Raw genomic sequence first — 247,500 nt, forward strand, 5'->3', positions numbered from 1 at the left:
GTGAGTGTGTGAAACTGTCCAAATGTGTGTGTGAGTGACTGAGTGAATGTGTGAAACTGTCCACAGGTGTGAATGTGTGAGTGACTGAGTGAGTGTGTGAAAATGTCCACAGCTGTGAGTGTGTGAGTGACAGGGTGAGTGTGTGAAATTGTCCAAAGTTGTGAGTGTGTGAGTGACTGGGTGAGTGTGTGAAATTGTCCAAAGGTGTGAGTGACTGGGTGAGTGTGTGAAACTGTCCAAAGGTGTGTGTGTGTGTGTGTGTGAGTGACAGGGTGAATGTGTGAAACTGTCCAAAGGTGTGTGTGAGTGACTGCGTGAGTGTGTGAAATTGTCCACAGGTGTGAGTGTGTGAGTGACTGGGTGAGTGTGTGAAATTGTCCAAAGGTGTGAGTGTGTGAGTGACTGGGTGAGTGTGTGAAATTGTCCAAAGGTGTGAGTGTGTGAGTGACTGGGTGAGTGTGTGAAACTGTCCAAAGGTGTGTGTGTGTGAGTGTGTGAGTGACTGGGTGAGTGTGTGAAATTGTCCAAAGGTCTAAGTGTGTGAGTGACTGCGTGAGTGTGTGAAATTGTCCAAAGGTGTGAGTGACAGGGTGAGTGTGTGAAACTGTCCACAGGTGTGAGTGACAGGGTGAGTGTGTGAAACTGTCCACAGGTGTGAGTGTGTGAGTGACAGGGTGAGTGTGTGAAACTGTCCACAGGTGTGAGTGTGTGAGTGACAGGGTGAGTGTGTGAAACTGTCCAAATGTGTGTGTGAGTGTGTGTGTGTGAGTGACAGGGTGAATGTGTGAAATTGTCCAAAGGTGTGAGTGTGTGAGTGACAGAGTGAGTGTGTGAAAGTGTCCACAGGTGTGAGTGTGTGAGTGACTGGGTGAGTGTGTGAAATTGTCCAAAGGTGTGAGTGACAGGGTGAGTGTGTGAAACTGTCCACAGGTGTGAGTGTGTGAGTGACTGGGTGAATGTGTGAAACTTTCCACAGGTGTGAGTGTGTGAAACTGTCTACAGGTGTAAGTGTGTGAGTGACTGGGTGAGTGTGTGAAACTGTCCACAGGTGTGAGTGTGTGAGTGACAGCGTGAGTGTGTGAAAATGTCCACAGGGGTGAGTGTGTGAGTGACAGGGTGAGTGTGTGAAACTGTCCACAGGTGTGTGTGTGTGAGGGACTGCGTGAGTGTGTGAAAGTGTCCACAGGTGTGAGTGTGAGAGTGACTGGGTGAGTGTGTGAGACTGTCCACAGGTGTGAGTGTGTGAGTGACTGGGTGAGTGTGTGAAATTGTCCACAGGTGTGAGTGTGTGAGTGACTGGGTGAGTGTGTGAAATTGTCCAAAGGTGTGAGTGTGTGAGTGACTGGGTGAGTGTGTGAAATTGTCCAAAGGTGTGAGTGTGTGAGTGACTGGGTGAGTGTGTGAAACTGTCCAAAGGTGTGTGTGTGTGAGTGTGTGAGTGACTGGGTGAGTGTGTGAAATTGTCCAAAGGTCTAAGTGTGTGAGTGACTGCGTGAGTGTGTGAAATTGTCCAAAGGTGTGAGTGACAGGGTGAGTGTGTGAAACTGTCCACAGGTGTGAGTGACAGGGTGAGTGTGTGAAACTGTCCACAGGTGTGAGTGTGTGACAGGGTGAGTGTGTGAAACTGTCCAAATGTGTGTGTGAGTGTGTGTGTGAGTGACAGGGTGAATGTGTGAAATTGTCCAAAGGTGTGAGTGTGTGAGTGACAGAGTGAGTGTGTGAAAGTGTCCACAGGTGTGAGTGTGTGAGTGACTGGGTGAGTGTGTGAAATTGTCCAAAGGTGTGAGTGACAGGGTGAGTGTGTGAAACTGTCCACAGGTGTGAGTGTGTGAAACTGTCTACAGGTGTAAGTGTGTGAGTGACTGGGTGAGTGTGTGAAACTGTCCACAGGTGTGAGTGTGTGAGTGACAGCGTGAGTGTGTGAAACTGTCCACAGGGGTGAGTGTGTGAGTGACAGGGTGAGTGTGTGAAACTGTCCACAGGTGTGTGTGTGTGAGGGACTGTGTGAGTGTGTGAAAGTGTCCACAGGTGTGAGTGTGAGAGTGACTGGGTGAGTGTGTGAGACTGTCCACAGGTGTGAGTGTGTGAGTGACTGGGTGAGTGTGTGAAACTGTCCAAAGGTGTGAGTGTGTGAGTGACTGGGTGAGTGTGTGAAACTGTCCAAAGGTGTGTGTGTGTGAGTGTGTGAGTGACTGGGTGAGTGTGTGAAATTGTCCAAAGGTGTAAGTGTGTGAGTGACTGCGTGAGTGTGTGAAATTGTCCAAAGGTGTGAGTGACAGGGTGAGTGTGTGAAACTGTCCACAGGTGTGAGTGACAGGGTGAGTGTGTGAAACTGTCCACAGGTGTGAGTGTGTGAGTGACAGGGTGAGTGTGTGAAACTGTCCACAGGTGTGAGTGTGTGAGTGACAGGGTGAGTGTGTGAAACTGTCCAAATGTGTGTGTGAGTGTGTGTGTGAGTGACAGGGTGAATGTGTGAAATTGTCCAAAGGTGTGAGTGTGTGAGTGACAGAGTGAGTGTGTGAAAGTGTCCACAGGTGTGAGTGTGTGAGTGACTGGGTGAGTGTGTGAAATTGTCCAAAGGTGTGAGTGACAGGGTGAGTGTGTGAAACTGTCCACAGGTGTGAGTGTGTGAGTGACTGGGTGAATGTGTGAAACTTTCCACAGGTGTGAGTGTGTGAAACTGTCTACAGGTGTAAGTGTGTGAGTGACTGGGTGAGTGTGTGAAACTGTCCACAGGTGTGAGTGTGTGAGTGATAGCGTGAGTGTGTGAAACTGTCCACAGGGGTGAGTGTGTGAGTGACAGGGTGAGTGTGTGAAACTGTCCACAGGTGTGTGTGTGTGTGAGGGACTGCGTGAGTGTGTGAAAGTGTCCACAGGTGTGAGTGTGAGAGTGACTGGGTGAGTGTGTGAGACTGTCCACAGGTGTGAGTGTGTGAGTGACTGGGTGAGTGTGTGAAACTGTCCAAAGGTGTGAGTGTGTGAGTGACTGGGTGAGTGTGTGAAACTGTCCAAAGGTGTGAGTGTGTGAGTGACTGGGTCAGTGTGTGAAACTGTTCAAAAGTGTGAGTGTGTGAAAGTGTCCAAAGGTGTGAGTGTGTGAGTGACTGGGTGAGTGTGTGAAACTGTCCACAGGTGTGAGTGTGTGAGTGACTGGGTGAGTGTGTGAAACTGTTCAAAGGTGTGAGTGTGTGATGCCCAGTCCATTGGGAGTTCCTGTCTAGTACCCAAAAATTCTGGGTAGACTCTGGACCCTCCGTGTCCCTGAACCAGACCAAAAAGGTTACAGATGATGAAATAATTAATTATTTAATGATTCTAAGAATTATATGAAGTCATCACAGAAGTTTTAGCCTTTAATTACATTCGCATTTCACACAGAGGAACAACAAGCCTCACTCAGACCCTGAAATCTGATTTCTTGGTGCATTGTGCAGTCCCTCCAGGGGCAATAAGCACTCACTGTCTGCTCCAGTGTGGAAGTGGAGCCGAGGCTGGAACCAGCGACAGGTTCCAGCAGGTTGCACTACACAGCTCTACACAACAGCAGGGAGGGTGTGTACTGACGGACATAGTGCTTGTCAGCAGGGATGACTTCTGGCCTTTGTGTAACAGCCTTTCTCGTCTGTCAGCTGACATGTGACATGCAATGGGGATGGAGCTGTCTCTGAGGTCAGGGCAACCTAATTTTGGATTTGTTTCCATTACTAACACTCAAGAAATGTGAACAAACACTAAAATTGATTTCAGCCACAGGGGTCTTTAAGATAACGGGACACAGATTACACACAATAGATTTAAACACACCTATTCTGCCTTTTTAAGGACTTCATTTAATGCCCAAATAAGGGCGTAGAGTACAAGAACAATGTTTTGACAGTCAAAAGTTTGTTGACACGCACTCGCCCAAAATTCCTTCTGAAATGACGGGTGCTCATATGGAGTTTGTCCACCATTGTCGCCTAAAAAGGCTCCACAGTTTTTGGAAGGTTTTTACTAGATATTAAAACATTGCTGTGGGGATTTGATTGCATTCAGCCAAGTAAACTTTATTTAGGCTCATTCTATATCTAAATTGCAAGCAAGTTGTGAGAGTACCTCAAGGGTTCCTGAGTAAAGACAATGGTTCTGAACAGAACAATTACATTATGAAGTGGTCCTTGGTATGAAGATATGGTTCTTGAGATTGATGGAGAATATGTTGTATATGGATCTAGACGGCACAGCCTTGCAAATGGTTTTGTACAACACAAACAAGGTTTTCTAATAGGTGTTGTATAGAACCATAAATCATATTATCAACAAGATCCATTTCCCCATGGAAAAACAAAATGAAAGTCCTGGAGATGAAACAAGATGTATGGCACATTTACGGTCCCTAAATAAAGGTACTGAAGATGTACCCTTGAGGATACCACCTCAGTGATAGTTTTTTTTGATTGTATGCAGAACTCAAGGATTTAAATAGAAACACTTTCTTTACTAAATGGTACTTGAATCGAACATGAGGGATTGTATCAAACCACCAAAGCTAGTAGTTGTTTCAGTCTCATACGTTTGTATTGCCTATAACACCATATATAAACTACTTTTACAACTGAAAGTAAATGGGGTCTTTTATTCCCCGTGTGCATGCAACATGTTGAACATGTGGCACAGGGTCATCATAATACTGTTTTACTGTGTATGGCTGCAGGTTTTGAATGTTGATGTTAAGTCCGGCCCCTATGACACCCTTATGGCTGCAGTAGCCAGACTCTTTGACTTTGCCCGTTCATTTCAGAACCCGCTTATGTGGGTTCTAAGGAATAGCATGACAGGAAGCGTGCTGGAAGCAATAACACAAATGTTTCTCGTTCTATATTATAGGTCTGCAGTGGTCAGAGCATAGAGGAGCCATTGTTTTGAAACCGTGGTGGACTTCAAACGATTCATTAGGACAAAACTTCACTGCAAGTATGACCAAGCAAATTCGGGTTCAGTTGGCAGCCATCTGTTCTGTGCTCCTACTACTATGCATCCAAGAATGCCTTGGTATAAAGGACTGTACTGGAACGGACTGTCCGGTTTTGGATAACTGCATTGAGGAGGTGTTGGAGGAAGGAGCCTGCTGTGCCACTTGTATGCGGCGAGGATGTACTTGCGAAGGTTATCAGTACTATGACTGCAACAAAGAGGGATTCAGGAATGGAAAGGTTCCGGAAGGAAGGTCCTACTTTGTCGACTCTGGCAGCACTGAGTGCTCTTGTCCTAAAGGTGGTGGGAAGATTGAATGCCATTTCATTCCTTGCCCTGAGATCCCGGCAAACTGCATTGCCCTTTCTGAACCTACCGAGAGTTGCCCTCACTGCTTGCGGATTGGATGCATTTTCAGAGATCAGAAGTATGAAGCTGGCCATTCCTTCCACATGGACCCCTGTCAGGTGTGTCATTGCCCAAAAGATGGAGGCAACCTGATGTGTTCCCCTGTTCCCAATTGCGAATCTGAACTGGTCAAGGAACCCACAGAAGACAACAGGAATGAGCTTCATGTCACCAAACATGAAGTTCCTGTTGGACTCCCTACCAAACAACATCCTACATTCAACAGCAATTTAATACCTGTTTACACAGAGCGCACATCAGATTTTGATGAGATGGATGACTATGACTACTTTCTTGAGACTAACTCAACCTCAAGCCCAGATAGTTCCCTTCAATTGTCTTCACCTCTCAGTCCCAAAACTCAGTCCCCCTGGGATGGCCTCCATTTAGGCACCAGGAAAGAGCTTAAAGAAAATCTAGGCACATCTGACGCTGGATCTGAAGCTGGAGAACCCATGAGTTCCCCCTCACCGATGGTTCCCACTACTACAGCAGGACAATCTGTAACGTCCAGACAGTATAAAACACCAGAGAAACCTGCCTTTCAGCAAGAAACTGTCGGTGGAGTGACCACTCAACAGTTCCAAACAGAGAGACCTGATCTGTCAAGGGCTTCCACACATGTTCGTTTAGATGAAGAAGATGCCCACAGCAGTATTCATCACAGGAATGGGGAGAGACATGACCATCACCACAGAGGGAAACACTTGGATACAAAGGTTCAGTCCACAAGCCCAGAACACCACCCCAGCCTCAAAACCCAGTCCAGCCCCACAACGTCACCAGCTCTGAGGGAACGTGAACCTCAGAGGACATCACAAACGATTGCCCAAAAGGAGGAGAAGGACAGGAATGATCTCTTTACAGAGTTGGAGAGCCAGGGAGGTGAGTGAAGCAGTGTTGTCATAAGTCCCCTTAAGGGATTTTGCTTGCTACTTGGAAGTAGGACCAAAAATCGCCTCCTTTTGTGTACAGTCATTGTCCATTTTATCAGCTGCACTCACCATAAAAACACACTTTGTAGTTCTACAATTACAGACTGTAGTCCATCTGTTGACATGCATACTTTATTAACCCCTTTGATTCTGTTCTTCTATAGTCAGGACCCCCCACAGAGCAGGTATGATTTTGGTTGTGGATCATTCTCAGCGCTGCAGTGACACTGATGTGGTGTTTATGTGTTAGTGTGTGGTGCTCTGATGGAGTGGATCAGAGACAGTAGCTTATCTGTTGCTGCACAGTTTGTGTTAATCGTCCTCTAGTCCTTCATCAGTGACACAGGACGCTGTCGGCTGGATGTTTTTGGTCTGTGGACTATTCCCAATCCAGCAGTGACATTGAGGGGTTTAAAAACTCCAGCAGCACTGTTGTGTCTGATCCACTCAACACACACTAACACCAGCATGTCAGTGGCACTGTGGTTCTGAGAATCTTCATTCATTCATTCATTATCTGTAATCCTTATCCAGTTCAGGGTCGCGGTGTGTCCGGAGCCTACCCGGAATCACTAGGCACAAGGCAGGAACACACCCTGGAGGGGGCACCAGTCCTTCACAGGGCAACACACACACTCACACCTATGGACACTTTTGAGTCACCAATCCACCTACCAACGTGTGTTTTTGGACTGTGGGACGAAAACCGGAGCACCTGGAGGAAACCCATGCAGACACAGGGAGAACACACCACACTCCTCACAGACAGTCACCCGGAGGAAACCCACGCAGACACAGGGAGAACACACCACACTCCTCACAGACAGTCACCCGGAGGAAACCCATGCAGACACAGGGAGAACACACCACACTCCTCACAGACAGTCACCTGGAGGAAACCCATGCAGACACAGGGAGAACACACCACACTCCTCACAGACAGTCACCCGGAGGAAACCCACGCAGACACAGGGAGAACACACCACACTCCTCACAGACAGTCACCCGGAGGAAACCCATGCAGACACAGGGAGAACACACCACACTCCTCACAGACAGTCACCCGGAGGAAACCCACGCAGACACAGAGAGAACACACCACACTCCTCACAGACAGTCACCCGGAGGAAACCCACACAGACACAGGGAGAACACTCTGAGAATCTTTGACCCCTCAAATCATAGATGCTCTTTAGTGGGTCTGTAGGGTTCTGACCATTGTGGCCACCACTGTTTACAGAACTGCATATAGACTACAGTATAGCTACACTATAGCTTTGTAATTGTAGAGCTACAAAGTGTGTCTATTTTCAGTGCAGATGAAAAAATGGACAATTAATGTAAGAGGTAATTTAATTTTTGTGGATGATCTTTGCATATCAGTATATATCTAAATATATTATTTTGTTAAATATTTTTCTAGAGATGTGGCCACAGGTAAACGTTTGTGTGTAAACACTAATGATAAGAGGTGTCTGCCAACATTTGGACAAACAGTGTATTTTTGATCAGTGCAAATAACCAAACTCACGTGGTTATATATACGTGGCTTTCGTGTCTATCTCCAGTGTCTTCCAGCACACATGATTCATATATTCCTATAAAAGGCCTTTCACAATTAATGTTCTCACACGAAGAACACTGTTCCTGTTCCAGCAGCGACGTTATCCACCATCTACAGGGTAATGCTGAAAATAACAGTCTGTTCCAGTAAGAAACTTATGTCCTACAGTTCTGTACAAAGGGAAGTTACGATTCGTGACCCATGGTTTTTGAGTGCAACCAGCACTTTTCGTGACATTGTTTTAACTCTAAGGCCTGTCCAGCTTCGGTTTTGTCAAACATGTCATTCAGCAACACACTTGGTTTCATCTGCTCATCAAAGGAAACCTCGATTGCTGTACGCTGACAGACTCGGATACAAACAGGAGCAGGAGGTTTCCACACATTAATCATAATGCTCGTGATTTATGGGTAATTACAACTTCTAACAAACTCAGAATGAACTGTGTCCTTTGGGAGCCTTGGAAACAGAGCGGATTGATTAGGTAGATGAGGGTAGCAAATAAGGGTAGGCTATATTTTGGCAGATTTATTGTCTGTGTGAAATTGTTCACAGGTGTGAGTGTGTGTGTGAAATTGTCCACAGGTGTGAGTGAGTGATGGACATTTGACTGATGGACAGGCATCATTTCCAGGGTGTGTTGTTGCCTTGCACACCCTGGACCCTGATTAGAGATGAATCACTGGATAAGGGACAACTACCTTGTATCTACACTCACTGTCTACTTTATCCCCTCCACTGATCACACAGGGGCACTTTGTAGTTCTACAATTATAGAGTGTAGTCCACTTGTTGCTCTGCAAACTGCATACTGCATACGGATGTGCTTGTGAATGTTGTGCTGGTACAAATGGATCAGACACAGCAGTGCTGCTGGAGTTTAAACCCCTCAGTGTCACTCTGCACTGAGAATAGTCCACCAGCCCTATATACCCTACTGGCAGCTTCCTGTGTCCACTGATGAAGGACTAGAGGATGGCAAACACACGCTGTGCAGCAACAGCTGAGCTACTGACTCAGTGATCTGTTCCATGCGTTTAAAAATCTATCTTAGAAAGAGGAACCAAGACTCAGAAGAGGAACTCATGACCCTCTTCACCGCACCCAAGTGGCGTAATGATACAAGGAGGGCATATTTTAAAGTACAGAGCTCCAGAAGTGTTATCAGTTATAGACTGTCCATCGTGAACAATGATGTGCATTTATTTTTCCTTATCTTCTCTGCACTGATCTGGATTCTTTGTTCCTGCTGAAATAGACATTTACAAAAGGCTAGATGCACTTCTTAAGAGCTTAAGATTATTAAAATAATAATATTAATAATAAAAAATACATATAGATAAATATCATTCAATAATTTTAAGAATCTAGAGGATGAGCCAAAGGAACAGCATGGGGTTTCACTCTTTGTTGATGTGTATCATCTTTACAGACTAGTTCAAATAATATTATTCTCCATATTAGAGACTCATAATATTTTGATTGTATCCTCCCCAGAGCAGCACCAGAGATAACAGCATTAGAGAGAGACAATTCCATCTCCACATATTTATAATTCCTTTGTCACAGAGGTCAGTGTAAATGCATGGTGTCTGTAGCTGTATATTGCCTCTGTGAAAACATAACTTTGTTTCTCAGAAGGATAAATTAATAGCAGATGGGTAAAAACCTTCTTAAATTTGAATGGTTGCGAAAGGAGGATTTTCATGAACAACTTTGACACATGGAGATCCAGGGTAAAATATATCAGCCTCTTGATTAATGGAGACGTGCAGAAACTCCATATTTCTTGCTAGGGTTGCCTTATATATGCTTATGTAAACTATATATAGTTTGAAAGCCGTCATATTGACTCACGTCAAAAGTCGCAGAGCACTCTTTTATTTATCGGATATTCTACATGATCTCCTTCTCGTTTGAAAAACTTGATCCAATATGACGGCTTTCAAGATGGCAGCTATGTTCAGGGCATAGCCTAAAAGATATGCCCCCTCACGCATTACTTGCTGGGGATAAAAGTGTGTCGTACGACTTTTGACTCACGCTATAGAATAGTTTATTAGCCATAAACAATACAAATGATATGAGCATGACACTATGGTAATAACTTTAACCTTTCACTTGTAACATTTTTGTCGATGAGCTCTGGGTCGAGGCGAGAATGAAGCAAGTTGAAATGGAGAATGCAGAAAAGTGAGAATGCAACACTGCAGTGGGGAAAGCTGTGTGGGGCTGGCAATCTAGCTAAATTTGCCATGATGTAGCATCATGCTAACTACATTAGCCAGGTTTCCATTCTTCTTTGCTTAACAGACTAGAGCCTCACTCAGAGTTTTAAAGTGCCCTCTAGGGGAGTATAAAGTTCAGACATGTCTGTTTGTTTTGGTTCAGATATGAGATATAATTACAAGAATGAACAATGATAGAAAAGCTCAATTATATAATCAGCTGTCCTAATTTGCTTATTTAATTTTTTTAATATTCTCAACTAACCACGCAGCCGTGCCCATCTCATATTGCTAGTTGTAGAGTAGGGCTTTTAATAACAACACTCTCACATCTGAGTGAAATCATTGGCTTGTATCTCACTGAGGCTGTTCAGAACTGCTCCAGCACCTGGTCTTTAAATGAATGCGTGACATTTCTTCCACCCAATTCATCGTTTACAGCCAGCACTGATTGTCATGTGCGTGTTGTGAGTGTAAGACATAGCTCCAGGGCTTAAAGTTCTTTAGACCCCACTTTTCCTGGAATAAAGAGATCAAACAGCTCAGTGTCATCTTTATTTATAATCTCCTGATGAGGTCATTAGCCAGAACCAGCGGTAGAGCTGCTGTAATATGCTTGGTGTACAGTAATCTCTAGTTTTGTATGATGCTACTTACACTTTCCACTTTTGGATGCTGGATACCGCATTGACTTGTGTGGGACAAGTTTTCCATGTCTCCAACACTTTTTTAATAGCTTTTACATCAGAGGCGATTGCTCTAAGACTGCAAGGGAAGCTCAGCTTCCCCTAAAATGTAAAAAAATAAGTGATCAAATATATACTGTTGTGTGTACATGTCATTGAATAAATATGCACTACAACGCACTCAACTTTTGTTCAGAATCAGCTTCTTATCACTGGTAAAGACGCGGCTTTCCTCTCAATCATTCCCGCAACTTCACTGTGCTTTAAACAGTGAGGACACTGAGCATCCACAGAGTTCAATAGCGAAGCAGCGAAGTGCAGCGAAACGAGATGAGCCATTGGATAAATGCTGGGCTTTGTCCCGCCCATCGGATGCTCAGCGTCTCTGGGGGTCTATGGGGCAGTGGGCTGGCCTCGGCTGGCCCGGACGCTCAGCTTCTGCATGATGATTGGATGATCTGTCTGAGGCTGAATCCCTTTTTGATTGACAGCGAAATGAGCGAATCAGCGATCCTTTGGTGTAGAGATCCGTGGGAGCACAGGCGGACACACTTCACATGGGCCAAGGCCGTTTAAGCAGCCTAGCTCTGCTGGCCATTGAGAGGACACTAGTCAAGTCCCTGGAAGAGACGCCTTGTTGGTACGACAGGGTCACAGATCATTTTCTTTAAAAGGAACGGAGGGTAGAATTTACGTATAAATAAACCATCACATTTTATGATGTAGGCCGAAATTGAGCTTCCCCTCCTTGAAAGACCAGCATCCGCCACTGTTTTACATAACACATGGACTAGGTGGAGGGATGAGATCTAGATTCATATTTATCAAGCATCTGAGAGCCGAGATACTGATCTAATAATGGTCCCGTTATTATGACTCACATCGCTTTATTTACAGTTTGTACATTCTCCTTTTATTCAACTTAAAAACATTTGTTTAAAATTCTTTAGCTGGATATTTTACACTTGGATACAGTTGCCAGAGCTTCACCAGACACTCATCATAGGCTCAATACGATTGGCTTAGACTGAAGATAACACTGTTAAAATAGAAAATAGAGCAGTGTGCAAGAAAAGAACGTTTCATTCTTTTATACATTCAGTCATCTACTGTAACTGCTTCTGTCTGATGGGGTTTGGAGCTGGTCCGGAGCCGAGTGATCGGGCCTTATTAATGAAACGTGAGCCGAAAGAATTTGCACATGAATCAAGCGCAAAGCATTTTTTTTCATAAATATCCGGATTCATTCATAGTCTTTTATTTGACCTCACTTTAATTTAAAAAGTTTATAATAAATAGAATTAAATAAATCTAATGCTTAAATAGGGCGGAACAGTGGCGCAGCAGGTAGGTGTCGCAGTCACACAGCTCCAGGGACCTGGAGGTTTTGGGTTCGATTCCCGCTCCGGGTGACTGTCTGTGAGGAGTGTGGTGTGTTCTCTCTGTTTCTGCATGGGTTTCCTCCGGGTGACTGTCTGTGAGGAGTGTGGTGTGTTCTCCCTGTGTCTGCATGGGTTTCCTCCGGGTGACTGTCTGTGAGGAGTGTGGTGTGTTCTCTCTGTGTGTGCGTGGGTTTCCTCCGGGTGACTGTCTGTGAGGAGTGTGGTGTGTTCTCTCTGTGTCTGCGTGGGTTTCCTCCAGGTGACTGTCTGTGAGGAGTGTGGTGTGTTCTCCCTGTGTCTGTGTGGGTTTCCTCCGGGTGACTGTCTGTGAGGAGTGTGGTGTGTTCTCCCTGTGTCTGTGTGGGTTTCCTCCGGGTGACTGTCTGTGAGGAGTGTGGTGTGTTCTCCCTGTGTCTGCGTGGGTTTCCTCCAGGTGACTGTCTGTGAGGAGTGTGGTGTGTTCTCCCTGTGTCTGTGTGGGTTTCCTCCGGGTGACTGTCTGTGAGGAGTGTGGTGTGTTCTCCCTGTGTCTGTGTGGGTTTCCTCCGGGTGACTGTCTGTGAGGAGTGTGGTGTGTTCTCTCTGTGTCTGCGTGGGTTTCCTCCGGGTGACTGTCTGTGAGGAGTGTGGTGTGTTCTCCCTGTGTCTGTGTGGGTTTCCTCCGGGTGACTGTCTGTGAGGAGTGTGGTGTGTTCTCCCTGTGTCTGTGTGGGTTTCCTCCGGGTGACTTTCTGTGAGGAGTGTGGTGTGTTCCCCCTGTGTCTGCGTGGGTTTCCTCCGGGTGACTGTCTGTGAGGAGTGTGGTGTGTTCTCCCTGTGTCTGCGTGGGTTTCCTCCAGGTGACTGTCTGTGAGGAGTGTGGTGTGTTCTCCCTGTGTCTGTGTGGGTTTCCTCCGGGTGACTGTCTGTGAGGAGTGTGGTGTGTTCTCCCTGTGTGTGCGTGGGTTTCCTCCGGGTGACTGTCTGTGAGGAGTGTGGTGTGTTCTCCCTGTGTCTGTGTGGGTTTCCTCCGGGTGACTGTCTGTGAGGAGTGTGGTGTGTTCTCCCTGTGTCTGTGTGGGTTTCCTCCGGGTGACTGTCTGTGAGGAGTGTGGTGTGTTCTCCCTGTGTCTGTGTGGGTTTCCTCCGGGTGACTGTCTGTGAGGAGTGTGGTCTGTTCTCTCTGTGTCTGCGTGGGTTTCCTCCGGGTGACTGTCTGTGAGGAGTGTGGTGTGTTCTCCCTGTGTCTGTGTGGGTTTCCTCCGGGTGACTTTCTGTGAGGAGTGTGGTGTGTTCCCCCTGTGTCTGCATGGGTTTCCTCCGGGTGACTGTCTGTGAGGAGTGTGGTGTGTTCTCCCTGTGTCTGCGTGGGTTTCCTCCAGGTGACTGTCTGTGAGGAGTGTGGTGTGTTCTCTCTGTGTCTGCGTGGGTTTCCTCCGGGTGACTGTCTGTGAGGAGTGTGGTGTGTTCTCCCTGTGTGTGCGTGGGTTTCCTCCGGGTGACTGTCTGTGAGGAGTGTGGTGTGTTCTCTCTGTGTCTGCGTGGGTTTCCTCCAGGTGACTGTCTGTGAGGAGTGTGGTGTGTTCTCCCTGTGTCTGTGTGGGTTTCCTCCGGGTGACTGTCTGTGAGGAGTGTGGTGTGTTCTCCCTGTGTCTGTGTGGGTTTCCTCCGGGTGACTGTCTGTGAGGAGTGTGGTGTGTTCTCCCTGTGTCTGTGTGGGTTTCCTCCGGGTGACTTTCTGTGAGGAGTGTGGTGTGTTCCCCCTGTGTCTGCGTGGGTTTCCTCCGGGTGACTGTCTGTGAGGAGTGTGGTGTGTTCTCCCTGTGTCTGCGTGGGTTTCCTCCAGGTGACTGTCTGTGAGGAGTGTGGTGTGTTCTCCCTGTGTCTGTGTGGGTTTCCTCCGGGTGACTGTCTGTGAGGAGTGTGGTGTGTTCTCCCTGTGTGTGCGTGGGTTTCCTCCGGGTGACTGTCTGTGAGGAGTGTGGTGTGTTCTCTCTGTGTCTGTGTGGGTTTCCTCCGGGTGACTGTCTGTGAGGAGTGTGGTGTGTTCTCCCTGTGTCTGTGTGGGTTTCCTCCGGGTGACTGTCTGTGAGGAGTGTGGTGTGTTCTCCCTGTGTCTGTGTGGGTTTCCTCCGGGTGACTGTCTGTGAGGAGTGTGGTGTGTTCTCCCTGTGTCTGTGTGGGTTTCCTCCGGGTGACTGTCTGTGAGGAGTGTGGTCTGTTCTCTCTGTGTCTGCGTGGGTTTCCTCCGGGTGACTGTCTGTGAGGAGTGTGGTGTGTTCTCCCTGTGTCTGTGTGGGTTTCCTCCGGGTGACTTTCTGTGAGGAGTGTGGTGTGTTCCCCCTGTGTCTGCATGGGTTTCCTCCGGGTGACTGTCTGTGAGGAGTGTGGTGTGTTCTCCCTGTGTCTGCGTGGGTTTCCTCCGGGTGACTGTCTGTGAGGAGTGTGGTGTGTTCTCCCTGTGTGTGCGTGGGTTTCCTCCGGGTGACTGTTTGTGAGGAGTGTGGTGTGTTCTCCCTGTGTCTGTGTGGGTTTCCTCCGGGTGACTGTCTGTGAGGAGTGTGGTGTGTTCTCCGTGTCTGCGTGGGTTTTCTCCCACAGTCCAAATACACACGTTGGTAGGTGGACTGGCGACTCAAGAGTGTCCGTTGGTGTGAGTGTGTGAGTGAATGTGTGTGTGTGTGTGTTGCCCTGTGAAGGACTGGCGCCCCCTCCAGGGTGTATTCCCACCTTGCGCCCAATGATTCCAGGTAGGCTCTGGTCTCACCGAGACCCTGAACTGGATAAGGGTTACAGATAATGAATGAATGAATGAATGAATGAATAATGATAAAATAATAAAAAATACACTTTAAAAGTATAATCAAATTAAATTTGACTCAGCAAGCAAATAATTTGAAGCAGTTCTTGCAGTTGTCCCTCTTTGAGAGAGGTTACGTATAAACGCCTTTAGCTTTCATGTGTGTTCCTGCTCTATTTGCGAAGTCCTGCAGGACAATTTGTAGTACGAGTATAACTCAGATTTTGAGCAGTATAATCTGTCTAAAGCCTTTCCACTTAGTGATCAGCAAAAATATAAGATGAAAATAAAAATGCAGATTTGAATGCACTTCAATAAAGAGCCGTGGTTTTTAGTTTTTTTGTTCCTCACTCCAAAGGATTTCTTATATGATGGTCATTTGAAATTCATGGGTGTGGATTATGGTAATGATATGCTAATTGTAAAGTAACGTGAACGCCCTCCCAAGTTGTAAACTTTTTGTATTTACTAGAAAACACATGTTCTATTTATAAATCTGTTGTTTGTGCAGCATTTTTGAATCTGAGGAAAGGTTTTGAGAAGGTTGATGTTTACTGGTGAATTTATGTAAATTACTTTGTTTTGAATGGGGCCCTTTAAGCGGAAGGCAGAATGCGCAACATGGACAGAGCTCCAGTCCATCAGAGGGGATCACACACTCACCCAGTCACTCACACAACTATACTTTTGCTCTAACTGACTGAGCTGTTGATCTAATTCTCTTTTAATGCTTTTGCGGATTCATTCTTGACACAGCGTCAGATAACAGCGTTTCAGTCCAAAGGGAATGGACTGAAAACCCATATTTGCGTCCTCTCTCAAAAACTGGAATGATGCTGGATTCCGTTTGACACGTACGGTCCACATTAGAGCCGGCTCAGTTTGGCACTGAACTCCTGCTAGAGAAGGGAAGTGGCGTGATGAGCTCTGGATCTGTCCCAGGGTTTTTGGATGGATTGGCACAGCGAGAGTTCAGTTGTCAAGGTCAGCGGGTGAACGGAAGAGCTCCAGGATGATGACATCCTGTAGTGCAGGAAAAAGGCGTTAGCGATAATCTCCATGAGTAATGCTTCATATCTGCTGCGTGAGGAGGGCCGGCAGGATCCTGGCAGACAACTCGCTAAAGGGCAACTTTCAAGTCAATCTGAAAGAACCGAAGAAGTCTCTGAAGACGTGCCATATCCTCCCCATCTCACGACAGGCTTAGTTTGCTTTCCTAAATGAGACGTTATTAAAAGGAAGATGATCTGGGGTCTGTTTTTAAAGTGGTGGTTTAAGGATGGGGTCAGCAAAAGAACACTACTTTGAATGAATGAATGATTGTTAAACTTATACATTGTTTTTTCTAGACATTCAAGGAGCTTTCTTTGAAACATTAGGGAGTCACCTTAAATATATATCCCTATACACATGCGCACATGCAAGAAGACACTTTAAATCCGATTTGACTGATCATTGGGCGCAAGGCGGGAATACACCCTGGAGGGGGCGCCAGTCCTTCACAGGGCAACACACACACTCACACATTCACTCACACACTCACACCTACGAACACTTTGGAGTCGCCAATCCACCTACCAACGTGTGTTTTTGGACTGTGGGAGGAAACCGGAGCACCCGGAGGAAACCCACGCAGACACAGAGAGAACACACCACACTCCTCACAGACAGTCACCCAGAGGAAACCCACACAGACACGGGGAGAACACACCACACTCCTCACAGACAGTCACCCGGAGGGAAACCCACGCAGACACAGGGAGAACACACCACACTCCTCACAGACAGTCACCCGGAGGAAACCCACACAGACACAGGGAGAACACACCACACTCCTCACAGACAGTCACCTGGAGCGGGAATTGAACCCACAGGTCTCTGGAGGTATCCACCTAATATTAATCTAGGAGCATGTATGAAAGTCACCCATATCATTTGAAAAATCAGATTTGTCATAATCACACAGCCTTGAAAAAAAACTGACACGTCACATTAAGGCAAATATATCAGATATGAGTCACTTCAGCCTGGTAATGTGCTTTTTGCTAGACGGCTAACGTGTTTGCTAGATTAAGGTGCTGCCATTTGCCAGTTGTGGTAAGCCCCAGGGGCTTCATTATGTCCAATTTTGCTGAACCGAACTACAAGACATTGTGTAAATGCCCCGCAGGAACTACATTCCCCATAATCCTCCAGCATCTTTCTAAATGCTTGAGCATGCACTTTCAGTCAGAGCCAGTTTACTTCGTCATTTTCAAGTAATGGACATTCGTAATTATTCAAAAGTAAGTCAGCGGCACAACAGCTGAGGTAATGATAACTCATAACGATATATTAGGGTTTTAGTGGCTTATAACTGTATAATTTACCAAAAATACATATTACACCACTAAAGCAAACAGTGTAATATTCCCTGCCCGCAGAAAATAATGGTAAGAGCATGTTACACCACCCAACAAACTTCTCATGAGTATGGTAGACTGTCTTTTATGAATCGTTCAGTTCTGGAAAATGACATCAAATTAGGAGCTGCAGAAGATCTCCAGTTACACAAACCTCACATTTTCAATGAACCCCCACGTGTTTGTCAAATGTTGCAAAACTGAAAGTATTCATACAATTGTACAATAACTGCACATAAACAAAACGAATGCATTTAATTAAAATGTATTTAGTGTCTGTGAGGAGTGTGGTGTGTTCTCCCTGTGTCTGCGTGGGTTTCCTCCAGGTCACTGTCTGTGAGGAGTGTGGTGTGTTCTCTCTGTGTCTGCGTGGGTTTCCTCCGGGTGACTGTCTGTGAGGAGTGTGGTGTGTTCTCCCTGTGTCTGCGTGGGTTTCCTCCGGGTGACTGTCTGTGAGGAGTGTGGTGTGTTCTCCCTGTGTCTGCGTGGGTTTCCTCCAGGTCACTGTCTGTGAGGAGTGTGGTGTGTTCTCCCTGTGTCTGCGTGGGTTTCCTCCGGGTGACTGTCTGTGAGGAGTGAGGTGTGTTCTCCCTGTGTCTGCGTGGGTTTCCTCCAGGTCACTGTCTGTGAGGAGTGTGGTGTGTTCTCTCTGTGTCTGCGTGGGTTTCCTCCGGGTGACTGTCTGTGAGGAGTGTGGTGTGTTCTCCCTGTGTCTGCGTGGGTTTCCTCCGGGTGACTGTCTGTGAGGAGTGTGGTGTGTTCTCCCTGTGTCTGCGTGGGTTTCCTCCAGGTCACTGTCTGTGAGGAGTGTGGTGTGTTCTCCCTGTGTCTGCGTGGGTTTCCTCCGGGTGACTGTCTGTGAGGAGTGAGGTGTGTTCTCCCTGTGTCTGCATGGGTTTCCTCCAGGTCACTGTCTGTGAGGAGTGTGGTGTGTTCTCCCTGTGTCTGTGTGGGTTTCCTCCGGGTGACTGTCTGTGAGGAGTGTGGTGTGTTCTCCCTGTGTCTGCGTGGGTTTCCTCCGGGTCACTGTCTGTGAGGAGTGTGGTGTGTTCTCTCTGTGTCTGTGTGGGTTTCCTCCGGGTGACTGTCTGTGAGGAGTGTGGTGTGTTCTCTCTGTGTCTGCATGGGTTTCCTCCGGGTGACTGTCTGTGAGGAGTGTGGTGTGTTTTCTCTGTGTCTGCATGGGTTTCCTCCGGGTGACTGTCTGTGAGGAGTGTGGTGTGTTCTCTCTGTGTCTGCATGGGTTTCCTCCGGGTCACTGTCTGTGAGGAGTGTGGTGTGTTCTCTCTGTGTCTGCGTGGGTTTCCTCCGGGTGACTGTCTGTGAGGAGTGTGGTGTGTTCTCTCTGTGTCTGCATGGGTTTCCTCCGGGTCACTGTCTGTGAGGAGTGTGGTGTGTTCTCTCTGTGTCTGCGTGGGTTTCCTCCGGGTGACTGTCTGTGAGGAGTGTGGTGTGTTCTCTCTGTGTCTGCATGGGTTTCCTCCGGGTGACTGTCTGTGAGGAGTGTGGTGTGTTCTCCCTGTGTCCGCATAGGTTTCCTCCGGGTGCTCCGGTTTCCTCCCGCAGTCCAAAAACACACGTTGGTAGGTGGATCGGTGACTCAAAAGTGTCCGTAGATGTGAGTGTGTGAGTGAATGTGTGTGTTGCCCTGTGAAGGACTGGCGCCCCCTCCAGGGTGTGTTCCCATCTTGCACCCAATGATTCCAGGTAGGCTCTGGACCCACCGTGACCCTGAACTGGATAAGGGTTACAGATAATGAATGAATGAATGAATGTATTTAGTGTTAATTGGTTATTTATTATTCATCCATGGCAGAGTTAAATCACTTAAAATGTTAGTTTAGTTTTAAACCAGCTTCTAAGTAAACAGTTCAAGCAGAGGGATACAAATCTGAGTGCTTACAGAAACCCTAAATGTTACTGCTTCTTCCTACCAATCCTACCATCTTAATGCCTCTCCAAACACCAGAGACAAAAGAGTGGAGCGGAGAATACAACAGAACACTAGCCAGGAAATTCTGGAGTGACATCACTAAGTACACAAACATGTAACTCATAATCACTGATATGCATCAGGTATAAACAGATAAGTTTAAGACACAGTTTGGTGTGTATGTGCTTGCTTTATGCAGCAGCTAGCGATTTGCTCTGGACTCTTAGGGTTGAGCTAAAAGCGAGCTTTGTGATAAGCTCAGATCATCAGTAGTCAACACTTTACTTGAAAGGGATCAGCTCCTGATTTGAATCAATACAAAACTAGTTCATGTTTCTCCATCTAAGCTCCCCCCAGCCCTTTACTATTAGTGTTTCTCATTAAGAGTGTGCCAATGGTTTCTCACTGCAAACAATATTGTGGAGAGCAATGTGGTGCCTACTTTAAGATTTCTGTGAGAGTTTGATCATTTTCATCTACGAGAGCATTAGTGAGGTCAGGTCACTAATTAGTCCTTGATCACAAACACCATTCCAGCTCACCCCGAATGTATTGGATGGGGCTCCATCACTCCAGACACTGCAGTTCCCCTGATCTGAAGCCCAGTGATGGGTGTTTGACATGTTTGGCTTTGGGTATGGTGATCTTAGTGATGTCAGGGCGGGGAGGTGAGATTGGGCACTACACCATAGTTTTGTCACTGCACCAACTCATGTTACATGCTGTAATGTTGGTGGATGTGTGGTCATGTAACTTATAACTTATATAACTCGTGTGGTTTTTAAACCACGGTAATTAACATTAAAACGATATCTCTAACAGTAACTCACGAATTTTTACTGTGGTTCACCATAAAATTGGTAACCATTTTATTGCTAGTTGATTTTTTTGTCACTGACTAACTATGGCATGTTTGCACAAAAATGTTGCCACCGCTGCTGAACTCTGGCCAGTGTGTGGCCTCCCTGGGAGGATCAGTGTATCTGCTGTGACGACCCTTCATAGGAGCAGTAGAAAATGAAGAATAACAACCGTTATACGTCTGAACTCCTTGGATTTATGAGCTGGTTTTAAATGTGATAAATATACATATTATTTTTTCCTGTCTATATTCAGAGCAGCATAAATATGATAAATAATAATACCAGTGTTGCCTCTTTGACATTTCTGACTTTATCTCAAGGGGAACGCCACCTCCTCGCTCCTCATTTCTTTGCTGTCCAGAGAACTCTGGCTTGTTTAATTGCTGTTAGGCCGAAGCGTGACGGACTATGACCTAATGCTCCACTCCCTCCCGTTCTCCATCGCCTCAAAGGTCAGTGTGGGTGGACATAAACTCTGCAGGAGAACACACACTCATTAACACAACATCGTGAACATCAAATTCATTAGACAGAATGATGTAATATAAACTCAAGGGGACCTGGCTTTTTCAGTACAAGGTGATGTCATCGGGGGTCTTTCCCAAGAAGCATTATGCACTTCTAGCAAAAACAGGGCTGTTCAAGACTTAAGCAATTTCTTGCCACACTGCATCCTGGAAGAAAGCCACAGTGCACTTCTAGGATTTATTGGTGCATGATATCATTTAGATCGTAAGTGCTTCTATTATGTTTCTCTTTAGGGAGACCTGGTGGAGCTGGTTTCAGATCAGTAAAGGAACAAGTGTGGGGATGTTCAGATCTTAGCGAAGCAGATTTAAGGTTTCAATGGAAGTAGAGGGGGAAAGCAAGCACTGAAAAAGAGCTCCAGTGTCTCATGGTCTGTCTCAGGTCATTGTCCAGAGTGTGGTGTGTTCTCCCTTTGTCTGCATAGGTTTCCTCCAGGTGTTCTGATTACCTCACACAGTCCAAACAATGTGAGTGAGTGACTGGGTGAAATTTTCACGCCAAAGAAAAACAAACTCAGAAACATCAAGCTTTATTCTAGCTACCATTTTGCTGTTGGATGCTATGGATGTTACCAAGATAGTGGGGACCCTCCAGTGAGTCTCCAAGGGATCTCTTAAAGCAAACAGGTCTGAAGTTCTGGTGGTGGTCTAGATATAGATGTCCCCTGGATGGTGGAGTTCAACCAAAAACTCTACTTCCAGATGAAGGGAATCTCCACAGACCCATAAGATCAGATGCCTGGAGGTGGCCAACCATTGGGTTTCTTTGATGGTGGGGACCCACACATTGGTTTTCTTCCAAATTGGGGACCTCCTAAGGGTAAGGCCCTTTCTCCTGCTCCACATCCTTTCAGCCCCATGGTGTTGGGTTGTTCTTCTCACAGTGGATAGCCATAAACACCTGTGGATACGTTCAGATCTGAAGTGAGAATGGAACTGTTTATATAAAGGGACACATTTTGTGGCACTAGGTGTTGTGTGGTTGTTCAGGGTCCCATTTTCTCAATTATTTTTCAGCTGCTGATATACAGACTCCTGTTTATATGTGTAGGTATTTGTTGACAGTTTTCCACTGGGTTTATAGGGAAACTGGGGAGCCTACTAAACCTTATCAGCGTGTCCAGTCTTCAGCAGTCTAAACATGTGGTCACTTTCCCTTCCTACCTTTGTTTTGGACCCAGCAGGGGCCCTTCAGGGCACAATATGTTTGTGGCTCAACCCTAGGACTCGTACTGAGAGTGCCTGTATCACACTGAGGTTATTTAATGTGTTGATCTGTATTCTAACTTAGATTTCAGTCAAATAAACCTGGTCTGGAGCTGCACAATGACCAGGATTCCAGTTCCGAAGAACTGACCACAGTCTAATGATTCAGACATTTCCCAAACTGCTGATGGGTAAAATGTTTTTAGCTTTTAGTTTCCATTTTTTTTTAATTAACTGTAGTTTCAACACCTCTCCCTCTCTCTTCCTTCCTTCCCTCTCTCTCTCTCACTGAGCTGAGGGAAGGAATTCCGTACGCACATGTTCTTTACGCTGCAATCACTTCATTCCTCCCTCTCCCTACCGGTTTTTGGTGGTTGAACCCTGAGTAAACGAATGAGCTGCAGGACGAGGCTGTAATGCTGTAATGACATGGAGGGCATGCGGCTTCAATGCACCACTGAACTCACAGGAATAACCAGCCACGGCAGCCATCAAGCTACCGCTGAGCTCCCTTCTCCACTCAGCCCTTTCATTTCACACTGTCATGAATTACTGCTCTGCTGAAAAAGCTGTTAGCACTGGTATGAATAGGTTTGCTGAGGTGAAACGGACAGTTAAAGTATACTGACACATGATATGTTTTTGCCTGTTCTGTATGAAGCAGGGCTGAGATTTTAAGGTCATTTAATTTTAGGCTTTTAATATTTGTCATGGCAGTATTTGCTATGAAACATCAGTTTCTATCATAAATGAGGACTAGGGTTATTCATTCATTCATTATCTGTAACCACAGATAATGGAATAACTGGACTCATTGGGCGCAAGGCGAGAATACACCCTGGAGGGGGCGCCAGTCCTTCACAGGGCAACACATACACACACACACACATTCACTCACACCTACGGACACTGTTGAGTTGCCAATCCACGTGCATCGTGTGTTTTTGGACTGTGGGAGGAAACCGGAGCACCCGGAGGAAACCCACGCGGACACAGGGAGAAAACGGACTAGGGTTCTTGTTATATTTCAAGGGAGGGAGAGCTTGCTTGGTTGAATCAAGCTAGCAAAAAAGATCAGACACAGCAGTGCTGCTGGAGTTTTTAAACCCCTCAGTGTTGCTGCTGGACTGAGAACAGTCCACCGACCAAAAACATCCAGCCAACAGCGTCCTGTGTCACTGATGAAGGACTAGAGGACGGCCGACACACACTGTGCAGCGACAGATGAGCTACTGTCTCTGACTTTACATTTACAAGGTGGACCAACGAGGGAGGAGTACAGCAGCAGCACTGCTGTGTCTGATCCACTCTACACCACCACAATCCAGTGATTGTTCAGTGTGTAGTTGGGGACTGTTTCAGACACACCTCCAGTTTGTGTGGAAGACTTCCTTTAGATGTTTTCAGCTTAACTATTCCCTCCACTGCTATCACATCACCTCATAGAACAGGTTTGTAACACATTCGATCACTCACTCATACTCACATACCCTCTCACATTTAAAAACAGTCCCACTAAGATGTGCTTTGAAAGAAATGGAATATAAAAATCACCTCCTGGACAAATGATTTACACAATAAAGAGGACAGAGGCTCTAGGAACAGATATAAAACCTCTTTTCCCTGCCCCAAGCGGTTTTGGGAAATATGACGTTCAAACCACTGTAATTAAGGCTTTAAGAGGAAAGTTCACCTGAAAGTTCTGCTGCCTGGGTTTGATCTTCAGTCTGTAATTTGTACCGTAACCTTCAGCACCAGCACAGAGACAACACATCCACTATTTAGTCTACAGAGCGAAGGTCTTGTACCCTTTTCCTCTGGAGGCCCCTTTTGTCAGTTGTTTGAGATCTTGAGCCCCGCCCCCTCAACCAGTATTTAAGCTACTGCAGCATACGTATAAAACAATACAATAAATCATCCTCATGGCATTTTTACTGTATAATATTAACTGGCTGCAAAATAAAATAAAATGGAAAATATGATGATAACACCTTCTGCTATTTTCTGCACGTAACAGAACACACACTCTGGCCCTGGGAGGCTTTCTCTCCTCATCCTGGGGTTCATCACCAGCCTAAATTCCATAATGCTTCATTTCTCACCAGACAGTTATATTGAATCTCTATTATGAAAAAAAAAACAAATCTACATTACCAAATTAGAGTGTGTGAAAAAATAATTAACATTTCTGAATTTATTTATTCATTATCTGTAACCCTTATCCAGTTCAGGGTCACGGTGGGTCCAGAGTCTACCTGGAATCATTGGGCGCAAGGCAGGAATACACTCTGGAGGGGGCGCCAGTCCTTCACAGGGCGACACACACTCACACATTCACTCACACCTACGGACACTTTTGAGTCGCCAATCTACCTACCAACATGTGTTTTTGGAGGAAGCCAGACACAGAGACACAGAGAGAACACACCACACTCTTCACAGTCACCTGGAGAAAACCCACGCAGACACAGGGAGAACACACCACACTCCTCACAGACAGTCCCCCCGAGGAAACCCACACAGACACAGAGAGAACACACCACACTCTTCATAGACAGTCACCTGGAGGAAACCCACACAGACACAGAGAGAACACACCACAACTCCTCACAGACAGTCACCCGGAGGAAACCCACGCAGACACAGGGAGAACACACCACAACCCCTCACAGACAGTCACCCGGAGGAAACCCACGCAGACACAGGGAGAACACACCACAACCCCTCACAGACAGTCACCCGAAGGAAACCCACGCAGACACAGAGAGAACACACCACACAGACAGTCACCCGGAGCGGGACCCGAACCCACAACCTCTAGGTCCCTGGAGCTGTGTGACTGCGACATTAAATAATAAAATTAAAATAAATTAAAATCTTCTAACGTGGTTTAGATGCATGGTATTGACTGACACATGATATTAAATTGATCATTTTAAGTTGTAAATAAGGTGTTTGACCATGTTTGTTGTTGTAAAAGTCTCTTCTCTTCTTGGCTTTAGAGACTTTAAATTAGACGTTGGAACATTGTTGTGAGGATTTGATAGCATTCAGCCAAATAAACTTTAGTGAGGTCAAGGCTGATGTTGAATCATTAACTCTGAAAAGAATTTCACTGAGCATTCCTACAGTGTGTGTGTGTGTGTGTGTGTGTAGTCCCTTCTAGGATGATGCTGAATATCTGTTGTGAAGCTGGAGAGAAATGGGCCTCCGCTCAGGGTAACTGCATCAATATGGAACCCACCAGGTTGGACCCCGTCTCTATGTGCTGGTAATAACTATATATACATTTCCTGTAATAAATATGAGCCAGGATATAGCTTTGTACCTGTTAGCCATAAAAATTAAATACATTGCCAGCCCCTTTTCCCCCCGTGGTTCATTGTCAGAAAAAGTGTCACAGTGGTGGTACCCTCAAGGGTACATTTCTGTATCTTTAGTTAGGGAACATAATTGTAACTTATTCTATTATACTGGAAGGAGAATGTTTTGAACCTTTAGGGAACATAACTGGACTTTAACACCACTGTTGTACCTTTAGTGAAAATAATGTACCTCTACCGTACCTTTTTCCTAAGAGTGTTCAATGCTCAGGACCCCCACAGAGCAGGTGTGATGTGGTGGTGGATCATTCTCAGCGCTGCAGTGACACTGACGTGGTGGTGGTGTGTTAGTGTGTGTTGTGCTGGTGTAGAGTGGATCAGACACAGCAGTGCTGCTGGAGTTTTTAAACCCCTCAGTGTCTGGACTGAGAACAGTCCACCGACCAAATACATCCAGCCAACAGCGTCCTACTGAAACCCTGAGGAACTATTAGAATGCGCCTCTTCACTCACTGTTGTGCCTTTCCCTTTGTGTCTTGTGTGTCAGGATTGTTCAGAGCCAGTGCTGCCGGGGTTCTCTGCGGGAGCGAAAATGTTTGGACGGTCTCAGGGCAGCGCGAGAAGGCCGGAGCTGTGGCGCTGATGGTGATGATGATGTCTGTGGAACAGACTCCTACAAGGCAAGCACCATGACCTAGTTTCACTATTCAGGTCTTTGCAGGAGGAAGAGAGCCTTCAAAATAAAAGATTTAGTGCAGAATTGTCCTCTAATCGAATGACCTCATTTGATTTAAATGCAGGGTCCTTTTGATGCTACATAGCAGAGCCCTTAGGTGGAACATTCTCATAGTTTCTGGAGCAAGTTCAGATATCTTCAAGTGCAGAGTTTAAGCCTTTAATCACAGTCTCAAACATCTTCAACTGGGGGGAGGGGTCAGAATTATAATTTTTTTTTTCATTGTAAACCCAAAAGTCTATGTTTCTAGTTACATGTCATGAGTTACTCATCAGTGCAGGGACCCAATAAGTTATAGTATTTATTGAATGACAGATCTTATGAATCTGGATTATATGGTGAAAGTTCCATGGTAATGGTAATTTCAAAGCACACTTATTATAGAACCAATGGGCAGCAACTTTAGAAAAATAATAAGATGTATTCTGTGCCAGCCCGGTATTGTCACAAGGTGGTATGTAAGGGAGGTCAAAGAGCAATGGACAGGGAGGAGGTAATCGCAGGAGACTTAATTAACTAAACAGAGAGACAAGGGATCTAGACAAACATTAATAAACTCACTTAGCAAGACTAATTTAACTTCTAGAACAAAAACAATACAAAGATCTTGAAACAAAAACAAACACTAAAAAAGGCTAGACACTAAACATAAGGGACTAATACTAAACAAGACTAAAACAAAGTAAACAAGAACAAAACAGAGGCTAAACTATAAACAAGGCTAAACACAAAGGCTAGGACATTATACACAAGGGCTAAACACAAGAGCTAAACACTGGGCTAAACACAAGAGCTAAACACAATAGCTAAACACTAAACAAGAACAGATCTAAAGGGGTAAGACACTAACCATAAGATAAACATTAAACAAGGCTAAACAAGCTAGCTAAACAGCAGAACACAAACTAAACAGAACACCAAAACATAGCATCTTAGAATCTTACACACAGCCATGAACCACAAACATACATGCAATCACAATGTCCCACCACCAGGAACCACTGACATGGACTATAAAAAGACTACACAAACAAGAAACACCTGGGACAGATAACGAGGGGGCAGGAACACAAAGGAGGCACAAGAGGGAGGAGCAAAGGTGGAGACAAATGGGGTTATACATGACAGGTGTGAATAATGGTCTCAGTCTGGCCAGCCCTATGAAAACCCCTATGACTCCACAACTGAAGCTGTCCTCCATTTTCTTTAAAGGCAAATCAAATATCTTCATCCACACTGCGTAGTGCACAGTGTAGGTCATAAAATAACAATTTCTACACTAAAATAATGCTTTGTATGTCAGATAATAAATTAAGTTATAGTCAATATAACCTTCACGCTCCTCTGTCTAACATTAAGGCACTGCCTGAATGTAGTAGCATTATCATAATTTCATAATCTGAGAGATGCACTATGTAGGGAGTAGGGCACTATTTAGGACAGAGGTAAAAGATATTCTCCAGATGTGAGAAGCTCCTTCCTTTCCATTTCCCATTGAAATGTGGGGCAATAGTGTCCATTGTTACTGTACTTAAAAAATCGACTGGTTTTGAATTTGCACTGTTGATTTATTAGTACAACAGTCACTGGTTAGAATGAGTATTTAGTGTGCAATTGAGATGCAGCTAAAGACAAAGGAACTGGGCTTATGCTGCATTCAAGTGCAAGTCGTGTGGTGGATGCCTCAGAGTTCCGAGTATTGGATGCTCTCAAAATGTCGTATGGATTTTTAAGGGTGTTTTTTTTTACATAAATATTTCAAAACATCATATGGGTTTATTGTAGGTGTTTTAAAAAAAATGAAATTACTCTTAGTATTAAGTACAAATGATACAATATTATTTGATATTTTACTGTTGATGGACTGTTCCGCCATTTTGAAGCCTGTGAACAGTCACATGACACAGAAGGGGGCGTTGCAAGAGATTACATGTGGCTAGACATAAACACAGAGACGTGATTGAACCAAACCTAACACCAGAGAGTAACAGAAAGACCCTACAATATTAAGCTCTGTAACTGATAGAGTTATAAAAGTGGATTGAGGGATGGAAGTGTAGACCCACAAACTTACACTGAGTTGGAAAGTGCTGGAATAGTCCTCTCAGAATAGTTTCTCAGTGGGGATTGTGTTGAAAATCATTCTATCACCTTCTGCCATGTTTCTTAGTCATTCGTTTACCTTCGGAGTTGAATGTGAAACGTCAAGAGCAACAGTGTTGTGGAACTATGTCACGCTCAAAGCTGTAGCTCATGAGTGAACCAAAGAGCTTTTAGCACACCCATCATGTGGGCTCTGGCACAGCCCAAAGCTCAGTAATGGAATCTCAATGCCCTAAATCTCAACAGCCACCCATTCATGTTCTGGAGGATCACTATCCCTTCATTTCCTCTGACAGAGAGGGCAGTTGGGAGGTGGACACTTGGCTGCAGTTCGAACTGGGAAATAATGAAGCCTGGTCAAATGCCTACCTTTGTTGTTCCTGCACCAATAGTTTTCCACTCACCCTCTCCTTGACTCCTACTCAGTGTTTCCAAAAGACTGTGGTCTGAAGAGATCTTGTCTAAATGGCTTTGTCATAAGTGGCAATTGGAACCTGCTGCTGGGCTGTAATGCCTGTGTTTTCAGAGCTAATGTGTGGCTGATTTGGTTAGCGTCTGGTTGGGCTGCAGATGAGGGGGTAAGCTCTGACCTCACACGAGTTGATTAATTTATGTGAATATGTGAATGATGGTTTAATTGTTGTCATGGTTGCATGGTTTTTATCTCCACATTGATTAGTCCCTTAGCTGTGAGTGATAATTCATTTGCTTGTGGAGAGTAACATTTCTGCAATATTCTTGTTCAGGAATGCTGCAGTTGCTGTGCTTTGGGCCTCAGTTTGCAACGGGACGGGGGACAATGTGAAGCTCCCCAGGGGCTGGGCCAGTCCTGCAGAAACGTCCTCCTCACCTGCTGCCTGGGGACGGATACAACCAACCACAGTGTGATCAGAGAGAGAGTCCAACCTCAGCCCACCACCCCACCAAGAAGAGGTATATTACTATTACTACATATACTTACTCATATACATACAAAATAACTAGCCATTTGTATTGACCTAAAAAGACAAGGGTATGGACAAAGCATTTTTTGTGTCGTCAGGCGTTCTCCTTCTCTGTTGTCATTTAATGGTAAATGTTGTGTAAATGACAATTATTTTAATTTAAAAAACAGAAGAATTTTGAAAACAGCAAGTGATTCATTACAATTTCCATCAAGAAAAAATTGCTGAACAAAGCACAAAAAACTAAAAGGGAACTGAAAAGAAAAAGAGACAGGGAATAAACCAGTACAACATAAACAAAAAGGACACATCAAAAGAAACAACAAAACCTTAAAAGAAAAACAGACGAGATCTAAATAATAAATAAAGATCAAGCAAAATAAGAACGTTAAGGAGAAACAAAAGAGTTAAACAGAGATCAGGCCGATAATTAAGATACAAAAAACAAAACAATACAAACCAGAACAGAGACCAGGGTGAAAAAACATGAAGACAGGACTAGAGACTGGAATGAATACATTTTACTGAGAAACAAAACAACAACTAGAGACCCAAAGAGAACTCAGACAGAAACAAGAGAAGCATCATGAAATAACAACCAGGAAACTAGGGAATGATTCATGAAAACTATAAACAAAAACACAGACTGAGGAAGACAGAGACCTGGAAACATTAAAGACAAAAGACCACAAGAGAGAAACAAAGAACAAGGAGATACATGTAACAAAAGATCTAGAGAATAAAAAAGAGAATGATAGCAATGAGGAGAGATGAACAAAAGACCCTTGAACGGCAGACAAAGACAGGGACCACAAACCATTAGGTAACACAAAACACCTGGGAGGGTTAAGACATGTGACAGGGCTGTGTCTACTAAAGCATGAGGACAACAAGCAACAAACCAAGAAAGAACAAACAGAGACAAGAGAAACGGATCTAAACAAAGGGAAACAGAGCACAGTCCAAAAACACATGTTGGTAGGTGGATTGGCGACTCAAAAGTGTCCGTAGGTGTGAGTGAATGTGTGTGTGTCTGTGTTGCCCTGTGAAGGACTGGCGCCCCCTCCAGGGTGTATTCCCGCCTTGCGCCCAATGATTCCAGGTAGGCTCTGGACCCACCGCGACCCTGAACTGGATAAGGGTTACAGATAATGAATGAATGAACATACAAACCATTTTCAGTGTTATCAATGTTCTATAATGGTGTTATAAAAAAACACAATGCTACACAACTGTGAGGTTGAAGAAGCTCAGCACACTTCCAGGAGAACACTAAACAGCAGTTCTCTTACCTCAGCAAACAAAGGCCTGAATTGGCAAGCATGCTGAGGAGTGATGCCCTCTGGCCTGGGATCTGAGCACTGCTTGATATTTACACTGAGCTGACAAAGGTTATAGGGTCTAGATCTAGTCTGCGCAGAAGAGAGATAAAACAGAAATCTGCAGTTGATAGAAGACAGCTCAGTTTGGCCAGCTGTCCTTCCTCCCCGACTCTTCCTGGAGTCTGCTGGCGTTGGTCAGAAACAGCAGGCACATTCACATGGTGCGATATTTCTCCTGTTATAAACCTGGCATTGATCAGAGGGAAGCTGTGTGCTGGAGCTGTGGAAAAGTGATACACACATGGGTCATTCTTGGAATTCTTTGGAAGCTTTAAATCTGGTACAAAATAAAAGGTTGTGATACTCTGCAGAGTGCAAAATCTGATACCATAAGAGCCACAGACACAGGTCAATGCTTGTGCCACTGAGTAGGAGGAAGCTGCCAATTTTGTTTTCTTTCACCAAAGTTTACGGTGGATGCTTATTTGAATTGAGATTTTCATCTAGTAGACCTGGAAGGTCCTATACGGCTAACCTCTTTCATACTTGAGAACAAGGCTTGGAGAATCAGGCCTAGAATCTCCATTTGTTTCTAATTAGAGCTTTGGATCAACCCTGTAATGCTCAGAATTACAGAACTGAAGAAGCAGTGTGACTGAGACACGTTACGTTCTGCTGTGGGTGTGTAGCAGAGGATGGACAACTCTACAGCATTGTAAACATAGGCTGCAATTAGCAGTTCCAGATTCTGTCACTCATAAATCTACAAAGCAATAACATACATGTCGCGCTGCTGGAACCGAACCTCGTATAATTACTTCCTGATTTGTGAAATTCCAAGCTTATAATCAGACGCCTCAACACGCTTGGAGGAGAAGCGAGCAGATGACTGTGTTGACTGTTCAAGTCGTATCAATCTGTGCAGTTTCAGACAGACAGGCCATGTCCCTGGATGAGGAGACAGATGTGGAGAATGCGGTGGAGAAGGAGCAGGAGATCGAGGGTCTGCAGGACATGGACGAGTGTGCGATTTATGAAGGTCAGCTGTGTCAACAAAAATGTATCAATAAACCTGGATCATACACCTGCACATGCTTCTCTGGATACACACTGCAGCCCGACGGCAGCACCTGCCTCAAAGGTAAGCAAAAAAATGCAAAGCAAAGCAAAATATCCTGCACATTGTTCTAATTATATTCAGTGGTGTTGCAGTTATCTATGAGATTTCACCTTTTGTACCTGTGTACCATCTATAGTTCTAGGCTAAAGTTAATCATCCTCCTGCACTTCTTCCAGAGACCCTTCCCCAGGGGTTATACTACATCGATAGATGGATAGATACTTCATTGATCCCAGAGGGAAATTCAGGAAAAATATAAAAAAAAAACTATACTGAGAATAGAGAATCTTTGCTCGTCTTTGTTGTATTCCACCACAATGCTTTGCTCTGCTTGCCGCATGGGCGTTTCTCCATTCTTTTGGAATTGTAGGGCTGTCTTGAATATCATATGCAGGGGTGATAGTTATGTATGATTAAATGAAACAGTGATTCATTAATTTAATTAGCTTTTCATAATTTGCCATTCTAAAATCCTAAAATTGGAATTGCTGCATGGTATAGAGCTTTTGAGTTTTTCTTTGGCGGGTTCCTGGGATACGTACTCTGTGGTCAGGTGAGGAGCTCTATGATCCGAGAGGAGTTTGGAGAGGAACCTGTTGGGGTGTGGACGCCTCCTGCTGGAGGTATACCAGGCACGGCCAAATGGGAGGAGACCCTGGAGTAGACCCAGAACCTGCTGGAGGAACCATATCTCCAGTCTGGCTTGGAATGCCTAGCGTTATGCTAAGATAAGCTAGATGGGGGCTTAGTGGGGGTCAGATTCCTCTGGGTTTCTTTGCACACTCTGATGCCACCCTGAATCTGAAATGGATTGAAGGGGAATATAGATGAAATGAGATGATGTATGGGTTTGTTTTGCATTACCAACAGGTTGCATATGGTTCCTATCAACATGACTGAAGAGAAATGCAGACATTCTGGAGTGGTCAGCATTCTCAAAGCACACAGTAGAAACCACACCCTTTTGTTAGAAAGTCAAAGGAGGAGGGACAGAGGAAGCAAAAGGTTGACTATATTTAGAGGGAGACCTCTGAGACCATAGCCAGGACATGTGTGTGTGTGTGTGGTTTTCTAATTTAAATGTATTTGTCTTCATTGGAAAGCATATTATGCTAGTTATTGTCACCAGTTCCTTCCTCTAAAGTCTTCCAGATGGTCTGATAATCTTTATCCAAATAAGACTAGGAAGCGCGTCCTGTGTTGATAAGTCTGTGAATGTAAAGGTCAGTAGCACAACCACCTGAGCGACACAAAGGCATCTATTTAATAAACGACTACTCTTAGTGCGCTAATCTAATGTTAAATTTGGCTCTATCTGCATTCAGCTAATACACAGCTAATACATGCAATACATTCATCGTTAAACCCACCCCTATCATTCAGAGAGGCTTAAAATTTAGTATTTAGTGCAGTGACTATTCAGTTACGTATCTTTCAGCATTCGTGTAAATACCAGAAGATATACACCAACAGCTAAACCCAGTGCTGAATAGTGTTTAAGTGATGGGCACTACTCTCAGCTCTCCGCCCCCTGCGTCCCACTTGCGTCCAATTTATTCACTTTTATACAACATCTTCAAAGTGTGCACTTCAAGGATGGCCTTAGGGCTCAGGGCAAGAGTTGGGACAGGGTGAGACAGCGCGGTGATAGGTGGCTGTGATTGGTTAATGCTGAGTTCGATCTCACTGTGGAAGTTTATTAGATTGCTAACCTCTGGCCTGGATTCATATTTTTGAGACCAACATGTGTTTTTGGACCGTAGGAGGAAACCGGAGCAACCGGAGGAAACCCACACGGACATATGTCTCCCCACTTCACCTCAAGTTTTCCAAAAGCCATATGAATATAATTAAAATCTAAACAATTCAGATGAATATAATCCAAATATTCAACGTTCAGATTTAAATACTTAGGTCAGTGGTTTAGCTCCATAATTTCACCTCCAGAATTCAGTCTCAGCAGTTGGTTACACTTTCTGCTTCTAATGATCCAACGCAATCCCAAACACAGTCAGTGATGCTGAAGTCTGGGGGTGGTCAGTCCATTGATCTGAGAACACGAGCAGCTTCGGTGCTCCTTCATTTGTGGCTATTTCCTTTTTCTTACTTTTTCGTGACAGCTCCTCATCCTCCTCAGACCCAGTGTGGACTCACGGCGGAGTGGAGCTTTTTCTTCCCCCTCTCTCAAAGATGGATGTGTTTATCTGAGGTGCACAGTCTGGGTTGCTCTAGGTCTTGTGTGCTTGTTAAGGTCCCTGTCACTCAGGCGTGAGAAATGTGTCGGAGTCGGATGCAGTCGCGTGGGTGGGTAAAGTTTATTGAATGCAAAGTTGGATACTCCAACTCCAACAGACAAAGTACCTCAAGACAGAAACACAAGAAGAACAAAGATGAAATTTAGATGCTTAACTATGACATCGGGCAACAAACCGTGACCGGTGAACATGGCATGAAAGCCCAAGAAGTAAACAAGGAATACCGGTGAGCTTCGATCACATGACTAGAGAAGCTCAGAAGTGCGAGGGCATGGCTAGAAAAAGAGAAACAAAACTAAACACACAGCATGACCAAGACATTATATGTCAATTTCACTGCCAGTTAGACACTCCTCTTTACGTCCATATCTTTTTAACATTTTGGTTGTTTTAAACCTCTTAGCTTTGACTTTCCCCTGTTCTTGGGTTTGTTTAAAAAATCTAACCAAGTGTGTGAAAAACCCATTAGTAATTGGGCTGAAAACTTAAGTCTTATTTCATTAATTTCATTCATTCATTCATCATCTGTAAGCGCTTATCCAATTCACCCTGGAAGGAGCAAGCACTATAAATTAACCATTTATATCACTAATGCATACTTGAAGTGTAACATAACTAAATAAAGGGCATCATATCTGTATACGCTACACAAACATAAACCAAAACCATGCCACAGATTCAGCATCATAATCAAGACCCACGGTCCATCACACATGGGAATGGTTGGTGATATTAACTTCCTGTTTGTGGGGAAACTTTTCAAGATGGGTGGTGACCATGGCGGCCATTTTGATGTCGGCCATTTGGATCCAACTTTTGGTTTTTCAGTGGGAAGAGGGTCATGCGTCCAAAATGGCCGACTTCAAAATGGCCGCCATGGTCACCACCCATCAAGAAAAGTTTACCCCCTCCCATATACTAATGTGCCACAAACAGGAAGTTAATATCACCAACCATTCCCATTTTATTAAGGTGTATCTATATAAATGGCCCACCCTGTACTGTAAAATGAATAGGAAATACTTGAATGAATGATAAATAAATGAACCCTTTGTCAGTACATTTTTATCCCTACATTTGACTAGGCAGCTATTTGCTAACTATGTGCGCCTTCATGGAAATGCCTGGTGTATTTCCCCACTTAAGGCTGAATTCCCATTCCTAAATTGAGTCAAACATGGCACAGACATCCAGGATGATTCATGATCTTCATAATGACGTAGTTTACAAGGCAGGTGTCATGTTCCCTTGTTTTGTGATGTAGTAGCTCTTTCAAAACCTTGACAAATGGAATGATTCATTGCTGGGTCGTTGTTTTCCCCCAAACAAGCTTTCACCAAGAAGCGTCTTAGGAATATCCTGTTCTATTCTGGAGCTTCAGTGTGTTTTGTCTTGAAAGTGGCACCTTGTGTGTTTTTGTGAAAGACCTGCAGCGGTTTCATCAGTTCTGTTTGGATGAGGCCTTTTAAACAGACAAGTCTAGACAGGACCCGGAGGCAGGCCACCTTTTACAGGAAATTATAGAGAGGCTTAAATCCCGGACTGATGCTGGAAAATGTGTGGAATGGAAGAAAAACATGGATGTTTCCGCAGGTTGTACAGGCATTTTGCCCTCGCAGACATCACATGCTCTGCTGGAGCATGTTTAATCCTCCGCCTGCTCTTCACTCTGTTGATTACATCTCAGGAACCTCCCTCCTTCTCCAAGAAGGAGGTAACTGTGGGGATTACATAATTGCTGTCTTGTTTCTGGGTGCTTGGTTTGGGTTTGTGTGTGTGTGTATCAGGTATATATTACATTGTGGGGACACTGCAAACTAATTCAGGGGAGTTATCTTTCTTCTTCTGACCACAAGCTGGATCCCACAATTTTAATCATTAAATATTAAGTTTAAAGTGTTGTTTTAAGGTTAGGGTAAAGTCTCAGCCACAGATGCTGCATCCACAAGTTGAAGGAGAGTCTGATACTGAGTGCACTAATCTGGCCTCACTTTCAGGATTCTGCCAGATGCGTTCTGATGGGCTCACAGCACAGGGTGGGCCATTTATATGAATACACCTTAATAAAATGGGAATGGTTGGTGATATTAACTTCCTGTTTGTGGCACATTAGTATATGGGAGGGGGGAAACTTTTCAAGATGGGTGGTGACCATGGCGGCCATTTTGAAGTCAGCCATTTTGGATCCAACTTTTGTTTTTTCAATGGGAAGAGGGTCATGAGTTATTTACAAGTTTCTGACCACTTATAAAATGTGTTCAAAGTGCTGCCCATTGTGTTGGATTGTCAATGCAACCCTCTTCTCCCACTCTTCACACACTGATAGCAACACCGCAGGAGAAATGCTAGCACAGGCTTCCAGTATCCGTAGTTTCAGGTGCTGCACATCTTGATGGTGTGGTATATGGGGTACAAAGATAGTGGGGCTATTCTTTCACATATATGCACTTACTTTTGTCCAACATGAATCATAAAGACTGCCTTCTTCTACACGTCATTCCAAAACAGCAGACTTGTGATTGGTCCTTTTGCGTGTCAGTCAAATTCGTTGTTCTGCAGTAGTAGGTGGATCTTGGTAATGTCTCTCTCCGTACAGAGTCTGACAATGCGAGAATAGGGTAAGGGTAAGGTTGCGGATATGGGTTAGGGTTCAGGTTTGGTTTAGAAGTATCTTTGGGTAAGGCCAAGTCTCCATAAACTGAATAGCAGTCTACATAATGGCCCAACAATGCATTAAAACCATTGTGTGTGTGTGTTTCTATATTCCTGAGGGCCAGATGTCTTCGCAAGGATAGGAGTAGCTCACATTTTGTTGTTTTGTGTGGACATTTTGGTTAGGGTTAGATGTAGGTGTATTATCTACAATAATCGTTATTTCAACTATAGGTCCTCACAAGTATAGCAGAACCAGCATGTGTGTTTGTGTGTTTGTGTGTGTGTGTACGGTGACCTCAGATGCAGAAAACAGCCTAAAAGAACATGATCCATCCACAACCTTTCAGAGCCTGGAGGAGAAGCCCACCACTCCATCATCTGACCTGCTGGACCCTTGTGAAGGTAACACACCACTTCTTCACACATTACTACGACACAGTTCATCTCCTCTCAGGAGTCTTAGATATGTGTTACACACTCCAGGGCTCCGGCTCCACCCTGTGAGGCCACTGAAAGCTCAGTCACACCACAAGATGACATGTGTCCCTAAAAGCAAGTTGGGTTTTCCCATCTGCGTCCCTCAGCTCTTGTTGTTGAGTCGTAATGATGTGTAGATGGCTGTGTATGTGAAGGGAGTAGCTTCTATTTTTCAATTTAGTGATATACACTCATTAAAAACAAAAAATGCATGTTGCACTTATGTCTCAGGCCGATATTTAAATGACTACAGGTGTGGTCTCATTAGACACTGGGTCTTGCCACAAGAGCGTGTAAAAATACTCGATGCAGCTCAATGTGAGATCAGAGAGAAAATGTCAAAATAATAAGTAATCACTCTCCTGACTAATCTGTGCGAGGTAGTGGTGGTGGTGGTGGTGAAAATGACTCATTGTTTCTTTAACGTGGCCATCTCTACCATCTGCAAGAGCTCAAACCCACGCCTCCCTGGTGTCCACCTCGACCCGGCTGTGGTGGGACGCCCTGCTGATCTCTGCTGTTTCAGGGGCATCACCCTCAGGGTACAGCGCTCTGACGTCAGAGAGCCTGTTAAAAGTCAGAGGTCGAGGGAGGAAGGGAAACACTAAACAGGCAACTAATAAATCAGTCAGCGGTTATCTCGCCCAGGCAGAACTATAGTGTTTTCCTCTAAAATTCATCTCCATGACGACCGTTGTGCCCTGTACAGGAAAAGGCCCCTGTGCTCAGCTCTGCTCCCCTGTGGCCGGGCAGCCGCTCTGCTCCTGTTTCCCAGGATTCTCTCTGATGGCAGACGGATACTCGTGCGAAGGTATGTGCATTATAAACGCTTGTGAATAGCACACTGTGGAATTGCAAATGCCACTTGTATAAACAGTTAATAAACAGCGCATTGTTTCGATGCCTGGGCCCTGAGTGACACAACTTTATAAAGACAAAAGAAACTAAAGGCCAATTCATGCCTCTGTGTGGACTCAAGGTAAAACGGCGCTATATGAAAAACATCATTTCAAAAGCAATGTAGCTGCTGTCTGGAAAAATTATTGCAAGAATGGACACCAAAAACTTTCTTAACTTTGAAGCTAATATAAAAAATATATACAATGAATAGTAACTAGTTAAGGAACACCTACCTTTTATCAACACTCATCGTCCATTTTATCAGCTTCACTGACCACACAGAAGCACTTTGCAGCTCTACAATTACAGACTGTAGTCCGTGGTGGTGGTGTGTGAGTGTGTGTTGTGCTGGTGTAGAGTGGATCAGACACAGCAGTGCTGCTGGAGTTTTTAAACCCTGTGTCCACTCTCTGTCCACTCTGTGAGACACTCCTCCCTCGTTGGTCCACCTTGTAGATGTAGAGTCAGAGACAGTAGCTCATCTGTCGCTGCACAGTGTGTGTCGCTCGTCCTCTAGTCCTTCATCAGTGACACAGGACGCTGTCGGCTGTGGGCACAAGGCGGGAACACACCCTGGAGGGGGCGCCAGTCCTTCACAGGGCATCTTACTCATATCATAAGTGATAAATGTGTTTTTTTTACACTTTAAAGAGCCATTCAGTGAAAGATGTTTGGATGAGTGTGTGATGGACTGGCGCCATGTGTGGAGTCACATCCCTGGTCTGGATGAAGTGGTTATGTAAGGTGAATGAATGAATGCATGACTTATGTAATATAGTAATGTAGTATAGTGAGTAACAACACAACTCTCTGAATGACAGGAAAACCATCAAATACCACTGGGCCAGACTCTGCTGTGGTAGTGTTCATCTGTAAAAAGCAGTGAATAAATTAGAAAAGAACATAGAACAGGATCTCAGTGTTGCTCAAGAGCAGCAGTTCCCTCCCTGTGTTTTTCCAGTGTTTGACTCCAGTGTAGCTTCACAAACCAGTGCCAGACGCAGAAACGGACTCGGGTTTATTCTCATAAAGCACCTCTTTACTCCTTTGAGAAAAATGCAGGGACTAATCTGAGGACTGTATAAATTCTTAGTGTTGCTCACAAGTGGAGTATTGTTGGAGGATTACTGCGCTGCGTCGCTCTCAATCCCTTTGTGCGATGGCGAGAGCCGTCCTGGAGAAAAATGCTCAGCTTCTGTAGTCTCTCAGTGCCTCAGAGAGTCAGGCCTTTCACTGGAGCTTTACACGTACACTGCTCTCTCTCTCTCTCTCTCTCTCTCTCTCTCTCGTACCTGCTTCTCTATTGTCTTTCTCTGCCTTGCTCTACACTGTCAGTATGTTTATTTCTCTTTTATTTCTGGTGTGCCTCTCAGGTCTACCTTTCTTCTCTTCCCTTTTTTTCTCCCTTTGGCTTATCTGCCTCTGTTTTCTCATTTCTCACATTCACTTTTCCCTGTCTTTCTCATTCCTTCTCTGTCTGTTTTTTTTGTCACATTCAAATCATAAAAATCAAACCCCAAAGAACATGCATTTAATTCATTCATTCATCCATCTTCTGTAACTGTTTCATCGTGATCAGGGTCACAGTGGGTTTAGAGTCAACCTGAAATTATTAGGTGCAAGGCAGAAACACACTCACTCAGTCACTCACACACTCACCTGTGGACAGTTTCACACACTCACCCAGTCACTCACACACTCACCTGTGGACAGTTTCACACATTCACCCAGTCACTCACACACTCACCTGTGGACAGTTTCACACACTCACCCAGTCACTCACACACTCACCCTGTCACTCACACTTGTGGACAGTGTCACACACTCACCCAGTCTCTTACACACACTCACACCTGTGGACAGTTTCACACACTCACCCAGTCACTCACACACTCACCTTGTCACTCTCACCTGTGGACAGTTTCACACACTCACCCAGTCACTCACACACTCACCCTGTCACTCACACCTGTGGACAGTGTCACACACTCACCCAGTCACTCACACACTCACCCTGTCACTCACACTTGTGGACAGTGTCACACACTCACCCAGTCTCTTACACACACTCACACCTGTGGACAGTTTCACACACTCACCCAGTCACTCACACACTCACCTTGTCACTCTCACCTGTGGACAGTTTCACACACTCACCCAGTCACTCACACACTCACCCTGTCACTCACACCTGTGGACAGTGTCACACACTCACCCAGTCACTCACACACTCACCCTGTCACTCACACTTGTGGACAGTGTCACACACTCACCCAGTCTCTTACACACACTCACACCTGTGGACAGTTTCACACACTCACCCAGTCACTCACACACTCACCCTGTCACTCACACCTGTGGACAGTGTCACACACTCACCCAGTCACTCACACACTCACCTATGGACAGTTTCACACACTCACTCTGTCACTCACACCTGTGGACAGTGTCACACACTTACCCAGTCACTCACACACTCACCTGTGGACAGTTTCACACACTCACCCAGTCACTCACACACACTCAGACCTGTGGACAGTTTCACACACTCACCCTGTCACTCACACCTGTGGACAGTTTAACACACTCATCCAGTCACTCGCACACTCACCCTGTCACTCACCTGTGGACAGTTTCACACACTCATCCAGTCACTCAAACACTCACACCTGTGGACATTTCACACACACACACACACACACACACACACACACACACACACACACCTGTGGACAGTTTCACACACTCACCCTGTCACTCACACCTGTGGACAGTGTCATACACTCACCCAGTCACTCACACACTCACACCTGTGGACACTTTCACACATCCAGTCCACCACCGACGAGGTGTTTGTGGTGTGAGAGGAATGCAGAGCACCCAGAGGAAACCCAGACACAAACAGAGAGTAGAGACATGCAGTGAATAGATGAACCAACACTGCTGGTCACTTCAGGTGCGAGAGACTGGTGGTTGAGGGGTGAAAAGGTAGGAGCTAAAAACCTTTCACCACTTTCCTGAGACAATACTCAGACAATTACACACTTGTCCACTCCACTCCAGCACAGCTCTGAGCCCCAGGCTCTTGACAGGACTCAGGGTCTTCGCGTGTCATGCTTCCATGATCATAAGAACGTATGCTCTCAGGATAAGAGAATTTCAAGATCACAAAATCTCAGACTTCCGCATTTCAGGATTTGTAAATCAGCGTGTCTGAATATGTGGCCATTCATAATCGCCTCGAATAAGTCTTTACACGCCTCACTGATTCAGCAGCTTTAATAATAATTAAACACTAGCCCCATTCTCTTTTAATAAGTCTACAGTTCTCTCTCTCTCTCACACACACACAAACACACAGAGTACATCACAGCACATAGCTTAGGAGGCAGTGTTTAATGCTGCTTTATAATAATTATATAATATTCAAGGTAAAGTTATGTATTTTTGTCCTGTTGAATTATGAATCTCTCTCACTCTTTATTCCTCTCACTTACTCTATGAATCAGTTTCTTCTCTTCCCTCCTCATCTTTATATTCCTCTCTCTCTGTGTGTGTGTGTGTGTGTGTGTGTGTGTGTGTGTGTGTGTGTGTGTGTGTGTGTGTGTGTGAGAAAGATGAGCAGCTCTCTGCAGTAAATCTGTGGTGGGTGCTCAGTGTAAATGAGTTTTGTGTAGAATAAATATTCGAGGGATTAAGAAATACAGACGTGTCTGAAGTAAAGGGATCCAGAGGGATGCTGGAGTTAGTGGAATAAACCCTGACAGGTTTAATGTGAATGGGTCTGGGATTTTTTTTTTCTTGAGCCACAGCGCCACCAAGTGGACACAGCGAGTAATTCTTCATGTTACAGCGCTGTCTACACAAAGTGATGCATTACATTGACTTTATTCAAATCATTTCCATATGCTGTATTTAAAATATGTTTTGTACAAACACACAGCTCTGGGCAGTGGGAAGGAAATAGGACCAAACTGTGTTTGAAATATATTTTATTTTTTCTGCAAGTACATTCTTATTTTCATACTGTGCATTTATCAATCATTCACTGTCTGCAAGCACTTGTCCAGTTCAGATGTGGGTCCAGAGCCTACCTGAAATCAGGGGCATGGTGAAACACACACACACCTAACAACACTTTAGAGTCGCCAATCCACCTACCAACGTGTGTTTTTGGACCGTGAGAGGAAACCAGAGCACCCGGAGGAAACCCACGCAGATACAGGGAGAACACACCACATTCCTCACAGACAGTCACCCGGAGGAAACCCACGCAGACACAGAGAGAACACACCACACTCCTCACAGACAGTCACCCCGAGGAAACCCACGCAGATACAGGGAGAACACACCACATTCCTCACAGACAGTCACCCGGAGGAAACCCACACAGACACAGGGAGAACACACCACACTCCTCACAGACAGTCACCCGGAGGAAACCCACGCAGATACAGGGAGAACACACCACACTCCTCACAGACAGTCACCCGGAGGAAACCCAGGCAGATACAGGGAGAACACACCACACTCCTCACAGACAGTCACCCAGAGGAAACCCATGCAGATACAGGGAGAACACACCACACTCCTCACAGACAGTCACCCGGAGGAAACCCACGCAGACACAGGGAGAACACACCACACTACTGTACATTAAACGCAAAGAAATAATGCTGATCTAGCTCTGAGACCTTCTTTCATAGTGATCCACAATAAATAAATACACAATGTTCTCCTGTTTCACTTGGTTTTAAACATCATCTAAAACTGTCACATAGAGAGATTCTATCCATATCTCCCAATTTCTTCATGAGCACATCTGCCCCAGGCTACAGCAGTAATTCACTGGACTTTATGGTTTGCTTTCAGATATTAATGAGTGCACCCTGGGGACTCATAACTGTGGATTGGGTTTTGACTGCATTAACAAGGAAGGATCGTTCAGATGCAGAGCTACACTGAGATGTCCCGGAGGCTTTACACTCGACGCACGAGGCCAGTGTGGAGGTAAGGGTTTGAAAATACTGCTACGGTGACTCAGACCTATGTCTATGAGTTCAGGAAATCCTCTGTGGCAGTTAGTGTTCTCCTACATGTGTGTGTTGAGCTTAATGACAGTGCCACTTTAAAACCATAGGGTGGAGCTTTACCTCAGAGGAAGCTCATGCCGGCCTTCTCACGCTCTGCTTGAGCTTAACGTTATGTGATAGACCCATTTCACAAATAGGTGAAAATGTCCTTGATTTAAAAAAGTACAGTAAAGTGACAGTTCAAAAAAGTAGGGGGTTCCTGAGTGCCCTTGTCCACCAATGTCGAACAGGTTCAGTTCTTGTTTTTTGCACCTTATTTTAAATGGATCCACAAACATAGAAATTCAGCAACACAAAAAGGTTCATTCCCAGCTGAAACAAACAAAGAAAAAATAAAAATAGTAGTTATTACTGTCACAAGGGTGGGTGTAACAGTGGTCAAGGAGCAAGGGAAAGAGGTAAATGCAGGAGACTTTATTAACAATAACCAAAAGGAAACTAGACAGAGGGAAGCTAAACACAAGGGCTACACACAGAAGCTAAACGCTAAACACATGGGCTAAACGCTAAACACATGGGCTAAACACATGGGCTAAACGCTAAGCAAGGACTAAACAGAACAAAGTGGCTAACACTAAACAAAGCTAAACACAGAAACTAAACAAGAACTAAACAGAACAAAGGGGCTAACACTAAACAGGGCTAAACACAGAGAAACTCAACAGAGCAGGCTAAACAAAAGGCTATTTAAAAAAAAAAAAAAAAAAAAAAAAAAAAAAAAAAAAAAAAAAAGACCCAAAACCTAGCAACGCCATGACCCACAAACAGGAACCACTGACATGGACTATAAAAACACAACACCAACAAGGAACACCTGGGGCAGATAACGAGGGGGCAGGAACACAAAGGATGCACAAGAGGGTGGAGCAAAGGTGGAGACAAGGAAGACAGAAACAAAACAAAGAGCCATGTGCTTATAAACACATGACAACCAGAGGAAACAATGAGACAGACAGCAGGAACACACGAGACAGGGCTATACATGACAATTACAGTATGAACCGCAACAATGTCAATCTTTGGCGTTGAAGAGTACAGGGTCTAACGAGTCACGGCACAGTGAACCCATTCTCCACTTTCTGTTGAAAGCCAAAAGAATGAACGAATAAATAAATAAATTAATTTAAAAAAGCAAGGAAATAAAACAGGAAAGTGCTCTGTCTGTGTGTGTTCTGGGGCTGTCAAGGTGCATCTTTTTCTCTTTCTGTGTGTTTGTCTGTTTAAACAGACAGCAGCTCTGTGAAGTGATGTAGCCTTGGTTCCCATCAGAACATGCACCGATTCAGCCAAAGCACTATGGTTCAAAAATACATTTAAAAACCAGACTTTGGTCAAAAAGAACTTGAAGGAATAGAACTGTTTCACCTCACTGAAGGTTGATAAACAAATAAATCATATTTTTATGTCCTCTTTATCATAAAACCTAACAATAAACCTCATTAATGGGACTGTGGTATAATCACTATAATACACTCGAGGTTCGTGCTATAACTTGAGATATTGGCACTGCTGTAGTTGATCTTCAGGGCTCGGCCTGCAGGCTCGTGCCTACAAAGTCAGCACACGCTTGAACCTCGAGTGTGTTATTGCTTGATTCTCTTAAGGTTACTGAGATCCATCACTGCATATATACATTAGCACATTAGCAAGAAATTAATGAGTTAAACAGCAGCAGGCTTTTCAAAGAGCCACCATGGATCTGAACGAGAGAGCTCTCCCTCCTCGTGTTCTTGGGATGGAATTAGCTGCAGGGGTAGGAACCAGGACGTGTCAAGGCAGTGATGTTTCGATCAGCTAAGAAATGAAATAAAGTACAGCTAAACCCTAATCACAGCTTAGAATGAGGGGTTTGGTTAAACATCCAATTATCGCTGCTAGAACAACCAGCATAGACCAATGTTCCTTGTGTTTGGAAGCCAATATGTGGGTCAGTTAGCATGACCCTGCTGGGTGACCAGCCAAACCAGCATCAGACCAACTTTAACAAACATGGAATATATGGTGTATTGAATAATGTCTGCAGTAAAGCACTGTAGGGTGAACCACAAAAACAAGTAATCTGCATTGAAACCTAGCCAGCTTGTTACACACTATGCTACACCAACCGCTAAAACAAAAATGCTGGATGCTAGCATTCATTGCTTATTTCTAGCAGGGTGTAAATGATCCATCCATCCATCCATTATCTGTAACCGCTTATCCAATTTAGGGTCGCGGGGGGTCCAGAGCCTACCTGGAATCATCGGGCGCAAGGCGGGAATACACCCTGGAGGGGACGCCAGTCCTTCACAGGGCAACACAGACACACACACATTCACACCTACGGACACTTTCGAGTCGCCAATCCACCTGCAACGTGTGTTTTTGGACTGTGGGAGGAAACCGGAGCACCCAGAGGAAACCCACGCGGACACGGGGAGAACACACCAACTCCTCACAGACAGTCACCCGGAGTGGGAATCGAACCCACAACCTCCAGGTTCCTGGAGCTGTGTGACTGCGACACTACTTGCTGCGCCACCGTGCCGCCCGGTGTAAATGATGTGCTGTGTTATTTGTAGACATTGACGAGTGTCGAACGCTCAGCCAGCCGTGCAGCTCTGGATTCAACTGTGTCAACACCATCGGCTCATACACCTGCCAGCGCAAGATCCTCATGTGTGGAAGAGGCTACCATGCTAGCCCTGACGGAACCAGGTGTATCGGTAAATATCCACTCACCAACACACTGAGACTCCTCAACGCATAAAGACTAGGACCAGAGATCTTTAAGTTGCACAGAAACTTGTGTCTTGGCATTAAGCACAAAGACTGCATCCCAGTTGTGCACTTAATACTAATTCAAACTAGCTTTTTTGTATGAAGTGTGTAGTGTAGTGACAAGTGTTAAAGTCGAACCAGTCGATTTTTGAGTACGGTAACTATGAACACTATTGTTAGACATTGCAAGAGGAAACAGAAAGGGAGAAGCTTATCACATCTGGAAAAAACCTGTCTCTGTTCCAAATGGTGCCTTACTCCCTACATAGTGCACTTCACAAATTATGGGTTGGTTTCCCAGACATGGAATAAGCCTAGCTCTAGACTACACAATATTTTGAATTGTAATTTTTCATTGAAAAGAGGATATTGTCCAGGATAAGACTTATTCCATGTGTGGGGAAACCACTCCTATAAAGTTAAACACTCAGGCAACGCACTAAATGGGGAACCTTGTATTGAATATAAAAGGCTTCATTATCTTACATACAATGCACTATTTTAGTGCAGAAACTGTTATATTATGACCCTCACTGTGCACTACGCAGTGTGGAAAGAGAGATTTGAGTTTCAGCTTTTGAAAATAAGAAAATGACAGACAGCATTGCAGCTGCAGTATGGTATGTCATACATTGTCATAGCAACAGTTCATCACATCCTCTAAGATTAGTAAATAGTGTTCATTCATTCATTGTGTGCATTCATTCACAGTGTTGCAGTTAGTAAATAGTACATACTGTTTAATAAAAGTGTGTAAGTACAAAATTGGGATGCAGCCATGCTAGCACATTTTTCTTTTATGTTTAATCATTTTAGCATTATATGGTCGACAAGAAATTATTCCTCTGAAGTTCTCATGCTTAAGGTTAAGAACTGTATGTATAGTTTGAGCAGAGTTCAGTTATTTTGCTAGTAATATTGTGATTCTGTGGCTAGTAGAACTCAAGTAGCATTAGCTTCCATTTGTTAGCCATGTTAGCATTCCCAACTGTTAGGGCTTAGAGTGCACCTGAATTGTTGATCTTACAAGACTCACCTAATGCCTCCACTGCTCTCAGATGTTGATGAGTGTCAGACGGGAGTTCACCATTGTGGAGAAGGGCAGCTTTGCCACAATCTTCCAGGAACGTACCGCTGTGACTGTAGCGTTGGATATCAGTACGACATGTTCAGGAGGACGTGTGTGGGTAAGACACATAAATCAATGCCTATAAATACACTAAATGACCAAATTCTTGTGGATACCAGCCACAAACACAGATGCCCCAGAATGTCCTATTTCATTTCAAGCTGTACATGCACAATTGAACACCGATGTCATTAGTACGTTAAAGTGCTCAGTTCTAACCCCAAGTAGATACCTTCCTCTTAAGAGTAAATATCAGATATTTTATCCCGTGGGACACATACGAAGCAGGTAAAATCCCCTGCCTGAGGCTGTGTGTTTACATTCTTATCTGAAGCAGAAACACAGGCCTTTATCCAGCCTTATCTTCCTCCTGTTCGGTTCCAGTGATCTGCAGAGAACCGGGTGCTGAATCACACTGTTGTGGCCTGTGAGTAGTGTTTAGACTAGTGCCGTTAACTTCTCTTCCACGCCTCTCTCGTAGACGTGAATGAATGCTGGCGCTACCCCGGCCGGCTGTGTGCACAGACGTGTGAAAACACTCCGGGCTCATATCACTGCTCCTGCACCTCGGGCTTCACCTTATCCAGCGATGGAAAGAACTGTGAAGGTACGGGACACTGAGAGGAAGGAGAAAGACAGAGTGTGTTTGTATCAGGTGGAGTAGCAGCGTCACTCCTGCTGTTGTTTCTGACGTATCACTCTTAGGTCATCATAAGTGAACGTAAACACTGGAGTTTGCCTTCTAAGCTTGTCACACAGAGTGAGTCATGAAGCAGTAGTAAAACTACTGTGTGTTCAAATGAGTGGACCTTTTGCCTGTTGGCAAATAAGCTTCTTTTACCTGTTAGCTTACTGCTGTGTAAAATAAAGAAGCTAATTTCAGACACTAAATATACACTCAGAACAAGACACTTTTTACATCAAAGGGTTGCATGAAATTAAATAATCTACATCTAGAGATATAATTTGAGTAACATGTACTGATTTTATGTAGACCTTCTGTAGTTGATACTCTGGGCTCAGCACTTCAGAAACTGCGTTATGTAACAATTGGATGAGGGTAGGAAACCACCCCCAATCCCTCCCACTCACCCTTGATTTCAGGACAGTGCTGAAAATGTGAGTTACACTAGGGGGAGCTCAGGAGTGAACCTGCAACACTAGGGGGAGCTCAGGAGTGAAAAGAGCCTTCATCTGAAAGTTACATAGTGCAGTTTCTTTGGGTATATTTGTGTGCTTGGGGGCACATGTTGAGGTTTGCTAGTGTGTGTGTGAGAGCTTGGTGTGTGGCTACTGATGTGGATAGAGTAGTATCCGCTGTCAGGGATTTGAATGATGGATGATGTATAAGGAGGGCGGTGCGGTGGCGCAGCAGGAAGTGTCGCAGTCACACAGCTCCAGGGGCCTGGAGGGTTCGATTCCCGCTCCGGGTGACTGTCTGTGAGGAGTTGGTGTGTTCTCCCTGTGTCTGCGTGGGTTTCCTCCGGGTGCTCCAGTTTCCTCCCACAGTCCAAAAACACACGTTGGTAGGTGGATTGGCGACTCAAAAGTGTCCGTAGGTGTGAGTGTGTGAGTGAATGTGTGTGTCTGTGTTGCCCTGTGAAGGACTGGCGCCCCCTCCAGGGTGTATTCCTGCCTTGCGCCCAATGATTCCAGGTAGTCTCTGGACACACCGCGACCCTGAACTGGATAAGGGTTACAGATTATGAATGAATGAATACAAATACAGGTAGGTGTCACATCAGAGAATTAAGTAACAAATAATAAATTGCTTTTAATGCCAATAGTCCTTAATTAAAGCTAAAAGCTGCAGTCATTGACAATTACTGAATTCATATGGTTTATTGTACAGATGTTAATGAATGCCAGAAGAATCCTTGCAGTCAGGAGTGTGCCAACGTCTACGGCTCCTTCCAGTGCTACTGCAAACAGGGCTACTACCTCAGAGAGGACAGCCTCACCTGCGACGGTAACAACACGCTTCCTATGATCAGCCCCTTAGTGTTGGGTGCCGCTTCGAAGGCTACATTACACCTACTTCATGACGACTGGCACAAACATAACAAAGGCTTATTCCCAAAACATGTCACCAAACAAGCCATTCTTGTCGAGTTGACGTAGGTCTTTGGTGGGGATTGTATCATTTTATGGGGTGAAATGACATAGTGCCTTATGACAACTGGATCAGTAGCTCTTTTCTGTTTTGTTTTTTTTTGTGTATGTCAGTGCGACTGTTTTTTACCGACCCTTAAAGGCAACATCAATGATTCTGTGGAACTGCTTCTCTCTATGGTTTGTTTACAATCAGAAGATCTGTGTTTTTAAGGGAGGAATGGTATGTTTAAGGGGAAAAAACATTTAGTTTGTACGTGGCAGAAATATAACTTGTCTATTCATTGTTTGAATTATCACAGAAGCTCATTTGTAACTAGCGAGCTTTCTGGCTGTAGATTCATGCAGATGGCGATCTCCTGAATTTAGAGCCTTTAAGTGGTGTGAAACAGCACAAATAAGTCAATATTATCCACCTATGGAGCAATATCAGTGTTTGGAGGTCTCTTCATTGTCTTGAGAGAGAGAGAGAGAGAGAGCCTAGCATGTCTGACTGAGACCCTTTGTTTTTATACACATTAACTGACACTTGGACTTTGTAAACATATTAGACAGGTTCTTTAGCGCAAAAACGAACTGGAGAGCAGCAAATGTTGAAGAAACGTCCTCAGAATTTTATGAAAAGTATTTTATGATCAAAATTGTGAATGTTGCCTTTAAGTGTGTTCTATTTCACAATTTATAATATGTGTATGAATACTCATTCAAACACCATGACACTTTAAAGACTCTTTTAGGTATGTTTCTTTTTCCAGTTTCTGACTTGCCGTTTAACACATGACCCAACAACAAAAATCATGTATAAATTGTCATAACAAACTGTGCTATGTCATTTCACTCTGGAAAATATCAAGACACAACCTAATGTCGACAGTAGTCCTGAGGTTGTCCAGTGACCTGTGATGAAGGAGGTAGAGTGACTGACATGTTGTGCTTTATCAGAAGGGATACAGTCTATATAGAGTCTGTATAGAGAACCTATGAGAGACGTGTTTCTAATAAAGTGACATGCAAAGTAGGGGTTTCCAATAAAGTGGCCAGTCGGTGGAGGAACAGAGTTTGTAATTAGGAAGCAAGTGAAAGGACGTGCAGTTTTGCTCATGTATGTTTTTGTATTGTTATACAGATATAGATGAATGTTCTCAGAGCATCGGTCACCTGTGTAGCTTTAAGTGTGTAAACATCCCGGGCAGCTACCACTGCGCCTGTCCTGAACACGGCTACTCCATGTCCCCAAACGGACGCTCCTGCAGGGGTGAGTCAACACACTCAGCTCTCTGGTGTTAGGTTCAGTCATAGTCAAAGGTGGGCAATTTGACAACATCTTATTTGGTGATAAATGATGTCACCCTATGGTTTGTTATGGTTTCAGTTTCCATTTATTTAATTAAAGTTTTATTAAAACTTGCAAAAAAGCATTTTTAAAACAGCAGATGTCACCATAATATGATAACATTCATTCATTCATTCATTATCTGTAACTACTTATCCAGTTCAGGGTCGCGGTGGGTCCAGAGCCTGGAATCATTGGGCGCAAGACGGGAATACACCCTGGAGGGGGCGCTAGTCCTTCACAGGGCGACACACACACACACTCACACACTCACACCTACGGACACACTTGAGTCGCCAATCCACCTACTAATGTGTGGAAACCAGAGCACCCGGAGGAAACCCAAGCGGACACAGGGAGAACACACCGCACTCCTCACAGACATTCACCCAGAGGAAACCCACGCAGACAAAGGGAGAACACACCACACTCCTCACAGACAGTCACCCGGAGGAAACCCACGCAGACACAGGGAGAACACACCACACTCCTCACAGACAGTCACCCGGAGGAAACCCACATGGACACAGAGAGAACACACTCAATAGTTTTAATAAAAAATTCAAACAGTTATACATTACACAAAAATACTTCATGTCAGAATAGGGGTGTGGTTTGAGGAACAAAGGAGATGGAAGTAAATGCAGAGATGCAGTATTTATCATTAACACAGAAATGCACAGACCAGGAAAGATAACACAAAAGAGTATGGATCAAGCAAAGAATAATGTTAAATAACCACAAAAACACTAGCCAAAATGTATTACTAAAGGCAGAGATAAACCAAGAAAATAGCAAGTACAGACATAAGACTATAACCTAGAACACTCACAGGATCAAACAAACACTAAACCTCACAAAGCTAATGAAATGATATATGGACCAGTGCACACCCTTATTTGTACACTTAATGCACATTTAGCATCATCCTAGTGATTAATAAAATAGTCACAGTAGTAAATCCATTCAGAAGCCCTATCACCTGGAGATCACAGGTTCAAGTCGAGGTGATGCCTAGGCCCAGGAGTCTTAGAAAGCACAGCTGGTCTTGCTTTCTGGGTTGGTAGGATGTGCTAGCATCTGCTAGTTGATGTGACAGATCTGGACAGTTTGCGGTCTCTTTCAATGAGATAAACTGTTCAGTGGTGTTGCATCAGTGGCATGTGGGCTAGCCTCATCAGTCTGGTTGCACTGTGTGCACTCGGGGGGAACTGGAGATGATTAGATATAAGGGAGAGTTTTTTGTAATGTGAACAGTCATTAAAAGAAGATATTGTGTTACTGCCCGTACTTGTCGACTGATTGTTTTAAATGAGTCTGTTTGTGGTGTTTCAGATATAGACGAGTGTGCACTCAGAGCTCATAACTGCAGTGTGGAGGAGAGCTGTTATAACATCCAAGGGGGCTTCCGCTGTCTGTCTTTCCACTGCCCACCCAACTACCGCAGAATCTCCGACACGTACGAGAAACACCACAACCTTTAATTTACGTTATGAATATACAGGGGTTGGACAATGAAAGTGAAACACCTGTCATTGTAGTGTCGGAGGTTTCATGGCTAAATTGGAGCGGCCTGGTGGACAATCTTCATTAACTGCACACTGCACCAGTAAGACCATGTGCATCCAATGGTTCAAACACTGTGTCCTGAAGGCGGTGCCGTGTATCAGGTTGACAATGCACCAATACACACAGCAAGACTGGTGAAAGACTGGTTTGATGAACATGAAAGTGAAGTTGAACATCTCCCATGGCCTGCACAGTCACCAGATCTAAATATTATTGAGCCACTTTGGGGTGTTGTGGAGGAGCGAGTCAGGAAACGTTTTCCTCCACCAGCATCACGTAGAGACCTGGCCACTATCCTGCAAGAAGAATGGCTTAAATCCCTCTGACCACTGTGCAGGACTTGTGTATGTCATTCCCAAGACGAACTGACGCTGTATCGGCCGCAAAAGGAGGCCCTACACCATACTAATACATTATTGTGGTCTAAAACCAGGTGTTTCACTTTCAGTTTCATTGTCCAACCCCATTGTCCAATATACATTTATATATATTTCTACTATATCTTTTTCACACTTTGTTTCCTCCTCCAGACGCTGTGAGCGAATCAGCTGTGCAAACTTTGTGGAGTGTCAGAGCACTCCAGTGAGGATCACCTACTACCAGCTCACCTTCCAGACCAACATCATCATCCCCGCCCAGATATTCCGCATAGGACCCTCCCCCGCCTACTCTGGCGACAACATCATCATCACCATTGTCAAAGGCAACGAGGAGGGCTACTTCAGCACCAGAAAACTCAACTCTTACATGGGCGCCATCTACCTGCACAGACAAGTCCAGCACCCCCGGGACTTCTTCATCGATGTGGAGATGAAGCTGTGGAGGCAGGGCACCTTCACCACCTTCCTCGCCAGGATGTACATCTTTATCACCGCCAACATCCTCTAACTGCATCTCCTCAGAACTCCATCCTGACTCCAGCTGTATTTATTATCAAGCCTGTTTAGTCTCAGGGCACTGCTGACTGACCTTACGTAGAGAAATGGCACCATACTGCAGTTTTAGAGGGACATAGCTCCGCCAAGTTTCATATTTTCTCTGATTTAAGGAACAATGAAGTATACGACCTTAGATATAGCTAACCAGCCAAGTCATTAGCATTTATATCGCTCTAATATTGGAAAATTTGGAGACCCCTGTTTAATTTACATGTTTTTTAGTTGTTAATATCTATGTGAAAATTAGCATTCACATGGAAAATATTATAACTATTCTTCTGCAAATTTCTATGTATTTGCTATGTTTAAATAGCAAATATGTGCTTTAATTTTGGATGACACGATATTTCCTCAATGAATTACATCCAATAAATAAACTGTGTCTGTGTGTGTGTTCACAGACACTTGGAAAAGCAATACTTGTACAAATTGACAAGGGTCACACAAATACTTGCGTACGACCCTATGTCATTTCTGTTTCTAACTATGCACAACACCTTTGTCCATTGGTCCACAGCTTGAAGCAAGTTTGCGAATTAGTGCAGTTTGCACAGCTCTAATGACTTATTAGCCACATTAGCCTTGTAGATCCAGTGCTAAACTAAAAGAAGCAAACCCCAGACTTCAAAAACGTCTGTTATGTCAAAGTGGTTTGTTGCTGTTTGAGCACTTCCCTAAAATCAAAGGGGAATTGGAATGGTGAGGGGTGGGGGGTTGCTTGCGTCCAAAAGTTACATAGTAGAGTTTCTGCAGTGCTAAGCCTGGTGTAGCAATGACAGAAGCTAAAATACCACCCAGTGTTGCTTTAAGAGGGAGTGAAACTGTAAATGTACTTATAACATGATGTGCTTTTTACTCACTTGCTGTTATCAAACGTCACTTCTTTATTTGCTTTCTGCGGTAAAAAAAAAAATCACAAAGCTAGGCACCTTATTTTTTCGCATTCACAGGAACATAGTGTAAAACCCCACATATGTGCTTTAGAGCAGGGTGAATAACATACTTCTGTGGCCTTCCATGACCCTGTTTTACAGCCCTGATATAGGTGTTTCACTGCTAGGAACTAGTTACAGATTGTGTAATTTTTTACTAATATCAGTTGTACCTTACCTTAATTTTTGGTTGCTTTAAATTCCACAGAACTGGAATCTCTGCCATCAATGCCTCACGTCCACCACAAGTTTCAGAGCAGTGAAATGTGTTGTTCTTTTCTTTTGTTCAGTAGTAAACGGGCTTTACCTTGGTGCCATTACCAGGAGCGATAGCTTATGTGCCTCCAACCAAACGAGATGTTTGGGAGAAAAGCAAGGCCAAAGGAAGACAAATGTAATGGAGAAATGCTGACAAAAGAAAATAAAAAAAGCTGTTAAAACAGAAGAGGTACACGCGGTGGTATCTGATAAAACCATAATCTTCTTCTGCTCTTCTGCATGGATTCATTCCCACTGCAGAAGGTAAAGCATTGATTCAAATGATGATTAGTCAGAGTACGTCAAATAACGTTGGGTAAAAGAGCATTCATTTATCATGATACATCAAGACATTTTAGGATACAGTATTTGTATTAACTTGGTGATGATTTTAAGCATAGAAATGGACAGAAATTAACCAGTTGTTCATTCAATCACCTTCTGTATCCCATTCTTCCTGATCAGGGTCGCAGTGGGGCTCCAGAGCCTACCTGGAATCATTGAGTACACTGTACAGAGTAGTAGTCCATCACAGGGGCATCGCACACACACTGTATCATCAAAAGCTATGATTGCAGGGATATTACACATTCCTATTATCAACACAGTGAATTCCAACAGTCAGTAGACTCAATCACAAAACTGTATTAACCAAAATATGCCTGTATTGGGATTAGTTTCAGCTTAGTTACTCCATATCTCCACATTTCTATACCTCAATAGTTTTAAGTGCTCTTTATATTCTTGTGCCGCCATAAAGCCTTACAGCTGTGGTAAATTGCCCTTTAAAGTATACCGTAAAGGACTGATTTCAGACACTGTTGACCAGATGTATAAAGTTCCTAGTACATTGTTTTCACGCTGCATTTTGTATTTAAACTCCAGTAAACATTTTAGACCAATGCATGTTGTGTTAATGATATTTAATTTAAGGTCAAAATGTAGGGTGACCAGATCAGAGATGGTGAAAAAGAGGATTCATCCGAGAACTTACATTTACGTTTCGGCATAGCTGCTCGAGAGGAGGGTAGGTACGTGAGCTTTGCCTGACGTAAACAAGGACTACTGACGTGCAGACTGACCAATTAAATGTTTACAGAGAAGGTTATCGACCAATAACGGTAGCGCTACAGTCAGACGGTCCAATCAGAAGATTTTAGGCTACTTCGCCACTCCCTCTTCTCGCTCAAGCGAACCAATCGGAGTAGGGGAGGGCGGGACTAGTTTGTGAACGAAAGTTCTCGAAGTTCTATGTAAGCGCTAGAAAAACAAAATGCCGGATGTTTGTGAAATTCCGCCCGGACATTTTTTTAAGTCTAAAAAAAGAGGACATGTCCGGGTAAAAGAGGACGTCTGGTCACCCTAACAATATGGTCATTAAGTTTTGGTTTTCTACCCTCCTCCAAAAGTTACATAGTGCTGTTCCTGCCAATGACAGAGGCTCTGTTCTCCGTATTACAGCTTAGTGGAACGTCCCAGTGATTCTGAAGCTGTGATTTTAAGATTAAAAAATACTACCAAGTGTTCCTTTAAATGTCAAATTTCCACCTGAGCTCACATAGCCGGTTAATAATAAACGGATTGGTATGACAGATTCAATAATGATTAAATAAGTAGAAGAAACAAGAAATCCCTAGAGAGGTGTGTCTGGAGTGGAGGTGAAGGTAATTAACCAAACAAGTTTAACCTCTGAGGAACAGTGTTTGTGTAAATTGTTGGTGGATAAACAGCTTCTGTTAATTTAGCATTCGACACCTATGCACTGGTCATTTTCAATCTATTAACATGACTTCTTTGTCTCTTCATTCATTCTCCATTTAATCAGCTCCACTGACCACACAGGGGAAGTGTTACAGACTGTGTAGTCACTGTTGCTCTGCATACTTTTATTATCCCTCTTTTACCCTGTTATTCAGTTGCTCCACCACTCCACAGCCCATATTCTGGTGGGGCTTAATACGCTTCTAGCTAAAGCTTAGCATTGAGTATGTTGTAACTATGATCTTAGATGGATTCATCTAGAATATGGAGGTGTCTAAATATGTTTGGACACAGAGTGTATAACATATTAAGCTTGTCACACAAAGACAACCCTCTTAAAAGTTCAGGTGGGCATTATCAGAGGGTAAAATGTACTAACAGGCATTCTTCTGGTTTGCTACATGCTAAGACGTGCTCTGAGGCTGTAAATGAATATGATATGAAAGCATATCATCACTGAACACACACTCGTGCTAAACAAGTCAGAGTCAAAGTAAGTGGCTGCTACAACTCAGTTTCATGTTCATAACCACAAGCTTTCCTCCGAGACAGTAGCTGAGTCTTTCAGGAATAGCCTCAAAGCTGGAATTTGCCCGAGAGGAGTGTAAAGATGTGTACCTGCCTCACAGCCTTAACATAGCTTTCATTATGTTCACATATATGTTTAAATATGGTGTGTGTTCTTGTGTGGGCTTTGCATGCCTCGTGCTGCTGTGACCCCTCGTGTCGTGTGGTCTTACTATATAAACTACTGCACAAACATTAGCCAAAACCTGATCATGGCACTTGCTCATTCTATCAGCTCTACTTACCATGAGTGAGCAGTGAACTAAAACTCCAGCGGCACTGTTGTGTCTGATCCACTCGCACCAGCACAGGCCACACTAACACACCACCACCACGTCAGGGTCACTGCAGCACTGAGAGTGATCCGGGAAGAACAGGGTGAAAGGGGGCAAACAGAGTATGCAGAGTACTGTAGGACTGCATTGTGCACAAATGGTCAATGGAGCTGATAAAATGGAAAGCTGGAACGATGTCAGAGCAGAGAAAATCCATTATCGGATTCTATATCTTCAACTCACTGCGGCTTTACATGTGGACTCCAGAAGAGCAGGGTTTTATTATGGTCTGTCCAGATGATTTAAACCCACACTAGGCGTCAGACTTGCATTTTGCAGCTTTTTTTAATAATTCCATAAGACTTTGGCTTTTGGTCTGGATTAAATCACAAACTGATGTCAGGAAACAAAGAGGTATTCCACCTGTTTAATAATTTTAAAAAAATAATCCTGGGTAAATAAATTATTGGGATGTAAACAATGTTGGGTGGAGTTATGTGATATGGGTCAGCAGCCAGTGTATAGGCTACAAAGCAGGCCTCATTTTATACTTTAATACAAAGTCCAGCATTTATCCAATGACTCGTCTCGTTTCGCTGCACTTCGCTGCTTCACTACTGAACTCTGTGGATGCTCAGTGTCCTCACTGTTTAAAGCACCTTGAAGCTGCAGGAATGATTGAGAGGAAAGCCGCGTCTTTACCAGTGATAAGAAGCTGATTCTGAACAAAAGTTGAGCGTGTTGTAGTACATATTTATTCAATGACATGTACACACAACAGTATATATTTGATCACTTATTTTTTGACATTTTAGGGGAAGCTGAGCTTCACTTGCAGTCTTAGAGCAATCGCCTATGGTCTGTATATATATATATATATATATATATATATATATATATATATATATATATATATATATATATATATATATATATATATATATATATATTGTGTGTGTGTGTGTGTATATATAACTTGTCATTGACCAGTTAGGAGAAAGGAGACTTGTCCAGTCACTCACTGAAAGAAAAATATTACACAGTGTGCACCACACTGCCTCCTACTGTTTGGGAGACAACATTTCCTATTCAAGGGTGGCCATGTTTATGACAAACAATAGCTTAATACAATTAAAATAATAAATTACAGTGTTGAACTACAAAGCCGCGGCACGGTGGTGCAGCAGGTAGTGTCGCAGTCACACAGCTCCAGAGGCCTGGAGGTTGTGGGTTCGATTCCCGTTCCGGGTGACTGTCTGTGAGGAGTTGGTGTGTTCTCCCCGTGTCCGCGTGGGTTTCCTCCGGGTGCTCTGGTTTCCTCCCACAGTCCAAAAACACACGTTGCAGGTGGATTGGCGACTCGAAAGTGTCCGTAGGTGTGAGTGTGTGTGTGTCTGTGTTGCCCTGTGAAGGACTGGCGCCCCCTCCAGGGTGTATTCCCGCCTTGCGCCCAATGATTCCAGGTAGGCTCTGGACCCACCGCGACCCTGAACTGGATAAGGGTTACAGATAATGGATGGATGGATGGAACTACAAAGCCAGAGGATTTAAAATGTGTTTAAATTTAAACTCATTCAATAAGAAAAGTAAAATGTATCAATAAAAGGACATCATATGCTATATACAACAAGAAATAAAAATACAAATCATATATGATATAAAACACAAAATGTACATTTTTAGGAAATTAAAAATATATATTTAAAAAAAAGGAAAATATATTTAAAAAATATTAAACATTTAAAATGACAGAAAAATTAATATCAATGCAATAAAAATATGGAAAAATTAAATATATCAGTTGTATCCGCTCATCCATTAGAAAAAATATACTGCTCTTGTTCCCCTGTCTCTTGCAGTGCAACAAACGAGCAGAAGGTGAAATCTGTGGATTGTTTTGAGCTGAAAGTCATATTTCAGAAAGTGAATTTTGCAAGATGCAACAGGTCGGCCTTCCACGGCTGTCTGCATACCACAGTGACCGCAGTCTAACTATTACTTTCTTCTTCTTTTCCCCCCTTTCTTCTCCCTCAGGGCTCTGCAGCAACATCCTGTGTAGTCTTTCCAAAAAAAATCAGACTTCTATGGGACGCATAGGTTTGTTTGTGTTTACGCCTAAAGCGACGTCTTAAAGATCTCGCTTAAAGCTTAAAGAGGAAGAGAAAGGTAAAAAAAAAACACCTGCCTGAAGTGAGAGTCACGCCTCTCTTTCTCTTGATAGTAAAAAAAGATAATGGGTGAAAAATGGTGTGCCATGATTCATTAAGACACATTACAAAGTTATGTCAGTGCTCATTGGTAATGTCTTCCCTCATATCAGAGTCTTTAGGCTTGAAGTGATGAGTTGAGAGCATTGTTGTTTATCTTAGTGAATCAGTGATGGAGAGATTCACCGAGCGATCACCTGAATCACTGGAAACAAAGAACAACAAGTAAAGACAGATAAGAAAGTGAGAAACTCCCTGAAAACAAAGGCAGCCTGCAACACAAAACTAAACCAGTTGTTCAAACATCCAACATTTCTAACATTTCTATTAATTAATAGTTAATTTGTTCTAAATACTGGAACATTGCTGTGAGGATTTGCTTGCGTATAAACATTATTCATTCATTGTCTGCAAGTGCTTATCCAGTTCAGGGTCGCGGTGGGTCCAGAGTCTACCTGGAATCACTGGGCACAAGGCAGGAGCACACTCTGGAGGGGGGGCAGTTCTTCACATGGCGACACACACTCACACACTCACACCTACGGACACTTTTGAGTCGCCAATCCACCTACCAACGTGTGTTTTTGGGCTGTGGGAGGAAACCGGAGCACCCGGAGGAAACCCACGCAGACACAGGGAGAACACATCACACTCCTCACAAACAGTCACCCGGAGGAAACCAACGCAGACACAGAGAGAACACACCACACACCTCACAGACAGTCACCTGGAGGAAACCCACGCAGACACAGGGAGAACACACCACACTCCTCACAGACAGTCACCCGGAGGAAACCCACGCAGACACAGGGAGAACACACCACACTCCTCACAGACAGTCACCCGGAGGAAACCCACGCAGACACAGGGAGAACACACCACACTCCTCACAGACAGTCTCCCGGAGCGGGACTCAAACCCACCACCCCAGCTCCATCCCACACCTTTAGTATTTGGAGTGGTGTCAGTGCCAGGTCTCACTAACATTTATATGGAATGCCATTAAATTTTCACAGCAATTTAAAGGGGAGTCTCAATTATTGTTGGGAAAGAAGGGGGTAGGGCCGAGGGGGAGGGCTATCTACCACTTCAGACTGAGGTATTTCAGGGGCACATTTCAAACGAAGTGCTATGAATGCCTTGCGAATAAGTGGCAAGATGGCGGCGCAAACGACTCAAGAAAGCCACAAATGTCAGTATTTTCTCCTTTAAAATTTATGATAACAATTGTATTATATTTGTTTATTGTAGTTTTGATGCAATATGTTCCTTTAATACGCATAACAAGTGTAAACATCGCTAGCATCTAAGAATTTCCAGTTCCACCGTAAATGCCTATTTACAGTCTAACACCAGTGGCTGCTGCAGCATTTAAGGTGGAACTGGAAGTTTAGAAGAAAAAGCAGGACATGCAGCTGAATTCAACCTCACGTCACAGAGTTAGGTGTGGGTGATAATATATGATCATGGAATTAGTTTGAGGAAATGACGCCCTAAATTTAATTGCATTATTATCCAGATGCACTTCTCTGAATCACTGCAGAGCGCCGTTGAAGAGCTGCTCTTTTGATTCATATCATTTTGTATGGGATAATTTATATACCACACCTTGTAAGTCTGTTCAAAGGGGCAAAAATAAAGCTCAAAAACGGGGGGTCATTGTAAAAATAAGAAATGGGATACACACTAAAATGGTACAAAATCAAAAGGAGAAAAATATCCATTCATACCCCATTTCAGAAGGCCGTGTAACGGACAGTGTATTTTCATAATCAGGTCAGTATTGCAGTGTATTTGCTGGGAGCAGAGGCAGTGCACACTGTCTAGCAGCAGGTGGCGCTGCACTTAAACAAAGCACAGCATTTACTTCCAGGATCCACAGTCTGTAAGTTTGTTTAAGGAAAAGTACAGCTTTAAAATGTTTAAAATGTTTTTACTTTCACTAATTATCACATGCTTTAAATGTTGTACATAACCACCAATCAGCCACAAGATTAAAATCACCGGTGAAGTGAGTAACACTGATAATCTCAGTGGCACCTGTCAATGTGTGGGACGTATTAAGCAACACGTAAACATTCAGCACTTGAAATTGATATCAGAACAGGAGAAATGGTCATTTTAAGGATCTGAGCCGCTTTTACGAAGGCCATTGTTTGGTCAGAGCATCTCCAAATCTTGCAGGCACTGGTTTCCCAAGTTGGTTAAAAGGATACATAACCTTGGGATGTGAAGCAGTGGAACTGCACTCTCTGATGGAGCACCATCCTATACCTTTGGCATGACGTGGAATGGTACTGGAGCGGTGATTGTGATCCAGAAATTATCATCCGACATCGGTGACCTCACTAACATATACAGGGCTGCCACCAGATCCCCACAGCTATGTTCCACCATTTTGTAAAGTCTTGTCAGAAGAGTAGCAAATGTTGCTGCAGCCAAAGGAAGCAGCTACACGCTGATCCTCTTGATTTTAGGAGAGATATATGCACAAGTGCCACATTGTTTCATTTCACTGTAAACGTATTGTAGCTTCAGAGCCACTCACCTCTCAGCACTCCGCTCTCACAAAAATGAGGTCAAGGCATTAACTCCTAACAAAAGGCTGCTTCTGACGAGGTGCATGCATTACGTTACGAAGGGAGGGAGGTAACACGCGAGATAAAAGAAGGAGGAAAATGACATGTGATGAATGTGATCATTGTTTCCCGTGGCTTTGCTGTTTCACATCATGAAGCTCTCGGAATGCAGCTACATCGGTGTTTGAGTTGCGTCTCCTCGCCCCATTCACAGCCTTTTGTTGTGCACTCACCTGGATCATGCCCTCTATCAGTCATCTACACACTGCTCACACACACTGACCTGAGATCGGACACTATCTACACACTAACACTCAACTGGGTCACTCCTTTTATCAGTCAAGTTATACACACACTGACCTGAGATCATTTGATATTTACATACTAAACCTCACCTGGATCATGCCCTCTATCAGTCATCTACACACTGCTCACACGCTGACCTGAGATCAGACAGTATCTAAACACTAACACTGCCCTAGATCGCTCTGTCTACCTGTCACACTGCTTACACTCTGACCTGAGATCAGCATTCTACATACTGTTCTACACAATTCAAACTAAAATAATCATTCCCTAACTACTCACTACTCACACCCTGACCTGAGATCAGACAGTATCTAAACATTCACACTCCCCTAGATCGCTCTGTCCACCAGTCACACTGCTTACACTCTGACCTGAGATCAGTATTCTACACACTGTTCTACACACTTCAAACTAAAATAATCATTCCCTAACTACTCATTACTCACACAACTGACCTGAGATCAGACAGTATCTGCACACTAACACTGACCTGAGATCAGTCACAATCTCTGCTCCATCCAAACTTACGATGACAGCCATATAAGTATATTACAAAAAGTGTATTACAAAAAAGACAATGACACTGCACTTTTTTTCAGTAAAGCACTGAAATCTGATCAGCGACTGCACATCCTCTGTCAGTCGTCTATCTATACACAGGTCACACTAACACTGACATGAGATCAGACTCAAACTAAACATAGTTAATCCAATCACCGACCTCAGAACAGATACTATCTACACACTGCTCACACAAACACTCGCTTCTGATCAGACACTATCTACACAGGGCTCACACTCACATGCACCTGAGATCAAACATTATCTACACACTGCTCACACAAACACTGACCTGAGATCATACGCTTCTCAGACAATGTGCAATCAGTTTTACTTCATTTGGGCCTTCATTCTGTGCATCATTCAATGAACAAATATCAGCACTACATCTGCATAAAGCAGTTGTGATGCTGGGATGTGTCTTACTCATATAAAACGTTGAACATATTTAACTAAAACAAATCAAACACATTATGTTTCACGGAAATCTGGAACCTAAGCCCTGAAATCTGATCTCAGGTCAGTCAGAAAAATCGTCCCGTTTGTACCCGGATCAGTCGTGGCGGCCCGTTTGAAGCACGAATCTGTGGATTCACACATCGATAAGAGCCCTGCATTCATAGCTTTCACTGCCACTGGCCGTGCCTCAACAATATAAGCCTCATATTGTCACTCTTACCTCTTATCTCCCAGGGCAGAGATTTCTCACATTCTTGTCTGTGTGGAAAAGAGAGATCCAGAGATCTCCTGCACGATCCAACACCATGAGAACTATGATGGCACTTAGACACACAGACACGATCTTTCTGCTTCTGCTGTGAACCGTCAAGCAAACTGTAGCCCTTTCACCACCAGCACATTCAAACTGTTTGTCCTTATAGAGCTCATGAAAACTAATTTGTTATATATAAATATAATGTTTTTTTTAACATATAGGTTCTTATAGTTTTCCCATTACAAATAAACTAGCCATGCATTCAAGAGATGCAAATAACCTCATTTCTGATTGGCTGTCCAATATCATCCATGGTTCCAAAGGTATTTGTACGGGATCCCCAGTTTTGTTTTGTTTTTAAATCTGGGGGCGGCGCGGTGTCGCAGTAGGTAGTGTCGCAGTCACACAGCTCCAGGGACCTGGAGGTTGTGGGATCGATTCCCGCTCCGGGTGAATGTCTGTGAGGAGTGTGGTGTGTTCTCTCTGTGTCTGCGTGGGTTTCCTCCGGGTGACTGTCTGTGAGGAGTTGATGTGTTCTCCCTGTGTCTGCGTGGGTTTCCTCCGGGTGACTGTCTGTGTGGAGTGTGGTGTGTTCTCTCTGTGTCCGCGTGGGTTTCCCCTGGGTGACTGTCTGTGAGGAGTGTGGTGTGTTCTCCCTGTGTCCGTGTGGGTTTCCACCGGGTGACTGTCTGTGAGGAGTGTGGTGTGTTCTCCCTGTGTCCGTGTGGGTTTCCTCCGGGTGACTGTCTGTGAGGAGTGTGGTGTGTTCTCCCTGTGTCTGTGTGGGTTTCCTCCGGGTGACTGTCTGTGAGGAGTGTGGTGTGTTCTCCCTGTGTCTGTGTGGGTTTCCTCCGGGTGACTGTCTGTGAGGAGTGTGGTGTGTTCTCCCTGTGTCTGTGTGGGTTTCCTCCAGGTAACTGTCTGTGAGGAGTGTGGTGTGTTCTCCCTGTGTCCACGTGGGTTTCCTCTGGGTGCTCCGGTTTCCTCCCACAGTCCAAAAGCACACGTTGGTAGGTGGATTGGCAACTCAAAAGTGTCCGTAGGTGTGAGTGTGTGAGTGAATGTGTGTGTGTCTGTGTTGCCCTGTGAAGGACTGGCGCCCCCTCCAGGGTGTATTCCTGCCTTGCGCCCAATGATTCCAGGTAGGCTCTGGACCCACTGCGACCCTGAACTGGATAAGCGCTTACAGATAATGAATGAATGAATGAATGTTAAAAATCTGAGGATGTTTCCTTGCTATTTGCTGGTCTCCACTCTGTTTGAATGCTCAAAACCAGTCTAATGTCTTTAGGAAGCTTCAGGGTAAAAAAACAAAGTGTCTCTTTCCAGTATGCTAGGCTTTCTCTCTCTCTTCACACAACAAAGAAACAGCATCTGGACCTTTTTGGACAATGAATAGGCCTCCAAACTTTGAAAAGCTTGAACTGAGATGAGGATATTGCTCTATTCCTGCGCCATAGGTGGGTAATTGACTTATTTCTGCTGTAGATGGAACATACTCCAAATTCGGGAGATCACTAACTGCATGCAAGTAAACACAGACAGAATTTGCTACAAAACTAAACAGCTTGAGTTACACGAGTTTCTGTGGTAATTCGAATAGTGAATAAAAGCACACAGACAAGCTAAACTTCATACACATATTGACAACAGTCGTTTATTTAGCATTCCATCATAAAAAATGTGGAGCTTCTGAATGTAAACAAACCAGAGAATAGTGTTCCACACAATTGCAGATGTTGTCTTTAATTTAAAATTAGTGTGAGATAAGATGGTGTTACATATAGTGTTGCTACCAGTCAACTCCAGTATCCTGGGGTCTTGGGTTTGATCATCACATCGGGTTACTGTCTGTGAGGAATTTGGTGTGTTCTCTCTGTATCTGTATGGGGTTCCTCTGGGTTGTCCAGTTTTCTCCAACAGTCTAAACACACACAGTAAAATCGCCCATTGGTGTGAGTGTGTGATGCCCTTTTCAGGGTGTGTTATCTATTACAAAGGTCATTGACACATGGCAGATTTAACTGAATTAAAGTTAATTAATGAATTATAACTGTAAATGTTATTCAAAACAAACAAAGTCACACAGAATGAAAAATGACCCGTAGTTTCAACACTTTTACTGTAATTATGTTGCAGCAGTGTGTTCCACAGGTAAAAAAAGCCCATCATAACAAACTCTTCCTGGTAAAAGCTTGATGATTGTTTGCTGCTGATCCTTGCAGGGACTTCCCAGTCAATCTTCCAACGAAACCTCAATTGTAAAGCTTCATTTTCCTCATCACTTTCATCCGAGCTGTTTATGTTTCGTTGAACAGACTCATTAATCCTGACATTTGTATTAAGATTTTCTCTGGTAAAATACGGGGATTTCCTCCAGAAGAAATTATGATGATTACATTGCATTATATTATACAATGACCACCACAGAGCAGGTATGATTTTGGTGGTGGATCATTCTCAGTGCTGCACATTTTGTGGTGGTTTGTGGCTTTATCTTTAAATATGGGAAGGTTCTGTAGAGCAGCTTCAGGTCGGTGAGTGTTAAAGCCCCCAGGTTTGGACTGGAATGATGGATGGAGCTCCATTCAGTTACTTTTGGCATGGATTACAGCAGTGTCTGTGATCCTGAAGTAATCATACAATCAAATCCTTACAACAGCTAACACAGTGAATAACCTGAAAAACAGATGAGACAAGCGCCTCAGTGATCCCAGCAGCATGATGTGCCATGTAACTCCCTCTATCTTTTCCTTTTCTCTGAACTCCTGATGAGGTGTAAAAGACACAAGTGCTCAGTCAAGCAACCAAATGTTATCGGAGTGTGTCTGTCGTCTCACAGGGGAGAGAAATGAGCTGCAGCATCTTGATTCAGGCGCATCTCAAAGCCTGCTGAATCTCAAAAGCTTTTCCTTCGAGCCCGACACTGGTCTTGATGGCTTTGTGAAGATTAAAGCATAGAGGGTTTTGTTTTCTAGGAGGTCGAGAAAGAACTTTTAAAGCTAGGACTGAAGTCACACTATATGACTTCACTGGGTGACATCATTAAAAAAGAGCTAGGTGGAGATGCGTGTTAGTCAACACACACCATGAAAAAAATAACATACAGAGCTTGTATCATCTCTATGAAAAAGCACGAAACTGGAGGCTCTGGAATTTCGGTCACCATTCCCAACGCCAAACGTGACCCTGCAATGACAGAGCTTCATGTGGTATATTCAGGATTAGTTTAGGGTGTCACTTGCAGCATTAATGCAGGATCTCACTAATGCTCTTGAGGCTGAATGCCATCAAATTCTCAGAGAAATGTTTAATCAACTATGTAAAGCCTTATGCAATTCCTTTCGAATAAAGGTCAGGATTTTATTCTTTAATCATTCTTCAGTTGATTTATGCATGTTCTTAGGTTCATTGTCTTGATGCAAGACCCACATTCTCTTCAGATTAAATTCATGGACCAATCCGGATGTTTGGAACACTATGTAATAACTTTTTGGTTTTTACTGTGGCCATCAATTGAGAGTTGAGTCTAAAATGACACCAAGATTCCTGGCCCAGGCACACAGAGCACAATGAAATGACAAAAACGACTCTTTGTCTATGTTTAGGACCAGTACGAAAGTCTAAACGATATTTCAATTCATTATTTATAAACATTCATTCATTCATTCATTATCTGTAACCGCTTTTCCAGTTCAGGGTCCCAGTGGGTCCAGAGCTGGAATCATTGGGCGCAAGGTGGGAATACACCCTGGAGGGGGCGCCAGTCCTTTACAAGGCAACACAGACACACACATTCACTCACACACTCACACCTACGGACACTTTTGAGTCGCCAATCCACCTACCAATGTGTGTTTTTGGACTGTGGGAGGAAACCGGAGCACCCAGAGGAAACCCACGCAGACACAGGGAGAACACACCACACTCCTCACAGACAGTCATCCGGAGGAAACCCACACAGACACAGTGAAAACACACCACACTCCTCACAGACAGTCACCCGGAGGAAACCCACGCAGACACAGGGAGAACACACCACACTCCTCACAGACAGTCACCCGGAGGAAACCCACACAGACACAGGCAGAACACACCACACTCCTCACAGACAGTCACCCGGAGCGGGTATCGAACCCACAACCTCCAGGCCCTTGGAGCTGTGTGACTGCGACACTACCTGCTGCGCCACCGTGCCGCCCAATTTAGAAACAAAACATTCAAAATGGCTCAAAAACATTCCAGCACTAACGTAACAAACTGAGATCATTCATTAAAAAAAAGTGTCTAAAAACATTTGGAAAAATATAGTGTAGAGACGGGTTCTATTGACATGATTCTATACCAATTAACTGTTCCCTAGAAGCATGCGTCCATCTCGCTGAGCCCCTATGCTGCTTCATGAGGCTGCTGGGTGAAATATTAGGCTGAAGACAGATTCCAGATCAAGTTTGAATAAGTCCAGGTTGTGTTAAGGCGGGGTTCTGATGAATCTGCTGTAATTATGATTGTGTGAAAGTGTGGACTCCGGCATGGCGTGCCTGAGGGGAACGTTTGTGGATTACTGCTGAGATTTAGTTTGACAGCTTGATGATCACGTGGCGGGAGTCATTTCCGGACCCTGCCCAGAGTTGTACTGGGCTCAAAGTCAAGGCACGGTAGCATTATTACACCCTGAATAAACACACCATAATAATTGTTGTGATGTATAATATTCTTACTTGTATTCCGATTAACTTCTTATTAAATATTTAATACTTAAATGTCTCTTAGATGAAGCTCTATGTCTTTGGTCTGACTCTGTGTTCTTAACACTTTGGACTTTTGTCTTTGACATGCTGCAGATGAAAAATAGAAACGTTCAGCCCTCACTGCTGATTTCCCACTGATTTTAGAGCTCTTGTTGAATTTCATTGTGAGTCGGAAAACACAATTCTGAATGTTTGTTATGTTATAAAATTAGATCTAGCTAATGTTGGCCTAGGTAGTGTCGCAGTCACACAGCTCCAGGGGCCTGGAGGTTGTGGGTTCGATTCCCGCTCCGGGTGACTGTCTGTGAGGAGTGTGGTGTGTTCTCCCTGTGTCTGCGTGGGTTTCCTCTGGGTGACTGTCTGTGAGGAGTGTGGTGTGTTCTCTCTGTGTCTGCGTGGGTTTCCTCCAGGTGACTGTCTGTGTGGAGTTGGTGTGTTCTTCCTGTGTCTGCGTGGGTTTCCTCCAGGTGCTCTGGTTTCCTCCCACAGTCCAAAAACACACGTTGGTAGGTGGATTGGCGACTCAAAAGTGTCCTTAGGTGTGAGTGTGTGAGTGAATGTGTGTGTGTCTGTGTTGCCCTGTGAAGGACTGGCGCCCCCTCCAGGGTGTATTCCCGCATTGCGCCCAATGATTCTGGGTAGGCTCTGGACCCACCGCGACCCTGAACTGGATAAGCGGTTACAGATAATGAATGAATGAATAATGTTGGCCTATTTGTTTCCACTACTAAATTTAAATCCACTACTAAGGTTATTACTAGGGTAAATGCCATTTCTCCCCTTGCCCCTACCATTTAGCCATAACCCTCCATTTTCCCCAGGGGTAGGGGTCTCACATTCGTGATGGGAAATAAGCCCACAAATGTCAATGTTTTCTCCATTAATAACTCAACTATGATAATCATTGTAACACCGTTCCAAGGGTGACACGTGAAAACAAAGGGTAGGGGATAAAAATAAGAAAAAATAAGAATAAAGGATTCAATCTTAAAGTTAGAACAGCAGCAGCTGGGACCGTTGCGTAAAATAAAGTTTGCACAACAGGGCGTTCCTGTACATTTTGTGTTAATGTGCCTTTTAAAATGAATTAACTTGATTTTTTATTAATATATTTCTCTGTGACCCACTTTTTTTTTTTTTTTTTTTGGATCACCACCCATCCAAGGTTTGTGACCCAGGGTTTGTTCTAACAGAGTAACACAGGCATCTAAAAAGAGAAATGGGAGACACATCTATACCACAGAGAGAGGTATACTCACCAAACCTATCACTACACACCAGCCAACCTTCACACACACACACACACACAATCTCAGACAGAAAAAGTATATAAACAAATCCCCTAAACAGTCCCAAACAATACAGGAGCAGAGCCTATGCAAACAGGTCACTTTCTGTGAGTTCTGATTGGCCCAGGTCCCCTCTAAAGCCTTTGGTCAATGCCACACAATAAAAAAAAAACATTTCATTGACATGTTTACAAGTTAAAAATTTGTTTTATTTGCAGATATTTGTTTTAGGGATAGGGCGCAGCAGGTTAGTGTCGCAGTCACACAGCTCCAGGGGCCTGGAGGTTGTGGGTTCGATTCCCGCTCCAGGTGACTGTCTGTGAGGAGTGTGGTGTGTTCTCCCTGTGTCTGTGTGGATTTCCTCCGGGTGACTGTCTGTGAGGAGTGTGGTGTGTTTTCCCTGTGTCTGTGTGGGTTTCCTCCGGGTGACTGTCTGTGAGGAGTGTGGTGTGTTCTCTCTGTGTCTGCATGGGTTTCCTCCGGGTGACTGTCTGTGAGGAGTGTGGTGTGTTCTCTCTGTGTCTGCGTGGGTTTCCTCCGGGTGACTGTCTGTGAGGAGTGTGGTGTGTTCTCTCTGTGTCTGTGTGGGTTTCCTCCGGGTGCTCTGGTTTCCTCCCACAGTCCAAAAACACAGCTTGGTAGGTGGATTGACGACTCAAAAGTGTCCATAGGTGTGAGCGTGTGAGTGAATGTGTGTGTGTGTGTCTGTGTTGCCCTGTGAAGGACTGGCGCCCCCTCCAGGGTGTATTCCCGTCTTGTGCCCAATGATTCCAGGTAGGCTCTGGACCCACCGCGACCCTGAATTGAATAAGGGTTACAGACAATGAATGAATGAATGAATGAATGTTTTAGGAATGCAAATTACAGGTCATTTCATGCTTTTTCCTCCATATTTAGTGATTTTTCCTCAACTTGATCTGGAAACATTGATGCCGTTTGTAAATGAATGAAGAAAAAATTTGTCATTTTTTATTTAAATTTGTTTTAGGTTTGATTCACAAAGCTAGAACATTCAGCTATTAAACATTAGATCTGCGATTTGTTCATGTGTTACGATGTAAAAAGAAAAGCTAGCTGAACATCCTCTAAGCTTGGTGACTCTATCACAATTCCCAGGGTCTGTAGCTGTTGAAAAAACCTTCGTAGAATGTTCCAGTGTTTTCTACCTCAGGCTGTTTGTGAGAACAGGTTAATGCTGAAAATTAGCCGTCCAAATATGAGCACAAGCAGGATGCTTGCGGACAGACAGATGTCTTAAGGGCAAAGGCAGGAACTGACCCAGCTCTAACCTCATACTGCACTAATATGGCGTACCTGACCTCAGGGCCCAAAGAAAACCATAGCAGTAGTAGTGTATAAACACTGCCACATTTTCTACATACACCATTCACCATCAAATCCCTAGAATCCATGGGTAAACCTAAGATGTCTTTACTGAGTTCATTGTTATTGTAATAATAACGTTGCTGTGGAAGCAGCACATTTACATATACGTTTGTATATTCAGCTGAGGGTAGCTTAGCCCCGCCCATTCACAGTGAAGTTATAAAGAGTGTTTCAGTCTGTAATTTACTGAAATAGAGGTCATTTTCATATTTCAATTTCATATTATTTGTATAACAAGCACAAAAATCAATATACACTCAATATAATCCCCTTGTTACTGTTCATTTGATCATACAGCAGCACTTTGCTGTTCTATAAATACAGACTGAAATCCATGTGTTGCTCTGCATACCTTTTAGACTGCTTTAACCTTGTACTTTATTGGTCAGGACCAGCACAGAGCAGGTATGTGACACTGACGTGGTGGTGGTGTGTTAGTGTGTGTTGTGCTGGTGTAGAGTGGATCAGACACAGCAGTTGCTGCTGGAGTTTTTAAACCCTGTGTCCACTCTCTGTCCACTCTGTTAGACACACCTACCTTGTTGGTCCGCCTTGTCAGAGACAGTAGATCGTCTGCTGCTGCACCGTTTGTGTTGGCCGTCATCTAGTCCTTCATCAGTATGGTGGTCCTGTGGGGGTCCTGACCATTTGACGAACAGGGTGAAGTGTAGAACAAGGAGGTTTTAGATTAGCATGGACACAGTATAATCTCGGAAACCCTGCCAACAGAACTCCACTTTACACCACTTTAATGAAACCTTCCTGACTTCACACTAGCACACCTCCTACCACACCACACAGGAAACCCACAGGAAATATATATTTAAAAGGTTTATGGAACAGCTTCGGGAATGGTTACGGAATGACTTCAGGACAGTTGTTATTTGTCTTGGCTCTGGGCTTATCTCTGTGTGTTTTTTTTTGTTTTTTTGAGGCCTGCTGTATTTGTGGGTGGCCTCGCACACCTCTGTGGTCTTAACTCTTTGATGTAAATGGTCCCAGCTCCACGTGGCTCTCTGAGCTTTGATTTGAAGTGACTGATTACCACTGTGTTGCTATGTGTCATCATAAAACATGAAACATGAACCGCCTCTGTAGCCACGGTGTTATACGCTCCTTGTTTTTCTGCCTTGTTCAAATGACAGCGATGCTCCCGAAGGTGGTGTTTAACACCAGTGACTACACGTTACCGCATAATCCTTTATTCTCTGAACTAAAGCATCCATCCTAAAGCTAAAGCAGTTTTTAATCCAAATAAGCCCTTAACCCCTTCAAACTGCAGGCTTATCATCTGTTATTAAACGTTCAGCATCTGTGTCAGAGTACACAGAACTGCCTTCATTGTTAGTGGAGTTTGATGTAGTGTGTATTGTGGCCCCTAATCCATACACACCTGAACGTATAAGGAAAATATATGGATTGAACGTGTTGTTTTTTGGATGTCGCAAGAAGCAGCACATTCATATACTGTATATCTGCCTATTCATTCGTTAATTCACTCATCTTCTGTATCCTCCTCGTCTTGGTCAGGGTTGCATGGGTCCTACCCGAAACCATTAGGCACAAAACAGGAACACACCCTGAACCAGGCACCAATCATCACAGGACATCACACACTCACCCCTGTGTACAGATTCTCACAGCCAGTCCACCTACCAACACGTGTTTGGATTGGGGAGTAAACCCGATCTTCTGGAGGACACCCATTCCGACACAGAGAGAACTCCTCACAGACTGTGACCCGAGGAGCGGATGGAACTGACAACCCCAGGACCCTGGAGCTGTGTGGCACAGACTCTACCTGCCGTTTGGTTTGTCTATTTAGCCTCCAACAGTTAAGCCCCACCCATACTCTGTGAAGCCATGCCAGTCAAAGAGATCAGGACTGCCTATTAATCTGAAACCCACTATTACCCACATATAGAGCAGACATAGAGCAACGTCCTCATCTCATTCTTACTTTTCAATGTATGGAGGTCTCTATCTCACTTCCAGATGTCGTTTCTCTGACATGAGCAGTGAGAGAAAACCAGCAGCTGCTCCACAGGGGCTATGACTGGCTGCCTGAGGCTGCAAGTGTGTGTGCTCACTGCCCCCAGTGTGTGTTTGTATTGTGCCCCAGTGTTGTAATATGCAGAGACTCAATTTCCCCACCAAATTCTCACAGCAATTTTCCAACATTAACAATGCCTTCCTAGAAAACCAATTGGCGACAGTGTATTCTTTTAATGGTTTTAACTCTGTGGGGAGGTGTATATTCTGAATGGCGTCAAATGGCTACCTGCAGGGCCGTGTTTTTCCTCCTCTGCCTCACTGAGTTAGTGTAATATGGGCTTCCTTTACAGTCTATCTCTCTGAACTTGTCCCCACAGGAACAGAGGATGCAGCCACTGGAAAAATGCAGGGAATACAGCGGTGGAACTCACAGTTGATCTCACACTCACATACAGCGGCTTTTGTTTCTATGTATGGATATCATGGGAAAAAAATAATAAACAAATCAGTATCAGTGTTCAGTACCATCCTGTGATGTGTACAGACCTCCAGAGCTGATAATATTTCAGGAGGAGGCATGAAAGCATGTTTGTAAATGAATATCTTTAAGTAAACAAAGAAGTTTAGTGTGAATAACGAACATTATGGTGTGTTTTGTCAGTAATGTTTTTATTATATTGTAAATCTTCCTTCAAAGGGACACTTAAAGGGACATGAATCGAAGCCATAACTATTTCAAATGTTGCAAACATCCCCTCCGTTCTCCTCCAGCATTGCCATAGTTGTAGTAGAGTGAGATTTTCCAGTTTAAACACTAGGAAGCACCCCTCCTGATGATGTATTTTGAAGGTGGGTGTGCTTTTGGGCTGATATTTTAAGGTGGGTTGTTTAAAATTAATATCAAATTCATTCATTCATTCATCCGTTATCTGTAACCCTTATCCAGTTCAGGGTCGCGGTGGGTCCAGAGCCTTACCTGAAATCACTGGGCGCAAGGCGGGAATACAACTTGGAGGGGGTGCCAGTCCTTCACAGGGCAACACACATGGACGCACGCCAATCCAGCACAAGTCGAATTGATAAAAAACTTCTCCTGAAATCCCCTCCCCTTTTCTTAAAACTGTAAACACAACACCCACATCTCAAGCTCCATTCACAAATCTTCTGACTTGTTTTGAAAAATCAGCCAATCGACTTATCTTTGTTCAAAACCAAACACTGCTCTCAGAGGACACCCAAAGCCCAGTAATCTTTACGCTATACGCAGTTGCAAAAATAAAAAATAAAAAACCTTTTATAAATAAACTTTTTTTATATAAAGCAGCCTTAATACACAAAAGACAGGAACTGCGATAAATTTAACCACGTTTACAGTACAAAATGCCAGTTAATCATTCTCCATGAGATCAAAGCCATGTGATCAGAGTGAATCTGTAGATTCCATCTCAAACACGCTCTAAATACAGTGAAAATAGAGCAAAATTAATTTTGTAACACAGCAGGACACACCTCACGTTTCTGTCTACATAAAAACATACAGTATATATCCTAGTATTAGAAATAGAATCTTTTTATTGGCCACTGCGCTCACACAGAGGAATTTGTGCTCCTCATTAAACCCAATCCGTGCAGTGAAACACATTTACACACACACTAGTGAACACTAGAGGGCAGTGAGCACATATGCTAGCCACGGCGCCCGGGGAGCGGTTGAGGCTTAGTTGCCTCGCTTAAGGGCACTTCAGTCATGACCTGCCGGCCCTGGGGATCGAACGGGCACATGCAGTTTTTACCTGTTGGGTTTAAGTGCTTTATGTTTAAGTTGTGTGTTAAGTTTGCGTCACCATTTTAGTGACTGAGAATGTGTACAGGGTTTTGCAACAGATCTGAAAACTGTGTTAAAGAGTGGAGTGTAGTTTAAGGTTTTTGCGAAATGAGTGATCCTTTCCATCAATGAGATTTGACAGTTGACAGATTTGTCCGGAATATGACGTTAAATGCTTTAGTAATTCAGAAAAGCTGTAAGACACTGGAGCAGAACATTACTCATGTGATAAGGCTAACAAGGTTCTTGCTTTGTCTGTGATCACATCTCCTCCCTCTGTGTTTACATGTTCACTTCCTCTGCAGTCATTCATCTGTGTTTTACACACAGAATTGGGAGAGACAGGGCGAGAGAGAGAGAGAGAGAGAGAGAGAGAGGGAGATAATGGCAGACTAAAGAATTGAGATACAGTGTGACACAGATTCAGAGACAAAAAGAAATGAAGAAAGCAAGAGTCAGATTGAGTAAAGGCATATTTAAGTCTAGAAAGACAGAGAGAGAGAGAGAGATGGAGAAAAAGATAGAAGCAGAAAATGATAGAGAGAGAGAGACAAAGATGTGAGAAAGAGATAATGACAGAGTCAAGAATTGAGATAGTGAGAGAAAATAAAATAAAAATTATATATATATATATATATATATATATGAGAGAGAGAGAGAGAGAGAGAGAGAAAGAGAGGGAGAGAGAGAGAGAGAGAGCTGTTACATGTCAGTTCACATAACTCCACATGAGCTTCTCCTCAAAGCCTTCAGGGACTAAAGCAGTTTTTCAGATAATTGCTGTGAACCTGTGGAACTGGCTCTGAGCTCTGAAGCCTTGATCCAGCCTATTCCTCTGCACTGTACAGAGACCTCAGCTTCAGGACGACAGACAGGATGGTCTCTGTGTTGTTTACACCTTTCAGACGCTTCTGCATCTCAGTCTGGGAGAAAGCAGGTCTGTCCACATGCCTTTAACATGCAGCCACTGTCTCTGAGACTTTCAGCTGGAAAACAGAAGCCAGTTCTACTAAAGAGCTGCATGAACCCTCAGCAGGTCATTACCCCTTTCCAGTTCTACTGCTACTCCTCTCTCATTTTCCACCAAGCTTTGTTTACTGGTAGAATGGAGTAGAATCACTGAAACATGAAGTGGAATAAAAAAAATGTTAATATCTCTCAGCCAGACGTACACAATTAATTTGATTCCCTTGTTTCTACACTCACTGTTCATTTTACGGGATCCACTAACCGTACAGGAGCCCTTTGTAGTTCTACAGTTACAGACTATAGTCTATCTGTTGCTCTGTATACTTATACTGTATACCCACAGGAACAAAACATCAGATATTAGTTGGGTGGTGGGTCAGATACACCCTCTGTGTCCACTCTCTGTCCACTCTGTGAGACACTCCTCCCTCGTTGGTCCACCTTGTAGATGTAAAGTCAGAAACTGTAGCTCATCTGTCGCTGCACAGTGTGTGTCGGCCGTCTTCTAGTCCTTCATCAGTGACACAGGACGCTGTCGGCTGGGTTCTTTTTTGAAATGGGGGACTATTCTCAGTCCTGCAGTGACTCTGAGGGCTTTACAAACTCAAGGAGCCACTGTTGTGTCTGATCCACTAACACACTTCCACCACGTCAGCATCACTGCAGCGCTGAGAATGGCCCACCACCACATCACACCTGCTCTGTGGGGGTGTTGACCATCGAAGAGCAGGGTGAAAGAGGGCTAAAAAGTATGCAGAGCAACCCAACTACAGTCTATAAGTGTAGAACTACAAAGTGCTCCTCTGTGGTCTGTGGAGATGATGAAACGGACATTGAATGTAATCACTAGGAGGCCATTTTTATGTTCTGGTATGTCACTCTTTGAAAGTTTATTATTAGATCTCTGGTTGACACTGAGGTGGAGTTCCCCAGACTTCACCTTCATGATCCCAGACCTGAGTCATTGCGTTTTGACTAAATTGTGATGATCTCAGTCCTTACTGAGAGTTTCAGTATTGCTCTTACTTTGTAAATATGAAATATCCACAGGGCCCTGACTGTTGGAGACATTACAAGAAGGAAAACAGTATCTTGATTCTTGTCATTCATTATCTGTAACCCTTATCCAGTTCAGGGTCGCGGTGGGTCCAGAGCCTACCTGGAATCATTGGGCGCAAGGCAGGAATACACCCTGGAGGGGGCGCCAGTCCTTCACAGGGCGACACACACTCACACCGTCACTCACACCTACGAACACACTCACACCTACGAACATTTTGAGTCGTCAATCAACATACCGGTCACACTTGCCCTGTTTTTTTTTTTGTATTCCTGCTCTGTTATTGTTTCCTTTGTTCTACCATGTGCTCCTTTAGCACATGGCTCTGTTTTTGTTTTGGTTCCTGTCTCCTCCCTTAGCTCCGCCTTACCTTTGCCCTGTCATTAGTGTTCCCACCTGTGCCTTCTTTGTGGTCCTGCCCTCTTGTTTTCCTTCCCAGGTGTTTCTTGTCTGTGCTCCATATATATATATATATTTGTCTAGTGTTGTGTGTGTCTTATATTTGCTCCCATCTATACCAGTTCATGGTTGTTTCTTGTTTTGTTCTCTCCAGTTTGATACAGCTCATGTTTACTTTCTTTCTTGTTTGTGTTAAATAAATGTATTGTACAGCACCTGGATGTAACCAACACAAATAGAGTGAGAACACACCACACTCCTCACAGACAATCACCCGGAGGAAACCCACGCAGACACAGGGAGAACACACCACACTCCTCACAGACAGTCACCCGGAGGAAACCCACGCAGACACAGGAAGAACACACCACACTCCTCACAGACAGTCACCCGGAGGAAACCCACGCAGACACAGGGAGAACACACCACACTCCTCACAGACAGTCACCCGGAGGAAACCAACACAGACACAGGGAGAACACATCACACTCCTCACAGACAGTCACCCGGAGGAAACCCACGCAGACACAGGGAGAACACACCACACTCCTCACAGACAGTCACCCAGAGCGGGAATTAACCCACAACCTCCAGGACCCTGGAGCTGTGTGACTGCGACACTGTGCCGCCCTTAGTTGTATTATCAGTTCTATAAAAAGCTACATACAGTGTGTACAGCATGAGGTGATCTCTGGAAGGAATTCCCTCAAGGCTATGACACTTCATCTCATAGGTCCAGCCGCCGTCACCTAGGTGCGTCACTCCTGAAGTATTTTTAGCACGCAGACGCTTGGACAGCCCCTTTTCATTTGATGTGTTCTGTTGAACATAAGTTGTGGATATAAGGTGGATGTTGCTCATTGATTTTGGTTGAGGCAACTAATTTTCCAAAGAATTTAACACGATCAACCTGGGCTCATCAGACCATGTGATGAGTCCATAGTTCATTGCAATCTTCCCAGGTGTTAGTAATGGAATAAACGCTTCTTAACCCAGTTAAAGTCATTTCAGCAATCCCCTTAGCTTTTAACTTTTGCATAATTTACCTGGAACAACCTACAAAGTGGTTACTATAGATTATAAATTCCATACAACTGAAGGGTTTTAAGGCCATGGTAAAGTCAGTTGGGTCCAGATTATCTTTGTGTAAATGTAAAATATTTTATGTAATAGTTTTATTATGTAAATCCTTTTGTTAAGTAGTGTCGCAGTCCCACAGCTCCAGGGACCTAGAGGTTGTGGGTTCGAGTCCCGCTCCGGGTGACTGTTTGTGAAGAGTTGATGTGTTCTCCCTGTGTCTGCGTGGGTTTCCTCTGGGTGACTGTCTGGGAGGAGTGTGGTGTGTTCTCCCTGTGTCTGCGTGGGTTTCCTCCGGGTGACTGTCTGTGAGGAGTGTGGTGTGTTCTCCTTGTGTCTGCGTGGGTTTCCTCCAGGTGACTGTCTGTGAGGAGTGTGGTGTGTTATCCCTGTGTCTGTGTGGGTTTCCTCCAGGTGACTGACTGTCTGTGAGGAGTGTGGTGTGTTCTCTCTGTGTCTGCGTGGGTTTCCTCCGGGTGACTGTCTGTGAGGAGTGTGGTGTGTTCTCTCTGTGTCTGCGTGGGTTTCCTCTGGGTGACTGTCTGTGAGGAGTGTGCTGTGTTCTCCCTGTGTCTGTGTGGGTTTCCTCCGGGTGACTGTCTGTGAGGAGTGTGGTGTGTTCTCCTTGTGTCTGCGTGGGTTTCCTCTGGGTGACTGTCTGGGAGGAGTGTGGTGTGTTCTCCCTGTGTCTGCGTGGGTTTCCTCTGGGTGACTGTCTGTGAGGAGTGTGGTGTGTTCTCCCTGTGTCTGCGTGGGTTTCCTCCGGGTGACTGTCTGTGAGGAGTGTGGTGTGTTCTCCCTGTGTCTGCATGGGTTTCCTCTGGGTGACTGTCTGTGAGGAGTGTGGTGTGTTCTCCCTCTGTCTGCGTGGGTTTCCTCCGGGTGACTGTCTGTGAGGAGTGTGGTGTGTTCTCTCTGTGTCTGCGTGGGTTTCCTCCGGGTGACTGTCTGTGAGGAGTGTAGAGTGTTCTCCCTGTGTCTGTGTGGGTTTCCTCCGGGTGACTGACTGTGAGGAGTGTGGTGTGTTCTCTCTGTGTCTGCGTGGGTTTCCTCCGGGTGACTGTCTGTGAGGAGTGTGGTGTGTTCTCTCTGTGTCTGCGTGGGTTTCCTCCGGGTGACTGTCTGTGAGGAGTGTGGTGTGTTCTCTCTGTGTCTGCGTGGGTTTCCTCCGGGTGACTGTCTGTGAGGAGTGTGGTGTGTTCTCCCTGTGTCTGCGTGGGTTTCCTCCGGGTGACTGTCTGTGAAGAGTGTGGTGTGTTCTCCCTGTGTCTGAGTGGGTTTCCTCCAGGTGACTGTCTGAGGATTGTGCTGTGTTCTCCCTGTGTCTGCGTGGGTTTCCTCCGGGTGACTGTCTGTGAGGAGTGTGGTGTGTTCTCCATGTGTCTGCGTGGGTTTCCTCCGGGTGACTGTCTGTGAGGAGTGTGCTGTGTTCTCCCTGTGTCCGTGTGGGTTTCCTCCAGGTGACTGTCTGTGAGGAGTGTGGTGTGTTCTCCCTGTGTCTGCGTGGGTTTCCTCCGGGTGACTGTCTGTGAGGAGTGTGCTGTGTTCTTCCTGTGTCTGAGTGGGTTTCCTCCGGGTGACTGTCTGTGAGGAGTGTGGTGTGTTCTCCATGCATGGGTTTCCTCCGGGTGCTCCGGTTTCCTCCCACAGTCCAAAAACACTAGGTGGATGGTGGATTGGCGACTCAAAAGTGTCCACAGGTGTGAATGTGTGAGTGTCGCCCTGTGAAGGACTGGCGCCCCCTCCAGGGTGTGTTCCCACCTTGTGCCCAATGATTCCGGGTAGGCTTATGACCCACCACGACCCTGAACTGGATAATCGCTTACAGACTTTGAAAGAATGAATGAAATCCTTTTGTTGAAACTTTGCCATTCTCTGCCAGGTCTCCCTTGTAAAATAGATGGGATTAACCTGGTTAAATAAAGTTTACAAAAAATTAAACAAATATCACCATTGTTACACACAAGTCATCCTTTGCCCCAGTCATAAAGGGTGTGCCCCAAGGTTCTGTCCTAGTGCCCATTCATTTTATTTTGTACATCTCACCTCAAGGTCAGATCATTCGACAATGTAAGTTCCATTGCTACACAGATGATGTTCAGATGTAATTAAGCACCTCACCCATATTCTCTTTGTCACTGAGTGCATGAATTGCAGATTTTAAACATTGGTTAAATAATAATCTCTTGAAATTAACTACAGTGTACAATCAGTTAAATCAATGCAAGAGATTCATTTTTAATCCTTAATTCACATTTGAGCCCCATATCAAATCAATCTCTCCATCATCTGCAGAATATTGCATGTCTCTGCCTATGAGTACTGAAATTCCCTTGTTATTGTGTCAGGAGCGAGGGGCGGATAGAAGGAGGGCGGACGCACTCGCTAAAACACAGTTTTTTAATAAAGGGAGATAACAAAACAAAGAACGAAAACATACAGGGAAACAAGGCAGGCTAAATTAAACAAGGGAAACTAAACAGGGCAAACCGGACTGACAGACTAAAGAGTTCACAAAATAACGATAGGAAAGGAAACTGCGACATGAAACAACGACTAAGAAAACAAACACGGAGAAATTGGAGACAGACGGACAGACCAGGAAACACGACCGACTAGACATAGGATAAATGTGAAATGAGAAATGTACGACAAACAGGACGTGACACAAGAGGGCTTAAATACAGACACAAACGAGACACACCTGGACAGATAACGAGGACGGGTAACACATGACACGGACGAGGAGGCGGGACGAGGGCGGAGACAAGGATATAAACAAAACATAGCCATGTGCGAATAAAGCACATGGCGGGGACAACAGACTGACAGGACGAAGGCGTGACATATTGGACTCCTTCTCCTTCTTGTTTTTATGATTAACATCTCCATGACCATGGGATACAGCTTCTGACATAGTTGTTTGACATGCAAAAACAATTACTGCAGCTGCATCATGTTATTGCCTGCAGTAATTATCCAATCACAGCTTCATAAGCACTGTTTTTTTAGTGTGCTATCAATTTCCAACATCAATTAAAGAATAATAATAAAAAAAAAAAAGAAAAACATCAAATTCAAAATACAAACAACAGTCGAGACCAATTTCCTCCAAAACCTCTTCCTCCTTTAACCACAGAGCGTTGAGACCCCAGGCCTGAAGTGGAGGTGTAGCTGTTAATGGCAGGTTTGGTAAGTGATGAGCGGGTGTTGAGAGAAATACACAGAGCTGCGACTGAGGTGAAGAAAAAGAGAGGAACACGCCATAACCTGAGGAAATGAGCCAATGAGCTGCTGCAGGACATCAAAACTTCCTGGACGTCTCGGAGCAAGTCTCATTAACACCTCCACCTGAGCCTCGTATCAGCTTCAGACCTCCAGAGCAGATGAGAGCTTGGTGCTGAGGGGGATGTGGAAGGTGGTGACAGAGGGAGGATCTTGCTTGTGGCATTCGGGTCTAAATATGTTTTTTTACAGTTGGTGTTCCTCTGAGAATATACCATGACCATGAAAACTAGTAGATGTGAAGAATGTTTTCCTATTTTTGATGTCAGGGCAATATACGCAGGACAAAAGGCTAAAAGCTAATATTAGCAAGGTTAGCTACTTGTTTTAGCAGCTTGGTCTCAGTTTGGCTCTTTTTTTCTCTGAGTGAATGGACTCTGTGCTGCACACAGATATAAATACTTTCTTTATGTTGACTCTGGGTGTTACGCTAATGCTAGCTTGCTTGTACTGATTTGCGTATAACTCAGTGGCTGCTCTCTGATGGACTGACGTCCTGTCCAGTGTATGTAGCTGCTCAGTGTGTGACACTGCTCAGTCTAGAGAAGATGAATCAATCAACCAATCAATGGCATGATCTCAGATTAAATATTTTTCATGGTCCCAGACAGAATTGGATTTGTGCCACTGAATTCTGAAAAGTTAGGACGATTCTTAGGGCCTGGCACTGACAGGAATGCTATTAATACTATTGCCTTGTGTGGGTTTTGAAATAAAACATGTAATTTAATCTGTTAAAATAAGCCAATTAAATATCGTTGTGGCGGCACAGTGATGCAGCAGGTTAGGGTCACAGTCACACAGCTCCAGGGTCCTGGAGGTTGTGGGTTCAAGTCCCGCTCCGGGTGACTGTCTGTGAGGAGTGTGGTGTGTTCTCTCTGTGTCTGCGTGGGTTTCCTCCGTGTGACTGTCTGTGAGGAGTGTGGTGTGTTCTCTCTGTGTCTGCGTGGGTTTCCTCCGTGTGACTGTCTGTGAGGAGTGTGGTGTGTTCTCCCTGTGTCTGCGTGGGTTTCCTCCGGGTGACTGTCTGTGAGGAGTGTGGTGTGTTCTCCCTGTGTCTGCGTGGGTTTCCTCCGGGTGACTGTCTGTGAAGAGTGTGGTGTGTTCTCCCTGTGTCTGCGTGGGTTCCCTCCGGGTGACTGTCTGTGAGGAGTGTGGTGTGTTCTCCCTGTGTCCCTGTGCTCCGACTTCCTACCATGGTCCAAAAACACTCATTAGTAAGTGGATTAGCGACTCAAATGTGTCTGTGTGTATATGTGTTGCCCTGTGAAGGACTGGCGCCCCCTCCAGTGCGTATTCCTGCCTTGTGCCCAATGATTCCAGGTAGGCTCTGGACCCACCGCGACCCTGAACTGAATAAGGGTTACAGATAATTAATGAATGAATGAACATGGTTGTGACTTGCTATAACATTTTTTCTCAAACTATTTATCATATTGTCATTTCACCCCTCTTTTTACTGAATGGTACAGTCTGATTCTGGTAGAGCGGGACACGTGAATCATGTATGTTCAGCTCATTGGGAATGCTCAGCTCAGCTGTCAGTTGTTTTAATGCGAGCACTACCACTACACAGGTACACACTTGAGCCGCCACTAAGCAGGACTGATGGTGGTGGTGAGGTGAACTAAGTCCGATTACCAAGACTTGATGCGTAGACTTCGTAATAACCTGGTTGGATTATCAAGATAACAATTGCATTACAGTGTCATTTTATTTAAATACTCCACCTTTATGGCCACAGCAGATCAGATGAATGTAATGTAGAATGTCTGTGCAGAATTAGCTGAACTTGTGCTACAAACTACTAGGCTAATACGCGAGATAAACTATTAGCCTACGTCATGCTGGCGCTAATAACTGGTTTTTGAAATCTCGATTACTGATGACGTTTACCGGAGGCTCTGAAGTCTCCATAATGTGCAAAATACAGAATCTGTTACACATCTATACTGACACAGTGATGCTTGCAAGTTCTCTCAACACATGAACATTTGGATTGAATTAACTCCATGCTAAGTAGCCTAGCAATAGTTGTTCATAAAACAACAGAAATATCTTAAAATGGTGTGAAAGTGACCATGGAATTTTCATTTTTATAAAACATTCTTTTCAGTCAAATTCTGACAGTTGTGCATTTAAAATATTACCATCTTATAATGTGATGAGCTACTTGCTAGGTAGCTGATCACATACAGTGTACCTTAGTAAAGTATGCTGCATGTAAATAAGTGGCATCAAGATGTAAAAGACAGTAGAAATGTTCAGAGTCGGCCAAAAGCAGACTTGACTTTAGTTAGCTTGCGCTTGACAATTCCACTACCACTGCTACACATTATCCTTCAGTGGGTTGGGGGCAATATTGCAGTCTTTCATGGGGCCCAAGACTTCTAGCAGCACCCTTGTCAGGAGCTCTTGTAAAATGTTGTCTAATAGTGATGAGATGCCCACAGCAGGTGAATGCGACGTGAAGACGCTCAGAATAGTGAGTCATCGGCCATAATAAGAATACTGTTCTCTACACAGCTCTTGTCTTCCAGAGAGATTCGTAACATCATACGTCTTTTTGAAACATCATAAGTCTTTCTGAAGAGTTCTCCACTTCAAACGAGACGCTCAGTGCCAACTTTCCACTTTGGTTGGTGCTCTGTGGTTGGAGCAGATGAAGGTGAGCCTGAGGGAAGGTAATCCCCTTGTGATAATTGAGCAACTCTGGATATTAACAGCTTCATGCATTTGTAGCTTGCATTTATAATATTGTATATTATATATCAGAGCTCCTTCCAGTACTTTCAGGATGAGTTGGAGTGGTGTGTGTGATCCAGAAGTTATTTTCCAACATCAGTACCTGACCTCACTGATGTTCACATGGCTTAATGCCATTAAATTCACACAGCAATGAACAGTTTAAGACTTTACTAAAGTAAAGGGTGACAAATTACCTGTGGATACATTGAATTTTAGAAGAAACGTTGGATGAACCTTTTTCTACAAGTTTGACCTCATTGTGAATTTTTGAATAAATTTTGCTCAGAATTTTCAGGAAAAAAAAAGTTTATCAAATTTTATTTCAATATAATTACATCGCTTGTTGCAAGTTTCAAAGCTGATACTTTTTCAAAGCTGTACTTATCTCTCAGAAAATGAAATAAAATTTCAAATATTCAATTTCACAAAAATAAACCTGAACACATTTAATGACGTAAATATTGACAAAGCACTTACGCTTTCCATCGCTGTGGCTACATTGGGATTAGTAGGACATTATGTAAAATGGGGGGATTCAGAATAGCAGAAGTTTTGGGCTTTGGACTGGAATTGGAGTGAAATTTTATTTGAAGAAATGTGCTAGCTGTCACAACTGAGGCAGGAAGCGGACGTACACGCAAGGAATATTTAATTAAACTAAACCAAGTTGAACATAACTAGGACAGGAACATAACGACTGTGAACTGGTGGCAATGTGTAAGACAATTGACATAGAAACACATCTACACACACACAAGAACCAACAAGGGAACACTAAAACAAAGGAACTATATATACACAGAGCACTGACAAGGAACACCTGGGGACACTGACGAGAGGGTGGAGCTAAGGTGGGACTAGGGCAGAGACGAGAACAACAACCAGAGCCATGTGCTACATGAGCACACGGTGAGGAAAACAGACAGGACGTTACACTAGCTTCATCTAAAAATTTTGCATATGTGCATAGGTTTGATTTAACACCACATTACGCATTTTAGCGTGAAACTTTCTGTGAACAGTTTGGGTTCTAAATGTTATTTAACTGATGTTGGTACTTTTGAACATTTTGTTTTCTGGCAGTGTTATAGAAATATATGTAGAAATACATGTCGGATGTGTTCTCTTTGGAAAAAAAATTTGATTGTGTAGAAAATTGGATTTAAATGAAAAATATGATAACTTTATCAATAACAAAAAGAGCACTTACTACTGTAATTCAAGAGAAGTGTAAAAGCATTACTGCCTTTAAGATTACACAGCTGGGGAGAGCAATTCCATAGTTATTTATTTGTTGATGGGAAATAAAATCCATCTGTACCACTTTACAGTGAAAGTATATCACCCTCTTCTTTTTGGATCATGTGTTTGACAATGGCCAAGACAGAAGCAAAGAGGAGCTGAGGCCTGTTACCACTTGCTTATTCCACTCAAATCACCTCAGAGTCAACACAACACAAAGCAATTAATCAAAGCTGTGATTTCAGATGGGCCTGACAGTGTGTGCTGTGTTCATGAGCTTCTGCCTGTGGAAGAGACCGAAAAACCTCTCATATCAGGATAATTCTTCATTCATTCATTCATTCATTATCTGTAACCCTTATCCAATTCAGGGTCGCGGTGGGTCCAGAGCCTACCTGGAAAAATTGGGCGCAAGGCGGGAATACACCCTAGAGGTGGCGCCAGACACACACACACATTCACTCACACCTACGGACACTTTTGAGTCTCCAATCCACCTACCAACGTGTGTTTTTGGACTGTGGGAGGAAACCGGAGCACCCGGAGGAAACCCACGCAGACACAAGGAGAACACACCACACTCCTCACAGACAGTCACCCGGAGCGGGAATCAAACCCACAACCTCCAGGCCCCTGGAGCTGTGTGACTGTGACACTACCTGCTGCGCCACCGTGCCACCCATAATTCTTCAGAATATCTTAAAATAATCTTAAATACATCTCCAAAAGAATGAATCTTCTATTCTATCATCTATTGAGTTGAAATGACTTGGCAATTATTCCAGTTTCATTAAGTCCCATTCAAATGTAATTTATAGTCATGTAAAGTTCCGAGGCCTGACTAGGATGTCATCCTCATGTGGGCATTCCGACTTTTTTGTTGTTGTTGTTGTGTAGGCAAAAATTTTTGGAAGAAGTGTAGGGATGATGTAGCAGAATTGTTTTGTTTGATATCGTTTATTCATTTTCATTGGATGGGCAGTGGTTTCTTTGGGTTTGTAGATAATTCTTGCGGGAAGCAAAGATGATTGCTCCCTCACTCACCCAAAAACGACATGCCCTGGTAAATTCCTGTTTTTAAGAGAGTTTATTTCCCAGCAGTGAAACTTTAGTCAGCCGGAACTGGTTAATGTACAGATGAATAGCTCTAGGGAACCCTTTTTAAATGTGAAAGAATGCATAGAAACCTTAAATTATCCTAAATAGCACACTTTTGAGTGTTCCTAATTGAGCCAATAAAGTATTGTCCAGTGGTTAATAGATTTATGACGTTTAGAAGGGGGCAGTCCCTGAATTGTGGCCTTTGTTAAAGTCCAGTCTTTCACTTCCGAGTCCCAAATGAGTTGTTTTAGAGACTTTAAACATCAGCCTGAAATGACAATGCTAATATGCACTAATGCTAATGTCCTTTGTGTGTGAAACAGTGGCTGGGCGCTAGGCTAATTCTTTTATAGTCCTCCCTGCAATAGCTACTTGAAACAAGACGCAGTGGGACAGCTGTGAATATGCCTAAGGTCAACCTGCTTAATGCTAACTACTGGCTAGAGTGGGTGCACAGCCCTCAACACTGGGCTGTGGAGTTCAAGCCATACAGTGCGTTTGGGATGAACTGGAGTGTCTGAACGTATCTTCCAACATCAGTTCCTGACCTTACTAATATTGACAGCTACATGCCATTAAATCCTCACCGCAAATGTTCCAACGTCTAGAGTTAAACCTTACCAGAAGAGTACAGACTTTACTGCCTTTAATTTATTAACATTATTGATGTTAAAAGGGAAGGTGTCGAAACATTTTGGGCACTTAGTAACTTTGGTACTTGATATAAAATGTTTTTATTTTAGTTTTTTTACACCAAGAGAAACTGAATGCTATTTAATTCAGTTTCTTCTTTGCAGCAGCTATTGAAAGTCTTCTCACTCTGGTCTCACTGGACCAGGCTTCTCATCATTTTCTTGCCAATTTCTCACCTTTGAAATGGGAGCTGCAGCCTTTCTGAGACACTGTCATTGCTAAACGTAGCTTAGCATGTTTGGAAAATGCCTCTGTGCTACATTTTAGTCCTGAGACGCAGGGGACAATAGAGGACAGCAACAGAAGTGTAGTCTTTCTCCTCTGGGACGAGGGTTTAAAGCAATCCTTGACACCTTCCCTCAGCTAGAAACTAGCAAACCTCTGAAAAAGGAAAACAAAGGGATAGGATCAGCCAGGAAACCTGGGAACACAAAAACACAAATAGGATCTTGTCTCTGTGGTTTCTTCTCAGACCGAAAGACAAAGGAGACAATGGCAGATTCATTTTTTAAAGCTAAACAATAAAAGTGGTTATTAAAAATACTCAAATGGCATAGAAAACTCCACCTGCCCTATAGTCCTTGAATGAACCTGTTTATGCTCCAGAGAGCGATCCTCCCATATGATGGCTGCCATGATTAATTATTATTATTTTTTAAATCTCTTTTTGAATGCATTCGCACATGACTTTTTGGAGCTAGATCTCCTATCAACCCATGCACTGTAAAATTAAACAGACCTTTCAAACATGGAATATTTTGTGCTGTGTCATACATAGATAGCACTTTAGAAATATGCTTCCCTTAGTCTATCCTCTCACATCGCTGGACCTGGGTTTATGTGAGAACACAAAGACAAGGTTAAAGAGAGCAAAACAGGCACAACAAACGCAGAGAAAACAGGAACGCAAAGAAAGAGAACTGAGCAAAAACAGCTATAAACCAGAGCTTCTGCTCCTCGCTCCACTGCTGTGCGCTCGGGTCGCTGTGAACAGTGAACTTATTGTCATTTAAAGGAACAGGCACTGCCCGTTCTCAACAGAGTTATTTGGACAGGGACGAACGCTGCTGTGGGATTTGATACTTGTGGTGTTTTGACCAAAGCAGGTCACAGGCGTTTCTTTAAGACCCAGAACTCTGGAAAAAAAGCATGGAGACATCCTCAATTTTCCCCTTGGGTTTCCTTGAGGTTTAGAAGATATCTCACTGGGCCCTGATTTGCTGAGATAATAACACTCCTATATCTGCAGCGGAAATAAAAACAGAACTCGTCCATTCCTCACGGGCGCTGTGAGTAACTCCATTTTCTCCTGAATTTTAGGAGAATCTCCACAGTCTCCTGAGTCATCAATGAGCATTTTTGAGCATCATAAAACTCCTCAAACAGGGCCATTTTAATTTGTCTCTGTCTAACTCCTGTCTTTAGAGTCTATTGTAGGAGCCTAATACAAGTCCCAGGGTTGTAAAAGAATTATTGTGGTTGATGGCACACAGCCTTGGTTACAGGTTGAAACACATCACTTAAGGAGTCAGAAAGGGGGACTGCCTTTTGTTAGAGAGATAACAAAGACACACCCCATTTTTTCCTCCACCTATTGTCCCATTCACCTCCCCATTACCATCACTGAGAGGGGCTTTACAGCACTGTGTCCAGCTGGGATGCACGAACACTGGGAACAACTTTTGACCTGGCTCTGACCTGCTGATGATGAGGGTAATGTAAAGTCAGCGGAAGGAGGGGCGAAATTTTTTGTTCCAAGTTTTGTTCCTAATTGGCAATCCAGTGTTATTTAAGGTTTTTTATTTGTGTGCATCCACACACACATTTCTAGCATTAGGAGTTTTCAAACGGGGTGTATTTTAAGGGTTTATATAATGTTTTCTCAGCGATAAAATGTTCCCTAGAGATATTCATGTGTAATTTACCCAGTAAAATTTGCATTGTAGATATCTGAGTACTGTACATTCAACTCAATACATTTTACTACCCTACATAATACATACATTCATTATCTGTAACCCTTATCCAGTTCAGGGTCGCAGTGGGTCCAGAGCCTACGTGGAATCATTGGGCACAATGCACCCTGGAGGGGGCGCCAGTCCTTCACAGGGCAACACACATTCACACATTCACTCACACCTACGGACACTTGAGTCACCAATCCACCTACCAACGTGTGTTTTTGGACTGTGGAAGAAACCGGAGCACCCAGAGCAAACCCACGCAGACACAGGGAGAACACACCACACTCCTCACAGACAGTCACTCAGAGGAAACCCACATAGACACAGGGAGAACACACCACACTCCTCACAGACAGTCACCCGGAGGAAACCCACGCAGACACAGGGAGAACACACCACACTCCTCACAGACAGTCACCCGGAGGAAACCCACGCAGACACAGGGAGAACACACCACACTCCTCACAGACAGTCACCCGGAGGAAACCCACGCAGACACAGGGAGAACACACCACACTCCTTACAGACAGTCACCTGGAGGAAACCCACGCAGACACAGGGAGAACACACCACACTCCTCACAGACAGTCACCTGGAGGAAACCCACGCAGACACAGGGAGAACACACCACACTCCTCACAGACAGTCACCCGGAGGAAACCCACACAGACACAGAGAGAACACACCACACTCCTCACAGACAGTCACCTGGAGGAAACCCACGCAGACACAGGGAGAACACACCACACTCCTCACAGACAGTCACCCGGAGGAAACCCACGCAGACACAGGGAGAACACACCACACTCCTCACAGACAGTCACCTGGAGGAAACCCACGCAGACACAGGGAGAACACACCACACTCCTCACAGACAGTCACCTGGAGGAAACCCACGCAGACACAGGGAGAACACACCACACTCCTCACAGACAGTCACCCGGAGGAAACCCACGCAGACACAGGGAGAACACACCACACTCCTCACAGACAGTCACCCGGTGGAAACCCACGCAGACACAGGGAGAACACACCACACTCCTCACAGACAGTCACCCGGAGGAAACCCACGCAGACACAGGGAGAACACACCACACTCCTCACAGACAGTCACCTGGAGGAAACCCACGCAGACACAGGGAGAACACACCACACTCCTCACAGACAGTCACCCGGAGGAAACCCACGCAGACACAGGGAGAACACACCACACTCCTCACAGACAGTCACCTGGAGGAAACCCACGCAGACACAGGGAGAACACACCACACTCCTCACAGACAGTCACCCGGAGGAAACCCACGCAGACACAGGGAGAACACACCACACTCCTCACAGACAGTCACCCAGAGGAAACCCACACAGACACAGACACACCACACTCCTCACCGAAAATCACCCGGAGGAAACCCATGCAGACACAGGGAGAACACACCACACGCCTCACAGACAGTCACCCGGAGGAAACCCATGCAGACACAGGGAGAACACACCACACTCCTCACAGACAGTCACCCGGAGGAAACCCACGCAGACACAGGGAGAACACACCACACTCCTCACAGACAGTCACCCAGAGGAAACCCACGCGGACACAGGGAGAACAGGTCCCTGGAGCTGTGTGACTGCGAAACTTAGCTGCTACGCCACCGTGCAGCCCTACATAATACATACATTAAAGTTATATTAGGTATAATTAGTGCTGCGTATGCATTTGGGACACACCGACTACTGAAGCCAGACAGAGCTTTTGGACAAAACTGCAATCACGTTTCTAACCGCCATGATAATCCTTTGAAAAGGTTTCAGTTTATTTGCATCGACCAGTGTCTATTGACGAAAACTGCAACCTATAAACAATGAAAAACCTCAATCTCAGTGTAATCCAGCTTTGACATAGCATCATATTTCACTTCTAATTTAGTAACATGAATCAAAATGTGAGTAAACACCCTGGCTTTGTGTGCGAGTATCACACTCCCGCCTTTAATACGGAGGTCATAATGAAAGCTGACATTGTGTCGCCGCCTACAATGCGCTTCTTCACAGAAGCGATGGTGTCATGTCTTCCAGGTACTTTTTTTCTCCAGAAGCCTTGTAATGTAAGAGGCTTTTCTTCCTCCTTCGTGCATCTTCTCACTTGCCTGGACCTGTTGTTAAATGTATCATTGCAGAAAGCCATGAAACAATTTAAGCTGATACTCCCAGTTTAAATTACTAAACCATGCGGTCACAGTCATTATGCTATCAATCTTCCATCTCTCTCACATGGAGAGTTCGTGCTCACCTTCTTTCACAAACTAAACAGGAGAGGGGGAATTCTTCAGAGGCTGATTGTGTGTATTTTAACAGAGAAACACTTTGTTTTTTTCTTTTAAATGGCTTCATGTGGCTTTTTTTTTTTTTTTAACACGGTGGTGTGGTTCTACAGTGTCGGCAAAATGACATATACCCACAACCAAGTGTGTGGGCACCTGTGCTTCTGAAATGAAGGGTACTCTTTAGGAGTTTGCCCCTGCTTTCAGTACAGTACAAGCCTTACTCTACCAGTCGCTTCACTCCAGATAATGCACTGCACCTGCTCCCTATCCCTGTGGCTGGGGTGAATATGCAGCCCTGTAGCCTATGGATAACATTGAGCACTGGTCACACACACCCTGAGCAGCAGAGAGCTATCCCAGCACCCAAGGAGCAGTTGGGTATCAGCTGTGGGTATTGAGGGAGGAGACAGCACTATCCCAAGTCTACTTCTGTAACCATGTGGCCACTTACGGAAAGTATACAGGGTATAACCTGTAAATGTGAATCTGATGTGAATCTAGGTCAGCAAGCACATGTTAGAAAATGTGTCTACAAACTTTTGGGCACGTAGTGCATTACATCATCATTAATTGCCAAACGTAAGTCACATGAAAGTCAGCACTGAAAAAAAGACATATTCATGTTCATACTCTTCATATTTCCTGAGAGACAGAGTTGAAGAGCTTCTTTGGTCTGCAACCTTTCACGGTTAAGTAGCTGTTTACAGTACAGTCGTCACGGAAAAAAAGGCTTTATCCACATGGTTCACAAAGACACAGTGTGACGAGTTAATCCTCACCTGGCTCTTCTTGTTTCATTCATTCAGAGATGGTAACATTGACAGGCGGTCAGGCTGACCCTCTTAGGTCAGGATCTATCCCCTTTAGATGTGCTGTACATTGATTTAGGCATCTGATTGCTCTCGATGTGCTGTTTGTATTTAGCTTTATCTTTAGGTTTCGGTTTGACTCTGAGGGCGGTCAGAGGAGCCTTCAGTGGGGTTCACCGAGAAGCAGAAGTCAGTGGGTTATACTGCAAAGCTCAGCTAGGTCAGTGTAAGCTGTAGGAGAACAGTTCTTTTTATAACCGTTAAAAAGAGTTTTGGTTGACTCTGTGATCAATGATTTGGTTTAATCTTAATCTGGACACAAAATTTACTGGAAACATCTTTTTGTAGCTCCTCCTTGTTGGTGTAGCCTTAAAAACTGTGTTCCTTATTTTGATTGCCATAAGTGCACATCCCATCGTTTAATAAGAGAACAAAAATTGTTTTGTGACTTCTTATTTTCCTTCCATATTTTGATATTTTAGATACAAAGCACCTCGTTGGAACCAGCTTCAACTCACTCACTCACTCACGTTTAGCAGGCTGACGTGTGTCCACAAGGGTGGAGACTATAAGCACTCAAATAGCTTTTAATAAATGTTGATATTAAAAAGCTTACACATAGCTTTTCTAGCAAACAGCAGGGTCTTCTAGGGTTCTAGGGTTCTTTATTCAAGGCAATGGTTAGAACCAGGGGTGGCACGGTGGCGCAGCAGGTAGTGTCGCAGTCAAACCCTGTGTCACACAGCTCCCGGGACCTGGAGGTTGTGGGTTCGATTCTGTGAGGAGTGTGGTGTGTTCTCCCTGTGTCTGTGTGGGTTTCCTCCGGGTGACTGTCTGTGAGGAGTGTGGTGTGTTCTCCCTGTGTCTGCGTGGGTTTCCTCCGGGTGACTGTCTGTGAGGAGTTTGGTGTGTTCTCCCTGTGTCTGTGTGGGTTTCCTCCGGGTGACTGTCTGTGAGGAGTGTGGTGTGTTCTCTCTGTGTCTGCGTGGGTTTCCTCCGGGTGACTGTCTGTGAGGAGTGTGGTGTGTTCTCCCTGTGTCTGCGTGGGTTTCCTCCGGGTGCTCCGGTTTCCTCCCACAGTCCAAAAACACACGTTGGTAGGTTGATTGGCGACTCAAAGTGACCGTAGGTGTGAGTGAATGTGTGAGTGTGTGTGTTGCCCTGTGAAGGACTGGTGCCCCCTCCAGTGTGTATTCCTGCCTTGTGCCCAATGATTCCAGGTAGGCTCTGGACCCACCGCGACCCTGAACTGGATAAGGGTTACAGATAATGAATGGATGGATGGTTAGAACCATGTGTTTAATTCTGAACTGGATGTTTCCTGATGATTGTTCTTTAAATTGATGAAAAAAGTGTGAATATAGATATATGTATAATCTGTTTTGAAGAAGAACAATTCTTTTACACCACAATCTCCATAAATCTGAAGAACTATTTCACCATGCAGCTGCTTCAGTACTGAATTTGTAGTTCTAAGTAAAAACCCCAGAAGAGCCCCCTTTTTTATTAAGAGTGTATAGTCTAATATTATTTAAAGCCAAATTCAAACGCTGCTGGAAATGGATCACCACTCAAATAACACCTGGAGCACAGTGGTCCTGGACTCAGGAGCTGACCAATGATGAATGAGGTATAAACTCTGCAGTAGCTGATGGTCTATATATTGTCTCTAGTTCTTTGGTTGAGCTGTAAGTCTGGGCTCATTATAAAGTGGCAAATGAGTGGAAGTACAATGGTGGTGTTTCTAATAAACTGGCCAGTGAGGGTTGGTAGGAGTTATTTAATGACATGGATGGTCGGAGAATGTATTCTGTGAGATCATAACATAGGTATGAAAGTGAAAATCACATCACCCTGGCTGCAGGGGCTCTAACAGCTGCACAAGCATCAATTATTTACAGGAGCGCTGTGTCACTGTTATTACTGGATCACGTCACTTACATCTCTGCTCAGAGTGGGACGCCTGTGTGTGTGAGACTCTATCATTAACTCTGGTACTTTGACCCTCTCTAAACTCCTTAAGCTGGTGGGCTATATGCTGGTTGCTACTAGAGTACAGGGTTCAAATTGAAATGTATTAAAATATTGATGGATTTGTTATGCTCTGATGCTTTCATTCAACTTTAGTAGAAAGGAACCCCCATAAAAGTCAACAACTAAATTATATCTATAGGGAACATTTTGCAGTTTTATTTTAATCTGTTTCCACAATTTACACTTTGGGGTCTAGTATTTTTATTTATTTATTTACAGCACTGTGCAGAAGGCTTAGGTCCCTAAGATAATGATATATATTTAAACTAAAGCCTGCTCAGTGAGTGTGGGACTAGTATAAAGTTATATATAATCACAGTAAACACAAACTAATAATAATATAAAACAAATAGGAAATATACGATCATTATTTTCTATAAAGCAGTGGGTGAGAGTGAGTTTGAAAAACAATGTTTTGTTCAGATTCTCCTTGATTTGCATGAATTTGTTTTAATCAACAGCACACATTAATTAAAATTATTATTTATTTACCGCTACAACTAGGTACTGGGTGTTAACCTCAAATAATACACACTTCATGAGGAGAGATTTGGACAAAGTTTAACACGTTCACACACAGAGGATCACACTGGAGTAATGTGATTGGGTTTATTCTAATGTCGGCTGTTATTTGTTGTTTGTTTGTTTTAGCAAATAAATACTTACTGCTCAGATGAATAGCTTTTTAAATCTTATAATCTCTGGTGCCTAAAACTTTTGTACAGTTCTGCATTTTTTTTTAACTGAGCAGATTCATTCATTCATTCTCTATAACCCTTATCCAATTCAGGGTTGCGGTGGGTCCAGAGTCTACCTGGAATCATTGGGCGCAAGGTGGGAATACACCCTGGAGGGGGCGCCAGTCCTTCACAGGGCAACACACACACACATTCACTCACACTTTCACACCTATGGACACTTTTGAGACACCAATCCACCTACCAACGTGTGTTTTTGGATTGTGGGAGGAAACCAGAGCACCCGGAGGAAACCCACGCAGACACAGGAAGAACACACCAACTCCACACAGACAGTCACCTGGAGGAAACCCACGCAGACACAGGGAGAACACACCACACTCCTCACAGACAGTCACCCGGAGGAAACCCACACAGACACAGAGACAACACACCACAATCCTCACAGAAAATCACCCGTAGGAAACCCACGCAGATACAGGGAGAACACACCACACTCCTCACAGACAGTCACCCGGAGGAAACCCACGCAGATACAGGGAGAACACACCACACTCCTCACAGACAGTCACCCGGAGGAAACCCACACAGACACAGGGAGAACACACCACACTCCTCACAGACAGTCACCTGGAGCAGGAATCAAACCCACAACCTCCAGGCCCCTGGAGCTGTGTGACTGCAACAACTACCTGCTGCACCGTGCCTATATGAAAATAGGAAAATGAGCAACGTATTTGTAAACCAACAAGTTAAGAAACATTAAGAAATTGTAACATATTAAGAAATGTTTCCCACGATGTTTAAAAAATATCTTCTATAGAGTATACGGCCCTCTAAGAACATCAGACAGAGGAACAGAGCTGTAAAACATCAGTTCCTGTGCTAATAAATGCTGAATTTCATAAGACATTCCACTGTGCCTCTACAGTTACTCAGTACTTCAGTAGTTTGGTAAACTGCTTCTTTTGAACTCAGCTGTACTGCTAGAGCATTAAGGTAGTTTTACTGTAGCAGGTTTACTTTACCCAGGTAACAGCACTCTTCTGGAGGCTCAGCTGAGTTGCCTCGACTCCTCTCTGGTTGCATTGAGGGAGTGTGTGGTCTGGTTTTGACCGCTCTCTCGTCCACGGCAGGACCTAGGGGCTGTTGTCACAACACGGCTGATCTGCACACGGTGTGATTAAGTCAGATGACATCAAAGACATACAGGAGCTTCAAAGGTAAATATTCACTCGAGCTCAGGCTGCAAACACCCCATTACGATGACAGCTCTAACGCTCGGGAACATTGATCAAGGTCATCTGCCTTGCTTTTACGACCTCCAACAGAACCCAAGCGCAGACCCAGCCACTCATGAATGTGGGGTGTTTCTGCAAGAGATAAATACTGTTCATGAACAAAACACTGAAGCATCAGGCCATTAGTATTCACCCCTGAAGTGTGTAAGCTGTCTGGAGATTTAAACCAAACATCAGAGATGATTCCAGGAGGAGAACTCATCAGGGATTTGTGTACAAGCAAGAGTTTAATGAAATATTCTAACATGAGCAGCATACTGAGCATTTAAGAGTGGTTAAGTCAATAGTTTAAAGTGCTAATATGGCTGACATTTCTCATTATGTCATTAGCACAATGCTAACTGATAGCTATTTGCTTTTAGTCAGCCTCATACAGCTCTAGGGCTCAAATGTAGTCAGTCAGCTTGGTCACATTTGGTGTCTATATTCCATTCTTTTGTTTAGCCCTGCAGCTACAAGTCTTATGATGCTAGCAAATGCTAGAAATTAGGAGCATTAGCATTTGAATATTTCCCCATATGCTAACTGGGTATAAAAACATCAACAATCCTCCATTTAAAAGGCACAAAAGCTTTACTCCGGGTGACTGTCTGTGAGGAGTTGGTGTGTTCTCCCTGTGTCTGCGTGGGTTTCCTCCGGGTGACTGTCTGTGAGGAGTGTGGTGTGTTCTCTCTGTGTCTGCGTGGGTTTCCTCCGGGTGACTGTCTGTGAGGAGTGTGGTGTGTTCTCCCTGTGTCTGCGTGGGTTTCCTCCGGGTGACTGTCTGTGAGGAGTGTGGTGTGTTCTCCCTGTGTCTGCGTGGGTTTCTTCCGAGTGACTGTCTGTGAGGAGTGTGGTGTGTTCTCCCTGTGTCTGTGTGGGTTTCCTCCGGGTGACTGTCTGTGAGGAGTGTGGTGTGTTCTCCCTGTGTCTGCGTGGGTTTCCTCTGGGTGACTGTCTGTGGGGAGTGTGGTGTGTTCTTCCTTGTGTTCTCGTGGGTTTCCTCCAGGTGATCCAGTTTCCTCCCATTGTCGTAAAACACACGGTGGTAGGTGGATTAACTATTCAAATGTGTCCTTAAGTGTGAATGTGTGAGTGTGTGATGCACTGTGATGATCCATCACAACCCTGAACTGAATAAGCAGTTACAGACAATAAATGAATGGATGGATGAAAGGAATTGTTGTTCTTTTCTGAGTTTATTGGCTTTGAGTGAATGTAAACGAACATAGCTAGTAAACTATTTATGAGGTTTCCAACTAGGGGTTGTGAGATAATAATGGAGAGCAGCAGGTACGCTCCAGAAAAAAGTACATAGTCCTACATAGTCCTTAGTTTTACCATAAAATCTCATATATTTTCAGTTTAACAGGCCGTCATTATAATGTTTGACGAGGGAAGCTTTAAAAACTGACCAGCATAGTGTGCAGCCTCGCTTCTTACCAACTCAACCAAAAATAGCGATCTGTATTGCTATGTTAAGGTCAGCATTGCCAGGTTGAGGGAGTTACAATCTGTAGCTAACAATCTGAGGAGTCGCAGGACACAAAATGGAGGATGACACAGGTTTAATGAACAGGAATGTGTAAAAAGTTAAGAGAAGAGGAGTCACCTTTATAAATCCCCTTAGGGAAATAGCCTGTCTGCATTTTACCCATCGTAGCAGTGGACACACAAACACACATGTGAGCAATTCTTCACACACACAATAGGGGCCGTGGACACACACACAGAGGACACACGGTTAGCAGGACAGCTATCGTAGTTAAAAGTGAATTTATATCAGTATTGTGAAATACACAACAGTGGGGTAAATGTCCACTGTAAGGGCCCTAACATCATTATTATAAATACACACTCAAAATGTCCCTCAAACGCATGCAGCTCTTCATTAGGCTTGTGCAGAGTTATTGACATTACTAGAGGACAGTACAACTATGAGTAAAAATTAATAAAGCTTCACTGTGTAGCATACCATGTTCTCCCCGTGTCTGCGTGGGTTTCCTCCGGGTGACTGTCTGTGAGGAGTGTGGTGTGTTCTCCCCGTGTCTGCGTGGGTTTCCTCCGGGTGACTGTCTGTGAGGAGTGTGGTGTGTTCTCTCTGTGTCTGCGTGGGTTTCCTCCGGGTGACTGTCTGTGAGGAGTGTGGTGTGTTCTCCCTGTGTCTGCGTGGGTTTCCTCCGGGTGACTGTCTGTGAGGAGTGTGGTGTGTTCTCTCTGTGTCTGCATGGGTTTCCTCCGGGTGCTCCGGTTTCCTCCCACACGTTGGTAGGTGGATTGGCGACTTAAAAGTGTCCATAGGTGTGAGTGTGTGAGTGAATGTGTGAGAGTGTGTTGCCCTTGGTGCCCTTTTTTTTATCATTTAAACAATTAGCATAAAATAATGAGCAGGAGAACGTTTGATATTTGAAATAAAATGATATATTACACAAAACACTTTAAAATCTATTTGTGCACACAATACATACACATCCATGAGTGAATCAGAACGCTTCAGTCCACGTTCAGTCCGTACTGGACTCTGTAAATGCACCTCAGATCTTAGAGAGAAGATTAAGGAGGCTATTGACTTCCCTTGTAGCTCCACTTCTCAGTCAAAGATCATATTGGATGCTGAATATTTTGTGGTTGATTGATCACATCTGTCTCCATTTTACTGAACACTAAACTTAAACAGATCCTACTTCATCTTAATGTTCGTTTCCTTAATCAGGGGCCATAAGTGTCTTGAGTGTGGTGGTCCTCTGAGCATTTCACAAGTAGTCGGCTCAGATGATGAAGATCTACGAAGATTAAACATGTCTCAGTGACGGGGGCATGTGGGACCACCATGCCCCACACCTCACCACGGCCAAGCATGCAGAAGTATCATGTGGGGTTCGGAGAGCTTTAAAAACACCACAGCACATGCCATGATGGATGCAAGGCCTTCAAAGGAGCTCTTTAGTGGAATTCAGTCAGAACTACAGCTCCTCCTCTCTCTACACACATTCACACAGGGAGAGTATTAGTAATGAGTATCTATGGCTTCAGGGGACTTACATAGAGTCCCAGTCATTTAATGTAGACTTTTCCTGACGTTAAATATGTTTTTTCACCTTAAAATCCCTTTAATTGAGTTTTTTACACAGATTCAGGTCCCCACAACGTAATAGATGTTTGGACCACACACACACACATGCACATACACACACACACAAACACTTGCGAAACACAGATTTAAAAGTGTTTTTTTCTTTCCTTTTTTCTGAATGCAAATACTATCTGTATTAAGAGCTTGTCTCAGTGCTGCACCCTCACAAGTCTAATCTCAGCGTCTAGTAATGTTCCCTATGGGCTTTAAAGACTAGTTTTGGAATGTTTACGAGCTCAGCAGAAGCATGTCAGGAAAAGGACAGATTAAAGAGCGACAGTCTTACGACACTTCACTTCTACATGCCATAGTGGATCTGATAACATAAAAGTAGGGCTGTCATTACTGATTATATTACTGCACCAGTAATGTATTACTAGATTTCCAGATTAATAGATTACAATAACTGTGGATGTTTTAAACATAAATATGAACTTAATGGCGGAGTCCCAATGAACAATATGTTAAGTATGGCTGTGTATATAAATAAAATGAGCTACAGAAGCAGTCTGACTGTTTTCACTTGACAACTTTAAAATAGGCTATAATGCTAGCTAGCATAAAGTGCTTGCTATAAAAACTACTAGCCAACAATTATAACAACTTTTAAAAATACCATATTTATAGTAAGTAGCATACTCATTATTTTGTTACTGTAATGAGAACCATAACACAACAAAACAATTAATTCAATACTGATTTTGCCTTTTAATCTCTGTACATGTACTTTTTCATTTATTCATTCATTGTCTGTAAGTGCTTCTCCAGTTCAGGGTCGTGGTGGGTCCGGAGCCTCCACGGAATCACTGGGCACAAGGTGGAAACCCACGCAGACACAGAGAGAACACACCACACTCCTCACAGACAGTCACCCAGAGGAAACCCACGCAGACACAGAGAGAACACACCACACTCCTCACAGACAATCACCCGGAGGAAACCCATGCAGTAAACATTAGTGGATGGTCTTATTAAAGCAGGTTTAATCGCGTTGAACTATTGGAAACATTGTTGATTGTCTGATTGTATCCTGACCCCAAAGCCCCAGCGCGTTCACAGGGTGTTTAACGGCCTGAAACCCTGGCCTCACACTCTGCTATTTACAGCGGAGCTCTCAGGAGCTCGTACATGTCTCAACCAGACGAAAAAAAAACACAAGTATGACTGATGGAATTATGTGTCAGGTGATTTATGGACAAGCAGAGGGTGAAAAACACATTTTGCCTCTGTGCTCTCTGTTCAATTACAGTCTTTTTCACTGCTGATTATCCATGGTGTTTCTTTTGATTAGGAACGAGAAGCTTTTCTTTTGTCCCATCATAGTTACGAGCAACGTTTTAACAACCGTTAATTATATTGAATGTGGGTGCAAAAATATGTAAACAAGAGTAGGATATATACACAAATATGAATATAATTTATAATTGATTACATATATATTTTTAAAGTGGATTTTTAAAGTGGAAATAAAGTGGATATAGTGGAAATATTAGCGCTTCTGCCTTTTAATTAATTAATTCAACTACGTTAATGTGCACTAATTGGAATGAGATGCTCTGGAGTAGCTGCACATGAGCTCAAAGTTGCCATGCTCAACACCATTCATTGGTTAAAGGGGTTAAAAATCCCCAGCCTTTGTCTGCGAGGCAGGGGAACTGCTTCATCTGGAGTGATGGAGCACCATTCAGTAACTTGAGTTGAGTTGACACACCAATGTTCCTGTATTTAGTACATATCCATTATTTGTTTTTTGAAATGTTAAGCACAGCAAAAAAAAAGTAGAACCTGAGCTCAACTACGGGCACCCAAACGTTTACAAAGTCCTCTAAGGTAACCTTTGTATTTGCTGAACCTTCTGGAAAGTGACGCCTCAAGCAGGAATGTTTGATATGGACTCAGACTCAAAGCTCCTGAAGATATATATCAAAGAGGCCATTTCCATAACCAGTGGCAGAAAATATGAAGCAATGGCAGCGATCCAAAAAACAAAAAAGCTGCCGTATAGAAACCTGAACACAAATCAGGAGCTTGGAAACGCTCAAGGACGCTCTGAAAAGCACCACGCAGGAGTCTGAGCTAAAAGAGCTCCACTTCACATCGACCGACACATCAAACATCATCCGCATTCGCAGCGATACGTCTCTGTTTACACACCAACACGGCTAAGAATATAATTACTATCTCCTTGATCTCTTTACTACACAGAAGATCTCCAGCACATGCTCGTCAAACACAGCAACCAAAACAGTAGCTTTCCAGATGACAAGGCCAGGGAAGACTTTGTTGTAACTGAATGTGTTCACCCTCCCCTTTCAACACACACACAAAAAAAGTGGGTTTATTTTGGTTTCTTCTGGGCAGGTTTTACCCAGAATAATATTTAAGTTTGTTTACTGTAGAGGATGTGTGAACTTACTTAGATTATACTGTGTTGTCCCACAAGGGCAAATTTTCCTTGGGCTACCCAAGATTGCGTACTATACATAAAAACATACAACAAACCTTTACACAGCAGAATCCTCAACCACTGCCCACCTGATTAAAAAATAAAAAGCAATGTTCATGATCTTAACCCTCTTTTTTATGAAGCCCGGAGAATGTTTCCTCACCATTTGCTGTTCTGGAAACAGCCCTGTTGTCTGTAAACAGGTTTAAAAAAAAACAAAAAAACAAAGGGTCTCAGTCCGATATGCTAGGCTTTCACTCTCTCTGCTCACAGCTGTTTTTCAGACAATGGAGAGACCTCCACACATTAAAAAGCATGAACAAAATGAGGATGCTGCTATATTCCTGCGCCATAAGTGGGTAAAACTCTTTCAAATTACTTAAGGTGGAACTAACTCTGAATTTGGGAGAGCGCTAACTGCATGAAAAGAGCGAAAGTCGTACAAAACTAAATAATTCGAGTAATAAATTAGTTTCTGTGGTAATTCAAAAAGTGTATTAAAGCTTCAAGTTAATCTTCAGCCATTTACAGGCCACAAAGTTGCATTTTTTCCCTCAAACATATTATTCCACTTTAAAAACGAGCTCTAATATCGTTAAACGAGCTGTAATATGGTCTCATTAAACCAGATTAGATTTTGATCTACTCCAAAGCTTTGAAGTCTAATCAAAAATACATTCTCTGCTGCAGTTTGTCAAAGAGACACTCCACGTAAGTGAACTAAAGCAACACACTCCCTATAAGTACCATCCAGGACTTCCAGAACAAGCAGGTGTTCACAGTCTTTACCCCAGTCTCATAAAGACACATTAAAGTTATGCTGATCAGATTATAAAGATGTATTTCCTGGTCTTTTGGTGAAAAGGGTAAAAGAGCTTGTTTGCTGCCTGCAAAAAGTTACTGAACTTTTAAGGAACGTTAGCTTTTCAGCAGAAATTGAGCACTACTTAATGATTAACTTCCAGCAGTGAATTTCCCTGATGCTCAGAATAACTGCCTAATGACCTCAGTGGACCTCCAGCTCATGACTCATACTGAAGCCTCAGAGATGCAAAATAGTGCAGACGTCGTAACAATCCTTTAGACTCTGAGATGAATGTCTTAAAACCAGCTCTGGTTTAACTTTAATCAGTGTTCTGACCCAGGTCTTTCAGACTTCAGATTTCCAAACGTCTGTAGAGACACACCCCTTAAATAATGAAGTGCGTCAATAATGGACACAATGTGTATAATCTCCACTGAAGAGTATGAGATGAGCAGCTGCACACAAGACTAAGGTCACCCAGTTCAATACCAAGCATCAGCTACAGAGGTATAAAATGCCCCCGGTACTGGGTTTTTGGGCAAAGGAACCCTGTTCTCTGGGGTGATGGAGATTCCTGGATAGACCGGCCTCTTCTGGAGACCACGATACATTTTGTGGCTCTCTTTTGGAGTTGTTGTGGCAACAGGCAGTTTGGGATTGAATGCCGTTGACGGTTAGTGTCGTTAATCACCGGACAGCCCTGACCGACCAACAAAAGCAGCTGGTCACCGTGACGCCTTCTGGACAGACCTCAACCATTACATCTGCTGAATCATGCACTGCTGCCCAGTCAGTGTCTTAGCATTGTTCAAATGTTCCTAGGCACCTCTTGAAATCTTAAAATCGAAGATATTTTAAGGTGCATCCATTTCTGACGTTGATTTTTCAACGGTACACACACAGCTGTGCAGTCTCCATAAAACAAACAATGACCAGTAGAATGAGAAACACTTCAGCAAACACAAGAGAAAAGGTCACCAATGCCATGAGTTGGCAAGTGAGGGGTGGGAAGTAGGGTAATGTTAGTGAGGGGTGGGAAGTAGGGTAACGTTGTTCTCTGGAGTGAAGGAGTGCCATCCAATACCTCTAGGATGAGTTGGAGTGGTGTCATCACCATCATCATCACCATCCAACATCAGCACCACACCTCAGTAAGGTTTATGTGGCTGAATGCAATTGATTCCTCACAGGAATGCTCCAATACCTAGGGTCAGGCCGTAACAGAAGACGTCGTTACAGAAGGAACAAAAGGAAACGATCTCTGATCCCCTTGTGTTTATGGTGACCACAGACCGTAGGCTGTGTCTTCTGAGGTGCATCAGAAAATCTCAGGACACGTGTTAAATGCGTAAGTTTGATTTTAATGACACTATCATCTTCAGGTATAAACGCTACCCAATGTTCCATAGCTACTGCACCACCAGACTGAGGCGATGCAAACTGAGCGCTTTAAACGAACAGAAACACAGTATAAATAAAACATTCATATAAAAATACTCTTTCACAAAATATATTCTCTTACCAATTCTTTTCAGTGTAAATTCCATGTGTCTGGGTGCAGCACTATTCCAGTCCAAATTAAACTTGTAATCAGTAGTTTTTACTCCAGACTAGCAGCACATACAGGGATTTGCAAATTGCTCACTCATGCCATTATTACAACAGATGGGCACACAATGCTACAACACACCAGCAGACTATGGAATTGGATTTGTGTCAGAATTATTGGATAGAACTAGGTTTTGAACATTGGGAACATCTACACACAGTTATCTCTTCCACATCGTGACTTTGGATGACACAGAAACCCAAATTCCTAAAATATATGTAGAGTATTGTATAATAACATTTTTACATAACATCTTTTAATGTCATATAAAATGTCTTTTTAAAATTAAAATAATACAAAATTTGGGGAAATATGTGAAAGCCAGCAGATGACACACACAGACTAGAAATGTGTGGATATATCTTTGTACATTTTGTAACTCCCAAATACATTAAGTGTGTGTACTGTTGCTTGTAATTGACACGTGGACTATAAATTTGACATGATTGAGGGAGCACTGCACCCCAAACCCCCGCAGTGTGGAAGGTATAACTGTACATTTACATGGGGTTTTTAATGCCAAACAAAGCTGGCAAACAAACTATTCTCTAAATTTCCAGAAAAAAAAATTTAAGTTGAACCCCTATTTAAGTTGAACGTTTTCACGTTTTCATTTTAAAACAAAAAGAATGCCCGTGTACCCAAACTTTTGCATAACACTACATTAACATTTAGGATGTTTTGCAGAGGCTCTAGAGTAACTTAATGTAATTTGTGTTATAGAAGTAGGCGAATGCAGCTTTAGGACTCTTGCTATTGGCAAATGTGGGCAGCTGTGGCCTAATGGTTAGAGAAGAGGGCTTAGGACTGAAAGGTCATTGGTTCGATTCCCACGACCGGCAGGAAAGTTAGGGGAGGTGGGAGTGAAGGGACAGCACTGTCCTACTCCCTCAATCCATGACTGAGGGGCCCTTGGGCAAGGCACTGAACCCACAACTGCTCCCTGGGCGCCGGGAATGGCTTCCTGCCGCTCTGGGTGTGTGTTCACAGCCCCTAGTGCACTAGTGTGTGTGTGTGTGTTCACTGCCACAAATGGGTTAAATGCAGAAGACACAATGTATAATGACAAATTTGACTTTTTTGTTTTGTTTTTTTATCCTCATGCGGTTACTCTCAGTATTTCTGACACAAATCTAATTCCATGCCAATTCTGTTACATATTTCAGGTTCCAGTGTGAATCTAATTTCAGCTTTAAGAGACATGCAAGGCTCCACTACCAGCGTCCATTATTCTGCAAAGCCCTGGCATGACAAAGGACAGTGGCTTTCTTAATAAATAAATAAACAAACATATTTTTTTTAATGAATCGTAAGTGTCCCAAACATTGCTCTATTTCTGAGGGAGACGCCTCATGTAACGCCCCACAGGAGGAGCACACACCTGTCATTATTAGTCTAACATTGATCAAGGGTGAAGAAGAGTCTCGTAGCTTAGACACAGTTCATCATGGCCGACACGTTTAAGACCGCACAGGCTACTCCATGTTGTACAACACCGTGGGGGTAATAAAGTCAGCAGAACCTCATGGAGAGGAGAAACTGAAGGAATGCACTTCAGCTTTTATTTTCGATTCCATAGTCATTTTGCTGGACACTTCTTCCAGTGTAAAGACTGCATAGATACCACAAGACAGATCTTGGAGTGTAGAATGGACCTCGGTGAGTCCAGCAAGGTTTCTCCCAATCCTTAGCCTTTGAAAGTTCTCCTGGATGGTGGACATCAATTCAGACAAACAGAATCCACATGGAAATGTACGCCTAGTGCTTCTGATGTCTGCTAGTTGCTGTCTCCAGCATCAAACACATTATCAGTGGTAAGTCTTGTAAGTCTTGACTGGTTGCTGTTTTTAACCTTCGCAGTTCATTGGAAATCTGCTAGATGCTTTCCCCAGTGTCAATCTGTGTTCAGTAAGTCAAGTCTACACAGTCAGAAGATGTTAATGGAGGAATATATGGAATAGACATCAGGTGGTGTAGACTTGCAATGAAAAGGCCAGCAGACCCTCAAGGATTGGGCTTTATTCAGTCAAGAACGTCCAGACGGTCACTGCCACCGCCATCGTCTTTATTCATTTCATAGTGTTTTTAAAGTCTGCTAAAGTTAAAGGCAAGTCCATGGTCATTTGGAAGTCGACTGGTGAAAGCCACAGACATTAGGTCAGAGCCTGATGGGGTTCAGAACCTCAGTCGTGTCCAGCAAGTCCAGGGCGATGGAGGATTTCACAGCTCCAGTGTAAAACACAGCATCGATGCCACGGTCCACAGGGTTCAGGACCATGGAAGACAGGCTAGTTCAAGTGTGCTGGACATTTTGCTCCAAGGGTAAAGCACTGACACTCATGGTGTCATGGACCATTGTGCAAAACGGAAAAAAAAAAAAAAACAGCAAGCACATCTCAAATCAAGTTCTTAAAAAACGTCATTCCCACGTGTCCACCTCTGTCCTTTCACTGCAGGTGTTACACATGAGGAATCTGCAATTAAACTGGAACATGTGAATCTAAGACCATGGAGGATTTCATAGCCTCCTGGACACTCCTTTTCTCCAACATTGATGCCAAAGGTCAGAGCTCAGGGTCAAGGAAGACTTTCTAACCATCTCATAGTTATTTCAAAGTCTGCTGGACACTCGTCTCTGGAGTTTTTTGAAGGATGTGGGCAGCAGAAAACGGGGCTCCAAGGTCAGGGGCTACGTAAGCAGATGCTCATTTGCAGGTGTATACCTCTGTCCTTTCACTGCAGGTGTTACACTTGACATAGCAGCACCAGAGGAACTTGCAGTTGCACTGCCACACGCGAGAGTACTGGTGAGTGTTGTATCCTCGGCCACAGCACATGAGGTCGCAGCTGCCCGTGTGCTGACTCAGCGTTTTGTTGCAGACTCGCCCGTGAGTGCCCACGCTGCCCGTCACGGCGTCTGGCTCGCAGTAACTGGGCGACTTCTCGATAAATACCAGGTCTGTGTCCATGGGCTTGCGATAGGAGAATGGTCTCTTGATCTTTAGGAAGGTGGGACGCTTGTTGCGAGTGGCCTTCACTGGCTCCACGTGAATCGCCTGAGAGTATTTCTCTTTCAGGATGAAGCCCAGCTCCCGGAACTTGGGCAGCGTAGTCCAGCAAGTCTTGGTGGTGCATGAGCCAGACACACCATGGCACTTACACTCCAGACGCATGTTCCTTTCCAGGACCTGATGAAAGAGAGAGAGAGAACATGAAACATCTTTGACCACAAGGATCCAACCCCACAGCAGTGTTCTCCCCCTGTGTAAACAGCCCCTGTTCAGAATGGCCACTTTCAGCACCTGTTCCTTTAAATGATAATGAGCCGCTCGCTGTTCACCCCGACCCCGAGCGCACAGCAGTGAGGAGCGAGGAGCAGAAGCTCTGGTTTTTAGCCGTTTTCTCTCAGTTTTCTTTCTTCTCCATTCTTGTTTTCTCAGTTTTTACTCAGTGCTCTTATTTCTCCACTGTTTGTTTAGCTGTGTTTAACCTCGTCTTTGAACTCTCACATAAACGCGGGTCCAGGGCTGTGATTGGACAGACTCAGGCGAGGGGGTGGGACAATTCTGAAGCAGCACAAATTAGAACATTTTATTCCAGGTTTTCTGACATTTTTTCACAGTGTATACATTTCACTGGTGTTTAGTCCATCCTTCCACCGTAAGAGGACAACTCAACACACACTATGGGTCTGAAAGGACATGGATGTGTCAGGAAGTCTACACAGAGAAAAGGGAATAGATACTAAAGAAGACATCAAACAAAGAGGCTAGACATGAAGTGAACACTGTAAAAACTGCTTAACGTTGGAGAAGATTGGCATCTGAAACTCAAAATGTGAAAAACCTCACAACAATAACAAGGTGGTGGAGCAGCAAGGTGCCCCTAGAGTTTATCTCCAGATCAGATCACTTTCCCCGGTGGAGCTGTAGCGTGATGAATGAGTGTAGTACGACCGATAGAGTAACTGTGTCTATAGTGTACACATAGGATATCACAGATATCAGGTGTCAGCCAGGGCATGTGTAGCCCTACCTCTCCTCACCTCATGCATTACCAAAGACTTCTGAGACATTCGTTTTCAGTGTTTCAGTGTTATTCTGTTATTAAAAAGAAGTCCACTTTGTCTCACATTTCTCTGGTTCTCTGGACTAATTATTTCTGTTAAAAGGTGGCTTGATGTGACTCTGTAGCTGCTCTGTAGCTGCTCTGCCAGTCTGCAGTGATATCAGAGGAGCACAGTTGGATATTAGTTCAATTTAGGGCTTCAGTGACTTCTGCAAAGTTCAACAAAAATATAATATCACCCTCTCCTTAAATTTCTGTGATCCATCCATCCATCCATTATCTGTAACCGCTTATCCAATTGTAGGGTCGCGGGGGGTCCAGAGCCTACCTGGAATCATTGGGCGCAAGGCGGGAACACACCCTGGAGGGGACGCCAGTCCTTCACAGGGCAACACAGACACACACACATTCACTCACTCACACCTACGGACACTTTCGAGTCGCCAATCCACCTACAACGTGTGTTTTTGGACTGTGGGAGGAAACCGGAGCACCCGGAGGAAACCCACGCGGACACGGGGAGAACACACCAACTCCTCACAGACAGTCACCCGGAGCGGGAATCGAACCCACAACCTCCAGGCCCCTGGAGCTGTGTGACTGCGACACTACCTGCTGCGCCACCGTGCCGCCAATTTCTGTGATATGAAGCTGAATTATTTTTCTTACTCAGCAGCTTTGTGTTTGAACCTTTCAACTTAGCCTCAGGTGCTAGAATATATTTGCTGCATTATTTAAGATGTATCTAAAAATTAAAGCTAACTACTTAGACAGCAGTGTACTAATGATTTTTTATGCTTGTTATGAAGTAATGGGTCATAACACAGCAGTTTAAAGCAGAAAATACTTAAATATGGTGGGTTCCATTAATAAAACGTTCACCAGACAGTCACCCGGAGGAAACCCACACAAGACACAGGGAGAACACACCACACTCCTCACAGACAGTCACCCGGAGGAAACCCACGCAGACACAGAGAGAACACACCACACAGACAGTCACCCGGAGCAGGAATCGAACCCACAACCTCCAGGCCCCTGGAGCTGTGTGACTGCGACACTACCTGCTGCACCACCGTGCCGCCCTGAAATGGGATTCACCTTTAGTTATTTTATGATCACTGCAAGCAAAGCTCCCATCCACTGATGGCAGTGTTTCACAGAATCCACCCTTATGTTACGTCCTTGAAGAAAAATGACAGTAACAAGTCTTTGGTTAAACGGGAAACTGTTGTTAGAGACGTCATATTTTGGAGCTTGGACTTTGGGTTCGGTGAGGGTTAGAATTGGGGTCACACTGGGAATGTAACATCAAAGTGTCATCCTTGAGCATTGTTAACATGAAAAAGCAAATGTAGAAACTCCTTTGAATGAAGTGAATACAATACAGAAAATAATTACGTGTTGCTGCTGACCCAGTATCAATTCTGGCCATTGGATCTGTGTCGTTACTAGTTGGGTTTCACTGTTAGAACCTTAGAAACATCTAACTCTCCAGTAATGATTAAAACGATCTGATACCACAAGAACCGTTCTGTACTCAGAAAATGTCATCCGAAAAGTCAATCAGCAAAACAAGCCGAACTGTATTGTCAGCCCTCACAAAGTTCCTCTCTTTACCCAGACACACACGGATCAAAATGGCCTTTTTCGGAGCCACTTATCCGTTAACTTCCCGGCGGCTAAAACTACGGACAGCTTTTGTTATCTGCTGTTTAGCGGTGGGCAACGATAGCCAGGGTTTTACCCAATGTCATTACACTGGCCACAGCATAAATTAAGACTCGAGAGGAGAGCCTTCCCAACAGAGGCCTCTTTTAACAGGCTCCACACAAAACCTACAGATAGAATGAACCTGGAAGCGAAGTCAGTACACTAAGAGGCAATTCTGCCATTTAGATAAGCCAGCATGAATTCAGTCGTCAGCCAAGAAGGAGGAAAAAAATGTCCTCGGTGAATGGGTCGGGTGAGCGAGGGGACGGGTTTTCCAGCCATGAATCGCTTCTCTGTCACAGGGACTGGAACACGCCAGACACAAAGATGGAGGCTTCTTTTCCTCCTCATTAAACCCAACCAGGAGAAAAAAGGTACGGGGGTGGTGCGGTATTTCATGTCACCCCGTGTTAAGGTCTGAATCGGCGGCGGACATAAGTCTAGGTGTAACCCACAGAAGCCTGGGGTTAGTGTTTAAATGATGGAATATGAAATGTAATTACGTTCAGATTATTAACGTTCAGAAAAGTCTGCAGATCTGACTTTATGTCCTTGTTTTTCATCTCAATAAAGAAAAACACAAGGTCCCTAATAAGGGAACGGGGCAGTTGGTGTTCTCCTCAAAGCATGTTGAGCCCAAACACTCAAAAACGTTGTTAGGAGCTGTGTCCAAAATGGCTCCCTCACTATTCCTCACTATATATATATAGCTAATGTAGAGAACTGAATTCAAGACGGTTGTGAGCGATGCCAGACACTACCCCATGCAGGTTTTACCAAACAGCGCAGCGTATTAGGAGTATCCTCTATCCGCTAGCGTACGTAGGACGTACATTATTGCAATGCACTGTGGGATTGTGCTCTGAAAAGTGTGCACCACAAAATGGCGGAACTCTATGGTGCAATATAGAGTGAATAGAGTATAGTTCTGGACACAGTGAGAGTTTGAAAAGATGAGATGGAGCTCCATGTGTCATGGAGGAAGATCGTGCTACGGTTTGGTAGCTTTTGAGCACAGTGTGAACAAACCTTGACAAAAGCAATCCGGCTAGTTACGCTCAACCCCAAAACAATAAACCACATCCTGACTGATATTTAACAACTGCATTTTGGATTTGCAGAGAATTTGTTACAAAACTTTTGCAGCCAAGTGTCAGCTAAGGTTCACGTGAAACTGCAGCAGGCTCGTACTTTATGTAACACAAGCACAACATAGTTTCATGTAGTTTCTTGTATGTTTCACCACCCTAAGCCAGCCTAAGGGTTACCTCAGTCTCCTTCTGACAAGAAGAATGCATGTTTTTTTCATTGAGTGGCACGACAAAAGGCATTTATCGGGACAATTCAGGCTGGAGATTTAGCTGCAGATATTAACTCGCACCACATCAAAGGCAGCTGGAGGTGGGGAGCACTTTCAGATGCAGGTGAAAGTGAAAAAAAAAGCATTTAACAGCGCGAGGCTTTTGGAGAAGCTAAAAGCCCTACAAAACAAAAACAGGGCATCAGATGAAACATGTTGCGTTTTTCAGCATTAGATGAAGAGATGAGGCCTATAGGGGCTCGTGGTGTGAGTCAGTGGTGTAAACCGAGCAGAACATGGGGGAGCGGACGCTTTTGTGCAGCTCCAGTGTGTTTGCCATTCTCCGATCTAGTTTGTAATCAAACTCTGCCACTTAAACTGCTCTTACCCCTAAAAGCTTCCCATTATTGCGCTGCCAGCTCAGCCCTGGCCTCAGCGCCAGTCTGCTGACGACCAGGCGTCACTGTGCCAACTTTACTGACTCCCTGACTTTCTTTTGATCCACTCACTGTAACCAATTCAAGACTAAAGCCATCATTTGGCCAATATCGGACATACAAATAGTAATAAAGCCCTGATGAACTAATAGCGCTCCATAAGCCGTAATTACAGTTTTCCACCTGAGTGGACCTTAGCCCCAGTCCTGGATAATTCTGTTTTTCCTCTGGCCTCAAACCCTGAGAATCTATGAACTAATTCATAAAGAGCGCATGACACTGATGAAAGCCTTTTATTCAACCAATAACTGGAAAATCATTAAAACATTTATTAGCTAGTTAAATACATTTACCATGCTATGATAAGCCCATTTTATATCAAATTATATGTTTGTGTGATTAGGGTTTCAGGTTTTCAGACTTCACACAACCTAACTCCATCAAGGCAAGAATAAAACAAGCTGGAGATAAAAATTTAAGTGAAATTGGTCATTTTTAAGCTCATAACGGACAGCCAAAGGACAGTAGTGCAGCAGGTGGGTGTCGCAGTCACACAGCTCCAGGGACCTGAAGGTTGTGGGTTTGAGTCCTGCTCTAAGTAACTGTGTGTGAAGAGTGTGGTGTGTTCTCCCTGTGTCCGCGTAGGTTTCCTCCGGGTGACTGACTGTGAGGAGTGTGGTGTGTTCTCCCTGTGTCTGCGTGGGTTTCCTCCGGGTGACTGTGTGTGTAGAGTGTGGTGTGTTCTCCCTGTGTCTGCGTAGGTTTCCTCCGGGTGACTGACTGTGAGGAGTGTGGTGTGTTCTCCTTGTGTCCGTGTGGGTTTCCTCCGGGTGACTGTCTGTGAGGAGTGTGGTGTGTTCTCCCTGTGTCTGCGTAGGTTTCCTCCGGGTGACTGACTGTGAGGAGTGTGGTGTGTTCCCCTTGTGTCCGCGTGGGTTTCCTCCAGGTGACTGTCTGTGAGGAGTGTGGTGTGTTCTCTCTGTGTCTGTGTGGGTTTTCTCTGGGTGCTCCGGTTTCCTCCCACGCTCCAAAAACACACGTTGGTAGGTGGATTGGTGACTCAACAGTGTCTGTAGGTGTGAGTGTGTGAGTGAATGTGTGTGTGTGTGTGTGTGTTGCCCTGTGAAGGACTGGCGCCCCCTCCAGGGTGTGTTCCTGCCTTGCGACCAATGATTCCAGGTACGATCTGGACCCACCGCGACCCTGAACTAGACCCTAACTAATGACCTAAAAACACGTAAACTGTACAATACACTAACGTCATGCATCTCCAGTATTCCAACTCTGTAGATTTACATCCCACCTCTGGATGCACGTCTACGACTGTGTGGAACTGCAGCTCTCTCTGGTTTGTTTACCTTTAGAAATTCCACGTCTTTTAAGGTGGAATGGTATATTTGAGGAAAAACTTCTCTAGTTTGAAGGTGGCTGAAGTTTAAAGGCGTAGTTCATGATTGTTATCAAAAAACACTTTCAGAAGATGCTTCCTTACTATTTACTAGCTCTCCAGTGTGTGTGCGCGTGTTCGATATCAGTCTCATGTGTTTACAGGGCTCTGTCCATGTTCTAGTCTTTCTCTCTCACTCTTTCTGCTCATGGCAGAGGCATTTGGAATGTTTTAGACAACTGAGAGAACTCCATTTTTTGAAAAAGCATGAACCGAAATGAGGATATTGCTGTATTCCTTCTCTGTTAACCTGTGATAATGATAATAAAACATTATAACCATTACCTCTGGTCCCTTGCCATAGTGGCTCTGATCCTTACGTGTTCCCATATTCCTGTTTCCAAAATCATTTGCCACCTGAAAGTTCCCAAACCCTGACAGGTTCCTCTGTAACCAGATCATCGACCTCATTCCCTTCTCCTATCAGTGGTTTTAATCTTGTGGCACACTACAGTATTTGTGTACTAGTGTGTGAAGGCTGTCAAAATGACCTATCGTTGGCCAATTAAAGGATAAAGTCTAAAATCATGGAATAAAGTCATGGTTTCCTGTGTCCTGGCCATACCTTGCGTCCCACCTCGTTGTTGTGGAGGTTCATGAGGGTCCTGGCGCTCTGTTTGATTTCCCGGGCGTCCATGAAGACCTTGGAGAAGTGGAGTCCATAGGTGACGTCGGCCGAGCAGCCGCCCCATTTCCACCCGTCCGCCCGGCCGTGAAAACCCTGCTTCTCTTTATCACAGCTGCATTCGCTCAGGTTCCCCTGAGTACACGCCGCCGTGATCGCGTGAGCCACGCCAGCCGCAATGATGGCGTACGTGAAGGCAGCCTCTTTACTGCCTGAAACACACACACACACACACACACACTGGCTGTTTTAAGACTTCACATGAAGGACCTTCACAGCTTATAACACAGCTGTAAATATTATGGTGTTATGAAGAGTCAATTGCATTCAGATTCAAGAATAAAAATTCTTAAAAGTGATATTCTCCTCCTTATTTTTTAATTTCTTAAATGTATACTTGTTTTACTATTTATTGTATGGTGTTCTTGGGTGTCCTGAAGGGTGCTTTATTATTATTATTTTCCACAGTGGAATATTTAAGGAAACGTCTATGACCTGCTTTGGTCAAAATACAACAAGGATCAAACCCCACAGCAACTATCAGAACGACCCGTTTTATCCCATGTTGATAGGCATAGGTAGGACAACAGAAACCTGACCGGGTTGTATTTTTATTCACAGATTGTTGGTTGGTGGGCTCCAGATTCACACATTAACGTGATCATTTTGTCAGTATAAAACCTAGTGTTATTATTTTGAATTTTTTAAAATTTCATAAAAAAATATTCATTCATTCATTTATTGTCTGTAAACACATCCAGTTCAGGGTCACGGTGGGTCCGGACGCCTACCCGGAATTTCATAAAGAATAAATGAGTGGAATATTTCCAAAATGACTTTCATTTGAAAGTTGAAGTGGAATCTCATTTGACATGGTGTAATAACTTATGTTCCAATCAGATCTTGTTCTGGGAGTGATGGTTAAAATCACATCAACTGCCAAAAAGTAGCCCCAGGAAATGACGTACACAAGCTAATTCTTTGCAATCATTTCACAAAAGGCATTGTAATTGATTGGGCAGCTGTGGCCTAATAGTTAGAGGACGGGGACTGATACCCCAACCGAAAGGTTGCCAGTTCAACTCCCAGGACCAGCAGGAACATCACCAGCTGAAGTGCCCTTGAGCAATTAATGAGAAATTGCTATTTTTATTTTCATTGCACATTTTACTTCCCCATTCAGACAGACATCATTCCACTGCATTTATGTGATGAGGTTCAAGTTTCACTCAAGTCAATTTAAAAAGGACATGTGAAAAAAATAAATCCCACGTCTTGGCGATCTGAAGTGTACAAACCCACACACAAATAAAAAGAAAGACGACATAAAAGAAGTCGCTCTGAGTTAGTGCTGCTTCAAACATTGACAGCACACACTTTAGAACAGTGCCATCACCTCATCTGAAATATGCTCAAAAAGATGAGGTTAAACGAAGCAAAACAGGGTACGAGCCGAGACACAAGAGCACTGAGGAAAAATGGAGAATACGAGAATGGAGAGGTAAGAGAACAGAGAGAAAACAGCTAAAAACCAGACTTCTGCTCCTCGCTCCTCACTGCTGTGAGCTCAGGGTCGGGGTGAACAGCGAGCAGCTCATTATCATTTAAAGGAACATGGCTGTTTAGACGAAGGGAGAACGCTGCTGTGGTGTTTGATCTTTGTGGTGTTTTGAACAAAACAGGTTACAGAGGTTTCAGTAAGACCCCGAACTGTGTCCACTTGTGAAAAAAGAGGGAGGAAAATAAATGTATCTTTCAATGCATCACTTTGTGAGCATTACCTCACACATGCACTGCAAAGAAGTGCACTGTCTGAATGACAGCAGGGAAAAGCTGTTGGTTGATTTATGGTTGGTGAGTGTGGTTAGTGTTATCTCTTCACTGTAAACACTTCCATCCTCAGGTTATCACCATCTTCATTCTCATAAATCATTTACACTCACCACCGCGCTTACACTATTGACACACAGATGCCAGCTCACCGAGATATTAAAGGACAACCTTAAAAACATTAAGCCCTAAATCATGAGCTCACACTTGAGAATGCGCCTCCCTTTAATGTGTTAATTATATCCACTGGGAGAAATCTGAATAGGGTTTTAACAGGTCCAAGATCTTTTTAAAATCCTGTGATAAATAAAAAATCCAGTACAAATAAAAACAGTTAAATTGTTTATTAAATACCTCAATTGATTTATTTTCTGTAGCTAAGCTACTCACAATTTCTGTCCAAAGAATAATCATTGGAATTCATTCCCTCACTATTTAGCACTGTTTACTGTATAAACCTTACAAATAACTGCAAATAGTTACTGACAATAACAGTAGCCCCCCTCCTCCCCCCACATCTAAACAGCCCTGTTCAGAGCGGCAGGTTTCAGCGCCTGTTCCTTTAAATGATAATGAGTCGCTCGCAGTTCACCCCACCCCCGAGCGCACAGCAGTGAGGAGCAGAAGCTCTGGTTTTTTAGCCGTTTTTGCTCAGTTCTCTTTCCTCTTCTTTCTTGTTTTCTCCGTTTTTACCCAGTGCTGTACATTTTGCTCCCTGTAACCTTGTTTTGTGTTTTCACATAAAGCTCTGTGATTGGAGAGACTCAGATGAGGGGGCGGGGCGACTCTACAGAGGAAGTTTAACCTACTTAACGTACGTACGTCATTACTGTGTTTACATACGTTAAAAATAGTTACGAACATACAATAATACTGTTCCCTAAAATCACCCTAGCCTTACGGCTAGCGAAATGGCACTGGCGCTGACATTTAGCTTCAGCAAGAATCTCAGCCAATAAAAAATAGTTGGCTAAAATATCCGCTCTATTTGTGCAACATCCCAGAATAAAATGCACTAATTTGTCTCTTCCTTCTCTTTTCAGGTAAAGACTTTGTAACTTATCCCCGTGGAAAGAGCACGCTGCTGTAAATGCCAGAGACGAAGATAAGATGTACAGAGAAAATAGGTGAATAGCTTTCTCAGGAGACCACTTTTCATTCAGAAAAGAGGGAGTGAGGAACAACGACACTTCTGCTCCTGTTTAACCCGATACAAATCAAGCCTGGAACAAATGACTCCTGGACAACTGACCTCAGAGATGACTTCCCAAGCCGAGGACAATTACATTCAGTCCATATGAACACAGTGGAATCACTGCATACACAGTAGAAACACACAGCTCGTCTATTCCCCATTGAAGTGTATGATGAAGTTTTTTTTTAATACATATCGATTGACTTTGGCAGCAAAGCTTGTGCACTGTGTCACCTACCGACTCGGAGCTCCTTCCCGAACACAGTTCTCTCCCCCAGAGCAGAGCAGTTCCAGCGTCCATGTTTAAACTGGAACTGACACTCGTTGATGCCCCTCTGTACCCCCTCTCCGATCACGATGATGGCGTCAGGGCGGCTCTGGCAGATGATCCGCTGCCGAGGCGCCAGGCCCGGGATTTTATTGCAGATGATGCTCGCTCCCAGGGCTATGACCGAGGAGAATCCCCTACAAGTGACCAGAGATGGACAGTCCTTAAAACACTCGGTTCTCAGTGTATTGCAGTGATTACTGTAAGTCAATGTAATGTCCCCACAAGTAATGAAAACATGTTCAGATATGATTTTGAAAGTTTGAAACTTTGCTGTTTTTAACGTTAGGCACTTTTTGTAGTTTATCACTGAAACCGTGCCCTTATTATTATTATTAAGAATTATATTGTTATTATCACCATTATTAATATTTATAATAACCTAATACATTTTTTTCTAACGTTGGCTGTGCATGTTTTTAGAGTTAAAATCAGAGTGGGGTGAATTCAGCAGATGATTTAACTTGGATATCCAGCTTATTTTCTGGACTTACATTATTGAGAGTGGGGTTTATAAATGTCTGGGCTATAACATGTTTAAAAAGTCTAATCAGCTGTTAAAGTTTTAAAAATATGTCCAGAATTATTACAAACTGATTTACCACCTTTTGGAATTAAAGTCTTAATTCAGAGGACATTATTCTTTACACAGTTTCCTGTAAATATCTGTACACAGCAAATCCTCCAGTGTTTAATCAACACCATTAACACAGAGAGTGTAATATACAGTGTAAATAGTGTTGATATAGGATTCACATTGTTTTTTGGTCTACAAAACAATGCTGTTCCTGTAGATATTCTTTTGTAAACGTAGCACAAATCTGAGTAAAATGCAAGTTTTAATGGAGTTACTCTACACGCAGATTTCACATTTTGTCTGAAAAGGTTAAAAGCATGCTATTGACATACATTTCATTTGCTAGAGCTCTACGTGAGTGAAATATTAAAACTTCAGGCCTCACATTTGATGAGAAAACTGCACTAAAGCTCAGCCTTGCCGTCTGAAAGTAACTCAGTTTGTAGAAAAAGAGCTCACAGTGTAAATATAGAATTCACGTTTGTCTGAAATTGCTCTATAGACACTGCTATTTTTAAATAGATTAGTAAAATATCTAAATGCTATTTTTATGAGGACTTCAGCTTATGTTTCTTTTTAACCTTCAAACAAGTGAAACACACTTCATATTTTATTAACAATAACAACTGCTGGGGCATCCGTGGTCTATATCAATATCCTCAACTGACAGGAAAAGTAGTGGTGGCAACAGAGCTGTTTCTTCCCTCAACATTCATGGATGATGTGCCCTTGAGCAAGACACTTAACCCCCAAGTGCTCCCCAGGTGCTGGGATTGCTGCCACGTTATGAACCTTCCACTACATTCTATATTCCAGATATAAATAACATGAACTTAAAAGTGCTGAGGCAAAATCTGAATTAATAAATAAGTAAATAAACCCTGTAACTGTAATAAAACATAGTTCAGTAAAGTTCTCTGACGAAACGTACAAACACAAACCTCTGAGAGGTCCACCACAGCGAGAGTGAAAGGTACAACCACAGTAATATTGGAGAGTGAAGAGTTTTAGAAGACACGCACCTCCTGAACTTAGCTTGTAACCTACTCAGTCCTCGTTAGGAACTGCATCACAGGGGGCGCTATGCCTCAGCTACTCATATTCAGAAACACTGTAACCAAGCTCCAGTGCAGCTAGCTTTGTTATAAGATGCTGGAGCTGGGTTACAGCTCCTCGGAAAGGTGGCGTTTTTGTGCTCCGTTTCATTCACTTCAGCTTTGAAACAGAATGTGGCAACTTTCAAAACTTGTTGCTAGTTTCATGAGCCAATGCCTTTAAGTTTGACACGAAGTTACCTTTAACTAAGACTAAAGTGTTACTGAAGATAAACGGCCTGGTCAGAACTGTTATATTAAGATAAATCTAAATAAATTTGTACAGAAACTTAGCTGGGTCCACCCCATCACTGCTACGTCGGTCGCTTTCTCTTAAGACGTGCTGCAGATGGTGCTAAGCCACAGAATTATGGGATACAAGGCGGTAAAGCGGTAAAGCATACATCTACACTGCCTTTAATATAAACACTCAATTCAGACCCAAAGCCTTAACCTTCCTTCCTTAAGGGTATTACCTCAGCATTTAGGACATTTCTGATCTGATGGTTGGATCTGTGATATTTACATATAATGTTATAATTATTAGCTTTTAACTTGGCTTTAATGTTTTTTAAAAAAAGCTTTAACTTCTGTTTTTTTAAGAGTAGTACTTTGCAACACACAAATCAGCAAATTAAAAGGTTTGAGCTCACGCAGTCTTCAGATATACGTCATATTATTATTACAAGCTGTTTCTCCTATAAAACAAACTGCTAAAAAGTAAGTGAAATGTGAGTTATTTGAAGAATAATCGAGTTTTATATAACATTGTTTTACAAGGCTGCTTTTAATTAAACCGCTCACGTAGACATTTCGTAAAAAGAGAGTTTCCAACGTAAACACACTGTGCTTAAGTGGATATCAACATTAATCAAAACAAGTCTAAACATAAACTGCATGTTTTTAAATGTTAAAGCTGTGTATTTATTAGTATATTTATAAATAAATTGGAGAAATCAACGGGTATTTTTTAAATAATAAGTAAATAAATAAAGAAATAATAATAATTTAAATAAAACTCACCCAATCTTCAGGTAAAGGATCCCCACACAGAGCAGAAAGCGAAATATCCAGCGACGGGTTTTTCTGCTCATGGTTGAAAAAAAAGTGTTTCTCTGAGAGACAGAGAGAGAGAGAGAAAGTGTGTGTGTCTGTGTTGTATGTGTATGTACTCTGAGCTCGAGCTCCTTCAGGAGGTAAACACACTCCACTCAGGGCTCATGGCTCCACTGACAGGAGATAGACGTGAAGCTGTGTGGTTTCCAGCTGTGCGCTCCCTCTCTCCTTCTCTCTTTCTCTCACCAGGGGCGTGGACTACAACCTGGTCCCATCCAGCGACAGAAATCCAGTCCACGTTTTAACGCACCTGAGTCAGGTAACAACCAGCCGCTGATTATGAAGGAGGGAGTCGCAGCTAAAACATGGGCTGGATCTCTGGGACACTTATGGACTGGGGTCCTCTCATCTGTGATAGTCACTGAGCCCCCTAGTGGAATCAGGGACACACTGCAAGGATATTATTCTTATGAATGAAAGACATTTCGAAGAGTATTTATCTGTACGTCACCCAGCCATAACATTAAAACTTACTCCTTGTTTGTACAGATCTGACCATTTAGGTGCACCTTATAGTTCTACAGGTACAGAATGTAGTCTATATGTTGCTCTGCATACTTTGCTAACCCACTTTCAACCTGTTCTTTAAATGGTGAGTACCACCACAGGAGCAGTATCATTTGAGTGGCGCAGAACTGCAGTGACACTGATGTGGAGTCGGTGTATTAGTGTGTGTCAGAATCATTGAACACACCCTGGACAAACCTACAGTCCATCACAGGGACAGTGGACAGTTTCACACAGCCATTCCACCAACCAACATGTGTTAATCAAGGCACCCAGAGGAACCCCCCACACACACAGGGAGAACACAGGAATACACTCTGGAGGGGGTGTCAGTCCTTCACAGAGCAACACACACCAATACACCTATGGACACGAGTTGCTAATCCACCTACCAACTTGTGTTTTTGGAGTGGGAGAAAAACACCACACTCTTCACAGACAGTCACCCGGAGGAAACCCACGCAGCCACAGGGAACACACCACACTCCTCACAGACAGGCACCCGGAGGAAACACACACAGACACAGGGAGAACACACCGCACTCCTCACAGACAGTCACCCGGAGGAAACCCACACAGACACAGAGAGAACACACCACACTCCTCACAGACAGTCACCCGGAGGAAACCCACACATACACAGGGAGAACACACCGCACTCCTCACAGACAGTCACCCGGAGGAAACCCACACAGACACAGAGAGAACACACCACACTCCTCACAGACAGTCACCCGGAGGAAACCCACGCAGCCACAGGGAACACACCACACTCCTCACAGACAGGCACCCGGAGGAAACCCACACAGACACAGGGAGAACACACCGCACTCCTCACAGACAGTCACCCGGAGGAAACCCACACAGACACAGAGAGAACACACCACACTCCTCACAGACAGTCACCCGGAGGAAACCCACACAGACACAGGGAGAACACACCACACTCCTCACAGACAGTCACCCGGAGCGGGACTCGAACCCACAACCTCCAGATCTCTGGAGCTGTGTGACTGCGACACAACCTTATTAGAAAATATTCACCTGCTTTAAGGTGCACTCGCTGTGGACACAGCCTTAAACTTTCCAGAAAAGCATGAACACCGACTGTTATTAATCAGCACCACACACACACACACCTGTGCCCAGTGCCAAGTGAACACTAGGGGGGTATAAAATATCCTCAAGCATTAGGTTGTGGAGCAGTGGAGCTGTGTTCTCTGAGGAGATTGAAGTTCATTCAGTGCCTTTGGAGTGATCCAGAGTGGTGTTTGAGATCCAGAAACAATGGTTCAACTTCAGTAACTGACTTCACCAAATGTTTTTGCTGCTGAATACCATTAAATCTTCACAGAGAAATGTTCAAATATCTACTGTACGGCCAAACTAGAACTGTAGTGGGACTGAATGATTAGTTAATAGCTTAATGAGCAGGGTTATGAAGTGATCTGGGAAATCACAATCTGTGCTGGACTCTGCCCATCCATTTAAAGCTACTGCAATTTCAAAAGCACTGCTATTACTCCCCCTGCTGTTAGAAAATGGTCGTTGCTTGTTTTTAATAATAATAAAATGAAACAGTGATGTGGCCTTTAGCTCTGGGTTTATAGGTGTTTCTTCATTCAAAAGAGACAGGGGCCTAGTCTTGTATGAGAGGAAATGGCTGGATTATACTGATGACTGAATAAAGATTTATTTGAATCCTTAAATAATAAACAATAATGCGTATTTTTGGTCATTCTTGTATTTAAATAGCTTCACAACATTCACCCGGGTTTCATAAACGCTGTGCAATTAACACACTGCACATTCTTTACCTTAAACTAGCTCATCTAACTAACCAATCAGGAGAATCTAAAGAGAGACAGTAGCTGGAGTTTACAGTGATTAATCTGGGATTAGTGGACGTTAATACACACCCCCAATGACCACTACACACAGAAGACTCTAAAAACCAACAGTGAGGGCATGTTCCAAGATGTTTCCCATCAAACAGCCAAACCATTACATAATATTCACCATTCATTTAGCCCCATTTCATCTGAGTGGGAAATGTTTATATCAGTTTATACTTGTCTGGTTATAAATCTTGTGATTCATGGAACCATGGCATCATCATAACTCTGAGCCACCCTTCCATTGTTCTGCTCTCAGTAATTATCCTCACAGTAGACTTTCGCCGAGTGTCTTCATCCTGTTGGGTGTTATGTCAAAAGGTTTTTAATAGAAATCTCTTGGAGGGGTCTGTAATCACGGAGAGCTGAGCTTACTCCTAACTCTCTCTTTAAGCCCAAATGTAGATATTGTTAAGGTTTTATATCAGTGATGAACAGGATCCAGAAACGCTGCCACCTTCTTTTGGTACAAGCTCGTTTAAGACAAACTGAGTGGAAGCTGAAGTGGAAAAAGCAAAATGTTTAATTCTTTCTGGAAATTACGGATGCTGTGTCCTCTGGGCCAAAGGAGGAGAGAGACCATCCGGCTTGTTGTAAACTGACAGTTCAAAAGCCAATGTATGTGATGGTATGAGGGGGCATTGGTGCACAGCACATCTGTGAAAGCACTGTTAATGCTGAATGATATGTACGAGTGTAGAACAAGTCTTTGTCAGGGAAGCCCTTGTTAACTTCAATAAGCCAAGACCAATTCACATTCTGCATGGATTACAACATTATGGCTCTTTAGAAATAAATAAATACATAAATAAGTATAAATTATAAAATAAATTAATAGCATCCAGGAGCTAAACTAGTCCAGATCTTTCAATTACTAAAAAAAACTGCTGCATTATGAAATAAAAATCACTTGTTTTACATTCTTTACATTTTTACATTTCATGTCAAAACTTTGTTTTTACTGGAATTCTGTGAAGCTGCTTTGTGACATCATCAGTTGTAAGAAGCGCCAAACAAATACATTACATTTGACTATAATAGAGACCACAAACTGCTGAGCAGCTAAAATACTATAACAAGCAAGAATCGGAAAAGAATCACTTTCAAACCTATAGCAACTTGTATCCTCTGTTCCAAAACGTTTACAGAATGTTGTTTAAAAAAAGTTGGAGGTAATGAACACAGGGACATGTTTACCACTGTCCCACATTTTTTGGAACGTTTTACTGGAATCAAATTCAAAATTAGCTAATATTTAAAAAACAAAACATTTAATTTCGACATTAAAATAGCACCAAGACAACGTTAAATATAGGCTTTAAATTATCTGCACATTTTTAAGAACTATATTAAGAACTATTCAGCCCACGGGGGATCAGCAGTAAAAGGCGTTTCCTTTTTCGGTAGTGTTTGACCCCTCTGGCGTGCCATATTGTATCTGAGAAAGTGAAAGCAGTCTATCGAAGCAGCTGTGTTTATAAAAGTTAGGATCGAGAGAATGGATCACGGGGAGATGGAGCTTCCTCTGGATTGTCTCATCTCCATCTTCTCTCTCCTCTGGGAGCAGGACTTGATGTCCGTGTCCTCAGTGTGTAAGGTCAGCGCGGGGTGGTTTTCCGTTGTTGAAAGAAGGCGCGGTGCTGTGTTTTTAGCGCTAGCAGTTTTATTTAAAGCCCCAAAGCCTGTCTGTGTTTTGCATTTTAAAAGCTTTTCCTGCTCTGACACCTTTATTTGAACCTTATTCAAGGAGGATGGGACTGAGATTACGGAGTTTAATCACGAGTTTAAAGCAGGGCAACACTAAATTAATCCCAAGCCTCAACTACTTCATATTTTGACATTAGATTTTGTTAGAGTTTATGGCTCAGTGTTAGTCCATATTTCAATCCTCACATGTCACATCTTTACACTGTTTACATATCTTTTGAAAGACTTCTAAGGTTTAGCACTGGTTAATTTGACTGGTTCCGTTTAAAGGGACAATAGGCGATATGAAAATATGTAGTAATTTGTAGGTCATATGTTTGAATTGGGGCGGCACGGTGGAGCAGCAGGTAGTGTAGCATTCACACAGCTCCAGGGACCTGGAGATTGTGGGTTCGATTCCCAGTCCCGGTGATTGTCTGTGAGGAGTGCGGTGTGTTCTCTCTGTGTGTGCGTGGGTTTCCTCCGGGTGACTGTCTGTGAGGAGTGTGGTGTGTTCTCCCTGTGTCTGCGTGGGTTTCCTCCGGGTGACTGTCTGTGAGGAGTGTGTTGTGTTCTCTCTGTGTCTGCGTGGGTTTCCTCCGGGTGACTGTCTGTGAGGAGTGTGTTGTGTTCTCTCTGTGTCTGCGTGGGTTTCCTCCGGGTGACTGTCTGTGAGGAGTGTGGTGCGTTCTCCCTGTGTCTGCGTGGGTTTCCTCCGGGTGACTGTCTGTGAGGAGTGCGGTGCGTTCTCTCTGTGTCTGCGTGGGTTTCCTCCGGGTGACTGTCTGTGAGGAGTGCAGTGTGTTCTCCCTGTGTCTGCGTGGGTTTCTTCCGGGTGACTGTCTGTGAGGAGTGCGGTGTGTTCTCCCTGTGTCTGCGTGGGTTTCCTCCGGGTGACTGTCTGTGAGGAGTGTGTTGTGTTCTCTCTGTGTCTGCGTGGGTTTCCTCCGGGTGACTGTCTGTGAGGAGTGTGTTGTGTTCTCTCTGTGTCTGCGTGGGTTTCCTCCGGGTGACTGTCTGTGAGGAGTGTGGTGCGTTCTCCCTGTGTCTGCGTGGGTTTCCTCCGGGTGACTGTCTGTGAGGAGTGTGTTGTGTTCTCTCTGTGTCTGCGTGGGTTTCCTCCGGGTGACTGTCTGTGAGGAGTGTGGTGCGTTCTCCCTGTGTCTGCGTGGGTTTCCTCCGGGTGACTGTCTGTGAGGAGTGCGGTGTGTTCTCCCTGTGTCTGCGTGGGTTTCCTCCGGGTGACTGTCTGTGAGGAGTGCAGTGTGTTCTCCCTGTGTCTGCGTGGGTTTCTTCCGGGTGACTGTCTGTGAGGAGTGCGGTGTGTTCTCCCTGTGTCTGTGTGGGTTTCCTCCAGGTGACTGTCTGTGAGGAGTGTGGTGTGTTCTCTGTGTGTGTGTGTGTGGGTTTCCTCCGGGTGACTGTCAGTGAGGAGTTGGTGTGTTCTCCCTGTATCTGCGTGGGTTTCCTTCCACAGTCCAAAAACACACGTTGGCAGGTGGATTGGCGACTCAAAAGTGTCCGTAGGTGTGAGTGTGTGTGTGAGTGTGTGTGTTGCCCTGTGAAGGACTGGCTCCCCCTCCAGGGTGTATTCCTGCCTTGCCCCCAATGATTCCAGGTAGGCTCTGGACCCACTGCGACCCTGAACTGGATAAGGGTTACAGATAATGGATGGGTGTTTGAATTGTGAAACCTTGTTGAAATTATAATGTATACACTGCCAAAATGCAAAATTGATCAAACCTGTAAAATAAATAAGTCCACCCTATCCCACCTCAGTCTAATTAAAAGGTTAAAACGTAGCTCAGCAAGAAATATGGATTCACACTAACCTAATAACAATGATCTTTCATTTATTTAAACTGCTCAGCAGTGGCACGAGGCGGCAGAATCTCCCTGGTTATGGAGGTAAGCTTTTATCAGATAAAATTACTCAGTTGCACTTTGGGATCTCTAATAAAGACAGGCTGTGATTTAGGTCTGAAAGCATTTTAAAAATAAAATGTCCCTTTCCAGACAGATGTGTCTACACCGCTGGGGTTTCTGTAACCTCGGTCAGCTGCTCTCAGACTCTGAATGCTGCACCTGGAAAAGATACTACATCCGGCGCTCCAGACTGGAGAGCAACATGAAGTCCGGCCGCACAGGAGGAGACTACACCTGCAACAGCCTGAGGGGTCATAACGGTAACTCTGTCCAGTCAAACATCATATGGTCAAACATTCTGCTCATGCTAAGAGTTTGTCCCCATTCACGGTAGTAACAGCTTTGTGGAGGTGGCTCTTCATTAAACGTTTGAACATTTCTGTGGGAATTTGGTTGCATTAACTACAAGAGCATTAGCAGGTACTGATGATAATATTGGATTAGTTCAGCATCAGCAACACCCCTCCAGCTCAAGCAACAAGGTACTGGATAGAGGTCCATCACTGTAGAGAACACAGTTCAGCTGTTCCACTTACCAATGCTGGGCAGCGTTATCCACCTCTAGACAACATTTGTCATGAGAGATTTGGCTCATGCATTTCATTTCATGCTTTTCTGTTTCCACACACACACGTATTGCACTAATCAAATGTATATTTCAAGGCCGCATTGTTGGATTTTCTTACCTGGTGGGAAACAGCTCTATCCAAGACTCCTGGAATACCTCACCAGTTGTGTGCAGTGCATCCAGTGATGGAACAGTGAAAGCATGGGACATTCACAAGGTTATTTTTCATTATTATTATTTTTTACTATAGGGTGCTATGGTGGTGCAGCAGGTAGGTGTCGCAGTCACACAGCTCCAGGGACCTGGAGGTTGTGGGTTCGATTTCTGCTCCGGGTGACTGTCTGAGGAGTGTGGTGTGTTCTCCCTGTGTCTGCGTGGGTTTCCTCCGGGTGACTGTCTGTGAGGAGTGTGGTGTGTTCTCCCTGTGTCTGCGTGGGTTTCCTCCGGGTTCTTCGGTTTCCTCCCATGCTCCAAAAACACACGTTGGTAGGTGGATTGGCGACTTAAAAGTGTCCATAGGTGTGAGTGTGTGAGTGAATGTGTGTGTGATGCCCTGTGAAGGACTGGCGCCCCCTCCAGGGTGTGTTCCTACCTTGCGCCCAATGATTCCAGGTAGGATCTGGACCCACCGCGACCCTGAACTGGATAAGGGTTAGAGACAATGAATGAATGAATTTTTTTTTATTATAGCACTGGAAGTACAGGTAGATTTGCATCAAGTGTAGTCTGTCAATCTCATCTGACCCAGCGTAAGTTTCTTTAAAGTTTGAGATACTCAGTGGCTAATGCTGGTCAAATCTGTTTGTATTGTACGTACATTAATTTAAACATTGACTCAATGTTCACAGTGACATATTACATACATGTATAAATGCAGGCATTTGATGGACAACTGATTAGTTCAGTATCATCTAGGACTGTACCTGCATGTGTGTGTTTCTTTGGAGGCATACAAATGCTTTGCAGTTATATACATCAGTGGAAGTGTAAGGGTGTTGCGCAACCTGGATGTCGTGCAAGTGATTTAAATGATTAAGAACAGTGAAAAACGATTAATTTCGTGAAAATTATTGGCTATTTTCTAACACTGCTTTTTCCTGCAGTGCCATTGACAACCACTATTTTCTCCCAATATTGAATGACCTTGATGAAAGAAGCCTGAAAAAATTAGTCTCAAACCGAACGTGTGAATCACAGCCAACGTTCTTTTTGACTGATTCCACTGTACGTCTGTTCCTTTCACATCTGTCATCTTTTTTCAGAATTAACATAATTCAGTTCAACTCCCGGTGGAACACAGACAAATGTTTGGAGATTTGTTTCATTGGCAGTTGACGTGGCAGGACTTGAACGACGCTTAGATCAAACCTCAGACAGCTTCAAACTAAAACACCCTTACACTGAACTTCGTGAACAATGGCGAAAGAACAGAATGGTTTTACGGGGACCTCTGTGAAACTGCTGGACAGACACCAAAGTCACTAAATTAAAAATATAACACCAAATAAAACAATCTACTGTGAAATAAAAAGATACTGATGTTCAGAACAGTGGGAATGATTAAACTGGTTTGATTTTTTTCTTTTAGGGTGTTAACCTGTGGTCCAGTTCTAGTCAGAACCCCCTGACCTCCATGTTCACAGACCCTCAGCAGTGTGTTGTGGGCGCCTCTGACAACACCGGAACCATTAAAGTATGGAAGGGTCAGACAGGAGAGGAGCTGGCCTCTTATTCATCCGCCTCCTCTCAGTCTACTCTGCTGTCCTTCAGCACGGAAGGAAATTCCTTCGTCCTGGTAAACTTTAGAGCTGTGTATTGATCTTAAGATGCTGCAGGCAATGTATGTAGTTCTTTTTAAAATGAGTGTTTGAAGTGGTTCAAATAGGATTTTTAAATGTTACTGTGGATCAGTGGCGGATGCTGGTCTTTCAAGGAGGGGAAGCTCAATTTCGGCCTACATCATAAAATGTGTCGGTTTATTTATACGTAAATTCTACCCTCTTTTTAAAGAAAATTATCTGTGACCCTGTCGTACCAACAAGGCGTCTTTTCCAGGGACTTGACTAGTGTCCTCTCAATGGCCAGCAGAGCTAGGCTGCTTAAACGGCCTTGGCCCATGTGAAGTGTGTTCGAATGTGCTCCCACGGATCTTTACACCAAAGGATCGCTGATTCGCTCATTTCGCTGTCAATCAAAAAGGGATTCAGCCTCAGACAGATCATCCAATCATCATGCAGAAGCCAGCCCACTGCCCCATAGACCCCCAGAGACGCTGAGCGTCCGATGGGCGGGACAAAGCCCAGCATTTATCCAATGACTCGTCTCGTTTCGCTGCACTTCGCTGCTTCACTATTGAACTCTGTGGACACTGTTTAAAGCACCGTGAAGCTGCGGGAATGATTGAGAGGAAAGCCGCGTCTTTACCAGTGATAAGAAGCTGATTCTGAACAAAAGTTGAGCGCGTTGTAGTGCATATTTATTCAATGAAGTACACACAAGAGTATATATTTGATCACTTATTCTTTTACAAGCTGAGCTTCCCTTGCAGTCTTAGAGCAATCGCCTCTGCTGTGGATGTGAGCCTAGTCTTGTAGGAGCAGAAATAATGGTCGCCATGTGGACAGACTGTAGCATCAGTGGAAAGGCTAACAGAACAACACAAATGTTTTCAGCAAGAAATCATGGACTAAACAGAGGTCTCAAGAATCCAGAGAACCTCAAGGAGTCAGGCTCTTAGGGAGGAACAAGGTCTGGCGTTAGAAAAGCTCAGGGAGACCCAAGAGTAAACTCCAGGGTCGTTACCGAATTACCAGCTCAGCCTTGTGTCAGCTCTCTGCAAAGAGAATCCAAGACTGAGCACTGAGCTGAGAGAGAGAGCTCTCCTTTAGTTGGAGCAGACACAGGTGCTGCCCATTGGCCTCGATTACTGAGGTGGAGTTGTGTATTGCCCCCTGGTGGTAGAATCATGAACAAAGCTGTAGATGTTAAAGTATGATTAAGAATATCCAAACACTTGGAGAACGCCTCTAAGAATCAATTAAAATGATTTTATAATGGAATTACAAATGCTGAGTTTTGAACTATCCTCTACACTCTTGTGTTTTAGGTGGGAACTGCTCTGGGGTCGTTACTCGCTCTGAGCTCTCCGTTGCTGTCTGAAGTCTCCAGGCATGTGGTGTGTGATTCCTTCAAGTTAAACGTCCTCCTCTCTTCCCCTGATAACAAATGGATACTCGCTGCCTCCAAAGAGAGCTCTGATTTAAGCCCCAAGGTAAGTCTGCTACCCCTCTCCTGGTCCTCAGTGTTGAGCCTCTGCCTTAACTGGACTTGGGCATTAACAAAAGAACACATAGGTGGGATGACATCGTATTCCCAGAGTAGTTTACCATCTTAAAGCACCATATCCCTGCAGCCAAACAACCTTTTTTTTGTTAAACAAACTTTTCATATTTAAACATATGGGGTGTTGTTGTTGTCTTGGGTATTTTTCCTAAACACAGATGTGTCATAACATTCTTCATTCCTTGTGATAGTGATACAGTGGAACCTCGAGTTACGAAGTGTTCTGAATACGTACAAATCGAGTACGAGTAGAAGTGCGAGCAAAATTTCTGATCCAGTTACGAATGTTTTCCCGAGTTACGAAGAGCTGATCTTCGGGATCCGACCGATAGTTGGCGTGGTGTTCGCTCACAGATTCCTCTCGCATCCAGCCACCACGTTCTTCTCAGGTGTGACCGCGCAGTATAAAGTCGTATCTCGTTCATTATAACGTTTCACAAGAGTTTTTAGTGGTTTAGTGGTAGAAAGTGCAATTGTAGTGTTGTTTAAAGTGTAAGAAAGTCCTGTTATCTACGCTTCATTCCGTACCAGTATCCCTCCCTTCCTCTCTATCTACGCTCATCTGTCGCCAACGTAAGATTACTGTACCATATTTTATACATGTTTCTTAATCTGTTTGTATGTTCTTTCATCCATCCATCCATTATCTGTAACCGCTTATCCAGTTCAGGGTCGCGGTGGGTCCAGAGCCTAGGTGAGAATACACCCTGGAGGGGGCGCCAGTCCTTCACAGGGCAACACACACACACATTCACTCACACACTCACACCTACAGACACTTTTGAGTCGCCAATCCACCTACCAACGTGTGTTTTTGGACTGTGGGAGGAAGCTGGAGCACCCGGAGGAAACCCACGCAGACACAGGGAGAACACCCACACTCCTCACAGACAGTCACCCGGAGGAAACCCACGCAGACACAGGGAGAACACACCACACTCCTCACAGACAGTCACCCGGAGGAAACCCACGCAGACACAGGGAGAACACACCACACTCCTCACAGACAGTCACCCGGAGGAAACCCACGCAGACACAGGGAGAACACACCACACTCCTCACAGACAGTCACCCGGAGGAAACCCACGCAGACACAGGGAGAACACACCACACTCCTCACAGACAGTCACCCGGAGGAAACCCACGCAGACACAGAGAGAACACACCACACTCCTCACAGACAGTCACCCGGAGGAAACCCACGCAGACACAGGGAGAACACACCACACTCCTCACAGACAGTCACCCGGAGGAAACCCACGCAGACACAGGGAGAACACACCACACTCCTCACAGACAGTCACCCGGAGGAAACCCACGCAGACACAGAGAGAACACACCACACTCCTCACAGACAGTCACCCGGAGGAAACCCACGCAGACACAGGGAGAACACACCACACTCCTCACAGACAGTCACCCGGAGGAAACCCACGCAGACACAGGGAGAACACACCACATTCCTCACAGACAGTCACCCGGAAGAAACCCACGCAGACACAGCTGTGTGACTGGGACACTACCTGCTGCGCCACCATGCCGCCCACATTTTGAGGACTAGTCAGAGGGCAGGAACCGATTTAACCAATTTCCATTATTTTAAATGGGGAAAATTTGTTCCGGGCGGCACGGTGGCGCAGCAGGTAGTGTCCCAGTTACACAGCTCCAGGGGCCTGGAGGTTGTGGGGTCTGTGAGGAGTTGGTGTGTTCTCCCCGTGTCTGCGTGGGTTTCCTCCGGGTGCTCCGGTTTCCTCCCACAGTCCAAAAACACACGTTGTAGGTGGATTGGCGACTCAAAAGTGTCCGTAGGTGTGAGTGTGTTTGTTGCCCTGTGAAGGACTGGCGTCCCCTCCAGGGTGTATTCCCGCCTTGCGCCCGATGATTCCAGGTAGGCTCTGGACCCACCGCGACCCTAAATTGGATAAGCGGTTACAGATAATGGATGGATGGAAAATTTGTTCCAGTTACGAGCAGTTCCAGTTAAGAACTCGGTTCTGGAACAAATTAAATTCGTAACTCGAGGGAGCCAGTCTAGACGCCTGTTACCTCACATCACCAAAATGGGCATTTAGTGTTGAGCTCCAGTGGCATTGTGTTAGAGTTTAGAGGCTGGCTATCCTTCATTCAAATCAAACTCTAATGTCAGTGACCTAAGTTCTGCTGTACTTTTCCCGCTGTAGGTGTTCTGGAGTCAGAGTGTGTGTTGTCCAGTGAAGGATGAGGACGCTGCATGTATGAATCTGCCAGTGAGCGGCTGCAGTGCTGCTGTGTTTTTCCCGTCTCAGCCGTCTCGACTAGCTGTGATCCACAGCGAAGGCCTGAGCCGAAGAGCACTCACAGTGTTTGATTTAATCATGAAGAAGTCCAAATACAAAGAGGAGCTACTGGGTAGGCCTGAAAACCTACAGCAACACCTCAGGGAGGCTGGGGGTTCACGTTAAAGGCACAGTTTGGCGGAAAACTGTTTACAGTATACAGTTTTCTCCTTATAACTAATGCAGTTAATCAGAAACATGTGTGGCCTCTGTATGTTTGATTCTGTTGAAACATTGTTCTGATGATCTGCTGCAGCTCAGCAAGTCGAGTCTTTTCAACTGGAGTTAAATCAGAGGCATTCAGACGTCAGCGTTCACGCCAAAGGGAACAGCACCATTCTGGTCACGAATGGCAGTGATCTGAATGTCTACAACCTTAAAGGAGCTCTCATCTCTACTTTTAAGGACCACCTACAGCCAATAATCTCTCTCTGTGTGGTGAGCACAAGCTTAAGTTACAGTGCTGTGATAAAGTATTGGTCTCCTTCCAAGTTCAGGTTCATAGACTTATTTTAAGACGAGGTAAAGACAACACGACTAAACACAAAATGCCACTTTAAATGATAAAGCATTAATCTTATAACCTCTGACACCCATGTGAAAACATAATGGCCGCCTTAAACCTTATAACTGGCCAATCCAATCTAATAACTGCAATCAAATGCTAGAAAAGACTTTTCTTCTTTACAGAATGGTTTTGACTGCAAGGGCTCTGAGCATGAGCTGACTGTTAACAAACTTTGTAGCCATTCAGAGTCATTTTCCTGCTGCTTAACCCAACTAGACTTGAGCTTTAGGTCACAAACTGACACTCCCACCGCCATCTTTGACTGTTGCTATGATACTTATTGTGGGATGCAGTGTTAGCTTTATGCTAAATGAAACAGGACCCATGTCTTCTCAAATATTCAAGTGCTACAAATGTAGGGTGAATATATGTCCTCTTTTACCCGGACATGTCCTCTTTTTTAGACTTAAAAAAATGTCCGGGCGGAACTTCACAAACGTCCGGGATTGTGTTTTTCTAGCGCTTACATAGAACTTCGAGAAGTTTCGTTCACAAACTAGTCCCGCCCTCCTCTACTCCGATTGGTTCGCTTGAGTGAGAAGGGGGCGTGGTGAAGTAGCCTAAAATCTTCTGATTGGACGGTCTGACTGTAGAGCTACCGTTATTGGTCGATAATCTTCTCTGTAAACATTTAATTGGTCAGTCTGCACGTCAGTAGTCCTTGTTTACGTCAGGCAAAGCTCATGTACCCACCCTCATCTAGAGCAGCTATGCCGAAACAGAAATGTAAGTTCTCGGACGAATTAAAAAAGAAATTCCCATGTTTTGTGTAGGAAATAAAGGTGTAAAGGACCTAAAAGCTCACATAGCCCCCCCCCCCCCCCCCCCCCCCCCCCTATTTGTATCTGGTCACCCTCTACAAATGTGCAAAAGTAGAAGGAATTGAGGAGGGAGCAAATACTTTTTAAACTGTTCTGTAGGTTAACATTAACTCTGACATCAACGCATGAAACAGCCCATTTACACTGCTCTGATTTTGCAGGATAACTTCCGAGTGGTCACGGCATCACGTGACCTCTCTTTAAGAGTGCTGACCTGGAGAAATGACAAGGAAAAAGGCCTGACCCTGGAGAGCCAGTACCAGCTCCTGGGAGGCTCCCACACCATGTCCAGGTGCAGTATGAATGTTATTACAGCAGCTTGTCCTAACCACACAAAGTGACTAGTCGAGTGGCTGGCTGTTACCATGATGTTATACCTGATACTAGCATGGATATGTAGCATGTTTATTTACAATTACATACACAACACCAGAAAGATGGCTGACAGATAATTATTCTCGCTGTGTTTGTTTTCATTTTACCTGACATGTGTTTCCAATATTTTATAAGAATGAAAATTCATAGCACAAAGTAGTGAAGTGATACCCCGTTGTTACAGATAGCAGTATATGTAAATAATTAGCCTGTTTAACATATATCATAGCAAAGAAAAACACAATGAAATGAATCACTGTTGTTGCTAACAAATCGACTGTTAGTAATTTGTTAGTGTTCGTTTACAGTTTGGAAGCTTTGTATAAATGGGTTACTTTAGCATTTACATAGCTTCCATTCATGCAAGAGATGCTATGCTGCCCTTTGACCCACATACCAGACCTAACTGGACTGGTTAGCTTTTGTAACCCTTTACTAACTGATTAGTGACATAGCTGCTTATTTATATGTGTGCATTTTACAAATGTAGTCATTTATACTCACTCTAGTATTATGTAAATGTTTCTGGAAGGGTATTTCAAAGGGGATATATTATGAAAAATGTTTATCCTCCTTCAGTGCATGTGTACATTTATATTGGGCTCTGGAAACTTCCAACACACACACTGTGAAACAAGAACCCCAGTCAGATTTGGTCTGAAATGGGATAAAATGAGCATTTCTGATTCTGAGTCTCTCAAATCACAGTGCTGGACCCACATTTGTGTGAGAGCATAAAGATGAGGTTAAACCTTGCAAATCGGACACAATGAGCGCAAGGAAATAAGAGCACTGAGTAAAAACGGAGAAACTGTGAACAGAAAAGAGAAGAAGAACAGAGAGAAAAGGGCTAAAAAAACAGAGCTTCTTCTGCCACATATTATTTTTTTCTATGAAGCATGACTGGCATAAGATGAAGAATCAAATTGCGTTGTAGTCCCTGAACACACCAGTTTATGGTTCATGGAGAGGGTGCCTAACAGGAGGACAGCCCTATTTTTTAATCATTATACTACAGAATCTGTGACATATACAAGCCACTAGGTGTCAGTATAACACCTATATCTGAATGTGAAGAAGAATAACTGGAGAAAATGACCGCTTCTTTAACTTGAACTGTTTCTTTCCACAGGGGGTTCACTCAGGTGGCGTGTGATTACGCCAGTATCGTTGCCTCAGTGGAGTCTGTGCAAGGGAAGGATTCTCTGAAGGCTTACGTTTTTAATTCTTAACCAAATTGACATCTGAAATAATGAAGTAAATCCTAGTAAAACGAGAAATTAATTACCACTGTGTCTCTCAAGTCTGATAAAGCTTGCTACAGTTTAAGGCTAAGGTATAAATGTCTGAGGTATTTTCTTGCTTGTGTATGGCTTAGCTAGTCAGCTAAGCGTGTGGCTAACAGTGCTAACAAACACTGGACGTCATAGCAACCAAAATAGCTTCTAAATTATATCTGGAAAACAAATACTTCACCAAAACCTAACATATGCAGGTCTTAATAAGGGCCTCAGAAACATCCATGTGTTTTAGGACACAGTATGACTCCCAGTGAACTGTAAACATTAACTCGTTTCTATGCCCAGAAATTGTAGACACTAGCAGGACTGCTGTTCATAAAGCTGTTGTACATTAAAGGACTGATCTTAGATCAGAGTGCTCTATACCTATGATGATTACTGTGACTAAAACTAATTTTCGATTCTCACTTTGACTCTGCAAGAGGTGTTGGGTGCTGCACTTTTTTTTTTCTTTTTTTTTTTTTTTTAAGAAACTGACTGTAATATTTCAGCAATAAATAAAGTAACAGACAATATTGAGAAATTCATTTTTCATTCTTTATTACCAGAAGTTTACATTAGAAAAAATACAGTACAAAAATATAACATGCTCAAGTGTAGCTAGCATAGCAAATAACCAACTGGATATTAACATTTAAAGTAGCTTGTAACTGTGCGCAATGGCTGGTCAGATTCCAGATTCGCAGGTGATTTAGACCCACTCAAGAGAAAAGTCACAGCTGAAGAAACACAAAACGATACAAAAAAGCCAATAGGATACAGTCATTTGAGTTTGTGTGATGCAGTGTGCACTACTTTTCTGAAATGAACTCAGATCTTTCAGACTAACTCTCCAAAGTAATCTCCAGGGAAGAGCAGGCAATTTTTAGTTTAGTACATTGTTTGAACACAGAAGCTGTCCTTTACATCGTGTGAAAATTTCACGGACCAATAGAAATGCTCCAAAATTACTCTAAATATATTCTCTTTACATTGACTTTCATTGAAAGTTAAGAAGGCTTTTTCCTTCTTCTGTACAGTTACTATTTTTTGGGGGATACATGTTTTTCTTTGGACCACAACATGGAGCAGTGGAACAGTACTTTCTGGAGTGATGGAAAAGTGTCCAATATTTGGATGACCCAACATGCGATTCAAAAAAATTCATCCAACATCAGTACCTGACCTAGCTAAAGTTCTTGAGTTCCATCAAATCCTTGCGGAAATGTTCCAATATCCATTTTTAATCCTTCCCAGAAAAAGCAGAAGCCACTAATAACAATGGGAGACAACGGCCTATTAAAACCCTTCATCTTATTTAGTGTACCTCCCCGTTACTGCATCATAGGCTCTGAGACCTCCCCCCTGTGGCGAGTTCTTTGTTTTGGATTCTAGTTTTGTTTTATGGTTTAAGGAACACTGCAGGCTTAATTTAACAAGAGTAGTGGGTCTACCACTGCTACTGCTGGGCTGTCTCCTCCATGGCAGTGCTCCTCATGTCCCGTAAGACACGCTTGAGGACTCTCGTCATTATCTCGTAGACGTCATGCCCACCGCTCATGTTTTTCATCTGGGAAATAAATGTTAGAAAAACACAAGTATGAACATTGCATTAATATGAATATATTCCGACTATGAACAAATGGAAACGGTAAAACCCACCTTCGTAAAAGCCTTTATAGTTCGCTCAACAAATGCATCCTCCACTTCCTCAGGGATCACCAGTAGATGGGCGAAGCAGTCCAGGATACACACAAGTGTTTCTCGAGGAGCCTGAAATATGCAAATCAGATTAATTCCATTATTCACTCATTCATTCATTTGTTTTCTGTAAATGCTTCATCTTGGACAGGGTCACGGTGAGTCCAGAGCACACCTAGAATAATTGGACAGGGCATCAGTCCATCACAGGGCACCACACATTCACCCAGTCACTCACCTAAGGAAACTTTTACAGAGGAAAACCCACACAGACAGTGACCCCACAACCCCAGGGCCCTTGGAGCCATGTTCCAGCGCCACCATGCTGCACTCACTTTGACTTATTTAAAGGAAAGCCATGATGTTCCCTAACCTAAAGGTTTTCTCAAAGATCTGTACTTGGCTAACAATTAGTAAATGTATGTACATTTCAAAAATGTAACATGTTTTAATGACTTATTTTTGACCGCAATTGTGTTGGTGTAATTAGAGTTATTCATGAGTACAGTTCTGATTTCATGTGCTCACTCTGAGCACAGTAGCGTTCACTGGGTCATGTTTACGGGCTTTCACTGTAAAATGTAAAAAATGGTTTGTTAAATGAGGTACGGGGCGGCAGTCGCAGTCACACAGCTCCAGGGACCTGGAGGTTGTGGGTTCAATTCCCGCTCTGGGTGACTGTCTGTGAGGAGTGTGGTGTGTTCTCTCTGTGTCTGCATGGGTTTCCTCCGGGTGACTGTCACTGAGGAGTTGGTTTGTTCTCCCTGTGTCTGTGTGGGTTTCCTCCGGGTGACTGTCTGTGAGGAGTGTGGTGTGTTCTCCCTGTGTCGGCATGGGTTTCCTCCGGGTGACTGTCTATGAGGAGTGTGGCGTGTTCTCCCTGTGTCTGCATGGGTTTCCTCCGGGTGACTGTCTGTGAGGAGTGTGGTGTGTTCTCCCTGTGTCTGCGTGGGTTTCCTCCGGGTGACTGTCTGTGAAGAGTGTGGTGTGTTCTCCCTGTGTCTGCGTGGGTTTCCTCCGGGTGACTGTCTGTGAGGAGTGTGGTGTGTTCTCCCTTTTTCTGCGTGGGTTTCCTCCAGGTGACTGTCTATGAGGAGTGTGGCGTGTTCTCCCTGTGTCTGCGTGGATTTCCTCCAGGTGACTGTCTGTGAGGAGTGTGGTGGGTTCTCTCTGTGTCTGCGTGGGTTTCCTCCGGGTTACTGTCTGTGAGGAGTGTGGTGTGTTCTCCCTGTTTCTGCGTGGGTTTCCTCCGGGTGACTGTCTATGAGGAGTGTAGCGTGTTCTCCCTGTGTCTGCGTGGGTTTCCTCCAGGTGACTGTCTGTGAGGAGTGTGGTGGGTTCTCTCTGTGTCTGCGTGGGTTTCCTCCGGGTTACTGTCTGTGAGGAGTGTGGTGTGTTCTCCCCGTGTCTGCGTGGGTTTCCTCCGGGTGACTGTCTGTGAGGAGTGTGGTGTGTTCTCTCTGTGTCTGCATGGGTTTCCTCCAGGTGACTGTCTGTGAGGAGTGTGGTGGGTTCTCTCTGTGTCTGCGTGGGTTTCCTCCGGGTTACTGTCTGTGAGGAGTGTGGTGTGTTCTCCCCGTGTCTGCGTGGGTTTCCTCCGGGTGACTGTCTGTGAGGAGTGTGGTGGGTTCTCCCTGTGTCTGCGTGGGTTTCCTCCGGGTGACTGTCTGTGAGGAGTGTGGTGTGTTCTCCCTGTGTCTGCATGGGTTTCCTCCGGGTGACTGTCTGTGAGGAGTGTGGTGTGTTCTCTCTGTGTCTGCGTGGGTTTCCTCCGGGTTACTGTCTGTGAGGAGTGTGGCGTGTACTCCCTGTGTCTGCGTGGGTTTCCTCCGGGTGACTGTATGTGAGGAGTGTGGTGTGTTCTCTCTGTGTCTGCGTGGGTTTCCTCCGGGTGACTGTCTGTGAGGAGTGTGGTGTGTTCTCTCTGTGTCTGCGTGGGTTTCCTCCGGGTGACTGTCTGTGAGGAGTGTGGTGTGTTCTCTCTGTGTCTGCATGGGTTTCCAGGTAGGCTCTGGACCCCCACGACCCTAAATTGGATAAGCGGTTACAGATAATGGATGGATGGATAATGAATGAATAAATGAGGCACACTTTTAAGTTACAACGTCCTAATAGTGACAGCTCAAATCCAGCCTGCTGTGGTCTACATTAGAGCATGTTTCTTACCCGGTCCAGTGAATTGAGGACAGTCTTTGGGTCTATAATGTGCTGGTTCAGAGCCTGGATGTCTTTAGCTGAGATGACGGGCTCCTTTAGCTGCTCCAACCATGACCACAGTATTCCCGTGAGAACAAACGGGTCCCGCTCCAGACACAGCCGCTCCCACGCCCCCTGATAATTCAGATCTGTCTGCAGAGGCGTACACCGTATGTTTGTTGTATTCTTTGTATTACAGAAAGCTTTTTCAAATTGATCTTCATAAATAAAGAACCAGGACGAATTACAAGATTAGGTCACTATGTTTAAACGGAGCCTTAAGTTAAGAAGTTTCTGGTTCCAGTTCTGTTCTATCATTTACCCACCTGCCAATCAGAGACCTTCTGGACATGCTCCTCCTTCCCGTCCTTGCTGAGATCCACTGCCAGTGAATGAGCCACAAGTAATCGCCGAGCCTCCAGAGACAGCTCAGACTGGATGGTAATGAAGGGAACCTCAGAGAGTTGCTCCTCATCCTCATCCCTGGCATGATTCACCTGACCATTTTTGGTTTCTTCAGCACCTTCTCTGGCCTCTTTTTTCCAGGCCAACAACATAGCGAAGTTTGTCCTCTTCTCGGAATTGTCAGCATTCCCGAGGGACCGACTCCTCTGCAGGATTGACTGCCGCCGAGCGGTCAACAGTTGGCATGCCTCCTTCTGGTCCTTCATTGTCTTCAGCTCCCAGATGTTACTGCAAGAGCCGTAGGTTGCCAGTTCTTTCAGAGTTCCATGAGGACTGGCATTGCACTGTAGGGGCAAGCTGCTTTGGGACATATCCTTCCCACTAGAATTGGCCTGGGAAAGGCTGGCGAACACAGCCAAAGGGTTCCCGGAAAGGTTTAGCGTGTCTGCCAGCCTGCGAAGGTCTGAGTCGCTGTAGCTAAGGCTCTTGTGGGCATAGTGAAGTGATGGCTGAGATGCATCCCCAGGCCTAATGGGAAGACCGGGAAGTCGGGGCTGGATCATAGTGACCCCACCTGCCATTATGTGACAGCCAAGCTGCAGCACTGGGGTATAGGGATCTGAGATTTCATCATCAAACATGACATCAGGGACCTCCAAGATGCTCTCCTCAATAACCTGTCGGTTATCTGCAATGTCCATTAAGAGTTTGCAGATGAGTGGGACAAGCTTTGGCACATACCTCAACTGCCGAGCTTCATAACCATGGAGTATGTGTTTCTGGCGAATCAGATACTGGGATAAGGTAACGGGACTTGTTTGAGGCTCAGCGTGAGCAAACAAGTTCCTCAAGGGGACCAGGAATTGAGCAAATTGTCTAACGCATATCAACTGTCCTCTGGTCTGGATAGAGTTTGGACGTTTAGCACGCACAAATAAAATGGCCTGGTCCGCGGTCATCCGTGAAGTGAACACCAAGAAGCAAGCTAGGAGAACACCTGTGGAACAAAGTAGCAAACACTGGGAAAAAAATTCTTAAAGTGCACTCTAAAAAGAACCAACTTAATTGAATTGCTTGTTACCAATTGAAGCAATTCAATTAAGTTGGATCAACTGTTCTCTTTTTAGAGTGTGGACATATTCTTCTGGGTGTTAATGAAGCATCTGTGGCCTGCTTTTGTCAAAACACCACAAGGATCAAACCTCACAGCAGTGTTCTCCCTCTGTCTAAACAGCCCTGTTCAAAATGGCCAGTTTGAGCACCTGTTTCTTTAAATGATAATGAGCCGCCCACTGTTCACCCCGACCCCGAGGGCACAGCAGTGAAGAGCAAGGAGCAGGAGCTCTCGTTTTTGTTTCTCAATTTTGCTTCTCTTTCTTCTCCATTTTTACTCAGTGCTCTTATCTCTCTGTGCTTGTTGTGTCAGTGTAGTGATCAGAAAGTCTCAGAGACTCTAACGTCGCTGCACTTGACATCAGAAGTGGAGTAAAATCGGAACGGCTTGTTTTATCCCATGGTTTCAAATATCTGACAGTGTGGTTTTGTTCCACATTTTGTGGGTTGGTGAGCTTCCGATCCCCATATTACCCCATAGTGCATTTGCACTGAACAACATTTCTTTTCATAACATGTCCCCTGTAAATGTATTGAACTGTATATTAATGTAGCAGGGTTTTAATCTGAATTATTTAGGCCCATTTATATAAATCCATCCGTCAGGGAAAACCGCAACAATATAAAATGCATCTGACACTTCTAACTGCGAAACAAATAGGGAAAAAGTGGAATTAACAAAGTTGAATTCAACAGGGGCGGCACGGTGGCGCAGCAGGTAGTGTCGCAGTCACACAGGGGCCTGGAGGTTGTGGGTTCGATTCCCGCTCCGGGTGACTGTCTGTGAGGAGTTGGTGTGTTCTCTCTGTGTCTGTGTGGGTTTCCTCCGGGTGCTCCGGTTTCCTCCCACAGTCCAAAAACACACGTTGGTAGGTGGATTGGCGACTCAAAAGTGTCCGTGTGTGTCTGTGTTGCCCTGTGAAGGACTGGCGCCCCCTCCAGGGTGTATTCCTGCCTTGCGCCCAACGATTCCAGGTAGGCTCTGGACCCACCGCGACCCTGAATTGGACAAGGGTTACAGATAATGAATGAATGAATTCAACAGGATTTGTATCCTTTTTTAACTATAAGTCACAGCCATTACCTGTTCTCCCAAGACCTGCATGGCAATGAACAGCCATTTTACCCTCTTGGATGGCAAAGGACATCACTTTCACCATATCCAGGATTGTAGTGAGAGAGGCCACACCATAGTCATTCCATCCAAAGTTGTAAAAATATACTGTAACACATCATCAGGCACAAGCATGTTGTTTCATATTTTGATGAATATATCCCCAGGTCATAAGCACAGGGTATCTTTAATGACAACAAAAGAACTGATAGCTATGCAACAATGGCAAACCTGCATGTCTTCTACTTTGGGATAGACGGGTTCAGGAATAGCTACTTCATTTTACACATTTTAAGTCAAAATGTGCAAACGGGACACTCTTACCCAATAATAAAGGGCAAGCTACAAGATCAGGTCATCTACAAACACAGGTAAGAAGCTAATCACTCACTGCCAGCCTCCATGAAAACCTCGGGCCGATAGGTGAAGCCACTCCCTGGCTCTAAAGGATTGCCACAGTTGGCATGTTCCCCGGGTCGCTGCAGGTTTATAACGGTCCTCAAACCAACCCTCAACAAACAGAGATCCATAATCAACACAGTGTACAAAGAACCGCAACCCACGGGGTCAAGAATCAAAAGCTAAAAACTGTAAACACTTGCTTACTTCTGAAACTGTTCAATGATGTTGTATTTGTTTATTACTTCTGTGGAGGGCCGTGCCGTAGCGAGCAGGTGGTCTGTGATCCTGAATGAGGAAAAGGGGGAAATTAGAATTGTAATTAAGCAGTCATACAAGAGAGAGAGTGAGATATTATGGGATATCGGCAGTGGTGTGCTCTGAATTTCTTTTGTTTACAAATCAGAAAGTGGCCTTCACTGTGCCATAACCCTTTACTCTGTTGGTTGAGAAAGTGCAGGCACCCCACCGCTGTCTGGTAAGTGTTGGTGTTGTTGCTAGGTTACGTGTGTTTTGCGGAGTAATACCACAAAAGTGTCCGTCAGAGTGTCATTATTGTGCACTCCTGGAACGTCTCTCAGCCAATCACATTGCAGGGTCGGGACTAACTGTTGTATAATTGCTAACATTTCAGGACAAGAGTTAATTATTGTAAGTTATTTCTGGACCATTTCTGTTGCTCTGTTCATCATGAAACCTCCTGTGGGCAGCGTCCAGTGTCCAATGCTGAAGGACAGCACTACGACCAACGCAAACTCTGCAGCAACAGATGAGCTACGGTCTTTGACTTTACATCAAGCATCTTTACCTGCTTGTGTGAGAGCTATGTGTAGCTCGTTCTCGTTTAAACGATTACGTTCTGGACAGGGCTCTGTGCGCTGCTGAGGGTTTTGTCCTTGTGGTATTTTCACCAAAGCTGGCCACAAACCTTTCATTGAGCCCCAGAACCGTGTTCACTTGTGGTAAAAGGGGATAAAGTGTCATCATCAAAGCAAATTCCAGTGCTTTTACATTACCAGGAGGAGTAGAGTCCTCTGATGGCCTGGTTGTCTTCACTCCAGCGGGACGGGTCTTCATATTTGCAGGCACGGCCTCCACAGCCAATTGCGCACTGCATGTGGCTGGGGATGACGTACCGCAGCGTCTCTCCCACCAGTGTGTAATTCGCTGTGGCCATCGTGGTTCTCACTGCACAGAGTCAACAAGAAGATCTAACACCTTTTGAGGTGCAGAGGCAAGACCATTTTGAGGACCATGGTAGAGGTGGGCGGATCGATACAAATATCGATAATATCGATACCGACGCTGGTATTGGTACTGAGCAATACTCGTGTAAAAAGATCGATACTCAAGCTTCACGTTGCAAAGACTGGCGCACGCCCCCCACCATCACGTGGCGAAGAGTAGTGGTATCGGGATGGGTATCGATATCAGCGATACTGGCCCTGTATTTACTTGGTATCAGATCGATACCAAAATTCCCGGTATCACCCACCTCTACACCACGGAGATAAACGGAGAGTTAACAGAGAATATGTCCCTTTTTGCTGCAGTAACAGCCTACTCTCATCTGGCAAGGGTTCACAGTAAATGTCAGAACATTGCTATGATAAATTGATGGCACTCAGCTTTGAGAGAATCAGTAAGGTCAAGTACTGAGGTTGAATGATTAGTTCTGGATTACAAACACCACTCCATCTCCCCAGAGAATACAGCTAGCATTGTGTATCATGACCTTAGCCTCATGTCCATCTCCTCCGGTCCCCAAACCTGTGTTTCCAATTGAAGACCTGTGTCACTATGAATTCACAAATTAAAAATTGTCTCATGGATCATTTTGGACACTGTTTTTTCCTGGTACTTTAAGAAACAGAATGATGAAGTGTTCCTATGAGACACACAAAAAGCATTCCTTACCAGAGTCAGTGCTAGTTCACTGGAGATATAATGCCCTCCTCCATTATAATGTCTGTGGCTAATTTCCTAAATACAGGAATATGGAAATAAGTAAAATTGGCAAGAACAACTTAGTAACATTTCTAAAAGCACCTTCACAAGAGTGAACAGGCCTTTACCTGTAAAATCACGAGGAGTTTGCAGTCCATTGGCTCTCAGACACCAACACTACACTAGTCCCACACACGGACCGCATAAGAACACCTTAATCCACATTGATTTAATCCTGTAGAAGCTTTAAAGTGGTCATTTTTCATAGCTCAACCAATCCAAGAAAAATGGTAAAAAGTAGCTTGTTAAAAAAACTGTTTATAATCTCTTCCCGAGTTGAATTATTTCCATTTTCCTATAAAAACACCACTATTCCAACTTAGACACAAATAAATCATCAGGGCTTTCTCTAAAAGAGAGAACTGTTACAAAGCGTTTGAAAGGATCCCACGGTGCTGCGCTGATGATGATCAGTGTAGTAGACTCTGGAAGTGGGGAACGACAAATGAGGCTGTGCTCTCTCTGCTTCCTGGTTTAACCTTCTAATCCAATTACTCCTGAAATAGCTCAAGAAAGGGTCAGCAGCAACAAAGGTAGGAGAAGTCACATCAGGCTCAGAGACGTCATTCACAGGACACGCTTAATCTCTTGTTAAAATGTGCAGTCATTGATCGACGCTGGCTAACTGTATTTAAATAGAATTGCGTATCTCATGGACTGATTTAATAATATCTGATATAGAATGATGTCATATTATTGACTGATTTACAGCTGTGGGGAGATATTATCCACAGGTGTGACTGGATGAGTGTGTGATGCCCTGTGATGGACAGTACATAACCAGGGTCTGTTCCTGCCCTGCGTCCAATGATTGCGGGTAGACCCACCCAGAACAGGATGAAGCCATTACGGATGATGAATGAATGAATAAATTCAGTACTAAATCCACACATCTAATGCTCACAGCTTTTCAGAAGAAGGTGGATATCTTTGTTTCACTATCATCAGTCACACAGAAGCCCACTGTGTCTTTAGACTCAAAACAATAGTGTTATATTCATTTAGCTAAAACCTCTACAGGCAGCTAAACTCGTTTAAAAGGTTTATATTAACCCCAGTTAGGAGCAGCTGAAACCAGTGCGACACCCGTCATACGCAGCTTTGAAACTCCTGAATAAGGGTTTGAATGGTCAGTAACTAGAACTAAGCTTTCCACAAACATGGCTAAGTTCACAGGTTTCACAGCGCTCTTGTCAAAGAGTGTCACAGCCAAGAAACAGGCAGTCGAGCCCAGGACTTACACAAATCTCATTAAAGCAGCGTGCGTTTAGCAGGAAATCCCTTCCAGACTGACCCACTAAAGGTCGTCATGACATAGCACTTCTGATTTATTTACTGTACTTCAGCTGAAGTAATGACTGGATATTTCGTGGCCAAAATGAGATCAAATTGGACGGTGCCATGTTTTAAATCGAAACAGAATCTTGAACACAGCCAGGCCACTAGTTGTCAGTATAACATCTGTTTTAAAATAAGAAGAACCATAAGAGGAGAAACCTGTTGTGCCTTGAAAAGTGCAACTGGGCTTAATAAAAGGGAACTAAATAAAGTGTAATTGTCCACATGGTCAGACACAAAAATAATGGGGCTTTAAGAGACAAAGTACAGTACTAAAGTCATAGACCACAGGGAGAACACTCCACACTCCTCACAGACAGTCACCCGGAGGAAACCCACGCAGACACAGGGAGAACACACCACGCTCCTCACAGACAGTCACCCGGAGGAAACTCACGCAGACACAGGGAGAACACACCACGCTCCTCACAGACAGTCACCAGGAGGAAATCCACGCAGACACAGGGAGAACACACCACGCTCCTCACAGTCAGTCACCCGGAGGAAACCCACGCAGACACAGGGAGAACACACCACGCTCCTCACAGACAGTCACCCGGAGGAAACTCACGCAGACACAGGGAGAACACACCACGCTCCTCACAGACAGTCACCGGGAGGAAATCCACGCAGACACAGGGAGAACACACCACGCTCCTCACAGACAGTCACCCGGAGGAAACCCACGCAGACACAGGGAAAACACACCACACTCCTCACAGACAGTCACCCGGAGGAAACCCACGCAGACACAGAGAGAACACACCACACTCCTCACAGACAGTCACCCGGAGGAAACCCACGCAGACACAGGGAGAACACACCACACTCCTCACAGACAGTCACCCGGAGGAAACCCACGCAGACACAGGGAGAACACACCACACTCCTCACAGATAGTCACCTGGAGGAAACCCACACAGACACAGAGAGAACACACCACACTCCTCACAGACAGTCACCCGGAGGAAACCCACGCAGACACAGGGAGAACACACCACACTCCTCACAGACAGTCACCCGGAGGAAACCCACGCAGACACAGGGAGAACACACCACACTCCTCACAGACAGTCACCGGGAGGAAACCCACGCAGACACAGGGAGAACACACCACGCTCCTCACAGACAGTCACCCGGAGAAAACCCACGCAGACACAGGGAGAACACACCACGCTCCTCACAGACAGTCACCCGGAGGAAACTCACGCAGACACAGGGAGAACACACCACGCTCCTCACAGACAGTCACCGGGAGGAAATCCACGCAGACACAGGGAGAACACACCACGCTCCTCACAGACAGTCACCCGGAGGAAACTCACGCAGACACAGGGAGAACACACCACGCTCCTCACAGACAGTCACCCGGAGGAAACCCACGCAGACACAGGGAGAACACACCACACTCCTCACAGACAGTCACCCGGAGAAAACCCACGCAGACACAGGGAGAACACACCACACTCCTCACAGACAGTCACCCGGAGGAAACCCACGCAGACACAGAGAGAACACACCACACTCCTCACAGACAGTCACCCGGAGGAAACCCACGCAGACACAGAGAGAACACACCACACTCCTCACAGACAGTCACCTGGAGGAAACCCACAAAGACACAGAGAGAACACACCACACTCCTCACAGACAGTCACCCGGAGGAAACCCACGCAGACACAGGGAGAACACACCACACTCCTCACAGACAGTCACCCGGAGGAAACCCACGCAGACACAGGGAGAACACACCACACTCCTCACAGACAGTCACCCGGAGAAAACCCACGCAGACACAGGGAGAACACACCACACTCCTCACAGACAGTCACCCGGAGAAAACCCACGCAGACACAGGGAGAACACACCACACTCCTCACAGACAGTCACCCGGAGGAAACCCACGCAGACACAGAGAGAACACACCACACTCCTCACAGACAGTCACCTGGAGGAAACCCACACAGACACAGAGAGAACACACCACACTCCTCACAGACAGTCACCCGGAGGAAACCCACGCAGACACAGGGAGAACACACCACACTCCTCACAGACAGTCACCCGGAGGAAACCCACGCAGACACAGGGAGAACACACCACGCTCCTCACAGACAGTCACCCGGAGGAAACCCACGCAGACACAGGGAGAACACACCACACTCCTCACAGACAGTCACCCGGAGAAAACCCACGCAGACACAGGGAGAACACACCACACTCCTCACAGACAGTCACCCGGAGAAAACCCACGCAGACACAGGGAGAACACACCACACTCCTCACAGACAGTCACCCGGAGGAAACCCACGCAGACACAGAGAGAACACACCACACTCCTCACAGACAGTCACCCGGAGGAAACCCACACAGACACAGAGAGAACACACCACACTCCTCACAGACAGTCACCCGGAGGAAACCCACGCAGACACAGGGAGAACACACCACACTCCTCACAGACAGTCACCCGGAGGAAACCCACGCAGACACAGGGAGAACACACCACACTCCTCACAGACAGTCACCCGGAGGAAACCCACGCAGACACAGGGAGACCACACCAAACTCCTCACAGACACCTGGAACAGGGCTCAAACCCACAACAAGACAACCCACTCCTTTTTTTGGGCTGCCTACAGCAGAATACAAGGATTAAAATGTGTCATTCAAAATGGGTGCTGCTTTTTTAAGTAGGGTGCAGACACTTCAGGATTGTCCCACCTCCTTGTCAGAGTCTCTAATCCTGGACCCAATCATGGTGGCGTTGGACCCACCTTTATCTGAGAGTGAAAAGCCGAGGTTAAACAGAGCAAAACAGACACAACGAGAGTGGAGGAATAAGAGCACAGAGTAAAAACCGAGACAAAAACGAGAACGAACAAGAAAGAGAACAGAGCGAAAACGGCCAAAAACCCTCACTGTGCACTCGGGGTCGGGGTGAACTGCGAGCGGCTCATTATTATTTAAAAGAACAGGTGCTGAAACTGGCCTTACTGAACAGGGCTGTTTAATCAGGGGGAGAACGTTGACGTGGGGTTTGATCCTTGTGATGTTTTTACCAAAGCCGAACACAGACATGTCATTAAGACCCAGAGCTGTGTTCACTTGTGGAAAACGTAGAATATTTTTCCTATTTAACATATTATAAGCCTGGATTTAAATATTATCATGTGAACGTATGCACAATTTTAAGGCAGGGCGGCTGATTAAGGGCACTGAAATACTCCTCCAGTGGAAGATGGAGGCAGAAATAGTAACCAGTGAACTAAGGCATCAAAATGACATGCATTTTTAATAGAGAACACACAGATATTATGTTAATATCATAGAAACTCTAGTTATTGGAGTTAACCTTCAGACCTTTAGTGATTCTGATAATGACAGACACTGTCAGAACGTTGTATGGTATTCATTCTTTTAATAAAATGTCAATCATCGTCCATAATCCAGCATACATTTTATTTAAAAATCACACATTTTCAAACTGGTTCTTCACTCACAGCATTCAGGAATGTTACATGTTAAAAAACCATGTGTAGTATTATATTAAATATATGTTTCATCAAGTACAATCGTCATTAAATCAGTGAAACAGTCAAAACGTCAGCGTGACGGCTAAATAAACACAATTGTAGTTTATATTTAAAGACGTGCTCTTCCGTGAAAATACCTGATGCCTTCCCAGAGTCAACTAAAAGTGCTACATCGTTCTTCGCTCTGGTAAACAATGTGGCCCATCTGGCTACAAGCTTGCACTGGCCCTATGGGTTCTTGTGGTTTCTTACTTCTTCTTCTTCTGATAATCTTCCAGAGAGCAGGAGAGAAGAGAGATCAGGTGAAAGGTTACAGAAGGATTCAACAACAAGGTCAACAACAAAGAGCCGAACCAAAGGTTAGTAGACTGTGTTGTTCCATTAAAAGTAACTCATACGTAGCCCTTTTCCACCAACCGTTTGGCGCATGTCCACCAACATTAAATAGATTCCAAAGCAGAAAAACTAATTCCCAGCTGAAACCAAGGAATAGTAGGTTCTTCAGCAGGACATGTGACATCATAACATCTGTATAGAAGCTAAAAAAAAAGAGCCCAGAGCCTCAAATAAAACTCTGGGTCATTTAGAGCATGTTATATTGTCCTTAATGATGTGCTGATTAAAAGACTAGAGAACAAGTCTGTGTACATTTCCCTATTGAAATGGACAAGTGGTGAATGGGACATTGCCCTTTATCTGTGTGTTTTGTGTGGACAGGGTCAGCGCAATTTGGAGGGGTTGGGAATTTCCACTGTTCACAAGACGGATCAGAATCAACACCATTTCCACACGTGTATCATATCTTACTCTGATCTGACCTCACTGTTAACAGTGGATTAACCATGACTCTGTTCTGACTGTATTCATTTATCTCTGGCGCTGGAGCTGAATTCAGCCACAGTGTTACACCCTCACAACGCCCCCTGCTGATGGCGTATCCTTCGTTCTGATCAAAAAGCAAAGTCAGAGTCCTGAACAGAACTGGAACGTAAGTGTAACACGTGTAAACGCTTTCGGAGAAACCTAAACGTAACTCAAAAACGTCAGATGTCTCTCACCTGTTGGGCTCCAGATCGCATGACTGAGCTTCTCTCCCAGCAGATACAGAGGAGCCAGGCTGAAGGAAGCAGCACTAAGGAACAGAGCCAGACCCATGGGACTGAGGCGAGCCATGATGGGGTACACCCAGATCCCCGATATATGACGTACCCATAAGACCCTAAACACAGTTAAAACACAGTTACGTGAACAAGCACAGCACAAACACTAGACACTTTGTAACAAACTGCTCTTGTAATAGGTGTATGATTCGATAAGAAACTTTGACTAAGTTTCTATAGGAAAATAATAGTGTGTTGTTCATCTACTACTTCTATGGCTTTCCTACAAAGAACTGTAAGTAGCTTTAGTCTGTAAGAGCTGACATCATGAGGCTGACAGAAAATACTACTCTTAGTAGTTAGTGAATGCAACTTCCTATTGATTAAAAAAGAAAAGTGACTAATCACATTTGCAGCTGAATTAATACAAGTACCTTGCATCTTTGTCTCATTTATTTGACCCCCTGCGTTAGCTCAGTGTCCCCCCACTTTGGAAACCAATGTTATAACACACTGAACACAAAATATTACAGTAGATGATGACTAACAACAGTAAGAAGTCATTACCATGCCAAATATAACGAAGCAAACAGAGCTAAAGCGAGAATGCCATTGAGGCGACTGGGGTGTTTGTGAGGTTGAAGGTACATCTGCACCAGAAGCAAGGGCAAGATTACAGTGTGCTGTGGGGAAAAAAGAAAAAAACATGCAGAACTTTTAAACACGATAAGTGTACTTTTACTGTCATTGTACAATATACAACCAAATTTGTCCTTCGCACTTAGCTCCACCACGGCACTGAAACCACACACAAACACACGCACACAAGGGCACTTGGAGCAGTGATCACACACCAGAGCTCTGAGCAGTTGTGGGTTTGGTGCCTTGCTCAGGGGCAGGTCAGTCATGGATTTAGGGAGGAGAGAGTGCTATGTAACCATTGGGCCACTGCTGGCTCTATTTGATGAAATATTTAAAGTGCAATGCAGGTGAAATTTTAAAAACATGTAATAAATACATAATCTGAAAGTTAATCTTGTGTTCTTTTAAACACTTGTCGATGAAACTGCACATTAAACCTATCCATGGCAGGCAACACACACTCACACAGAGCAGCACCAGCGAGAGCAACGCAGAATTTTATAAAAATCATATGCCTTCGTCATTTATTTATGAAAACCCCAAAGATAAGTTGCACATGCTGGTGGATGGTGGTTTTACACCAGGGACAAATCAGCTGCATTTCTCTTTTCCTAGACATATTTAAATCATATTTAAATGTAATTAAATTATATTTATAATTTACTTATATTTAAATACAACTAAACAAACAACACTCGCTCTGGGTGACTGTCTGTGAGGAGTGTGGTGTGTTCTCTCTGTGTCTGCGTGGGTTTCCTCCGGGTGACTGTCTGTGAGGAGTGTGGTGTGTTCTCCCTGTGTCTGCGTGGGTTTCTTCCGGGTGACTGTCTGTGAGGAGTGTGGTGTGTTCTCCCTGTGTCTGCGTGGGTTTCCTCCGGGTGACTGTCTGTGAGGAGTGTGGTGTGTTCTCTCTGTGTCTGCGTGGGTTTCCTCCGGGTGACTGTCTGTGAGGAGTGTGGTGTGTTCTCTCTGTGTCTGCGTGGGTTTCCTCCGGGTGACTGTCTGTGAGGAGTGTGGTGTGTTCTCCCTGTCTCTGCGTGGGTTTCCTCCGGGTGACTGTCTGTGAGGAGTGTGGTGTGTTCTCTCTGTGTCTGCGTGGGTTTCCTCCGGGTGACTGTCTGTGAGGAGTGTGGTGTGTTCTCTCTGTGTCTGTGTGGGTTTCCTCCGGGTGACTGTCTGTGAGGAGTGTGGTGTGTTCTCCCTGTGTCTGCGTGGGTTTCCTCCGGGTGACTGTCTGTGAGAAGTGTGGTGTGTTCTCCCTGTCTCTGCGTGGGTTTCCTCCGGGTGACTGTCTGTGAGGAGTGTGGTGTGTTCTCCCTGTGTCTGCGTGGGTTTCCTCCGGGTGCTCTGGTTTCCTCCCACAGTCCAAAAACACACATTGGTAGATGGATTGGTGACTCAAATGTGTCTATAGGTGTGAGTGTGTGAGTGAATGTGTGTGTGTGTGTCGCCCTGTGAAGGACTGGCGCCCCCTCCAGGGTGTGTTCCTGCCTTGCGCCCAGTGAATCCAGGTAGGCTCTGGACCCACCGCGACCCTGAACTGGAAAAGGGTTACAGACAATGAATGAATAAATAAACAAAATTCAGATAATAAGAATTCAAATATTCAAAATTTTGATTCAAATACATATGTTAGTGATTTAGCTCCATATACCAGTCACATTATTTGCAACCTAATCCTTCCTTCCCCGCAGTCAAAGTGAGCCCTAGAGTAAAACGCTTAACTCAAGAGGATAATAAAACAATACTCACCATAGCGTGATTAAGCCAGAGAGGAATGATGTCGTCTAAATACTTTGGATAAACCAAATTTCGGTCGTAGGTGTAGAGAGACCAGAATGAGGCAAACACAAACTGAAAAGAAACATGTGACATCAACAGAAACGCAAAACAGGCCAAACTCAGAATTCAGTATTTATTGTTTTCAGAACGGAAACCTCTGATACTCACAACTCCCAAAGGAAAAGCAATAACGGTGAAAAAAACATCTCGCAGAGTTACAAGGCACCGAGGAAGCCTGCTGTGTGCGCTCTTGCTTGGCAGCAGTGTGTGTATTAGATCAGTCAAAACACAGACCCCAAAAAACACTGTCTGTAACACCTGCAGAAGAAAAGGGTTAACACTCGTCAAGTGCCTATATCCTACATTTTCATATAGTTCACTACCCTACAGGCTTTCTACAGGACAATTTTCCAACCTCTTTATGCTTTCAAATTAAATAGGCTTTGCATTAACATGCCTTTAAGGCTGATTTATGTAAATAATCTCTACTGTGATTGGCTGCTCTGCATCATACCACTTTAATAAAAAACCCCTCATTTATGTTCAGGTTGAACCTAAACTGCTGTAGGATGAATAGATAAATACATGTAAATACAGCCCTGCAAAGAAACACCGCCCTGTCCAGGGTGTGCTCCCGTGGTCATAGAAGATGAATGAATGAATGAATGGATGGATGGATGGATGGATGGATGGATGGATCGATATGCATGATCTGAAAAACAATGAATTGCAAATGGACTTTTATTGCAGTTTAATGTGTACACTGAGACTGAAGGGAATTGGGGCTGAAGAGCATGTTGTGACACTGTAATTCACATAACAATAGTCATGTGATCACCCTAACATTAAGACCACCTCCTTTTTTCCCCACTCCATTTCTTGTCCATTCTTTCAACTCCTCTGACCATACAGAAGCACTTTGTAGTTCTGTAGTCCATCTGTTGCTTTGCATACTTTTATTAGCCCTCGTTCACCCTGTTGTTCAATGCTCAGGGCCCCAAAGGACCACCCCAGAGCAGATACGGTTTGGACATTGTTCTGGGTGAAAGAGGGCTAAAAAACTATGCAAACCGTGTAATGGTAGTAAAACTATAAAGTACTCCTCTATGGTCAGTGGAGTTGATAGATAAAAAGAAACACCCTATTAAGAAATTAAATTAATAAAGTTAATGATTTGAATTAGGGCGGTACAGTGGCAAAAGCGTGTAGTGTTGCTGTCACACAGCTCCAGGGACCTGAGGTTGTGGATTCGAGTCCCGCTCCAGGTGACTGTCTGTGAGGAGTGTGGTGTGTTCTCTCTGTGTCTGAGTGGGTTTCCTCCGGGTGACTGTCTGTGAGGAGTGTGGTGTGTTCTCTCTGTGTCTGAGTGGGTTTCCTCCGGGTGACTGTCTGTGAGGAGTGTGGTGTGTTCTCTCTGTGTCTGCGTGGGTTTCCTCCGGGTGACTGTCTGTGAGGAGTGTGGTGTGTTCTCTCTGTGTCTGCGTGGGTTTCCTCCGGGTGACTGTCTGTGAGGAGTGTGGTGTGTTCTCTCTGTGTCTGCGTGGGTTTCCTCCGGGTGACTGTCTGTGAGGAGTGTGGTGTGTTCTCTCTGTGTCTGCGTGGGTTTCCTCCGGGTGACTGTCTGTGAGGAGTGTGGTGTGTTCTCTCTGTGTCTGCGTGGGTTTCCTCTGGGTGACTGTCTGTGAGGAGTGTGGTGTGTTCTCTCTGTGTCTGCGTGGGTTTCCTCCGGGTGACTGTCTGTGAGGAGTGTGGTGTGTTCTCCCTGTGTCTGCGTGGGTTTCCTCCGGGTGACTGTCTGTGAGGAGTGTAGTGTGTTCTCCCTGTGTCTGCGTGGGTTTCCTCCGGGTGACTGTCTGTGAGGAGTGTGGTGTGTTCTCCGTGTCCGCGTGGGATATCTCCGGGTGCTCTGGTTTCCTCCCATGATCCAAAAACACACGCTGGTAGGTGGATTGGCGACCCAAATGTGCCGATAGGTGTGAATATGTAAGTGTGTGCGTGACCCTGTGAAGGACTGGCGCCCCCTCCAGGGTGTATTCCAGCCTTGCGCCCAGTGATTCCAGGTAGGCTCCTGACCCACCGTGACCCTGAACTGGATAAGGGTTACAGATCATGAATGAATGAAAATCAATCCTGACATAATATACATAACTATTTTCATGAAATGTCCATAAAATACAGAAATGATTAATCTAAGAACGCAACGAAGTACATTTAAAGTTAGATCCATTCAACCACTTACATATATACGGCATTTTGGCAGACGCTCTTATCCAGAGTGACTTACAGAGTGTCTCCCATGGGAGCAGAGTGTTACCACTGCACCACACCAACCAACCACTTCATCTATGAATTGCCTGTTCCACATTAAATAGTTCAGAAGTTCCATTCTGTTTTACATGGTTTAAAGTTTACCTGCCACACACAGAGTTGAGCTGAGTGGGGTGTGTTAGAGCAAGGGGTTATTTCATAAAGCAGGTGCCACAATTTACCAAACTTAATCCCAACGTCGAGGCTACGCCAAAGGAAAGATCTGAGGGACGTTCCTATTAAACAATCCTCAATTTTGGGCTTCAGTTATCTGGCTAACTGAGAAATCCTGCTTTCTGTGGTATCCCCGGGTTTGTAAATAAAAAGGGAACAACACTACAGTTCATGGTCGAGACACCGTTCCGAGGTCAGTTCATTACTCACCAGATTAATGAAGGTTAAATACTTCCAGCGACCCCCGTAAGACCGAGCCCCTGGGTGTTTCTCTGTAATCTGTAGAGAGCAGTTCTCCCTCAAGGTAAACACGTACCAGGCGAAAAACAGCACATGTATAAACACACAGAGTTTAGAGTTCCCTTTCACAGCAGCAGCCATGTTTGTCTTCTCCATATCGACTACCTCCTCTGCCTTCTCTACTGTCCAACAGCAACATACTGCCATCTACAGTAACAGCACAGTCAAAGCCCAGCTCCCCTGGTTTGTTTCTGCAGTGCCTGTTTTATCAGCTCTATTGTTTTTCTGTATTTACAGACATCTCTTGGTCTACATACCTATGTTCTTCAAAGATCAGAACACCAACAAAGCAATTATGATTTGAATGTTGGAGGATTTGTGGGAGTTCTGATCTTCTGACATTGATATGGCACTGGTGTGGATAAGACACAGCAGTGCTGCTGGAGTTTTTAAAACACTGCAAGGTCAGAAACAGTAGCTCATCTGTTGACGGAGTTGGTGCTGGTCGTCCGCTGGTCCATCTTCAGTGTACATAGGACACTGTTGTCTGGATATTGTTGGTTGTTGACTATTCTCAGTACAGGAGTGACACTGAGGGGTCTATAAATTCTAGCAGCATTGCTGTGTCTGATCCAATTGATGGATCAGTGCACAACACACAAACACACCACAACTTCAGTGTCACTGCAGCACTGAAAATTATAAAACAGAGTGAAAAGGGGCAAACAATATCTGCACTTATAGAGATCAGTACGCAACTGTGAAGCTACAAAATATATGGAAAATGAAAGAGATAAAACGGACAAGTGTAGAAAAGCATGTCAGTGTATTGACTCATCTCAAAATGAGACAGTCTCAATTTATTGACTTAATATCTCAAACCAATTAGCTAGTCTCTCAAAAGATTGAGATAGCAATAGACAAAGCCAGACAAGACAACATGCAAGACCTACAGCACAGTTGTTTATTTTTTTGTTATGTAACAAATGTTAATTCAGTAAAAATGACACAGGAAAATGGCTTCTCTGGTAAAACATGTCTAAAGGCAAACTGTGATATCTTTAAGTACACTTAAAGCAGAGGTAGGTCAGATTAGGCAGTTCCAAGAAAGAGTCCTTTAGGATTAGTAATGAGAAATGTTTGAAGCTTGAGGGTTTGGAGAAGGGTTGTACAAAATAAAAGGCGGCCAATTATAATTAATGTCTCTCACTGGTATAATCACTAGAAATGTAGAAGAAAGCTATACATATGGCAGGTATTCAGGTTCCTTACCCTGGAACCACCCGTTATTATACGACAATTAATTCTATTTCATTAAATGTTACATAGGACCACATATAATATTACACCATGCATAAAAAACGTCTATAAATTTATTACAAAAGGCAGCAGGGTGGTTAATCACAAATCTGGCATTAGACAAATACATTTTATACAACTTTAATATTTTTCTTTCCTGTAATTGCTTCCTCTTTTTCAGAATTGCAGGAGATCCAATCCTACCCGGACTCATTGGAGGCAAGCAGGAACACATACTGGATAGGGTGCCGGTCCACCAGAAGGTATCGCATACTCACCCAGTCAATCTCACACACACTTGTGGACAAGTTCACACACACTAAAATATGGACCGATTTTGGTTTTTGAATTGTGGTAAAAAATCTGAAAACCCAGAGGACACACCCCAATCCTCACAGACAGGATTGGACTATGTTGTCCCACCGTGCCCCTCTCACAGCTAACACTGAATTTAGAGTGTGTATTGTATGTACAGTGATGTGGCTTGAGAAATCAGAAAGACAAGGCTAGAGTCCAAAGCTGCTTCTTCCGTTCTTTAACTTCAGGCATTCTTTATAAAGTAACAGTCGCTCTATTGTGAGCTGAGGGAGTCTACTCCTTCGTGCCCGAACTAAACTCGCAGCCTGGGAAAAGAGCCGTTTGAAGCCCCCTGAACAGGCTGGGGCAGCCAGAAATCTGTAGCAAATACTCTGTAACTGTGGGAAACGTGCTGCTTCTTTCCAAAATGCTTGGATGGAAGCGTCTCCATCTAGCAAAGGTTCTGAGATATAGACGTCCAGTTCCGAGACCTTTGTTGTGTTTGCTGCAGACTGCATGAAGCTGAAGATTTTCTTTGACTTGATGTTGCCCAAGTTGGCAGCTTCTGCAGCAACCTCATCATCATGATCTAGTTTGGCACTGCCCTCCTCCACTGGAATCCACATTTTAGTTTCACTCATTGCAGATTCTAGCACAGAACATGCCCAGTATTTTGTAGGTGGTGTTAGTGTAGTACCTTTCACCTGTTGTTCGCCATCGTCAAAGGGCTGCAGCTTGATACGTGGGTCAAGGACTGTGGCAAGAATTAAATCTTTTTGCATAATCAGAGGTTGGAAGTAGTCATGAAGGCCTGAGCGAAGGGCTTTGCAGAAGTGGCTATAACACGTAGGCTTGGTCTCAAGGGTTTTATCAAGACCAATAAGAGATGGAATGACGAGGGAGAATGTAACACCATCTGCTTGGAGTACCTGAATCGCCTCCTCAAAGGGTTCTAACAAGCCAATGATGTCAACCAATTGTTCACGATTGACATGGATAACCGGAGGAGCAATGGCAGAATCATTTGCCTCTTTACGAGCTTGAGCTAGCAAGGCCATCACAGAACCCCAAGCAAACTCCTGCACAAGTCTGCGGATCGTAACAAAAGTAGAGTTCCAGTTGTAGCTGCTGTAGCTGATAGGACTTGCAAGAGAAAGTTTGCATTCTTTCACAAGAACCTCGTTCCAGTAGGCACTGCGGCGGAAAAAGACGACTATATCCTGCGCCTGAGAGAGAACATACTCCGCGGACCTGGAGATCTTCAGGGCATCCTTGATCACCAGGTGCAACAGGCTGGTAATGCAATCCATGTGAGTACCTAATAGGATTTCTGAGAAATCCTCTACAGACACCTGATCATCGAGAAAGTCTAATAACTCATCTTCATCGGGGTCATTCTTCTGTGCAGAATGCATGATCTTGTAATCACAGAAAACGTCATGTGTAGCAATGGTGTTTTTGGCCTCATGGGCAATGATGTAACCAATGTTGTGGTGAAACAGCCCATAGCTGAGGAGAACCGCCTCCAGCTCTCTCGTGACCATGACGTTCAAGTTTTTCCCACTTAAATGACGAAATGCAATGGTAGGTCTGTGGACATTCCAGTCTCCGTCAAGATAATGTAGCTGAACAGCAAGAAGAGGGTCCGCATACTCGCTGGCCCAAATATCTGCCGTGACGTGAACAGTGCCGTGTCCCCCAGTCACAGCGAGGCATTCCCTGAGTTGTTTAATTAAATATGGCTTAACTGTTTTCTCAACCTCATCATAAAGCCTCAGCCCCACAGCACGCTGAGAAAGTTTTGGGTACTGGGGTCCAATTGCTGCCATGAAGCTCCGGAATCCAGCTCCTTCAACAATGTTAAGAGGCAGCATGTCCTCGGAGATCATTTGCAAAACTGCATCTGTGATGGTTCTTTGTCGAGACTGAAGTATGCTCCCTAGACTGGAAATTGAACTTGTTGGAGAGCTGCTGTTGGTGTCAATTTTAAAGTCTAGAGTTGGAGAGATGGTGCCTTTTGACCCTGAAGTATGGCTGCTCATTTTGAGCTTCCGTTTTCTCTTGAGAAGCCCAGGATCTCTCTGCAAGGAAAGGAAAATATAATATAAAGTAATTAAACAAGAAATATTCTCACAAGACTTTGAAATATATTTATGGGGACATATTATGTATAAAAAAAAAGCCATTATTCAGTTAATATACACATTAACTTGGGGGTCAGGAGCCTACCAACCCACAAACTGTGAAGCAAAACAACACAGTCAATTTTTAGTGGGGTGCCTATAGCCCTAATTGAAAAATTTAATTTTACCTGTGGAAATCGGGTATAGTAATTATTACCAGAGTATCTCAGTAGTTTAAACCCCGTCCTAATAGTAAATTTCAGTCATTCATCCAGAGTGTGCACAACCATTTCAGTGAAGTTTCCTGAAACTTTTACCTACTGTAAAACAACAGTACAAATCACCCCTGGTTATATTCATCTATAATCTATAATTAGGCTGAGAACTCCCTTCTGTGTTTCACTTTCTCTAGGTTATACAGTAGAACCCTGGAAGTTGACGCCAAATGTCGAGAGAATTTCGACTCGGAGGTCGACCTTAAAACTCGGCACCCGACCCACGCGACTTTTGTAAACAAACGCCGTTGTGTTGAGCTTAACTGACGCTACTTGGCGTCAGTTTACGGTGTCATTCCGCAAGGTTGGAAGCTTTTTGAGGTTGTGCTCCAAGATTTTGCGTATTTTACGCGTTTTTGTGACTTTTTTATGGTAAAAAATTGATGGTCGAGAACCAATTCATTGGTTTTCAGTTATTTCTTATGGGGAAATTCGATTCGGAACTCGACCGCATCAGTTGTCGACGCGAGTTCCGGAACGGATTACAGACGACTTCCGGGGTTCTACTGTAGTATATTTTCCTTGGTGACTGGATTCCGCTTATGCTTTCTGGTTGCTTTACTATTCCTCTACTCTCCTTATTACCTGCTCTTGTCTCTACCCTTAGCAGGCAACACTTCTCTCTGCCACTTCTGATCCTCTTGCCTTTTCTCCACTTGTCCTCCCTGCCTCTCAGGATGTTTTTATTACACTCCCATAGTAAAGGTTATTGCCTGCATAAAGACTACTGTCAAAATAATTGAATCAGAATTATGTCCAACAGTTTGTCTTGTAAATTAAGTTCTTGTAGGCCAAATGAGAGGCTATTTGTCTTGTTTGTGCCAAGTCCATCTACTGAAACATCCATTGTTTTTTATTACAATTTGGCTAATATTTCATTGCATAATCACTGCAAATAATTTGTTTAAATAAAAAATCTTTTTCCATATGTATTTAAAAATTCCAGTAAGACTGAAACCTACTTTAACCTACTAAAATTTATGGCATTCCATTGCAAATATGAATATCCATAATAACATCATAAATCCTGCTTAAGAAAAGCCCTACAACGTTTACCTGATCAGAAATGTCTGTCACTGGATCTGACTCCAAAACAACATCAGAACAGAAATCTTGCAAATTTGCGTTAGGAGAATCATGTGTAGATAGTTTTCTCTAGAAGAGAGGGGTACATAAGAGATTTTGGTTTATATAAATCTTTATATAGCTTGTTTATAAAATTATTCAGATTTAAAGATTTAATGCTGTTGTTGTGCAATACTATTTAAAGTGAGACAGTATATAATCAATATCCTTTCATTCATTCATTCATTATCTGTAACCCTTATCCAGTTCAGGGTCACGGTGGGTCCAGATCCTACCTGGAATCATTGGGCGCAAGGCGGGAATACACCCTGGAGGGGGCGCCAGTCCTTCACAGGGCAACACACACACACACATTCACTTTTGAGTCGCCAATCCACCTACCAATCCTACCTAATCAATATCCTAATTTTTTTTAATGTATAATAAAATCAAAATGGTACCCTTATATGTTTAGTATTGTCTGCTGCAGTGTCTGATGCCTCACTGTCACAAGTGTCCACCTGAAAGCACAACGCATATTTTAGCACTTGTTATAATATACTCAGACACTGTATCAGCTCAGAGCAGTGACAAAAAAACAAGAACAAACCTTGTTTTGCTTTAGAGGGGGAGGAGCATCATGATTCTCTTTTATAGACCATTGTACAGAAGTCAAAACAGCATCATCTATCACCAAAGCTCCAGAGTCCAGCTTGCGCTTCAGAGTTGAATACCAGCGATTCTTGATAGAATTATCGGTCCTGTTAAAAAAACACGTTAAAACTGAATCAGTTTAAAAGATAAACGATTATAAGATTTGAATACAAGTTACGATGAATCAAAAGTAAATAAATAAATAGTCTATCTATAGAAAAACTGCATGGTATGTCTTTTAACAGTGTCAAAATCCCATAAACATTTGACCAAACCAAATGGCACACTTGAGTACTTAAAATATAATCTTGTGCCATTTCCACACACTATAATTTAAGATTATCTCTTCCTTCTCTGAAAATATCTATAAGCCTGTCAATATTATGCTGATAACAGAAACAGATTAAATTAAATCAAACCTCCCAGGCAGGAGTCTGGCGATCTTGGCCCAGCGACTTCCCAGCCTTTTGTGAGCAGAGCAGATGATGAGATCTTCTTGTATTGTCCATGAGGTTTTATTTACTGAAGGGTCCAGGTGATTATGCCACCGTTCTCTGCACTGTTTCCCCCTGCGACCTTTCAAGTACCTGGCGATCTTGGACCATTTCTTGTCTCCAAAATTCATTACTAATTCAGTGAGCTGTGAAGGACAGTATTTGTATTATACAGACCACTCAGCATTACCATTCAGGTCATTTCAGAGATCTACTTGGAGTGTTATAGATTCGTTACTTTTATACGAAATTATCCATTTGAAAACATGCCAGCTTCAACTTGCAAATCTTTAAATTCTAATTATAGCCTACAACGGCAATGTATTTGAATATTCAGGGAGTGGGGTGGGGTTCATTGTTGTCGTCAACACAATCCACTTCTAGGCTTCATTCGCTACCTATGCTGGCTAACCTGCTAACTAGCTCACAAACTACGGGCACAGAGTATACACTGTTTAACCAGTTTGAGAGGAGGTGCTCTAATTTCAGGCACAAAGCTGACAAAATTAACAAAAAGTGTTGTCTCGCTTTGTTGTAGCATGTTAGGCTGTTTTATATGCCTGAGATTTATGCTTCATTTGCAAAAAGACTTTTATGTTGATGAGCCTGAATATGGGTGGAGTGGGGAGTGCCTGAATGTGTTGCAGCGTTGCCTTTATCTATAACCACATTTACCCAAAAAACTGACTATCCGAATCTTAAAATTAGAAACCGAATACATACCCAGCGACAAATATCTGAATACTTGGGGCCAGCCCTACTGTTCCAATAATCAGCTCTCAGCGCCCGCTTTAAACTTAAGGCTGCACTGAGGCTGTGAGAACTGTAGCTTTGCTAAGCTTCGTTGAAAGTGTGTTAGGCTGTTTTAGGCATCGTTCAAGTCTTATGTTGATAAGGCTGAATATATGTGGATTGCAGGGTTGGCTTTATCACCACATTTATCCCAAAAACTTCTTTTTCGGCTGCTCCCTCCAGTCAGGGATCACCACAGCGGAATAACCACAATCCGCACCGTCGATCTGGCACAGTTTATACGCTGGAAGCCCTTCCTGATGCAACCCTCCCCATTTATCTGGGCTTTGGGACCGGCACTGCAACACGATGCATTCCAGTGCATAGGTACACATTTATCAAAATAAATAAATAAATGAATATCCGAATCTCAAAATTATAAACCGAATTCCTATCCAACAAACGAATATCTGAATATTTGGGGCCAGCGCTAACACTCTGTTGTACATAACATAAATAATTGAAAATTTAAGCCAAATCTTCCTGGTTAATAAAACAGAATTGGACCTAGATTTCTAGAAGATATACAACCTTTTCATCTTCTTCCTTGGTCCAGGTTCCCTTTATCAAGTTTGGGTCCAGAACAGCATTGAAACGGTATTTACACTCCTGTTCACTGCGGCCCTATGAAAATACAGTTTACTGGGTATTAGTTCTAACTTTTATACAATCCATTGTGATTTCCACTAATTAAACAACAGTGAAAAAGCATAAAATTAGCAGACTAAGAGAGAGTATAATGGACAGGTTTCCATCTAAAACTTACAGGTAAGCAGCCAGCAATGTAATCCCACTTTGCAGTGCCAAATTTGTTGACCAATGTCACAAGATTGTCATCCTATAATTAAAGAAAATAATAATAACAAATAAAACAAAATCAATTCACACACATTAGTTACAACAGGTCTAGTGCTAAGCAACATTGCCTATGAAAACACTGCAATATTCTGAGTCTAAATCAAGATTCATGCAATCATGATTTGTAACGATTTCATCCTTTTCAGTGTCACAGTGGATCTGATCTCTACCTGGAATCTTTGGGCACAAGATTAGTGTTAGTGTGTGTTGTGCTGGTGCGAGTGGATCAGACACAGCAATGCTGCTGGAGTTTTTAAACCCTGTGTCCACTCACTGTCCACTCTTTTAGACACTCCTACCTCATCGGTCTGCCTTTTAGATGTAAAATCAGAGACAGCAGTTGATCCGTTGCTGCACAGTGTGTGTTGGTCGTCCTCTAGTCCTTCATCAGTGGACACAGGACACTGTCGACTGGATATCTTATGTTGGTAGATTACTCTACCTCCAGCAGATACGCTTAAGTGTTTAAAAACTCCAGCTGCACAGCTGTGTCTTGTCTAACCACTAAAAACAGTGTGAAATGGTGCTAATAAACTATGCAGAGCAACAGATGGATTACAGTCTATAACATGCTATAAGCTTCTGTATGTTCAGTGGAGCTGAGAGTAAGGACAGTGCCACTAGAAACACATTGTCTAATTATGAACTTTTTTTTTGTCTGTGAGAGTGTGTGAGAGAGGGAGAACCATACATGAAAGTCAAAAAACAATAATGCTTGAAAAAAACTATACAGTCCTACTAAATTCTTTTGATTTAAATCTTTCTCAATGATTTAAGAAAATATATAGGTATTCCAAAGGTTATTAGCAGTGCTATTATCACTTCGTCAATCACTCACTTCGTCTTGGGTCCATCTGATCTTGGCTTTTTCAATCCCCCGTTGTTCTACCACGGCTTCGGATTTAGGATTTATTTCTCCAGGAACTTCCATTGTTAATCTAATAAATAAAACATTTATTACACTATTACAATTAACATAATAATAATAATAATTATTATTATTTCCTTAAATAAGGAAGACGGCGTAGATGGCTAATTTTCAAACTGAAAATCATACTTACACTAATTGTCTTTTACCTCTTATTTTATATAACATATATAACGCTATTAAGTAAACACAGTTAACGTTTGTTAGCTCCTTGCTTGTTTCAATAGTTAAATTGACAGATTTTTGAACATAAATGAAGAGGCAGCCTTTAGTGTGCCTTCTCAAAGTGAAAAATACGTTCAGAAAATCCCCAACTAGACAGAAAGCAAAACAAATCTTTTAAATCAAGCATTACACAAGCTCTTCCCCTTTATGCATAGACTATAACCTAGCCAGATATTCTATAACCTTTGCATTACTGTTTGTATTTTTTCCAGCTGTCTTTCTTTTATTTTTATTTATTTTCTAAGTATGTAATTCTTTGACTGTTGTAACTCCTGTTGTTACTTTGATTCGCATTGTGTAGTAAATCTGTTATAACAACTTTAAAGGACAACTTTTTGAGGTTTATGTACTTCTGCATTTTAATATCCTGCCAATAATTTTGATCTATAAACTGCTAGAAACGTATTTGCTATTGTTAACCATGAGTTACTAATGACGAATCTCTACACTGAGCCATAATATTCGCCATTCTCTCAGCTCCACTGACCAATTTTCAATTCTACCATTACAGACTGTAGTCCATTTGTTGCTCTGCATATGTTCCAGTAGTCACAGGATGCTGTTGGCTCGATATTTTTGGTTGATGGGCCAATCTCAGTCCAGTAGTCACACTGAGGGGTAAAACTCCAGCATGACTGCTGTGTCTGCTCCAGTCGGACCACAGCAACACACAACCCTGTCAGAGTCACTGCAGAACTGAGAATGATTCAACACCCAAATAATACCTACTCTGTGTTGTTTTTCTTACAAGTTGTGCTACCAATATCCTGGTTTGCCGCCAAAATGTATGTTTACAAGTGTTTTTACTGATACATCTATTTTTTTCCAGTGCATATTAGTTTAATGTTATTTAAAATCATTTGTTGTTGTCGTAAACTATCTTATAATTTCTTTAATAGGAAGATTTAGGCTGTGCCTGTCTCCTGTTAATACTTCTACAGGGAGCATGTTCTGATACACTACATTTAACTTAGAGTATCTTATCTACTGCTTTAATTAATCAACTGTATGTATAAAAGTACACTACGACAGCTCATTTAGACAAGGTAGCACAACTTGATGGAATACCGTTTGTTAAATGTAGAACTGCAAAGTACTGGTGTGGTCAGTGGAGCTGAGAGAATGGACAACGACTAGAAACAAGGAGGTGGTGTTATGGCTGGTCTGTGTCAATAAATGACTAAAAGTTTACGTTTTGACATGTATGTATTTTTTTCACTTTAAAATCCTGATAATAGACTATTTCACCGACATAGTGCTATTAAATTGTCTGTTGACCATATTTTAACTGCGTTTTAATGGTGTATCCCCACATTTGCATAGACACCGTAACAGCTTGGTCTGTTTTCCGTTAGCCTGCTTGTAACGGACGACGCGCGCGCTGTGTTTTCAAACCGCCCATGAGTTCCAAGCTCGAGGCGAAAGCTATAAAAGCCCTCATTCAGCCGGGAGTTTTACAGAGAGCAGCGAGGACGCTGAAGAGCCGGACGTATTCATATCCTCAAACCACACTGTTAAACATTTTAATCACAGTTTGCCTCTTTGGTGGAGTCCTGAAGCTAAGCTAACCTGCGAGGATAAGCTGAGACCCAGGGGCATGATTGAGGACATGGTACGCTAGGCTAAGCTAAGACTGAAAAACGGTAGCTCGGTTAGCAGCAGTTAGAAGCTAACGGTTGTAGCCACAGGCAGCCGGATGCGTGCCTTGTCTTATTTTCTGTCAGTTAACTTTTACCTTTCTATCATTCGACTTCTATAAAGCTCTGATTACGAGCTGCTATAAATAAGGAACGGGTCACTTCATAACAACAGCTGTTTAATGTTGTTTTGGTTTGTTTGTTTACCCGCGTCCTCCAGCACCACAGCCGCGTCCTCACGGGGTCTTTTTCCAAGATTTTCCAACTGCAACAGGCTTTCTCATCGACGGACTTCAAAAAGTTCCAGCTCCTCCAGGCAAGCCCATATCCACCATCATCATAATCTCCAGATGTGGCGGCCACTGTCCGCAAATATGGCTCGGTTCAGTTCCTTCTGGTTTTCTCCGTCATTTTCTCTTCCGTTTAAAGTCGCTACCGCTTTTTCTCGCGCGCGCCCAACTTTCAACCGCAGCCCGTGCTTTACCGCGCGGACACGGGCGGCGCTTCAGCGCGTCATAGCGGCGCTGAAAGTGCGCAGTGGTGACTCCACGGCTAAAACATGCACACTCTAGCTCAGGACTGCATAACACAAACACACAACACTTAATAGGATGGAATATACAAACAATGATAACTGCTTTTTTGGCATAGGAAAAAGTACATCATTAGAAATGCATTGGAATTCCACAATGCAAAGAAATTTGGCCTCGGCTTTTCACCCATCACCAGTCACTACACATTACCCACACATCCGAAGCAATTGGCAGCCACCCTCGGTGCCCAGGGAGCATTGGAGGTTAAGGCCATGGATGTTGATGGAGAATACAACACAGCTCCTTCACAGCCTGCTCCCAATTTTTATTACCAGTCAATGAGAATGAACAGGCACATTTCCAGTCCCAAGTACGCTTCACTGGTCACTGGAACATATTTAACAATCACTCACACACTTGATTAAATCATTCCCACAAATTAAATAACTCCTTCCCACATTCAAGTATTGTTTGCCATTATTAAACCGTTCTTGCTATTATTAGTTTATTATTTAGGGAAGCCTTGTTTATTCTTAGGGAAGAGCTGAGTATGTGGGTTGCATGCCAATGCCAAACAGCTTATTTTGTGTGATGATGTGGGGCGGCATCTCCCTCACTGGAAAAACAAGGCTTGTAATCATTGGGGGCAATCTCAATGCAGAGAGATATCGAGATGAAATTCTGCAACCAGTGGCAATCCCATATCTCCACAGTCTGGGACCGAACTCTATCCTCCAAGATGACAATGCTCATCCCCCCACAGACCGGGGTTTATCAGAGACTACCTCCAGAATGTGGGAGTGGAGAGGATGGAATGACCTACCAGCGTCCTGACCTCAACCCCATTGAACACTTGTGGGATCAGGTTGGGCGTGCTGTTGGTGCCAGAGTGACCAACACAACCACGGTGGCTGACTTGCGACAAACGCTGGTTGAAGAGAGGGATGCCATCCCACAGCAGTGTGTGACCAGCGCGAGGGGGAGGTGCCGGGCTGTTGTGGCTGTGTATGGTTCTTTCACACGCTACTGAGGCTCCTGCTCGTTTTTACAGGAATATATATAAATATATATGTATATTAATGTTCCTAATAATTGCCACTGAATCCCTCATTATCAAGAAGCAAAGAGTGGCTGAATCTGTGAGGTCCTCCACAAGGTGGAGTGTTGCACAGAGGCTTTTCTTAGCAGCTGTAATACACATGAAAAACTTACTACAGCATATGCAGAACTTAAACAGACACTTCTGTGAGCACAGGTTATTTTATTACGGTACTAAGACCATATTCTACACTGATAACACTGTCTTATGGATGTGAGCCAATATAAGATATTTATTAATTAATTTATTGTCTGTAATCACTATTCCAGCACATCACCGGTGTTAAATCAACACTATTAGTGTTACCACTGAGTGTTAAATTATTACACTAACAGTGTTGATTTAACACTGGTGAATCTGTATGCTGTGAGTTCAGGGTCACGGTGCGACAGAAGCAAGGCAGGAACACACACTGGAAAGGGGCGCCAGTCCTTTGCAAGGCTAATAAAATACATTTGCTACATGAAATAACATTCTACTTATTTCTCAGAAAGCTCAAACCCCGGAGGGTATTCAGTGTATATTTTCAGCCAACTCTAAAGTCACCAAAATGCCTTTGAGATTAAAATGATTCTTCTTATATTCCATTAAGTGTCCGTGACCCAGAACACATGCTAAAGCCACACCAGCAAAGCTCACTGTTCACTTTATATACGCATTTATATCATGGATAAATGGCATTTAATGACAATGTTATTGAATTGTCTGACGGTGTCATGGTGAGGGAACAGTTAAGTTGTTAAATTGTGTTACGCTCCTTTAGCTCAAGTTCCTTTAGTTCCATTTATTCCAAGATCCAATATAAATCACATTTGTAACTTCTAAGTTTGCAGTGTAAGATTTATTTTATTTAAATTGTAATTGATACAGAGTGGACCACTCTTCTACAAGAAAACACTTCAAAAATTTTAGCAGCGACAAACAAGCAAATGGGTCAAAGTCATTTTTCTTGTCCCTACGGCTCAGGGCCCTGTTTCCCAAAAATACTTTTAGTGTTAAGATCATCTTAACAGGGAGCGAGAGTTCAGTGTGATGCTCAACTCTACCACTTACCACGGTGGCGCAGTCACACAGCTCCAGGGATCTGGAGGTTGTGGGTTCGATTCCTGCAGGTGACTGTCTGTGAGGAGTGTGGTGTGTTCTCCCTGTGTCTGCGTGGGTTTCCTCCGGGTGACTGTCTGTGAGGAGTGTGGTGTGTTCTCCCTGTGTCTGCGTGGGTTTCCTCCGGGTGACTGTCTGTGAGGAGTGTGGTGTGTTCTCCCTGTGTCTGCGTGGGTTTCCTCCGGGTGACTGTCTGTGAGGAGTGTGGTGTGTTCTCTCTGTGTCTGCGTGGGTTTCCTCCGGGTGACTGTCTGTGAGGAGTGTGGTGTGTTCTCTCTGTGTCTGTGTGGGTTTCCTCCGGGTGACTGTCTGTGAGGAGTGTGGTGTGTTCTCTCTGTGTCTGCGTGGGTTTCCTCCGGGTGCTCCGGTTTCCTCCCACAGTCCAAAAACACACGTTGGTAGGTGGATTGGTGACTCAAAAGTGTCCATAGGTGTGAGTGAATGTGTGTGTGTGTGTGTTGCCCTGTGAAGGACTGGCGCCCCCTCCAGGGTGTATTCCCGCCTTGCGCCCAATGATTCCAGGTAGGCTATGGACCCACCGTGACCTTGAATTGAATAAGGGTTACAGATAATGAATGAATTTTAAAACCATCCCTCTTCAGAATAGGTCTCTAATGCCAGGTTTTAACACTCTGCACTATATATTTATTTAAGTGACTTCAAACAGCAGCTCTGGCAGAATCATCAGGTTTTGTTGTAATAGTCTGTAATAGCTGCTTAACTGTCCATCAATCAATTTAGCTTATAGTGGCCATTTCCCCTTTCATGTGCCCTTGTGATTTTTTGACCCTGTGCACAATAACCTGTGTATATGTAGCCTACCCACCCACACCCAGTCAGTTCGTTCTGATTTGTAAAAATCAATAGACATGAGACGAAATGAGCCATTCTTATTTTATGCTGCATCTTATGTAGTGTGCAGAGACTTTAGAATTGTCACTCGCCTTAATCTCCAATCACAGCGCTGGACACGCTGACCAATGTAAAGTGTGCAAAATAAACACAATGAGGAAAGAGAACGGAGCGAAAACAGCTAAAAACCAGAGTTTCTGCTCCTCGCTCCTCACTGCTGTGCGCTCGGGGTCGGGGTGAACAGCGAGCGGCTCATTATCATTTAAAGGAACAGGAGCTAAAAGCGGACGTTCTGAACAGGGGCTGTTTACACAGGGGGAGAACACTGCTGTGTCAACTTGAGGTGTTTTGAACAAAGCATTAAGACCCAGAACTGTGTTCCCTTGTGGAAAAAGAAGAGAATATGTCCACGTTAAAGAGAAAAGTGAAAACAAGTCGTTAGATGTGTGATATTGACCCATACATTTGTTCCTTCATAGTAAAGGATACAAGGATGTACACACTTTAAAGAAAACTGTCAAACATTGTAGTGATCTATATGCAGGAGTTTGTAGTTGAAAATGTAACGCTGCTTTAACCCTATATAGCCCTGCTTTAACCCTATATAGCCCTGCTTTAACCTTATATAACCCAGCTTTAACCCTATATAGCCCTGCTTTAACCCTATATAGCCCTGCTTTAACCCTATATAGCCCTGCTTTAACCTTATATAGCCCTGATTTAACCCTATATAGCCCTGCCTTAACCCTATATAGCCCTGCTTTAACCCTATATAGCCCTGCTTTAACCCTATATAACCCAGCTTTAACCCTATATAACCCAGCTTTAACCCTATATAGCCCTGCTTTAACCCTATATAGCCCTGCTTTAACCCTATATAACCCAGCTTTAACCCTATATAGCCCTGCTTTAACCCTATATAGCCCAGCTTTAACCCTATATAGCCCTGCTTTAACCCTATATAACCCTGCTTTAACCCTATATAGCCCTGCTTTAACCCTATATAGCCCTGCTTTAACCCTATATAACCCTGCTTTAACCCTATATAGCCCTGCTTTATCCCTATATAACCCTGTTTAACCCTATATAACCCTGCTTTAACCCTATATAGCCCTGCATTAACCCTATATAACCCAGCTTTAACCCTATATAACCCTGCTTATTTAGCTGTAGCTGATCACATGGAATCAAACAGGAAATGTGACAACTACGATGTCTAATGTTTCTAAATGAATACAAATGAAACAGATCTAAGAGAGTGCTGTCATGGCTGAACTCACTTGTGTTCAATGATAAACACCAGTGCCTACGCAGAGGGAAACTAAGTAAACTGGTATGTTTTTATCTAAGAAGACTCATGTCTGAGAGATCTACGTTAGGAAACGTCACTGCATAATGACAACAACGCAAGAACATTTGTGTATTCCGATATATTCTTTTTCAGTGCCTCAGTCTTTATACACGAACCCAAAACATAAGATGCTCTTAAAGGTACACCATGTTCATACTCAGCAATCACCATATACCACTTACTCTTATATACTACAGTCAACATTTATAGTATATTCCTATAAAGAAAGCTTACATTATGAAAGTGCTACTTATCTTAACAGTATAGGTGTTAAAAGGTAATCTAGATTTACTGCTACATTGTTATTGTAATTACAGTATTTATGCTCGGACCTCTAATTATTTACAGTTTATATAACAAGAGGTCTGAATTATTTATAAATGATTTGTCTTACCACTGAATACAATATGAATAAACATCCGTATGCACTGCAATTCACAGTAAAGGAAAAGAAACACTAATTATCTATACCACTCAAATAGACATTTTGCATTTATGTTCTCATTGGCCACTGGTATTTCAAAATGAAAAAAAAAAAGACCAGGCTGGACCAGGACCCTGGAGCTGTATAGCAGTGCCACCACTTCCCAGCTGGAAATAAAAGTGATGTTGTATACTCAGGTACCCTACTGGTTAGAGAAGTGGGCTTGGGTCCAAATGGTCACTGGTTCAAATCACTTGGAGTGAATTAAATGTCTCCTCCCTCAACATCCACAACATCCCTTTAAGCAGGTCTGCCTTCTACACTGTGTTTGTGGTTGTTTGCTCACTGCAATGCATGGGTTAAATGTGGACGCATGGCTTTGTTGCGCGTTGTGCCATGACAGTAAAAGCAGGATTAGACTACATTCGGCTGTGAGAGCATTAGTGAGGTCAGGTAGTGAAAAGTCCTGTGTCTGAAAAGCCAATCCAACTCCATCACCCCAGAGAATGTAATTATTTCACAAACCAATGTCTGGGGGGGCTTTATATCCCACTAGCCAGAGCTTGGTGATCTTCAGCTCATGTTCAGTTGCTTTAGAGTGTCCCCTTAGACTGGCAGATGATTACACAAGCTGTGTGTGCAAGGATGAATGGACGTGAATCACGTTTCTTAATTTTAAAATCTCCTATGAAATGGGACGACACTTCAAGAGCCTGATATGATTTCAGAACGCAAAATGAAGCTCTTCAGATGTGCTCTGCTGTCAGTCCTCAGTTATATCAGAGCTTCTGGATGTTTACATTTTAAATTTAGGGCATCATGCCTTCAAAAGCATTCCGCAGTCATATTATTCACCACTTGTAAAACTCTGTGAACAGAAGATAAGAAGAATGCTGCTTATTCAGTGTCTTTTTGTTCTAAACTTCCAGTTCCACCTTAAATTTTAAAGTAGCCACAGGAGCTCAAATGTAACTGCTTCACCATTTAAGGTGCAACTGCCACCGTCTGGCGGCTGATTCACAAGGCATTCATAGCCCTGTGTCTGAAGTGTGCGCCTGAAAAATCTCAATGTTATATCTTAAGTAGTATACAGCCCTCTTCCTCTCACCTCTCTTTCCCAAGAATTAACTGAGCACCCAGACATTGGGTGAATCCCATTTCACCCTTTAGCCCTACCTCTGTTTGGCCTAGGGGTGAAATGGGATTCACCCAATGTTTGAGTCCACAATCTGTGCACCTTTAATAGCCTAGTTCACTGATTATAAGGGGTGTCTAGAAATGGCATACAACAGTAAATCAAGTACATTCAATGCTTCACTTTTGTCCCGTGTAGTTGAAGGCAGCGGAGTGATGGCAGTCAGTGCGGGGAGTCTTCACACAGCATTCAGAGAAAACTGTTGTCACTGGACACGTAGGAGAAGCCGCTGAAGGCGTTGGAACTGCTGGTGGCCAAGCTTGGGTTCAGCTCTGGAGTGCGGCCCACTGAGTTGGGCACCATTTCTCTGGTGAACTCTGGGTCAATGTGCTGTAGGTCAGCTGGACCTCTCTGGGGACATGAAGAAATACGGTCAACAGTGATACAGACTGGACACTCTGAATGCATTAAAAATGTTCACAACTTGGGTTTGTAAGATGCACTTGTAGATACCTACAAATCGTAACAGTCTTTAAGGCTAAGCGCCAGCTCTATTAAAGTGTCAAACAAATAAATACAGTGGTTGAGTTCCTAACTTGTGTTTATTGATAGTCAGAAAACATGTTATTTCTTACTAATTGAAGGAATAAGGTTTAAAAGACCGTTGGTCCCCCCCCCCCCCCAACGGTGTTGGGAAACTCTAATAGGCGTCTTGCCTGTGACGTAGATGGTGGACAACAACTCTAGAAGCTGCACTTAATTTAATGCAGAATGAGGAAAAAAGTGTGTTGTTTTTGGCTGCAATCATTCAATGTACAGTGGGACATCTGTGAACAAATGGCCCAAAGATCCCAAAATATCCAGAAAATGGACTAAATTTGTCCACTTTAAACGGGCACTTTGGAAAGGACCCTCCGCTCACTCCGTTATCTGTAGCTCATTTCACTGGCGCTTTTCCAACAATATGGGCATGTAAGGACACCAACGAAAGGTGTTCAAGAGCCTCTGTAACATGGAGGTAAACAGGGTAAGGACACTCACTTCGCCTGTTTTAGTTGGTGTTAGTTAACGTTAGCTTGACTCGCTAAACTCGGTGGCTCAGATTATACTCGGCTACGTAGCTGCATTACGGAGGTTTATAGTGTCGGATGAATTCGAGTTCGACTTCGATCACATTTACAAGAATAACGGTACCTCTACATTTGAGTTTAGCTTATTGCTAGGCTATTGTCATGAATAATGTTGGTTATTTAGCTAGATACCGTCATAACAGTCAGTCATAACGGTGTTTTACCGCGGCGTTGTTCAGCTGTTGTCCACCAGTGACGTCACGGTCGCGTTCAAGAATTTCCGTAGCGAGCTCGGGTTTTTCCGTCAATTTAATAAAATTGTCAGTTTTAAAGCAAATTAAGCTGCTATTTTCATTTTAATTCATACTTATAATTTAATTCATAATTTGACATTATTGTAGTTACTGACAGATATGAGTTTGACCAACTTTTACTCCACTGGGAGAGTTTCACACAAGATTTCCATGTGAATTTGAAAGCATTCAGCCTTGAGATCCTTAGTGACACCAGATACTGATGTTGGAAGTTTATTTCTGGATCACTGACACCAGTTTAGCTCATCCCAAAGGCAGTGGACCATCACCCCATGGAAAATTGTAATTAAATGTAATCAGTTAACATCTGGTAACTGTTGTTCATCTTCAAAAACAAGGACCTGATTGACTCAAGCAGGTAGAAAACGTGTCTAGGATCTGACCTACCACGTTGGGGTTGTATGGTGGAGTGATGCGCTTGTGGTAGAGGTCATCCCAGTTAATGGGGCTGAAGAACACATGGTTTTTAACCTCCAGCTGCAAATCAACACAATGCATTAAATTAATTAATACATCTGGAAAAAGGCACAGTAAGACAAAAGACAGTTAGCAGTTTTATATAACTGTGTTACACATTTATTTTAATTTGACACAGTCACACTGTATTTCCTCTCTCTGGCGCCCAAGATCACGTGTAGGGGGACATCCACTCTCCAGTCAATGGCAACAGGAGAGGGCAGAGTCCGTCTCCAGAGCACTGATTGGAAACCCCTGTGACTGTGAGTATATAAAGGTCTCAGTAAACTTTTGTGCGTAGTATTGCCACTACGTTTTGTGTTCTTACTAAGCGTTCTTTGTATTTTGTTCCCAACGTGTATCGACCTTTCGCTTTTCATTCTTTGACTATTCTTCTGTCTCGCCCGTGCTCACCGTTCACTTGTTCATTGGATTACTGTTTTTTTATTGTTTATTTATGCTCTCTTTCACAACCCTGTTTGTATGCATAGTGTTTTTGATATTAAACACCAGTAGCACTCTGCAATTGGGAGGTTAAGTCGCTCCCACAAAGCCCCAGAATCTTTGGGTCCTGAGTTTGATCTTTAGCACGGACCACCGTCTGGTGCGCTGGTTTCCCCCACACTCCAATAAACACATTGATAGATGGGCTGTGTGAAACTGTCCCCAAGTGAGAATGAGTGAGTGACTGGATGAGAGTTTGAGTGGATGCTGTGGTTCAGCAGGTAGTGTCGCAGTCACACAGCTCCAGGGACCTGGAGGTTGTGGGTTTGATTCCCGCTCCGGGTGACAGTCTGTGAGGTGTGTGGTGTGTTCTCTCTGTGTCTGTGTGGGTTTCCTCCGGGTGACTGTCTGTGAGGAGTGTGGTGTGTTCTCCCTGTGTCTGCGTGGGTTTCCTCCGGGTGATTGTCTGTGAGGAGTGTGGTGTGTTCTCCCTGTGTCTGCGTGGGTTTCCTGCAGGTGACTGTCTGTGAGGAGTGTGGTGTGTTCTCCCTTTGTCTGCGTGGGTTTCCTCCGGGTGACTCTCTGTGAGGAGTGTGGTGTGTTCTCCCTGTGTCTGCGTGGGTTTCCTCCGGGTGATTGTCTGTGAGGAGTGTGGTGTGTTCTCCCTGTGTCTGCGTGGGTTTCCTCCAGGTGACTGTCTGTGAGGAGTGTGGTGTGTTCTCCCTGTGTCTGCGTGGGTTTCCTCCGGGTGACTGTCTGTGAGGAGTGTGGTGTGTTCTCCCTGTGTCTGCGTGGGTTTCCTGCAGGTGACTGTCTGTGAGGAGTGTGGTGTGTTCTCCCTGTGTCTGCGTGGGTTTCCTCCGGGTGACTGTCTGTGAGGAGTGTGGTGTGTTCTCCCTGTGTCTGCGTGGGTTTCCTCCGGGTGACTGTCTGTGAGGAGTGTGGTGTGTTCTCCCTGTGTCTGCGTGGGTTTCCTCCGGGTGACTGTCTGTGAGGAGTGTGGTGTGTTCTCCCTGTGTCTGCGTGGGTTTCCTCCGGGTGACTGTCTGTGAGGAGTGTGGTGTGTTCTCTCTGTGTCTGCGTGGGTTTCCTCCGGGTGACTGTCTGTGAGGAGTGTGGTGTGTTCTCTCTGTGTCTGCGTGGGTTTCCTCCAGGTGCTTCGGTCTCCTCCCACGCTCCAAAAACACACATTGGAGACTCAAAAGTGTCCGTAAATGTGAGTGTGTGTGTGTGAATGTGTGAGTGGGTGTGTGTCACCCTGTGAAGGACTGGCGCCCCCTCCAGGTGTGTTCCTGCCTTGCGCCCAATGATTCTGGGTAGGTTCCGAACCCACCCTGACCCCGAACTGGATAAGCGCTTACAGATAATAAATAAATGGTAGTTTGTGGACTAAAACAGACCTCTCTGGTTACACTGCAAGGAAAATATCTTACACATTTTGAAGTTAGAAAAACTATTCAAACGTGTGTGACCACAGAATAACTCCAATATACCAACCAGGATACACATTTCTGTCAGTACAATACTGAGCTTGAAAAGATAGGTTTGACTCACAAAGTCGGCGATGGCCCCTAGTCTACGGTGCTGGTCTTTCTGCAAAAGTCCTTGCAGAAGGTGACACACGGCATCAGACTTCCCAGGAGGCAACTGCAGCGGCTTGTACAATATCGCATCATACATCTCTGCTACATCTCGACAGTAGAATGGGGGCTGTATGTGTCATTCAGACAATACGATATAATTTATTATGATACATTACATGAATGTTTACTGAATACGATTAGTTTTACTTTATGAGCTGGGGTGATGTCATTTTAACCACAGGATTTCAGTGATGTTTATAATGGCTTCACATATTAAGAAATTGGCAGATGAGTGTATAATATGTATATATTTCTAGCATGGAACACTTATATCTGCACATATGATGTACTACATGATGTAAAACCTAGGTACAATCATTACTAGAACTCACTAAGCTGAAGAGCATTTCAAAAAGCACAGCTCCCAGGCACCACCAGTCCACAGTGCGGTCATACGGCTCTTTCCGAAGCACCTCTGGGGCCAGGTACTAAAATCAAACACAGAAAACCCATGAGAGAGTAGAAGGTTGATCTCAGTAACGTCTCAGTTTATTTTCTTGCTCTGCTCACCTCAGGCGTCCCACAGAATGTGGAGGTGGTGGCTTCTGGTTCCAGTCCTTCCTTACACAAACCGAAATCAGTCAGAACCACGTGACCCTGCAACAGACCGAGACGTTTAGGATGTAAAAAAAAAAAAAGCAATCGTATTTTTTTGCATTCCAATGTTTAGAGTAAAAGTAAAAATGTAGTAGTAAAGGTAGCAGTCAAAAGGTGAACAGGTCTCTTACCTGAGCGTCTAACAGAATGTTTTCTGGTTTCAAATCCCTGTGATAGACACATTAAAGAGCAGAGGGAAGAGGAAGGTAGATCAGAGGAGAAATGAATGAGATAATTTGGGTTGTCCATATTGATATATCATTTACATGATGGCTTTTAAAAATGTAGATGCACCAAACAAGCGGGACCAAACATGTAAACACAAGTTAGGGAGAGTAAGGGAAAGCTAGAGCAGTAAAATAAAAAGAACAAGAACAAAAACTAAATAGAAAAATGATAATAACTAATAATAAATAACTGACAGGCACTGGTCTTAGGATTCCATGTCTGCTTTTCGCGGATGATATGGCCTTGTTGGCTTCATCGAGCCGGGACCTGTTTGCAGCCGAGTGTGAAGCGGTAGGGATGAGGATCAGCACCTCCAAGTCCGAGTCCATGGTACTCAGTCGGAAAAGGGTGGACTGCTCTCTCCAGGTTGGAAGTGAGATCCTGCCTCAAGTGGAGGAGTTTAAATACCTCGGGGTCTTGTTCACGAGTGAGGGAAAGATGGAGTGGGAGATTGACAGGCGGATCGGTGCAGCGTCAGCAGTAATGCGGGCTCGGTACCGGTCCGTTGTGGGGAAGAGAGAGCTGAGCAGAAAAGCAAAGCTCTCGATTTACCGTTCGATCTACGTCCCAACCCTCACCTATGGTCACGAGCTTTGAGTAGTGACCGAAAGAACGAGATCGCTGGTACAAGCGGCTGAAATGAGTTTTCTCCGCAGGGCGTCTGGACTCTCCCTTAGAGACAGGGTTAGGAGCTCGGACGTCCGGGAGAGACTCGGAGTGGAGCCTCCTCCACGTCGAGAGGAGCCAGTTGAGGTGGTTCGGGCGTCTGGTTCGAATGCCTCCTGGACGCCTTCCTGGTGAGGTGTTCCGGGCATGTCCAACGGGGAGGAGGCCCCGGGGCAGACCAAGAACACACTGGAGAGACTACATGTCTCAACTGGCCTGGGAATGCCTCGGTATACCCCCGGAGGAGCTGGAGGCGGGGGCTGGGGAGAGAGAGGTCTGGGTTTCTTTGCTCCGACTGCTTCCCCTGCGACCCAGACCCGGATAAGCGGTGGATAATGGATGGATGGATGGATGCCATGCTCTTTTGACACATTCAGATTGTTTTGAATGTTGTACATCACACAGTGATCAAAAACAGCCAAAAGACTAGCTGTTCCCCAATGTTACTTTAGTAGAGAAATGGTGATGGTAGCTTTGCACAAAGTGTAATGCTCAGGCTGGAAAAGCACACTTCAGTCGCCGTAAGCACTGCTCCACAGACAAAGGACAGCACTTCACAGAGATTGAATAGGTGCTCAGTGAAATCCCTCCTTAGTAAAATATCAACTTTAAGATAACTGATTAAAAACTAGTCTAAACAGACACAGGTGTATCGAACAGGAACTTTCAAAGTTTTCAAGATACTTTCCTGGATATAATTTATACAGGTACTGGAAATAATAAAGAACACATGGCCTTTGCAAAAGCTCTGGTGCATTATAAAATGATATGTTTATATCAGCAAACAAATAGATTTTAGGTTCTGTAACTTCTTCATCCTGATCAAGGTTGTGGTGGGTTCGGAGCCCACCCAGATTCACTGGGCACAAGGCAAGAACACACCCGGGACATGACACCAGTCCATCACAGGGCACCACACACTCACCCATTTACTCACAAACTCACACACAGGACAATGTCACAGAGCCAATCCACCTACCAACATGTCTTCTGGATTGTGAAAGATAACCGGAGCACTCGGAGGAAACCCACACTGACGCAGGGAGAACACACCACACTCCTCACAGACAGTCACCCGGAGGAAACCCACACTGACGCAGGGAGAACACACCACACTCCTCACAGACAGTCACCCGGAGGAAACCCACACAGACACAGAGAGAACACACCACACTCCTCACAGACAGTCACCCGGAGGAAACCCACGCAGACGCAGGGAGAACACACCACACTCCTCACAGACAGTCATCCGGAGGAAACCCATGCAGACATAGAGAGAACACACCACACTCCTCACAGACAGTCACCTGGAGGAAACCCACTCAGACACAGGGAGAACACACCACACTCCTCACAGACAGTCACCCGGAGGAAACCCACGCAGACACAGGGAGAACACACCACACTCCTCACAGACAGTCACCCGGAGGAAACCCACGCAGACACAGGGAGAACACACCACACTCCTCACAGACAGTCACCCGGAGGAAACCCACTCAGACACAGGGAGAACACACCACACTCCTCACAGACAGTCACCCGGAGGAAACCCACGCAGACACAGGGAGAACACACCACACTCCTCACAGACAGTCACCCGGAGGAAACCCACGCAGACACAGGGAGAACACACCACACTCCTCACAGACAGTCACCCGGAGGAAACCCACGCAGACACAGGGAGAACACACCACACTCCTCACAGACAGTCACCCGGAGGAAACCCACGCAGACACAGGGAGAACACACCACACTCCTCACAGACAGTCACCCGGAGGAAACCCATGCAGACACAGGGAGGAAACCCACTCAGACACAGGGAGAACACACCACACTCCTCACAGACAGTCACCTGGAACGGGACTCGAACCCACAACCTCCAGGTCCCTGGAGCTGTGTGCCTTATAAATATTTTCACTTAGATATTCAACTGAGACAGATGGACAGACAAAGAGAGACAGCTAAATAGTCTGATACATTCATAGACCGATAGATAGATGTGGGAAATTAGTGTGATTATCAGGGTTTGTATATCTAGAGACAAGTCACTGAAAAAAAAATAATCTAAATTAATATTCAATTAATTTATAATTCATTAATATGTTAAATGTCAAAGGGTAATGGAGTATTACGGAGTAAGCATCAAAGCCCTAGACATTAATCCTAAAACAAAGTGTGTATTATCAGACATGTATCCCACTTTCCGACCTGTAAATAATGTTGAGGGAGTGCAGGTAGCCGATGGCACTGGCCACCTCAGCCGTGTAGAAACGAGCTCGAGGCTCTGAGAAACATCGCTCTCTCTGGAGATGGAAGAACAACTGAAACCAAAAGAAAAGTATTCATGTTATCTGCATTATATCTGAACTTTGTTTCCACAGGGAAATATATGCTATCACACGACCACCTAAGGTCAAACATGTCCACCGATAAGTACACACATGCAACATGACCAGAGCCCAGATTTTGCACCTCACACACTCACCTCTCCTCCGTTGACGTAGTCGAGAACAAAATAAAGCTTCTCTGTGGTCTGGAATGAGTAATGGAGGCCTACCAAGAACGGGTGCTTCAGACTCTTCAGAAGGACATTCCTCTCCGCCATTATATTCTTTTGCTGGAATTGACAAAACATCTAGCGCTGTCACAAAGTATTTACTAAACTCAATACCTTAATTATCCAACGTCACTGTTACAAATCAACACTCTTAAAGCACCAAAAGCATGCTGTTTTTTGTCTAATTTTACCCAGTGTTAATTTCAGCTGCTGATTTTGCTTGTTTTAGTTTTTTTTTGGCTAAAATGTTTATTTATTTGAGTCACATATTAGTCTTAATTATTGCTACTTTACTCCAATTTTAGAGAATGAAAACTAAATATTTTATTAATTCATTATCTGTAAGCGTTTATCCAGTTCAGGGTCGTGGTGGGTCCAGAGGCTACTTGGATTCATTGGGTGCAAGGCGGGAATACACCCTGGAGGGGGCGCCAGTCCTTCACAGGGCAACACACAAATTCACTCACACCTATGGACACTTTTGAGTCACCAATCGTTCTACCAACGTGTGTTTTTGGAGCGTGGGAGGAAACCGGAGCACCCGGAGGAAACCCACCCAGACGCAGGGAGAACACAGCACACTCCTCACAGACAGTCACCAGGAGGAAACCCATGCAGACACAGGGAGAACACACCACACTCCTCACAGACAGTCACCCGGAGGAAACCCACACAGACACAGAGAGAACACAACACATTCCTCACAGACAATCACCCTCTAAAATACCTCTAAAACAGTAAAATCTTTAAAAACTAGATTAAAATGTTTAGGCGGCACTGCAGGTAGGTGTCACAGTCACACAGTTCCAGGGACCTGGAGGTTGTGGGTTTGAGTCCTGTTCCGGGTGACTGTCTGTGAGGAGTGTGGTGTGTTCTCCCTGTGTCTGCGTGGGTTTCCTCCGGGTGCTCCGGTTTCCTCCCACAGTCCAAAAACACACGTTGGTAGGTGGATTGGCGACTCAAAAGTGTCCGTAGGTGTGAGTGTGTGTGTGTGTGTTTCCCTGTGAAGGACTGGCGCCCCCTCCAGGGTGTATTCCCGCCTTGCGCCCAATGATTCCAGATAGTCTCTTGACCCACTGCGACCCTGAACTGGATAAGCGGTTACAAATAATGAATGAATGAATGAATATTATGAATACATAACAATATAATACAGACTTTTAAAAAATTTCTTAATGTAATTTACCGAAAGACGTCTGATATAATCATTATTATATTGCGTTTTATTATACACTTTAAAACTCTGCCGACTTGCTACACTTGATAACTCCAATATTAATAGTCAGAGCTTTTGACAGAACAGCATTGTCCAACAGACACAAGGTAAACTCACACACAGCCTTCATTATGAAGGACGAGCAACAAAGGCACAGTGTGAAAAGAGCTGTGGAGAGATGCTGTGAGCATCTGTTCAAACAGAAGTCCTTTCTTCTGAATTTTGCTTATTTGAGACAATGGACTCATATGACTTACACGCTCCCAGTGCTTTACAAACAGGACACTTTTAACAGGAATCCAGCCCCTTTCACAAGCGGTGACATTGCAACACACAGAATGTGGAAGGAGCGCTGGTTTGTACACACAGACACATTAATCGAAGGGTTAAGGAGTAAGAGACTATAAATGATTGTCATGGTACAAAGGACAGAAACCAACAGATTAGATTAAGATCACTAATCACTGGAACAGCAACAAACGTGTCAGTGCTCAGTTTCCCTTCTGTAACTACCCCGATAAAAACCAAATACCAGAAAACAATGTGTGTACTAAGTTAAAACTGAAATAGTTATGGTGCAATGAAGCGCAATTTCCAAACTGAGGTTTTAAGTATAGCCTCCAATGTCTACAACAGTGTCTTAGCAAGATTTAAATCTCTGGGGAATTTGGCTTAGACCAATCAAAATCAACCAAACACAGTATTATGTACAAGACAAAAACCACAAATGAATGTTCTCTGTGCAAATACACAAATGATTGTTAATAATAATGACTATTTTGGTCAGAATACGTGATCGTGATTTTAAGGGGACACAGTTCGGTGAATCATACGAAATATAACAATAAAAAAAGGCATTCGCCAAAAGCAAGCGATACCTCCTTTTTCTTCAAGATGACTTTTTTCTGCAGAACTTTCACAGCATAAAATTTTCCATCTGCTTTGAGCTTGGCCAGGAGCACCTGCAAATTCATAATATCAAAAAAAAAACCAGCTGTAAACTGTAAATCTACCATATATTCTAAAGATAGCACAGTAAACAAAGTTCAGGCTTCCTATTAAGAAGTTAATCATTCCTTAAGCTGTATTACAAGCTTTCCACTGCACTCTTACTTTTCCAAATGTTCCTTTCCCAATCACAGTGAGAAAATCGAAATCAGTGGGTCTGGCACTGAAAAGTGGAAAAGATGTTAAAAATCATAACCTTGGCTATGAAACAAAACACACTTATTTATCTCCAAAGGTTTCTAGTTTACATTTAAAGAGCATTTGAGGTCATATTTCCATTTATAGCTTTATTCATAGCCAAGTTTTAAGCTACACACAAATCAATACGTTAATGTGGATTTTTAAAAATGAAAACGTACTGAGGATTGGCCGAAGCTCCCAGATTCACATCACTTTCCGTAGGGGATGGTGGCTGAAGGACAAAATATCAATGAGTTCATTTCCATCAAATAAAGGAACACAAGGTCAAGGCAATGACAAGGAAAAAGAGCAGATTTGCGAACGGCTGGAAACTATTCAACAAAAGGACCTACTTGGTTATAATGCGCCATGTTTCTGTTCCATTCCGCTGTTCCCCCGGTTCCCACAGGACGGCGAGGCTACATCAAAGCTGCATTTCAAAGGCAAATGGTCAACATATGATGACTGGACCACTATGAAAACTGTCGCTCTGCTGAGCATACAGGAAAACTGGATCTTCAGGTTTGAGGCATGAAACAAACATATGAAGGACACTGTAACACTAAAGTTCCCATCAGGTTTACAAAGCAAACACTGCCATGTAAAGGAATTCAGCAGTCTGCCTCTATTTACTGCTGCCCATTCAAGGAGACATGGTGGAAGCCAAACAAAAAAAAAACTAAATGTTATAGATAATTAACTCTATTCAATACCTTCTACAGACGCCTGGCTCTCTTAATATGCTGAATGTCACTCCTGGGGACTGAGAACTTACTCTGTCTATTTGAGTATACGTTAGACATTGTCTGATTGGTCTGATGTGAAAATATTCACTTAACATAAACCTGTTAACTGATTCATTTACAGTGGTGCGGATACAAGCCAGTGGTCAAACTCTGTCATTACTTTATATACATATGTTTCATTCATTCATTATCTGTAACCCTTATCCAGTTCAGGGTCGCGGTGGGTCCAGAGCCTACCTGGAATCACTGGGCACAAGGCGGGAACACACCCTGGAGTGGGTGCCAGTCCTTCTCAGGGCAACACACACACACACACACACATTCACTCACACCTACGAACAATTTTGAGTCGCCAATCCACCTACAAACGTATGTGTTTTTTTTTTTTGGACCGTCACCCGGAGGAAACCCACGCAGACACAGGGAGAACACACCACACTCCTCACAGACAGTCACCCGGAGGAAACCCACGCAGACACAGGGAGAACACACCACACTCCTCACAGACAGTCACCCGGAGGAAACCCACGCAGACACAGGGAGAACACACCACACTCCTCACAGACAGTCAGCCGGAGGAAAACCACACAGACACAGAGAGAACACACCACATTCCTCACATACAGTCACCCGGAGGAAACCCACGCAGACACAGAGAGAACACACCACACTCCTCACAGACAGTCACCCGGAGGAAACCCACGCAGACACAGGGAGAACACACCACACTCCTCACAGACAGTCAGCCGGAGGAAAACCACACAGACACAGAGAGAACACACCACATTCCTCACATACAGTCACCCGGAGGAAACCCACGCAGACACAGAGAGAACACACCACACTCCTCACAGACAGTCACCCGGAGGAAACCCATGCAGACACAGAGAGAACACACTACACTCCTCACAGACAGTCACCCGGAGCGGGACTCAAACCCACAACCTCCAGGTCCCTGGAGCTGTGTGACTGCGACACCTACCTGCTGCGCCACCGTGCCGACCCTATATATATATGTACTTTCCCCACACTGAATGTGTTGTTGTTGTTTTGACGACCTGTTATATGCACCTCAGGGTCAGATTATTAATTTAATAACAAATTAGCAGGAGTGGACAATGCAGCAAGAATATATCCTGCCACGTGAAGACATTTCCACATTAAACAATAGGCTTCTCTATTGTGAAAACACCCTGGGTGTGCCACATTTAAAAGCCACTATTAAAATAGGGTACAATGATTAGTATTCCACATTTATCGTTATTAATCATGACTATTACAATAAAGTCAAATTGCCCAACTCTACTCTTTAGGGTGACTTCCTGTGAGGGAATTCAGAAGTAAATGTCTGGTTCCTATCGTCTCAACTGTAAACAGTTCTTACTCAGTATTTCAGACATTTATAGAATAATACATTTCACCTCAGACCACTGTGAAACAGCAAACTAAGCATGTAATATAAATAAATAGATGAAAATCTAAGTTTATATTTCATATAGCATTATAATATAATACCTTCCTGGAGGACGACATCTGCTTCCTATCACCACCACTGTAAATTTACTCTCACTCTGTTAAATTCATTCTTTCATTCATTATCTGTAACCGCTTATCCAAGTCAGGGTCACGGTGGGTCCAGAGCCTACCTGGAATCATTGGGCGCAAGGCAGGAATATACCCTGGAGGGGTTCACAGGGCAACACACACACACACTCACACCTACGGACACTTTGGAGTCGCCAATCCACCTACCAACGTGTGTTTTTGGACTGTGGGAGCAAACCGGAGCACTCGGAGGAAACCCACGCAGACACAGAGAGAACACACCACACTCCTCACAGACAGTCACCCGGAGGAAACCCACGCAGACACAGAGAGAACACACCACACTCCTCACAGACAGTCACCCGGAGGAAACCCACACAGACACAGAGAGAACACACCACACTCCTCACAGACAGTCACCCGGAGGAAACCCACACAGACACAGGAAGAAAAACACCACATTCCTCACAGACAGTCACCCGGAGGAAACCCACGCAGACACAGGGAGAACACACCACACTCCTCACAGACAGTCACCCGGAGCAGGAATCGAACCCACAACCTCCAGGTCCTGGAGCTATGTGACTGCGACACTACCTGCTGCGCCACCGTGCCGCCCTCACTCGGTTAAATGTCTCTGCTATTTTGCACATGACGCCAATCCAAAACTGTCATGTAAACAGTAGGAAATTTCCTTTAAAGGTGCACAAGGTGATTTTCCGGGAGTGTCTGTTTGTTACTTTAGTTCACCTACCAAATCGTCAGAGGTTGCGCATCCCAAATCTTTAGCATTTGACTTTATTCAAAAAGATTCACAGCGAAACGTGAATTTTAGAGCATGCAAGTTCGGGCCGAATAAATTTTGACCGCAAAGTTTAGCGTCTAATTCAACTTTGCGTCTCTGCGTCTCTAACAAACGGTGCTGTTACTCTCTGTTTGTGACCTCTGACTCGTTCTGTCTCTGCTTTGTCTGAGCAAAAATGGAGGAAGCTCTGTTACAGAACTGGAGATACTATACAACCCTTTTGTGCGGATCACAACACAACGTTGTAAAAGTGAAAGCAGAGCAACTCAAAACTCTTCACTGAGAACTCCTCATTTTCTTCACTGGAGGATGGTTTACAGCGATGATTCCAGCGCATTCCCAGCCACACCCATTTAATCATGCGAAGCTAAATGCAAAAACCCAGTGTGAGAGTGGCTGTAGTGAAGGTAACCTCCTGTGGCCAAGTGGGTGAACCACAAAATCAGAGAAAGCCATTCTGATGTGGAGTGCTGTTATTCAGACAGGTTTCCTCAGACACAGAACGCACTTGTAATTGTGATGTCATTGCTACAATAACTACAGTCATGTTCTGTAAATGTTTACAGTGAGTTTCACAAGTTAGAGAAATTATATAAAATTTGCCTAATGCACCTTTAAACATTCAGGACATTTAGAGTAGGACACCTCTTTCTTATCGTTACCACTGTAAAACAAAACGTTTTTTCTTTTTGCATTTGGAGTGGGCGCCAGACCACACACACACACACGCAAACACACACACACATTCACACCTACGAACAATTTTGAGTCGCCAATCCACCTACAAACGTATGTGTTTTTTTTTTTTGGACCGTGGGAGGAAACCGGAGCACCCGGAGGAAACCCACGCAGACACAGGGAGAACACACCAAACTCCTCACAGACAGTCACTAGGAGGAAACCCACGCAGACACAGGGAGAACACACCACACTCCTCACAGACAGTCACCCGGAGGAAACCCACACAGACAGAGGGAGAACACACCACACTCCTCGCAGACAGTCACCCGGAGGAAACCCACGCAGACACAGGGAGAACACACCACACTCCTCGCAGACAGTCACCCGGAGGAAACCCACACAGACACAGAGAGAACACACCACACTCCTCACATACAGTCACCAGGAGGAAACCCACGCAGACACAGGGAGAACACACCACACTCCTCACAGACAGTCACCAGGAGGAAACCCACACAGACACAGGGAGAACACACCACAATCCTCACAGACAGTCACCCGGAGGAATTACCATTTTGCATTAACTCACTGTGAATAACTGTATATTAATAATTTAAATTTCTGGAAAAGAGCTGGACGTCTGGTTCCTATCACCATTATAGTCTACAGTCCTCCCTCAGTAAGGCTTTGCAGGTGTGATCTATTTGCCATTAAACTACAGTGAACATCGTTGTGTATTAACAGTTTACGCATGCAGAACTTTTGATAAACTGGAGGAACTCTCCTTTATTGATTCAAAATGTGCCAGTTATTCCAGCTCACCAAGCAGCGGTGCTACAGATACGTGCAGGGAAGTGGTAAACAGGGCTAATGTAAGTATAAACGTGCCTTCAGCAGTCCATCGGAACTACAGGCGGAGGGAGATAAGTGCAGCAAAGCGGTGAACTGTAAACAAGACCTGACTGAGCTGTTTTTTCTCTTCTGTGCTCGAATTACACACGCTTTTGGATAAAGAACTACAATACAGAAAATTCGTATTAGCTTATAACTCGAATACAACTCTCAGTTGTGTGTTTAAACGAGAGAAAGAGCGATTAAAGAGAGGCTTTACCTGAGTGTTTGTCAGAGATGGTTCAGCTCCAGCCCTGCGCTGAGTGAATGATCAACTAAAGAGAGGGAGACTGAGAAACTGGGCTGGGGCTTTAGCGTGTGTTTTTAGTGCTTTGTGGGGACGCATTGGGGCTGGGCTGATATTACTAACGAGAGCTGTGTAAAAGTCCAGTCCAACAAGGGCGTTATTAGTCAACACTTAAAAGAAACTTTTACTTCAATAAATGAGGATTTGAGTAAAAGGAATGGTGCAGTTACAAGGACCCAGTGCACGTTTCATTGATTCAATAAAAGAAACCCTCGTGTAAAGGTATTTCTTCAGCAAAATGAGTAGTTAGTGCTAAAGTTATTGTTATTTTAGAGACATGAGAACTGTGTTAGGAGTTAATAGTGCAGTGAGGTTAAAAGCAGAACTACTTTCAGTAAAATGACTTGGGTGTTAAAGAATGAAAACTTAAAAGCAGTTCTATTAAGTGAAACATGGGATGAATGTTTCTTTACTTAAAAAGACTTGTCATTTAAGAGAAATTTAGACTTAAGCAGAAATATACTTGAAAACCAAGGACCTAAAATATAGTTAGGGCAGCTTCTAAGTGGAATTTGTATTCAAAGTATTGCTACTTGTGAAAGTAGGTGGAAGGTCAAGGTACTGTACCGAATACTGGACAAGTATCTGCTCAAAAATGGTGATTTACAATAAAAGCAGATCCTATTAAAAACACAGTTGTATGCAAAAGATTGGATATTTCAATTTGTTCATTAAGGGCGGCACGGTGGTGCAGCAGGTAGGTGTCGCAGTCACACAGCTCCAGGGACCTGGAGGTTGTGGGTTCGATTCCCACTCCGGGTGACTGTCTGTGAGGAGTGTGGTGTGTTCTCCCTGTGTCTGCGTGGGTTTCCTCCGGGTGACTGTCTGTGAGGAGTGTGGTGTGTTTTCTCTGTGTCTCCCTGTGTTTGAGTGGGTTTCCTCCGGGTGACTGTCTGTGTGGTGTGTTCTCCCTGTGTCTGCGTGGGTTTCCTCCGGGTGACTGTCTGTGAGGAGTGTGGTGTGTTTTCTCTGTGTCTCCCTGTGTTTGAGTGGGTTTCCTCCGGGTGACTGTCTGTGTGGTGTGTTCTCCCTGTGTCTGCGTGGGTTTCCTCCGGGTGACTGTCTGTGAGGAGTGTGGTGTGTTCTCCCTGTGTCTAAGTGGGTTTCCTCCGGGTGACTGTCTGTGAGGAGTGTGGTGTGTTCTCTCTGTCTCCTTGTGTCTGAGTGGGTTTCCTCCGGGAGACTGTCTGTGAGGAGTGTGGTTTTTCCCCCTGTGTCTGCGTGGGTTTCCTCCGGGTGACTGTCTGTGAGGAGTGTGGTGTGTTCTCCCTGTGTCTGCGTGGGTTTCCTCCGGGTGACTGTCTGTGAGGAGTGTGGTGTGTTCTCCCTGTGTCTGCGTGGGTTTCCTCCGGGTGACTGTCTGTGAGGAGTGTGGTGTGTTCTCCCTGTGTCTGCGTGGGTTTCCTCCGGGTGACTGTCTGTGAGGAGTGTGGTGTGTTTTCTCTGTGTCTCCCTGTGTTTGAGTGAGTTTCCTCCGGGTGACTGTCTGTGTGGTGTGTTCTCCCTGTGTCTGCGTGGGTTTCCTCCGGGTGACTGTCTGTGAGGAGTGTGGTGTGTTTTCTCTTTGTCTCCCTGTGTTTGAGTGGGTTTCCTCCGGGTGACTGTCTGTGTGGTGTGTTCTCCCTGTGTCTGCGTGGGTTTCCTCCGGGTGACTGTCTGTGAGGAGTGTGGTGTGTTCTCCCTGTGTCTGCGTGGGTTTCCTCCGGGTGACTGTCTGTGAGGAGTGTGGTGTGTTCTCTCTGTCTCCTTGTGTCTGAGTGGGTTTCCTCCGGGAGACTGTCTCTGAGGAGTGTGGTTTTTCCCCCTGTGTCTGCGTGGGTTTCCTCCGGGTGACTGTCTGTGAGGAGTGTGGTGTGTTCTCCCTGTGTCTGCGTGGGTTTCCTCCGGGTGACTGTCTGTGAGGAGTGTGGTGTGTTCTCCCTGTGTCTGCGTGGGTTTCCTCCGGGTGACTGTCTGTGAGGAGTGTGGTGTGTTCTCCCTGTGTCTGCGTGGGTTTCCTCCGGGTGACTGTCTGTGAGGAGTGTGGTGTGTTCTCTCTGTGTCTCCCTGTGTCTGCGTGGGTTTCCTCCGGGTGACTGTCTGTGAGGAGTGTGGTGTGTTCTCTCTGTGTCCCCCTGTGTCTGAGTGGGTTTCCTCCGGGTGACTGTCTGTGAGGAGTGTGGTGTGTTCTCCCTGTGTCTGCGTGGGTTTCCTCTGGGTGACTGTCTCTGAGGAGTGTGGTGTGTTCTCCCTGTGTCTGCGTGGGTTTCCTCCGGGTGACTGTCTGTGAGGAGTGTGGTGTGTTCTCCCTGTGTCTGCGTGGGTTTCCTCCGGGTGACTGTCTGTGAGGAGTGTGGTGTGTTCTCCCTGTGTCTGCGTGGGTTTCCTCCGGGTGACTGTCTGTGAGGAGTGTGGTGTGTTTTCTCTGTGTCTCCCTGTGTTTGAGTGGGTTTCCTCCGTGTCTCCCTGTGTTTGAGTGGGTTTCCTCCGGGTGACTGTCTGTGTGGTGTGCTCTCCCTGTGTCTGCGTGGGTTTCCTCCGGGTGACTGTCTGTGAGGAGTGTGGTGTGTTTTCTCTGTGTCTCCCTGTGTTTGAGTGGGTTTCCTCCGGGTGACTGTCTGTGTGGTGTGTTCTCCCTGTGTCTGCGTGGGTTTCCTCCGGGTGACTGTCTGTGAGGAGTGTGGTGTGTTCTCCCTGTGTCTGCGTGGGTTTCCTCCGGGTGACTGTCTGTGAGGAGTGTGGTGTGTTCTCCCTGTGTCTGCGTGGGTTTCCTCCGGGTGACTGTCTGTGAGGAGTGTGGTGTGTTTTCTCTGTGTCTCCCTGTGTTTGAGTGGGTTTCCTCCGGGTGACTGTCTGTGTGGTGTGTTCTCCCTGTGTCTGCGTGGGTTTCCTCCGGGTGACTGTCTGTGAGGAGTGTGGTGTGTTTTCTCTGTGTCTCCCTGTGTTTGAGTGGGTTTCCTCCGGGTGACTGTCTGTGTGGTGTGTTCTCCCTGTGTCTGCGTGGGTTTCCTCCGGGTGACTGTCTGTGAGGAGTGTGGTGTGTTCTCCCTGTGTCTAAGTGGGTTTCCTCCGGGTGACTGTCTGTGAGGAGTGTGGTGTGTTCTCTCTGTCTCCTTGTGTCTGAGTGGGTTTCCTCCGGGAGACTGTCTGTGAGGAGTGTGGTTTTTCCCCCTGTGTCTGCGTGGGTTTCCTCCGGGTGACTGTCTGTGAGGAGTGTGGTGTGTTCTCCCTGTGTCTGCGTGGGTTTCCTCCGGGTGACTGTCTGTGAGGAGTGTGGTGTGTTCTCCCTGTGTCTGCGTGGGTTTCCTCCGGGTGACTGTCTGTGAGGAGTGTGGTGTGTTCTCCCTGTGTCTGCGTGGGTTTCCTCCGGGTGACTGTCTGTGAGGAGTGTGGTGTGTTTTCTCTGTGTCTCCCTGTGTTTGAGTGAGTTTCCTCCGGGTGACTGTCTGTGTGGTGTGTTCTCCCTGTGTCTGCGTGGGTTTCCTCCGGGTGACTGTCTGTGAGGAGTGTGGTGTGTTTTCTCTTTGTCTCCCTGTGTTTGAGTGGGTTTCCTCCGGGTGACTGTCTGTGTGGTGTGTTCTCCCTGTGTCTGCGTGGGTTTCCTCCGGGTGACTGTCTGTGAGGAGTGTGGTGTGTTCTCCCTGTGTCTGCGTGGGTTTCCTCCGGGTGACTGTCTGTGAGGAGTGTGGTGTGTTCTCTCTGTCTCCTTGTGTCTGAGTGGGTTTCCTCCGGGAGACTGTCTCTGAGGAGTGTGGTTTTTCCCCCTGTGTCTGCGTGGGTTTCCTCCGGGTGACTGTCTGTGAGGAGTGTGGTGTGTTCTCCCTGTGTCTGCGTGGGTTTCCTCCGGGTGACTGTCTGTGAGGAGTGTGGTGTGTTCTCCCTGTGTCTGCGTGGGTTTCCTCCGGGTGACTGTCTGTGAGGAGTGTGGTGTGTTCTCCCTGTGTCTGCGTGGGTTTCCTCCGGGTGACTGTCTGTGAGGAGTGTGGTGTGTTCTCTCTGTGTCTCCCTGTGTCTGCGTGGGTTTCCTCCGGGTGACTGTCTGTGAGGAGTGTGGTGTGTTCTCTCTGTGTCCCCCTGTGTCTGAGTGGGTTTCCTCCGGGTGACTGTCTGTGAGGAGTGTGGTGTGTTCTCCCTGTGTCTGCGTGGGTTTCCTCTGGGTGACTGTCTCTGAGGAGTGTGGTGTGTTCTCCCTGTGTCTGCGTGGGTTTCCTCCGGGTGACTGTCTGTGAGGAGTGTGGTGTGTTCTCCCTGTGTCTGCGTGGGTTTCCTCCGGGTGACTGTCTGTGAGGAGTGTGGTGTGTTCTCCCTGTGTCTGCGTGGGTTTCCTCCGGGTGACTGTCTGTGAGGAGTGTGGTGTGTTTTCTCTGTGTCTCCCTGTGTTTGAGTGGGTTTCCTCCGTGTCTCCCTGTGTTTGAGTGGGTTTCCTCCGGGTGACTGTCTGTGTGGTGTGCTCTCCCTGTGTCTGCGTGGGTTTCCTCCGGGTGACTGTCTGTGAGGAGTGTGGTGTGTTTTCTCTGTGTCTCCCTGTGTTTGAGTGGGTTTCCTCCGGGTGACTGTCTGTGTGGTGTGTTCTCCCTGTGTCTGCGTGGGTTTCCTCCGGGTGACTGTCTGTGAGGAGTGTGGTGTGTTCTCCCTGTGTCTGCGTGGGTTTCCTCCGGGTGACTGTCTGTGAGGAGTGTGGTGTGTTCTCTCTGTCTCCTTGTGTCTGAGTGGGTTTCCTCCGGGAGACTGTCTGTGAGGAGTGTGGTTTTTCCCCCTGTGTCTGCGTGGGTTTCCTCCGGGTGACTGTCTGTGAGGAGTGTGGTGTGTTCTCCCTGTGTCTGCGGGGGTTTCCTCCGGGTGACTGTCTGTGAGGAGTGTGGTGTGTTCTCCCTGTGTCTGCGTGGGTTTCCTCCGGGTGACTGTCTGTGAGGAGTGTGGTGTGTTTTCTCTGTGTCTCCCTGTGTTTGAGTGGGTTTCCTCCGGGTGACTGTCTGTGTGGTGTGTTCTCCCTGTGTCTGCGTGGGTTTCCTCCAGGTGACTGTCTGTGAGGAGTGTGGTGTGTTTTCTCTGTGTCTCCCTGTGTATGAGTGGGTTTCCTCCGGGTGACTGTCTGTGTGGTGTGTTCTCCCTGTGTCTGCGTGGGTTTCCTCCGGGTGACTGTCTGTGAGGAGTGTGGTGTGTTCTCCCTGTGTCTGCGTGGGTTTCCTCCGGGTGACTGTCTGTGAGTAGTGTGGTGTGTTCTCTCTGTCTCCTTGTGTCTGAGTGGGTTTCCTCCGGGAGACTGTCTGTGAAGAGTGTGGTTTTTCCCCCTGTGTCTGCGTGGGTTTCCTCCGGGTGACTGTCTGTGAGGAGTGTGGTGTGTTCTCCCTGTGTCTGCGTGGGTTTCCTCCGGGTGACTGTCTGTGAGGAGTGTGGTGTGTTCTCCCTGTGTCTGCGTGGGTTTCCTCCGGGTGACTGTCTGTGAGGAGTGTGGTGTGTTCTCTCTGTGTCTCCCTGTGTTTGAGTGGGTTTCCTCCGGGTGACTGTCTGTGTGGTGTGTTCTCCCTGTGTCTGCGTGGGTTTCCTCCGGGTGACTGTCTGTGAGGAGTGTGGTGTGTTCTCTCTGTGTCTCCCTGTGTCTGAGTGGGTTTCCTCCGGGTGACTGTCTGTGAGGAGTGTGGTGTGTTCTCCCTGTGTCTGCGTGGGTTTCCTCCGGGTGACTGTCTGTGAGGAGTGTGGTGTGTTCTCTCTGTCTCCCTGTGTCTAAGTGGGTTTCCTCCGGGTGACTGTCTGTGAGGAGTGTGGTGTGTTCTCCCTGTGTCTGCGTGGGTTTCCTCTGGGTGACTGTCTGTGAGGAGTGTGGTGTGTTCTCCCTGTGTCTGCGTGGGTTTCCTCCGGGTGACTGTCTGTGAGGAGTGTGGTGTGTTCTCTCTGTGTCTCCCTGTGTTTGAGTGGGTTTCCTCCGGGTGACTGTCTGTGTGGTGTGTTCTCCCTGTGTCTGCGTGGGTTTCCTCCGGGTGACTGTCTGTGAGGAGTGTGGTGTGTTCTCTCTGTGTCTCCCTGTGTCTGAGTGGGTTTCCTCCGGGTGACTGTCTGTGAGGAGTGTGGTGTGTTCTCCCTGTGTCTGCGTGGGTTTCCTCCGGGTGACTGTCTGTGAGGAGTGTGGTGTGTTCTCTCTGTGTCTCCCTGTGTCTGAGTGGGTTTCCTCCGGGTGACTGTCTGTGAGGAGTGTGGTGTGTTCTCCCTGTGTCTGCGTGGGTTTCCTCTGGGTGACTGTCTGTGAGGAGTGTGGTGTGTTCTCCCTGTGTCTGCGTGGGTTTCCTCCGGGTGACTGTCTGTGAGGAGTGTGGTGTGTTCTCCCTGTGTCTGCGTGGGTTTCCTCCCACAGTCCAAAAACACACGTTGGTAGGTGGATTGGAGACTCAAAAGTATCCGTAGGTGTGAGTGTGTGGGTGAATGTGAGTGTGTGTCACTCTGTGAAGGACTGGTGCCCCCTCCAGTGCCCAATGATTCCAGGTAGGATTCCTGAACTGGATTTGTTCATTGCAAAACTGGGCAAATTTCCCTTTTAAATACTTGTCCTTTAGCATTAAGACATGGGAAAAAAGTACCTGAAAACATGTTCTAGTATGAATTTATGTAAGAGACAATTTAACGACTAAACACAAGTTAAATAATGAGACATGGTAGGAAATATTTTGTATTTCAGATATAATCAGAAACAGTTCAACAATTCTTGACGTAAACATTTATTTATGTTGATGAGCTGAATGACTTGGGTTTTTTTTTTTTTTTTAAACGAAGAACTGTACATTATTATAGTTTTCCCATCAGAGAGAGAATGGTTCATCAAAAACAGATTAAGACTTGAGTTAAATGTATTCAGCCTCAACTCCTCGTTCATTAAGAAAATAATGAAGTTTAATTTGATGCGCAATCAGCTGCAGAAAGGGTGGGGAAAAAAAACAACAACAAAAAAAAAGCGCTGTAGAGGCTCCAAAGCTTCTCTGCAGTGGCTCAGTATGTGCGTTTGCTCCACCTTTTGGCCAATATCATATAAAGTGCATAAACATTACCATGGAATGAAGGTTCAGGAGTAGCACCAAGTCTGCAAAAAACTGTCCACATTTCAACAAATCCCTACAACCGACTGTTATATAAAAACTTTGTTCACAAACAACAGCATACTGCCAAAAAGTGCTACTAGTCGTGACTCCAAATGTTATTACACCCTCAAATGTCCGTGGTCACCGGCACAGAGGGTCATCCTGGGCGTTGGTAATCCTCTATGCTTCTCTTATTTCGAATAATCTATACTAGTGCATCACAATGTGTCGACCAAACTGAATTGAAATGTGGTGAAACTTGAGATTTGACTTGAGAGGTCAAAGTCGAATACCCAGTAACTAAAAGTGCCGTCCAATAGTCCACTAATTAAAATTATTCTATTTTGAGTTTCTCTCACATTTCTATTTTGCAGATAACGTTAGGCTTTGGATTACACTCTCTATTGTAACACTTTTCTAACACTGTTTTCTCTTCTATGAAAAATACAGCAGCAGCATCTGCACAAAACAAACCCCCACGATGCACTGGATTAACTTGATTCAAATGTGTACGTGTCATGATCTGATTCCCGTGGATCACTGTGCTCCCGCCCTTCCTCATGTTTTGATCACGTGTTCAGTTATAGTCGCTAGCCATGCTAGCCAGGTGTTTCCTATTGTGTTTCCCTTTATAAGCTTTCTCCCCGTAATCACAGTTTTGTCGTTCATTGTGTGTTTATATTGTTACGTGCTTCCTGGTTTACGTCCCTTATTCTTGTGCATGTTTATTTAATCCCCATCTCTGCGTGTGCTTCAGTCCCATCATATCAGGCCTTACCTGACAGTACATTAATTATTCATAAAATATATTACACCATAACATCCGTTGCTGAATGTGTGTTAAAGAAAAACCTGTGTGTGGGTGTAATACACTTTATGAAAAGGAAAATGAACACATTTGATTATAGTTGATTCAGTGAATCAGTTTTTCCTGCATGGGCTCAGTTATGCTTTACCTACTTCTCTCTCTCTCTCTCTTTCTCTCTCTCTGGTGGGGACAGTGGTAAACACCAAACACATGATGGGTAATGGGTTCTTGATGGATGGACACGTCACACAGACGTCTGCAGATTCACACAGCTCCACTACAGTCCTTCATCCGTGCTCTTGAACATCAGAATGGAGTTGTAGATCTTCAGGGCAGGTCCAAGCTTGATACTCATTATCTTCACAATATCGGTCTGAGTCAGGAGGAGGAAGGCTTCTCCATCGATCATCTGTTCAGAAAAATGTAGAGCTTGTTTTCTGAACAGCGCATGAGAGAAGAGTATCCTGTGACACTTCACTGTTGGTCATAATTCATAAGACTGTATGACACTCACAAAAGCCATTTAATCCATTTTTAAAACCTACTTTAAACTTATAAAGGCTGATTCCAACAAGCATTGTAGGTTTCAGCCCCCGTGATGTCAAGACTGCTACTTGCTGGAATAAGCCCTGACAGATTTTTACGTACAAAAGACTTATATAAGTGTCATTAAGCCTGTTAACAAGTATTATAATGTAACGTGCATGTTTTGAATATAATTACTTCGTCTTTGAAAAGCCGAGCCTGCTCCTCGCAACCTATTAAATTTTGCACGAATCCAAAAACCTGGAAATGAATCAGAACACAATGTTACAACCACCTTTGCCTTTTTTTTCAATCTCCACTTCAACACAGTGTGCATTAAAAGGTGTTGTATCGAGGCCTACCTCCTCTACAGACCAGGCAGCTACTTGGCTTGCGTGGATTCCTGCGACACCAGGCAGTAACTTGCAGTGTTGCTCCCAGCAGAGAGAGAGAGTGCGATCCGAACTGGCCGTCAAGGCCGACATGAAGAGGGAGGGATACATGCTCTCCGAAGACATGTCTGAACAGAAACAAACATACAAACACATTACTAAGTTGTGAAAGCATTTATTATAGTTGATTTATTTTTATCTCATCATAAATTCTTCCAATAAAAATAAGAAAAGAAATATCAGTGGTGTATTGTGACATAAGCCAAAGAACTCACTCTGATAAGTCCTTTGTTGATTCTTTCGATATTTTGGAGGGCGGCCGATCCTGGAAAAGTGCAGGTTTAATTGTATGAATTAATATCTTTGTACATTAAACACATCATGTATCAATGCATTCAGAGGGAAGGGCAAAACATTCAGGGAGAGAGCTAATCTAGTGCAGGAATGTTGGACAAGTTCATTCAACTTTGGAGCACCTTGCCACTTATATAACGACAACAGTAAACTATTTATGTATCTGCAAAGCCAAACTGGTTGAAAACAGCAGATCTCAGTTGCTATTGCTCCTAGATATTACTAAAGAAGGAGGTCAGAGATAGTTATTGTCACATCTCATTAACAGGGGTTTAAGGTGAGTGAAAAACGTAGGTGCATAGTCCCTCAGTAATAGGGTGACCAGACGTCCTTTTTTACCCGGACATGTCCTCTTTTTTAGACTTAAAAAAAATGTCCGGGCGGAATTTCACAAACGTCCGGGACAGTCACCCGGAGGAAACCCACACAGACACAGGGAGAACACACCACACTCCTCACAGACAGTCACCCGGAGGAAACCCACACAGACACAGGGAGAACACACCACACTCCTCACAGACAGTCACCCGGAGGAAACCCACGCAGACACAGGGAGAACACAACACACTCCTCACAGACAGTCACCCGGAGGAAACCCACGCAGACACAGGGAGAACACACCACACTCCTCACAGACAGTCACCCGGAGGAAACCCACACAGACACAGGGAGAACACACCACACTCCTCACAGACAGTCACCCGGAGGACACCCACGCAGACACAGGGAGAACACACCACACTCCTCACAGACAGTCAACCAGAGGAAACCCACGCAGACACAGGGAGAACACACCACACTCCTCACAGACAGTCACCCGGAGGAAACCCACGCAGACACAGGGAGAACACACCACACTCCTCACAGACAGTCACCAGGAGGAAACGTCTGTCACAAACTAGTCCCGCCCTCCCCTACTCCGATTGGTTCGCTTGAGTGAGAAGGGGGCGTGGTGAAGTAACCTAAAATCTTCTGATTGGACGGTCTGACAGTAGAGCTACCGTTATTGGTCGATAACCTTCTCTGTAAACATTTAATTGGTCAGTCTGCATGTCAGTAGTCCTTGTTTACGTCAGGCAAAGCTCATGTACCCACCCTCATCTCGAGCAGCTATGCCGAAACGTAAATGTAAGTTCTCGGATGAATTAAAAAAGAAAGTTCCATGTTTTGTGTAGCAAATAAAGGTGTAAAAGACCTAAAAGCACACATAGGTCCAGCTAAGCATGCAACGGCAGCAAACCCCCCCCCCAGCCTGAGACGTGCCCTCTTTTTCACCATCTCAGATCTGGTCACCCTACTCAGTAATAGAGTAATACACAAAAAATACAAAATAAAAAAATACTGCACTGTTACCTTCCATGGTAGCGTGATTTCTTAGTCCTCTGGCCAAAGATGAGGAGGTTGCGCTTGGAGCCCTCTGTGTCTGATAGGTCAGTTTTGACTCTGCCCTGATTCCTTTCAGCCAGTGGACAGCCTGATATACAGTGATGTGCCGTGAAGCGTCCAGTCACGTGTCCTGAGCCGTCACACCCAGGAGTTGGACATTTCCTATTTCAGGGAGAATGTATCTTCAACAAGAAGTTCTGAAACATCACTTCAGCTTGTAATAACAGTCACACATATTATACATTTACTTTACACCCTAAAAATTATCACTGCTAATCATAAGCAATGTTTAGGTCTCAATTTACCACAGAAAGCAACTAAACGGAGACCACAAGCCAACCCATGTTCTCTGATGCAACATCACTGTAGCTCAACAAGCTTGAAGGAGAACATTAACTGCTAGTAAGGACTGGCGTCCCCTCCAGGGTGTATTCCCGCCTTGCGCCCAATGATTCCAGGTAGGCTCTGGATCCCCCGCGACCCTAAAATTGGATAAGCGGTTACAGATAATGGATGGATGGATGGATTAACTGCTAGTTTTGTTATTTCAGCAAATAGACTCTTAGTCATAGTTACATCTTTTGTAAGGCTTAATTTATTGTTAATTTACAATCTAAATTCCATTACTCTTTAACAGTTACTCTTTATATGACTTGTGTTGTTTTGTTTCTTTGTATTTCATTCATTCATTCATTATCTGTAACCCTTATCCAGTTCAGGGTCGCGGTGGGTCCAGAGCCTACCTGGAATCATTGGGCGCAAGGCGGGAATACACCCTGGAGGGGGCGCCAGTCCTTCACAGGGCAACACAGACACACACATTCACTCACACCTATGGACACTTTTGAGTCGCCAATCCACCTACCAACAAGTGTTTTTTGACTGTGGGAGGAAACCGGAGCACCCGGAGGAAACCCATGCAGACACAGGGAGAACACACCACACTCCTCACAGACAGTCACCCGGAGGAAACCCACGCAGACACAGGGAGAACACACCACACTCCTCACAGACAGTCACCCGGAACAGGAATCGAACCCACAACCCCCAGGCCCCTGGAGCTGTGTGACTGCGACACCCACCTGCTGCACCACCGTGCCGCCCCTCTTTGTATTTAATGAATGCAAATATATTACATTTAATTAAACCTATAAATGCATTTGAAATGTTCTTAATTATCTCTCTACATTAGTTGCCCATCATTAATCCAGGTCATTAAAAAAAAGTGCAAAAAATATTTAGCAACAAACACAAATAAAAAAATGGATAGAGGGAAGTGCAGGACTGACCTGTGGTGAAAGCTGTACTTGGAGGTGTTGCGTGACTGTGGGACAGTTTTACAGGGTGTAGACGTGTAGCTGGGCTGCCCTGCTGCTATGTTTTCTTTAGGACCTAAAGGACAACCATATCTTTCATACTGATCATAAATGCATTTAGAAACCTTATACAGATTACAGTACCTTGGATAACTATATCGTTAAACGTAATTACTAAACTATCGCTTTGAGACATAGGCAAGTGGTACATAAAGTCACTGCTGATGAGATTTAAGAAGATAGGTTGAGATTCTGTAGAAAATTAAGAGCTTGTGAGTTTCTGACCTGTCTGTGTTGTGCTGGAGGAGCACGGCGGAGGTTTGAACGGGTGACCCGTGCTTTCACACCAGCCAGCAGGGTGGATATCAGGGTGATCTGAATCCATCCACTCGTCATATACATGACTCCAGCCATCGAAATGGATCTGAACATATCAGAAAACATGTTACTGAAAAAGCCATTGTGTAAAGTTACCATTACTGATGTACTATAAAAACTATTAAACAAATCTGTCATCATTCCTTTATACTTGTAGGAGAGAACACACCACACTCCTCACAGACAGTCACCCGGAGGAAACCCACGCAGACACAGGAAGAACACACCACACTCCTCACAGACAGTCACCCGGAGGAAACCCACGCAGACACAGGGAGAACACACCACACTCCTCACAGACAGTCACCCGGAGGAAACCCACGCAGACACAGAGAGAACACACCACACTCCTCACAGACAGTCACCCGGAGGAAACCCACGCAGACACAGAGATAACACACCACACTCCTCACAGACAGTCACCCGGAGGAAACCCACGCAGACACAGGGAGAACACACCACACTCCTCACAGACAGTCACCCGGAGGAAACCCACGCAGACACAGGGAGAACACACCACACTCCTCACAGACAGTCACCCGGAGGAAACCCACGCAGACACAGGGAGAACACACCACACTCCTCACAGACAGTCACCCGGAGGAAACCCACGCAGACACAGGGAGAACACACCACACTCCTCACAGACAGTCACCCGGAGGAAACCCACGCAGACACAGGGAGAACACACCACACTCCTCACAGACAGTCACCTGGAGGAAACCCACGCAGACACAGAGAGAACACACCACACTCCTCACAGACAGTCACCCGGAGGAAACCCACGCAGACACAGGGAGAACACACCACACTCCTCACAGACAGTCACCCGGAGGAAACCCATGCAGACACAGGGAGAACACACCACACTCCTCACAGACAGTCACCCGGAGGAAACCCACACAGACACAGGGAGAGAACTCCTCACAGACAGTCACCCGGAGCGGGAATAGAACCCACAACCTCCAGGCCCCTGGAGCTGTGCGACTGCAACACTACCTGCTGCTCCACCGTGCTGCCCTATTTCTGTGTTATCATTTGTAAAGATAATCACTAAAATGCAGTTGTAATTTCATCTGATTAACATCAAAGAAAACTGAAATGGCCAGGGAAAATATTTAAAATCAAAACCTTAATCCGGTGTGTGTCCACCTCCTGGACAGTGGCGACCCGGATCAGTGCAGGGTTCCTCTTATCCACAGCCTCCAGCTTCATATTCATCTGGAAACTGTGTGGAGGACGCTACGCACATAAAGCCAACCAGAGAGAGCACACATTACCCAAAAAATATTCACATATTAACTCAGATTCCAGTGATAATCGTGTGTAGCCTTGTTAGCATGTATGTGGTGTTGTTTAGACGTTACAAACTGCATTTTGAGCCAAATAAGCAGTCAGAAATCACTATGGTGAGCAATTCCTCTTTGAATCGCCAGTGTTTCTAACTTCATGAACCTAATAACGATAAAAATTGTACGTTAAAAAATGCAATTGTACGTTGAGAAATCTTGTTAAACTGTTGGACGATTTGCTCACGCAGTTGTGAACCTCGCCCCATCCTTGTGAACGACTGAGCCCTTCAGGGATGCTCCCTTTAAACCCAATGACACTCACCTGTTTCCAATTCACCTGTTCACCTGTGGTATGTTCCAAACAGCTGTTTTTTGAGCATTCCTCAACTTTCCCAGTCTTTTGTTGCCCCTGTCCCAACTCTTTTGGAACGTGCTGCAGGCCTCAAATTGTATATAAGTTGAAAAGGGCTTGAAAATCATCGTATTCTGTTTTTATTTATGTTTTACACAACGTCTCAACTTCATTGGAATTGGGGTTGTAGATATTACTCCTTTAGATGTCATTGTGATAATCAGAAAAATGAATTAAGCGTTTAATGGATGACTACAGGGGGGACTTGTTCTTAGAGATTACTCAGATTATACCTAACGTAAAGCAGAGACACTTCCCTGGTTTCCAGACATTATATTAGTATGTTTATTTAGATATAAATGTCTCTGACCTATGTTACACACATAAATCACAGTCAAATCACAGCACACAGACAATAATGTGTATAATATACATCTCTGACTACAATAAAACACAGCCATTTTCCAGCTATTTAGTAAAATATACATCTGGAAACCTGTAAAATCGTTTGCATTTTGGAATATTTATACATTTAAGCGTAATGGTTTGAGCAGAGACTATGTACCACTTTAAAGGCCTCAGCAGGCACCGCCGTGGAGCCGGTCTCGTCCAGGTATCTCTCCCAGGAGAACTTTCCTGGCTCTGGATAGTCTGTGAAAAGGTGGCATAAACACAGTGTGTTAACCATTTTATTCTAATCTACTCTTATGTGTTGCTTAATGAATGTTTCTAGACACAGGAACAAAGGAAGTAACTTTACAAAAAGTGCAGATTCAAGCTTTCAAACCCACATTTGCTTTTGTAAGTACAAGAGTAGATATTTTATTATCCATCCATCCATTATCTGTAACCGCTTATCCAGTTCAGGGTCGCGGTGGGTCCAGAGCCTACCTGGAATCATTGGGCGCAAGGCGGGAATACACCCTGGAGGGGGCGCCAGTCCTTCACAGGGCAACACACACACACACACACATTCACTCACACACTCACACCTACGGACACTTTCGAGTCACCAATCCACCTGCAACGTGTGTTTTTGGACTGTGGGAGGAAACCGGAGCACCCGGAGGAAACCCACGCGGACACGGGGAGAACACACCAACTCCTCACAGACAGTCACCCAGAGGAAACCCACGCGGACACGGGGAGAACACACCACACTCCTCACAGACAGTCACCCGGAGGAAACCCACGCAGACACAGGGAGAACACACCAACTCCTCACAGACAGTCACCCGGAGCGGGAATCGAACCCACAACCTCCAGGCCCCTGGAGCTGTGTGACTGCAACACTACCTGCTGCACCACCGTGCCGCCCATATTTTATTATGATACACATTAAAAAATTTTGTATAGTTTTGGTTTTTTTTGCAGGGAAAAAAGCCAGTGCTGTCAGTGACCTTGTGGGGGTGTGAGTGGAAGGCCTCTCTCTTGGCACCAGCCGACAGGATGAATATACGGACTTCGAGCGTCGCACCTGGAAATCAAAACAACAGTCAAGTCTCATTACAAATCTATTATTTTATACATTTAACACTGTGCATGTTTCTTTATTTTACATACTCTTCACCTACTGGAACGCACCAGTAATCGTATGTGTCATCCCAGTTATCGAAGTGAACTAGAAAGCGGTTGCCCACCACATCTGTTACCGTAGCGACGCAGATGAGAGATGGGTTCATGCGGTCGACAGCTTCCAGCTTCATGCCAACCTCAAATCCACACTCTTTATCTGTCTATTTGGGGAAGACACAAAACATTCAGAGAAACGTTTATGATGCTTTTTTAATAGTTTAAAGACATTAAAACCAAATAACTTCCCTGCTTTTGGTAAAATAAACATGGTTTCCAGAACATTTTGCTTGCATTAAAAGGGCCAACATTTATTTTCAAGCATGTGCAACTGCAGTTCATATCATTTTAAGCCAGGCTGGTTTTACATAAAAAATATTTGTAGCTAATTCTGTGCAGAATGCTGCAGGATGTTTAGTTTGTTTTTAATTTTAATGTTAAACACTGCAGATTTTAACTTGTAACCTAAGCTGTAAGTGATAAGGTTGTAGCGGTAATAAAGAAATAAAGGAATAAAGGAGGTGGGACACCCTTATCTTGTCATTTGTAAATGGTCAGTTCACTTGCATGACTTACTTTGCCTAGGCTTGTAAACAGTTCTTTTGGGGCGGCTTGTGCTTTGCTGAGCTTTAAGTAGCTGACCCAGGAAAACTCCTCCTCCTTATAACCTGGAATGCACAGACAGCAATGATTACCAGCCGAAACTGGGTTTACACTGTATACACAGCTGATGACCTGATTTTACTGATTCAGATCATTTCTATGTCAATACGTTTAATTATGTATTTGTATTTATTATGGGTGTATGGGGTATATTTAGTGTGTTCTCCTTGTGTCTCCGTGGGTTTCCTCCGGGTGACTGTCTGTGAGGAGTGTGGTGTGTTCTCTCTGTGTCCGCGTGGGTTTCCTCCGGGTGACTGTCTGTGAGGAGTGTGGTGTTTTCTCTCTGTGTCTGCGTGGGTTTCCTCCGGGTGACTGTCTGTGAGGAGTGTGGTGTGTTCTCTCTGTGTCTGCGTGGGTTTCCTCCGGGTGACTGTCTGTGAGGAGTGTGGTGTGTTCTCTCTGTGTCTGCGTGGGTTTCCTCCGGGTGACTGTCTGTGAGGAGTGTGGTGTGTTCTCTCTGTGTCTGCGTGGGTTTCCTCCAGGTGACTGTCTGTGAGGAGTGAGGTGTGTTCTCTCTGTGTCTGTGTGGGTTTCCTCCGGGTGACTGTCTGTGAGGAGTGTGGTGTGTTCTCTCTGTGTCTGCGTGGGTTTCCTCCGGGTGACTGTCTGTGAGGAGTGTGGTGTGTTCTCTCTGTGTCTGCGTGGGTTGCCTCCAGGTGACTGTCTGTGAGGAGTGTGGTGTGTTCTCTCTGTGTCTGTGTGGGTTTCCTTCGGGTGATTGTGTGTGTCGCACTTTGAAGGGCTTGTGCCCCCTCCAGGGTGTGTTCTCGCCTTACGCTCAGTGATTCTGCTCAGTGGTAGGCTCCGGACCCACCGCGACCCTGAACTGAATAAGTTTGGTTTATGTTGTTGTAGTTCTTAGGGTAATTACACATTTCAATCGAGTAAATCCAATGCATTTTTTTTCTCCAGAAATAGCACAAGAATCCCTGTGAATTTTTCTGTTAGCAATGCTGCCTCTGTCAACTCTCACAGTTTGGACATCCAGTCTCCAAGAAAGCATCCTCTAGCCATGTTTATGGACTTCTGAATGCTGATTACCTTTTGGAGTGTACAGTTTGTGTCCTGTGCTCTCACACCACCCAGGAGGGTGAATATCAGGGCAATTTGCGTTGACCCAAAAGTCATGGCAGTCCGAGTAGCCATCGAAATGAAGGCGTAATCTGTAGCCGCAAACCTGTAGGACAGTAAAAGGAAAAGAGTTTGGCTCGGAGACATTTGATTTCCGATTAGAGGAAGCTTCAACTGGGTAAAAGATCTGAAAACGTCATTCTGTACCTCAGCCACTGTAAGTACAAAGTACATGGAGGGGTGCTGGGGGTCTATACCTTCCAACTTCATGCCTTGGCGAAAGCTGACTGGACAGTCAGGAACTCTCTGTGACTTTATAGACAGAGACACTCAAGAGTTAAAACATTTTAAAAACTGTTAATAGTAAGACTTAGCTATCTAAAACATTATAGATGGAAATAAAAGTATAGGTTTTGTAATTCTAGTGCTCCAGTTAAAAAAAAATAAAAATAAATTCTAAAATGTGCTATAAACAAAGAAGAAGGTGGTGGTAACTGTAAACCCCTACCTCCTGAAAGAGTTTGGGTGGAGCAGCCACAGCCTTCTGTTCCTCCAGATACTGCAGCCATGACCAAGACTCAGCTTTAACGTCTGCTGCTCCTGCACAGATAACCATGCTTTTGTGCTCATGCAGGTTTTTTTTATTCCAGGACAAACAAGTGCAGGATAATACAGAAAAGCACAAAACGCGTTGTACAGTTCCTTCGAGGAAATACAACCCTTAGAAATCGCCACTGCTGCAGATAACAATAACATACAGTTGTTCCATATTAATGTTCATTTTGTTATTACATTTTTATCAGACTTGATTCATTACCTAATGTACTATAATTACTGTAAATGCATATATCATTTAAATGACAGCCTGTGACCAAACCCGACTTCTAAAGGTTAAGGAAATGGTCAATATTTGGTAATAACAGGCACAAATCATTTACGCTTTTTATGAATCATTATTTAAACATGGAGCTCAGGATATGGGACATAATGGAACATACAAACACACACCTGCTTTTCCCTGCCCCCCATCTGTTTTCAAGCTTTCTGCTTTCTCCTCCTTAAATGAAATAAATAAATACTCGTTACCTATGTATTCTGTATCAAAGGTGAATTTAATCAGTGAAATATTGTATAGATTTCCCCACCATTGTCTCAGCATCAGAGTCTTCTTCAGAGGGGCTTAAATAATCCCTCCTTCTCTTCTTCTTCATTGGCTTCATTAGATCAGGAACACGATCAGCCATCTGGCCCTCCTGACCCCTCTCAATACCTGTTGGGCTAAAGGAGAGGGAAGTAAATAAAGGAGCCAGAAACTACACTCAAAATCCACATATAATTTACAGCTAAATAAATCAGGTAAAATCAACTGAGCAGTTTGACTCTTTAGTTTTGCACTGGAATAAACATTCTGATTAGTAGCTACACCTTATTCATCATAAACTTGCTTTAAACAGTATCCATCCATCCATTATCTGTAACTCTTATCCAGTTCAGGGTCGCGGTGGGTCCAGAGCCTACCTGGAATCATTGGGCGCAAGGGGGGAATACACCCTGGAGGGGGCGCCAGTCCTTCACAGGGCAACACAAACACATTCACTAATTCACTCACACACACGGTCACTTTTTTTTGAGTCGCCAATCAACCTACCAACGTGTGTTTATGGACTGTGTGGGGAAACCGGAGCACCCGGAGGACTGTCACAGAAAGTCACCCAGAGGAAACCAACGCAGACACAGGGAGAACACACCACACTCCTCACAGACAGTCACCCGGAGGAAACCCACACAGACACAGGGAGAACACACCACACTCCTCACAGACAGTCACCCGGAGGAAACCCACACAGACACAGGGAGAACACACCAACTCCTCACAGAGCCCTGGAGCTGTGTGACTGCGACACTACCTGCTGCCCGCTTTAAACGGTATTGTGTTGTTAATTCATTGTTTCAGACACCGTATGACATCCCAGAGGGCAATGAATGTTAGTCAAAGACATGCCTCACATTGGGCCTTGAATGACAGCGTTGACTCATGGTGAGTCTAGATGCCTCAACTCAGTCATAAGGGTACACCTGGTATATCAGGTGGGTTGTGAACCAAATCTGGGTTCAATCAACATTTGGCCAAAGTGTGGCCCACACTACATGTGCTGTAACCCAAGTCAAGTTTAGATCATGACAGTTGTCCCACGTTCATCCACACAACACTTGCCAATGGCGTAACGAAGCTGTAAGATAATGTGTCTGAAACACTGACCAAATAACATTAACTTTTACCCATTTTTAAAATTACATGATGTCTTAAAATGCCAGAAACCACATAAACATCTGTAATGATTCAGGCATTTTGACTTTATTTCAGCCAATGACATTAAACTACTTGCTATCAGTTTTGTTTGTGTGAACAGAGCTGCGTCTGAGTTATGCTTTTAAAAGTACACTATTTTTCAAATCTGTGTGGGTGTGATATTAAATATTCACTTGCTGCAACACAACACAAGGTACAAAAGACATGCTCTTTCTTACCAAACACAGTTTACATGATAAGCGTATATCTGTAACGTCTGTATGGTTTATGCGTGACATTTTGTAGACTCCTGCTCATTTAATTTTCTTCTGAAAATAAAGAGATTTAAAAGGTAGTTTGTTTTTGCCTCAGTAACAATCACTACTCCTGTGGGAAGGCTTCAAACAGCACTGCGAGAATCTGTTGGCATTCTGAAGATATTTTATGGTGCTCTATATCTCGAGAGAACACTGCTTCACTGTTCCACCACCCGGTGTCGAGGGGCTCATGCTTGGCACTGCGTATGGTGACTTAAGGCTGATGTACGGCTGCTTCAGGACATCCATTTCTATCAAAAATGTATTAACAAATTAAAGTAGCTGAATTCACAAAGTAGATAGGGCAGAAGTCCTGACCATATATTAAACCTATTCATGTGAGGTCCATTATACAAGGGTGAAATTGCTCTCTGAAAAGGTCACTGACATAACAAGTGCACTTTAATTACGTCTCCAAGTCTTCAGGTTAAGTTCTGAAGACCCCTAGTGGTGAAACAATATATAACTGAGGCACTTGAATACATGTCAGCAATTGATTTTGGCTCAGGCAGACACAAGACTGTGTTTAACCCTTCCATGACATATACATCTTTTTTTCACCCTGAGCTCACATAAGTTATTTTTACTGAGATATTATATTTTGATCTAAATTATAAAATAGGTCATGATATATTTATAATATTGTTAACAGGATAGGTTTTGCTATTTCTCGCTAATGTGAGCGGCTGTGGCTATAAGGAGCCAAAGTGCTGTAAACACATGGCTGAATGAGAGGCACCATCCACATCGCACCTCGTATTGACTGAGCAAGGGACAGAGGATTTTATTTTGAAATTAGTAACAATTCCATAGGCTAGTGTATTGAACTGGTGGCAACCATAAACATTTCTGTATGTGTGTGTTGCTCCAAGCCAAAATCTCCACAGACTTCAGACACTGTTCAGCCCAAGCCTGAAACTGCATGGTCTTAAAGTGACAGTGCACTCATTATAAAAATGAATCAAATTGCAAAGACAGGTATAAAAATTCCATGGATTAAACATAATACAATGAACACTAACCATATAACTACATTCATTCATTCATTCATTCATTATCTGTAACCCTTATCCAGTTCAGGGTCGCGGTGGGTCCAGAGCCTACCTGGAATCATTGGGCGCAAGGCGGGAATACACCCTGGAGGGGGCGCCAGTCCTTCACAGGGCAACACACACACACACACAGTCACACATTCACTCACACACTCACACCTACGGACACTTTGGCGTCGCCAATCCACCTACCAGCGTGTGTATTTGGACTGTGGGAGGAAACCGGAGCACCCGGAGGAAACCCACGCAGACACAGGGAGAACACACCAACTCCTCACAGACAGTCACCCGGAGGAAACCCATGCAGACACAGGGAGAACACACCAATTCCTCACAGACAGTCACCCGGAGGAAACCCACGCGGACACAGGGAGAACACACCACACTCCTCACAGACAGTCACCCGGACCAGGAATCAAACCCACAACCTCCAGGCCCCTATAGTTGTGTGACTGCGACACCTACCTGCTGCGCCACCGTGCCGCACCCATAATTTTTAGTTAAATGCAAATGCAGATCTTAGTATTTTAATACATTTTAAAATATTATTTAATGGTCAGCATTTATCAGTCCTCTATTAAGCTTATTTATTCCTCCCTAGTCATTGATTAGACATTCAGTGATATATATGTCCTATTTCTAATCCTTTTGGGATGCCCTAGAGAAGAGGTTTTAGATGTCACATGATGTTGATGGTGAAATTACATGTTGAGGTCAAATCTACACCTTTGTTTGTGCTATTCAATATTCATTTTGAAATAGGAAAATGTCAAATAGAAAAACCCCTGTACAGTGTCTAATATCTATACCATCCTCTCATTTTCTAAACCAGAACAGGGTGAAGTTTGTACTTTTCTGCTGGTGGCTCCCGGCGTAGCTCCTCGGGATAAGCTCGCTTGGTGTCAGTGCTCTTCCGCTGGACTGAAACCTCCTGGACCTCCACGCTGGCCTTCATGTGTCGCCCACCATCTATAGAGGCAGTCGAACCAGCAGCACCATGCACTGAGATATCTGCAGAACAGCAAATATTTCAGTCATTAGGAGCTCTTTTCCAAAGCACCATCAAACTACAGCATGCTATTTTAATACATTATGACATCGTGACTGTCTGTGAGGAGCGTGGTGTGTTCTCGCTGTGTCTGCGTGGGTTTCCTCCGGGTGACTGTCTGTGAGGAGTGTGGTGTGTTCTCCCTGTGTCTGCGTGGGTTTCCTCCGGGTGACTGTCTGTGAGGAGTGTGGTGTGTTCTCTCTGTGTCTGTGTGGGTTTCCTCCGGGTGACTGTCTGTGAGGAGTGTGGTGTGTTCTCTCTGTGTCTGTGTGGGTTTCCTCCGGGTGACTGTCTGTGAGGAGTGTGGTGTGTTCTCTCTGTGTCTGTGTGGGTTTCCTCCGGGTGACTGTCTGTGAGGAGTGTGGTGTGTTCTCTCTGTGTCTGTGTGGGTTTCCTCCGGGTGACTGTCTGTGAGGAGTGTGGTGTGTTCTCTCTGTGTCTGTGTGGGTTTCCTCCGGGTGACTGTCTGTGAGGAGTGTGGTGTGTTCTCTCTGTGTCTGTGTGGGTTTCCTCCGGGTGACTGTCTGTGAGGAGTGTGCTGTGTTCTCCCTCTGGGTGACTGTCTGTGAGGAGTGTGGTGTGTTCTCCCTGTGTCTGCGTGGGTTTCCTCCGGGTGACTGTCTGTGAGGAGTGTGGTGTGTTCTCCCTGTGTCTGGGTGCATTTCCTCCGGGTGCTCCAGTTTCCTCCCACAGTCCAGAAACACGTTGGTAGGTGGATTGGCGATTCAAAAGTGTCCGTAGGTGTGAGTGTGTGAGTGAATGTGTGAGTATGTGTGGCCCTGTGAAGGACTGGCTCCCCCTCCAGGGTGTGTTCCTACCTTGTGCCCAGTGATTCCAGATAGGCTCTGTACCCACTGCGACCCTGAACTCGATAAGGGTTACAGAAAATGACTGAATGTATGGTTGTGATGTCACATGACCACCTCTCACAGCATAGAGCAGATTAGCTGAAGTCTATAGCAGCATTAAACAATTAAATGAGGCACTGCTCTTGATGGTCAGGAAGCAACTGCATCCATAGCCTTGGTCATGGAATAAGTTTGCTCAGCATATTTAGGTTTATTTTCTGTGTTGTTTTTATGTTAGCTGTTATGTCTTTTATATTGATGTTGTGTTGTTTTTATACTATTCTCTTAAAGCACTGAGATTTGTTTTACAAATAATCCATCCATTATCTGTAACCGCTTGTCCAATTTTTTTAGGGTCGCGGGGGGTCCAGAGCCTACCTGGAATCATCGGGCGCAAGGCGGGAATACACCCTGGAGGGGACGCCAGTCCTTCACAGGGCAACACAGACACACACACATTCACTCACACCTATGGACACTTTTGAGTCGCCAATCCACCTGCAACGTGTGTTTTTGGACTGTGGGAGGAAACCGGAGCACCCGGAGGAAACCCACGCGAACACAGGGAGAACACACCAACTCCTCACAGACAGTCACCCGGAGCGGGAATCGAACCCACAACCTCCAGGTCTCTGGAGCTGTGTGACTGCAAAACTACCTGCTGCGCCACCGTGCCGCCCTTTACAAATAATATGTATTTTTATTTCTTTATTTCTTTATTTCAATGCTGTCCAATTAAAAACATGCATCTCCAGAATAGTGACTAGTAATGTCAGTGTAAAAAGACTTTATTCATAGTCATTTTTGAGCATTTCTATTGGTTCATTCATCACAAAATTTCCCACAATGTGAAGGACAGCTGCTGTGTACATTATGCAGTAAATTAAAAAATCCACAAATATGGAGATACATGTTTTTAATAGGACAGCGACATTTTCTTCATTTTTATTATTATTATTCACTGCTCTAACAAATTTGATCTGGCTTGATTCTGAGAATGAACAAGCCTTTCCTAAGTAGCAATGAATAGTTTAGAGTGAAAGCATTGAAATACATAGAGTGGAGACCAGAATCAGCGTGGGACACACCTATGACCCAAAGAATAAAGAGATGTTGGAAAATGCTATGGTAAACAACGCAAGTAGTCTAAAGAAATCTTGCCACTCAATCCCCCACCCCACCGTCCATCCTGAATGAGCAAAAATGTTGAAATCAGTTCTGAAATCTTGCTCAGTCCTGGAGGACTTCAGCACTGCACCTGATTCAAATTAACATCTAATTAAAAAAGGCCTTCGTGAACTGGAACGCATCCAGTCCCCCAGGTGAAGAACAAAGACATAAGCTAATTTAAAGCTACATAAGCTCTTTTACACAATTCAGTACACAAAAGAAAGTCATAATTGACATAAGTACCTGCTGATGAACCTGGACCAGGTTTCACAGTTTGTTTGTGCTCTCCATCAGTGGTCTTTGCTGTGGATCCCTCAGTGAGTGAGTTAGCCGTGCCCATTTTCCCCTGAGTGATCACCTCCAGCGTTCCACTGTCACTCACACACAGCTGCAGAACACAACAACATCCCCATTTAGTTTCTTTACTTAAATTCATAAGGAGAAATTCACAACAAAACACTTAACGTGCTCCTTACTCGTGTAATTATGTAGTAAACCTGAATATGTGTAGAATTTCCCTTTAAAATATTTAAAGACTCTTTAAAGAGTTTAATAACAAACAACACAACTATGAGTTTTTAATGGTTTATCAGTATTTTTATCACCCAGTGCACCTACTGTATACTGCTGAATATTCATAATACCAGACACATACATGTGCAATGTATTTCAAGCAATAACAAAACTATTTGGATGAAAAATAACTCAACAACTCATTTTATTCAGACGTTTACAGGACAGGTGATGTGTATTTTTTGCGAACCTTTAGATTGCTGCCTGGAAGGATTGCCATGCCTTCTTTCCACTCCAGAACATGGACAATACTGCAGGTACCGCCCACCTGAGCGGCCAGTGAGGTGGTCTCCAGGCTGCTGGACCCGCTTCCTTTCATGTCCTTTCCAGCATTTTGAGGCACCTCAACCTTTGGCACTGGATGAGAAGCTTCAGGAGAGCAAACAAACAAACAAACAAATAAATAAACAAATTCTCAAAACACTGTGCTCTGTAAGGTTTGCAGTCCAGAATTTGTGTAAGTTCGGTACCAGTTGAGGGCAAACGTTTACGTACACCTAGGGTAAAGACTGTCAGACTTTTTCATGACTACATTCACTGAAAAATAATAAAAACTCTTTGAAATTATTAATTTACTGTAGATTATTTAATTTCATGCACCTGTTTAATGCAAAATAATTAAGAAAAAATTAATCATTGCCTTTTTTTTTCGGTGTACATTTCAAAATACCTTTGGTGTGTTCCTCAAATGGGGGAATGTACTATATATTTCCACAAAAAATTATTTAAAACTAATTAGCCAAGAGGGCGGCGCGGTGGTGCAGCAGGTGGTGTCGCAGTCACACAGCTCCAGGGGCCTGGAGGTTGTGGGTTCGATTCCCGCTCCGGGTGACTGTCTGTGAGGAGTGTGGTGTGTTCTCCCTGTGTCTGCGTGGGTTTCCTCCGGGTGACTGTCTGTGAGGAGTGTGGTGTGTTCTCTCTGTGTCTGCGTGGGTTTCCTCCGGGTGACTGTCTGTGAGGAGTGTGGTGTGTTCTCCCTGTGTCTGCGTGGGTTTTCTCCGGGTGACTGTCTGTGAGGAGTGTGGTGTGTTCTCCCTGTGTCTGCGTGGGTTTCCTCCGGGTGCTCCAGTTTCCTCCCACAGTCCAAAAACACACTTTGGTAGGTGGATTGGTGATTCCAAAGTGTCCGTAGGTGTGAGTGTGTGAGTGAATGTGTGAGTGTGTGTGTGTGTTGCCCTGTGAAGGACTGGCGCCCCCTCCAGGGTGTATTCCCGCATTGCGCCCAATGATTCCAGGTAGGCTCTGGACCCACCGCGACCGTGACTTGGATAAGGGTTACAGATAATGAATTATTTAGCTAAGATACTTATTTAACTTAGGTTTTTTTTTCAGTGAAGCAAAAGTTTACTTAAACCTTGTTAGTATTTAGAGACTTGGCTTTTTAACGGCTGAATCAACAGCTTAGTGTGGATGGAGATCACCAGCAGCTTTGTTGTTCATTTTAGTGTCGTTTAAACCTTCCAGACAAACAATGTGATATATACAGTATTATAACTTTACAATATTATAACAAATGTAAAGTTTTATAGAATCTCTTACAGGCCCGACCAATATACCAGCTGGTTGCAGATACTGGCCACCATTTCAATTTAGCAAATTCATTGTTAGCTCCAAAATGGCACTCGTATTTTTGGATTTCTTCATGATCAACAGACACTTTAGATGTGAAGGCACTCTGTACACTGTAAAGGAATTACTGCTATAGTTTGCATTCATGTCTTAAGCTTGGGTATCAGTGGAAGATAAGACAGTCAGATACATCAGTCAGTAATACATTCACTGTAAAGTTTTTGTAAAATAAATGCTGGTATTGGTCACAAAAGATTCCTATCAACTGGATACAAACTCATACATAATATCACCTGGTAAAATGAGGGTTGTGGTATTTTGGGGTCTTGGCCGTTGAGATAAACTGTCCTTGGAGGGGAACGTGCCATTGCTTTCGGGAGAAGCAGCATCTGCATCTTTTGGCAGGACATCCACGTCCACTTTGGCACTCATGACAAGAGGCTGAAAGCCGTATTTGTGTGTGTTGGGTGTGGGTGAGCGAGAGAGAGAGAGAGAGAGAGAGAGAGAGAGAGAGAGAGAGAGAGAGAGAGAGAGAGAGAGAGAGAGAGAAAGAGAGAGAGAGAGAGAGAGAGAGAGAGAGAGAGATCAAAATACAGATTATTCTCAAAAACTATTTTTCAACAGTGGGCATGTGAATTATCCACTCTGGCACATTATTATGAGAACAGTTCTTATTCAACCATTTTAGTCCATTTTCATTCACATGCAGGTCAGTTTCACAAGAGATCCAAAACCAGTATTGCTTTTCACATTTCAGTCACTGTGCCCATAACACAGTACCAAAGTAAATTAACATTTTACAAGACAAAATGGGTTTTAATTATTAAACTTCATTTTCCAGAAAAGTTGGTATTTTTGTACATTTTTGTTAAAATAAAAATCTTTGATTGTTCATTTTCATGAAGCTTTTTACACAATTCTTTTTCCAATGTTGTGTTTACCAACTCTATTTTATTTTGTAAATTAAATTTGATTCCTGCTGCACAATCTAATAATTGGAAAAGAGGCCTGTTAACCACTTTTTTACATCACTTTTCTTTTAAATTACACTTTTAAATATTTGGGAGCTGAGGGAAAAAAAAAAGATAAAGATTGTCAAGTAGAACGTTTGCCTATTTTTGCTTGATACATCACTTCAGCTGCTCAACAGTTCCCGATTCTCCTCTTCATGGTGTGTCACAGTCACAGATCTGTGGCATTGGCAAAGGCCTGGCATTGACTTGCTGAAATAACCATGTATTTCCTGAGAAAAGACATTGCCTTCGTGGCGATATACGTCTCTCCAAAATCCTAATATACGCCTCCACCTCATTGGTACCTTCACACATAGATGAAGATTAACTTGAGCCCAGGGAATCTGGCAGCATTTCTGCTCAGAATTTGTTACTGTGTTAAGTGACAGCAGTTTTTTAAAGTACACCTGAACTCATGTGAATATATTCATCAGAATATTATGATGGCTACTAATGCAATGCCATCTGAGGGCTCAAAGGTCACACATATCCAAAAATGGTGTCTGACACTTGCCCTACACAGATTGATATTACTCTGGATTTTCTGAACTGTTTCATTGTAATTTGTAATTTTTGAATTGTTTAAAATTCTTTCATCAAGTTTGGTACAAAGTGTGAGCCATGACCCATCTTTTTTTTGCAAAGGTTTAGTTGGATGATCTGTTAGTAGCTTTGAAATTCACCTGCATGGAGTGTAATATTTGAAAAAACTTAACTTGGATATTTATAAACATTTCATGCTTATGTTTGCCATCTCAACTTCTTTTACCTTTAGCCAATTGGTTAAATAAACGTTCAAGAAAATTAACAAATCAATGATTCTTGTTTTCAGTGATTTTATTTTTCAAATTTTCCATGGTTTTCTGTGAAACAGTTAGTCTAAGTGTTATGAAGTCAACTCTTGTGACGATGTAAATCCTTTTTTTATCCAGAATGTCTTTTGTTCTAGGTTTTCTAATTAAACAAGATACTTCCAAATGATCTGTTTCTTCTCAGCCCAGCTTGGATTTGTAGGTGAAGCTTGATTGGGTTAAAAAATACATCTGTTTAATGTCCTTGCTGCTCAAGGAACTTTTCTTAAGTCTTTGGCAACATCAAAATTCAAAGGCGCCAGTAAAAACACCTTCAAAATGGTTGGTTCCCTGAACTACTTTTTCAGTGAATGGTTCTTCGGGGAACCGCTTCCACAAAAGATAATTTGAACTTTTCTAAAGTTTTTTAAAAATTAAATCAACATAAAGTTTCTATGTGAAGAACATTTATATGTCTTGTTCTTTAGGAAGGAAAAATGGTTCTATGGCATCTTTGAAAGAACCCTTTGTGCCTCCATTTTTTTTTTTTTTTTTTTTTTAAAAGAAGTGGATCCTGGGCAATTCCTTTTTTTTTTCCAGAGACAAAATAAATAAGTAAATTAGAGGTTTTTAAACAAAGAAAATGGGCCAGAATATGAGGAATGCATTAACACTGCTCCACTGAAGAAAAACAGCAGTCCATGTTTTGTCCATTTTTTTTTTTTTTTTTTTACATTATATTACAATGACTTCCAACATACAGCCATTCACTCAAACAACGAGACATCAGCCCTTCAATATCGGGTACAACATCTGGTCCAGAATGATGATTGATTGATGGGGAGCGTTATAAATGGGTTAATAAACCTCATGAATAAGCCGAGGGAACCGAATAAAGCAGTGTAATGTGTCGCTCTTTTCTCAGGGCAGCGTCTCCGCTCTCGTTTACTGCAGAAAGCGCTGCGAAATGGCGGACTCGGATATAACAGGGGTTTTTTATGAAGTAAACTGAAGTGAACTCTTCGTGAAGGCACGGTTTAATGCGTCTTTAATGTATTCCTATCTGAATAAGTGGCGTAATCCCGTTGTATATTCGCCGAACAACGGTACTGAGAGCTTTCTAGCGTTTATCGCTGCCTAAATTAAAAAAAGGCAAAAACGCCGTTGGACTGCGGTTCGCATTTCCATGGAAACGTAAGAGAACGATACCTAATTACCTGATTTACACGTTATTAACTGAAACCAGAAGCGGCGATACGAGCCTTAATATCACCGTCGTTTTACCTCATTTTAATCACCTGACCGTAACCTACAGATAACGAAACTTTACCTTTTATATCTGAGTGTTATAAATAGTAAAAGCACTGAGTCAATAACATAAATCAATTTATTCTTACCAGCGCAAAGACCTGCTACTCGCCGTCCGCCACTGCGCATGCGTCTGTCATCGATGTGGAGCAGACCCCCCCCCCCCCCCCCCAAAAAAAAAAACCAATTATTTAAATAGAAAAAAATTAATAAATTAATAATAATAAGTCATAATAAAAGTATACAGGCACAAATATGTTTTTCAGGGGTAAAGCAACATTTCCTGCAGTTATTTCAACTCATTTAAAAATATAAAATTATATTCAAAAAACCATGGACTGTTGAAGTTGCGTACTCAGTACACACATTTATAATGCCATTATGACGTAATAGAGAAAAATGTATTAGCTCGTAGTATTTGTACACGTGCAAGAATTTTTATAGGGACTTTGATAGGGAAATTGTATAATGGTTTTGGGTTTATGAATGTTTTAGATACCACGTGACGTTAAACATTGTACTTTCTCCATTGTAACGGTATTTATATTACTGCATTACCCTTGTATGGATACAACCCACTCCCAATCAGGCATATCAATCGTGTACGCTTATAATCTTATGACCACCTTCCAAGAGTGTAAACAATATATACAGAAAGAGAGATGGAATACAGTTGAACTAAAGTACTTCTGTATGGTCAGTAAAACAGAATGGAAAGTGAGTGTAGAACAAGGAGGTGGCAATATGGCTGATCAGTGTATAAAACCCTTCAAATGTTCCACCGCATTAGCTATTCTGTTATGCAAATTCATGTGTATTTCAGTCACACAAGGCAAATACCAGAAATCATACACAACAAATGACAGAATTGTATCAATGAGGACTTTTAATAAAATGTACAATAAAAATGGACTGTCTGCAATCATTAAGAAAAAAAAAATAATTCAAATCAGGAATGCCGATTGGTGTTAGTTACAGGACAAATCCAAAGAAATAATACACACCAAGTGTGTCTAGCTGATGTAAACGACAGCCACGAGACAAAAATCAGCTCATATAATCAAAAATTTAAGTTTTTACCTTTGTCAAGTGGGTAATAATTACAGAAAGGTTTAATTAATGACTGCTTATTTTGCACAACACAGACCTAAGCTCAGACTTAGTGTAACTGGCTCATGCAACGTATAAAACACCTAAGCTATTCTGTTTAAATGGTAACTGCCTTTTTCTAATTTAAAACGGACCGACATTTTCAAATCCACCCTTAACAAGACTGACCCACAGCAGGTGAAAAAGGTGACCTAGTCCTGGGAGGCGGACCTGGATCTGGATCTGGATTTGGAGCGTGATGCTGATTTGGAGCGAGATCGGGAAGCTCGTTCTGGAGACTTGGAGGCGCTCTTCTCCACCGGGGGAGAAGGAGAGCGAGAGGCGGATTTGCAGCGCTCTTCGTTTCCGTTCTCTGCGGGAGAAGCAGAGCGGCTGCGGGATTTCTTGCTGGTCGATTTCTCCTTGGATTGGCCTCGGGAACCTCGCTCAGACTTCACTTTAGATGTGCTCTTGGAGCGGGACTTGCGGGTGTCAGAGCGGGATCGGGACTTGCTGCGAGACTTCTCGGTGCGAGAGCGCGAGTGAGATTTGCGAGCGCGGGATCGGGACTTGCTCGAGGGAGATTTGGAGTGGGACTTGCGGCCAGAGTGGGATCGAGACTTCTGGCGAGACCTGGATTGAGAGCGGTGGCGGCGGGAGCGAGACCTGTGGAGGATAGAAACTTCACTGATCGAAAATTAAGCTGCATTTACTGCAGCGACATGGGGAACCACACCAAGAGACATTAAGCCAAGCTAAAAAAAAATGTAGAGAACCTATAATATGCATACAAAATAAGATCTATACTTTCTTACAGGTCTTTACTGTCTGTTTCAACCAGGACAGCCCCAGAGCCATAGATAAACAGATAGATTCCAGACAGTGTCAGGGTTAATCCACTGCTCACAGCACGTTCATGCAGTAAATCAACCTCAAGTCACACTGCCCACAGCACCACAAAACCTTAACTCTTTAGTCTCTGTACTCTCTGAAGCTTCATTAACTTAATAAAGCCACAGATGTAGTCATGGTTTGTTCTTAAGAACCTGCTATATTTGGTTCCATCTAAAAACAAACCTTTCAGGTTCCTGAATCTATTTATGTGAGTGGAAACACACCAAAATATTTAAATTAGGTGTGTCCTACATTGGTAGAAAAACTGTGTGTTGAGCAGAACTAGTATTAATACAACTTAAGGACACTAAAGTATCATAGATGGTTTTTTTTGGTAACTAATTGAATATTTACATAATCTGAGGTGGCGAGTTTGAGAATCGTGAAGTGAACAGGCAGATAACGCACACAAAGCACCATCATTCAACTGGAAAAATATACTAAAATAACTGCAGATTCCCAGCTGACTTCTTTTAGTGGCCAAACTGCCCTGGGTAGTGAGCACACGTGGGGAAAAATATTCACAAAATCTGCAGTAGAAATGAAAGAGGATTGACATGATCACCTTGAGCGAGACTTTGAGTTGCTACGAGAACGGCTGCTTCGGCGGCTCCTGCTGCGAGAGCGGCGGCGGCTTCGGGACCTACAGGAGAAAGTCAGGTAAATCTCGTCCAACTTGATCTTATCCTGAAGTAGGTTTAGTTTCGGAAAATAACCAAACCTAAGGAAACCATATCCCCCCCCCCCCTCTTTAAAAAAAAAACCCTGCTCTTAATATTGTCTTCATACCTAGAGCGACTTCCAGAGTATGAGCGGCGACGGCGTGGTTTGTCCTCGATCAGACGGATTTTACGGCCATTAATATCGGTACCATCCAGTTTCTCCAGCGCTCTCCGCATGTCAGAGTGTGAGCGGAACTCAATGACCCCCTCATTGGTGCGCTCTTTATGGGCATCCGCATAGGTCACCTCCCCTGCCTGCCTCATGAAGTCCTGCAGGACAAGACAAACTGTAAATCCTACATTTGAAGAATCTCACGTTAAATTTATGAGGATAAATACCAAGATTTTTTATTGTCCTACAGAAATGTTGGAGTAAAATCCATGTATTAAGTGCGCAAATAATTTAAAAGCCATTTTTGTGTACAGCAATCCCTCGTTTTTCATGGGGGATGCGTTCCAAGACCACCCACGAAAAACTAATTTCCGCGAAGTAGAGGAAACATTTTTTTAATGTATTTAACGAGTATTTGGACTTTTAAAACCCTCCCTGTTACTGTTAACAACCAACCCTTTGCATTAAACAGTCGTTCTATAATGTTTTTCAGCTGGAACTACATGTGATATCCCACCAGTTTCTTTAATAGAGTCATTCCTAAGCTGTGATTTAGCGTCAGTAAATTTCACTCGGATGTGGACGTGAACAATACAGGTACTGTACGTACGAAACACTTGTAAATGATATATTGATATGTCAGCAAGAAGTTACTGTGCAGTATGATGCATGTCGTCTGCTACCAAGAAGATGCACTGGGTCTTCTACATTATTCAAATTAATAACGTATAGAATAATAAATGAACTAAAAAGAAGAGGAAAAGGATAATCATAAAGATTTGTGCACTCTTCTTTGCTGACAATGGGCTACAAAAAGCAAAAAATATAGAATTTTATGAAATTTTAATAGATTTAATGAAATATTTTGGCTATTCATCTTTCACGTTTTTTATAGCGGCTATAAGGCCCCCTTGAAAAAACCCGCAAAGTAGCGAATCAGCGAAAGATGAACCGTGAAGTAGCGAGGGATTACTGTAGTGTTTATTTAAAAATAACAATTCAAACATACACATTTATTTTGTCATTATATGGATACTGTTTGTGTAGTAATTAAACCGACAATTGTCATTTTATTCACCCAAAAAAATAAACAAAAATTTAGATTTTTTTGTGAATATAGCATATTTACGCTTCATTATTAGTTTCTTTTTAATGAAAACAACAACTGTCATTTTTAATACTGCGCCACAGTTACCACAAAATGACAGAGTTTTGAGAAAAAAATTAATTACAATTATATATATTTTACACAAAATCCCTTTAATTTTTTTTTTTTTTTAAACACCTAATGCTTTTATTCTCACTTTGTCATCCTCAAAGAAAAGTTACCACAACTGTCCTTAAGCCTCACATCTACTTAGATTCAATGCCTAATAAACTCTATTGTTTCAAGGACTCCGATTACACACTGTGTTTATAAAAATGACTCTTCCCACCTTCAGGTCTTGCCAGCTGCAGCGGCTGGAGAGATTCTCCACGATGAGTCGGTACTCTGTGCGAACAGGAGGACCATATTTGTCCCTGCCTGAGCGACTTCTGCTGCTGTAGCCACCTTCAACAGACAGGAGGATAAGGAACAGCAGCAGTTAGACAACACTGCCCTTCACAGAGAAAGAGTCATTTTAGAATCTAAAAGTCATATATCGCCCAGAAATGTGGGGACTGGCAGCCACTGCTTTCTGGCAGTGTTCTGTTGCTTATAGCAAACCTGTTCAGACTCAGGAAAGAGCCGTTTGCTGCCTCCCAGACAGGGCATTACTATTTGGAACAGGGATATAGAATTCATAAAAACACACACACACAAGGAAATGATCGTAAGCATCTGTCTTACAGCAAAATATAGTACATACATTCACACACAAGACACAGTTTTTCTCCCTTGTATGTACATGACTGACGACATTGAAAAGTAAGCCTAGCCGAACACCTCCCGATCAGAGATTTTTTTTTTTTTTACATCTTTGGCTAGAGGCTTTCCATATCGACAACATAATAACTAGCATTCCTCACCATCACCCCTGGTCTATTGGCAAAAGGCTGCTGTCATCTTGGCTTCCGGTTAGGTCAGCCAAAGCATCAAGGGGCAAAGGTCACACACACATTGTTAGGTGAAGGCCAAGGCCAAACCGGTCAGGTAGTCATCTTAGCCACAACGAACTCGGACTCAGCCTCAGCCCCCACTGGACTCTTTCAAATTGAAACATCAAGGTCTCTGTTACTGTGGCAAATCAAACTGGAAATAAAATTGCAACTTTTAGCATTCATACATAATAACCGACATTTATGTTTCCACTGGGCTACAACATACGCTTGAACAGTAGATATTTAGAATACTAAATCAAGACAGAAAACAGATACATCAATGAAATAACCTGGAGGGTGTATCTTCCAACCTCCAAATTAATATTATAAACAACTGCTAATCAGTATAAAGACGTTACAGGGCAAATAAGTCAGTTTCGTTTTCAGTAATCTGGGCAGTTCCAGTTGTATAAAAAAAGGCTATTTGGCCTAGTTTTATTGTGTGTTTTTTTTAGAAGGGCCATGACTGTGGTGCCATCTGTGGTTCAAGGGTGCATCTTAAAATAAATACAATATGGCAGCATCTTATATTTCTTACATAAGGGAACTACTTTACTGCTTTGTTGTTTTTTTTTGCTTTAGTATTTGCACTGGCATCAAAAACATGCTTTTAGCCTCTAAAATGTAAAACTGTAGACTGATAACATCAATGATCTAGTGTAATCAAGTGTTTCAAAAGCAGAGCTTGGCAGTTTTTCTTGTTCTACCACAGAGAGCCAAACTCAAACAGAGTTTAAATAAATGAGTTTAACTTAACTGTAAAAGCATGCCAAGGTAATAAGTGCATAGTGCTATGGCCTTTCTGTGCACTGGTTTGATCATATTGAATTTATTGGCGAATTGTGTAAAATTAAGCCACTGTTGGGCAGTTTATTTATTTATTATTTATTTTTTTTGATGCTGATAAACACTTTCGCAGCTGGGAGGGGGAAAAAAATAAAATAAAATAAATAAATAAACACCATCACTAAGGCAATACTAGACTCTCTGGAACAAACTTACTGCGGCCCCCTCCATAATAACCTCCGCCACCGTATCCATCTCGATCTCGTCGAGGTCCTCTGGCATGTTCCACCATCACTCTCTCGCCACACAGCTCTTTCCCATTCAGCTCATACACCGCATCATCAGCGTCCCTGGTGTCCTCGAACTCCACAAAGCCATATCTACAGTAAAATTTTATTTTTACATTATGAAAACACACCTTTTAAATCCCAGAGCTGGATGTGAAGAGCAGATTTGTGTTACCACAATGCAACTGTTTACAGAAATGTGAGGTTAGGCAGGTTGAGGGCCCTTTAAAATAAGCCTTATGCAAGAGAGGAACACCCTCAACAATGATACAATACAGTCATTTGCTGTAGAAGACCCCTATAAAAATCCTAAACAGAAAACATGTAGGGTTTCTATGGATGCAAAATAGCAGTGGACAGTTATTTCCAAATTCAGTGTAGCTTTATGAAAGTGATATGAAAGTGTCAAACAAATAAATACAGTGGAATTTGAGTTCCTAACTTGTGTTTATTGATAGTCAGAAAACATGTTATTTCTTACTAATTCAAGGAATAAGGTTTAAAAGACCGTTGGTCCAAATGGCCCAAAGATCCCAAATATCCAGAAAATGGACTAAATTTGTCCACTTTAAACGGGCACTTTGGAAAGGTCCATCCGTCCATTTACCGTTATCTGTAGCTCATTTCACTGGCGCTTTTCCAACAATATGGGCATGTAAGGACACCAACGAAAGGTGTTCAAGAGCCTCTGTAACATGGAGGTAAACAGGGTAAGGACACTCACTTCGCCTGTTTTAGTTGGTGTTAGTTAACGTTAGCTTGACTCGCTAAACTCGGTGTCTCAGATTATACTCGGCTACGTAGCTGCATTACGGAGGTTTATAGTGTCGGATGAATTCGAGTTCGACTTCGATCACATTTACAAGAATAACGGTACCTCTACATTTGAGTGTAGCTTATTGCTAGGCTATTGTCATGAATAATGTTGGTTATTTAGCTAGATACTGTCATAACAGTCGGTCATAACGGTGTTTTACCGCGGCGTTGTTCAGCTGTTGTCCACCAGTGACGTCACGGTCGCGTTCAAGAATTTCCGTAGCGAGCTCGGGTTTTTCCGTCAATTTAATAAAATTGTCAGTTTTAAAGCAAATTAAGCTGCTATTTTCATTTTAATTCATACTTATATCTGTCAGTGACTACAATAATGTCAAATATTCATGGAGGTCCATTAAGTGGTCCTTAGCCTTTAAAAATGCCTACCATAAAAGAAATCAATGATTTTACTTAATAACAACGTCTATGTGGTGTTTTTAATATGTTAGAAAGCTAAATTATTCAGCTAAAACCACGTGCTCATTTTATAATCAGACTTAACCGTTTGTAAGGCTGAGGAACCATGGCAACTGATAATGGAGTATTATTTTGTTTTATGTTTTAAAATTGTTACAACACAGTTGATGTCGACCAATGAATCAGCGTAAACAGAGAGATACACTGAGCCCTAAAGTGCTACTTAGTGAACTGGTTGTATGTGGGATATCAGACCCTTGAACTGCATGTCAAGAAGGCAAGGCACTTACAGTGAAAACTCTTTATCATCTTCCAATGAGAGTTTGACGTCTCACTTAGAGGCTGCTTTGAGAAGGGGTCCTGTTTCAAATACTGTATATAATTATATTTCAATCACTAATCCCATCTACATTAGTTTATTTGACATCACGTACAACATCCATTTATTACTACTACTATTATTAGCATCACTTATTATGAAGGCATACTTATATAACACTACATAATTTCATATAAATCTGAATATTTTATATTAATGTGGAGTATAACAATTTATAATCAATAAATAAAATTAATAAATTAATAATTTAATTATCATTAATACAAGTATATAGAAAATCAATATAATAGTAATTAGCTCCTAGATTCTCTTGACCACTAGGGGGCTACAGTGTACACTCGAGGTCCGTAGTGTGCACCAAGGGGCCTGTAGTGTACACTTGAAGCCTTAAGATATAAACCTTTCAACACGGTCCTCTAGAAAGCCTCAAGACTTTAGAAAGATCCATCTGTTCATCACTTGTTCAATGTGAGGCGTATTTTGTGCAAACACAAGTAACGACTTGTGCATTCCACCTTAAATGTAACAGTAAACCGCTACTCCATTTAAGGTGGAACGGAGCTTTCGCAGCACAGGGCCGATTTAATCTTCATACCATACTATGACTAATACAGCGATTACGTTCAATTAGGGCCGATGGGGTCGTGTACGTTTTATTTTAATCCACCATGAAGGCCTTTAAAAATATTTCCGAGATGCATTATGTAACGTTACTGTTGCATAATTAACGCACAATGTAGCGTGGTAACGGCGTGCTCGGACACAACCGCCTTTTCTCTGAGCCTCCACAACAGTAAAGAAAAAACGGACTGAAACCTTTACCCGTTTTTCAGGTCGACCTCCAGCAGTTTCCCGTAACCGCTGAAGAAGCGCTGGATGTCCTTCTCGCGGACGTGGTAGCTCAGGCGGCCGATATAAACCCGAGGCATGGCGTTAACCGGAGAAACCGGGACAGCCGCGACCAGAAAGAAACAACAGAGAAAAAGAGAAGCCACCGGCAACAAGCCCCAGCTCCCTTTCTCCTCACAGTTTTCAAAAGCGACACAGCGGGGATTCACTATCAAAATAAAGGTCTCCCTTGTGCTCTTACCTTCTACAAATAATACAATATTATGAAGAGAAACGGTACACAGAACCTAGAATAAGTCTTCCCGTTTTAGCTAAGTATAGTATCTTATCTGTGCTTGTCTGCAAATTTGTTTCCTAAGATAAATTATATTGTGTTATTCACTATACTGTCATTGTGTATACTTTGTCTTTATTTATTTATTTATTTTTTATTTTTAGAAATCTTTTTGTGTGGTATAAAGATTTTATGTAGGTTCTGAACACAATAATGCGAATTTAAAACTATTAAATGTGCACCCAGAACTAATACACGTGCTTTCAAATAAATAAATAATTAAATAAATAAATTAGAAAATATTAAAAATAAACTAAAATAAAGAAACAATCACCTTGTATTATATACATATAAGGTCTTTTTTATTATTATTTTTGTGATTAATATTTTCTAATGCAAAAGTTGCATACTGTGTGAAACATTTAACAATTTCTGTAGTGCATTTTTATTATATTATTTTACAGTTTACCATTGCTTTTATATATATATTTATGTGTGTGTGAGTGACACACACTTAGGTCAGCTTTTGTATGTGTTGATGTAGTCCTAAAACAACCAGTCATTATTTATTTTAATAACCATTTATCAACTTCTCCACGTCCCTTAAACATCTTTGTTTGCATTTAGTAATCCAGATATTCTACGGTTTTAAATGAGGCATAACAGGTAATCCAAACACACACACACACACACACACACACACATTGATACAGAGAATAGACAAATAGACAAGCACAGTCAAACCCTGCTCTCAAAAGCTATGAATACAACAACACTCTCCTTGCGTACATAAATATAGTAATTTCAGTTGTTAATAAATGTAAATTATATTAGAGGATTTACATCAAAACCAAAACCAAAGCAAGGGTGGTGCAGCAGGTAGGTGTCGCAGTCACACAGTTCCAGGAGCCTGGAGGTTGTGGGTTCGATTCCCGCTCCGGGTGACTGTCTGTGAGGAGTGTGGTGTGTTCTCCCTGTGGGTGCGTAGGTTTCCTCCGGGTGACTGTCTGTGAGGAGTGTGGTGTGTTCTCCCTGTGGGTGCGTAGGTTTCCTCCGGGTGACTGTCTGTGAGGAGTGTGGTGTGTTCTCCCTGTGGGTGCGTGGGTTTCCTCCGGGTGACTGTCTGTGAGGAGTGTGGTGTGTTCTCCCTGTGGGTGCGTGGGTTTCCTCCGGGTGACTGTCTGTGAGGAGTGTGGTGTGTTCTGCGTGGGTTTCCTCCGGGTGACTGTCTGTGAGGAGTGTGGTGTGTTCTGCGTGGGTTTCCTCCGGGTGACTGTCTGTGAGGAGTGTGGTGTGTTCTGCGTGGGTTTCCTCCGGGTGATTTCAGCGGCAGCCTGAGGGGGCCCTAGGGCCTCGCTTCGCTCCGGCTTCGCTCCGCTCCAACAGAGGTCGGTCTCTGACCTGGAGTGCCTAGTCAAATTGTGGGTGTGTCTACAGAAGTCATGTGATAATGCTGAGAGGCATTTTTTTTTTTGCCATACTGGGCAGAGCTTAGATCACACAAGTCAGAAAACTCTCCCAAATCACACTCAGAGAAAGAGACAGATTGTTTTTCGGCCAGGTTTAATATGATAACATATCCTATGAAATGACTAAAGTTCTCAAGGATTGTGAAGGAAATGTGTAAGCTGTAATTCCCGCCTTTTTTTTTATTCACCATGAATTAAAAGAATAGACATCTGAGGTCCTATTTAAGACCCTGAATTCAACTTACCACCAGAGGTCGCTGTATGGCCTAGAATACTTAATCAACGTATGGGAGTGTGCAAAAGTCATGTGATACTGGTGAGAGGTTTTTTATTTATTTATTTATTTATTTAAATTAAATTGAATTTCACAGGGTCAGGGGGCCCTAGGTCCCTGCTCCGCGCCGCCTTCAGTTCTTTGGTTCTACAGGTTGGAATACATCTTTGAGACAGATCCCAGTGTTGCCATAGACCAGAACATAGCCCTTCAGTATCCAATAACCTTGGATTCATCTGTGTGTGTGTGTGTGGGAATCGGACCGAACTGGCCCTCTTTTACAACAGAGAAACAGGGTCTCCTGGAATGGAATTCAACATTCTAGAAAGATACCATTAGCTCCACAGACCTGAACCAAGACTTCAAAAGCAAGCATCTAGCTCCTAATCCTGCCCCAAACAAACAGGTGGCCTCCATAGACCAGGACCATGGCTCTTTATGTGAGAGGTGAAAAACACACAAGAGCAAAAAAAGATTCTGACTTACCCCATAGACCTGGCTCAGTAACTCTTCAAGATGATCCCACTGGCCATAGACTGGAACCAAGCCCTCTCAGATGTGAGTGGATTGAATGGAAAGTCTCTTTTTTAACTTCAGACGGATTCAGTTATTGCCCCTTACTGAATGGACCTGGGGTAAAATAAAAGCCCTTTTAGACAACAAAGACCTGGAAGTCTCCAAACAGAACCCAACAGATTCCACAGAATAAAACAGAACAAAAACAGCACATTTCGTCATCACAGAAAACTACAAATCTCCAATGAAACAAAAACAATTCATAAATAGCTAATGAACTTTACAATCTACAAACAACCCTTGTTTGCAGCATTCATTGTGTCAAAATTGTAAATCAATCAAGCAATGAATAAAACAGAAATCTCTAAAACGCATTTACCCAAGAGAACCCAAATTCAGCCTCATCTAAAGACAACAGCCAAAATAAAATGGAATCCATCTTTGAGACAGATCCCAATGTTGCCATAGACCAGAACATAGCCCTTCAGTATCCAATAACATTGGATTCATCTGTGTGTGTGTGTGTGAGTGAGAATGGGACAGGGATTGAGGTGGAATTGGCCTTTTTTTTTACACCAGAGGGCATCTGAACTCCAAAATTGGGTTCAGCTGGTTCTACAGGTTGGAATCCATCTTTGAGAGAGATCCCAGTGTTGCTAGCTGACCATGCATTGAGCTGATTATATTTGGATAGTGCTGGACTCGTTGCAGGTGGGTTTTTCCCCTTATTTCTTTGGTGTTTTGTTTTGTTTATACTATAAGTAAAAATGGGCCTCAGCTTAGCTTAGCTTTGTTAGCATTGTTATACTCGGTGTTAACCACCAAGTGGCAGTGCACCTTTTCAATGTTCTTTTGCTATAGAAATGTATAAATTGGATGATGTAGTTAAAGATTGAGTAAGTAAGGATATGTTTTATAAGGGCATGGTTTTAGTTTTTAATATTAATAATAATAATTAATACAATTATGAATATACAGGGGTTGGACAATGAAAGTGAAACACCTGGTTTTAGACCACAGTAATGTATTAGTATGGTGTAGGGCCTCCTTTTGCGGCCGATACAGCATCAGTTCGTCTTGGGAATGACATCTACAAGTCCTGCACAGTGGTCAGAGGGATTTGAAGCCATTCTTCTTGCAGGATAGTGGCCAGGTCTCTACGTGATGCTGGTGGAGGAAAACGTTTCCTGACTCGCTCCTCCACAACACCCCAAAGTGGCTCAATAATATTTAGATCTGGTGACTGTGCAGGCCATGGGAGATGTTCAACTTCACTTTCATGTTCATCAAACCAGTCTTTCACCAGTCTTGCTGTGTGACACAGGGAGAACACACCACACTCCTCACAGACAGTCACCCGGAGCGGGAATCGAACCCACAACCTCCAGGTCCCTGGAGCTGTGTGACTGCGACACCTACCTGCTGCACCACCGTGCCAGGATGCAACATGTTTATAAAAAAAATAATAATAATAAATAAAAAAAATTTAAAAAAAGCCCCAAACCAATAACCATCCCGGCCAATCACTGTCTTCATTTGTACTTTATTACCAATGCACTGGTATTAACAATGCATTTGTAACACTGCAAACAGTATCACAATTATAATACATTGCAATTTAATCTCAGTGTCAGTATTTTCTCCATATCACACAGCCCTACATGAAAGTAGTGTTCTGCAGGAGCAGGCCCATTTGGCACCTTCATAAGAGGATGATAATGTCCCCACCAAGCTGTACTTTCCAACTTTCCAACTGGAGTGTTAAACGATCTTTTGGAAAAAGTTGAGAAGAAGTGTCTGAGACTTGCAGCTTAGGAGCTGTTGCATTCCCAGCTAGCAAGGTAGATCTGGGCCGATTCTGGCTCAGGCTCGGCACTGTCGGCTGGCTGATATCTCGGCGTTAATGCGGCACCCTGTATTTGGCCCAAGTCCGGCTGCACGTTGGCATTGTCGGCTAGCTGAGCCTCGGTGTGAATGCGGCACGCTGCATCTGGCCCAGTTCCGGCTGCACGTTGGCACTGTCGGCTGGCTGAGCCTCGGCGTGAGGGTCCCTGTTGTCCAGGCGGCCATAGATGAGGATACAGCTGATATCTCCATCATTGTTGAGAACAGTGAGGTATTGACAAAGTGTTACAACACAGCAGAGGCTTGCAAACTGTTGATGGAACTGATGTGTGCCGTGAATAAGTGTCAAACGTGTACTTCCACGGATTTGAGGAAACTCAAACTGTTTTAAATCTACAGAAGTCATGTGATACTGCTGAGAGTTTTTTTTTTTTTTCTTTAATTAAATTGAATTTCACAAGGTCAGGGGGCCTAGGGCCCTGCTCCGAGCCCGCCTGAGTCCAGCTTGCTCAGGGTGTTCTTGGCTTTGGAGAACCAACTATGTTTCTCAACGATGGTGACTAAAATTTTGAGTCTGAGTTTAGTCTTTTTTCAGGTGATTGGTGTAATGCACTCTGGTCTCAAAGGAGCAGAGAACTAGATCATTTCAGGCTGTCCAGTTTGCCTCACCCGCTCAAAACGTGTCAACAGTGGGTAGTCCTACTGGACCCGCCCACACTGGGCGGAGCTTAGATCACGCAAGTCAGAAAACTCTCCCAAAACACACTCAGAGAAAGAGACAGATTGTCTTTCGGCCAGGTTTAATATGATAACATATCCTATGAAATGACTAAAGTTCTCAAGGATGGTGACGAAAAGGTGTAAGGTCTAATTCCCGCCTTTTTTTTTTTTATTCACCATGAATTAAAAGAATAGACATCTGAGGTCCTATTTAAAACACTGAATTCAAATTGGCCAATAGCGGTTGGTCTATGGCCTCGAGTGCTTAATCAAGTTGTGGGTGTGTCTATAGGAGTCACGTGATACCACTGAAATTTATTTACTTATTAAATTCTGGCTTGTACAGTTTGCCTCTCGCTCAAAAGAGCAGAACATGTCAACAGTGGGTAGTCCTCCTTGACCCGCCCACACTGGGCGGAGCTTAGATCACGCAAGTCAGAAAACTCTCCCAAATCACACTCAGAGAAAGAAACAGATTGTTTTTCAGCCAAGTTTAATATGATAACATGTCCTATCAGATGACTTCAAATGAATTCAAATCACTGAATTCAAATGGCCAACAGAGGTCGCTCTCTGGCCTAGAGTGGCTAGTCATATCATGGGTGTGTCAGAAGGGTGTATGTATGTTTCTAGAGAGGTTTACAAGCTTTCAGTCATTTCATCCAGTAAAACTGACTTATCCCATTGTCCGATAAAATTAAACTGCGCTTTGAGAAATTTAAAAAAAGGCAAATTTATTCTCGATCATTGGAATAAGCCATTTTCACTAAACTAAGGGAAACTATCTACAAAAATATAATATTCTTGATGACAATATTTAAAGCCACGCCTGAGAGCAAGGAGACGGTGGACCACTGTTGACCCTCTGAGGGCAAAGTTGGAGGTCAACTCGTGGACCTCTGGTGATTAAACAGAATTGTTTTCCTTTGGTTCTTTTGTTATTCTTTATAAATAAGATGAGTAAATAATTTTAATCAGCACAGTGTCAACATTTTCATCATTTAATCATTTTATATCAGGCTTTTACTCATTATTATATCTCTCAGAGTTGTTGGTAATATTTGTATTAGTGTGTTTTCCAGAATAAAAGTCCCTATGAATGTAAAATATGTCTGAGGAGATTAAACATGAGTTATATCCGGTACAGGACAGTGATCTGAGGGGTCCGATGGTGGACCAGCAGTGGTCTACAGTCAGTGGTGTGACTTTTTAACGCCAGTGGACCGATATATGCTCACTGTCTGGGACTGTCCACTATTTTTAAGTTCATAAAATGTATGTTAATCTAAATGCCATGGAATACATTGTTTTTTTTTTATTATTATTATTTTTTATTTATTTATTTATTTTTGCCATCAATTAAGACAATGCTCCAATCCACCCATATTGATGCTCCACAGTGGTAACTCCACCCATATTCTGCCACTTCAACATAAAAGTCCTGAATGAAGCCAAAACACTCCACACGCTACAACAACCTACTCACACTGAAGCGTGGTGAATCTACATTTCATTTGGTCGGGTTTTTTTCTTGTCTCACTCAATACAATCTTAAAAATAAAGAACAGCATAGAAAATAAGTAATTTAATAATATTTTAATGAAAAAATCCCGTGTCATTCTCTTTGTATCGCATTAGAGCACATTCACCTCACAGAGCCTTAATGGTCAGAAGACAGCTATGAAAAGGAGTGGACAGTGGCTTTAAGAATAATTCACGTACTAAGACTTTTTGTTGTTTTGTTTTGCTGTGCAATGGGATCATCGCATCATCTTCACCCAGAGGCTGGGAGAGGATTGTCTTGGTTTGTGTTTAAAGGTTTTTCATTACACATCCATATGGCCATGCATTAGCATCTACATGCCGTTACAGGGGGCTAAAAAACATGCAAAAATACTGGAATAAACAGGTCCATGTGGTGCTCTCTCAGATACTGTACAGACATCTCTTCAAAACAACAACAAAAAAAAAAATCAATCACTTCTTCCGCACCAAGCCAAGCTGGGGTTTCTAAATATAAAAAGCGTAGGAGGGTGATCCTTTTGCCTTCAGTAATTAACGCTTTCAGAGAAAGAAACACAGAAAGACACACAGCACTGTTTCTCTCAGGAATGAATTGGAAAAGGAGAAGCTGATTTGGCTCAGACGGCTGTCCCCTGGCATTGTGTCAGGCCTTTGCCAAATAAGGGTCTCTCACTACGGAATAAAACACTTTCATTTTTAAGGGTATGAGATGCTAAGGGTTAGTAAGCCATGAAACACTGTTATAGTAAGAGTACGTCATAATTATGAGATACTATGTCATATATAGCTCTATATGATATACTAAGTTATACCAAGTAATAATTCATAGATATGGAGTCATAGTAAATCATAATCCTAAATTAACAGTATGTCATATTTAGGAGACACTAAGGCATAGTTAGTCATAATTATGAGAAAGTAAGGCATAGTAGATCATAGATAGTTAGTCACAATGAGTCATTGTTAGTCTTAATTATATCACTAAATCATAGAAATTCAGAATTATAAGGATTAATAGTAAGTCATATTATGAAATAATACTTCACATTTAGTCATATTTATACGATACTATATCATAGATTCATATTATTATAAGATACGTATGTCAAAGTGAGTCATATTCATGATACTGAGTCATTCATTCATTTATTATCCAGTTCAGGGCGGCAGTGTGTCCGGCGCCTAACCGGAATCACTGGGCGCGAGGCAGGAACACACCCTGCAGGGGGCGCCAGTCCTTCACAGGGCGACACACACTCGCACATTCACATAAGGTGGGTTTCCATCCTACACAAGGGAGTGGGAGAGATCTGAGCGGCTCGTTTAGCTTGATTTAATATTTTTCTGCTGAGCATCTGTGTCATTTCTGTGACATAGAGCTTGTACTTAATGTTTTGAGAGAAAAGTAAAGTGTTGGATGTCTACACTATTTCACACATGCTCTAAACTAAGAAGCTCGAGTGGAACAGCATGGTAAAGTGCGGAGAAGAGGAAAGAGAGTCGGGGAGAGTCCATTAAAAGCCAATGGTCATGGGATCACTCCGGGGCTCTGGAGGGCGCTGTGCTGCATGCACAGTGTGTTTAAACCAGCTGAAACTTGATCATTTATTCTGAAAACCTTTTTCTGTCACCTCTCTGTGCAGTTTTTTGCGCTTTAGCGATATTCTAACTTTTCCACCTCGTCCGAGCGTAAAACCCTTTTTGCGATATTTGGGTGTTTTTTTATTTTTTATTTTGGCCCTTCTCCTGTTTTTTTCATGCGCATTTTTATAATTCACAAAAAACACAGTGGATGGAAAACCGCCTTCACACACTCACACCTACGGACAATCCACCTTCGCCAATCCACCTGTGTGTTTTTGGAGAGTGGGAGGAAACCGGAGCACCCAGAGGAAACCCACGCAGACACAGGGAGAACACACCACACTCCTCACAGACAGTCACCCGGAGGAAACCCACGCAGACACAAGGAGAACACACCACACTCCTCACAGACAGTCACCCGGAGGAAACCCACGCAGACACAAGGAGAACACACCACACTCCTCACAGACAGTCACCCGGAGGAAACCCACGCGGACACAGGGAGAACACACCACACTCCTCACAGAGAGTCATCCGGAGGAAACCCACGCAGACACAGGGAGAACACACCACACTCCTCACAGACAGTCACCCGGAGCGGGACTCGAACCCACAACATCCAGGACACTGGAGCTGTGACAGAGACACTACCTGATGCTCCACTGTGCTGCCTAATACTGAGTCATAGTAAGACTAAATTATAAGATAATAAATCGTGGTCATTATCATGATGTACTAATTCCCAATTTTAATAAGCTTTATGTGATATTCATTTATTTATGTGACTTTTTATTTATTTTTTCCAGTGGCAAAAATAGGCTTCCAAAATAGATCACGATGGTTTCCAGATCACGATGGAATTGTTTTGTGGTTATTTTTTTTCTTAAAGTCTTAAAGTCCCAGAGTGTGACAAGTGTGTGCTAGAGCTAGAGCACTGTGCTGCTGAGCAGTGGAAGTGTACTCTCCAATGCCTTGGGGAAGAGTTGGAGTGGTGTTTTTCTAAGATGCAGAGCTATTCATACAACACTAGTAGCTGACGTCACTGAATGCAAACAAATAAACACAGCAATGTTCCAGCATCTATTATAAAGCACAACATGCAGCAAAATAAGAGTAAACACTCAATTAAAGCCCTTCATAGGTGACCACAAGTGTTTGCCCATTTAGTGTACTTTGCACATGTATAATGTTTGTCTACATGAGTAAAAATGAAATATGTATAAGTATTCCCAAAGGCTTTTAGTTAAAGGCTTGATGTTTGCTAGAACATCAAATATAAACATAAGAATCTCCGTCTGCATGGTACTGTACAAACTGCTCAGAAATGTCCAGGCAAACTAGGAATGTCTTGGAAAGACGTTCAAGAGTCACACATTTAGGAAACATGTATTACATATCATTGTCTTTGTTTTGTTTCTGTGTGCTAAAAAAATAGAGGCATATTATATCTATGGCATCCATTTTCTGACCTGTGCAAATATTTACAACGTCTTGGAATGAAGTCTCGGCAAGTTACACTGACTTCCTCCGCAAGCGGGGGAATTCTCTGAAGCTGTGCCCAGGAGACAAGTTGCTTCCTGGGGAGGAGAGTCCAGTGTTGTCCCTGGTGAGAGATCCTTGGTGGATCCTGTAGGAAATGGAGTTGTAGTAGACGGATCTGATGTGGCAGCTGGGACGCTGGGTTCGGGAGGGGATGAAGCTGTTGCTGAAGCCAAGGCGGTAGCACAGGCAAGAGCATAGTGAACTCAAGCAGGATTGCTCAGGGGACGAACTAGAGGGGATGCGAGGAAGGGTCGGGCGGGAGTATCTTTCATCCACTGGCGATGGGATGAGGTTGGTGCAGCTGGTGCCTTCCTCGATTGGCAGAAAGATATGACTATGACTATGCTGATCTGTCACATCTGCAAGGAACCTAAGGTTCTGACGCCTCTTAATCGAGGCCCTTTCTTGGGCGTCCCTTCTCTCGTCTTCAGTGTTCATAGTCAGGAATCGCAGCACCACCAGATTAAGGAAGGCCCCGATCACTGTCAACCCAACCAGGATGTACATGAAGCTGAAGACCACATAGGGCGTCTTCTGCTGAAGATCCTCATTCTTCTGCAAGGCCACAAAGTCTCCAAATCCAATGGTGGTCAAGGTGATGAAGCAGTAATAGTAGGCATGGAAGAATGTCCAACCTTCGTAGTGGGAAAAGGCAGCCGCTCCGATACACAGTGTCCCGAGGCAAGACAGGAAGCCGACCAGAACCATGTTCTCCATGGACACTTCTGTACGCCTAAAGCCCAGGCACTGCTTGGTGCGATGAAGAAGGAACCGAACAAAAGTGTTCATCCTTTCTCCCAGACTCTGGAACATCACCAGAGTGAGAGGGATTCCCAGGAGGGCATAAAACATGCAGAAGACCTTCCCAGCATCAGTTCCTGGAGCAGCATGTCCATAACCTGCACAGAGGGAAAATCGCGATCAATTCACAGTGTTTCTGGTTTCTTTAGTATACAGGGTGAGTCAAAAGTTGCAGGACACTCTTTTATTTCAGAAACGAAAGGGAAAATATCTGAAAACTCCAGCAAGTGTTGGGCGAGGGGCCTATCTTTTAGACTGTGCCTGGAATATGGATGAAGATCAAGTTTGACATCTTGGATGAAGATCAAGTTTTTCCAATGGGAAAGTGGTCATGTAGCATATCAGAGAAGACCAGAATTGTCTCAAAAATGGACTGCCGCAATCAGATTTGCAATATGTCTTGTGGCTCAAAAGAGAAATTTCAAAACATTTGTTGTTTGTTACAGGCTCGACCAGACCCAAAATGCTCAGCACTACCTGATAATGCTACGGGAAAGTGTGTTCCCATCCATTGTGACTAACGATGGCGCTGAGCATTTAGGGTCTGGCTGAGCCTGTAACAAACAAAAAAAACTTTTTTTTGTTGATTTCTTTTGAACCATAAGAGATATTGCACATCTGTTGATTTCTGAGGTGATTCAGGTGTTCTTTGACATGCTACGTGATCACCTTCCCATTGGAAAAACCTGCCCTTGATCCACAATTAAGGCATTCCAAATTGGCACCATGTTCTGGTCATAGCTTAAAAGTTAGGCCCCTCACTTGTTACACGGTGGGGTATTCAGATATGTCATTTTCCCTTACTTTTCTGAAATAAAAGGATGCCCTGTGACTTTCGACTCACCAATCACCAATGGTTCATTTTCCAACTAAAAAAAAGTTTCTAGAATGGAGAACCTATTATGAATGCTTCTGTAAAAACACTTAAAGGCAACATCTACAACTCTGGGCAACTGCACCCTCTCTCATCTGTATTTGTTCAGATGCTCTCCGTCTTTTAAGGTAGAATGGTATGCGACTGTTTGTTCATGGTTGTAACTTGTCTGTAAGTTTTTATTCACTGTTTGAATAACCACAGAAAGTCATTTGTAACTTGAGCTGTTTAGTTGTGTCCCCATTTACTGACACTGGGCTTCGTAAACACAGCAGGCAAACAGACTGGAGAGCAGTAAATGGTAAGGAAACCTCCTCCGAATTTAAAAAAAAAAAAGAAGAAATTGTTTAAAAATCATGTACATCCCCTGAAAAGCAACACTAGATTTTTTTTCCTTAAAATGACTACTTCATATCTTTGTGATGTTACTATGAACTGTAACAGGGAGAACAGAGCCTCTGTTGCTGCTACTCTGGGATCAGCACTGCAGAGACTGTCCTGTGTAACTTTCGGGGGAGGGTAGGAGTGTGGGAAGCCATTCCCTATACCCTCGACCTCCCTCTTGATTTCAGAACAGTTCTGTAAGAGTGGTTTAAACTTGATATGATAACTATGAAAGTATGTTTTCATCGGGTGAAGAAAGCACAGGGCTGACGCTTACCTGTGGAGATGATTCTGTTAAGGTGGATCATGAGAAATTAATAGGAAGTTATGTGTTTATCAGGTAAAGAGTGTGCATCATTTAAGCATCTGCTACTTGCCAATAGTGGTGAGTCTGTTAAGGTGGGTAATGAAGAAGGTATGCACAAGCTAAAGAGAAAAGAGTATGCGTCATTTAAAGAGCTAAAACTTGCCAATGATGGTGATCCTTTTAAGGTGGATAATGAGGCATGTTAAGATTGTTAAGGTGGATAATGTATATGAAGGTATGTGTGCATCAAGTGAAGAGCCTGTGTCATTTTAAACGCTAAAACTGGCAGATGGTGGTGATTCTGTTAAGGTGGATAATAGATATGTTAAGTCTGTTAAGGTGGATAATGGATAAGAATGTATGTGTTTGTCAGGTGAAATGTGTAAGTCACTAAAAGGTTGAAACTGGAAGATAGTGGTGAGTCTGTTAAGGTGGATAAAGAAGGTATGTGTGCATCATGCAAAGTGTAACGAGTGTACATCATTTAATGAGCTGAAATTTGCAGATGACGGTGAATCTGTTACGGTGGAAAATGAGATATATCAAGCCCATTAAGGGGGATAATGAGACATGTTAAATCTGTTAAGGTGGATATGCATATGTTAAGTCTGTTAAGGTGGATAATGGATATGTTAAGTCTGTTAAGGTGGATTGTGCATATGTTAAGTCTGTTAAGGTGGATAATGGATATGTTAAGTCTGTTAATGTGGGTATGCATATGTTATGTCTGTTAAGGTGGATAATGGATATGTTAAATCTGTTAAGGTGTATATGCATATGTTAAGTCTGTTAAGGTGGATACTGGATATGTTAAGTTTGTTAAGGTGGATATGCATATGTTGAGTCTGTTAAGGTAGATATGCATATGTTAAGTCTGTTAATGTGGATAATGGATATGTTAAGTCTGTTAAGGTGGATAATGGATATGTTAAGTTTGTTAAGGTGGATACGCACATGTTAAGTCTGTTAAGGTGGATAATGCATATGTTAAGTTTGTTAACGTGGATGTGCACATCTTAAGTCTGTTAAGGTGGATATACACATGTTAAGTCTGTTAAGGTGGATATGCACATGTTAAGTCTGTTAAGGTGGATAATAGATATGTTAAGTCTGTTAAGGTGGATATGCCTATGTTAAGTCTGTTAGGGTGGATAATGGATATGTTAAGTCTGTTAAGGTGGATAATCGATATATTAAGTCTGTTAAGGTGGATATGCATATGTTAAGTCTGTTAAGGTAGATATGCATATGTTAAGTCTGTTAATGCGGATAATGTATATGTTAAGTCTGTTAAGGTGGATAATGGATATGTTAAGTTTGTTAAGGTGGATAATGCATATGTTAATTTTGTTAACGTGGATGTGCACATGTTAGGTCTTAATGTGGATATGCACATGTTAAGTCTGTTAAGGTGGATAATGGATATGTTAAGTCTGTTAAGGTGGATATGCCTATTTTAAGTCTGTTAGGGTGGATAATGGATATGTTAAGTCTGTTAAGGTGGATAATGGATATGTTAAGTCTGTTAAGGTGGATAATGGATATGTTGAGTCTGTTAAGGTGGATATACACAGGTTAAGTCTGTTAAGGTGGATAATGGATATGTTAAGTCTGTTAGGGTGGGATAATGCATATGTTAAATCTGTTAATCTGGATAATACATATGTTAAGTATGTTAATGTGGATAATGCGTATATTAAGTCTGTTAAGCTGGATAATACATATGTTAAGTCTTTTAAGGTGGATAATGTATATGTTAAGTCTGTTAAGGTGGATATGCATATGTTAAGTCTGTTAGGGTGGATAATACATATGGTAAGTCTGTTAACGTGGATAATGCACATGTTAAGTCTGTTAATGTGGATAATGTATATGTTAAGTCTGTTAAGGTGGATAATACATATGTTAAGTCTGTTAAGGTGGATAATGCGTATGTTACATCTGTTAAGGTGGATATGCCTATGTTAAGTCTGTTAGGGTGGATAATACATATGTTAAGTCTGTTAAGGTGGATAATACATATGTTAAGTCTGTTAAGGTGGATATGCATATGTTAAGTCAGTTAAGGTGGATATGCCTATGTTAAGTCTGTTAAGGTGGATATGCCTATGTTAAGTCTGTTAGGGTGGATAATACATATGTTAAGTCTGTTAAGGTGGATAATACATATGTTAAGTCTGTTAAGGTGGATATGCATATGTTAAGTCTGTTAAGGTGGATATGCCTATGTTAAGTCTGTTAGGGTGGATAATAAATATGTTAAGTCTGTTAAGGTGGATAATACATATGTTAAGTCTGTTAAGGTGGATATGCATATGTTAAGTCTGTTAAGGTGGATATGCCTATGTTAAGTCTGTTAGGGTGGATAATAAATATGTTAAGTCTGTTAAGGTGGATAATACATATGTTAAGTCTGTTAAGGTGGATATGCATATGTTAAGTCTGTTAGGGTGGATAAAATATATGTTAAGTCAGTTAAGGTGGATATGCCTATGTTAAGTCTGTTAAGGTGGATATGCCTATGTTAAGTCTGTTAGGGTGGATAATAAATATGTTAAGTCTGTTAAGGTGGATAATACATATGTTAAGTCTGTTAAGGTGGATATGCATATGTTAAGTCTGTTAAGGTGGATATGCCTATGTTAAGTCTGTTAGGGTGGATAATAAATATGTTAAGTCTGTTAAGGTGGATAATACATATGATAAGTCTGTTAAGGTGGATATGCATATGTTAAGTCTGTTAGGGTGGATAAAATATATGTTAAGTCTGTTAAGGTGGATAATGGATATGTTAAGTCTGTTAAGGTGGATAATGGATATATTAAGTCTGTTAATGTGGATAATGGATATGTTAAGTCTGTTAAGGTGGATAATGAATTTGAAGGTATGTGTGCATCAGGTGAAGAGTGTGCGTCATTTAAAGAGCTGAAACTTGCCGATGGTGGTGATGACGGTGATGGCGAAGTAGAAGGATCCGGCAAGTTTCCACTGGCGTCCAGCTCGGTGCGGCTCAGCCCGGAGAACCAGACGCTCTATCTCGCGGTAATCCTCCTCACTGAAGCCATAGAGGCGCTTCATCTCACTTCGTTTGTGCTCGAGCGCTCGTTTCCTGCTGTTCTCTGTCTCACTCTCCAGCGCGTCGAAGACGGCTGCACCCACCAGCAGGTAACAGAGCATACACAGGATCAGAGACAGCGTCCGCACAGTCTGCTTCTGCATCTCACACACTCACACACACATCTCCCACACACACTCACACACCTCACATCCCACATCTACTACTACTGAGAGCGAGAGAGCGAGAGAGAGAGCGAGAGAGAGAGAGAGAGAGAGACAGAGAGAGAGAAAGAGAGAGAGGTGAGGAGGAGGGACAGGGATAGGATATAGAAGAGAGAGAGAGAGAAAGAGAGAGAGGTGAGGAGGAGGGACAGGGATAGGATATAGAAGAGAGAGAGAGAGAGAGTTAGAGAAAGAGAAACAAACAAAGGAGGAGAAAGGAAGGAAGGAGAGAGGAAAGAGAAAAAGGCAAGGAAGAAAAAAGAATGGAGAGTAGAAGGGCAAAAAAGAAGGGAAGGGGAAGAGTATGAGGGGAAAAAAGAGTGGGGCAGAGGGAAAGCATGAGAGGACAGAGAATGAGAGAAGAGATAACAAAACTGCAGGGTGGGAAAAGAGAAAGGTGAGGTATAAAGAGAAGATGAAGAGAGAGAAAAGGCAGTGGGAGAAGAGATTGAGGAATGGGGAAAGATGGAGAAATAGCAGAGAAATAAAGTAATGAAAAATAATATAGAGGAGAATTATAGTATGAGTGACTGATAATGTGTGTGTGTGTGTGGTTTTTATCCAATACAAAGAGAGAGAGTGAGTGACTGGGTGAGTGTGTGAAACTGTCCACAGGTGTGAGTGACTGGGTGAGTGTGTGTAACTGTTCACAGGTGTGAGTGACTGTGTGAGTGTGAAACTGTCCACAGGTGTGAGTGTGTGAGTGACTGGGTGAGTGTGTGAAATTGTCCACAGGTGTGAGCGACTGGGTGAGTGTGTGTAACTGTTCACAGGTGTGAGTGTGTGAGTGACTGTGTGAGTGTGAAACTGTCCACAGGTGTGAGTGTGTGAGTGACTGGGTGAGTGTGTGAAATTGTCCACAGGTGTGAGCGACTGGGTGAGTGTGAAACTGTCCACAGGTGTGAGTGTGTGAGTGACTGTTTGAGTGTGTGAAACTGTCCACAGGTGTGAGTGTGTGAGTGACTGTTTGAGTGTGTGATTGACTGGGTGAGTGTGTGAGTGACAGGCTGAGTGTGTGAAACTGTCCACAAGTGTGAGTGACAGGGTGAGTGTGTGAAACTGTCCACAGGTGTGAGTGTGTAAGCGACTGGGTGAGTGTGTGAGTGACAGGGTGAGTGTGTGAAATTGTCTACAGGTGTGAGTGACTAGGTGAGTGTGTGAAACTGTCCACAGGAGTGAGTTTGTGAGTGACTGGATGAGTGTTTGAGTGACTGGGTGAGTGTGTGAAACTGTCCACAGGTGTGAGTGTGTGAGTGACTGGGTGAGTGTGTGAAACTGTCCACAGGTGTGAGTGTGTGAGTGACTGAGTGAGTGTGTGAAACTGTCCACAGGTGTGAGTGTGTGAGTGACTGGGTGACTGTGTGAAACTGTCCACAGGTGTGAATGTGTGAATGACTGGATGAGTGTTTGAGTGACTGGGTGAGTGTGTGAAACTTTCCACAGGTGTGAGTGTGTGAGTGACTGGGTGAGTGTGTGAAACTGTCCACAGGTGTGAGTGTGTGAGTGACTGAGTGAGTGTGTGAAACTGTCCACAGGTGTGAGTGACAGGGTGAGTGTGTGAAACTGTCCACAGGTGTGAGTGTGTGAGTGACTGTTTGAGTGTGTGATTGACTGGGTGAGTGTGTGAGTGACAGGCTGAGTGTGTGAAACTGTCCACAAGTGTGAGTGACAGGGTGAGTGTGTGAAACTGTCCACAGGTGTGAGTGTGTAAGCGACTGGGTGAGTGTGTGAGTGACAGGGTGAGTGTGTGAAATTGTCTACAGGTGTGAGTGACTAGGTGAGTGTGTGAAACTGTCCACAGGAGTGAGTTTGTGAGTGACTGGATGAGTGTTTGAGTGACTGGGTGAGTGTGTGAAACTGTCCACAGGTGTGAGTGTGTGAGTGACTGGGTGAGTGTGTGAAACTGTCCACAGGTGTGAGTGTGTGAGTGACTGAGTGAGTGTGTGAAACTGTCCACAGGTGTGAGTGTGTGAGTGACTGGGTGACTGTGTGAAACTGTCCACAGGTGTGAATGTGTGAATGACTGGATGAGTGTTTGAGTGACTGGGTGAGTGTGTGAAACTTTCCACAGGTGTGAGTGTGTGAGTGACTGGGTGAGTGTGTGAAACTGTCCACAGGTGTGAGTGTGTGAGTGACTGAGTGAGTGTGTGAAACTGTCCACAGGTGTGAGTGACAGGGTGAGTGTGTGAAACTGTCCACAGGTGTGAGTGTGTGAGTGACAGGGTGAGTGTGTGAAACTGTCCACAGGTGTGAGTGTGTGAGTGACTGGGTGAGTGTGTGAAACTGTCCACAGGTGTGAGTGTGTGAGTGACTGGGTGACTGTGTGAAACTGTCCACAGGTGTGAATGTGTGAATGACTGGATGAGTGTTTGAGTGACTGGGTGAGTGTGTGAAACTGTCCACAGGTGTGAGTGTGTGAGTGACTGGGTGAGTGTGTGAAACTGTCCACAGGTGTGAGTGTGTGAGTGACTGAGTGAGTGTGTGAAACTGTCCACAGGTGTGAGTGACAGGGTGAGTGTGTGAAACTGTCCACAGGTGTGAGTGTGTGAGTGACAGGGTGAGTGTGTGAAACTGTCCACAGGTGTGAGTGTGTGAGTGACTGGGTGAGTGTGTGAAACTGTCCACAGGTGTGAGTGTGTGAGTGACTGAGTGAGTGTGTGAAACTGTCCACAGGTGTGAGTGTGTGTGACAGGGTGAGTGTGTGAAACTGTCCACAGGTGTGAGTGTGAGATGCCCTGTGAAAGAGTGTGTTGCTGCCTGGTGCCCAGTGATTGCAGGTAGACTGTGGACACACTGTGTCCCTGATTAGGATGATGCAGTTACAGAAGATGAATGAGTGAGTGAATTAACGTCTTATATATGTGCATAAATGACCTAAAACCCAGGAATCAGAAACAGGTAGTGAATATTAATGCTTGTTGCTCTCCATGGTGCTGCAATGTTCTAGGGAAAGCCCTAGAAAAAAGCGCTGTGTTTTTCACTTGAGGTTTCTGAGGAATTTAGATGCACTTCTACGGAAGCCTGTTTGCGCCACCAAAAAATAATAATAAAAACATGAACAATTCGTTTTTCATTAATGTATAAATTGTCAGAATACTGAGGGATAGTATACTATCTCAGTACTCAATATATTGACTTAGTTTCTCAAAATAATGAGATTATTTTCAATATTAATCAGAAATATTGATGACTTATTTTATTTTTATTTTTTTAAATGCTTTATTTAGTGGGAATGGGCTCTGTTCATTACTGTGCTGCTGTTCTGTGCTTATGAAGGCGAATGTTCACAGTCCTTTGCCTTTGTCTCTGTCCACGTTCTGCAGGACTGTGATGGCCTCTCTCTCTCTTGATCTGCTCAGTTTATTTTTTGTCGGTATTTCTCTCTGTGTCTTCTGGCAGATTAATGACTTTTATGTTGTTGTGTCTGGACCTGTTTTCCTGGTCCTCCAGCCTGTAGATGGCCTCATTGGTGTGCTTGAATTTAACCAGTAACTCATTCACCTTGTCTCCACAGTTTTCTTTTTAGGTATATTTCTGCAGTGTGTGCCTGCTGTGAAAAAAAATGACTCTTTGAACTGAATGAATTGAATTATCTTTTATTAAGGTCAAAGGGTTAATGAAATGAAAGAGAATTATAGTATGAGTGACTGATAATGTGTGTGTGTGTGTGGTTTTTATCCAATACAAAGAGAGAGAGTGAGTGACTGGGTGAGTGTGTGAAACTGTCCACAGGTGTGAGTGACTGGGTGAGTGTGTGTAACTGTTCACAGGTGTGAGTGACTGTGTGAGTGTGAAACTGTCCACAGGTGTGAGTGTGTGAGTGACTGGGTGAGTGTGTGAAATTGTCCACAGGTGTGAGCGACTGGGTGAGTGTGTGTAACTGTTCACAGGTGTGAGTGACTGTGTGAGTGTGAAACTGTCCACAGGTGTGAGTGTGTGAGTGACTGGGTGAGTGTGTGAAATTGTCCACAGGTGTGAGCGACTGGGTGAGTGTGAAACTGTCCACAGGTGTGAGTGTGTGAGTGACTGTTTGAGTGTGTGAAACTGTCCACAGGTGTGAGTGTGTGAGTGACTGTTTGAGTGTGTGATTGACTGGGTGAGTGTGTGAGTGACAGGCTGAGTGTGTGAAACTGTCCACAAGTGTGAGTGACAGGGTGAGTGTGTGAAACTGTCCACAGGTGTGAGTGTGTAAGCGACTGGGTGAGTGTGTGAGTGACAGGGTGAGTGTGTGAAATTGTCTACAGGTGTGAGTGACTAGGTGAGTGTGTGAAACTGTCCACAGGTGTGAGTGTGTGAGTGACTGGGTGAGTGTGTGAAACTGTCCACAGGTGTGAGTGTGTGAGTGACTGGGTGAGTGTGTGAAACTGTCCACAGGTGTGAGGGTGTGAGTGACTGAGTGAGTGTGTGAAACTGTCCACAGGTGTGAGTGTGTGAGTGACTGGGTGACTGTGTGAAACTGTCCACAGGTGTGAATGTGTGAATGACTGGATGAGTGTTTGAGTGACTGGGTGAGTGTGTGAAACTTTCCACAGGTGTGAGTGTGTGAGTGACTGGGTGAGTGTGTGAAACTGTCCACAGGTGTGAGTGTGTGAGTGACTGAGTGAGTGTGTGAAACTGTCCACAGGTGTGAGTGACAGGGTGAGTGTGTGAAACTGTCCACAGGTGTGAGTGTGTGAGTGACTGGGTGAGTGTGTGAAACTGTCCACAGGTGTGAGTGTGTGAGTGACTGGGTGAGTGTGTGAAACTGTCCACAGGTGTGAGTGTGTGAGTGACTGAGTGAGTGTGTGAAACTGTCCACAGGTGTGAGTGACAGGGTGAGTGTGTGAAACTGTCCACAGGTGTGAGTGTGTGAGTGACAGGGTGAGTGTGTGAAACTGTCCACAGGTGTGAGTGTGTGAGTGACTGGGTGAGTGTGTGAAACTGTCCACAGGTGTGAGTGTGTGAGTGACTGTTCATTACTGTGCTGCTGTTCTGTGCTTATGAAGGCGAATGTTCACAGTCCTTTGCCTTTGTCTCTGTCCACGTTCTGCAGGACTGTGATGGCCTCTCTCTCTCTTGATCTGCTCAGTTTATTTTTTGTCGGTATTTCTCTCTGTGTCTTCTGGCAGATTAATGACTTTTATGTTGTTGTGTCTGGACCTGTTTTCCTGGTCCTCCAGCCTGTAGATGGCCTCATTGGTGTGCTTGAATTTAACCAGTAACTCATTCACCTTGTCTCCACAGTTTTCTTTTTAGGTATATTTCTGCAGTGTGTGCCTGCTGTGAAAAAAAATGACTCTTTGAACTGAATGAATTGAATTATCTTTTATTAAGGTCAAAGGGTTAATGAAATGAAATCATCTACGTCCAGAGATTTGTGTAACGTGCTCATTCTCAAATGTTCTAGCTGGATGTACATGATTTAATTGCATGTAACCCTTTGATGTAAAGACTTTAAGTAAATTCAGAGTGTTAGAAAATTGTTCACAATCTGGGAGCTCAGCTCTGACATTTCTACTCTCTCTGCGTCAGATGAACAACACAAATAAGGTGGACGTTTATACTGTACCCCTGGGTATGGGTGTCCACCGATACTGTAGATTATTATGTATTAATAGATATGGAGAAAACTGTATGTTGTCATCTAGTGCTTACTGGTGGTATTGCTATATGAGGTGACCAATAAAAAAAAAACCCGTTCAACGTTATGTGACAGTGTGAAGTGAGTTTCCGTTATATCAGTTTAAAATAGAGTGAGAGATTATGGATCTTAAAGAACAGAGAGCCAGCCTGTGTGTGTGTGTGTGTGTGTGTGTGTGTGTGTGGCTGTGGGCAGGTGGATTGTGATTTGACGGAGTGTTTCTGAGATTTAATGGCACTTTGATCTCTCTCTCTCTCTCTCTCTCTCTCTCTCTCTCTCTCTCTCTCTCTTTGTTCTTCAGAGACGGAGGAAATCAGATTTCTCCTCAGGACAGAGAGTGGGGGTTGATGGATAACGGGTCTGCTTTGCTGTGCTGTTATCGTGGGAGAGGTAATTGAATGGCCCAGGAGCAGGTCTGAAGCCTGTTCTCTGGATAGACAAAGCACACAGAGAAGCAGATGCAGCCGCAGATGCTCCAGGTGTTGTGTTTCCATTTATAACTTCTGATGTGAATGGATAACTATAACAAGAAACATTTTAAATAAACCAGAGTCTGGATTCACAGGAAGACTATAATGAGAAACACTGAGACACAGGGCTGAGAGAGAGAGAGAGAGAGAGAGAGAGAGAGAGAGAGAGAGAGAGAGAGAGAGAACAAGATGCAGTTGCAGATGTCTTTTCTGAGTCATGATACATAATTACAGCAGTGTGAATGAACAGAGAGAGCTTTGCATTCCACACTTTCACACTTGGACTGTGAGTGTGTGTGTGTGTGTTGTTTCATACATTTTCAGTATAAAAATATCTTGTCTTCATAGTAAATGCAGCTAAAACAGGTCACACCAAACTAAAGGAAAAATACAGAACTAAATCCTTCTGAACCCTGAAGCATTTAAAGGTGATTCCTCTGTTCGTCCTTCCACTAAACTCACTGTGTGACTGACAGTTGTGTGTGATCTGTGTGTGAATAACTCACTCAGATTCAGACAGAAGAGCAGAGAGACGCATTAGAGTCTGACGCTAACAGTTTTACATTAAATCCTATGATGAAAATGCTAATGTGGCTGACAGGGGGTAACACAGAGGGATCCTTTACCTCAGACATAAAGAGACGGTGGGTTTCTGTGCTTCTGACTGTTGTGAGACTCTCAGCGTATGAGATAAATCCATCAATCTCGTTTGTTTACATTAGCGCTGTGCTCTGAAACCAGAGACCCACTCACCAGTATGGCGTCTACGCCAAAAATGTGACTGCAACCCATGAATAGTAATATATTCATGGAGGTGATGTTACAGATGTAAATACTGAGCTGATACGGGCCCTTTAAAATCCTGGCCCTTTTCCTTGTTCTTTTGTTGGTGTCCATTAAATGTCACCCAAGAGTGGCCTAAAGAGTTTTTAACCACAGCAAAGGGTTAAAAACCAGCGCCTCCAGATGTTGCTGTGCCTTGATTACAGCCAGCTTTAATCTGAACACATTAGAGCAAGGTACAAATAGCACGGAGAGAGAGAGAGAGAGAGAGAGAGAGAGAGAGAGAGAGAGATAAACAGAGAAAAAAGAGTGAACAGATTAAGTGATAAACGGGAAAGAGAGAGAGAGAGATAAAGTGATAGAGAGAGAGCAGAGAGACAGACAGACTCTGAAATAACACATTCCCTGTGTTTTAGATACAGCACCTG

General features: G+C 43.9%; 10 protein-coding genes across 13 annotated transcripts in view; 2 read left to right on the forward strand and 8 right to left on the reverse strand.

Annotated features, from left to right (window-relative positions):
* Positions 1 to 54,635, forward strand: part of LOC136697840 (fibulin-1-like) — a 57,226-nt gene extending 2,591 nt beyond the window's left edge. Inside the window, exons 2-16 of the mRNA XM_066673124.1 lie at positions 4,867 to 6,246; positions 25,023 to 25,137; positions 25,737 to 25,869; positions 28,775 to 28,961; positions 31,220 to 31,435; positions 36,625 to 36,726; positions 37,511 to 37,612; positions 42,574 to 42,711; positions 45,356 to 45,499; positions 46,613 to 46,741; positions 47,165 to 47,290; positions 48,536 to 48,652; positions 49,922 to 50,050; positions 51,464 to 51,587; positions 52,228 to 54,635. Coding sequence (XP_066529221.1) covers positions 4,956 to 6,246; positions 25,023 to 25,137; positions 25,737 to 25,869; positions 28,775 to 28,961; positions 31,220 to 31,435; positions 36,625 to 36,726; positions 37,511 to 37,612; positions 42,574 to 42,711; positions 45,356 to 45,499; positions 46,613 to 46,741; positions 47,165 to 47,290; positions 48,536 to 48,652; positions 49,922 to 50,050; positions 51,464 to 51,587; positions 52,228 to 52,585 — 3,411 coding nt within the window. The 5' untranslated portion in view covers positions 4,867 to 4,955 and the 3' untranslated portion in view covers positions 52,586 to 54,635. The remainder of the gene's footprint in view (positions 1 to 4,866; positions 6,247 to 25,022; positions 25,138 to 25,736; positions 25,870 to 28,774; positions 28,962 to 31,219; positions 31,436 to 36,624; positions 36,727 to 37,510; positions 37,613 to 42,573; positions 42,712 to 45,355; positions 45,500 to 46,612; positions 46,742 to 47,164; positions 47,291 to 48,535; positions 48,653 to 49,921; positions 50,051 to 51,463; positions 51,588 to 52,227) is intronic.
* A 51,514-nt stretch (positions 54,636 to 106,149) lies between these two features.
* Positions 106,150 to 119,488, reverse strand: LOC136696327 (protein Wnt-7a). Its single transcript, XM_066670612.1, has 4 exons — positions 119,356 to 119,488; positions 116,572 to 116,798; positions 113,249 to 113,520; positions 106,150 to 106,906 (listed from the first exon to the last, which is right to left on the reverse strand). The coding sequence occupies exons 1-4, from the start codon at positions 119,424 to 119,426 to the stop codon at positions 106,424 to 106,426; spliced, it is 1,053 nt and encodes a 350-aa protein (XP_066526709.1). The 5' UTR covers positions 119,427 to 119,488; the 3' UTR covers positions 106,150 to 106,423.
* Positions 119,489 to 123,298: 3,810 nt separating this feature from the next.
* fbxw12 (F-box and WD repeat domain containing 12) lies at positions 123,299 to 135,257 on the forward strand. Of its 2 annotated transcripts, none has more exons than XM_066672229.1 (10): positions 123,299 to 123,447; positions 125,407 to 125,444; positions 125,553 to 125,722; positions 126,126 to 126,247; positions 127,619 to 127,825; positions 129,137 to 129,301; positions 131,553 to 131,760; positions 131,944 to 132,125; positions 133,238 to 133,368; positions 134,584 to 135,257. In XM_066672229.1, exons 1-10 carry the CDS (start codon positions 123,349 to 123,351, stop codon positions 134,681 to 134,683), a joined length of 1,422 nt encoding a protein of 473 aa, XP_066528326.1. In that variant the 5' UTR covers positions 123,299 to 123,348; the 3' UTR covers positions 134,684 to 135,257. The 2 variants fall into 2 exon arrangements, with proteins under 2 accessions (XP_066528326.1, XP_066528327.1); XM_066672230.1 differs by having other exon boundaries at positions 125,410 to 125,444.
* A 68-nt stretch (positions 135,258 to 135,325) lies between these two features.
* On the reverse strand, positions 135,326 to 142,851 carry ptpdc1b (protein tyrosine phosphatase domain containing 1b; the record flags this gene model as incomplete). The annotated part of the gene is made up of 8 exons (XM_066672994.1): positions 135,326 to 136,301; positions 136,394 to 136,504; positions 138,599 to 138,781; positions 138,955 to 140,030; positions 141,231 to 141,368; positions 141,652 to 141,770; positions 141,867 to 141,947; positions 142,676 to 142,851. Coding segments are annotated over 8 exons (1,995 nt in total), but the record flags the coding sequence as incomplete, so codon positions are not given.
* Positions 142,852 to 148,417: 5,566 nt separating this feature from the next.
* adtrp1 (androgen dependent TFPI regulating protein 1) lies at positions 148,418 to 155,026 on the reverse strand. The gene is made up of 6 exons (XM_066672253.1): positions 154,756 to 155,026; positions 152,233 to 152,382; positions 152,035 to 152,136; positions 150,208 to 150,323; positions 149,599 to 149,759; positions 148,418 to 148,811 (listed from the first exon to the last, which is right to left on the reverse strand). Exons 1-6 carry the CDS (start codon positions 154,990 to 154,992, stop codon positions 148,789 to 148,791), a joined length of 789 nt encoding a protein of 262 aa, XP_066528350.1. The 5' UTR covers positions 154,993 to 155,026; the 3' UTR covers positions 148,418 to 148,788.
* A 711-nt stretch (positions 155,027 to 155,737) lies between these two features.
* mybl2a (v-myb avian myeloblastosis viral oncogene homolog-like 2a) lies at positions 155,738 to 165,971 on the reverse strand. The gene is made up of 9 exons (XM_066670377.1): positions 165,640 to 165,971; positions 163,481 to 163,580; positions 162,551 to 162,622; positions 162,316 to 162,408; positions 160,918 to 161,138; positions 160,455 to 160,605; positions 160,306 to 160,365; positions 159,836 to 159,934; positions 155,738 to 158,462 (listed from the first exon to the last, which is right to left on the reverse strand). The coding sequence occupies exons 2-9, from the start codon at positions 163,571 to 163,573 to the stop codon at positions 156,591 to 156,593; spliced, it is 2,661 nt and encodes an 886-aa protein (XP_066526474.1). The 5' UTR covers positions 163,574 to 163,580; positions 165,640 to 165,971; the 3' UTR covers positions 155,738 to 156,590.
* A 2,645-nt stretch (positions 165,972 to 168,616) lies between these two features.
* Positions 168,617 to 187,316, reverse strand: sgk2a (serum/glucocorticoid regulated kinase 2a). The gene is made up of 13 exons (XM_066670378.1): positions 187,195 to 187,316; positions 182,660 to 182,736; positions 182,486 to 182,538; positions 182,232 to 182,289; positions 181,997 to 182,080; positions 179,831 to 179,962; positions 179,554 to 179,666; positions 176,583 to 176,619; positions 176,365 to 176,451; positions 176,187 to 176,282; positions 175,766 to 175,921; positions 173,699 to 173,788; positions 168,617 to 172,338 (listed from the first exon to the last, which is right to left on the reverse strand). The coding sequence occupies exons 2-13, from the start codon at positions 182,675 to 182,677 to the stop codon at positions 172,177 to 172,179; spliced, it is 1,086 nt and encodes a 361-aa protein (XP_066526475.1). The 5' UTR covers positions 182,678 to 182,736; positions 187,195 to 187,316; the 3' UTR covers positions 168,617 to 172,176.
* A 6,645-nt stretch (positions 187,317 to 193,961) lies between these two features.
* l3mbtl1 (L3MBTL histone methyl-lysine binding protein 1) lies at positions 193,962 to 216,540 on the reverse strand. Of its 2 annotated transcripts, none has more exons than XM_066671142.1 (22): positions 216,505 to 216,540; positions 213,597 to 213,744; positions 211,925 to 212,103; positions 211,405 to 211,549; positions 208,947 to 209,106; positions 205,582 to 205,714; positions 205,445 to 205,493; positions 204,945 to 205,030; positions 204,644 to 204,748; positions 204,407 to 204,542; positions 203,279 to 203,370; positions 202,715 to 202,866; positions 202,531 to 202,607; positions 201,696 to 201,781; positions 200,618 to 200,728; positions 199,394 to 199,532; positions 199,082 to 199,184; positions 197,760 to 197,954; positions 196,328 to 196,377; positions 196,023 to 196,180; positions 195,859 to 195,921; positions 193,962 to 195,544 (listed from the first exon to the last, which is right to left on the reverse strand). In XM_066671142.1, exons 2-22 carry the CDS (start codon positions 213,733 to 213,735, stop codon positions 195,413 to 195,415), a joined length of 2,490 nt encoding a protein of 829 aa, XP_066527239.1. In that variant the 5' UTR covers positions 213,736 to 213,744; positions 216,505 to 216,540; the 3' UTR covers positions 193,962 to 195,412. The 2 variants fall into 2 exon arrangements, with proteins under 2 accessions (XP_066527239.1, XP_066527238.1); XM_066671141.1 differs by having other exon boundaries at positions 204,945 to 205,036.
* Positions 216,541 to 217,291: 751 nt separating this feature from the next.
* On the reverse strand, positions 217,292 to 224,999 carry srsf6a (serine and arginine rich splicing factor 6a). 2 transcript variants are annotated; one of them, XM_066671583.1, is made up of 6 exons: positions 224,780 to 224,999; positions 222,317 to 222,480; positions 220,669 to 220,784; positions 219,188 to 219,390; positions 218,964 to 219,041; positions 217,292 to 218,170 (listed from the first exon to the last, which is right to left on the reverse strand). In XM_066671583.1, the coding sequence occupies exons 1-6, from the start codon at positions 224,884 to 224,886 to the stop codon at positions 217,717 to 217,719; spliced, it is 1,122 nt and encodes a 373-aa protein (XP_066527680.1). In that variant the 5' UTR covers positions 224,887 to 224,999; the 3' UTR covers positions 217,292 to 217,716. The 2 variants fall into 2 exon arrangements, with proteins under 2 accessions (XP_066527680.1, XP_066527681.1); XM_066671584.1 differs by having other exon boundaries at positions 217,292 to 218,137; positions 224,780 to 224,998.
* Positions 225,000 to 234,524: 9,525 nt separating this feature from the next.
* Positions 234,525 to 240,139, reverse strand: kcnk15 (potassium channel, subfamily K, member 15). Its single transcript, XM_066673044.1, has 2 exons — positions 239,857 to 240,139; positions 234,525 to 235,453 (listed from the first exon to the last, which is right to left on the reverse strand). The coding sequence occupies exons 1-2, from the start codon at positions 240,137 to 240,139 to the stop codon at positions 234,525 to 234,527; spliced, it is 1,212 nt and encodes a 403-aa protein (XP_066529141.1).
* Positions 240,140 to 247,500: the final 7,361 nt, after the last annotated feature.

The sequence above is a fragment of the Hoplias malabaricus genome, chromosome 5 (genome assembly GCF_029633855.1).
Source record: "Hoplias malabaricus isolate fHopMal1 chromosome 5, fHopMal1.hap1, whole genome shotgun sequence".
NCBI classification, from domain to species: Eukaryota; Metazoa; Chordata; class Actinopteri; order Characiformes; family Erythrinidae; genus Hoplias; species Hoplias malabaricus.

Bases quoted from the DNA above. Each gene is read 5' to 3' on its own strand.
- LOC136696327 (XM_066670612.1), bottom strand. From the start codon at position 119,426: ATGAGCAGAAAAACCCGTCGCTGGATATTTCGCTTTCTGCTCTGTGTG. The intron at 113,521-116,571 runs GTAGGTGACACA...TGTGTGTTTCAG, and splicing joins CGGGAAGGAGCTCCGAGTCG to GCAGTAAAGAGGCTGCCTTC. The intron at 106,907-113,248 runs GTATGGCCAGGA...CTCTTTCATCAG, and splicing joins ACAACGAGGTGGGACGCAAG to GTCCTGGAAAGGAACATGCG.
- sgk2a (XM_066670378.1), bottom strand. The intron at 179,963-181,996 runs GTATCGCTTGCT...TGTCAATTCCAG, and splicing joins TCATCTTGAAGAAAAAGGAG to CAAAAGAATATAATGGCGGA. The intron at 176,283-176,364 runs GTGAGCAGAGCA...GTTTGATTTTAG, and splicing joins CATTCTGTGGGACGCCTGAG to TACCTGGCCCCAGAGGTGCT.
- mybl2a (XM_066670377.1), bottom strand. From the start codon at position 163,573: ATGGAAGTTCCTGGAGAAATAAATCCTAAATCCGAAGCCGTGGTAGAA. The intron at 162,409-162,550 runs GTAAGTTTTAGA...GTATTTTCATAG, and splicing joins ACATTGCTGGCTGCTTACCT to GGCCGCAGTGAACAGGAGTG. The intron at 161,139-162,315 runs GTTGTATATCTT...TGTCCTTCACAG, and splicing joins CCAAGGAAGAAGATGAAAAG to CTCACTGAATTAGTAATGAA.
- l3mbtl1 (XM_066671141.1), bottom strand. From the start codon at position 213,735: ATGAGTGCCAAAGTGGACGTGGATGTCCTGCCAAAAGATGCAGATGCT. The intron at 204,749-204,944 runs GTAGGGGTTTAC...CTGTCTATAAAG, and splicing joins CACCCAAACTCTTTCAGGAG to TCACAGAGAGTTCCTGACTG. The intron at 204,543-204,643 runs GTACAGAATGAC...ACTGTCCTACAG, and splicing joins TTGTACTTACAGTGGCTGAG to GTTTGCGGCTACAGATTACG.
- srsf6a (XM_066671583.1), bottom strand. From the start codon at position 224,886: ATGCCTCGGGTTTATATCGGCCGCCTGAGCTACCACGTCCGCGAGAAG. The intron at 222,481-224,779 runs GTAAAGGTTTCA...ATTTTACTGTAG, and splicing joins GAGGTCGACCTGAAAAACGG to ATATGGCTTTGTGGAGTTCG. The intron at 219,391-220,668 runs GTGGGAAGAGTC...CTTGTCCTGCAG, and splicing joins GCAGCTGGCAAGACCTGAAG to GACTTCATGAGGCAGGCAGG.
- adtrp1 (XM_066672253.1), bottom strand. From the start codon at position 154,992: ATGGCAGTATGTTGCTGTTGGACAGTAGAGAAGGCAGAGGAGGTAGTC. The intron at 152,137-152,232 runs GTGAGTATCAGA...GTTTCTTTTCAG, and splicing joins TTGCTTTTCCTTTGGGAGTT to TTTGTGTTTGCCTCATTCTG. The intron at 149,760-150,207 runs GTAATGACTTCT...AACTGTGTTTAG, and splicing joins GCTTCGTTATATTTGGCATG to GGTCTTATGGGTACGTCATA.
- kcnk15 (XM_066673044.1), bottom strand. From the start codon at position 240,139: ATGCAGAAGCAGACTGTGCGGACGCTGTCTCTGATCCTGTGTATGCTC. The intron at 235,454-239,856 runs GCAAGTTTCAGC...CCCTCTGTGCAG, and splicing joins CACCGTCATCACCACCATCG to GTTATGGACATGCTGCTCCA.
- fbxw12 (XM_066672229.1), top strand. From the start codon at position 123,349: ATGGATCACGGGGAGATGGAGCTTCCTCTGGATTGTCTCATCTCCATC. The intron at 125,445-125,552 runs GTAAGCTTTTAT...GTCCCTTTCCAG, and splicing joins GAATCTCCCTGGTTATGGAG to ACAGATGTGTCTACACCGCT. The intron at 127,826-129,136 runs GTAAACTTTAGA...CTTGTGTTTTAG, and splicing joins AAGGAAATTCCTTCGTCCTG to GTGGGAACTGCTCTGGGGTC.